The 288,358-nt window shown below is 44.2% G+C and overlaps 2 protein-coding genes across 2 annotated transcripts; one reads left to right on the plus strand and one right to left on the minus strand.

Annotated features, from left to right (window-relative positions):
* Nucleotides 1–34,584: 34,584 nt before the first annotated feature.
* Nucleotides 34,585–50,999, plus strand: LOC120055305 (histamine H3 receptor). The gene is made up of 3 exons (XM_039003181.1): nucleotides 34,585–34,714; nucleotides 35,359–35,525; nucleotides 50,211–50,999. The coding sequence occupies exons 1-3, from the start codon at nucleotides 34,585–34,587 to the stop codon at nucleotides 50,997–50,999; spliced, it is 1,086 nt and encodes a 361-aa protein (XP_038859109.1).
* Nucleotides 51,000–69,540: 18,541 nt separating this feature from the next.
* Nucleotides 69,541–169,150, minus strand: LOC120055568 (zinc finger protein 521-like). Its single transcript, XM_039003443.1, has 5 exons — nucleotides 165,594–169,150; nucleotides 165,124–165,208; nucleotides 121,929–122,060; nucleotides 106,510–106,625; nucleotides 69,541–69,821 (listed from the first exon to the last, which is right to left on the minus strand). The coding sequence occupies exons 1-5, from the start codon at nucleotides 168,792–168,794 to the stop codon at nucleotides 69,792–69,794; spliced, it is 3,564 nt and encodes a 1,187-aa protein (XP_038859371.1). The 5' UTR covers nucleotides 168,795–169,150; the 3' UTR covers nucleotides 69,541–69,791.
* Nucleotides 169,151–288,358: the final 119,208 nt, after the last annotated feature.

Below are 288,358 nucleotides of genomic sequence, written 5' to 3' on the forward strand. Positions count from 1 at the left end.
TATGACTTGTACAGGGAAATTATGTTTATGAGAGGAATAAAGAATTACATTTTAGCATCCTATTAGATCATGTGTGTGTATCAAGGATAAAAAGTGAACTAATATTAGGAAGATATGTACTGAGCCTGGTTTTCCTCCTGCAAAAGTATACTGGAATTCTAAATGTAATAACATTAATTGGAAAGTGGTATGGAATTTAAATAGAAAAGTATTGTGTCATTAACAAAGTCTGTGAAGTGTCTTTTAAAATTATTCACTAAATTTATGCAGTTTACCAGGTACTGTCAACATTTAAAATTGATATTGATGAAAAGTGTGTATTTTGTCAAATTGTAAATTAAACTATAAGTATTTTTTTCTAATTCTAATTTTCTAAACAAATTGGGACAGATTCAGCTTGATGTTAAGGAAGTTTTACTTTTATTTAATAATCCGGATTTGGTGAAGAACAAAGTATACATAGGGTGCGTTCGTAAATTCCCTCTGACTATCTACTCCAATTTCAGAGCACTCTCGTCTGAGTGTGTTAGCTCCTTATGGCTAGGAAAAGGCAGCGCCTTTTCAACATTCCGCTGAAAAGGCAGCGCACGAAATTCAAAAATATTTTTTAGAAATATGTAACTTTCATACATTCACAAGTGCAATACACCAAATGAAAGATAAACTTCTTGTTAATCTACCCATCGTGTCCGGTTTCAAAAAGGCTTTACAGCGAAAGCACAACATATGATTATGTTAGGTCAGAGCCTAGTCACAAAACACACACAGCCATTTTCCAGCCAAAGAGAGGAGTCACAAAAAGCAGAAATAGAGATAAAATGTTTCACTAACCTTTGATGATCTTCATCAGATGACACTCATAGGACTTCATGTTACACAATACATGTATGTTTTGTTCGATAAAGTGCATATTTATATCCAAAAATCTCAGTTTACATTGGCGCGTCACGTTCAGTAATGTTTTGCCTCCAAAACATCCGGTGATTTTGCAGAGAGCCCCATCAATTTACAGAAATAGTCATCATAAACTTTAATATAAGATACAGGTGTTATGCACAGAATTAGAGATATACTTCTCCTTAATGAAACCGCTGTGTCAGATTTCAAAACTATGCAATAATCTGAGTACGGCGCTCAGACAACAAATCAAGCCATACAGATATCCGCCATGTTGGAGTCAACAGAAGTCAGAAATAGCATTATAAATATTCATTTACCTTTGATGATCTTCATCAGAATGCACTCCCAGGAATCCCAGTTCCACAATAAATTTGTTGGATAAAGTCCATCATTTATGTCCAAATTCCTCCTTTTTGTTCGCGCGTTTAGCCCAGTAATCCAAATGCTCAATGCGCGATCGCTTAGTTCAGAAGAAAAGTCAAAAACATTATATTACAGTTCGTAGAAACATGTCAAACGAAGTATAGAATCAATCTTTAGGATGTTTTTATCATAAATCTTCAATAATGTTCCAACCGGAGAATTCCTTTGTCTTCAGAAATGCAATGGAACTCAAGCTAACTCTCACGTGAACGAGCTGGTCAGCTCATGCCACTCTGCCAGACCACTGACTCAATCCCCTCTCATTCCCCCCTCCTTTACAGTAGAAGCATCAAACAAGGTTCTAAAGACTGTTGACATCTAGTGGAAGCCTTAGGAAGTGCAATTTGACCCCATAGACACTGTATATTTGATAGGCAAAGAGTTGAAAAACTACAAACCTCAGATTTCCCACTTCCTGGTTGGATTTTTCTCAGGTTTTTGCCTGCTATATGAGTTCTGTTATACTCACAGACATCATTCAAACAGTTTTAGAAACTTCAGAGTGTTTTCTATCCAAATCTACTAATAATATGCATATATTAGCAACTGGGAATGAGTAGCAGGCAGTTTACTCTGGGCACGTTTTTCATCCAAATGTGAAAATAAAATATTTTGACAACCCTATTTGTAAGCTTTTAAATTATATCTATAAGCACTTCTATAATGGGGAAATATGTATGGAAGGTTTTTTCAAATCAAAAGGGCTGCTGTCAAAAAGTGAATTAATTAAAATGGTTTTAGCCTAAGTTAAATATTCCAACATATTTTATTATGGAGAGATACACAATGTATTGCATTGATTGAAAACCAATATAATATACGGCCTGGTCTGTTAGATACAGCCATGGACAAGATCCTCATACAACTATCACATTTTGCCAAACTACTGCTACTGCTATAATGTTAAAGGGTAGAAAAAGTGTTTAAACAGATGCTTAATAACCCTTTAAATCCTTAAGAGTCTATTGACACACCTGTGTGTCAATCTAATTAACATAATTCAAAAATCCCCATTAAAATCTGTCAATTTAAGCTAGAGATATCTGTTTTTTGCGTGGGCTGCATCTCATTCTACCACTTCCTAACAATGTCGACTTTCCGCATCTGTGGTGGAAAGTGTCTGAGCTACAGTGCTGTTTGTCAGTCCAGGCAACACACTGTCACAGCTTGTTGTGTGTATTGCACGATTTGAACACATTCGTGTACATTACACTAATTCCGATTTGTTGTGGCTAACATTAGCTAGGCTAGCTAGGTGGCTAATGTTAGCTAGGCTATGGGTTAAGGTTAGGGTTACGGTTAAGTTTAGGGGTTAAGGTTAGGGCTAGTTAATGTGCTAGCTAAGTAGTTAAAGGGGTAGGTTTAGGAGTTACATTAAAGGGTTAAGGTTAGAGTTAGAGGAAGGATTAGCTAACATGCTAAGTAGTTGCAAAGTAGCTCAAAAGTAGTAAGTAGATGGAAAGTAGCTAATCAGCGAAAATGCTAAAGTTATCCATGATGAGATTTGAAACACACAACCTTTGGGTTGCTTGTCATTCGTGTTATACTCTTACCCATAGAAGGCTTAGACTTTGAGGTTAACCGAGTGGTTGAGCTAATGTTGACAACCAATTTTAAATGAAATGAAACATATGAATTATGTTTGGCATATTTTATCATCTCAACCAATGCCTTTTAAAATGATTATATGGTTTTCATTATCGGACTCACATACTTTTTCAACACTGGTTGTAAACCAGGAAATTAATATGAGCAAAACCAAAATTCTCAAAGGAGCTGATCGTGGACTTCAGGAAAAGGCGGGCCAAACAGGCCCCCATTAACTTCGACGGGGCTGTAGTGGAGTGGGTTGAGAGTTTCAAGTTCCTTGTTGTCCACATCACCAACAAACTATCATGGTACAAACTCACCAAGACAATTGTGAAGAGGGAATGACAACACCTTTTCCCCCTCAGGAGGCTGAAAAGATTTGTCATGGGTCACCAGATCCTCAAAAAGTTCTACAGCTGCACCATTTGAGAGTATCCTGACTGGTTGCATCACCGCCTGGTATGGCAACTGCTCTTCATCTGACCGTAAGGCGCTACAGAGGGTAGTGCGTATTGCTGGGGCCAAGCTTCCTGCCATCCAGGACCTATCCACTAGGTGGTGTGAGAGGAAGGCCCAAAAAACTGTCAAAGTCTCCAGTCTCCAGAGTCATAGACTGTTCTCTCTGCTACCGCACGGCAAGTGGTACCGGAGCGCCAAGTCTAGGACTAAAAGGCTCCTTCACAGCTTCTACCCACAAGCCATAGGACTGCTGAACACTTAATCAAATGGCCACCTGGACTATTTACATTGACACCTACCCCCCCCCCCCCCCCCCCATTTGTTTTTACACTGCTGCTACGCGCTCTCTATTGTCTATGCATAGTCACTTTACCCATACCTAGATGTACAAATTACCCCAACTAACCTGTACCCCCGCACATTGACTCGGTACCCCCTGTATATAGCCTCGTTATTGTTATTTTATTGTGTTACTTTTTACTCTAGTTTATTTGGCAAATATTTTCTTGAATCTTTCTTAAACTGCATCGTTGGTTAAGAAGCAGGAGACCTGTGAAACCTCACGAGAGAGAGAGAGAGAGAGAGAGAGAGAGAGAGAGAGAGAGAGAGAGAGAGAGAGAGAGAGAGAGAGATCAATAACTCCTCTGCATAGCTCCTTTTCTTCTGACTCACTGATACCTACCTTGAGAACAGCGTGGTAAATTCATGGGTACACTTGCAATGGTTGCCTAGTATTGTGATGCAATTTTTTTTAAATGTTGAATATTCATTAAAATGATGCTAACTGATGTGGCTCATGCAATGGAATGTATTTTTTGTAACTGGTGAATTGAAATGTACAGAATGGTTACCTGGAGAAAAATGGGGGAGGGTCATGCTTTTTCAATTTAAGTCAAGGGGAGGGTTTAGTATTTTTTTTAATCTAGTCCAGGGAAGGTCATGTAATTTGTAATATTTCTCAGTGTTTTAGAATGAGTTGCTTATTAGGCAATATCAATGTGTGCCCAATGCTGCCCCTCATCTCCGATTCTCCTTTGGGCGCGCAATATCAAGTGCGTCTATAGGCTATTTAGTGTGGTCTCAATCAAATGATACATAGCCTAAAAACTACAAATTGCATGCTCAGCAAAGTTATATTTTCAAGATTGCTGCTGGGATGGTGTAAATAAAACTAGGCTGCATTACACACTGCAATGGATATTCCAACACTGAGCCTCGGCATGCTCTGCTCTTGCTGATCAAAAACGTTTTTGTGTGCTGCCTAACCAATGGCTGTGCTATGTAGGCCTATGGTGGCAGTTCAGGAGGAGCGGCAAAGGCTTCTTCTGATTTTATTAGTTGTTGATTAGGCCTCTAGTCCACAAAATGTGTGCAGACTATGTAGAAACATTTTTATGAATACATTTATTTTATATGTGTGTATGTATATCTATGTATATACTGTATGTGTGTATGTGCATATGTATGCATGTATGTTTATGTATATACAGTTGACATCAGAAGTTTACCTACACCTTAGCCAAATACATTGAAACTCAGTTTTTCACAATTCCTGACATTTAATCCTAGTAAAAATTCACTGTCTTAGGTCTGTTAGGATCACCACTATATTGTAAAGAATGTGAAATGTCAGAACAATAGTTGAGAGAATGATTATTTCAGCTTTTATTTCTTTTTCACATTCCCAGTAGGTCAGAAGTTTACATGCACTCAATTAGTACTTGGTAGCGCTGCCTTTAAATTGTTTAACTTGGGTCAAACGTTTCGGGTAGCATTCCACAAGCTTCCCACAATAAGTTGGGTGAATTTTGGCCCATTCCTCCTAACAGAGCTGGTGTAACTGAGTCAGGTTTATAGGCCTCCTTGCTCGCACACGCTTTTTCAGTTCTGCCCACACATTTTCTATGGGATTGAGGTCAGGGCTTTGTGATGGCCACTCAAATACCTTGACTTTGTTGTCCTTAAGCCATTTTGCCACAACTTTGGAAGTATGCTTGGGGTAATTGTCCATTTGGGAGACCCATTTGCGACCAAGCTTTAACTTCCTGACTGATGTCTTGAGATGTTGCTTCAATATATCCACATAATTTTCCTCCCTCATGACTAAATCTATTTTGTGAAGTGCACCAGTCACTCCTGCAGTAAAGCACCCCCACAACATGATGCTGCCACACCCATGCTTTACAGTTGGGATGGTGTTCTTCGGCTTAAAAGCCTCCCCCTTTTTCCTCCAAACATAACGATGGTCATTATGGCCAAACAGTTCTATTTTTGTTTCATCAGACTAGAGGACATTTCTCCAAAAAGTACGATCTTTGTCCCCATGTGCAGTTGCAAACTGTAGTCTGGCTTTTTTATGGTGGTTTTGGAGCAGTGGCTCCTTCCTTGCTGAGCGGCCTTTCAGGTTTTGCCGATATAGATCTCGATTTACTATGGATATAGATACATTTGTACCCGTTTCCTCCAGCATCTTCACAAGGTCCTTTGCTGTTGTTCTGGGATTGATTTGCACTTTTCACACCAAAGAACGCGTCTCCTTCCTGAGCGGTATGACGGCTGCGTGGTCCCATGGTGTTTATACTTGCGTACTATTGTTTGTACAGATGAACGTGGTACCTTCAGGTGTATGGAAATTGTTCCCAAGGATGAACCAGACTTATGGTGGTCTACAATTTATTTTCTGAGGTCTTGGCTGATTTCTTTTGATTTTCCCATGATTTCAAGCAAAGAGGCACTGAATTTGAAGGTAGGCCTTGAAATACATCCATGGGTACACCTCCAATTGACTCAAATGATGTCAATTAGCCTATCAGAAGCTTCTAAAGCCATGACATCATTTTCTGGAATTTTCCAAGTTGTTTAAAGGCACAGTCAACTTAGTGTATGTAAACTTCTGACCAACTGGAATTGTGATAAAGTGAATTATAAGTGAAATAATCTGTCTGTAAACAATTGTTGGAAAAATTACTTATGTCATGCACAAAGTAGATGTCCTAACCAACTTGCCAAAACTATAGTTTGTTAACAAGAAAAACTTTTTTTCCTATGCAATCCTGTCTCGGAGCTCTACAGACAATTCCTTCGACCTCATGGCTTGGTTTTTCTCTGACATGCACTGTCAACTGTGGGACCTTAAATTGACAGGTGTGTGCCTTTCCAAATCATGTCCAATCAATTGAATTTACCACAGGTGGACTCCAATCAGGTTATAGACACATCTCAAGGGTGATCAATGGAAACAGGATGCAACTGAGCTCAATTCTGAGTCTCATAGCAAATGGTCTGAATACTTATGTAAATAAGGTATTTGTGTATTTTTTTATTTAATTTTTTTATCTAAAAACCTGTTTTTGCTTGTCATTATGGGGTATTGTTTGTAGATTGATGAGGAGAACAATTAATTTAATCCATATTAGAATAAGGTGAAGGGGTCTAAATACTTACATTTTACGGACACAATATATTTTACAATAATGATATTTTATTTGCTTTTACTCTTATCCTTCCACTACCCTCAACCCCTCCCATCTATTTCTGAAAACCATACATGTTGGATTTTTATTTCACATATATTTTACAACTGTGCTGTGATGTTTCACAAAAGATCTGAACCTTTATATTCTCATAGTTTATTCAGATTGGGTCTGAATATTTATGTAAATGTGATATTACAGTTTTTTGTCAATCAATTCCTCCACCCGCCATGCACTCTTTAAATAGCCTACCTCTGTGGCAGTAGAGGGCTGTTAAGTTAAAACCAAGACTCGATGGGACCCTATTTGAGTATGAGAACGGTAGCCCCTATTTGCAAAAGCAGGGTGTCTGCAGGAAGCTGAGTATCTTGGCTATTGATCTGTGCCTTAAAATCTTCGGTGTGACTTACTACCATATATGGGCATTCAATTGTATAATGTATGAATGGACTCCACAGATCACGAGGATGTCTTATTTATCTGCCTGTGACCTACCATTATTGATCCCCAGTCCCGAGAGTCAAACTTTTTATTTTACACAACGTTTTCACCAAACAGCAAATCTCACAAGGTAAGCTTCAATTTAATCTATGTTTTAGCTATAGCTATTTGGGGGTATTAAATTAATCCTTAGGTTGACAGGAACAAATCTAGCCTATTGCCAATGTTATCTGATGTATGACTTAATGGCAACATCGAATGTCCACCTAGTGACTATATCTTTGCTCATGAAAAATATGATGAAAACACTTGGATATTCCCCTGTATGTCCCCCGACATCACCACAATGTTTGAGAGAGGTTGGTGTTGTAGAAATGTGGTTTTTATAGTGAACAATAACTTTTAGGTACATCCAGTGTGCAAAAATAGTGCAATTACCACATTCAGACAAGTTTGGAGAAGTTGAAAGGACATTTGAATATACTCTGGAAACCCCATAACACCACCACACTGTTTGAGTGAGGTTGATATGGTAGAAGTTGTGTTTTTAGACTCAACAAATAGCATTTAGGGATTGCAAATATGTAATAGCACTGGAATTATCTAAGTTACAGACATATGCCAATTTGGAGAGGTTTAGGGACACTTGGAAATGTCCCGTGACCACACCTGACACCACTTACTAAAACATCTGCCATTTTCTAGTTGTTAGGTCTATCAATCCCATTTTTTCCTGATATTGTTCACATGTCATGGAAGCCATTTGATATGTTTCCAGCTCTGGGCAACAATAATTCATTTATAGCTTGTCAATTAAAGATTACTTTCAAAGTAAAAAAAGGTGATTTTGTGTGCGCTTGATCTTGTGTATTCTGAACTATGTCACTCCTATCTATCTTCTGATCATTTCCTCATAATCTCCCAGATGTCTTCTTTCCAAATATACCAAGTTTTTGCATGTCAGAACCAGGTAATTACACATGAATAGCAGTTACTTTTGGCTATGTCTATTTAGGCTGAAATCTACATTTTGCCATTACATTTAAGAGGTTAAAAACCAAGACTAGAATTGAGGGAGTATGAGAGGCCTACCTTTTATTACAGAAAATGGCAAAAAGCTCAGGCCTACCCCTTGTTAGCTTAAGATTTTGAAGGAAAAAAACTCATCCGATTATATAAAGTGATCTATAACAGCGCTTTGGTCCGCAATGTTTTATGCTAGAAACAAGCTGTAAAATAGGCCTACCTGGGAAAGATGTGACTCTGATGCGTATGGGGAAATCATTGTTTAATTGCTTTGATGTTCAGTGGCTACAACCTTATATAGCGGAGAAGACAAACAAACGCTTTTTCTTGGGAAATAATCTAATTCTGTCACTATCAATTGATGAAGCTATTCTTGCATCTCTTCATTCAAAGACTCAATCATGGACACTCTTACTGACAGTTGTGACTGACAGTTGTGGCTGCATCGCGTGATTTATTGTTTCCGTGCCCAATAATGTTTGTACCCTGTTTTGTGATGCTACCATGTTGTGTTGCTACCATGTTGTTGTCATGTTGTGTTGCTACCATGCTGTGTTGTCATGTGTTGCTGCCATGCTATGTTGTTGTCTTAGGTCTCCCTTCATGTAGTGTTGTGGTGTCTCCCTTGTCGTGATGTGTGTTTTGTCCAATATTTTAATTTTATTTTTAATCCCAGCCCCCGTTCCCGCAGGAGGCCTTTTGCCTTTTGGTAGGCCGTCATTGTCAATAAGAATTTGTTCTTCACTGACTTGCCTAGTTACATAAAGGTTAAATAAAAAAAATACAAATATTCACTTTCAGTACAATAGAAGATGTTTAAACCCAGACAGCTTTTAAGGAAACACTTGTGACCTTCTCTCGTTGGGTTAAGCCACGGAAGAAGAATTGCCAGCAGTTAAAGCTTAAATGTTTCTGAGTCGGTATGCCTACTCTGTCTGGGGTGGAAAGTTAGACCTACTCTGTCTGGGGTGGAAAGTTAGACCTACTCTGTCTGGGGTGGAAAGTTAGACCTAACTTTTGAAAGTACCATGATCAGATTTCTAATGATGTCACAGATTGCATTATTTGCAAACAGGGAAAGTTTCATTGCAAACAAGACACTGATTTGGCATTGGAGAAATATGATAAGATGAACTCATAGGCCTATCTCTCTGTCCATTCATAGCCTGTAATTTCGGCAGTTTGTGTGGCGTTCAAAAATATTCTGCTAATATGTAAAATTACGTAGAATTGCATGAAAGGCAATATTTTCTCAGACCTGCAAATACGATGATAGATTCATACAATGTTTTTACTATAAAGCAGATCTTTCCACCCCTACTCTTGTTCACTGTGTTCTGCGAACCTGCATATCTAGGGCTCTGGTCTGTCCATGAAGTGAGGGTTTGGTAGACATGTTCTCTTCTATCCACTTTATTTGACTTATTATTTGGGGTATAGGGGAGGGTCACTTGCTTTTTTTCAAGCGTTCGGGGAGAGTTTAGGTAAAATATATTTTGCTGAAGGGAGGGTGCTCCATTTTCATTTCAGAGAGGTCAGATTTTTGCCAAATAACCCGCATTATAAATAACATTCAATTGAGTTGATTCAACAAATCACAGCACATTGATGGGTACACTTCCTGCTTTTACTCTAGGTTGAAAATATACAGGTTAAGAAAATGTCGTCACAAAATCTGGGACCTGCGCCACTGTTAACCTGTTAACTGTTGCTAACTAGCATAGCTGGTCCAATTTTTGCAAAGAGATATGAGATAATAGAATCCCATTGCCATAAAACTTTCTCATCTCTAGCTAGCTTTTACTGGCTTTTACTTCCTGCTTTTACTTCCTGCTTTGTCTCTCTGGGTACACTCGCAATGGCCGCCAGTCCACCCATTATGCCACCATTGACTTGACTTATTATATTTCTATGCTCAGAAGTCAGGGAATGTGTTTTACAGTTCAAGTCGGAAGTTTACATACACTTAGGTTGGAGTCATTAAAACTCGTTTTTCAACCACTCCACAAATGTTTTGTTAACAAACTATAGTTTTGGCAAGTCGGTTAGAACATATACTTTGTGCATGACAAGTAATTTTTCCAATAATTGTTTACAGACAGATTATTTCACTTATGATTCACTGTATCACAATTCCAGTGGGTCAGAAGTTTACATACACTAAGTTGACTGTGCCTTTTTTCCTTGGGGGCAATTTCCAAACGCCTGAAGGTACCACGTTCATCTGTACAAACAATAGTACGCAAGTATAAACACCATGGGACCACTCAGCCATCATACCGCTCAGGAAGGAGACGCACTCTGTCTCCTTGAGAAGAATGTACTTTGGTGCGAAAAGTGCAAATCAATCCCAGAACAACAGCAAAGGACCTTGTGAAGATGCTGGAGGAAACAGGTACAAAGGTATCTATATCCACAGCAAAACGAGTCCTATATCGACATAACATGAAAGGCGGCTCAGCAAGGAAGAAGCCACTGCTCCAAACCGCCATAAAAAAAGCCAGACTACGTTTTGCAACTGCACATGGGGACAAAGATCGTACTTTTTTGGAGAAATGTCCTCTGGTCTGATGAAACAAAAATAGAACTCTTTGGCCATAATGACCATTGTTATGTCTGGAGGAAAAAGGGGGAGGCTTGCAAGCCAAAGAACACCATCCCAACTGTGAAGCACGGGGGTGGCAGCATCATGTTGTGGGGGTGTTTTGCTGCAGGAGGGACTGGTGCACTTCACAAAACAGATGGCATCATGAGGCAGGAAAATAATGTGGATATATTGAAGCAACATCTCAAGACATCAGTCAGGAAGTTAAAGCTTGGTCGCAAATGGGTCTTTCAAATGGACAATAACCCCAAGCATACTTCCAAAGTTGTGGCAAAATGGCTTAAGGACAACAAAGTCAAGCTTATTGAAGTGACCATCACAAAGCCCTGACCTCAATCCCATAGAAAATGTGTGGGCAGAACTGAAAAAGCCTGTGCGAGCAAGGAGGCCTACAAACCTGACTCAGTTACACCAGCTCTGTCAGGAGGAATGGGCCAAAATTCTACCAGCTTATTGTGGGAAGCTTGTGGAATGCTAACCGAAACGTTTGACCCAAGTTAAACAATTTAAAGGCAACGCTACCAAATACTAATTGAGTGCATGTAAACGTCTGACCCACTGGGAATGTGATGAAAGAAATACAAGCTGAAATAATAATTCTCTCAACTATTGATCTGACATTTCACATTCTTAAAATAAAGTGGTGATCCTAACTGACCAAAGACAGGGTATTTTTTACTAGGATTAAAATGTCAGGAATTGTTAAAAACTGAGTTTAAATGTATTTGGCTAAGGTGTATGCAAACTTCCGACGTCAACTGTATGTGTTTTGTTTGCAGGCAGCTTTATGTGGACCAACATCAATTGTAAAACTAAGTAGTAAGGTGAGGATGAGCTGTCTGGAAGAGAAGAAAACCAACACCTTTATACACACGTGGAGTGTTGCCATAGAAAATGCCAATGCATGCTAGTCACTGGTGTTTTTTTGCTTGCACCACTGTTGTCAGCCCATGATATATCATATAAGCTATAAAATAAAGAGTCGCACACTCTACATATAAACTCCCAGTAATGTATTTTTATAGTTTATAGTTTATTCGCCATTAGTCAGCACCTCTACCTAAAATAATTCTCTTTGGGGGTGCGCCAGCTCGTGTTTTTTATAAGCCCATGATAAATCAACATGAAAACATTTTCAACAGATAAATACTTATTTAGGGTGGTAGTAGTAGTAGTAGATTAGATTGGTTCCTCGCATTCATAGACTGAATTGTACACAAATGTACAATCATAGATTATTACCAAATAGTAAAATCATAACATCCTACAATATATACAAAAAGATAACATAGGCTAGAGAAATCATACCCTCAACTAACACAGTTCCTCTTGATCAGTTACTTTCAGTTAGTGATTGTTTTGTCTCATCCAGTATTGTTTCAGTCTATAGGGGTGTCGTGGTACACTGCTATGGGATTAGCCAGCAGGCGACAACGGCATTCAGCCCTAACTAAATAAAACATTTAACTGCTCAAAGTGTAGTCATGATGTGGCATGACCTTTTGCATCTAAATTAGCTCTAACCTACCTGCAGGGAAATGCCAACACTGTGCCCTCACTGGCAGTCCTGGATCCTGGGTTGGCAACAGGCTGGAGGGTTGTGGTGATGGCAGCAACACACTATGTAGGTTATTTACCTTGTATATCAATTGATGAAAATGTGTTTTTATTAGTATTAATGTGAGATTGGATGATCATGCCTGTTGCAGGTAGAGAGGCTAAATGCATAAGTCTATTTTATTAATGTGCTGTAGCCTATACCTAATGGATTTATCAAGAGTTTATGCACAAAGGAGACAAATGCTGTATTTTCAGGAAACATGGACTGATGAATTCAAGGTGATTCAGGTTCATGGTACTCATCAGAAATACATTGCCTGCATGTGTGAATTGGCATGATTCATCATGAGTGCTGTATAAGAGAGGCTTACACTACAGAAATAATGTGGAACTTCATTATCTGTCTGCTCTAAGTCGGACAATTACACATGTGTGGAAGACTGTCCCCATTTATTTATCCATGCCTGAGCTAAAAGCGTCCAAATCGTGAATGGCTGGAAATTATTGATTGATTTTGTGTTTTTGGAACAGAAGGATCATCTGTATAATTTTGTGATTGTGAAAGTGACAGATAGTGACAGAGGTACTACTCTCCAGCAGTCAATCTACACCGCCTGGTGTGTGTTGTGTTCCAGACTGGTCTCAAAGACGAGACCTAACATAGTAAATGCAAATCCGGGACACTCACATTAGTATGATATGTTGCAATTGGTATGGTTACATAAAATAGAAGGTTACATAAGGCAAAAACGAAAGAAAGGTGGTTGGTTGGGCGTATAACCTGAATGTATAGCAACCTTAGCATTTTAGCTAATTAGCAACTTTGCAACTACTTAGTACTAACCTTAGTATTCATGTTTTTAGCTAACCCTTCCCCTAACCCTAACCCTTTTAGCTAACCCTGACCTTCACCTAACTCATAAACTTAACCCTAACTTTAACCCCTACCAATGCAATCGTACGAACTGCAATTCGTAGCATATCATACTAAATGGATGATGGACATCCACAAATTAACAAATACCATACAAAACATAACATATCATACTAAATTATGTGTTTACGTACAGAATAATATGAAATGCTCTGAGACCATGTTGTGTGTTCAGACAACATCACAGAGTGGATATGTGTTGAGCATTACTGAGCTGCAGTATTAACCCAATCTGAAATAAATGCTCAAGGCAAGGGAAGACAACAAGTATTCAACAATGCCATGGTATCAATATGTGGGACTGTGGGACAGAAGATCCTTTTATGCTTTGAATCAAAATGATGAATATGTTTTGTAGCCTGTACATTTACGGAATGAACAAAAAACATACTTCAAGTCAGACCTTGGAAGTTGATGACATAGTTATTACACCACATAAATAGGTTGGCATTGTTCTCTGTTGGCACACCTACTTTATTATTATACAACGGTAAATAAGGGGGTCAGCAGGGGCATAGAACAGTCTATTTTCAATAGTTATTTTGTGTCTGACATCTATAAATGACTTTGAATTGCCATGGTAACAAACTCTCACTGGCAATTGTTGAATTGCATGTGCATTATGGAAGCAGACTTTTTAAAAGTATGTTTGGAGGGCTACTTTGTTTTTCATCTTATCTGTCTACTATTTTGTGAGATGGGTATATCCGGCAGACATTTTCACTGGGGTCCTACTAAATATCACAAACTATCGAAAACAAAGTATCAGAAAAGGCCCCCAGATGTCACAACATAAAAAAATAAAACTACTGAAAACTACCACAATGCACAGCAAAGTAGAACAAAATCCACAAAAAGATATAAAAACTTCAAACACGTCTGTTCATTTCCATTACTCAAAAGGTTACATTTTTTTACAATGCAGTGACTTTAACAACTCTCTTTACACAAGCCACATTTTGCTGGAAGAAAACTAGTGTTCAGTATCCTTGAGACAACTATATTTACAGTTTTATGAGTGTAATGCAGTAACATGATGTGTGGAATCATTGACATCCTCTGCAGCCTCCATCTACTAACACTTGAGGACAGACAGAAGAGATGGATGGGGTGCATAAGCCAAGTACTGTATAATCCCCAGCCCTAGAGCATTCACCTGGCTGCTGTGTATAATCAGTGTACTGTACAGAGTTCTGCTCTGCTCTCTATATTCAAACTAAGCTTTGAACTTGCATTTGTTAATCCATTGACTCCTTCTCTTGAATAACAAATACCTGTGGCAGGGCCCAGGCCCCTTAGGTAAATGTTCCAGACACTCTTATTATAATTAAAGTACCTCTACATTTAGGATTATATTAGCTTTATGACAATATGTAATGGCTCACCCTTATATGTTCCAATTTCAATTGCAATTTAAATAATTTTATTGGCATGACAAAAATGATTGTGTTACCAAGGCAACATTAACCACATTTCCATCCAACCATTTCATACGGATTAATTACCTGACGCATGAAAAAAGGAATACAGTCTTTTCACGCCACTTCGATACAGCTTCGACCGGAAATGATTTTCACTAAACCTAACCCTAAGCCTTTTCCTAATCTTAACCTAACCTGCTATGTTAATTCTCCTGACCTGCTACAAAAAAATCACTTCTGGTCGTAGCTGTATCGAAGTGGCGTGAAAAGAGTGTTTCTCATGAAAAAAGTCACGACTGGGCTGATCAGTGTTGCCATGATTTCATTTTTTTCAGGTAAATTGGGCTACTTTGAAAGTGATGTCGCAAGTGAAAATCTATTGGTCGCGGGTTGCAGGTTTTTGGGCTTCTTCTAAATTGTACCGCAGCCGTCATGGCGTTTCTCTTAAAAAAAAAATTGATTCATTTCACTGTTACCTGCTGCTGCTGACTATCAGGCAATGACGCAGGCTGTAAGTGAGTGGTGGGGAGGGAGGGAGTGAGTGAGGGGTGTGTTTGTGTGTTGAGAGAGCGCAGCAGGCAGCTGTGTGAGTGAGTGGAGAGCAGTGCCAGCACATCATGACAAGTGATGTGACAACAACGAGCTAACAGCATTAGCTAGCTATATACTTCTCCCTCATGTGGCACCTTGTCTCTTGCTGCAAAAAACATTTATTGGGCTAGTTTTCAGGCCTTGTGGGTGGGTTTTGAGTGGTAATTGGTCTGGACATTTTTGCTATACCTGGCAATCCTGGGGCTGACGGAAACAGGAAATGCCAGTACAGATTTACAAATGCCGACAGACATTTTGTTCATTCAACATGGTGGGATCTTTTTGTGTCTGTAACATGTATTCTGCGAGAAATGGTGGTATGATATGATATGATAGAAATAACTATCATATCAAAGTAAACTTAGAGTCACGCGATGATATGTTGTGTGGTCCTCCCACTACGACTATCACAAAAATGGTTTGAATGGCAATATTTTGATTGGATGTTACATGTCAAGAACCCTCCCTTCACACGCCCATAGAAGTTCCGGGTAGTTCCGTCCAGGTAGTTGTTGACTATGATAGTTTCAAGTGCTAGTTTTCACGTTATCATGTGTGACCGACAGTCTGCGATCTATATTTATTGAAGTGACAGGAGAGGAGTGGTTCTTTGGTATGTAATTAATCCATGAGGTGCTCTTTGATCATGGGATGAAATACTTTAGAATAAAAATAAGTTGATGCTAGATAATGAACATTGCTGAAATAGCCTTTGAGAAAAACAAACTTCCAGAAGTAATCAAGGCACTCTCATGTAGTGAAAACATTTATAAGCCTTTGTTTTACAGCTTATGCATGGAAAGAATACAAAAAACCACTGCCGCGCCCAGTGGTGGACAAACAGGTGTAAACTCAACTCTCACAGGATGTGACTAAATTAATTACCATTTGTAATTGATTAAGTAGCAAAATGTGGGAAAAACATTCAAGATACAAAGATAAACAAAATAACTACTAACGACGCTAGGTACAGTGGGACTTTTTGTAAAAGGGTTTTATAAGTGAAAACATAGCAGTGTATCAACCTACATGACGTCAAAGAGGGCCAACCAACATTGTGGTAGAGAATGCAGTGATGAGTACTAAAAATGTTGCCATTAAAAAAGGGCAGTGCACTATGATAAACTGCATCTAACTGCTTTAATGAAGTGGCAGCTGCATTCATATTGTCACACCCTGATCTGTTTCACATGTCCTTGTTCTTGTCTCTACCCTTCCAGGTGTCGCTTATTATCCCTGGTGTATTTATCCCTGTGTTTCCTGTCTCTCTGTGCCAGTTCGTCTTGTTTGTCAAGTCAACGTTTTTGTGTCTCAGGTCCTGCTTTTCCCAGTCTCTCTTTTCTCGCCCTCCTGGTTTTGACCCTTGCCTGTCCTGACTCTGAGCCCGCCTGCCTGACCACTCTGCCTGCCCCTGACCTCGAGCCTGCCTATCGCCTGGTACTGTTTGGACTCTGACTTGGTTTATGATCTATCGCCTCTACCCAACCTGCCTTTTGCCTACCCCTTTTGCTATAATAAATATCTGAGCTCAGCCATCTCTGCATTTGGGTCTCGCCTTGTGCCCTTATACATATAGATGATGTCGCCATAGTCTAGGACCGATAAGAACGTTGACTGAATTATCTTCTTTCTTGTCACGCCCTGACCTAGATATCTCTGTTTTCTTTATATTTTGGTTAGGTCAGGGCGTGACTAGAGTGGGTACGCTAGTTTTTGTATTGTCTAGGTTTTTTTGTATGTCTAGGGTTTTGTAGGTCTAGGTGATTTGTATGTCTATGGTGGCCTGATATGGTTCCCAATCAGAGGCAGCTGTTTATCGTTGTCTCTGATTGGGGATCATATTTAGGTAGCCATTTCCCTTTGGTGTTTGTGAGATCTTGTCTATGTATAGTTGCCTGTCAGCACTCGTTTGTATAGCTTCACGTTTCGTTTTGTTATTTTGTTAGTTTGTTCAGTGTTTCATTCTTTTAATAAATAAGAATGTACGCATACCATGCTGCGCCTTGGTCCGATCCTTATAACGAACGTGACATTTCTACTATTTAGCGAGAGGCAGGACCTATTTCTATAGAAGCCCATTTTTATTCTCAGCTTAACTAACTCAGAAATATGCTTTCTAAAATACAGCTTTTCATTTATCCAGATGCCCAGATATTTGTAAACAGGGACACGATCAATGTGATCGTGATGCCTGGCAAAACACGTCAACCAATCAAATGCATTGCTTAGGCAGAGCTCCAAAGGTGCTCACCAGGTTAGTGCCATAGGAGCAGTGAGTAAGGACAAAACAATGTCAACAAACAAGCATTGGTGACAAAACATTTTTGAACGTTTGCATTTTGAATGTTTGCAGGATGCTGGTTTAGACAGCATTTTTCTGTTATTTTGAGATGAGCCAAAGCTGCAGCAAGAGGGAAAAATGGTCAACAATTGTTAGTTTTCCATCCAATTGGCGACAGATTTTCATGCGAGTATTCAAAAATCCACAAAAAAAATATGCTATAACCATGTACAGAATAACAAAAATAGAAGTTAAATTGGTTTCCATCACATTTCCAACTCTACTGATGGTTTTGTCACAAAGAATGCACGTATATTTTAGCCAACAGCTTGCAGAGCTACAGTGTGAGTAGAGCCTACATGATGCGATTATTATGAACAAAAGAGCAAGATTATTTAAAATTGCCAAATGGCAGCCAAGCATCGATCCTGTCACCAGAACAAGACCCCTCAATATTTATTGGAAAGCTCATCACCTTGCACTTTCTCCACCCTGTGAAGTTCATCATTTATTTCATATATAACCTAATAAACTGCACTACGAGTCGTAGTGGGAGAACCACACAACATGTTATCGTGTCACTCCAAGTTTACTTCTTCCAATATTTGCACATAAAAGCATTTCCACTGCCATTTCTCACATACAGTGGGGCAAAAAAGTATTTAGTCAGCCACCAATTGTGCAAGTTCTCCCACTTAAAAAGATGAGAGAGGCCTGTAATTTTCATCATAGGTACACTTGACAGACAAAATGAGAAAAAAAATCCAGAAAATCACATTGTAGTATTTTTCATTAATTTATTTGCAAATTATGGTGGACAATAAGTATTTGGTCAATAACAAAAGTTTATCTCAATACTTTGTTATATACCCTTTGTTGGCAATGACAGAGGTCAAATGTTTTCTGTAAGTCTTCACAAGGTTTTCACACACTGTTGCTGGTATTTTGGCCCATTCCTCCATGCAGATCTCCTCTAGAGCAGTGATGTTTTGGGGCTGTTGCTGGGCAACACGGACTTTCAACTCCCTCCAAAGATTTTCTATGGGGTTGAGATCTGGAGACTGGCTAGGCCACTCCAGGACCTTGAAATACTTCTTACGAAGCCACTCCTTCGTTGCCCGGGCGGTGTGTTTGGGATCATTGTCATGCTGAAAGACCCAGCCACGTTTCATCTTCAATGCCCTTGCTGATGGAAGGAGGTTTTCACTCAATCTCACGATACATGGCCCCATTCATTCTTTCCTTTACATGGATCAGTCGTCCTGGTCCCTTTGCAGAAAAACAGCCCCAAAGCATGATGTTTCCTACTGCTTCACAGTAGGTATGGTGTTCTTTGGATGCAACTCAGCATTCTTTGTCCTCCAAACACGACGAGTTGAGTTTTTACCAAAAAGTTATATTTTGGTTTCATCTGACCATATGACATTCTCCCAATCTTCTTCTGAATCATCCAAATGCTCTCTAGCAAACTTCAGACGGGCCTGGACATGTACTGGCTTAAGCAGGGGGACACGTCTGGCACTGCAGGATTTGAGTCCCTGGCGGCGTAGTGTGTTACTGATGGTAGGCTTTGTTACTTTGGTCCCAGCTCTCTGCAGGTCATTCACTAGGTCCCCCCGTGTGGTTCTGGGATTTTTTCTCACCGTTCTTGTGATCATTTTGACCCCACGGGGTGAGATCTTGCGTGGAGCCCCAGATCGAGGGAGATTATCAGTGGTCTTGTATGTCTTCCATTTCCTAATAATTGCTCCCACAGTTGATTTCTTCAAACCAAGCTGCTTACCTATTGCAGATTCAATCTTCCCAGCCTGGTGCAGGTCTACAATTTTGTTTTTGGTGTCCTTTGACAGCTCTTTGGTCTTGGCCATAGTGGAGTTTGGAGTGTGGCTGTTTGAGGTTGTGGACAAGTGTCTTTTATACTGATACCAAGTTCAAACAGGTGCCATTAATACAGGTAACGAGTGGAGGACAGAGGAGCCTCTTAAAGAAGAAGTTACAGGTCTGTGAGAGCCAGAAATCTTGCTTGTTTGTAGGTGACCAAATACTTATTTTCCACCATAATTTGCAAATAAATTAATAAAAAATCCTACAATGTGATTTTCTGGATTTTTTTTCCTCATTTTGTCTGTCATAGTTGAAGTGTACCTATGATGAAAATTACAGGCCTCTCTCATCTTTTTAAGTGGGAGAACTTGCACAATTGGTGGCTGACTAAATACTTTTTTGCCCCACTGTAATTAATTTTACAGACACAAAAAGATCTCACCTTAACGAGCATATTTTCTTCAAGGTTCATTTGAGAAAAGTCAGCTAACCTTGTAAGCTACCTAGCACATGGTTTCCATGTGTTTGATGCCATTCCAATCGCTCCATTCCATCCATTATTATTAACCGTCCTCCCCTCAGCAGCCTTCTGTGCTACCTAGGTATAACTAAATAGCAAGTTATTATTATATAGCCAACAATATATTATACAGCCAACAATGTTTTTTATAAAAACAGCATATTATTGACCTAAAAGGTTAGCTGTGTTAGCCCAGTCGCTAGCTTATGCAGGGTCAGTGATACATAGAGCAACCATGTACTGTCTATCTCTATGGGAACAACTGAAATCCTTTTGCAAGCAACATTGCTAAAATGAATAAAATAAAATGAACTGCATAGAAAGGTTTTATTTAATATATTTTTACAAAGTTGTGGGGGCGGGGGTGGGTAAATCATCTCTAATATTGCAGATAGATTTCAGCTTCCATCAATGTAATTGTCTGCATCATTTACAATCCCACTTATATTTTTTTGTAAATATGTACAGTATATATAAAATATATACACTACCTGTCAACATTTTTATAACACCTACTCATTAAAGGGTTTTTCTTGGGATATGACTACAGAGTTAATCAGGGTGATTTTTCCACAAATAGACAAGTATTTTGCTTTCCTCGGTAGCAAGATCTTAGTTATTTTTTCTAACTTTCTATTAAAATGTATTATAATGAGATCATTTCTTTCGGGATATGAAAACAGAGTATGTCCACTTCACCGTCAGACCATTTTATTGGTAAACTACACGGTAATGTTTTTTTTAATTTGTAATTTTACCTTTATTTGACTAGGCAAGTCAGTTAAGATCAAATAATTTTTTTCAATGACGGCCTAGGAACAGTGGGTTAATTGCCTTGTTATGGGACAGAACGACAAATTTTTACCTTGTCAGCTTGGGGATTCGATCTTGCAACCTTTCGGTTACTAGTCCAACACTCTAACCACCAGGCTACCTGCCGCTACCTAATGTAAAAGTATTTCAACTGGCAGCTTCATTAAATAGTACCCGCAAAACACCAGTCGCAACGTCAACAGTGAAGAGGCAACTCCGGGATGCTGGCCTTTTAGGCAGAGTTGCAAAGAAAAAGCCATTCCTCAGACTGGCCAATAAAAAAAAAAGATAAAGATGGGCAAAAGAACACAGACACTGGACAGAGGAACTCTGCCTAGAAGGCCAGCATCCCGGAGTCGCCTCTTCACTGTTGACATTGAGACTGGTGTTTTGCGGGTACTATTTAATGAAGCTGCCAGTTGAGGACTTGTGAGGCATCTGTTTCTCAAACTAGTCACTCTAATGTACTTGTTCTCTTGCTCAGTTGTGCACCGAGGCCTCCCACTCCTCTTTCTATTCTGGTTAGAGCCAGTTTGCACTGTTCTGTGAAGGGAGTAATACACAGCGTTGTACGAGATCTTCAGTTTCTTGGCAATTTCTCACATGGAAGAGCGAAAAGTATGTGAACACCCCTTCAAATGAGTGGATTCGGCTATTTCAGCCACACCCGCCTTACTGAAGAGCTCAGTGACTTTCAACGTGGCACCGTCATAGGATGCCACCTTTCCAACAAGTCAGTTTGTCACATTTCTGCCCTGCTAGAGCTGCCCCGGTCAACTGTAAGTGCTGTTATTGTGAAGTGGAAACGTCTTGGAGCAACAACGGCTCAGCCACGAAATGGTAGGCCACACAAGCTCACAAAATGGGACTGCAACAGTCATTACCGAGTTCCAAACTGCCTCTGGAAACAATGTCAGCACAAGAACTGTTCACCAGAATTACACAGACTATACTATGATCTGAAAAAAAATGATGGAAAAACAAACAAAAGTTGGTTTACATACAATCACGTTGTCTGACTATTGGAGAGAGGAAATTATTCCCCGAAATTAAGACGTTTCCATCCTTTGGACATGATAACCCAGATTTTAAAGATAAATTGGAAGCAATTCTCAAGTGTTCAGCTGATTTAATCTTGTTACTGATTGAGGAATCTAAACGTCAGAAAGATTCCCTAAACAAAGATATTGTGGGGATCAAAGGAGAAATTGCTCATATTGATTCTGAGGAACAAAAATTCCCTTTAGAGAACAAATTGAAAGAGGAGTTGACAAATTGCATCGTTTTTTGAGACGTAAGATATTGGAAAAGTTTGATAGAGACAAGGATGATTACAAAGATGGCTCGTCTGTCTACTCTTGGATGCACAACAAGACTGCACGCGGGTCTTATAGGCCCACACAGACGAGTCCCAGTCCCGCTCTGTTTTTTTTAGTTTGCCAAGCAGCTATGATGGTGATTTTTCTGACTCTCAGGCAAATGGCACGTGATTTTTTTAGACATGCCAAACCACGCAATGAGAGGTGGAAGATGCGCAGGGGGAGGAAGAGGGGGATGCTTAAGGTGCCACCAACCTCCTGTGTGTAAGAAGTAGCCTACCCACACTGTATCTGCAAACTTTGTTAGAGCGCACATGCCAAAACCAGAGTGGGCACATTTACTATTTAAAAAAACATCAGTAGAGTTGGAAATGCTATGGAAACCCATTTACCTTGTATTTTTTATTTAACAGCAAAAGTAATTCGTATGTGCACTACTTCATCACGTACAGCCTTTTATCTGCAACAAATCTGTTTGATAGAAACACATCTCAGGTGAGAAATGTGCATATTGCAGATTTTAGAATACTTGTATGAAAGTCTGTCACAAATTGGATGGAAACCTAGCTAATGTTGAAATTTTTTCTCTTTCTTCACATAACATTTAGAACCACTGCTATAAAATACTGACTTTCTACTGTCTGACCATTACTTTATGCAGGAATCCCACATCATGGGAGCTACAGTACACTAGGTAAGTATAGGGTTTTCAACAAGAAGTAATTGCTTCACATTATTTCCCGAAAGATTACTCCATTATCCTGGTCAGCAGTTACAAAGTGGGAAACGTAATCAGGAAAGTGGGACACATAATCTTCACATAATGTCTTTCACCACCATGAATGTAAGGCTCCAGAGATTGGATAACTATTGCCATGTACATTCAGATCCAGCATGACACCTGTCAATTAGGCAGCTGATGTAGGGTAGACATTCAGTCCCAAGTATGGCTATATTGGCTACTTTTACAGGATCTGAGACCCATATTTATTGAACATGTAATCTCTTTAGAGTGTGTTCCATCTGTGTAAGAATAGCAATTCCCCTCTCCTCCTCCCTCACTCACCTCCAGGGCTATAAAGGCTATTTCTCCTCTCCTGTGTACCACAGTTGTGTGACTGGGTGAAAACTGGGTGAGGTAAATGCTTCACAAGACCCAATCTGTATGCAAATGACTATGTTACTCTCCTGACCCAGCTGGGAGAATAAAACCTGACAACCTGGAAGCATAGCTGGCGGGAAGTTGTTTGGGGGTGGGGTTGCTAAAGCCGACGGGAGAGGTGGGGGTGCTGCGCTGACGGGGGTGGGGTTGCTAAAGCCGACGGGAGAGGTGGGGGTGCTGCGCTGACGGGGGTGGGGTTGCTAAAGCCGACGGGAGAGGTGGGGGTGCTGCGCTGACGGGGGTGGGGTTGCTAAAGCCGACGGGAGAGGTGGGGGTGCTGCGCTGACGGGGGTGGGGTTGCTAAAGCTGATGGGAGAGGTGGGTGTGCTGCGCTGACGGGGGTGGGTTTGCTAAAGCCGACGGGAGAGGTGGGGGTGCTGCGCTGACGGGGGTGGGGTTGCTAAAGCCGACGGGAGAGGTGGGGGTGCTGCGCTGACGAGGGTGGGGTTGCTAAAGCCGACGGGGGGGTTGGGGGTGCTGCGCTGACGGGGGTGGGGTTGCTAAAGACGACAGGAGAGGTGGGGGTTCTGCGCTGATGGGGGTGGGGTTGTTAAAGCCGACGGAAGAGGTGGGGGTGCTGCACTGACGAGTGTAGGGTTGCTAAAGCCGACGGGGGGGTTGGGGTGCTGCGCTGACGGGGGTGGGGTTGTTAAAGCCGACGGAAGAGGTGGGGGTGCTGCACTGACGAGTGTAGGGTTGCTAAAGCCGACGGGAGAGGTGGGGTGCTGCGTCGACGGGAGAGGCGGGGGTGCTTCGCTGACGGGGGTGGGGTTGTTAAAGCCGACGGGAGAAGTGGGGGTGCGGCGCTGACGGGGGTGGGGTTTGTCATGTCATTCGTGAAATTTGAAAACCCCTTGGTTAACATAGAGATTCTGGTAACATCAGAAGGCTACAGTGCCTTCTCCACTGACCACACTGTCTGTCCCTAACACTAGCTGCAACGCAGTCATTCACGAGGGGTATCTGTCGAAAGCACCCCTTGGGAAAAAGACGTTTAGAAAACACTTGGTGCAGAATCCGATCCAAGGAGATATTACGATATCTCGACACATTCCATCAGCCAATCTGATTGACAATTATTTTAATGATTTCAAGCCAGCTGTCTCTGTGAATGAGCAACTTCCCTCCTCCTTGCAGTCATGCAATACGGTAGTTGAGATGAACTTCTCTTGCCCTTCGGACACTTCCGCAAGCTCTGTGGCCGTCGCAGCAAGAAAAACATTGTATACTCTGCTTCCGATGACACACCTTCCGCTTTGTGGGGGACTGTCCCACCCTTACAATGACACTAATGGCGTCAGTCCAGCAAATGACCCGATGACTCCCACTGGTGAAACACTTTGCGATATCACAGACCGATATCCTCGTCTCAGTTTGCAGGTACTGAAGAGGTTGCACACGCGGACGCGGTGGTGACTGACAGACCTCGACAGCCACTGAGGGTGTTGAAGCACAAACACCAGGAGATTTGGTTGAAAGGTTACAGCCATTCTCATAATAACGCGGCCACTGACAACTCGTACATAGGGTCCGAACCTTTCGTTTGCGCCTCTGATACCAACACCACATGCTGGTGGGGGGTCCCGAGACACAAAGGGGGGGAATAGTAGCCCAGACCCATGATGAGCCTTATCGAGGCCGGTGGGGGGGTCGAGACTAAAGGACAACACCGTACGAGGCCGCCAGAGCATAAATCAAATCTAGTTGTAAACTCCCCTTTGAGAACAGTGAGGAGCAGACAGGCCCCTAGACGGGGATTATCTTAGAACACATCTAAGATAGTACTGAGGTGTACCACACTGGTCGTAAAGGAAGTCCAGTGGACTTGTCCATCTCCAAAACAAATGGCAACAATAATCATTCCTTGCCATGTGTAGCAGTCACTACAAGACAACTAGTAAAATGCTCTAATCATGTATTCCTATAGGATAACATTTCAGAATAAATCGGTAGGACAACTGGACCCCTTGAGTACCAGTACCAATACCACAGTCAGTCCAGCAACACTCAGTAAGAGGATTAGTAACCTCACAAGTTAAATTGCTATTGATAATAGCAACATAGGAGTCACTCAGAGTGCAACACGGGAAAGGGAATCTCCATTGCACTCTTTCAATGGTTACACACGCCACTAATAAATAGAACCCTCCGTTCAGGAGAAAAGTTATTAGAAGTCATGAACCACGATCACACCACATACGACTGGTCTAATACTTAGAGTACTTCCGTCATTAGGTTAGCTCCTCCGTGGATAACATAGCTATGAAGTATACTTCTTCATACCTACCGCCACTACAATAGTGGAAGACAGTGACTGGTAGTAAAACCACTACAGACTCCCTCGACACCAATTCTGACTGACCTCCAGGCATTGACCTGAAAATTACCTGACTACGTCAGACTCATTCTGAACAAGTTGTAATCTGCCAGGATACTTGGTTTACTTCCCTTGACATGTGCACTTGCATAAAGGCACATGCACAACGGAACATCCAATTAGGATTTATGCTAGGATCACTTAAGGGTCCGAGCAAAATACCAGCCTTAGTAAAGTTGAACATTTATTTTGAAGCCTTTAACTCTACAGCTACAGCACTCACCAGTTTTCTTCTCAGAAGTCCATAGGTCATCCCTGTAGACTGCCCAAAACTAGTGCCTTACAGCTGTAGACTTATCATATAGTTATCAACTTAGGATAGTACCCTAAGCAACACCCCGCAAACTAGGAAAGCCCTAGACATGACATTAGACAATGCCATGATAGGGTCATTTTGCCAAGACCATGGACGTAGACAGAATACAGTCCAATTAGATGGTTAAGGTGGCATAACTATATTTTGTTTTGTTTATGCTTTCATTCATTTTGTTTCATTTTCTTCGGCACGTAGAAAGTGATAGAGCCATAAACAACTTCCCCATACAACCATCAGTTAGTGCCACAACGCCGCTCATTTTGGAGGAAATATAATGATATATTTCATGAGTGTGTGTGCGTTGTTAACATCTGCCTAAGTTACTGCCCAGATCTTCCAGTCTGGACGACCAGACGACGGGTCCGGAACGGCGATCCCAATCTGGACATCCGCTGCCGAGCCATGGAGCGGACTTCTTCATCTGCAGACACCCTACCCGGGTCGACCACCAGATGGGGGACTGCAACAGCGATCACCAACTGGACATCTGCTGCCCAGCCATGGAGCGGACTTCATTCGCAGAAACCCTACCCGGGTCGACCACCAGATGGGGACCACAACGATGGTCCACAACCAGGACAACCCACGGTCATTTTCATGTTGGTTTGCAACATGCAGGTTAATCGCAAGATCGAACCCAACATGGGGGGACTGTCATGACGTTGGCCTGGGGGTAGGTTTATGACAGTCATAAATACCTCTTCCCCCCTTTTTCCTCTCTCTACTCTACTGATGTGAAATTTGAAAAACCCCTGGTTAACACAGAGATTCTGGTAACATCAGAAGGTGGGGGGAAATTAACTATATTCTGGTAATCCGACCAATTGAACATATGCGATGGTACTTAATGAATATGATGTCAGTTCGGTTGTCATCTGAGACATTCTCATCAATGATAGAATGACATAAACTCTACAGTGGAAAGTCTACACATCAGAGTTATCGGATTCACATGGAATTGTTGTTCAATTTAAATGTTTGAATATGAAATTATTTGTGATGGGATGAAATGTGATTTTAGCTTCTAAAATGTGAGAATTGGGTTTTCATGAGTGAATTAGGCCCGACTCAGTGGTCCGCCCACGTGAAGAGACATAGGTTGTAAACTATGAAACACACCCCTTTTCTCCCTCCACTATATAAGCCCTTGACGAAAATGTCACCTCCTGTTCCAAGGATGTGAGGATGACGGTCCCTGCGTTAAAAAGGACTAACATGTCAACTACAGAACTAAGCCAACATCAGCGTGAGCTTTGGTTGCGAATGGTATGAACTTTGAACTTTGATACCTCCTAGACGTTGAGTTAGCAACAGCAGCTGCAAACGTAAATTAGGAAAGAACAGACCGAGTATCCCGTCTACTACTACACAACGACGTTACTACAACGTATCCAATTTACCAGCAGAGACATTCTTCAAAGGACATGGTTGGTCAACACGGCCTTCCATCTACCACCAACCTACCAAAGCGCAGCTCAGAGTAAATATTTCTTGCATTTTCCTTTTCCAAATGGGCGGTAATTTAGAATGCATAAGATACTGTATTTACGATGGCATGGCTTCTCCCTTGGTCCCTCAAAGTCTTCCCGCTCTTTCACTCAAACCCAGCCCCCTTTTCTTTTGTGTAACCAGCTGTCATATCTGTTCCGCCCGCTAGGGACGTTTTCCTTTATGACGTAATTTGTAATCAAGGTATGATTCATTCTGTGTATATGTAATTCTGTGTGATTAGTTAGGTATTTAGTAAATAAATAATTAAACCCAATTTTGTATTGCTGATTCAACTTGTTAGCCAGGGTTCGTGAAGATAACCAAGAATTTACAACTTTCAGATGAGACTGAAATAAGGTGACGATTAATATTGACTGCTATTGATGTAAAATATGATTAAGTCTTTAAGAGTTTATTCGGAAGATAACAGCTCTATAAATATTATTTTGTGGTGCCCCGACTTTCTAGTTAATTACATTTACATGATTAGCTCAATCAGGTAATAGTTATTACGGAGAAAGGATTTTATAGAATAGCATGTCATATCACTTAATCCGGCATAGCCAAAGACACGACAGGTTGCTAAAGCCGACGGGAGATAATACTTGTGGAATATAAAAATACTTGCTTGACATGTTTTCTAGTTTCTTGAAATACTTTGCAAATGCAACTTATTTCCATGTGGAATCTGAAATTCATTCATTTTATTCAAATTAATTCCTTTTACATTTTAGTAGACACTCTTATCCAGAGCATCTTACAGTAGTGAGTGCATACATTTTCATATTATGGCTGGTACACCAACAACATCTGTGAGTATGCATGCATGTTAGGCTCTGTTTTAAAGGGAGAAATGAGAGGCTGAAACTGTGTGTGGTGTTACCTTCACCTGCATGGCTGTCCAGTGCTGCCTTCTGTGGTAGTCAGTCTCACTGTTGTTTACAGGTCCTGTCTTAACTGGGGAGAACTGGAGAGAGATGAGAGGGGCAGAGTTCACAGGATGTAACAGCAGAAGCTGTGTGTGTGTATGTGTGGCTCCATTTTAACTAGTTAGGAAAGGAGAGAAATGAGAGGGACAGAGGATGCAGTATATAACAGCTGAAACCGTGTGTTGTGTTACCTTCGCCTGCATGGCTGTCCAGTGCAGCCTTCTGTGGTAGTCAGTCTCACTGTTGTTCTTAGGCTCGGTCTTAACTGGGGAGGAGAAGAAAGAGGAGAGTGGCAGAGTTCACAGGATGTAACAGCAGAAACTCTCTGTGTGTGTTATATGAGGAACAGTGACAAAGGAAATAACAAGTAACAGTTAGGTCATACTTCCCAGAATAGTACTTAATATCATAAATCCAACTAAATGAAAGGGGTCATACTTGGAACAGAACAAAAACGTAATTGTTGTTAAACATCGTTATTAAGCCCCTATTTGCGGTATTACTAATAGGCTGTCAACTCAGTCACATGGGTAATGATTATCCTACTGTATGTAATGATAAACTCCTGAGTTGCGCAGCGGCAGAGGCGTAACTACAGACCCTGGTTTGATCCCGGGCTGTATCACAACCGGAGGTGATCGGAAGTCCCATATGGCGGCGCACAATTGGCCCAGCGTCGAGGGTTATCCAGAGCAACTTACAGTAGTGAGTGCATACCTTTTCATATTATGGTACACCAACAACATCTGTGAGTATGCATGCATGTCAGGCTCCGTTTTAAGTAAGTAATGCCATCATTGTAAATAAGAATTTGTTTAACTTCTCTAGGATAGGGGGCAGCATTTTCACGTTTGGATGAAAAGCATACCCAAATTCAACTGCCAGCTACTCATCCCCAGAAGATAAGATATGCATACTATTATTAGATTTGGATAGAAAACACTCTGAAGTTTCTAAAACTGTTTGAATCATGTCTGTGAGTATAACATAACTTATTTAGCAGGTCAAACCCCGAGGACAAACCATTCAGAATTATTTTTTTTGAAGTCACTCTCTTTTCAATGGGTTTTCATTGGGAATACAGATTTCTAATTGACCTTCTTGCAGTTCCTACCGCTTCCACTGGATGTCAACAGTCTTTAGAAATTGGTTGAGGTTTTTTCCTTTGTGTAATGAAGAAGTACGGCCATCTTGAACGAGGGTCACTTGAGGTGTACTGATAGTTAGAGGCGCATGACCAGAAAGCTAGCTACAGTTTGTTTTAATCCTGTATTGAACACAGACCATCCCGTCTTCAATTTTATTGATTATTTACGTTAAAAAATACCTAAAGTTGTATTACAAAAGTAGTTTGAAATGTTTTGGCAAATTTTACAGCTACCTTTTGAGATATTTTGTAGTCACGTTTCACAAGTTGGAACCGGTGGTTTTCTGGATCAAACGCGCCAAATAAATGGACATTTTGGATATATATCAACGGAATTAATTGAACAAAAGGACCATTTGTGATGTTTATGGGACATATTGGAGTGCCAACAACAGAAGCTCGTCAAAGGTAAGGCATGAATTATATTTTTATTTCTGCGTTTTGTGTCGCACCTGCAGGGTTGAAATATGCGTCTCTCTCTTTGTTTACTCTGTTGCTATCCTCAGATAATAGCATCGTTTGCTTTCGCCAAAAAGCCTATTTGAATTCTGACATGTTGGCTGGATTCACTACAAGTGTAGATTTAATTTGGTATCTTTCATGTGTAATTAAATGAAAGTTTGATTTTTATAGTAATGTATTTGAATTTGGCGCTCTGCATTTTCTCTGGCTTTTGGCCAAGTGAGACAGTAGCGTCCCGCCTAACTCAGATTTTTGGATATAAATATGAACTTTACCGAACAAAACATATATGTATTGTGTAACATGAAGTCCTATAAGTGTCATCTGATGAAGATCATCAAAGGTTAGTGATTAATTTTATCTCTATTTCTGCTTTTTGTTACTCCTCTCTTTGGCTGGAAAAATGGCTGTGTTCTTCTGTGACTTGGCTCTGACCTAACATAATCGTTTGGTGTGCTTTCGTCGTAAAGCCTATTTGAATTCTGACATGTTGGCTGGATTCACAACATGTGTAGCTTTAATTTGGTATCTTTCATGTGTGATTTCATGAAAGTTAGATTTTTATAGTAATTTATTTGAATTTGGCGCTCTGCATTTTTACTGGCTTTTGGCCAAGTGGGACGTTAGCATCCCACATATCCCAGAGAAGTTAACTGACTTGCCTAGTTAAATAAAGGTTAAATAAAAATATGCTATTAAACGTTACAAAAAAAAACTGAAGACATAACTTCCTTTTTCTTTTAATTAAATATTGATTCAATTTTCTCTCTATGTTGAAATAAAAAAAGCGTATCTCATTGGTCCGAACAATGCAAATGGCCTCATTGAAGTGACAGCACTACAAAGCTCAGGTGTTGTGGAGCCTTCCACACAAGGCTCCCTTCCAGATGAAAAGTAAAAAAGCTGACCCCCTGGGAAGAGTAAGAAGCGAAGCAAAGGAGGGGTTATACTATAACTGAATAAAAGGGGCCATTTTGGGTTTAAGGGAAACGTTGGCCAATTAAGCGTTTTTTGTTGTTGTCTGAAAACACAGAAGAAATGTGTATATTAACACTCAAAACACCTATACATTGACAAGAAAGTATGTAAACCTATACCTGATGTGAAGTTTATGCTCATTGTTCATCTGCTCAGATGAATTTGGGGGGTATATCTGGAAACTTGTTTTGCACATTTTCTACAAATCCAAATTGGGTCAAGGTAAAACATAATATGAGTTAATAAATGTGTTTTGCCACTGGAAATAACTTAGTGCTGCATTAGGATCTAAATCTTTCCCTTACCAATTATCAGTTTGACTTTTCCCTCATCAAGGACCAGCTTTGCTGAAGTTCCTTTATTGGCATTTCCAATTTTTCCAGATAATCCATGGGTAGCAATCACTTCCTTCCCAAACACAGACTCAGCCTGGTCTTTAACCATGGCTGTGCTGGAGGTGCCTACCGCAGGCCTGCAGCGTGGCATTACTTATGCCCAAAGGGGTAATCCCCTCTGCCGATCGTCCTGGCTGTATAAATGTTAACATAGTCATAACATCATAGCACTGTCCAACGTTAGGTGACAAATACACTTTTTGAATGGCTAATTAAGCACTTAACTTTGGGGCTGGTGGATAGGCAGTGACCCGAGAGGCTGGATTGTGGGACACAGCTTCAAGTATTAGAAGTAAGGCTATTCATGAGATTGAAAACCATAAACACATAACCTGTTATCAATTCAATCATTTGAAAAGAGTGCGACACAGACAGAAGAGAGAGACTTTTATTCTTTCCATTTTTTAATAATGAATTAAATGGGACGTTCAAACTTTTGGATATTTTTTTATATCCCATCTGTGATCTGTACTTCTCCACAACTTTGTCCCTGACCTGTTTGGCAAGCTGCTTGGTATTCATGCTTAGTGGTGTTGTAGACTCTGGGGCCTTTCAGAACAGGTGCATATATACTGAGATCATGTGACAGATCATGTGACACTTAGATTGCACACAGGTGGACTTTATTTAACTAATTGTGTGACTTCTGAAGGTAATTTGTTGCACCAGATCTAATTTAGGGGCTTAATAGCAAAGGGGGTGAATACATATGCATGCACCACTTTTATGTTTTACATTTCTTTTACATTTTTGAAACAAGTTTTTTTTTTCATTTCACTTCACCAATTTGGACTATTTTGTGTATGTCCATTACATGAAATCCAAATAAAATCCATTTAAATTACAGGCTGTAATACAACAAAATAGCAAAAATGCCAAGGGAGAATGAATACTTTTGCAAGGCACTGTATATGATATTGACAGCATCTTTAGGTCATTATATGCATATTCGAGTAGGCTGCGCTGGTCGGCAAAGTGACAAACAAAGCACATATTGAAGTTGCATTTAGAATTTTGGATGCAGATGCGCATGGATTTCAGCTGTTGCATTGCCTATTTCCAACTCCTTGGAATATCCGCCAACGATTTAACAACATTTTAAAGCTGATAAAGAAGATCATGGGGGGAGATCAACTCGATGCCAACGCGAGCTGGAATTACATGCACAACGACTCAACCAAAATGTGGAGCGACAACGCATTCACGGCACCTGTCATGGTCATTCTTTTGATGATGATGGTAACTTTGGTGTTTGTGATAGTTTTGGGAAACACTTTGGTAATTTTCGCCTTTAAAGTAGACAAGAGTCTGAGGAGGCAAAGCAAAAAAAATGGGGCCTACATAAAGCTGTCCCAACAGCAGAGCTTTCTTTCCAGCAAAATGGAGTGAATCCTTACCACTGCTACACCTGGATTTTAGCAGAGCCTTGTCTGGCAGTGAAACAGTTCATTCAGCCTCATTTACTGCTTTAAAAAAAAATAAAACATAGCTGAAATGGTGACTTATTTAAACAAATGTGGTTTCTACTGACAATTGAAATGTACAAAATATGGCATAAGGGAATGACGAGCGGATAAGAAGCAATCCGTAATTTCGATTGAGACATTAATGAGCGAGCTAGGATGGAAGTAGTCAATATAACTATTTGTTCAGAAATTTTGAAATGCACAGTGACAGAATTCAGAACATGGGCTGTTCTTACAGTATTCTTCCTGTACACCAAGTCAGAACCGTAGGATACATAAAGGGGGCATATGAGCAGACAATGAAAACTCTTACAATACTCAACGATTACAGTTCCCTAAAACAGGTTATAGGCTACATGTGCACCACCAAGTCAGAAGAGTAGGCTAAGAGAGGAAAGGGACCAAATTATTAGGGTGAGGCACATGGCCTACTTTCAGCTTACTACACAACATACACTTAGTTTTATTTACAGTATACATATCTCCCTGGCATATTACATTATTTATGCAGCAGCATACAAGATGGTGTGTTCTTGGGGACCTTCAATGCTGCAGACATTTTTTTGTTACCCTTCCCCAGATCTGTGACTTGATACAATCCTGCCTTTCGATATCCTGTCCAATCAATCAATTGAATTTCCAACAGTTGGACTCCAATCAAGTTGTTGAAACATCTCGAAGACGATTAATGGAAACAAGATGCACCTGAGCTCAATTTCGAGTCTCATCGCAAAGGGTCTGAATACTTATGTAAGTAAGGTAGCTGTTTTTAAAAAATGTGCTAAAAATTCTAAAAACCTGTTTTCCCTTTGACTTAGTGTCCCCATGAGTGACAGAACAATGAGCCAATCACGGCACAACTACAGAGCATTACCAACTCTCCTTATTTTCTGCTGGCTGCCCCACCACCATCACAGAAAGCACTGAGCTAGGCTGAAACACCTACATTTTGGAGCTGCATTACTCAAGAAAGAAAAAAAAGAGACTGTTCGTATGCTGCTTAATTAACTCAATTCTAAAAATGTTTTACATTGTTTGCAAACTGATATGTGACAAGTATTAATGCTAAATTAAAATGCAAAACAGGCTCTGCCCCACCTTCCCTGAATGACCCGTCGCCACTGGTGTACCAGAGCACATAGAGGTGTATGGCTGTAGGCTAGTGGAGGTTTTTGCTTACTTGTGGAAACTTTTAGTGGAAGTTTCAATTCATTGTAGATACCACAGACGACGTATATAGTGATGTAGATACCAAAGCGTTTTCCACGTAACAAAAGTTCTGATGCTGCCTAGACCTGCGCGCACTTCATGATAGGCTATGGATGAGTGTTGTTGAGCAAGACGATATATGATATTGACAGCATCTTTAGGTCATTATATACATATTCGAGTAGGCTGCGCCGGTCCGTGAGGTGACAAGCAAAGGACATACTGAAGTTGCATTTTGAATTTTGGATGCGTGGATGCAGATGCGCATGGATTTCAGCTGTTGCATTGCCTATTTCCAACTCCTTGGAATATCCGCCAACGATTTAACAACATTTTAAAGCTGATAAAGAAGATCATGGGGGGAGATCAACTCGATGCCAACGCGAGCTGGAATTACATGCACAACGACTCAACCAAAATGTGGAGCGACAACGCATTCACGGCACCTGTCATGGTCATTCTTTTGATGATGATGGTAACTTTGGTGGTTGTGATAGTTTTGGGAAACGCTTTGGTAATTTTCGCCTTTAAAGTAGACAAGAGTCTGAGGAGGCAAAGCAACTATTACTTCCTGAATCTCGCCATATCGGATTTTCTTGTTGGTGAGAACATTTATGATTATTAAATTAAGTATATTGTTATTGCATGTTGAAGATGTCATTTGCATTCATTTTCTTATTTGAAGTAATTTATTGGTCTGTGTGTTTGAGTGAGAATGATAAACAGTACAATATGAGGAATGTTATTTGTGGACCGCAACTCAGCCTGATGTTAGTGGTACAGGCTCCCATTAAAATATTGTTATAGACAGCAGACAAATGCCAGGAAGTCCAGATGAACAAATGTGGGCTCCGCTCCTCCTGGCAGAGTAGATTAAAAACATTTATTCAAGCGTAAGACTAACATGTATCCTAGCGGCTAGAGAAGCCAGATAACAACTGGACCGTTGCCAGTTCGAATCCTGGGTCCGATGGGAAAAATCTGTCGGGAATTGAGCTTGCAACTGGAGGGTTGCTGGTATCAAACCTAGATTCCATTGCCTGCTGTTGTGCCCTTGAGCAATGCACTTAACCCCCCACAACATCAGCTCTCATGTGGCAGCTCCATGCACCTCTAAAAAAAACGTGTGATGTGTGTCTTTCAGAGGGGTTGGGTTAAAAGTGGAAGTCACATTTTGGTTCACCCAATATTGACCAATAAAGTAATATTAATAAGTGCAATGCCTCTCCCCCATCTGGTTTTCCAGGGGCATTCTGCATTCCAGTGTACATCCCATACATCCTGACAGGGAGATGGATGTTGGGCAGAGGACTGTGCAAACTGTGGCTGGTCATGGACTACTTGCTCTGTACTGCCTCTGTCTTCAACATTGTCCTGATCAGCTATGACCGCTTCCTCTCTGTCACCAGAGCGGTGAGTAGGAGGAACCTTATGGCCTTGAATTAGTTCATTGGAATGCCTTGAGAGGGGGATACCATACACACAATTGTCAGTTCTTAATTAAAGCCCCCTTGCAGTCTTTTTCATTTTATTTATGCATCATCACTATATGTCTACTAAATCACTGTTTATTTCATGAAAATAACTCCAAATATGTTGTGTATCATTTATTTCCCTGAGCCTCCTTTTAGCCGATACAGTCGCATACGTAGGATTTGTAGTACACAAAGTGACTATGACAAACGAACCGACCATCTGGATGAGTGTTTCAGACAGCGGGGTTACCCAGAGGAATGGCTGCATGACGCAAGGGAACGTTATAAAAATATGACCCAGGATGACAGCCTCACGCCAAACCTCTCCGCCATCCTGACCAACGCATTCAATGCTTCCTTCAGTACTCCCCACTTGGTAAACAGATCAACCACATCATTAAAAAACACTGGTACATCTTGAGCACTGATCCACAACTGGAAAAGACGTTTCAAGAACCCCCGCGGGTAGTCTTCAGACGCGCCCCCAACATCAGTCACATGGTGGTGAGGTCTGATCTTCCACCAGTGCCACAGTACCTTTCTAGACAATGTGCCGGACGGTAACTATAGATGTGGCGGGTGCACCCAGTGTAACTTCACGAACAAATGCACAATGTTCAATCACCCTATTACGGGCAAGGCCATTAAGATTAAGGGCATCATTACATGTTCCACAAAAATGTGATATACCTGATCAAATGTATTTGTTGTCTATGTAAGAAAAACAAAACAAGCTCTGAAAACAAGGATAGCAGAACACAGGAGTAATATCAGGACCCTTGACCAGAGAAACCCTGTGGCTGCGCATGTCATGGAGGCTCGTCACAACATTAGCTCTTTGAGATACATTGGCATCGATCATGTCAAGACACCTAGGATGGGCGGAGACACTGATCATCTATTATTGAGAAGAGAACTGTATTGAATTCACCGTTTGTGTACCATGTCTCTGAATCAAGAGTTTGATTTCAGACCATTTCTTACCTGAATATGTCACTTTACTTTGATTTGTCTTGCCTTCCAGGTTACCTACTTGGTCATTTTGTAAATATATATTATGTTCTGGAACCATTACATGCACCCATCTCGTTGTTATTTAATTATAAGAGACATGCAAATGTTTTTTGCACCCACCATGCGCCATGTCCGCAATGGTCATGTGAGGTGAAATATGTATATTTTGGGATGTGAACAGTCAGTGTGTTTGACCTGACGAAGATCCGTTTCGGATGGAAACGTTGTCAAGAAAGCGGTGAATTGGGAGCTTTAACAGACTTCTTGTTCTACACTAGTGTTCTTTATTAGCCCATCACCTATGTTTTTTAAGGATGTGTGTATGACCACAAACTTTTCTGAGCCTCCTTTTGCCATTGAAAAGCTCAGTTTGATCTGATTGGCGGAATGGATCGTTTAGACCAGGGATCATCAACTAGATTCAGCTGTGGGACGATTATAATTTGTTTTTTTTAATTATACATTTTAAAAATGTATTTAAAATGTATTTATTTTTTCTTGAGTGGATGGTCAGGGGGACGGAGCATAATTACATATAATTTATAGACTGCACATTGACCGCAAGAAGCCCAAACAGATATATTATTTGACTAAAACATAATAATTTCAAACCGTTCTTTCATTTGAATATGATCACATACACTTCCGGTCAAAAGTTTTAGAACACCTACTCATTCAAGTATATATTTTTTACTATTTTCTACATTTGTAGAATAATTGTGAAGACATCAAAACTGGTAAATAACACATGGAATCATGTAGTAACCAAAAAAAAGTGTTAAACAAATCAAAGTAGCCACCCTTTGCCTCGATGACAGCTTTGCACACTATTGGCATTCTCTCAACCAGCTTCACCTGGAATGATTTTCCAACAGTCTTGAAAGAGTTCCCACATATGTTGGCTGCTTTTCCTTCACTCAGCGGTCCAACTCATCCCAAACCATCTCAATTGGGTTGAGGTTGGGTGATTGTGGAGGCCAGGTCATCTGATGCAGCACTCCATCACTCTCCTTCTTGGTCAAATAGCCCTTACACAGCCTGGAGGTGTGTTGGGTCATTGTCCTGTTGAAAAACAAATTATTGTCCCACTGCAGATTGCTGTGGTAGCCATTCTGGTTAAGTGTGCCTTGAATTCTAAATAAATCACAGACAGTATCACCAGCAAAGCACCATCACACCACCTCCTCCCTGCCTCACGGTGGGAACCACACATACGGAGATCATCCATTCACCTACTCTGCATCTCACAAAGACACCACGGTTGGAACCAAAAATCTCAAATTTGAGCTCATCAGACCAAAGGACAGATTTCCACCGGTCTAATGTCCATTGCTCATGGTTCTTGGTCAAAGCAAGTCTCTTATTATTGGTGTCCTTTAGTAGTGGTTTCTTTGCAGCAATTTGACCATGAAGGCCTGATTCATGCAGTCTCCTCTGAACAGTTGATGTTGAGATGTGTCTGTTACTTGAACTCTCTGAAGCATTAATTTGGGCTGCAATTTCTGAGGCTGGTAACTCTAATGAACTTATCCTCTGCAGCAGAGGTACCTCTGGGTCTTCCTTTCCTGTGGTGGTCCTTATGAGAGCCAGTTTCATCATAGCGCTTGATGGTTTTTGCGACTGCACTTTTTCCGAATTGACTGACCTTCATGTCTTAAAGTAATGATGGACTGTTGTTTCTCTTTGCTTATTTGAGCTGTTCTTGCCATAATAGGGACTTTGTCTTTTACCAAATAGGGCTATATTCTGTATACCACCTCTGCCTTGTCACAACACAACTGATTGGCTCAAACGCATTAAGAAGGAAAGAAATTCCACAAATTAACTTAACAAGGCACACCTGTTAATTGAAATGCATTCCAGGTGACTACCTCATGAAAGTAGTTGAGAGAATACCAAGAGTGTGGAAAGCTGTCATCATGGCAAAATAAAATATATTTTGATTTGTTTAACCCTTTTTTGGTTACTAGCTGATTCCATATGTGTTATTTCATAGTTTTGATGTCTTCACTATTATTCTATATTGTAGAAAATATTAAAAATAAAGAAAAACCCTTGAATGAGTAGGTGTGTCCAAACTTTTGAGTGGTACTGTATATATAAACTCAGCAAAGAAAGAAACGTCCTCTCACTGTCAACAGCGTTTATTTTCAGCAAACTTAATGTGGAAATATTTGTATGAACATAAGATTCAACAACTGAGACATCAACGGAACAAGTTCCACAGACATGTGTATAACAGAAATGGAATAATGTGTCCCTGAACAAAGGGGGGGTCAAAATCAAAAGTAACAGTCAGTATCTGGTGTGGCCACCAGCTGCATTAAGTACTGCATTGCATCTCCTCCTCATGGACTGCACCAGATTTGCCAGTTCTTGCTGTGAGATGTTACCCCACTCTTCCACCCAGTCACCTGCAAGTTCCCGGACATTTCTGGTGGGGAATGGCCCTAGCCCTCACCCTCCGATCCAACAGGTCCCAGACGTGCTCAATGGGATTGAGATCTGTGCTCGTCGCTGGCCATGGCAGAACACTGACATTCCTGTCTTGCAGGAAATCACACACAGAACGAGCAGTATGGCTGGTGGCATTGTCATGCTGGAGGGTCATGTCAGGATGAGCCTGCAGGGAGGGTACCACATGAGGGAGGAGGATGTCTTCCCTGTAACGCACAGCGTTGAGATTGCCTGCAATGACAAGCTCAGTCCGATGATGCTGTGACACACCGCTCCAGACCATGATGGACCCTCCACCTCCAAATCGATTCCGCTCCAGAGTACAGGCCTCGGTGTAACGCTCATTCCTTTGACGATAAACGCGAATCCGACCATCATCCCTGGTGAGACAAAACCGCGACTCGTCAGTGAAGAGCACTTTTTGCCAGTCCTGTCTGGTCCAGCGACGGTGATTTTGTGCCCATAGGCGACGTTGTTGCTGTGATGTTTGGTGAGGACCTACCTCACAACAGGCCTACAAGTCCTCAGTCCAGCCTCTCTCAGCCTATTGCGGACAGTCTGAGCACTGATGGAGGGATTGTGCGTTCCTGGTGTAACTCAGGCTGTTGTTGCCATCCTGTACCTGTCCCGCAGCTGTGATGTTCGGATGTTTCGATCCTGTGCAGGTGTTGTAACACGTGGTCTGCCACTGCGAGGACGATCATCTGTCCACCCTGTCTCCCTGTAGCGCTGTCTCACAGTACGGACATTGCAATTTATTGCCCTGGCCACATCTGCAGTCCTCATGCTTCCTTGCAGCATGCCTAAGGCACGTTCACGCAGATGAGCAGGGACCCTGGGTATCTTTCTTTTGGTGTTTTTCAGAGTCAGTAGAAAGGCCTCCTTAGTGTCTTAAGTTTTCATAACTGTGACCTTAATTGCCTACCGTCTGTAAGTCGTTAGTGTCTTAACGACCGTTCCACAGGTGCATGTTCATTAATTGTTTATGGTTCATTGAACAAGCATGGGAAACAGTGTTTAAACTCTTTACAATGAAGATCTGTGAAGTTATTTGGATTTTTACGAATTATCTTTGAAAGACAGGGTCCTGAAAAGGGGACTTTTTTGTTGTTGCTGAGTTTATATTATTGTCAAAAAATAACATTGTGATATGCAACTGCATCGAGTTTTCCCCCATCACAAATTTTAAGCCAATAGTGGCGAACTACGCATCACCGGGGGCAAACTACCTGCACTCCAGGACACCTACAGCACCTGATGTCGCAGGAAGGCCAAAAATATCTCATCAAGGACGACAACCACATGATCCACTGTCTGTTCACCCCGCTACCATCCAGAAGGCGAGGTCAGTACAGGTGCATCCAAGCTGGGACCGAGAGACTGAAAAACAGCTTCTATCTCAAGGCCATCAGACTGTTAAACAGTCATCATTAACACAGAGGCTGCTGCCTACATACAGACTTGAAATCATTGGCCACTTTAATAAATGGATCACTAGTAACTTTAGTAATGCCACTTTAATAATGTTTACATATCTTGCATTACTCATCTCATATGTGTATATACTGTAATTTACACCTCTATTGCATCTTGCCTATGCAGCTCTGTCTATCTTCATCCATATATTTATATGTATATATTCTTATTACATTCTTTTACTTATATTTGTGAGTATTAGGTAGTTGTTGTGGAATTGTTCGATTACATGTTAGATATTGCTGCACTGTCGGAACTAGAAGCACAAGCATTTCGCTACACTCACAATAACATCTGCTAACCATGTGTATATGACCAATAACATTTGATTTGACCAGTTGTGGGATAATGTCAATGTGGCTTTGATTTGATTGTAGCCGGGAGCTTTATATTTATGACAGTTTGCGATGGAACAAATAAAAAAATTAATGTCCTTACAGAATTGCTTGGCAAGCTACTCATAGGTAGACTGCGAGCTACTGGTAGCTCCTGATCTACCGGTTGTAGACCCCTGATCTGGAGCCTACCCCGCTTACCCCTTCAATTTGGGAGGGTACATTTAGGAGGATACACAAGCTGAAATTCCAGGCATTTTTTGTCAAACAGCTCTTACACAGAAAGGGCATTGTCATCATTTTCATTATTTCAGAGTGTTATTTCGACCTCAGAGAATTGAAATATCATTAAAAAAGCACAGACATCATGTTTTTGACGCTGTCTCTTATTAGTGGATACTCACACTACTCTCAGAGCAGGGCTGCCAGTTTTGACTAGCAGTTACATTTCGTAGCAGGTTAGAACTTAGAATGTGTTTGGAGAAGCTATAGAGCCCGTACTCTATAGCTTCTCCCACAAGCCTCCTCTGGATTCAGTGTGTTCTCTTTTTGTTAGGAGAGTTAATATGGCAGGTTAGGATAATTAGGTTAAGAAAAGGGTTAGGGTTAGCTAAAATGCCGAAATTGTCCAAGACACGACTCGAACATATCAAGTTACAACCAGGCCTGCCCTGAGAACAGTCTTGGTTTCCACTAATATGAAGCTGTGTTGTTTTTTTTATGCACTGCCCCTTTAACTCTTGATGTTGGTTGCCATTGTTTTCATTTTGCTTGACAACTTGCAGAGGAAATGTTGACAGAGAGAGGTGAGAGACAGTGAGAGAGGAGAGTCTGAGAGTTTGGTAAAACATTCCACGCATTCTCTTGAACATTTAGGCACTTAAACCTTAGTGCTGTTTTTCTAAGAACCAAACAAATGTAAGTGCTCAATTACTATTGAAAGGGTCAAGACTCCCGTCAGGTGTGTTGCTGGTACTATTTAATGAAGCTGCCAGTTGAGTACTTGTGAGGCGTCTATTTCTCAAATTAGACACTCTAATGTACTTGTCCTCTTGCTCATTTGTGCACCGGGGCCTCCCACTCCTCTTCTATTCTGGTTAGTGCCAGTTTGCGCTGTTCTGTGAAGGGAGTAGTACACAGCGTTGTATGAGATCTTCAGTTTCTTGCATGGAATAGCCTTCAATTCTCAGAACAAGAATAGACTGATGAGTTTCAGAAGAAAGTGCATTGTTTATGGCCATTTTGAGCCTGTAATCGAACCCACAAATGCTGATGCTCCAAATACTCAACTAGTCTAAAGAAGGCCAGTTGTATTGCTTCTTTAATCAGCATAAACATTTTCAGCTGTGCTAACTTAATTGCATAAGGGTTGATCAATTAGCCTTTTAAAATTATACACTTGAATTAGCTAACACAACGTACCATTGGAACACAGAATTGAAGGTTGCTCATAATTGGCCTCTGTATGCCTATGTATTCCATAAAAAAAAATCTGCAGTTTCCAGCTACAATAGTCATTTACAACATTAACAATGTCTACGCTGTATTTCTGATCAATTTGATGTTACTTTAATGGACCCAAAAAATGTGCTTTTCTTTCAAAAACAAGGACATTTCTAAGTGACCCCAAATGTTTGAACGGTAGTGTTTTTGCATCAGTCACGTCTTTTGTGGTCATTTTGATGCATAATGCATCATGGATTTAAGCATTGTTATAGAACACTTTATATTATCTGGATAATTATTTCAAAATGTAAAGCAATAGGTATAATTTTCTTTCTTTCGTTGACATAGTCCCAAAATGTTTTGCTTGTCAGCAATCATGTTTTTAATACATGTGACTTTCAAAATACAGAAATTGAATTTGGTGGAGCGTCACAGCGCTGTCTCTCTAACAGCAACCTGTAAAGGCTAACTGGGCATGGACAAGCTAAATATTTTGCGCCCGTGCTTAAGCATCAGCACTCACCAAAATAGCCATCATGCCACTGAGTGAGAAGTTATTGTTTTTGGGCAGAATAATGTGAGGTGTTGTTGGAGGTGCATCTTGGTCAGTTTAGCTCGGAAAATGCCGCCCTAGTCAAACTGCTGCTCTTGGCGGCTGCCTAATAATGCCTAATGGGCAGGCCGACCATGGGGCTTAATCATAGAATTATATTTAGAATGCCTTTTAATTCAATAGCATCTCTGCTGTCAAAACGGGAAAGGGCATTCCACAAACTGTTGCCACAAAGTTGGAAACACAGAATCGTCTAGAATGTCATTGTATACTGTAGCGTTAAGATTTCCCTTCACTTGAACTAAGGGGCCTGGCCCAAACCATGTAAAACATCCCCAGACCATTATTCCTCCTCCACCAAACTTTACAGTTGGCACTATGCATTGGGGCAGGTAGCGTTTCCCTGGCATCCGCCAAACCCAGATTCGTCCGTCGGACTGCCAGATGGTGAAGCGTGATTCATCACTCCAGAGAACGCGTTTCCACTGCTCCATAGTCCAATGGCGGCGAGCTTTACACCACTCCAGCCGACTCTTGGCATTGCGCATGGTGATCTTGGGCTTGTGTGCGAACTGACTTGTAAAGGTGGCATCCTATGACAGTGCCACATTGAATGTCATTGAGGTCTTCAGTAAGGCTGTTCTACTTCCAATGTTTGTCTATGGAGATTGCATGGCTGTGTGCTCAATTTTATACACCTATCAGCAATGGGTGTGGCTGAAATAGCCGAATCCACTATTTTCAAGGGGTGTCCTTATACTTTTGTATTTATAGTGTATTTCCAAATTTCAGTGTTCTCTAATCACATCGCATTTTGGAGCGTAGGCTGTAGGCCTACCACCCGTTTCCAAATCCATTCGCTCATTTCTGAAATACGTACGTTAATGGTGTGATAGCCTACAGTTTTCTTGACATTTTATTTTCATTATTGTGATAGGCTTATGTTTTACCGGTATGATGCCGTACCGGAACGTACCACCTTACTTTCACCCCTGACTGCTACCAACCCAGAGGTCCCCATCTGGACAGGTTAATCATTCATGACCTCCCAAACCCCCCACCACCACCCAAATCCCGGTGCCAACACTAATTATATGCCCCCCCCCCCTGCCCAATGATGAAGGCAGAAAACTAAAGACACTTTTCAACTTTAGAACTCCTGTCCTGGTGTGGGCTTCTCCTCTTCAGCCAGGGGAATGAGGTTTCAAATCTGAAAAGCTTGGCCACCATTGCTTAAAAATAATATTAAAATAAATTATAGGGAACGCACCTTATTAGGGCCACTGACTGAACTGTCACAATCAGTTTAACCATAACAATTACAGTGCAAAATGTCTTAGTCGTAAGTAATCTGTGATGTGCAGAACTTTTAGCAACAGAATGTGGCAGAGAGCGTATAAATATTTATATGAACTTATTTAAACTGACTGGCTTTCGTACCAAACAACACCATCTCTGAAGTTAGGCTTTCAGAAATGGGCACAGACACTGTCGCCTGCTTTCATTGTGCCAATTTAAATCATTTGTATCAGTGACTGGATGTGCATATGCCAGTTGACTGATCGTGCCTTCTCTAGTGTCTTACTCGCCCATTGGGCACAGACGTCAGTTACATGTCTAGTTTTGATTTACACAAATTAGACGAGGTACGATCAGGAATATCCTACCAACAGGACATCAAAAACTGTAATATCCTGTGTTTCACGGAATCGTGGCTGAATGACGACATGGATATACGCAGCACCGGCAACATAGAACAGCACACTCCGGTAAGATGAGGGGGGGCGGTCTGTGCATATTTGTAAACAGCTGGTGCACGAAATCTAAGGAAGTCTCTAGATTTTGCTCGCCTGAAGAAGAGTATATTGTGATAAATTGCAGGCCACACTACTTGCCTAGAGAGTTTTCAGCTATACTTTCGTGGCTGTTTATTTACCACCACAGACAGATTCTGGCACTAAGACCACACTCAGTCAGCTGTATAAGGAAATGAGCAAACAGGAAACCACTCACCCAGAAGCAGCACTCCTAATGGCCTGAGACTTTAATGCAGGGAAACATTTTTTACAAGCAAAAATGAAAGCAGGAAGCACCAGTGACTCGGTCTATAAAAAAGTGGTCAGATGAAGCAGATGCTAAACTACAGGACTGTTTTGCTATCACAGACTGGAACATGTTCCGGGATTCTTCCGATGGCATAGAGGAGTACACCACATCAGTCACTGGCTTTATCAATAAGTGCATTGAGAACGTCATCCCCACAGTGACTGTACGTACATACCCCGACCAGAAGCCATGGATTACAGGCAACATTCGCACTGAGCTAAAGGGTAGAGCTGCCGCTTTCAAGGTGTGGGACTCTAACCCGGAAGCTTACAAGAAATCCTGCTATGCCCTGCGATCAACCATCAAACAGGCAAAGCGTCAATACAGGGCTAAGATTGAATCATACTACACAGGGGATCCGACGCTCGTCTTATGTGGCAGGGCTTGCAAACTATTACAGACTACAAAGGGAAGCACATCCGCGAGCTGCCCAGTGACACGAGCCTACCAGACGAGCTAAATCACTTCTATGCTCACGTTGAGGCAAGCAACACTGAGGCATGCATAAGAGCATCAGCTGTTCCAGACAACTGTGTGATCCCGCTCTCCGTAGCCAACGTGAGTAAGACCTTTAAACAGGTCAACATACACAAGTCCGCGGGACCAGACGGTTTACCAGGATGTGTGTTCTGGGCATGTGCTGACCAACTGGCAGGTGTCTTCACTGACATGTTCAACATGTCTGTAATACCAACATGTTTCAAACAGACCACCATAGTCCCTGTGCCCAAGAACACAAAGGCAACCTGCCTAAATGACTACAGACCCGTAGCACTCATGTCCGTAGCCATGAAGTGCTTGGAAAGGCTGGTAATGGCTCACATCAACACCATTATCCCAGAAACCCTAGACCCACTCCAATTTGCATACCGCCCAAACAGATCCACAGATGATGCAATCTCTATTGCACTCCACACTGCCCTTTCCCGCCTGGACAAAAGGAACACTTATGTGAGAATGCTATTCATTGACTACAGCTCAGCGTTCAACACCATAGTACCCTCAAAGCTCATCACTAAGCTAAGGATCCTGGGACTAAACACCTCCCTCTGCAACTGGATCCTGGACTTCCTGACGGGCAGCCCCCAGGTGGTGAGGGTAGGTAGCAACACATCTGCCACGCTGATCCTCAACACTGGAGCTCCCCAGGGGTGCGTGCTCAGTCCCCTCCTGTACTCCCTGTTCACCCACGACTGCATGGCCAGGCACGACTCCAACACCATCATTAAGTTTGCAGACGACACAACAGATCACCGACAACGACGAGACAGCCTATAGGGAGGAGGTCAGAGACCTGGCCGGCTGGTGCCAGAATAACAACCTATCGCTCAACGTAACCAAGACTAAGGAGATGATTGTGGACTACAGGAAAAGGAGGACCGAGCACGCCCCCATTCTCATCGACAGGGCTGTAGTGGAGCAGGTTGAGAGCTTCAAGTTCCTTGGTGTCCACATCAATAACAAACTAGAATGGTCCAAACACACCAAGACAGTCGTGAAGAGGGCACGACAAAGCCTATTCCCCCTCAGGAAACTAAAAAGATTTGGTATGGGTCTTGAGATCCTCAAAAGGTTCTACAGCTGCAACGTCGAGAGCATCCTGACTGGTTGCATCACTGCCTGGTACGGCAAATGCTCGGCCTCTGACGGCAAGGCACTACAGAGGGTAGTGCGTAGTGCCCAGTACATCACTGGGGCTAAGCTGCCTGCCATCCAGGACCTCTACACCAGGCGGTGTCAGAGGAAGGCCCTAAAAGTTGTCAAAGACCCCAGCCACCCCAGTCATAGACTGTTCTCTCTACTACCGCATGGCGAGCGGTGCCGGAGTGCCAAGTCTAGGACAAAAAGGCTTCTCAACAGATTTTACCCCCAAGCCATAAGACTCCTGAACAGGTAATCAAATAGCTACCCGGACTATTTGCATTGTGTGCCCCCACCCCAACCCTGTTACGCTGCTGCTACCCTCTGTTTTTCATATATGCATAGTCACTTTAACTATACATTCATGTACATACTACCTCAAATGGGCCGACCAACCTGTGCTCCCGCACATTGGCTAACCAGGCTATCTGCATTGTGTCCCGCCACCCACCACCCGCCAACTCCTCTTTTACGCTACTGCTACTCTCTGCTCATCATATGCATAGTCACTTTAACCATATCTACATGTACATACTACCTCAATCAGCCTGACTAACCGGTGTCTGTATGTAGCCTCGCTACTGTTATTTTTCACTGTCCTTTTACTGTTTTATTTCTTTACTTACCTATTGTTCACCTAATACCTTTTTTGCACTATTGGTTAGAGCCTGTAAGTAAGCATTTCACTGTAAGGTCTACACCTGTTGTATTCGGCGCACGTGAAAAATAAACTTTGATTTGATTAACGTAAATTCAACGTGAAATCAACAAAAGATTTCACCATGTATTTGGATTTAAGTTAAGAGACAAAATGCCCTAACGTTGATGACTTTTGCCAAATCCAATTAGTTTTCCACATTGATGTCATCACAGATTTTGGGGGGTTGAAATGACATGGAAACAATGTTGACTCAACCAGTTTTTCCCCAGTTGTCAGATCTTTTGAATGAGGTAAGGCAGATAAAAGAGAGAGGGATGTTGTGTGTAATGTTTTGTTTTGTTTCACCAGAAGACTGGGTGAAGTAAATTCTTCACAGGACCCAATCTGAATTCAAATGACCAGATACCTATTCTGACCCAGCTGGGAGAATAAACCTGAATAGTCGAAGTCATTCTCCTCTTTTTACTGGCTGAAGCGAAACCTGTGGTCATGTTTGTGCAGAGACATATGACTGTGCAGAACCATACTTTTATAGAGTCCTTGGTATACAAGAGCTCAAAGAGGTCTATGGCTGTAGGCTAGTTGAGGTGTACTAGGGGAAACTTTTAGCACTGACCAACCGTTCTGATTCTGCCAAGACCGGAGCTCACTTCATGATAGGCTATCGATGAGTATTGGTGAGCAAGAAGATCGAGTATATTGACATCATCTTTAGTTCTGTGTGAGTGTGTCATATCGACCATATTTGAGTAGGTTGCTTCTGTCGGCGACGTGACCAGCAAAGGACATACTAAAGGTGCATACTGAATTAAAATAAACTATAGGGAACGAATGTATCAGATATCTTATTAGACCACTGACTGAACTGTCACAATCAGTTTAACCATAACGATTACTGCACAAAATGTTTTGGTAGTAAGTCATCTGTGATGTAAAAAACTCCTATTTTAGCAACACAATGTGGCAAAGGGCGTAGAAATATTTGTATATATTTATTTAAACCGACTGGCTCTCGTACCAAACAACATCATCTCTGGATTCAGAAATGGGCACAGACAGTGTCACCCACTTTCATTATGCCAATTTAAATAATTTGCGCCATCAGTGACTGTATGTGCATATGCCAGGTGACTGATCATGCCTTCTCTAGTGTCTTTGTATGAGGTAAAGCACACAAAGCACAGTAGACAAAGGAGAGTAATACTGTGTATAATGTTCTGTTTTGTTTCACCAGCACAACACTTAACATCAGAGGCATGAATACAAATGAAACTAGAGAGGCTGAGGCTCTTTTTTAAGCCACACGACATTACGCTTTGATCATAGACATCGTCCAGTTTCTATGATCCTCTCCAGTTTCTCTCCAATCAATCAGTAGAGAAGTAGAGAGAAAGAGATGGTCGGCGGCCAAGGAGCGGCATTTTGCCTTAAAGCACTTTCCTCCCAACTTGAAATAGAAGTGGCAGGCCGTCACATATATTGTAGAGCATCTGAAGTGAAAAGGAAAGATTGGGATCAAGATAGAGATGTAAGGTCAGGACAGGTGGTGCAAGTTCAGCTTTTTCCGATAGAAATTGGATCAAATCTAAGAGAGCATGTTGAAGAACCTCATTGACTCAATGAAGCTCATGAAGCAGACTAGGCTGGGGGGATGTACCAAGACATCTCCTTAGAAAGCCCTCCACTACAAGACTAGGGCCAGGACTTGTTACTGACCTGACCAGGAAAGACTGGCACCTAGAACTCCAACTCCTATACACTACCTGGTACGTGGTCACATGGTCCTGGTCACTCCCTAGTATTAGCAAGTTGAAGGGTGGACTGTGTACATATATTACACACTGTAAGTTTACATATATTGTGTACATATATTACACACTAAGTTTCATCCTCACAACCAGGTTTCCATCCAACCTTTTTATGCAGGTAAAGTACATGTCGGATGAAAATTCTCACGACAGGCCTGATGGAAACAGCACATTTGTCTGTAAACTTTCCAAATGTCACCAAAACCAAAATATGCCAGTGTGTAGAATAATACCCAAATATGTAAAGGGAGATATTGCATATTTCTACCTTTTGTGTACCCATTTAGGATACATAACCATGAAGAGAATAACATTCATATCAATAATTATACATTTCTGTGTATTATAGATCAGGGACCCATGATGAAATTCCATTAACTTAATTATGTTATCGGATGTATATTATTAATATTATTATTATGCAGTTCAATAACCAAAATAGGTGTCATAGCTGACATCCCATTCTTTCTGCAGATATCTTGAATGTTAATTTGGAGCAGATATTTAAGGGTTTTTGAAAACGTGGACGTTTACAAACGTTACCAAACTTTGCATCTGTGCAGTTCTTCCAGTAGATGTGTTTTTGTAAAATGTACTGTGTAAATTGGTGAAAGTAGTCATTGTGCAAAAAGTTGTTGTCACGTGTGCTCCCTCTTTGTCATCTAGGTCACCAGGCTGCTCGTTATGGCGCACACCTGTCACCATTGTTACGTGCATCAGCGCATTATGACACTCACCTGGACTCCATCACCTCCTTGATTACCTTCCCTATATATGTCACTCCCTTTGGTTCCTTCCCCAGGCGTCATTGTTTCTGTTTCAGTTTCCTGTCTGTGCGTTTTTTGTGTTTCTTCTTTTGTATTATGTTTTATTTATTAAAACACGCACTCCCTGAACTTGCTTCCCGACTCTCAGCGCACATCATTACAGTTGTATGGTTTATTGAACTTTGAAATCAATGGTTTTTGTTTGGCATACATTATAAGAAAAAAATCTGAGTCTCAGTGCAATTCAGTTATCGTGGAATTGCCCTTTACAAACCAACATCTAGACAGAATGAGTCATAACACAACAAAGCCCAAAATCATCAATCATGTCCATCATCTTTGTCTCTTGTTTCCGCCAGGTGAGCTACCGTGCCAGACAGGGCATGACCCACCAAGCCATCATGAAGATGATAGCAGTCTGGGTCCTGGCCTTTGTCCTCTATGGCCCTGCCATCATCTTCTGGGAGCTGGTGGTGGGGAAGAGCCGTGTCCCGGAGGATGAGTGCTACGCTGAGTTCTACTACACCTGGTACTTCCTCCTCAGTGCCTCCATGTTGGAGTTCGTCTCCCCCTTAATCTCCGTAACCTTCTTCAACCTCAGCATCTACCTCAACATACGTCGGAGGAGGCTCCGGAACAGAGATGAGACGAGTGGACAGGCCCACGCGCCCGATGGACAGCCCCCTCCCCTGGGGAGAGGGGAATGCCTCCGCCTCACTTCCCTCTTCTCCCGGAACTCGGTAGTGGTTAAGAAGCTGTCTAGCACTGTGTCGGTCCAGGAGAGGGGATCAGGCTCGGGGTCCTTCCACTCCCAGATCTTCCATCCCCCCTTGGAGCGGCAGGACACCTCCACTAGGGGCACCCAGCGCAGCTGCCTGTCAAGGGACAAGAAGATTGCCAAGTCGCTGGCTGTCATCGTGTGTGTGTTTGCTGTGTGCTGGGCGCCCTACACCCTCCTGATGATCATCAGAGCCGCCTGTAAGGGACGCTGCGTCCAGCACCACTGGTATGAGGTCACCTTCTGGCTGCTGTGGCTCAACTCGGCCATTAACCCTTTCCTCTACCCGCTCTGTCACAGCAGCTTCCGCAGGGCCTTCGGCAGGATCCTGTGTCCCAGACGGAGGTCTACTCAGCTGGCCACCAACTGACCTGCAGTATGGCCAATCACTTAAGGGCCTCTACTGTATCATGTGATGGATAGGCCAGTAGCCAGAGAGGTGGTGATACACACACGAAACACTTTACTGTACATAGACCCAAAGGAGATAATCAAGACTAAAACTGATACTTTAGCAATGAACATTTTTAATGGAACAAAACAGATTGTCTTACATGTGATAGGCCAGTGGCCAGAGAAGTGGGGTGAATCTCGAAAGCCAAAATGATTGTAAGAGAAGCACTTTACATAGACTCAAAGGTGATACTACCCACTGGCACAAACTGGTTGAATCAACGTTGTTTCAATGTAATTTGTCAACGTCTTGTGACGTGGATTCTAAGTGGAAAATACAAAAAGTCATCAACTGTTGTTTTGAGAGTGCAATTTCTACCACAGGATTATGTCGTCATCGTAACCAAATTTCAACATAGACAAACCTTGTATAAAATATGTACCTTTAAAACATCTTTAAAAGATCTTCAATGTCATATCCGCTACCAAAATAAGAAAAAAAAACAATAGGCTGGGCAGCAACTCCTACTGGAGAATGTATTTCTGTACAGATACCCTTTGGTCTCCTTCCCAGGGTTTTAACCAAGCCCTGCTTAGCTATGATATTTGTCACTGACTCTTACCAGTGCGCTATCATGAGAATAATTTTTGCGAGTTCTCCACTTAATAACTAAATAGATTCGCTGTTGCTCTTAAAGTCATTCCAAAAAAGTAGGTTTAACGTAGCAAATGAAAAGAGACCATACTTTATCACTCATGTACTGTATCATCAATGATGCTATTTAGGCCTATATACAGTAGAATCTGTAAAGTCATCAACAGCTATTGTTTCAGTTTAGCAGGCCTAGGCTTTCAAACTGGTTGATTTGAAATGTAATGATATGTAGTGATATTGAATTGTGTCTGGTTGTCAACGCAACCAGATATCAACATTTGAAGGAGTTGTGTCTTCTTTCTGACCATGTTCCGTCTGTGCCACTGACTTCATTAATCATTTCTATGTTTGATTCACGTCCCCATCTCAACCAAAAATCGAAGTTAAAGAATAGGATGGAGATGGAGACGTGAATCTAACATGTACATTATTTGTAGAATAACTGGAATTGAAGCCAGACTAAGTCAGTCGTACAGTTGGAACTTTGTATTTTGTATTTATTAAGGATCACCATTAGCTGCCTCCAGGGCAGCAGCTACTCTTCCTGGGGTCCAGCAACATTAAGGCAATTATATACAATTAAAAATATTACATGACATTACATTTCATAACACTTCCTTCAGGCCACTACTCTACTATCACATATTTACAATACAACATCCATGTGTACGTGTGTGTAGAGTGCGTGTCATCTCTTCACAGTCCCCTGTTCCATAAGGTGTATTTTTTAAATATATATATTTTTTTGTTTATCTGATTGTCCTGCTTGCATCAGTTACTTGATGTGGAATAGAGTTCCATGTAGCCATGGCTCTATGTAGTACTGTGAGCCTCCCATAGTCTGTTCTGGACTTGGGATTGTGAAAATACCTTTTGGTGGCATGTCTTGTGGGGTATGCATGTCTGAGCTGTGTGATAGTAGTTTAAACAGACAGCTCGATATATTCAGCATGTCAACACTTCTTACAAAAGCAAGTAGTGATGAAGTCAATCTCTCCTCCACTTTGAGCCATGAGAGATTTACATGCATATTATTAAGGTTATCTCTCCGAAAGCAGAAGATAAATCTCCTTAAAATGTTGATATTTGGTTGTGTTGACTGCATTGATCACTTGCACCATGTACTTTTAATGTAATCTCAACTGCAATCCAGGTCATTTGTTTCTGCTATTAGATGAAGCACAGTGATAACACGTTAATCTGTTGTATACCTAAGCAAAATCTCAGACATTGTTTTCTCATTTGAACTTTGCTGTGTTTAAAAAAAAAAGCAGTGATAGGTTATTAAACAAAACATCTGGCTTTTCTATTCCATTGGAATTTGGTTGTTCTTTTAGATGGTTCAAAGCATAATGATAACATGATGAAAATTCAACTAACTTTGGGCTGTCTTTTTGAGTGGGTGGATAGGACTATAGGTTGTAATCTCATTGATCCACGTCTTAACCAAATATTACACTACCCAATTATCCACGTTGAAATGACGTTGTGTTCCCAGGGGTAATGACCAAATCTGATATTTTACCAATGAAAATATTGGATATAATAAAACAGATTGTCATATTGACTGCTGTTTACAAAAGTGTATTTGAAGAGTAGATTTGAATGTATTATGAGCATGTGTATGGCAATGTTCGTTTTCTGTGAAGTCAAAATGTTGTGCAAATGTACAGTATTCATCAAATTATATGGCACCAAGGTACTATGTGGCCCATGTGAATTCATGCTTGTCATCATTATCATAAGACCAATATTTGGTGTATGAATAAAAAACATTCATGTTTAACTTTGATATCAAACCTCAAAGGTTTTAATGTAGTACCTTTTGTATTATACTGGAACAAAGCAGGTTCATTCTGGCCCACCTCTCTCTACCTTTGGTCACAGAAATAAAATAATGGAGAAAGCAACAGAAGTGTCATGTTTCTTTTTATTTTCAGAAACAGGCCACTACCTTCCTCTGCTGTCAGAATTATGCCACTACTGACCTCTATAAAAAATATTTCTTTGTCGTCAAACATTGGCCAACATGAACTGATATGTTAACATTTATTAGGCTGAATTACCATATTGGACAGATTAAATTGCTTTATACAAGAAGGCATTTTATTGTATGACAAACAGATGGTAAATCAAAGTATTTGTTTCTTTTGTACCGTATTGGATAATGACCTTGGTGTACAGGAGTAAATTCGCCACTAGATGTCACTGTGCATCTTCTAGCTTTTGTTTGTATCAACACCCTCTGCGTACCCATAGTTTATTTTATGTTTACTTCATTTCACCTTCATTTAACCAGGTAGGGCAGTTGAGAACGAGTTCTCATTTACAACTGCGACCTGGCCAAGATAAAGCAAAGCAGGACGGCAAAACAACAACACAGAGTTACACATAAACAAACGTACAATCAATAACACAATAGAAAAATCTATGTACAGTGTGTGCAAATGTAGAAGAGTAGGGAGGTAAGGCAATAAATAGGCCATGGAGGTGAAATAATTACAATGTAGCATTAACACTGGAGTGATTGATGTGCAAGTAGAGAATAGAGATACTGGGGTGAAAAAGAGCAAGAGGGTAAGTAACAATATGGGGGGATGAGGTAGTTGGGTGTGCTATTTACAGATTGGCTGTGTACACGTACAGTGATCGGTAAGCTGCTCTGACAGCTGATGCTTAATACTTAGTTACTGACTGCATCAATAACCTCGATTGATTTAGATTAAAAATAAGCACAGATCAAATTATTCATTTGAGGCCTTTGTTTTCTTAGGCTTCAGTTACGCTTTCTTCACTCAAGCAATCCACGTGTAAAATGTTTAAACCTGTCATTTTGATAATTTTATGCAGTGTTGTGTCATTGATTTAAAAAAAGATGTCATCAACATTGGTCTATTAGAAAGGATAAGACACTGAGATGCAGCCTTGTTTTGAGTGCTTGGCTTCAATGAGACACAGTGCTTGACAAGATTGACAAGATATCTGTTGTTTTTAGTGAACTTTCCAGACCAAAACCTGCAGGTAAGTTCCGCAAATTGGGCCACTGCTGTGGAAAAAGCTTCTGGGTCATCTACAGTAGTACTAAATCTTCTACAGACCACACTTGTTTAGTATGATGCTCCAAAATAAATTGTGGAGAGTCACTCCTGTGTTATGTTATAGATTAGTGTGGTTCTCTCAGGGTGATGGTGAGTTATTAGATGTATAATTGCAACATGATGTTAGATAGTGAGAAGGGCCTTTGGTTTGCAGGTGCCTGGGGTCCCAGAGGGGACTGCATTGCTCAAAGTGTTGCCATTGTCTGTGTGCACATCTGGGCCAGCTGGCCTTGCATGGTCAGGTGTTGGCTGCCTGCCTGGGAATAAGGCCACAGCTGCAGGGTGCAAAGCTCCTCTCCCTCCCCTGTATGGTGGTGAGGGATAACAGACAGACCTGGGTTAAAATAGTATTCCAAATCTTTCAAATGCTATAGCTGCGCTTTACTGAGCTTGCCTGGCACAGAATAATTAATAAAGTGCAAACCCCTACTATACGTCACTCCAGGTAGGTTCAAACAAATGTTCAAAGTATTTGAAAGATTGCAGATACTATTTGAACCCAGGTCTGGGAGACAAAGACACACTTGTGCCTAGAGGCACGGGATGCAGCAGTAGCAGTAGGAAGAGCATTTCCCTACGGTAGGGATGGATTACTGCACTCATCATCAAAACACCAAACCTCAGTTCTTCCTGCATGTTTATAAATGCTAAAACAAGCTCCACTGACGGGCATCTATTCTGCACTAGGTCAGTGAGGTTAGGAAAGTGTGATTGATAGATTAAAATGTCATGGGGTTTGTGGAAATATGTTTTTAAATGTGGCCAATCAGTGTAGATGAAGCGGAGCATACAGGTTAAAGAATGATTTTTAAGCCTTGAGACAATTGAGACATGGATTGTGTATGTGTGCCATTCAGAGGGGGAATGGGCAAGACAAAATATTTAAGTGCCTTTGAACAGGGTATGGTAGTAGGTGCCACGCTGCTGGGTTTTTCACGCTTAACAGTTTCCCGTGTGTATCAAGAATGGTCCACCACCCAAAGGACATCCAGCCAACTTGACACAACTGTGGAAAGCATTGGAGTCAACATGGGCCAGCAACCCTGTGGAATGCTTTCAACACCATGCCCCTACCAATTGAGGCTGTTTTGAGGGCAAAAGGGTGTGCAACTCAATATTAGGAAAGTGTTCCTAACATGTTAACTGTGTGTGTGTGTGTGTGTGTGTGTGTGTGTGTGTGTGTGTGTGTGTGTGTGTGTGTGTGTGTGTGTGTGTGTGTGTGTGTGTGTGTGTGTGTTAGTGTGTGTGTGTTAGTGTGCGTGTGCGTGTGCGTGTGCGTGCGCGTGTGTTTGTGTCTGTGTAGGAAGACATTTGAACATCTGTGACTAAATTCTGCGACCTTAAATGGAGTGCACCTGTGCCCCTTAAGTTTATAGAGCCCATTATCGGATAAACAAAGTGGTTTTCAGATGGCGAAGGGGGCCTATATAACCCCATTCATGAGAACCTTCTAGGAGTCCTTCATGTATAGGGCCGGATACAATGACTTCATGCTGAAAACCACTGTTTAGGTTCTCTAAGACCAATGACTAACTAATCTTCAGTCTTGACACTGAAAAAGACTTACTGTGCTTTACTGTTACATGATGAAGAACAGTGAAACCCCTCACAGACATTTCAGTACACAGAAGTTGTCACAAAGTCATTGTCACAGGGTATTTCAGTACAAAGTCATTGTCACAGAGTATTTCAGTACACAGACGTTGTCACAAAGTAATTGTCGCGGGGTATTTCAGTACACAGACCTTATCACAAAGTCATTGTCGCAGGGTATTTCAGTACACAGACCTTGTCACAAAGTCATTGTCGTGGGGTGTTTCAGTACACAGACCTTGTCACAAAGTCATTGTCGCGGGGTATTTCAGTACACAGACCTTGTCACAAAGTCATTGTCGCAGGGAATTTCAGTACACAGACCTTGTCACAAAGTCATTGTCGCGGGATATTTCAGTACACAGACCTTGTCACAAAGTCATTGTCGCGGGGTATTTCAGTACACAGACCTTGTCACAAAGTCATTGTCGCGGGGTATTTCAGTACACAGACCTTGTCACAAAGTCATTGTCGCGGGGTATTTCAGTACACAGACCTTGTCACAAAGTCATTGTCGCGGGGTATTTCAGTACACAGACCTTGTCACAAAGTCATTGTCGCGGGGTATTTCAGTACACAGACCTTGTCACAAAGTCATTGTCGCGGGGTATTTCAGTACACAGACCTTGTCACCAGGGTCGTTGCTGTTCAATGTGGCCCCAGGCTGTTCACTTATCACCCAACTGAAAGGTAAACCACACTCAATATTTCATAGACAGAATATTTTTTTTAAACAATTTTTTGGGGTGCAATTTTTCCCCCTTTCCGTTTTCCCTCCTTCCTTCCGCTTTTCCGGGACACAGCGTTTCCTGACTGGAGCTTAAATAATTCCATTGGAATCCTCTTAGGATGGGTTCCCAGCACTTGGCAATTAAACAATTACATTTAATCAGCATGGGGCGACGCTTCCAGTCACCCTCATTTCAGACGTTGATTAAAAGCAATTCTGCAGTGGTTATTGCAGACAACTTTAGAACACTGCAGTTCACATAGGTTTACTGCATGGTGATGTGGCAGGGTGATGTGAGGGGTCAGATTGGATGGCATTATGGCAGGTTCACTGGTGGGCGAGAGGGACGAGACAAGGGATTTCTGGTCCTGATAACCAGAGGAGAAATTACAGCTTCACAGTCAGTAGACCTGCATGCACTGTCCTGTCCCTAATCAGACATTGTTAAATTACACAGAGACACTTTGACTCCATGGCACAGTAGATTCAAATGAACAATAGTTAGTGTCAATAATTGCGTGTGTGTGCCCATTATAATATAGGCATGTTTGTGTGTCTGTGTTTGGATTGATGCACCTTGACAAGCTGTTCCATCATACCATGCAATCACGTTTTTCTGCATCTATGGAAAACAAGGAAAGAACTTTTGATTTGTGAATCATATTTGACATGACATCATGCATGAGTGAATGTGTGTGGCATAGAGCAGTCTGCTCTGTATATCCTGTCTCTACTGTCTTCTTGGGTATATCTCAAAAGTCTATTCCTTGATAGGGAAGTTGCAGATGGAAGCATTGGAGGAGAAGGAACCTCAGCTCTTCAAAAAAGAGGTGAGGACAAGAACAGGAACAGGGAGGAGAGGACAAAATTAATTTAGGAAAGTCTCCCCTCTACTGTTTCCCATCTCCCTTCTTCTCTGTCTCCCCTCTCCCCTGTCTCTCCTCTCTACTGTCTCCTATCTCCCCTCTCCTCCGACTCCGCTCTCCCCTGTCTCCCCTCTCTACCATCTCCCTTCTCTACTGTGTCCTACCTCCCCTCTTCTCTGTCTTCCTTCTCTACTGTCTCCTATCTCCCCTCCCCTTCTGTCTCCCCTCTCCCCTCTCTCCCCTGTCCCCTGCCTCTCCTCTCTACTGTCTCCTATCTCCCCTCTCCTCCGACTCCTCTCTCCCCTGTCTCCCCTCACTACCGTCTCCCCTCTCTACTGTGTCCTATCTCCCCTCTTCCCTGTCTTCCTTCTCTACTGTCTCCTATCACCCCTCTCCTCTGACTCCCCTCTCCCCTGTCTCCACTCTCTACTGTCTCCCATCTCCCCTCCCTCTCCCCTGTCTCCCCTCTCTACTGTCTCCTCTCTCCCCTCTCCTCTCCCCTGTCTCCCCTCTCTACTGTCTCATATCTCCCCTCTCCCCTGACTCCCCTCTCTACTGTCTCCTATCTCCCCTCTCTACAGACTCCCCTCTCTCCCCTCTCCACTGTCTCCCCTCTTGCCCCTCTCCCCTGTTTCCCCTCTTGCATCTCTCCCCTCTAACCTGTCTCCCCTCTCTCCCCTCTCCCCTGTCGTCTCCCCTCTTGCCCCTCTCCCCCTCCCCTGTTTCCCCTCCTCCCTGTCTCCCCTCTCCCCTCTCCAATTTCTCCCCTCCACAGCACCATTGAGTTGCAAAAGAGGTCCCATCCTCCTCTACTATAGTGTCTCCCTTGTCACCCGTCTCCCCTCCACAGCACCATTGTTGTGGGTTGTGATAGAGGTCCAGGCCTAGCCTCCTCTACTCTAGTTCATCCCCGGTGCCTGTAGTGTTTCATAAGACGCCCCTGCTGGCTCTCCAGCCCTCTTAATTAGCAGCTTCCGTCAGCTGGCAGTGGTTTCTCCAAGTTTTGTTGGAGAAGCGAGTTCACACTGCACTAGATCCCTATTCTTTATAGATGGGAATATATCATGGGTGAGGTGAAGGGTCCACTGTTTGTATTTGATCAGTTGATCAGTCCTTTGTAGGACATTTATCCATTGCTTTCAGATGGAGAAATAATTGAGTGAATTGAATACAAGGTCTATTGTTGTAAATGTACAGATGATTGAATTAAGCTTGAGTCCCGTACCAGACAGAGAGACAGAGATATGAGTCAGATTCAAAAGCATATATGAATACATACAATTATGATTTATGGATGATACATCTCAAATATAGATAAAAGCCTTCCTCAGTGAGTCTGGGAATGTAGCATACAGCATACTCAACAGCAGTATCATAACGGCTCTGTAACAATAGTCTCTTCTAATGACATTCCCCCAGTAACTCCTTGCCTCTACATGTCTCGGGGGAGAGGCGCTACAAAAAGTGATAATTACATGAAATATACATAGAGAATAAAGAGAGCATGTTTACATAACCAGGCCCATAAATATCTGACTGAGAAGACATTGTGCTCCGACTCCTTTTAAGCTGATCTCCCAGGAATGCCATTTTAATGACATGATGGTTTAAAGAGATGCTGCTCCGTCTCGTTCCATATTTAATTAACTTTTTCTTTTCTGACGCGGTGGAGAGAAAAAAAGAGAGAGAGAGGAATAAAGAAAAGTGTGATAGAGACAAACACACGATAGCGGAGGAGACAATAACAAACAGCTGGGAGAAGGGAGAGTAAAGAGGGGGGAACACGAGGAGACCTTGTCACACTTTTGTGAGCTGTTTACAATACAAGATATGCAAGAGAGGAGAGGGATGGTGGGAGAGAGAGGGGAGGGAAAGGGGGAGAGAGACAGAGGGAAATAAAAGAGTTGAGAAGAGCGGGAAAAGAGGTAGCAGTAAATAAAACGAGGGTGAGAGAAAGTAGGTAATACAGGGATAGCGAGAGAAAAAGAGAGACAAAAGCAGGGGGAATGAGGCCTTTATCTCCCACGAGGCACCATTATAGAGCATTTCCTAGTTCACCAATAAGCACATGTAGGAAAACAAATGACAAACTAACTGGCATTATGAGGCAATACAATTAGCTCCCCTTCCTCCCAGCCTCCATAAGGCAAAACAAACAGACACAAATAAGACTTCACAAAAAGACACCTCCATTGCAATGTGTTAGGCCTCCTCTGCCAGTAAAGCATTCAATCAAACATATCATATAAAACCATGGAATGACTGACTCAAGTCTAATTAGCCCAAATACAACTAAATCAACTAAATTCAGTATGGCTGTGTTTCTCTGTCTTTCATTCTCTATCTATCCCTGCCCATCTCCGAGAAGTAGCTATTTTCTTACTCTGCCCTCTCCTACACCCCCACACACTCAGACTTAGAGCAGAGGCCATGTGAGCTCGGCTCTTCCTCTGTCCATCCCCCACTCACTCCTCCCTCCTGCGGCCCTGATGGATAATGATCCCCCCTGCGTCCTGAACTGGGAGAGGCTGAAGGTGAGTCTCTCCCTCTAGCCATCATCTTCCATGCCCTAGCATACCCAACAAGACAGGAAAACACTTAAAACAGGGGGATTATTTTTGTATTCTCTAAAATGAATTAAACACCAAGTAATGAAATATAGACTATGTGTGGTCAAACCCACAGGAAGACTCTTGGCTCCTGCATGCCAGTGTGATGGGAAGGGAAGGTTGAAAATCTGAGAGAGAGAGATAGTACTGTGTATATAAATAATGCAGTGTACATACAGCTACTGCAGCTAACTGTGTAAGTGGGAAGTACACAGCTCAAGAGTAAGTTAAGATCTAGATCACATAGGCAAAGCTCCAATGGTATCTTCAATACATTCAGTTAATTTAACATTATGACGCATCGTTGTATTACAAACAGTTGAGGTCATGTTTGTTCTACTGTAGTAGTAGTGTTGTAGTGACGTATCGTAGTACCTGTGTTGTCAGATGTATTAGAGGAAGCGAGGATTTGTGGTGTTGCATGGGGGCGGATGATTCACTGTTGCCAAGCTTCTGTGGCTCCTCCAAGATCCGAAGGCGATATTCACAGCTACACACTTTTTTTCTCCAATTATCACCTGAGATGTTTTTTTCTTGCCATCCACACCTCTATAGCTCTTAATTCTCTGTATGTTAGTTTTGAAGTCGCTGTGATAAGTATTTCTTTCTCTTAAGGTCTTCTATAAAGATGGATTTTTACAAAGAGCCTATGAGTTACAGTAGAGCTGATTACTACGCATCACAATGATCAAGTTTGACACAAAACATTCATCAGCGAAAGAAGAGGCGATGAGGGCTACAGGTAACCTAGTGGTTAAGAGTGTAACCGAAAGGTCGCTGGTTCGCGTCACCGAGCCGACTAGGTGAAAAAATCTGCCGATGTCTCCTTGAGTAAGGCATTTAACCCTAATTACTCCTGTAAGTCACTCTGGATAAAAGCGTCTGTTAAAATGGAAAATACAGTGAATTGAAAAAAATACTCAAGGCGGCCCCTTTTCACACAGATTCGATTAGACATGGAGAGGCAACAATGTCCATTTTGCTGACACAGTTTTGAAAAGATGTCTCTCTGGGCGAGAGAGAGGAGAGGGGACAGTGTGGTCATAGAGATCCTATTAAATTATTAGAAGGGATATGTCATAAACCATCAAAATTCCAGAATGGAGTGAACATGGCAGCCATATTGGTCAGGGAGAAATCCAAACCAGTCTAATCAGAATGAATGGCAGTAGAGGCATAACACTGATTTTACTTATGCAGGGAAATAAAAGTAGGGCATGTGATATATCAGAAATTATATAATAGAATTATTGTCAACCTAAATATTGTCATATACAACAGTACACCTGCTCGTCGAACATCTCATTCCAAAATCCTGGGCATTAATATGAAGTTGGCCCCCCTTTGCTGCCATAACAGCCTCCACTTTTCTGGGAAGGCTTTCCACTAGATGTTGGAACATTGCTGCGGGGACTTGCTTCCATTCAGCCACAAGAGCATTAGTGAGGTCGGGCACTGGTGTTGGACGAATTAGGCCTGGCTCACAGTCGGCGTTCCAATTCATCCCAAAGGTGCAGGCCAGTCAAGTTCTTCCACACTGATCTCGACAAACCATTTCTGTATGGACCTCGCTTTGTGCAAAGGGGCATTGTTATGCTGAAACAGGAAAGGGCCTTCCCCAAACTGTTGCCACACAGTTGGAAACACAGAATCATCTAGAATGTCATTGTATGCTGTAGCATTAACATTTCCCTTCACTGGAACTAAGGGGGCTAGGCTAGGCCCCTTAGTTCCAGTGAAGGGAAAACATCCCCAGACCATTATTTCTCCTCCACCAAACTTTACAGTTGGCACTACGCATTGGAGCAGGTGGTGTTCTCCTGGCATCAGCCAAACCCAGATTCGTCAGTTGGACTGCCAAATGCTGAAGCGTGATTCATCACACTGTCCAATGGAGGCGAGCTTTACACCACTCCAGCTGACACTTGGCATTGCACATAGTGATCTTAGGCTTTTGTGCGGCTGCTCGGCCATGGAAACCCATTTCATGAAGCCCCCGACGAACAGTTATTGTGCTGACGTTGCTTCCAGAGGCAGTTTGGAATTTGGTAGTGAGTGTTGCAATCGAGGACAGACAATTTTTATGAGCTAAGCGCTTAAGCGCTCGGCGGTCCCATTCTGTGAGCTGGTGTTGGCTACCACTTCGCGGCTGAGACGATGTTGCTCCTAGACGTTTCCACTTCACAATAACAGCACCTACAGTTGACCAGGGCAGCTCTAGCAGGGCAGAATTTTGACGTACTGACTTGTTAGATAGGTGGCATCCTATCACGGTGTTACGTTGAAAGTCACTGAGCTCTTTTCTTGACAATGTTTTTCAATGGAGATTGCATGGCTGTGTGCTCAATTTCTATACACGTGTCAGCAACGGGTGTGGCTGAAATGTCTGAATCCACTAATTTGAAGGGGTGTCCACATACGTTAGCCTCTAAAATATATGCAAACAGACCATAAATGTCTAAATGTTTGTTTTCTTGATAAGCTGTGAGTGTTATTATATGATACATTAGCTGTACTTGTTGCATTTACAACTTGTCTAAGTTCTATCATCAGCTGATTTCAGTCAGTGTATTGCTGTGGATTGACTGCATCTTTTGAATGGAATGTTGGCATATTCATTATTTTACACAATATCTTATCACAGCACTGGCAAACCAAGGTTAACCAACTCCCTGACCAAAATGGCTGACCTTTATCTCATCATAAGAAGGTTCATATCCATTCTAGTATTCTAATTCCTAATTCTATGGGCGAGGTGGTGTGAAAGATTGGGTTACCCCAGACAGTCCCCACGGATCCCCCGGCTAAATGGATCTGGATCTCATGCTTGGGCGCACATATTGAATGCCATAAGAGGTCTCCCAGGTCCCCTTCAGTGGGAGGAATGCTCAGCCTAAACCCTGGTCAGTTAAAAAGAAATGTCAGTAAGGAGAAGCTAAGGGAGCAAAAAGAAGCGAAGAAGGAGTTGTTTGGTGTTTGTGTTTTCTTTTGCAGTGCAAAAACAATGCTTTTTCAGCATGCTGAATACCCCAGTAGGTTTTCATTATTCTTTCATGAATCATACAGTACAGTATGCCTCTGGTAGCAGAGGTCAACAGACCAGAGAGCTTCTCCTGCTGATTGCTTCTCCTGCTGATTGCCGCCTCACCCTACGTGGTCCTTCATGCCTAACCCTAACCCTAACCCTAACCCTAACCCTAACCCTAACCCTAACCCTAACCCTAACCCTAACCCTAGCTTCATGTCCACCTCCTGGCTCAACTCTAATCCTCTCCATTACCCTAACCCTAGCTTCATGTCCACCTCCTGGCTCAACTCTAATCATCTCCATTACCCTAACCCTAGCTTCATGTCAACCTCCTGGCTCAACTCTAATCATCTCCATTACCCTAACCCTAGCTTCATGTCCACCTCCTAGCTCAACTCTAATCATATCCATTACCCTAACCCTAACCCTAGCTTCATGTCCACCTCCTGGCTCAACTCTAATCATATCCATTACCCTAACCCTAACCCTAGCTTCATGTCAACCTCCTGGCTCAACTCTAATCATCTCCATTACCCTAACCCTAACCCTAGCTTCATGTCCACCTCCTGGCTCAACTCTAATCCTCTCCATTACCCTAACCCTAACCCTAGCTTCATGTCAACCTCCTGGTTCGACTCTAATCCTCTCCATTACCCTAACCCTAACCCTAACCCTAGCTTCATGTCAACCTCCTGGCTCAACTCTAATCCTCTCCATTACCCTAACCCTAGCTTCATGTCCACCTCCTGGCTCAACTCTAATCATATCCATTACCCTAACCCTAACCCTAGCTTCATGTCCACCTCCTGGTTCGACTCTAATCCTCTCCATTACCCTAAAGCTAAACCTAACACTAGCTTCATGTCCACCTCCTGGCTCAACTCTAATCATATCCATTACCCTAACCCTAACCCTAGCTTCATGTCCACCTCCTGGCTCAACTCTAATCATATCCATTACCCTAACCCTAACCCTAGCTTCATGTCCACCTCCTGGTTCGACTCTAATCCTCTCCATTACCCTAACCCTAACCCTAGCTTAATGTCCACCTCCTGGCTCAACTCTAATCATATCCATTACCCTAACCCTAACCCTAGCTTCATGTCCACCTCCTGGCTCAACTCTAATCATATCCATTACCCTAACCCTAACCCTAGCTTCATGTCCACCTCCTGGCTCAACTCTAATCATATCCATTACCCTAACCCTAACCCTAGCTTCATGTCCACCTCCTGGCTCAACTCTAATCATATCCATTACCCTAACCCTAACCCTAACCCTAGCTTCATGTCCACCTCCTGGTTCAACTCTAATCCTCTCCATTACCCTAACCCTAACCCTAGCTTCATGTTGTCGTGAATGAGCCTAGTCAGTATGAACTGATGACTCCTCCAGTCCCCAGACAGAAATCTGGTAACTGAAACTAGGAAGGGACAAGAAGAACGGAAGAAGGAGCACAAGTAGCTTAAGAGCAGCAAGACCCAGTCAAAGGCAGAGAGGAAATTATGGGTGCGGGTGGACTGTATGTAGATGATCCTCTGCCGGATGGTGGAGGTTCATCTTATTTACACCCCCGTCAAACCTCGGCCCTCGGATGGAGTTGGTAGAGTTGCCTGATGGAACGTGGCCATGAAGCAGATGACACCACGGGTTGTCGTCACCTACGAAGGAATCAATTTGTTACCTGACTCTGTGTAGACATCACGTGTAAAGGAGACAATGTGGTATGTAATTTTCCTTAAATATCACGTGTAGGTGGGAGGGGGTGTGTTGTGTGGCTGTAGTCAAAGGAGGCATGGGCTTCAGGAGCTGATTGATGTATTAGAACAGGGCTGCCCAACCCTCGTCCTGGAGATCTACCGTCTTGTGGGTTTTCAGTCCAACCCTAATTTAACACACCTGATTCTACTTACTAGCTGCTCAACAAGACCTTAACTAGCTGAATCAGATATGCTACATTAGGGTTGGACTGAAAACCTACAGGACAGTAGATCTCCAGGAAGAGGATTGGGCAGCCCTGTATTAGAAGTTAGAATAATTTGTGGGGTAAGGTAAGAACAGAACTTAATTACTATTGTTAGAAGCTACTGCATTGTAATTGCTATATAAAAAAACGGGAAAACCCATCAGTTGTGAAGCTGTGGAACCAAAAGAGAAGTGTTACTGGTTTTCATTAACTAGTTAAATTACACTATTTGTTAAATAAAGTGCTGAAGAAAGAACGTTGCATTATAACAAATTTAGGCTCAGGGGGTTCACCTTAGGTGTCCCGCGGCCATACCATATTGTGGGCTTGAGCAGGAAACCACAGGGGAGCTTGCGGGTAACTGTGTAAAAATCACACAAAGGACTACTGAGTGTCTATAGTTTGTCCTTACTCAGACTAAGTGCCGAACCCCTGCTTTAGGCTGAGAATTAATTTCAATAAATTTGTTTTAGCTGAAACCCTATACCCGGGACATGGCAAGTGTGACTCACCCCTGAAGTTGTGTTATCAAATCAACTATAAAGGGAAGACCAGCCGCTAGCAGGAGTGTCTGAGATTATGCCATGCTTATAAAAATAGTTTAACCCCGTGGCTGAACGTATCCTGCGTGAACTGCGAGATAACACGCAGTAAGAGGCGGGCCACACGAAAATAGAGCAGAGCGGGAAAAAATTCATATTGGATTGCCCCCTCTGACGCATAGCATACCGTGTCACAAACTACCCATGAAGTGTTAACAGTATGAAGGAGTGAGCTAACCTCTGTGGCAAGCAGGGATAGACCAAGAGAGGGGACCATGATAAAGTGTCAGGGCTCCATTGCTAACTCAGTTAAGGGTAGGATGACAGGGAGGCCCCCTCACCAGGAAAGAGGCTCATACCGCAGGATAATCCAGGCCTACAATGCACGGTGGGAGTTGACCCACCCTATGCTGTTAAAAGAAGATCCACAGGCAAAGACTACCAGTGCGTGAAATGTCCAAACCCCGGTTCAACCAACCCAGGAACATCATTCTTCTTGCACTGAAAGTACAGTATGTGTGTGCAGCCATATTATGGTGGATCAGCCCAGGAATGATATCTCTATAGATGCCGTGCAGGCCATGTGGTCCATCGCTCGCTGTCGGAGATGACTGGGGTCTGTGTATTTATATTCCTTTAATTGAGCCTCTGAGAGTCCCCTTGCCAAAGCGCCCACAGTCTCACTCTTGGTCAGGAGGAATTTGGAGGCATATGCATCTGTGTGTTTGTGTGTGAGAGTGTATACATGGGCGTATGTGTGTGTGCATGCCTGTGTGCGCATGTGTGTTTTTGTGTGTGTGCTTTTCATTGCTGAGGCTGGCGGGCAAAAGGGAGGCCTCGGTGGTTCTCACAAGTTAATTTAATTAAATCATAAATATGAGCTGGAGGCCGCCACCCAATTTAACGTAATGGATGATGTGGGCCAGTCCATCTCTGGCAACACAAAGTTCTGGACCCGTTCAGAATGCCCTTGAAGCTTATTAAAAGTGTCTGGCACGGGGAGATGCTAGCAAAGTTGTTTAATGGCTGCCCAGCTTGCATTCTGCTTGACAGTTAACGCTGGAACACTGGTGAGATGAGCCATCTATTCCATTCCATTTCTGAATTTGGAATGTGGTGGCATTCCATTTCAATTGAGAAAGATTGTCACAGTCAGAAAAGCATAATGAAGAGGAGTCAAAATGGCAGATAAAACCTGTACATCAGATAGTACAAAACAGATACCTGATCAGCTTATCATTATACGTGTTCATTAGGATACAGTGAAGGAGAATACAGTAAAGTAATTGTTGTTGACACATGTCACAGATAAAGTGACTTTATTTCCCCATGGTCGTGGTGCTGGCTCGTCATGGTCAATAATCTGTCTGGACACATGATTGGGTCTGTTACCAGCCAATCATCCTACAGGCAGACCAACGGGAGGTGCTGTGAGTTTATATATTTTCTTGTATTGATGTATTAAGACGGTAGGTTGGTGAATCATAATACTATATGTACAAATGAATACTCCCTGCTGATTTAATTTATTTCTAATCTTAATTTTGTTAAGAAAAAAAGTGGCATAATTTTATTAAAACATGAAAAAGTATTGTATAAATCTTATTCAATTTGTTGTCTTTGTTAAATATATGCTTTTGCATGACATACTCATGTCCCTTGTCATAACAGTTATTTTGGACTTTGTGTTTTTCATCTCATTGCTGTGAGGAATCATCTGTAAAGACAGACAGATGTTACTAGTTGGCCCTTTGTCCCATTCGGCACAGACATCCTTCCTTTCCATTGGTCCCCTGGAGTGCTGCAGGCTCCCTAATAGGCCTGGTGCGAGGGTGTGTGGAATGGGACCGCACAGGGTGATGGGTAATGGAGTCATTAATAACGCAGACCTCCCTTAAGATGCTCAGATGTTCGTTAGGCAGAGCCACAAGGGAACCAGCGAAAAGGATGGAATTTGATTTAAATCCAAAAATGCAAAGTAAGCTTTTGAAGATGATAATGTTTATGCTGCCAAGGGCCCATTTTGCTACTTAATCAAATTAATTGATCCACACACATACTGTATGCACACGCACACATGCATGCATGCATAAACACACACACACACACACACACACACACACACACACACACACACACACACACACACACACACACACACACACACACACACACACACACACAGAAGCCATTTTTCATACAGTTTTAATATTTCCATCACATGTGCAACACCAAAAAAAAATGAGGTCTGCCAAATACAGAACTCCATATTTGTACAATAACATTTGAATAACAGACAAGATAACTGTCCTTTTGCTGAAGCAGGAGATGGTGGTTAATTTCCTGTAAACTGAGTACGAACAATTCTCAATCAAAAGATCAAAACATTAAAGTTTCATACAAAAGTGCATCTCAGGTTCAATGAATGCAAAAACATTTACATTACAGAATGATTTATATTGGTGTATTATAATGCCACAATGGCTTCCAGCTTGAGCAGAGAGCAGAGCAATAGGATACCGCAGGAAACAGGGAAGGAAGAGGAGAAGTTGAGAGCTCTCAAGGAGAGCCCAGGACATAAGTTTAAGCACATCCCCCAGAGAGACCGAATACATGTAGTCTCCCCCACGACCCCAAATCAAAATGGATTTATTCCCCATTGCAAAAAAAATGTAATACAAAGAGCTAAGAAAAATGACATAATTTTTCCAGTAATCTCCAGGCTTGAACGAGCAGTAAACATTAATAACAGAAACATACAGGTTTGAGTCAGTGGGCTGGAGATTTCCCATGATGCTCTAGGAGACACAGGGGGGTTGACGATGTCTCTGTTACCGTGCCAACCAGAGTTTCTAGCTGGCCTTTTCAAATCTGTGTCACTGCATTTGCATATATCAGAACCCTGTCCTGTTTTTCCCCAAAAATGTTTTTATCTTCGTCTCATTTCAACTTGTCCATGTGCAGTTAGGCAGGCGGACCAGATTAAATGCACAACTTAGTCCTCAGCTGATCAACTGGAATGGCAGCCATGATGGAATGAGACCTGTGATGTAATGTCAGGCTCTGCTGGTGATTGAGCATCCTGCTACACCCTTCTGTCATAAGTGACCAGGTCAGGATAGTGTCACATACAGGAAATGTGCGCTGATGAAAAGGGTCCTTACTGACCATACCACAACTTCCTGTTCCCTATATAATTATACCCCACATTGGCACCCTGTTTCGCCAACATATTGTGGATGAGTTCCACATCTTCTGATTGACAGTGGCATTCTCTGTTTAGCTTTTTTTCTCTCTTTATTTTTTTGGGAAAACCGGTTCTGAACTGTACATTAGCAAATACTGTACTGTATAAGACTACAATTTAGCTGGAGTTATTAAGCAACACATGAAGAAGTACTTCTATTTACAAAGATAGTTGTCCAGTTTTGTTGACATGACGACCAGACAAAGATTAGAGATATGTTTTTCTGTCTTTTTTTCACACCTCTGTCTTTCATCTGTCCTTTTCTTTTTGTGTGACATGGTCCTTCCTGATGTGAAGTGAATCCAAAGTTCAGTGCAAAAGAGCCAGTGGGCTATTGCACTGACGGTGGTTGGAGGACTGACTGGGTCATACATGATTCTCCTCCTCGCCGTATGGTTCTCCTCTGCTCCTCAGGCCAAGTGATGATCTGCCTGGTTAGCTGCTGTGCTGAGTCAGCGTGTGGTTCTGGACAGGAGGAAGAACAGAGAGGGAGAGAGAGAGAGAGGAATGAAACGACTGAATCAAGATCAAATTCAACACAAGGACATTTAATTTCATTCAACATTTACTCCATTTAGAAAGTTTGAATTTGAACACTGAATTTCTTCTCATTAATATTAAGGCATATTCCTAATACCAAATAATGAATTCACCATTGGTTTTTCAGAGAGTTAGTGATTGACATAATGTGGTGTTGTGAGTGGTGAATGTCAGGATGTATGTCCAATCAACCCGAGCAGCAGTAAATGGTTATGTGGAGCCATATGTTCTGGTCCTCCAAGAGATTAAACATGGTTAAGTCCTCTCCTGACACACTAACACGCCACCATTGAGCTGACAACATCTCCCTCCCTACAACATCTCAATCCCCAACCATCAATACCAACATCAGATCAATGGCTGTGGCCATGGAAACAACAGTTACCATGTAATATCTGTGATGGAATATATTAACACACACACAGGGTTGGGGAGTATAAGGGATTACATGTAAGGGATTACAAAAACATGGTAACTGTAATCCGTTAAATTACCAGCAAAAATATTGTAATCAGATTACAGATTCTTTTGAAAAACTAGATTATTACTTTGAGGATTACTTTTGTAAATAGCACTTTTCAGTAGTGCTCAAAGCATGCCATTCCATGAGCGCAGCATTTATTTTTCAACTCGAATCAATGAGCCCAATCAGTCCTCCATGACAACAAAATCATGAACAAAAGAGTAGGGCTGGCTAATAAATTCTTAACTTGGCTAATCTATACTTCCATATTTCCAAGTCCTATTCCTGAAGATCAAGGGGTATAACATTTATTGGAATGACTGTAATTCTGATAGACTTTGGTTTTTAATGTAAAGATAGATATAAACTCAGCAGAAAAAGAAACGTCCTCACTGTCAACTGTGTTCATTTTCAGCAAACTTAACATGTGCAAATATTTGCATGAACATAACAAGAATCAACAACTGAGACAAACTGAACAAGTTCCACAGACATGTGACTAACAGAAATGGAATAATGTGTCCCTGAACAAAGGGGGGGTCAGAATCAAAAATAAGAGTCGGTATCTGGTGTGGCCACCAGCTGCATTAAGTACTGCAGTGCATCTCCTCCTCATGGACTGCACCAGATTTTCCAGTTCTTGCTGTGAGATGTTACCCCACTCTTCCACCAAGGCACTTGCAAGTTCCCATACATTTCTGGGGGGAATGGCCCTAGCCCTCACCCTCCGATCCAACAGGTCCCAGAAGTGCTCAATGGGATTGAGATCTGGGCTCTTCCCTGGTCATGGCAGGACACTGACATTCATGTCTTGCAGGAAATCACACACAGAACGAGCAGTATGGCTGGTGGCATTGTCATGCTGGAGGGTCATGTCAGGATGAGCCTGCAGGAAGGGTACCACATGAGGGAGGAGGATGTCTTCCCTGAAACGCACAGTGTTGAGATTGCCTGCAATGACAAGCTCAGTCCGATGATGCTGTGAAACACCGCCCCAGACCATGACGGACCCTCCACCTCCAAATCGATCCCCCTCCAGAGTACAGGCCTCGGTGTAACGCTCATTCCTTTGACAATAAATGTGAATCCGACTATCACCCCTGGTGAGACAAAACCACGACTCGTCAGTGAAGAGCACTTTTTGCCAGTCCTGTCTGGTTCAGCGACGGTAGGTTTGTGTCCATAGGCGACGTTGTTGCCGGTGATGTCTGGTGATGACCTACCTTACAACAGGTCTACAAGCCCTCAGTCCAGCCTCTCTCAGCCTATTGCGGACAGTCTGAGCCTTGATGGAGGGATTAAGCATTCCTGGTGAACTCGGGCAGTTGTTGTTGCCATCCTGTACCTGTCCCGCAGCTGTGATGTTCGGATGTACCGATCCTGTGCAGGTGTTGTTGCACGTGGTCTGCAACCGCGAACACGATTAGCTGTCCATTCTGTCTCCCTGTCGAGCTTTCTTATCGTCTCACAGTACGGACATTGCAATTTATTGCCCTGGCCACATCTGCAGCCCTCATGCCTCCTTGCAGAATGCCTAAGGCATGTTCACACAGTTGAACAGGGACCCTGGGCATCTTTCTTTTAGTGTTTTTCAGAGTCAGTAGAAAGGCCTCTTTAGTGTCCTAAGTTTTCATAACTGTGACCTTAATTGCCTACCGTCTGTAAGCTGTTAGTGTCTTAACAACCGCTCCACTGGTGCATGTTCATTAATTGTTTATAGTTCATTGAACATGGGAAACAGTGTTTAAACCTTTACAATGAAGATCTGTGAAGTTATTTGGATTTTTACGAATTATCTTTGAAAGACAGGGTCCTGAAAAAGGGATGTTTCTTTTTTTGCTGAGTTTAATTTAATCGTATTATTATATGTCGTAGAAAGCGATGGGTTAGAAGAAGCCTACATAACCAACCCATAAAGTAACATTTAACATCAATATATGGCCAGCTATTTAAACTTTAACATTGATTTATCCTGCAATAGATGTCGATCAATTGGTAACATACATTTCTGTCTTCTTCTAATGCCTCCTAAGGGGAAAGTAATCTAAAAGTAACGGAATGTAATCAGATTAGGTTACTGAGTTTGGGTAATCCAAAAATTTCCTTGACAATTTTGGACAGGTAACTAGTAACTGTAATGGATTACATTTAGAAAGTAACCTACGCAACCCTGCACACACACACAAACACTCACACACACACCAGTGGGGTGTGGTGCAGTGAGGGAGAGTGGTTGTAGTGGGGGCAGCTGCGCCAGCTAGGTTCTTTAAAGGAGGGTGTGTGTGTGTGTGTGTGTGTGTGTGTGGACCAGGGGGTGTGTAACTGGTGTCCCTGGTGGGCCGAATCCAGGTCATCTTTTGAAGTGACTGCTAATCCCTTTAATGCAAACCACATGCCCCACTTGCTGCGCTCTGTTAAAAACATGGCCTTGGACTCGCTACACTTCCACGGACTAGGCACACCTGTCAAACACTCATCAGTACGCTGATTACACACACAAAGAAGAACAGTGACATACAGTTTAAACACACCCTCACACGTACGCAAACTCCTACTCTGGGTAGGTTTGAATTCTCTTTGAATAAACAACATGGAAAGACCCTGAACCACAAAAGGTTGTGACTCCTTCAGCGAGCCTGAGCCATAAAGGTGAGTTTACCAATGCACTGACTGCAGTCACCTTCAGTCTTATCAACATAGCAGAATCCCTAAGGCAGGCTAGGCCACGTCCATTACTCCCCTCCCCTCCATCCCCTCCCTCTTTACCCTTTCAAGTGCCTCCATATAAAGCATTTAAACACCTCGACAGCTTTCCTTTCAGCCGGGGCGATTACTTTCCGACAGGTGGGGTAATAAGCTGTTTGACGGGGGCAGGAGGGAGTTTGACCCTTAGAAGGGTTAGCCTCGGCTTGCCTGGGGCCCCATCTGGGCCCCCGCACTTCATTTTAAAGAGCCGGCCCCGGCTTCTCTTCTCTCCTCTGCTTCCCTCGCCTCTCTCTCTCTTTCCTCTCTTCTCTCGATGAAATAAAGCTCCTTTAAGTGAGTCTGGGAGGAGACTCCCCACGGGACGGCCCCCCCCACCTCCCATCCCCCCGGTGAAGACATCCGTGGCATTGCCGGGGAGGGACAGGAGCACGGCAACCTTATTAATGAATGCGGCCCATTACCCGTCAGCCTGGCTCCTCGGTGACTCCCAGAAGCCCCTGCAGTACGTGACTTCAAATGGCAGGATATTGACACGGAGCGAGCAAAGCGGCCGGGAGAGAGTGTGTGTGCTTTTTTCTATGTGTCTGTGTGTGTTAGAGGGAGAGAGAGGGAGAGAGAGAGAGGGGGAGAGAGTGTGCCTGCGTGTGTGTGTGTGTGTGTGTGTGTGTGTGTGTGTGTGTGTGTGTGTGTGTGTGTGTGTGTGTGTGTGTGTGTGTGTGTGTGTGTGTACTGTGTGTGTGTGTGCGTGTGTGTGTATGTGTGTATGTGTATGTGTGTGTGTCTGGACCCCAAAGGAATGTAGCTCCTTGGATATAATGTAGGGCTCGTAACAGCTATTAGAGGGGAAAATACCCCCCCTGGGGAGTACCCCCCCTCCATCTCCACCACCCTACCCCTTGCACATCCCAGCTTTGTCTGACACACACTGCATTCTACCTTTTCCTTAAACATGCCAGTAGTTTTCTCACTGAGGGCTTTTTCAAGGACGGTGCTAAACGACTTCAGTGGCCGTGGCAGCCATGCAGGCTGGAGGGAAATAGAAAGAAAAGAAAGAAAGAGAGAAAAAAAGGTAAAAGGAAAATGATACCTTTACCTCTGTGGATATTGAACTCCACAGAGTGGAAGATAGATACTGTTCTGTATATCAGTGGAGAACGGGGGGAGGGAGAGAGTGATAAAGAGGGAGAGAAAATAAGAACTCCATCATTCAATTTCGACTCCATCATTTTATGAAATTCTTGAAGGCCAATGTGTGCAACCATTCACACAGTGAAATACAGCAAATACACTGCCTCAGCTCCTAGCCTCAGCCCACCAATGTCACCTAAATCAATCATGTCAATTCATAACAGATTGACTGACCCCAACCACTAAACCCATTACCACCAATCTCCCTGCTACCCCATCTTCTTTCTTCCTAACCCCCAATCTCACCCTCACTTACCCCGCATCTCCCCCTCTCTTACCCACACTCTCCCTTATTCCCCATGGTTCTTCTTCCCGACCACCCGCTGGGCTACATACACCACGCTGCTATACTGCAGGTCCCAGTTACCAGCAGAGCTCAGGTAAAACCCTGTCAATTCTCCACTAAATAAAGTTTTGCTCTGCTTTCTCTCCCGAATAAAGCCTGTGCCTGAGAAGGCTCTTCTACCTCCTCTCTCTCCTCCATCGACTGGCTCTCTGCCACCATTAACCCTCCATCCGCCTTCTTTCATCAGATTACATCATATTGCTGGAACGCCCTCGGGGGGTGAGAGAGAACGGAGGGAGGGAGAACGCCCGGCAGGGGTCCTGTGTACCTATGAAAAACCATGCAAATGTCTTAAAGAATTTAACAGAGAAGGAGGAGAGGAAGAGAGATAGAGAGAGGGAGGAGAGAGACAGGGAAAGTGCATGCAGGCTGGGGAGTTGATTTATTAACTAATCATTCTTTATGTAGTTTCCAATTCCTCTGGTCTCCATCAATAGCACCGGTGGTCTGGGCTCCAGTGCAGCAAGGCAACAGAGGTGTACCTGTTACATCAGCCCTGCAGAGGAAAAAGCCAAACAGATCAGCTGCCATTTTAAACCTCTCGTTTACTCCTAGGTCGCGTTCCCCTGCTCAGACGTTGCATACATCAACCAATGGTTGTGTGCCACATTATCGACTGTGTCATCGACTGACAGATTGCTATAACATGTGATGTGGTTAGCTGATACTTAAAATACCTATCTAGGAGTTGTAAAATCTGGCATGCATCAGTCCCTAATCTACAAACTAGGCAAAACTATAGCAGGACTAAAACCTCAACTCATTCTTTCTGGTTGTAGCCTGTCTTTTACAACCCAGAGCTGTGACTTTATAGAGTGTTCAGAAAGCTGATGGAATGAACAATAATTAGTCTCTAAGCTTGGGTCTCGGCGGACCCCTCAAACTGGGGGAAAGTCGAGGAGACATTATATTATACAAGCGTGATGCCAGGCAACAGAGAGCACAGACCAGGCCAGGTGAAAAACATCAGATTCTCATTAGGCCTCAAAGAGACATAATTGAAATGGTAAACATTTGTTGACACGTTTTATGCGCACCAATTCACAACAATGATTGAATAATTTGCTAAAGAACAATTTAGGGACTTGTCAGGTAATTTTGATTTGTGACATTTCAACTGACATTGAAAGACAGAAAAACGCCAAAACAATCTATTTTATTTTGAATACTAACTTGAGATGCATCTATGCAATGGAAACTTTCTTCTAACTCATAGATTCACATCAACAAGAACTTATAGCGATTCCAGCACTAACTCCCCTTATTTCTGCTACCTGTAACCATCCAAGACATGCACAATTGTTTTTATTGTCATACAGCTCACAGCCCTAGCAGCGGCTATCCCCCTATGTCTAAGCAGTAGTAGCTTCCCCCCCCACGTCTAAGCAGTAGTGGCTATCCCCCCATGTCTAAACAGTAGTGGCTATCCCTCCCATGTCTAAACAGTAGTGACTATCCCCCCATGTCTAAACAGTGGTGGCTATCCCCCCATGTCAAACAGTAGTGGCTATCCCCCCCATGTCTTAACAGTAGTGGCTATCCCCCCCATGTCTAAACAGTAGTGGTTATCCCCCCATGTCTAAACAGTAGTGGCTATCCCCCCCCCATGTCTAAACAGTAGTGGCTATCACCCCCATGTCTAAACAGTAGTGGCTATCCCCCCCATGTCTAAACAGTAGTGGTTATCCCCCCATGTCTAAACAGTAGTGGTTATCCCCCCATGTCTAAACAGTAGTGGTTATCCCCCTATGTCTAAACAGTAGTGGCTACCCCCCCATGTCTAAACAGTAGTGGCTATCCCCCCATGTCAAAACATTAGTGGCTATCCCCCCATGTCAAACAGTAGTGACTATCCCCCCATGTCTAAACAGTAGTGGCTATCCCCCCCATGTCTAAACAGTAGTGGTTATCCCCCTATGTCTAAACAGTAGTGGCTATCCCCCCCATGTCTAAACAGTAGTGGCTATCCCCCCATGTCTAAACAGTAGTGGCTATCCCCCCCATGTCTAAACAGTAGTGACTATCCCCCCATGTCTAAACAGTAGTGGCTATTCCCCTATGGCTAAACAGTAGTGGCTATCCCCCCCATGTCTAAACAGTAGTGGCTATCCCCCCATGTCTAAACAGTAGTGACTATCCCTCCATGTCTAAACAGTAGTGACTATCCCCCTATGTCTAAACAGTAGTGGCTATCCCCCCCATGTCTAAACAGTAGTGGCTATCCCCCCATGTCTAAACAGTAGTGGCTATCCCCCCATGTTAAACAGTAGTGACTATCCCCCCATGTCTAAACAGTAGTGGCTATTCCCCTATGGCTAAACAGTAGTGGCTATGCCCCCATGTCTAAACAGTAGTGACTATCCCCCTATGTCAAACAGTAGTGACTATCCCTCCATGTCTAAACAGTAGTGACTATCCCCCTATGTCAAACAGTAGTGACTATCCCCCTATGTCAAACAGTAGTGGCTATCCCTCCATGTCTTAACAGTAGTGGCTATCCCCCCATGTCTAAACAGTAGTGACTATCCCCCCATGTCTAAACAGTACTCACTATCCCCCTATGTCAAACAGTAGTGGCTATCCCTCCATGTCTTAACAGTAGTGACTACCCCCCCATGTCTAAACAGTAGTGGCTACCCCCCCCATGTCAAACAGTAGTGGCTATGCCCTCCATGTCTAAACAGTAGTGGTTATCCCCCCATGACTAAACAGTAGTGGCTATGCCCCCCATGTCTAAACAGTAGTGACTATCCCCCCATGTCTAAACAGTGGTGGCTATCCCCCCATGTCAAACAGTAGTGGCTATCCCCCCCATGTCTTAACAGTAGTGGCTATCCCCCCCATGTCTAAACAGTAGTGGTTATCCCCCCATGTCTAAACAGTAGTGGCTATCCCCCCCCCATGTCTAAACAGTAGTGGCTATCACCCCCATGTCTAAACAGTAGTGGCTATCCCCCCCATGTCTAAACAGTAGTGGTTATCCCCCCATGTCTAAACAGTAGTGGTTATCCCCCCATGTCTAAACAGTAGTGGTTATCCCCCTATGTCTAAACAGTAGTGGCTACCCCCCCATGTCTAAACAGTAGTGGCTATCCCCCCATGTCAAAACATTAGTGGCTATCCCCCCATGTCAAACAGTAGTGACTATCCCCCCATGTCTAAACAGTAGTGGCTATCCCCCCCATGTCTAAACAGTAGTGGTTATCCCCCTATGTCTAAACAGTAGTGGCTATCCCCCCCATGTCTAAACAGTAGTGGCTATCCCCCCATGTCTAAACAGTAGTGGCTATCCCCCCCATGTCTAAACAGTAGTGACTATCCCCCCATGTCTAAACAGTAGTGGCTATTCCCTATGGCTAAACAGTAGTGGCTATCCCCCCCATGTCTAAACAGTAGTGGCTATCCCCCCATGTCTAAACAGTAGTGACTATCCCTCCATGTCTAAACAGTAGTGACTATCCCCCTATGTCTAAACAGTAGTGGCTATCCCCCCCATGTCTAAACAGTAGTGGCTATCCCCCCATGTCTAAACAGTAGTGGCTATCCCCCCATGTTAAACAGTAGTGACTATCCCCCCATGTCTAAACAGTAGTGGCTATTCCCCTATGGCTAAACAGTAGTGGCTATGCCCCCATGTCTAAACAGTAGTGACTATCCCCCTATGTCAAACAGTAGTGACTATCCCTCCATGTCTAAACAGTAGTGACTATCCCCCTATGTCAAACAGTAGTGACTATCCCCCTATGTCAAACAGTAGTGGCTATCCCTCCATGTCTTAACAGTAGTGGCTATCCCCCCATGTCTAAACAGTAGTGACTATCCCCCCATGTCTAAACAGTACTCACTATCCCCCTATGTCAAACAGTAGTGGCTATCCCTCCATGTCTTAACAGTAGTGACTACCCCCCCATGTCTAAACAGTAGTGGCTACCCCCCCCATGTCAAACAGTAGTGGCTATGCCCTCCATGTCTAAACAGTAGTGGTTATCCCCCCATGACTAAACAGTAGTGGCTATGCCCCCCATGTCTAAATAGTAGTGGCTACCCCCCCATGTCTTAACAGTAGTGGCTATCCCCCCATGTCTAAACAGTAGTGACTATCCCCCCATGTCTAAACAGTACTCACTATCCCCCTATGTCAAACAGTAGTGGCTATCCCTCCATGTCTTAACAGTAGTGACTACCCCCCCATGTCTAAACAGTAGTGGCTAGCCCCCCCATGTCAAACAGTAGTGGCTATGCCCTCCATGTCTAAACAGTAGTGGTTATCCCCCCATGTCTAAATAGTAGTGGCTACCCCCCCATGTCTAAACAGTAGTGGCTATCCTCCCATGTCGAAACATTAGTGGCTATCCCCCCATGTCAAATAGTAGTGACTATCCCCCCATGTCTAAACAGTAGTGGCTATCCCCCCCATGTCTAAACAGTAGTGGTTATCCCCCTATGTCTAAACAGTAGTGGCTATCCCCCCATGTCTAAACAGTAGTGGCTATCCCCCCAATGTCTAAACAGTAGTGACTATCCCCCCCATGTCTAAACAGTAGTGACTATCCCCCCATGTCTAAACAGTAGTGACTATCCCTCCATGTCTAAAAAGTAGTGACTATCCCTCCATGTCTAAAAAGTAATGACTATCCCCCTATGTCAAACAGTAGTGACTATCCCTCCATGTCTTAACAGTAGTGGCTATCCCCCCATGTCAAACAGTACTCACTATCCCCCTATGTCAAACAGTAGTGGCTATCCCTCCATGTCTTAACAGTAGTGGCTATCCCCCCATGTCAAACAGTAGTGACTATCCCCCCCATGTCTAAACAGTAGTGGCTATCCGCCCATGGCTATACAGTACTCACTATCCCCCTATGTCAAACAGTAGTGGCTATCCCTCCATGTCTTAACAGTAGTGACTACCCCCCCCCATGTCTAAACAGTAGTGGCTACCCCCCTATGTCAAACAGTAGTGGCTATGCCCCCCATGTCTAAACAGTAGTGGTTATCCCCCTATGTCAAACAGTAGTGGCTATCCCTCCATGTCTTAACAGTAGTGGCTATCCCTCCATGTCTTAACAGTAGTGGCTATCCCCCCCATGTCTAAACAGTAGTGGCTATCCCCCCATGTCAAACAGTAGTGACTATCCCTCCATGTCTAAACAGTAGTGACTATCCCCCTATGTCTAAACAGTAGTGGCTATCCCCCCCATGTCTAAACAGTAGTGGCTATCCCCCCATGTCTAAACAGTAGTGGCTATCCCCCCATGTTAAACAGTAGTGACTATCCCCCCATGTCTAAACAGTAGTGGCTATTCCCCTATGGCTAAACAGTAGTGGCTATGCCCCCATGTCTAAACAGTAGTGACTATCCCCCTATGTCAAACAGTAGTGACTATCCCTCCATGTCTAAACAGTAGTGACTATCCCCCTATGTCAAACAGTAGTGACTATCCCCCTATGTCAAACAGTAGTGGCTATCCCTCCATGTCTTAACAGTAGTGGCTATCCCCCCATGTCTAAACAGTAGTGACTATCCCCCCATGTCTAAACAGTACTCACTATCCCCCTATGTCAAACAGTAGTGGCTATCCCTCCATGTCTTAACAGTAGTGACTACCCCCCCATGTCTAAACAGTAGTGGCTACCCCCCCCATGTCAAACAGTAGTGGCTATGCCCTCCATGTCTAAACAGTAGTGGTTATCCCCCCATGACTAAACAGTAGTGGCTATGCCCCCCATGTCTAAATAGTAGTGGCTACCCCCCCATGTCTTAACAGTAGTGGCTATCCCCCCATGTCTAAACAGTAGTGACTATCCCCCCATGTCTAAACAGTACTCACTATCCCCCTATGTCAAACAGTAGTGGCTATCCCTCCATGTCTTAACAGTAGTGACTACCCCCCCATGTCTAAACAGTAGTGGCTAGCCCCCCCATGTCAAACAGTAGTGGCTATGCCCTCCATGTCTAAACAGTAGTGGTTATCCCCCCATGACTAAACAGTAGTGGCTACCCCCCCATGTCTAAACAGTAGTGGCTATCCTCCCATGTCGAAACATTAGTGGCTATCCCCCCATGTCAAACAGTAGTGGCTATGCCCTCCATGTCTAAACAGTAGTGGTTATCCCCCCATGTCTAAATAGTAGTGGCTACCCCCCCATGTCTAAACAGTAGTGGCTATCCTCCCATGTCGAAACATTAGTGGCTATCCCCCCATGTCAAATAGTAGTGACTATCCCCCCATGTCTAAACAGTAGTGGCTATCCCCCCCATGTCTAAACAGTAGTGGTTATCCCCCTATGTCTAAACAGTAGTGGCTATCCCCCCATGTCTAAACAGTAGTGGCTATCCCCCCAATGTCTAAACAGTAGTGACTATCCCCCCCATGTCTAAACAGTAGTGACTATCCCCCCATGTCTAAACAGTAGTGACTATCCCTCCATGTCTAAAAAGTAGTGACTATCCCTCCATGTCTAAAAAGTAATGACTATCCCCCTATGTCAAACAGTAGTGACTATCCCTCCATGTCTTAACAGTAGTGGCTATCCCCCCATGTCAAACAGTACTCACTATCCCCCTATGTCAAACAGTAGTGGCTATCCCTCCATGTCTTAACAGTAGTGGCTATCCCCCCCATGTCAAACAGTAGTGACTATCCCCCCCATGTCTAAACAGTAGTGGCTATCCGCCCATGGCTATACAGTACTCACTATCCCCCTATGTCAAACAGTAGTGGCTATCCCTCCATGTCTTAACAGTAGTGACTACCCCCCCCCCATGTCTAAACAGTAGTGGCTACCCCCCTATGTCAAACAGTAGTGGCTATGCCCCCCATGTCTAAACAGTAGTGGTTATCCCCCTATGTCAAACAGTAGTGGCTATCCCTCCATGTCTTAACAGTAGTGGCTATCCCTCCATGTCTTAACAGTAGTGGCTATCCCCCCCGTCTAAACAGTAGTGGTTACCCCCCTATGTCAAACAGTAGTGGCTATGACCCCATGTCTAAACAGTAGTGGCTATCCCCCCATGACTAAACAGTAGTGGCTATGCCCCCCATGTCTAAATAGTAGTGGCTATCCCCCCATGTCAAACAGTAGTGACTATCCTCCCATGTCTAAACAGTAGTGGCTACCCCCCCCCATGTCTAAACAGTAGTGGCTATGCCCCCCATGTCTAAACAGTAGTGGCTATCCCCCCATATCTAAACAGTAGTGGCTATCCCCCCATGTCAAACAGTAGTGGCTATCCCTCCATGTCTTAACAGTAGTGGCTATCCCCCCATGTCTAAACAGTAGTGACTATCCCCCCATGTCTAAACAGTACTCACTATCCCCCTATGTCAAACAGTAGTGGCTATCCCTCCATGTCTTAACAGTAGTGACTACCCCCCCATGTCTAAACAGTAGTGGCTACCCCCCCCATGTCAAACAGTAGTGGCTATGCCCTCCATGTCTAAACAGTAGTGGTTATCCCCCCATGACTAAACAGTAGTGGCTATGCCCCCCATGTCTAAATAGTAGTGGCTACCCCCCCATGTCTTAACAGTAGTGGCTATCCCCCCATGTCTAAACAGTAGTGACTATCCCCCCATGTCTAAACAGTACTCACTATCCCCCTATGTCAAACAGTAGTGGCTATCCCTCCATGTCTTAACAGTAGTGACTACCCCCCCATGTCTAAACAGTAGTGGCTAGCCCCCCCATGTCAAACAGTAGTGGCTATGCCCTCCATGTCTAAACAGTAGTGGTTATCCCCCCATGACTAAACAGTAGTGGCTACCCCCCCATGTCTAAACAGTAGTGGCTATCCTCCCATGTCGAAACATTAGTGGCTATCCCCCCATGTCAAACAGTAGTGGCTATGCCCTCCATGTCTAAACAGTAGTGGTTATCCCCCCATGTCTAAATAGTAGTGGCTACCCCCCCATGTCTAAACAGTAGTGGCTATCCTCCCATGTCGAAACATTAGTGGCTATCCCCCCATGTCAAACAGTAGTGACTATCCCCCCATGTCTAAACAGTAGTGGCTATCCCCCCCATGTCTAAACAGTAGTGGTTATCCCCCTATGTCTAAACAGTAGTGGCTATCCCCCCATGTCTAAACAGTAGTGGCTATCCCCCCATGTCTAAACAGTAGTGGCTATCCCCCCCATGTCTAAACAGTAGTGACTATCCCCCCCATGTCTAAACAGTAGTGACTATCCCCCCATGTCTAAACAGTAGTGACTATCCCTCCATGTCTAAAAAGTAGTGACTATCCCTCCATGTCTAAAAAGTAATGACTATCCCTCCATGTCTAAAAAGTAATGACTATCCCCCTATGTCAAACAGTAGTGACTATCCCTCCATGTCTTAACAGTAGTGGCTATCCCCCCATGTCAAACAGTACTCACTATCCCCCTATGTCAAACAGTAGTGGCTATCCCTCCATGTCTTAACAGTAGTGGCTATCCCCCCATGTCAAACAGTAGTGACTATCCCCCCCATGTCTAAACAGTAGTGGCTATCCGCCCATGGCTATACAGTACTCACTATCCCCCTATGTCAAACAGTAGTGGCTATCCCTCCATGTCTTAACAGTAGTGACTACCCCCCCCCCCATGTCTAAACAGTAGTGGCTACCCCCCTATGTCAAACAGTAGTGGCTATGCCCCCCATGTCTAAACAGTAGTGGTTATCCCCCTATGTCAAACAGTAGTGGCTATCCCTCCATGTCTTAACAGTAGTGGCTATCCCTCCATGTCTTAACAGTAGTGGCTATCCCCCCCGTCTAAACAGTAGTGGTTACCCCCCTATGTCAAACAGTAGTGGCTATGCCCCCCATGTCTAAACAGTAGTGGCTATCCCCCCATGACTAAACAGTAGTGGCTATGCCCCCCATGTCTAAATAGTAGTGGCTATCCCCCCATGTCAAACAGTAGTGACTATCCTCCCATGTCTAAACAGTAGTGGCTACCCCCCCCCATGTCTAAACAGTAGTGGCTATGCCCCCCATGTCTAAACAGTAGTGGCTATCCCCCCATATCTAAACAGTAGTGGCTATCCCACCATGTCAAACAGTAGTGGCTATCCCCCCCATGTCTAAACAGTAGTGGTTATCCCCCCATGTCAAACAGTAGTGGCTATCCCTCCATGTCTAAACAGTAGTGGCTATCCCCACCATATCTAAACAGTGGTGGCTATCCCCCCCATGTCTTAACAGTAGTGGCTATCCCCCCCATGTCTAAACAGTGGTGGCTATCCCCCCATGTCTAAACAGTAGTGACTATCCCCCTATGTCAAACAGTAGTGGCTATCCCTCCATGTCTTAACAGTAGTGGCTATCCCCCCATGTCAAACAGTAGTGGCTATCCCCCCATGTCAAACAGTAGTGGCTATCCCCTCATGTCAAACAGTAGTGGCTATCCCTCCATGTCTTAACAGTAGTGGCTATCCCCCCATGTCAAACAGTAGTGGCTATCCCTCCATGTCTAAACAGTAGTGACTATCCCTCCATGTCTAAACAGTAGTGACTATCCCTCCATGTCTAAACAGTAGTGGCTATCCCCCCATGTCTAAACAGTAGTGGCTATCCCCCCCCATGTCTAAACAGTGGTGGCTATCCCCCCATGTCTAAACAGTAGTGGCTATCCCCCCCCATGTCTAAACAGTGGTGGCTATCCCCCCATGTCTAAACAGTAGTGACTATCCCCCTATGTCAAACAGTAGTGGCTATCCCCCATGTCTAAACAGTAGTGGCTATCCCCCCATGTCAAACAGTAGTGGCTATCCCCCCATGTCTAAACAGTAGTGACTATCCCCCTATGTCAAACAGTAGTGGCTATCCCTCCATGTCTTAACAGTAGTGGCTATCCCCCCATGTCTAAACAGTAGTGGCTATCCCCCCATGTCTAAACAGTAGTGGCTATCCCCCCCATGTCTAAACAGTAGTGGCTATCCCCCCCATGTCTAAACAGTAGTGACTATCCCCCCATGTCAAACAGTAGTGGCTATCCCCCCATGTCTAAACAGTAGTGGTTATCCCCCTATGTCAAACAGTAGTGGCTATCCCTCCATGTCTAAACAGTAGTGGCTATCCCCCCCATGTCTAAACAGTAGTGGCTATCCCCCCATGTCTAAACAGTAGTGACTATCCCCCTATGTCTAAACAGTAGTGGTTATCCCCCTATGTCAAACAGTAGTGGCTATCCCTCCATGTCTAAACAGTAGTGGCTATCCCCCCCATGTCTAAACAGTAGTGGCTATCCCCCCCATGTCTAAACAGTAGTGGCTATCCCCCCATGTCTAAACAGTAGTGACTATCCCCCTATGTCAAACAGTAGTGGTTATCCCCCTATGTCAAACAGTAGTGGCTATCCCTCCATGTCTTAACAGTATTGGCTATCCCCCCCCATGTCTAAACAGTAGTGGCTATCCCCCCATGTCTAAACAGTAGTGGCTACCCCCCCATGTCTAAACAGTAGTGGCTATCCCCCCCATGTCTAAACAGTAGTGGCTATCCCCCCCATGTCTAAACAGTAGTGGCTATCCCCCCATGTCTAAACAGTAGTGGCTACCCCCCCCCCCCCCATGATTAAACAGTAGTGGCTATGCCCCCCATGTCTAAACAGTAGTGGCTATCCCCCCCATGTCTAAACAGTAGTGGCTATGCCCCCCATGTCTAAACAGTAGAGGCTATCCCTCCATGTCTAAACAGTAGTGACTATCCCCCTATGTCAAACAGTAGTGGCTATCCCTCCATGTCTTAACAGTAGTGGCTATCCCCCCATGTCTAAACAGTAGTGGCTATCCCCCCATGTCTAAACAGTACTCACTATCCCCCTATGTCAAACAGTAGTGGCTATCCCTCCATGTCTTAACAGTAGTGACTACCCCCCCATGTCTAAACAGTAGTGGCTATCCCCCCCATGTCTAAACAGTAGTGGCTATGCCCTCCATGTCTAAACAGTAGTGGTTATCCCCCCATGACTAAACAGTAGTGGCTATGCCCCCCATGTCTAAATAGTAGTGGCTACCCCCCCATGTCTAAACAGTAGTGGCTATCCTCCCATGTCGAAACATTAGTGGCTATCCCCCCATGTCAAACAGTAGTGACTATCCCCCCATGTCTAAACAGTAGTGGCTATCCCCCCCATGTCTAAACAGTAGTGGTTATCCCCCTATGTCTAAACAGTAGTGGCTATCCCCCCATGTCTAAACAGTAGTGGCTATCCCCCCATGTCTAAACAGTAGTGGCTATCCCCCCCATGTCTAAACAGTAGTGACTATCCCCCCCATGTCTAAACAGTAGTGACTATCCCCCCATGTCTAAACAGTAGTGACTATCCCTCCATGTCTAAAAAGTAGTGACTATCCCTCCATGTCTAAAAAGTAATGACTATCCCCCTATGTCAAACAGTAGTGACTATCCCTCCATGTCTTAACAGTAGTGGCTATCCCCCCATGTCAAACAGTACTCACTATCCCCCTATGTCAAACAGTAGTGGCTATCCCTCCATGTCTTAACAGTAGTGGCTATCCCCCCATGTCAAACAGTAGTGACTATCCCCCCCATGTCTAAACAGTAGTGGCTATCCGCCCATGGCTATACAGTACTCACTATCCCCCTATGTCAAACAGTAGTGGCTATCCCTCCATGTCTTAACAGTAGTGACTACCCCCCCCCCATGTCTAAACAGTAGTGGCTACCCCCCTATGTCAAACAGTAGTGGCTATGCCCCCCATGTCTAAACAGTAGTGGTTATCCCCCTATGTCAAACAGTAGTGGCTATCCCTCCATGTCTTAACAGTAGTGGCTATCCCTCCATGTCTTAACAGTAGTGGCTATCCCCCCCGTCTAAACAGTAGTGGTTACCCCCCTATGTCAAACAGTAGTGGCTATGCCCCCCATGTCTAAACAGTAGTGGCTATCCCCCCATGACTAAACAGTAGTGGCTATGCCCCCCATGTCTAAATAGTAGTGGCTATCCCCCCATGTCAAACAGTAGTGACTATCCTCCCATGTCTAAACAGTAGTGGCTACCCCCCCCCATGTCTAAACAGTAGTGGCTATGCCCCCCATGTCTAAACAGTAGTGGCTATCCCCCCATATCTAAACAGTAGTGGCTATCCCCCCATGTCAAACAGTAGTGGCTATGCCCCCCATGCCTAAACAGTAGTGGCTATCCCCCCCATGTCTAAACAGTAGTGGCTATCCCCCCCATATCTAAACAGTGGTGGCTATCCCCCCCATGTCTAAACAGTAGTGGCTATCCCCCCCATGTCTAAACAGTAGTGGTTATCCCCCCATGTCAAACAGTAGTGGCTATCCCTCCATGTCTAAACAGTAGTGGCTATCCCCACCATATCTAAACAGTGGTGGCTATCCCCCCCATGTCTTAACAGTAGTGGCTATCCCCCCCATGTCTAAACAGTGGTGGCTATCCCCCCATGTCTAAACAGTAGTGACTATCCCCCTATGTCAAACAGTAGTGGCTATCCCTCCATGTCTTAACAGTAGTGGCTATCCCCCCATGTCAAACAGTAGTGGCTATCCCCCCATGTCAAACAGTAGTGGCTATCCCCTCATGTCAAACAGTAGTGGCTATCCCTCCATGTCTTAACAGTAGTGGCTATCCCCCCATGTCAAACAGTAGTGGCTATCCCTCCATGTCTAAACAGTAGTGACTATCCCTCCATGTCTAAACAGTAGTGACTATCCCTCCATGTCTAAACAGTAGTGGCTATCCCCCCATGTCTAAACAGTAGTGGCTATCCCCCCCCATGTCTAAACAGTGGTGGCTATCCCCCCATGTCTAAACAGTAGTGGCTATCCCCCCCCATGTCTAAACAGTGGTGGCTATCCCCCCATGTCTAAACAGTAGTGACTATCCCCCTATGTCAAACAGTAGTGGCTATCCCCCATGTCTAAACAGTAGTGGCTATCCCCCCATGTCAAACAGTAGTGGCTATCCCCCCATGTCTAAACAGTAGTGACTATCCCCCTATGTCAAACAGTAGTGGCTATCCCTCCATGTCTTAACAGTAGTGGCTATCCCCCCATGTCTAAACAGTAGTGGCTATCCCCCCATGTCTAAACAGTAGTGGCTATCCCCCCCATGTCTAAACAGTAGTGACTATCCCCCCATGTCTAAACAGTAGTGGCTATCCCCCCCATGTCTAAACAGTAGTGGCTATCCCCCCATGTCTAAACAGTAGTGACTATCCCCCCATGTCTAAACAGTAGTGACTATCCCCCTATGTCAAACAGTAGTGGTTATCCCCCTATGTCAAACAGTAGTGGCTATCCCTCCATGTCTTAACAGTATTGGCTATCCCCCCCCATGTCTAAACAGTAGTGGCTATCCCCCCATGTCTAAACAGTAGTGGCTACCCCCCCATGTCTAAACAGTAGTGGCTATCCCCCCCATGTCTAAACAGTAGTGGCTATCCCCCCCATGTCTAAACAGTAGTGGCTATCCCCCCATGTCTAAACAGTAGTGGCTACCCCCCCCCCCCCCCCCCATGATTAAACAGTAGTGGCTATGCCCCCCATGTCTAAACAGTAGTGGCTATCCCCCCCATGTCTAAACAGTAGTGGCTATGCCCCCCATGTCTAAACAGTAGTGGCTATCCCTCCATGTCTAAACAGTAGTGACTATCCCCCTATGTCAAACAGTAGTGGCTATCCCTCCATGTCTTAACAGTAGTGGCTATCCCCCCATGTCTAAACAGTAGTGGCTATCCCCCCATGTCAAACAGTAGTGGCTATCCCTCCATGTCTTAACAATAGTGGCTATCCCCCCATGTCTAAACAGTAGTGGCTATCCCCCCATGTCTAAACAGTAGTGGCTATCCCCCCCATGTCTAAACAGTAGTGACTATCCCCCCATGTCAAACAGTAGTGGCTATCCCCCCATGTCTAAACAGTAGTGGTTATCCCCCTATGTCAAACAGTAGTGGCTATCCCTCCATGTCTTAACAGTAGTGGCTATCCCCCCCATGTCTAAACAGTAGTGGCTATCCCCCCATGTCTAAACAGTAGTGGCTACCCCCCCCCATGTCTAAACAGTAGTGGCTATCCCCCCATGTCTAAACAGTAGTGGCTATCCCCCCCATGTCTAAACAGTAGTGGCTACCCCCCCATGATTAAACAGTAGTGGCTATGCCCCCCATGTCTAAACAGTAGTGGCTATGCCCCCCATGTCTAAACAGTAGTGGCTATCCCTCCATGTCTAAACAGTAGTGACTATCCCCCTATGTCAAACAGTAGTGGCTATCCCTCCATGTCTTAACAGTAGTGGCTATCCCCCCATGTCTAAACAGTAGTGACTATCCCCCCATGTCTAAACAGTAGTGGTTATCCCTCCCATGTCTAAACAGTAGTGGCTATCCCCCCCATGTCTAAACAGTAGTGGCTATGCCCCCCATGACTAAACAGTAGTGGCTATGCCCCCCGTGTCTAAACAGTAGTGGCTATCCCCCCCATATCTAAACAGTAGTGGCTACCCCCCCCGCATGTCTAAACAGTAGTGACTATGCCCCCCATGTCTAAACAGTAGTGGCTATCCCCCCCATGTCTAAACAGTAGTGGTTATCACCCTATGTCTAAACAGTAGTGGCTATCCCTCCATGTCTAAACAGTAGTGGTTATCACCCTATGTTTAAACAGTAGTGGCTATGCCCCCCATGACTAAACAGTAGTGGCTATGCCCCCCATGACTAAACAGTAGTGGCTATCTCCCCCCACGTCTAAACAGTAGTGGCTATCCCCCCCATGTCTAAACAGTAGTGGCTATGCCCCCCATCTCAAACAGTAGTGGCTATCCCCCCATGTCTAAACAGTAGTGGTTATCCCCCTATGTCTAAACAGTAGTGGCTATCCCCCCATGTCTAAACAGTGGTGGCTATCCCCCCATGTCTTAACAGTAGTGGCTATCCCCCCCATGTCTAAACAGTGGTGGCTATCCCCCCCATGTCTAAACAGTAGTGGCTGTGCCCCACATGTCAAACAGTAGTAGCTATGCCCCCCATGACTAAACAGTAGTGGCTATCCCCCCCATGACTAAACAGTAGTGGTTATCCCCCTATGTCTAAACAGTAGTGGCTATCCCCCCCATGTCTAAACAGTGGTGGCTATCCCCCCCATGTCTAAACAGTAGTGGCTATGCCCCCCAGGTCTAAACAGTAGTGGCCCCATGTCTACTGAGTGTGTGCTGAAACTACCTCTCTGCTCGTAGTGGACATAAGTCTGCTAACATACAGTAGCTGGATCTGGAGCACAGGGAGCAAGCGGAGCGCCAAACCACAGAGATCCAGCCACAGCACACTGCTAGTCATCAGTCAGAAGTTTAATTAAGGCATAAGAGCAGACCACGCTGCTGCTCAGATACGCTGAGCTAAGAACTCACAGGCCTCAGAACAGATCACAGGTTAAACAGGAACATCGGGCTGCTTTAAGAGACACATATGGGTCATGCTGTATCCGAACTACTAACACAAAGCACTGGACAAATGCTATTTCATTCCACACAGCTCTAAATAGCCATTGTTTCTATGGTGTTTTCACCAGCTACTGTAAAAAGACTGATCATACCTAACCTGTATACGTGAAGTTCACCCCTATGACCAGACAGAGAAGGCCCATGCAGTCCCAGTGCTACATTCCCTGGGTTCTGTCTGAGCAGTGATTGCAGGTTTATTTGAACACAGGCCAGTATTGACTCAGTCCCCCTTTGCTTGCAGTGATCTCCATTCCACACTGTTGGCACGACCACTAGGGGTGCAATCTCTTCCTGTTTGGCCTCAGGCCAGGCTTATGAAGAATACAATCAAATAAATAAATACAACTAATAAAACTAGCAGCTGGCACTCTCCACAGTCAACACTTATTGACTGTATTAGTATACACTGTATTATATTCTACTGTATTTTAGTCAATGCCACTATGACATTGCTCAATCTAATATTTATATATTTCTTAATTCCATTCTTTTACTTTTAGATTTGTGTGCATTATTGTGAATTGTTTTTAGAAGCCACTGCACTGTTGGAGCTCGGAACACAAGCATTTTGCTAAACCCGCAATAACATCTGATAAATATGTGTATGTGACCAATACAATTTGATTTGATTTATTTGGGCGTAGGGAGGGCTGACCTTGTTCGCTGTTTGGCCACCACCGCCATGGTCTCCTTGGAAACCAACTGTCTTGTTTGAAGTGTGGTGTCTGGGGAAACGTGGACATTCAGTACAGCTCTGGGGCTAGGGTGGAGTGGGGAGACTTTGGTGTGTGTCTTATTGTGTCTAGCCTCTGGCATGTAGTTGTGTGTATAATAGCCATGTAATAAATGAGTAATAGCTGGAATAGTCTGGCTGGATAGACAAAATAGCCATCTCTTTATCACACCATGATCCATTTCACCTGTCTTTTGCTTCTCGCCACCCCCCACCAGGTCTCACATTGTTCTCCATTATCCCCTGTGTATTTATACCTGCGTTTTCTGTTTGTCTGTTAGGCAGTTCGTTTTGTCTCGTCAAGTCATCCCAATGTCTTTTACGTGTGTTACCTTCTCTCTAGTTCTGTTTTCTAGTCTTCAAGGTTCTGACCTTTATGCCTCCCCTGACCCTGAGCCTGAGCCTGCCTGCCATTCTGTCCCTTGATGACTCTGCCTTGGAATCACAAACCTCTGCTTGCCCTCAATCCAGCAGACTCAGACCAGCTCTCCCTGCAAGGTAGGCTAATTGACATCCTTTGAGTCAATTTGAGGTGTACCTTTGGATGTATTTCAAGGCCTACCTTCAAACTCAGTACCTCTTTGCTTGACATCATGGGAAAATCAAAAGAAATCAGCCAAGACCTCAGAAAAACAATTGTAGACTTCCACAAGTCTGGTTCATCCTTGGGAGCAATTTCCAAATGCCTGAAGGTACCACGTTCATCTGTACAAACAATAGTACGCAAGTATAAACATCATGGGACCACGCAGCCGTCATACGCTCAGGAAGGAGATGCGTTCTGTCTCCTAGAGATGAACGTACTTTGGTGCGAAAAGTGCAAATCAATCCCAGAACAATAGCAAAGGACCTTGTGAAGATGCTGGAGGAAACAGGTACAAAAGTATCTACATCTACAGTAAAATGAGTCCTATATCGACATAACCTGAAATGCCGCTCAGCAAGGAAGAAGCCACTGTTCCAAAACACCAATAAAAAAAGCCAGACTACGGTTTGCAACTGCACATGGGGACAAAGATCGTACTTTTTGGAGAAATATCCTCTGGTCTGATGAAACAAAAAAATAACTGTTTGGCCATAATGACTATCACGAGGAAGGAAAATTACGTGGATATATTGAAGCAACATCTCAAGACATCAGTCAGGAAGTTAAAGCTTGGTCGCAAATGGGTCTTCCAAATGGACAATGACCCCAAGCATACTTCCAAAGTTGTGGCAAAATGGCTTAAGGACAACAAAGTCAAGGTATTGAAGTGGCCATCACAAAGCCCTGACCTCAATCCCATAGAACATTTTTGGAGAGAACTGAAAAAGCGTATGCGAGCAAGGAGGCCTACAAACCTGACTCAGTTACTCCAGCTCTGTCAGGAGGAATGGGCCAAAATTCACCCAACTTATTCTGGGAAGCTTGTGGAAGGCTACTCGAAACGTTTGACCCAAGTTAAACAATTTAAAGGCAATGCTACCAAATACTAATTGAGTGTATGTGAATTTCTAACCCACCGGGAATGTGATGAAAGAAAGAAAAGCTGAAATAAATCCATCTACAATTATTCTGACATTTCCCATTCTTAAAATAAAGTGGTGATCCTAACTGACCTAAAACAGGGAATTTTTACTAGGATTAAATGTCAGGAATTGTGAAAAACTGAGTTTAAATGTATTTAGCTGAAGTGTATGTAAACTTCCGACGTCAACTGTATATTCTAGAAACATTGTCCACGCTGTACAACACATTGTAGGTCTATAAAGAAAAATGTAATTTTCTTTGAAAACACGTGTCTTCATTATTAAAAATAAGGAACTCCAGGCTTCATGCAAAAGACGCTTTACATACAAGATGAAATAATTTTTTTAAAGGATGGGCACAACTAAGTTTGTTAATTTGTGTTTTTAAAAGTTTCTAGAAGCGAAGAAGCAGGGTGTTCCATGTTGTCATATCCTGTGTTTAATCGATTGTTTGCGTACTGTGTAATCTGCATTGCCATTGGCTAGTTATGACTGGTTAAGGTGTATGTAAACTTCCGACTTCAACTGTATGTTCAACTCATTTCTAGAGCAAGCCACAACGGAAACCTCCTGGATCCTGGAACCTGCCGTGAGTTTCTCTTTCAGTGCTCGCTCATCTTTGATCCACAGCCATCTTCATTTCCTCCAGATTGGTCAAAAATAGAGTATCTTAGAACACTGATGTCTGGAAGGGTGCTCGCTTGGGTGTTTGATTCCCATGTGTCCGGGAGAGAGGCGGCTCAGAAGCTACTTCATCAAGACTCCCGCAGTGTGGCAGACTACACGGCTGACTTTCGTACGCTGGCCGCCGAGAGTGCCTGGAACCCGGAGTCCCTGTTCAACACCTTCCTTCATGGATTATTGGAGGAAATCAAAGAGGAACTCACAGCCCGGGAGTTACCCAGGGACCACAACTCCCTCATAGCCTTGACTATAAGGATCGACGCCTCCGGGAACGTAGGAGGGAGAGAAGGTCTGTTCTCAGCCACACTCGCTCGTCCACGGTTTCACCCTCGCCTCCGAAGAACCCCGGAAGTCCCCGACGCCTGCATTCCCAAGAGAGCCCGGGCCCCTCGGGGATCATCTGGGACTAGCGGCTCATCTCCTCCTGAGCCCATGCAACAGGGCAGGGCTAGATTGTCTCATAGTGAACATTTACGCAGGCTGAGCGCCAACAGTTGCCTGTATTGTGGTACAACAGGACATTACATATCCACCTGTCTAGTAAAAGATCAGGCTCATCAGTAGGTACGGGCACGCTGGTGGGCCATACAGGGAGTCTCCAAACTCCCATTACTCACACTCCACTCCACGCTATCCTGCCCTGGGCTGACTGGTCAAAATCTCTCCGGGTGCTCATTGACTCTGGGGCTGACGAGAGCTTGATGGACGCTACCCTGTTATCTGAGCTGGGTATCTCTACTCAACTCCTCTCTATTCCCATGGACGCCAGAGCTTTGGACTGATGCTCCGTTGACAGGGTCACTCACAGTACGGTTCCCGTTAACCTGCGAGTGTCGGGAAATCACAGTGATTCCATACAGTTTCTACTAATTCAATCTCCTCATACACCTGTGGCTTTGGGATTTTCATGGCTCCAGAGGCAAAACTGGAATAATGGGATCGGGGATCGACTGGGCTACTCGTTCTATCCTGGATTGGAGCCCGTTCTGCCATGCACATTGCCTTAAGGCAGCGCAGCTTGCCCTTGGAAGTCGTTCTGCGGGATTGTGAAAAGCCTTGGATCTCTCCGCGGTCCGCGCAGAGTACCAGGACCTCCGGGAGGTTTTCAACAAGGCTCGCGCCACATCCCTTCCTCCGCATCGACACTACGATTGCGCAATTGACCTCCTGCCGGACACCACACCATCTCGGGGGGGGGGGGGGGGGGGGGGGGGGGGGGTGCGGCTTTATTCCCTGTCTGGCCCGGAGACCAAGACCATGGTGGTATACATTGAGGACTCTCTAACTGCTGGGATCATGCATCCTTCATCTTCCCCTGCCGGTGCAGGGTTTTATGAAAAAGAAGGACAAAACCCTGCACCTGTGTAGCGACTACTGGGGCCTCAATGACATCACTGTAAAAAATTGTTACCCGCTTCCACTCCTCTCCTCGCCTTTTGAGCGCCCCCTAGGGGGCGACCATTTTTTGGAGGTTGGACTTTCGGAACGCCTACCACCTGGTTCGGATACGGGAAGGAGACGAGTGGAAGACAGCCTTCAACATCGCTAGAGGAGACTATGAGTACCTAGTTATGCTGTTTGGTCTGACCAACGCTCCTGCAGTGTGCCAGGATCTGGTCAACAATGTGCTCCGTGACATGTTGAACCGGTTTGTGTTTGTCTATCTCGACGACATCCTTGTCTTTTCCCGGTCAGCTCAAGAGCATGTTCTCCATGTCCGACAAGTCCTCCAGCGCCTCCTGGAGAACCAGTTGTTTGTTAAAACAGTTAAATGTAAATTCCATTGTTCCACTATCTCGTTCTGGGATACGTCATCGATGCAGGGAACATTCAGATGGATCCTGACAAGGTGAGAGCGGTGGTGGATTGGCCCCAACCCACATCCAGAGTGCAGCTGCAACGTTTCCTGGGATTTGCTCATTTCTACTGCCGCTTTATTCGACTCTACAACACCCTGGCCTCCCCCTTTTCACTCACCTCTCCCAAGGTTCCGTTCATGTGGTCCCCTGCTGCTGACCGGGCGTTTCTGGATCTGAAGCACCGTTTCAGCACTTCCACCATCCTGATCCATCTGGACCCATCCCGTCAGTTCGTGGTGGAGGTTGACGCCTCGGACATTGGAGTGGGGGCCGTCCTGTTCCAGCGTTCTGCCAGGACCAAAAGCTGCATCTGCGCTTTCTTCTCCCATCATCTCGATTCTGCTGAGAGGAACTATGATGTGGGAAATCGGGAACTTCTGGCGGTCAAGATGGTGCTGGAGGAGTGGAGGCACTGGCTTGAAGGGGCGGAACATCCATTCTTAGTGTGGACCGACCATAAGAATTTGGAATATCTCCTCACTGCCAAGCGCCTCAACTCAAGGCATGCTCATTGGGCTCTTAAATTTTTTTTTATTTCACCTTTATTGAACCAGGTAGGCCAGTTGAGAACAAGTTCTCATTTACAACTGCGACCTGGCAAGATAAAGCAAAGCAGTGCGACACAAACAACAACACAGAGTTACACATGGAATAAACAAACGTACAGTCAATAACATGATAGAAAAAAAAGTCTATATACAGTGTGTGCAAATGGCGTGAGGAGGTAAGGCAATAAATAGGGCATAATAATTACAATTGAGCAAATTTACATTGGAGTGATAGATGTGCAGATTATGATGTGCAAGTAGAAATACTGGTGTGCGAAAGAGCAAAAAAGTAAATAAAAACAATATGGGGATGAGATAGGTAGATAGGATGGGCTATTTACAGATGGGCTGTGTACAGCTGCAGCAATTGGTTAGCTGCTCAGATAGCTGATGTTTAAAGTTAGTGAGGGACATAAGTCTCCAACTTGAGCGATTTTTTTCAATTCGTTCCAGTCATTGGCAGCAGAGAACTGGAAGGAAAGGCGGCCAAAGGAGATGTTTGCTTTGGGGATGACCAGTGAGATTTACCTGCTGGAGTGCGTGCTATGGGTGGGTGTTGTTATCGTGACCAGTGAGCTAAGATAAGGCGGAGCTTTACCTAGCAAAGACGTATAGATGACCTGGGGCCAGTGGGTCTGGCGAAAAATATGTAGCAAGGGCCAGCCGACGAGAGCATACAGGTTGCAGTGGTGGGTGGTATATGGGGCTTTGGTGACAAAACGGATGGCACTGTGATAGACTGCATCCAGTTTGCTGATTAGAGTGTTGGAGGCTATATTGTAAATGACATCGCCGAAGTCGAGGATCGGTAGGATAGTCAGTTTTACGAGGGTATGTTTGGCAGCGTGAGTGAAGGAGGCTTTGTTGCGAAATAGGAAGCCGATTCTAGATTTAATTTTGGATTGGAGATGTTTAATATGAGTCTGGAAGGAGAGTTTACAGTCTAGCCAGACACTTATACATAGGTATTTGTAGTTGTCCACATTTTCTAAGTCAGAACCGTCCAGAGTAGTGATGCTAGTCGGGTGGGCGGGTGCGGGCAGCGATCTGTTGAAAAGCCTGCATTTAGTTTTACTAGCATTTAAGAGCAGTTGGAAGCCACATAAGGAGTGTTGTATGGCACTGAAGCTCGTTTGGAGGTTTGTTAACACAGTCTCCAAAGAAGGGCCAGATGTATACAGAATGGTATCGTCTGCGTAGAGGTGGATCAGAGAATCACCTGCAGCAAGAGCGACATCGTTGATATATACAGAGAAAAGAGTCGGCCTGAGAATTGAACCCTGTGGTACCCCCATAGAGACTGCCAGAGGTCCGGACAACAGGCCCTCCGATTTGACACACTGAACTCTATCTGAGAAGTAGTTGGTGAACCAGGCGAGGCAGTAATTTGAGAAACCAAGACTGTTGAGTCTGCCGATAAGAATACGGTGATTGACAGAGTCGAAAGCCTTGGCCAGGTCGATGAAGACGGCTGCACAGTACTGTCTTTTATCGATGGCGGTTATGATATCGTTTAGTACCTTGAGCGTGGCTGAGGTGCACCCGTGACCAGCTCGGAAACCGGATTGCACAGTGAAGAAGGTACGGTGGGATTCGAAATGGTCAGTGATCTGTTTATTAACTTGGCTTTCAAAGACTTTAGAAAGGCAGGGCAGGATGGATATAGGTCTGTAACAGTTTGGGTCTAGAGTGTCACCCCCTTTGAAGAGGGGGATGACCGTGGCAGCTTTCCAATCTTTAGGGATCTCAGACGATACAAAAGAAAGGTTGAACAGACTGGTAATAGGGGTTGCAACAATGGCGGCGGATAATTTTAGAAAGAGAGGGTCCAGATTGTCTAGCCCAGCTGATTTGTATGGGTCCAGGTTTTGCAGCTCTTTCAGAACATCTGCTATCTGGATTTGGGTGAAGGAGAAGCTGGGGAGGCTTGGGCAAGTAGCTGCGGGGGGTGCGGAGCTGTTGGCCGGGGTTGGGGTAGCCAGGAGGAAAGCATGGCCAGCTGTAGAGAAATGCTTATTGAAATTCTCGATTATCGTGGATTTATCGGTAGTGACAGTGTTTCCTAGCCTCAGTGCAGTGGGCAGCAGGGAGGAGGTGCTCTTCTTCTCCATGGAATTTACAGTGTCACAAAACTTTTTGGAGTTAGAGCTACAGGATGCAAATTTCTGTTTGAAAAAGCTAGCCTTTGCTTTCCTAACCGACTGCGTGTATTGGTTCCTGACTTCCCTTGCATATCGCGGGGACTATTTTCGATGCTAGTGCAGTCCGCCACAGGATGTTTTTGTGCTGGTCGAGGGCAGTCAGATCTGGAGTGAACCAAGGGCTATATCTGTTCTTAGTTCTACATTTTTTGAAAGGGGCATGCATATTTAAGATGGTGAGGAAATTACTTTTAAAGAACGACCAGGCATCCTCTACTGACGGGATGAGGTCAATATCCTTCCAGGATACCCAGGCAAGGGCCATTCCCCCCTGTTATTCATTCGATTCAATTTTTACCATCGCCTACCACCTTGGGTCCAAGAATGTGAAGACTGACACCCTCTCCCGCTTGTATAGTTCCGCTGCTACGCCATCTGACCCTGAGACCATCCTCCCTACCTCCGGTCTAGCAGTTACACTAGTCTGAGGTATTGAGAGCCGGGTCTGCAAGGCGCAGCGTTCCCAGCCGGACACCGGATGTTCATACCAGATTCGGCCAGGTCCCCGGTCCTGGAATGGGCCCATTCCTCCAAACTCACCTGTCATCCCGGCTTCTGTCGGACGTTGGCTTTCATCCGCCAACATTTTTGGTGGCCCACCATGGTTCCGGACATCTCCTCATTTGTCACCACCTGCACTGTGTGCGCACAGAACAAAACTCCGCGGCAAGCTCCAGCTGGCCTCCTTCAACCACTCCCTGTTCCTCATCGCCCTTGGTCCCATATATCCGTGGACTTTGTCACCGGTCTCCCTCCGTCAGATGGCAACACCACCATCCTTAATGTGGTGGATAGGTTTTCCAAAACTGCACATTTCATTCCCCTTCCCAAGTTACCCTCAGCCAAGAAGACGGCCAACTTATGGTGCAGCACGTCTTCCGGATCCATGGACTTCCGGTCTTCCGGATCCATGGACTCCCGGTCTTCCGGATCCATGGACTTCCGGTCAACATGGTCTCTGATTGGGGTCCTGAGTTCTCGTCCAGGTTCTGGAAAGCATTCTGCACCCTCAATGGTTCATCGGCCAGCCTGTGCTCCAGGTTTCATCCCCAGTCCAACGGCCAATCGGAGCGAGCCAATCATGACCTGGAAACTACTTTTCGCTGCCTCGTCTCTGCCAACCCCACTACCTGGAGCCAGCAACTTGTGTGCGTGGAGTACGCCCGTAACTCCCTTCCCTGCTCAGCCACTGGACTCTCAACCTTCGAGTGTTCCTTCGGTTACCAGCCCCTCTTCCCCGAGCAAGAGGTCAGAATACCCTCGGCCCAGATGTCGGCGTACCTGGAAGAGAGCTTGGCCCGCTCTTCTTTAGATCTCCTCCATGTATCGGCGAGAAGCGGATCGCCCCCGGACCCGGCTCCACGCTATCAACCCGGGCAGAGGGTATGGCTGTCCACCCGTGATATGCCCCTCCGGGCGGAGTCTCGAAAACGTTCCCCCCATTTTATTGGTCCATTCCCCATCTCTAAAGTCCTTAGCCCCTCTGCTGTTCATCTTCTGTTGCCCCGTACCCTCCGTATACAGTACCAGTCAAAAGTTTGGACACACCTACTCATTCAAGGGTTTTTCTTTATTTTTACTATTTTCTACATTGTAGAATAATAGTGAAGACATCAAAACTATGAAATAACACATATGGAATCATGTAGTAACCAAAAAAGTGTAAAACTATCACAATATATTTTAGATTTTAGATTCTTCAAAGTAGCCACCCTTTGCCTTGATGACACAAATACTCTACTGTATTTATACCTGCGTTTTCTGTTTGTCTGTTGCCAGTTCGTCTTGTCTGGTCAAGTCGTCCCAGCATGTTTTCCATGTGTTACCTGTGTTACTCTCTAGTTTTGTTTTCTAGTCTTCCCTGTTCTGACCTTTCTAGCTGCCCTGACCCTGAGCCCGCCTGCCGTTCTGTCCCTTATTGACTCTGCCTTGGATTATGAACCTCTGCTTGCTCTCGACCTGCCCTTTAGCCTGACCCTTTGTGATAATAAATATTCTGAGTACCGAACCATCCACCTCCTGTGTCTGCATCTGGGTCATACCTGAGTCGTGATACTTTTTGAGGTGCAACGGGAGAAGACAGATCCCTTATTGGAGCGCTAGTGTGCTTTGTTCCACCAAATGATAATCATTACCCTGTCTATGTAGACAAGTGAATGGTGCTAGAAACCCACTCTGCAGTGATGTTTGACTGAGGTCGCAAAACAACTGCACAACCACTGGGTTATTATAGAGCCTCATTAAGTGAAGCGACTACAGAGCGGCAAAGAGGGAAGGAGAGAGAGAATAGAGAGAGGGAGGGATGTAAAGAGGGAGGGGAGATAGAAATAGGAAGGGAAGGGATATGGAGAGAAAGCAAGAGAGATCAATGGTGAGAGAGATATATACAGGAATTGAGAGAAGGCAGAGGGAGAGGGAGGGAGATGGGGAGAAAGTAAGAGAGAGAGAGAGAGATGGTGAGAGAGATACATACAGGAATTGAGAGAGAGCAGATGGAGAGGGAGGGAGATGGGGAGAATGAGAGTGAAAAGAGAGAGATAAAGAAAGCAGTGAGCGAGAGAAAGAGAAAAATCTGAGCTGATTTCTGAGGTGATAGCTACAAACACAGATGCCTTTCCACACTTAAAATGGAGACTATGACTAAAGAACCCAATTAAGGATCTTTCTTAGGGGAGCCATCTTGGGAGGGAGATGGGGGATGAGTCTTGGTGGGACGTGAGCCCTGGGCTACACACACTAATTAGACTGAGGCAGGGGGTGGAAGGGGGGTAGAGGATGTGAGATCCAAGCCTGTCACTGGGAGGGAGATGGGGTCCATGGAGCTCCACAGTCCCAGAAACAAAATTACTCTCACATTTAACTGCTTCACTTACGGACAAGAGTTTGAGTGGTGTAGCGATGATGCTACAGCACAGCAAACTCACTCATACAATACTCCTCTCTCTGTTCTCTGTCTCTCTCTCCTTTCCTCTCGCTGCTATAGCTACTTCAGTGACAGAGTGAATTTTAGGAGTACATTTGAGGCTACTGTTAGATTTGAGTTGAAACTGTGACGGCGACAAAGAACAAATACACTCTCACATTTACCCACTTGTTTGGAGAGAGTCAGTCAGAATATTCACTTTTAATAGCCACACAATTGGCGTCATGTAACATTTGTACAAAATTGAACTGTCTAATAATTATTGTACATGTTTGAAAACGTATCTGTGAGGAACTGTTTAATCTGATGCTATGAGGACCAGCTAGCCTCAACAGGGTTTTGTAAAACACGTTTAGAATCAGACATTTGCAAAGTGAATCTCTTTAAACAGGTAAATGAAACCTGGAATATATTTCTCATGCGGCGTTAATGACACTTTCTGTCAGAAAGTGAAATAGAAATACAAATGTGTGTGTTTTAGCGTACAGATCCGATGATGAATTCCAGCACTGAGCATCCCTCCCTCTGTTTGGTTTTAACTTTTCCCTGTAGTACAGTGAGCGAGAGAAAGAAGAAAAAGAGAATGCCTCAAAGGCTTCTGGGAGTTTTTGTCATGTTTCCCTCCAGACACTGTGTTCGCATGTACACATCAGATCCACCCTTGGAGGAAGAAACAGAGACACATACTCTACATACACACACACGCACAAACATACACACATACACATACACAAACACACACACACATACACACTGCAGTGAGAAACTCCTCCTAGGATCATTAGGTTTGTCATGCTGTCTAATTCTGATCCACCTACAGTAGGAAAGTAGAATGCCACGACTGTGTTACGTCGTCGCCATTCATCTCACAATGTTTACATCCCCTTTTACAGGGCTGACGACTGTTTGTACAGCGTGTTTGTACATCATTATAAATACATTTAAATATTAATTATAGCGCATCACAAACACACAGTTGTGCCCTTTTATTCACTTTTATTTTGCTGCTCAACTCTTTGAAATGGTGACAGCATTGTGAGCACCTGGGGTGATGAAGAGAAGAACGGCTTGTCATTTAAAAAGATAAAAACAGAAGTTCAAACGCATGTGAAGCTGTCACACTTGGCAAATGAAGATAGTGTATTCTCAAAAAGTGAAATGTAGATCGGCCTCAGAGTGGAAAGTGTTAGGGACATGGTGCACTCAAGGTGGGGGCATATTCCAAATGGGCACATTCTAAAATCAATCTTCATGGGAATTATAGTCCCAATGTACCGTTGTAGCGGTATTAATTAGAGAAAGGTAAAGAAGATTTTGTTCGGGCGCCAGGCAGGTATTAACCCTGCCAAAAGGAAAGTGCAGGATTTCGCCACACCGTGTCAGAATAATGCTTCGCCTCGTTTCAGTTTCTCAAAGTCGGCGAGAGACCCAAAAACACAGATAAACATCACACTCCAAAAAACACTGACAAACTTAACACTAAATAATATAATGTAATATTGTTTAAATAATATTTTGTGTGATGACTGCGTATATTTGGCTCTCGCAGACTTTGAGAAATTACCCTAAAATTGTTATCCGATCTACAGTAGAATGGGCTATGCTATTACATATGCTCATGCAATAATATCATTAGTAATACAGCAAACCATGGTGATTATTTCTGCTCTATTTCCAAGATATAATCTGGGTATTTTCCCCAGAAATGATGGATGTCACGACATGCATCGCTGTTTACACTAACACGGCGACACGCCAGTTAATACATTTCCTTAATTTAAAACAGAAAAATCGGTTACAGCTTGGCAATAATGGCTATCACACACAGAGGAAAAAGGAGGATGTAATTTGTGAGAAGAAGTACAACATGATACAGACGTGTTCTTGTGACTTCTAGCACTCATTACAGAGCTGGATCTTTGGACAGAGCATCGGCGTCTTTGAAGGAATCCTTTTAAAAGACACTCCAATTAAGGTGTGTCCTGCGGGTATCTAAGGAAAGAGGGAGAAGGAGAAGTCCTAGTGTACCAATTGAGTACCCACTCACTCACTCCCCTCCTCTCATCTCATCTCCTCTCCTCTCATCTGTCAATTGGAGCAGGACATACATGACTTCCAAGGAATGATAATGAAAGTGTAGTATAAAAAAGAGCCCCAGCCAAGAGGAACGAGGGGGAATCTCGTCCCAGAAAAAATGTAAAAATGTAAGTGGAACCGCAAAATGAACTTCCACTTATAGAAAGATTTAAGCTGTGGCTAATTCACTGCCACCACCATCAGTTAATATATCTGCCTCATTAACCCAGTGGAATAGTAGAGCATTGTCAGTGACTCAGTGCCTTATGTAATAAGGAAGAGACATATCCATTGAATATAATACTGAGGAAAGGGGAGAACAAAAAAAACGTCAGTCCTGAGTACCCACAAACCCCTGGCTTGTCCAAACCAGGGTAAGGGCATGGGAGGAAGTAAGAGTACAGTAGATTGGAGGAGAGACTAGAAGAGGATGTGTCTCCTACCCCTATGGGTGCATGGGTGGTGGACTGTAGGGGGTAGTGGGAGAGAGAGAGAGAGAGAGAATGAGAGAGAGAGAGAATGAAAGAGAGAGAGAAAGAATGAGAGAGAGAAAGAAAGAGAGAGAGAGAGAGAGAGCGAGTGAGAGAGAGCAGGGAGACCATACCGGAGACCACACCACAGCTAGCCCTGATAGCACTAACACTGAACCATAGGCCCTCCCCATCAGTACCTCATGCAATATCTCCACTCCATATTTTAATGGGATGGGGGAAGGGGAGAGGTGGTGTGTGGAGGGTGGGGATGGGTCTCAGGAGGATTCTGGAAACAATGGTGGTCTAGGAGAGAGCAGAGTCTCTTCTGGATTGTGGATTCTGGGTCACTGAGGCCCAGGAGTCAGTCAATCTGTCCGGTCCGAGGGGGTGGCCGGGCGGGGGTCCTGGGAGGGCTGATTAGACGGAAGCTCTCCCATCATCCATCTCGACAGGCCGGCGAAAATTGTCTACCCCTTGCAGGGTAGAGTTCACAGGGGGAGGCGGTGTGGGAGGATGGGAGGACGGTGGGGGAGAAGGGGGGAGGCGGTGGGGGAGAGGGGGGTGGCCCTGCATACCTGTCACAGCCTTTGGTCTGTTTCAGGGAATCTCAGCAGCAAATTAATAAAATATCATTGCTGCTTCCCTTTACCTGCCTACCATGGCAGACAGCTCTCCCTCTCCTCTCCTCTCTCCCCCCTGCCTGCTTCCCCTATCCTCTCTCCCCCATGCCTGCAGTAACCCCCTGACCTCTCTGACTACAGTGAGAGATGAGGAGTCGAGGTAGCCAGAGAGTGGGCCAGAGTGTCAGGGTGTAGGAGGAGAGAGAAACTCAAAACTCCAGGTAGACCAGGCAGAGAGAGAAGCAACATCTATCTCCTCATCGCTGGATGACAGCTTCACTACAAAGAGATTGACAAATTACTTCACCATGTTAGGGAGACATTTTTGAGTAGTGATATAAAAACAACATCCCGAAACAAACAACTCGTATACGGTACATAAACTTTGACTAGCATTATGCCGCAGTATGGATCCAGTAGAAAAGAGACATCTACAGTTGAAGTCGGAAGTCTACATACACTTAGGTTGGAGTCATTAAAACTCGTTTTTCAACCACTCCACACATTTCTTGTTAACAAACTATAGTTTTGGCAAGTCGGTTAGGACATCTACTTTGTGCATGACACAAGTAATTTTTCCAACAATTGTTTACAGACAGATTATTTCACTTATAATTCACTGTATCACAATTCCAGTGGGTCAGAAGTTTACATACACTAAGTTGACTGTGCCTATAAAGAGCTTGCAAAATTCCAGAAAATGATTTTAAAAATAAGGAACTTCAGGCGGAGTCAATGGATGGTCTTGGTGTTAACAAACTGCTTGTGTATCTTATATAATGTATGTAATGCTGTGTTCTGAATGTATGTTTAAGTGTGATAAGCCTGTGTGTGAGTGTGTGAGTGTGTGAGTGTGTGTGTGTGTGTGTGTGTGTGTGTGTGTGTGTGTGTGTGTGTGTGTGTGTGTGTGTGTGTGTGTGTGTGTGTGTGTGTGTGTGTGTGTGTGTGTTTGAGCATGTGTGCACACGTGTGTGTGTGTCTATGTGCGTATGCACCCACTTGGGGTTGCTTCAAGAGCATGCCATGGCACAGGTTGAATTTGATGATCATCTTATCCCCTATGCTCAATACATGCTCTCCTTTCATAACCCTCTGCTCCACAACAAAGTGCCATAGATCTTTCATGTTTGCTCTCCGTCTCTTCACAAAGGGTGTAAAACAATATAAGCATGAAACAACACCTCCGGGAGCTGGATCCCAAAACATGTCAGAGTAAAAAGTAGGAAAAACATCCCCAGGTTATTTGAGATTGTTTACAGGTACTTGTAACAACCCTGGCTATAGCGAAAACACTCGAAACACTCGTTCCAATGAGAGATGAAGTGGGATAAATCACATGCTGTTTGCCATGTTGTGTAGAGAGATAGAGAACACACACAAGACGTGTTAGTTAAACACAATACTTTTTAGTTACTAATAACATTGTCCTCCATGAGGAACCTGTATGTTGGTGGGTGGTGCATCAACACTTCTTTTATTCATGCTGGTCTGTTCTGTAGACTCAACTGACCGGTAGATAATAATCACATTCACCTTCCTCCTGGCACACCATGGATATGTGTTTACTGGCTGAATCTCAATATGAACTGTCTGATCAATGCTAAGCTAAAACCTTGGATTCACCCTTCCATCTGCTGGCTAGATGCTAATACTGAGCTAGCGCCACCAATCTGTGTAAGTGGAGGTTGGGGTTAGAGGTCAGTAGTATGACGTTCGGTAGACTCTTAGAAAAAAAGGTGCTATCTAGAACCGTAAAGGATTCTTTGGCTGTCCCCATAGGATAACCCTTTGAGTAACCGCTTTTGGTTCCAGGTAGAACTCTTTTGGGTTCCATTTAGAACCCTATCCACAGAGGGTTCTACATGGAACCCAAAATAGTTCTCCCTGGAATCAAAACGGCTTCTATCTGGAACCAAAAAAGATTATCCTATGAGGACAGCCGCAGAACCCTTTTGGAACCCTTTCTCTAAGAGTGTACTAGCGGGTTTCACAAGGTGCTTGGACATATGAACATCTCTACTCAGATGGCTATATTCATTTATGTTAGGGTCCTTAGTTCTCAACTATGAGAGATACAAGAAGTACTGATAGAAAATAAAAGATTTGTACAAGGAACTAGGAAAGATGTGGCATGCCCTGCCAGGGTACAATTCCCCCAAATATGATCGAGCTGCTTAAAAACAACAAGATGACGACTGAAATTATTTAATTTTGTTTAAGTACTCTGAGGATAGTGGGAAGAGATGGCTTGCAAATGGATTATCTCTACAACGTTGAAAGTTTCAAAGAGTCCAATTTCTAACTTTGTTGAAGGGCAGATATGGCATCCCTACAGTGACAGATCATATTTAGCTATGAGTGCGTCCTCTGTGATTACGAGGCTGGGAGTTGCTGGCATATTATTGACTGAACTGTGTTTTTTTCTCTGTACAGTATAGTTAATACTCCCCAAAAAGCACATTCTCCTAATCCTTCTAATTCCAGATATGTAAGGTCTAAGAAGCAAATCAAATCATTCTGTATCTGTTGATCACAAATTAGTTTGGAAACCAACTGGAGTAATTCTGTCTGAGTCTCCCAGTCTCAACCGGGACAGAGAGGAGGCAAAGTGTAATGTGTGTATGTGTGTGTACTCCTGCTTGCATATGTATGTATGTGTGTGTGAGTGAGTGAGGTGAGTGAGTGAGGTGAGTGAGTGAGTGAGTGAGTGAGTGAGTGAGTGAGTGAGTGAGTGAGTGAGTGAGTGAGTGAGTGAGTGAGTGAGTGTGTGTGCTTGGTGTTGGTGACCACTACCAGGGCTAAGTTTGGGTTTACCTGTAGCTCGGTCTGGAAGAAGAACTTCTGTGGGCACGGGGAGCAGTCGTATATCTTATCCTCCTGGCCATGGGCTGAGAAGATGTGTTGCTGGAGCTTGCTGGCCTGGACAAATACTATAGACAGAGTGAGGGAGAGAGGGAGAGAGAGAGAGGGAGAGAGGGAGAGGGAGAGAGAGAGAGAGGGAGAGAGAGAGAGGGAAGGAGAGAGAGAGAAAGGGAGAGAGAGAGAGAGAGGGAGAGAGAGAGGGAGAGAGGGAGAGGGAGGGAGAGAGAGAAAGGGAAAGAGAGAGAGAGGGAGAGAGAGAGAGAGAGAGGGAGAGAGAGAGAGGGAGAGAGGGAGAGAGGGAGAGAGAGAGAGGGAGAGAGGGAGAGAGGGAGAGAGGGAAAGAGAGAGAGAGAGAGAGGGAGAGAGAGAGGGAGAGAGGGAGAGGGAGGGAGAGAGAGAGAAAGGGAAAGAGAGAGAGGGAGAGAGGGAGAGGGAGGGAGAGAGAGAGAAAGGGAAAGAGAGAGAGGGAGAGAGGGAAAAGAAAAATTTGTTTCTTTTTTGAAATCATAGTAAAATATTGAAAATGTTGCTAACAAAACAAATACACTATCAGGAAATAATGGCAAATGCAAAATTAACCACAATGACATAGGCTAAATGAAACAGAAACAAAAAAGAGAAACAAATGATTGTAAAGCCAATATATATATGCGTCGACAATAGCTAGGAAAACGCACTAAATCCGGGCGCCTGAATATGTTGTACGGACAATAAAGGACATTATGTCAGTAATTAAGAAAAAAATAAGTGAACTTTGATAGGCCTATCTGACAATCTTTGAACAGAGTGGTCATACCCGGCTGTTCTGCTACAGTACAGTGAGCTAGGACATAATGTTATGAGAATAATGATGATCTTTATTTAGTAATACTGTGGGGACAACAAACTAGAAAATAAACAACCACAGAAGAAATTGGCATTGCTTCGTGAAAAACATGGCCTCCATTACTCTACATCGCTAATGATATTGACAATATAAATATTCATGCAGATGCACTATTTATTTATGCAGACTAAGACTACAGTCACTATGATATAAACACATACACGCATACAACTTGCCTAGCACTTAAAATATATAAATATATACTATGCATTTGTGCTTTAATTAAGCCATAGATAGTCCACGTTGCTACAGTAGACTAGGGAGATGGGTGTATGCGTGTGTGCTTGTCCGTGTAATTTGTGTGTCTGTGTGTGTGTTTGTGAGTGTGTGAGTGTGAGTGTGTGTCTCTTCTGTGTTCTCAGAGGGGCACTTCAAACATGGCGTTTGTTATCCCAGACCCCTGTGCTTTAAGGAAGTACGTACCGGCTGTCTACTCTCTAAGGTTTGGCTGCTTCCGAAAATTTACCATGTGGGGCCAGGCTTCATTTGAATTTCTTAACGGCTCAAAATAACTTTTCTCTTAATGCATGCACCGCCTGGGCTGAGGGGCTGAGGCCCACAGGGAGGTGAATGAAAAGCAGCCGCTAAAGGTGAGGTGTCTATTTGAGAGCACTTTGGGGTCGCTTCAGCCCATTTGCCCCTGATGGGAGCCACACTGCAGCGCACGGGCGCATGGCGGAGCTCGCAACATCAACATGTCCCAATTTGAGTGCACCAGGGAGAGCTGATATTAATTATTGAGCTGTATATGCCTGAGGCTCACTTAGCTCTGGCAAACAGACACCAGGATGGCCGCCACCTATAGTCCTGAATTTTTTTTTTTAAATAAACGTTTATATATCTCCAGCTAGCGCTTTACATCCAGAGTGACAGACACTGCCTGGCTACTAATTTCTCAGTGACAGCTGTCTGTGGTACACGACTAAACTAAACACCGTGTTGAACACTGATATGAACAAAGTCACTCTAATGAACCAAGAAACAATGCTACAGCTATGGTTATGGGTTATGGCACACTTTTAAAAACAAAAAGACAGAGATAGAGACAGCTTGCTGGATGTTCTATTCACAACAGCCTTGTTTTATCCCAAGGTTAACTACAACATGAGAATATCCAACGCTTTAACTATACAACTACTTTGTTCTAAAAGGCTACAATGATTGTGGCTTTGATTGTGTTTTTGACATATTTTTTAAAACTGAAAATAGGCTAGCAGACAATAGCTGTTTTTTAAAGCCATGGTTTTGTCTGTCTGCTCTGCATAGAAACAGGTCAAACCAACAACAGTGAGTTATCAGTCTTGGACTGGGAGGCAGAGAAATCCCTACGACAAAAAAAAAGCTTCAAGACTGGGAGACATCACTACAGACCCAGGTTTGATCCCGGGCTGTATCACAACCGGCCGTGATCGGGAGTCCCATTGGCCGGCGCACAATTGGCCCAGCGTCGTCCGGGTTAGGGGACTTTACAAGTAGGCCGTCATTGTAAATAAGAATTTGTTCTTCAATGACTTCCCTAGTTATAAATAAACACTTTCATCTGGGGGTTGGGTTGCAGACCCCACACCTGCCTACCTACAATACAGTACACAAGAGAGGTGTCAGGTGAGCTCCTCATATCATGATGTTAACATGTCTACAGACCTTGTTCATACATCAATATTCAGTGGGTTGAAGTCATTGGTACGTTTGTACCAATCCTTGAAACATATCCCTGGCAAATATGCATTCACAGCTTGATCATCAGAAAATGTAACACTATGAGTAAAAACACCCAGTGGGCTAATAGGGGAGTGTTGTCTAACTTTTTATTTAGCTTTTATAATGCATTTTCCCCCAGGTTTACATTCACCTATTTGCAGGTTTTACTATATAATTTCTTCCATTCTAGACAAATGTCCTCATCTGCTTGCATGCACCTCCCCTATATCAAGGTGTTGTGGAGGTTCCATTATGCACTGCACTTTTCCACACACTAACTATACCACATGCCAATATAGTCTACCAGTCTAACTGTCTATCCTGCCTTCTATCCACCTTTCATAATGACAATAGTGGTAGGTTGATAGTTTGTCCAGATCTGCAATATGCTAACTAACAATGATACCACACGTAAAATCATTCAAAGCTGCAACAATGTTCAGTAAAAGCGGAGAGGCAGCTCCAAAAGCTCCCCTATTGATGTTGTTTAGGGACAATTATCTTACCTAGACTAGCCTACAACACTACATAGCAATGAGTAATTGCCTTATTGTTTTCAAGTGAGTACAACATTCTACTCTAGGCTGTAAACTGCAGTGAAATTGTAATTTGAATAACGGTACAAAAGCCCTGTGATTTGAATATTTCATTCCATTAATTAAATTTGTATCAGTTGTGGGTCTACTCTGGACAGTTTATAAGGCATATAAAGGCACAATACCAGGCCAGTCTGGCTGTATTTTAAGACCTGAGATGCGCTGTCTGTTGCGGATCATCATTCTCCTAAGTCGTGCTATAATAATGTGGTGTAACGGCTTTCTAGCTCTTCCTCCTCCTCGGACGAGGAGAGGAGAGAGGGATCGGAAGACCAATGTGCAGCGAGGTATGATGACATAATGATTTATTATACAAAACGACGAAACACGAAATAACACTCTAGTAATACAAAATAACAAAACGAACTAAACAGACCTAAACTTACGAACTTACATGAAACGAAGAACACACGAACAGGAACAGACAAACCGAAACAGTCCCGTGTGGTAACATGTACTGACACGGAAGACAACCACCCACAAACAAACAGTGAGAACAACCTACCTTAATATGACTCTCAATCAGAGGAAACGTCAAACACCTGCCTCTAATTGAGAGCCATACCAGGCAACCCAAAACCAACATAGAAACAGAAAACATAGACTGCCCACCCAAAACTCACGCCCTGACCAATAAACACATACCAAACAACAGAAAACAGGTCAGGAACGTGACAGAACCCCCCCCTCAAGGTGCGAACTCCGGGCGCACCCCTACAACTCAAGGGGAGGGTCTGGGTGGGCATCTGTCCGCGGTGGCGGCTCCGGCGGTGGACGAGGACACCACTCCACCACTGTCTTTGTCCCCCTCCTTAGCGTCCTTTGAGTGGCGACCCTCGCCCCCGACCATGGTCCAGGAACCTTCACTAAGGCCCCTCCTACATAGAGGAGACAGCTCAGGACAGAGAGGTAGCTCAGGACAGAGAGGTAGCTCAGGACAGAGAGGTAGCTCAGGACAGAGAGGTAGCTCCGGACAGAGAGGTAGCTCCGGACAGAGAGGTAGCTTAGGACAGAGGGACAACTCTGTACTAATGGCAGCTCCGGACTGAGTGGCAGCTCCGGACTGGGTGGCAGCTCCGGACTGAGTGGCAGCTCTGGACTGAGTGGCAGCTCATGACTGAGTGGCAGCTCATGACTGAGTGGCAGCTCATGACTGTAGGGCAGCTCATGACTGGAGGGCAGCTCATGACTGAAGGGCAGCTCATGACTGGAGGGCAGCTCATGACTGGAGGGCAGCTCATGACTGGAGGGCAGCTCATGACTGGAGGGCAGCTCATGACTGAAGGGCAGCTCATGACTGGAGGGCAGCTCATGACTGGAGGGCAGCTCATGACTGGAGGGCAGCTCATGACTGAAAGGCAGCTCATGACTGAAGGGCAGCTCATGACTGTAGGGCAGCTCATGACTGTAGGGCAGCTCATGACTGTAGGGCAGCTCATGACTGTAGGGCAGCTCCTGACTGTAGGGCAGCTCCTGACTGGCTGGCGGTTCTGGCAGCTCCTGACTGGCTGGCGGCTCTGGCAGCTCCTGACTGGCTGGCGGCTCTGGCAGCTCCTGACTGGCTGGCGGCTCTGGCAGCTCCTGACTGGCTGGCGGCTCTGGCAGCTCCTGACTGACGGACGGCTCTAGCGGCTCCTGACTGACGGACGGCTCTAATGGCTCGGGACAGACGGGCGGCTCTAATGGCTCGTGGCAGACGGATGGCTCAGAAGGCGCTGGGCAGACGGATGGCTCAGAAGGCGCTGGGCAGACGGATGGCTCAGAAGGCGCTGGGCAGACGGATGGCTCAGAAGGCGCTGGGCAGACGGATGGCTCAGACGGCGCTGGACAGACGGATGGCTCAGACGGCGCTGGGCAGACAGATGGCTCAGACGGCGCTGGGCAGACAGATGGCTCAGACGGCGCTGGGCAGACAGATGGCTCAGACGTGCTGAGGCGCACAGTAGGCCTGGTGCGTGGTACCGGAACTGGAGGTACCGGGCTGAGGGCACGCACCTCAGGGCGAGTGCGGGGAGAAGGAACAGTGCGTACAGGGCTCTGGAGACGCACAGGAGGCTTGATGCGTGGTGCCGAAACTGGAGGCACTGAGCTTGAGACACGCACCACAGGGAGAGTGCGTGGAGGAGGAACAGGGCTCTGGAGACGCACTGGAAGCCTGGTGCGTGGTGTAGGCACTGGTGGTACTGAGCTGGGGCGGGAAGGTGGTGCCGGATATACCGGACCGTGCAGGCGTACTGGCTCCTTTGAGCACTGAGCCTGCCCAACCTTACCTGGTTGCATGCTCCCCGTAGCCCGTCCAGTGCGGGGAGGTGGAATAACCCGCACTGGGCTGTGTTGGCGAACCGGGGACACCATGCGTAAGGCTGGTGCCATGTACACCGGCCCGAGGAGACGTACTGGAGGCCAGATATGTTGAGCCGGCTTCATGGCACTTGGCTCAATGCTCACTCTAGCCCGGCTAGTGCGGGGAGGTGGAATAACCCGCACCGGGCTATGAACACGTACAGGAGACACCATGCGCTCTACTGCGTAACACGGTGTCTGCCCGTACTCTCGCTCTCCACGGTAAGCCCGGGAAGTTGGCGCAGGTCTCCTACCTGACTTCGCCACACTACCCTTTAGCCCCCCCCCCAAGAAATTTTTGGGTTGTACTTGCGGGCTTCCAGCCTTGCTTCCGTGCTGCCTCCTCATATCGTCGCCTCTCCGCTTTAGATGCCTCCAGCTCCGCCTTGGGACGGCGACACTCCTCTGGCTCTGCCCAGGGTCCTTCTCCGTCCAGAATCTCTTCCCATGTCCAATCCTCCTTGACCCACTGCTGCTGTCGTTGCTGTCCGTTAACCCGCTGCTTGATCTGGGTTTGGTGGGTGGTTCTGTAACGGCTTTCTAGCTCTTCCTCCTCCTCGGACGAGGAGAGGAGAGAGGGATCGGAAGACCAATGTGCAGCGAGGTATGATGACATAATGATTTATTATACAAAACGACGAAACACGAAATAACACTCTAGTAATACAAAATAACAAAACGAACTAAACAGACCTAAACTTACGAACTTACATGAAACGAAGAACACACGAACAGGAACAGACAAACCGAAACAGTCCCGTGTGGTAACATGTACTGACACGGAAGACAACCACCCACAAACAAACAGTGAGAACAACCTACCTTAATATGACTCTCAATCAGAGGAAACGTCAAACACCTGCCTCTAATTGAGAGCCATACCAGGCAACCCAAAACCAACATAGAAACAGAAAACATAGACTGCCCACCCAAAACTCACGCCCTGACCAATAAACACATACCAAACAACAGAAAACAGGTCAGGAACGTGACATGTGGTCACATATGCTCCCAGCAGGCCCAGTTGTTCCGGAAAGCGTCATGCGTGCTCTGCCTCCTCTCCGATCCGAGCAGCTATTCCTCGCGCACCTAGAACCTAACACTTCAATATAGCCTAAATATTTGTCATTTATCTTTTAAAATGTATTACCTTTTAGGGGAGACAGGTAGCATAACGTTAAGAGCGTTGGGCCAGTAACCAAAAGGTCGCTGGTTTGAATCCCTGAGCCGGCAAGGTGGAAAAATCTGCATTTCTGCCCTTGAGCAAGGCAGTTAACCCCCAACAACACCTGCTCCCCAGACGCTAATGACATGGATGTCGATTAAGGCAGCCCCCTTCACTTCTCTGATTCAGAGGGGTTGGGTTCAATTCAGTTGAATGCATTCAGTTGTGCAACAGACTAGGTATCCCCTTTCCATAAACACAACGTTTTAATCTGATTAAGCTACTTCAAAAGTCTCCTGTAGGCTACATGCGCACGTTAGTTCAAAATATAATTCAGGCATCCAACCTGTCCAGATTGTGGTGTTAAAAACGCAAACCATGATGTTGAAGCACCCAAAGTCAGTATGATTTGCTTATTGGTTGTGGTGCGTTGGCACAGAAACTGTTGGTGGAATATTTGTTGCACATATAATTATAAATATAACATCAAAATGTTGAAAATCTGATTTCCACCTAGCTGATCATTGTCTACAGCTGGCTCTGATCGTAGTGTGGGTCTAATGAAACAGGCCGGGAGAGCTGTGGTGGTCGGCGAACCCTCAATCTTCTGGCCCATAGCCTTGTGTGTAATCGACTGTGCCACAAAAGCATGCCGAATTGGCTAAGCCGATATCCACATTTATAAACACAGTGTCACTAAAGTTATTGTTATTTGATCGATCCCTCCGATGTCAACAACTACAGACCAGTATCCCTTCTTTCTTTTCTCTCCAAAACTCTTGAACGTGCCGTCCTTGGCCAGCTCTCCTGCTATCTCTCTCAGAATGACCTTCTTGATCCAAATCAGTCAGGTTTCAAGACTAGTCATTCAACTGAGACTGCTCTTCTCTGTGTCACGGAGGCGCTCCGCACTGCTAAAGCTAACTCTCTCTCCTCTGCTCTCATCCTTCTAGACCTATCGGCTGCCTTCGATACTGTGAACCATCAGATCCTCCTCTCCACCCTCTCCGAGTTGGGCATCTCCGGCGCGGCCCACGCTTGGATTGCGTCCTACCTGACAGGTCGCTCCTACCAGGTGGCGTGGCGAGAATCTGTCTCCTCACCACGTGCTCTCACCACTGGTGTCCCCCAGGGCTCTGTTCTAGGCCCTCTCCTATTCTCGCTATACACCAAGTCACTTGGCTCTGTCATAACCTCACATGGTCTCTCCTATCATTGCTATGCAGACGACACACAATTAATCTTCTCCTTTCCCCCTTCTGATAACCAGGTGGCGAATCGCATCTCTGCATGTCTGGCAGACATATCAGTGTGGATGACGGATCACCACCTCAAGCTGAACCTCGGCAAGACGGAGCTGCTCTTCCTCCCGGGGAAGGACTGCCCGTTCCATGATCTCGCCATCACGGTTGACAACTCCATTGTGTCCTCCTCCCAGAGCGCTAAGAACCTTGGCGTGATCCTGGACAACACCCTGTCATTCTCAACTAACATCAAGGCGGTGGCCCGTTCCTGTAGGTTCATGCTCTACAACATTCGCAGAGTACGACCCTGCCTCACACAGGAAGCGGCGCAGGTCCTAATCCAGGCACTCGTCATCTCCCGTCTGGATTACTGCAACTCGCTGTTGGCTGGGCTCCCTGCCTGTGCCATTAAACCCCTACAACTCATCCAGAACGCCGCAGCCCGTCTGGTGTTCAACCTTCCCAAGTTCTCTCACGTCACCCCGCTCCTCCGCTCTCTCCACTGGCTTCCAGTTGAAGCTCGCATCCGCTACAAGACCATGGTGCTTGCCTACGGAGCTGTGAGGGGAACGGCACCTCCGTACCTTCAGGCTCTGATCAGGCCCTACACCCAAACAAGGGCACTGCGTTCATCCACCTCTGGCCTGCTCGCCTCCCTACCTCTGAGGAAGTACAGTTCCCGCTCAGCCCAGTCAAAACTGTTCGCTGCTCTGGCACCCCAATGGTGGAACAAACTCCCTCACGACGCCAGGTCAGCGGAGTCAATCACCACCTTCCGGAGACACCTGAAACCCCACCTCTTTAAGGAATACCTAGGATAGGATAAAGTAATCCTTCTAACCCCCCTCCCCCCCCCCCCTTAAAAGATTTAGATGCACTATTGTAAAGTGGCTGTTCCACTGGATATCATAAGGTGAATGCACCAATTTGTAAGTCGCTCTGGATAAGAGCGTCTGCTAAATGACTTAAATGTAATGTAAATGTAATTTGTGGTCGGAAACATTAATTTCAGTTAATTTTATGACGGGGAGGGTGTGCAAAAATGTTTTACAATACAAGGCGAGGGTTGTGCGAAAATATTTTTAACATTGGGGAAGTGGGCGCATTTTTTTATGACACTGAGTTTTGGCACATCGCGTTTAGAACTATCCCTATCAATGGCTACACAGGGCCATAGTAATAGCAGAGAGAGGAAGCAAGATACAGAGCAAGAAACCGAGAGGCAGAGAGGCATGGAAAGAGAGGGAGAGAGACAGGGAAAGAAAGGGAAAGAGAGGGAGAGAGAGACAAGGAAAGAGAGGGAGAGGGAAAAAGCGAGAAAGAAAGACGGGGAATAGAGGGAGAGAGAGAGTGAGAAAACGAGTGCGTTCGAAAGAGAGCGAGCGAGTGTGAGAGAGAGCGAGGAATACGACTTTGTGGACTTTTCTGGCTGTGTGAGTAGAGGCCGAATGAGTGAGCAGGTCTGGGGCTGGTCTGAGCTGAGGCGGCGGGGCAGAGGGGCCAAGGTCTCCTGGCTGTCGGGGATATTAAGCCCTCTGATTAGATCTCAGGGGCCTCCGCCATGGCAGACGTCTCCTTTACTACGGGCCCCAGCACGGGCCCCAACTCATCTTTATTTTGGCAGGGTGGACGGTGCTCTCTGCAGGCTGTCTCTCTTTCTCACTCTCTCTGAACATACATCACCAATACTAAGCTATTTGTGGGAGAAAAGTTGATCCTGCTTTTATTATCCCTTTCATCTTTTTTATGTATTTATTTATCTGTTTTATTTACTTGTGTTTCACACCCAGGAGTTCATGATAGGACAGCTATAGATTTTCCGGCAACGTGAGTCAGTACTCTCAGATTGATGTAATTTCATTGTTAGTAATAAGCTTAATTTTAAGATGCTTTTTTAAAACTTTTGTTTGATACAACAACGGAAGAGACTGGCAGTTCATGGAAGGAATGAAAGGATGGACTACAGAAATCACTTTCTATTTCCAATAAAAGACAAAGAACATCTTGGAGTTTTGTGACTTTCATTCGCCTACTGTGACATAATGGGGGAACACCCACAACACTTTCTCCTGTTTTGTTTGTCTTAATATTCCCAATCACATTTTCCCTGGCAGCCCCTCGCAGCCACTCCTAAGGGTGCGGGAAGAGCAGACACTTCTAGCTGCAGGCTCCCCCACTTCTGAAACCTGTCAAAGCTGTCCTGGGAGAGTCAGCCTCACTCTATCTCATCATCCAGGGGCTTATGGACCTCTTTGCTCTCCTCTCCTCTCATCTCCTCTCCTCGCTTCCACTCCCATTTACCCTCCTTCCATTCCCCAGCTTTCTTCCCCTTCTCCTCCCTCTCTCCATCCTTTCATCTTACATTCACAACTTGCGATTTGCAGAGCTGTACTGTAGCTTTCCCCAAAGTTGTCTTCTTCTTCTTCCTTTACTATATTACCTATGTTTTTCATTACCAGGTCCTATATGGTCTGTCCATTCTCCTGGTTTTGTAAATGGGATCTACCTCTACCAGACTAGAGTGTAATTGTGACCTGATTCAGGAAACTAGGCGTATGTCTCAAGTCACGACTTCACAGGAGAGACGTTTTTTGGCAGAAATGCCTTCTCGAACATGTGAACTTTCATGTGCCTTAATAACAAACTTTTATTTCATCATTAAATACGAATTAAGTTCTTAAATTACAAGCCTAGTTGGTTTAGCCAAAGAAAACATTATCTGGATATTTTGGAGGCATTTCTGAACATGGCGCCAATGTAAACCGAGATTTGTGGATATAAATATGCATATTATCGAACAAAACATAAATGTATTGTGTAACATGATGTCATATAAGTGTCATCTGATGAAGATGTTCAAAGGTTAGTGATTAATTTTATCTCTATTTCTGGGTTTTGTGAAAGCTATCTTTGGCTGGAAAAAATGGCTGTGGTTTTTGGATTTGGTGGTGAGCTAACATAAATATATGTTGTGTTTTTGCTGTAAAACATTTAAAAAATCGGACACAATGGGTAGATTAACAAGATGTTTATCTTTCATTTGCTGTATTGGACTTGTTAATGTGTGAAAGTTAAATATTTAAAAAATATATTTTTGAATTTTGCGCGCTGCCTTTTCAGCGGAATGTTGGGGGGGGTTCCGCTAGCGGAACGCGTGTCCTAGAAAGGTTAATAACAAACTTTTATTCCATCATTAAATACGAATTAAGTTCTTAAATGACGAGCCTAGTTGGTTTAGCCAAAGAAAAAAAGTAAGGAACCTTCCCACTAGCCATGATAATGTGTGGGCTGGACATGCCGAGAGATGAGTTTCAGATTGATCTGCAGTGTAGCATCTTGTGTCATTAAAATGAGCTTTTCGTTATGCGTAGATAATCCTTTCTACTGCAGTTTTTTCTAAAGATATAATGTTAGCCATGGAGAACTGCAGATATGTTGCTACTGCTCTCAATAACATTGCTGCCTTGAATTTATCAGGCGCTATCGACAAAAGTCAGTGGGAAAAAGTTGTAATGGACTACTTTCTGGAGGACGATCGTGCCATGCTGACTCTATCTGAGTCTGAAAATGAATCAGACAATGAGGAAATCCTTGATTTAGGTAAAAACATTTTAATTGAAGAAGACATTGTAGAGTCTTCTGATACCATTAATGGGGAAGAAACGGTGATCAACAGTATTGTTGTCACGGAAGAAGTTGACCTAGTTTTGAAATCAGTGGAACACAACGGGCTAATCAAGCTGTGCAAACTAAACGGAAACGACACAGGACGTCTTATTTAATGAAAGGGGTTGCAGTCTGCCGTGAAGCTTTCATCCATGTATATGGGTAAGAATCTAGCTACAGTTTCAGATATTATACGTTTCTAATTTTGTCAGAAAGTTGTTTTCGTTGCAAGTTAAGGCTTGCTGTTAGCTAGCCAGCTGGAGTTCGATGGCTGGCTTACTAGCTAACCTTTTTGTTTAACTTTAGCTATGACAATCGGTTTGTATTGCTAGTAACGTTACTCTATGGATTGGCATTATAGTTTCTTTTTTAGCTAGCTAACGTTAACATGACATGTCTAAACAAAAGACCCTAAGTTAAAGCTTGCTGTTAGCTAGCTAACATTAGCTGAGGTTAGATGGCTGGCTTGCTAGCTAACATTAATTTACGTGTATGATTCGCCTGCCAGCTGGAGTTCGATTGCTGGCTTGCTAGCTAACATTAACGTTGAACCTAATTTATTTGAATAACTTCAGCTATGACAATCGGTTTGTATTGCTAGTAATGTTACTCTATGGATTGGGATTATAGTTCATTTTTTAGCTACAGTAGCTAACATTAACGTGACATGTCTAAACAAAAGACCCAAAGTTAAAACTTGCTGTTAGCTAGCTAAAGTTAGCTGAGGTTAGATGGCTAGCTTGCTAGCTAACGTTAATGTTGAACCTAATTTATTTGGTTAACTTTAGTTATGACAATCGGTTTGTATTGCTAGTAACGTGTATGATTGAATTGTGTGTAATGTTAGTGATGTTTTCTCAGAATGCCATTTCGCATCTATTGTATAATAATGCTAAAATATTTGTATCTGGAACTTTTCTTTCAGCATCAGTAGAACACGCCTGACTCTCCTCCACCAGTCATACAAGGAGAATGGTCTAATGCCTCCCATCAAAAAGAGAGCTGGCCCAAGCAAGCAAAGGTAGCAGCGGAGTCATCACCTACATGCTCCATTTCTTCACCAAGTACAGAGTTGGGGAAACACGTGTGGACCTGAATTGTGATAACTGCAGTGACCAAAACAAGAACAAGTTTGTGCTCTGGTACCTTCACTTCCTGATCCCAGGTCACACCAAGTTTGCCCACGACTGGTTATTCGGTCTCATCAAGCAGCGCTTCAGAAAGACCAGAGTGAACACTTTGTCTGAGATTGCTGGTGTTGTGAAGGACAGCACTGTGACAGGGGTCAACATCCCACAGCTGGTTGGACTGGAGGAACGTACGGTGCTGGTGGAAAGCTATGGCTGGGAAAAACACCTGACTCCGTACTTCAGGCCGCTGCCACAGATCAAGCAGTACCAGCACTTCAGGTGAAAATAATTTTTTCATTACATTGTATGAGGTTATTCTTCTTATCTAAACTTGGGAGGTGAATTGACATTGTGCAGGGTTGTAATGTTTTCCGATTTTTTGTTGTTGTTATTCCCTGTTTTACAGCCTCGATGCTCTGGAGCCTGGTGTTGTTGTCGCCAAGAAGCGTTCTGACTGTCGGGACCAGGTTTCAGCTGCTGCGCAACACTGACATTATTTCTCCCATAGATGGTCTGCCTGTATGAGCACCACCTGGACTGGACACAGCTGTCTGGTTTAATATAAGGAATTTGAAATGATTTATTCTTAAGTATGACAATTTAGTACTTTTTCCACCACTGGATGTGCCTGGGGGTTATAGCATTTCTTTCACATGACCCATCAATTTAGATAAGTGTGTCTGGGTAACCGTTATCTAATAATTATAAAATATCTGGACACTCTGTTTACCTGGAATTTTCCCTTATTGTAGGCTACTACCAGTATTAGTCTTAACTTTACTACACTACTCACTGTTTAGCACATGACTTCATGTGAATCCTTAAAGAGATGTGTGGGGCTGGCTTAAGAGGGTGTGAACAATGCTGAATGGGTGTAGTCAAAGGAGAGCTCTCCAGTAGGTACCACAACACTCAAAGGCCCTTTTCTCAAAACTGAGTTTACAAGTGTATCAACTTTCAAAGCAGAATTACTTTCCCATTGTTCCTCAAAAATGAAGTGTATGATATACCATTTTGTAGCTCTGAGTCTCTACTTTTATCCAATGTAAAAATTTAAAATAAATCAAATTTTACTACATAAGACCGAATCCAGGTGGTGAATAACTCAAATGAATAACTGCAAGTAATTTTGCCCCTCCGACACAGACATGCCTCTCCGGGTAAACTGGATAATTTGGATACAGACTTGTATCACTGAGTCCATCTTAATGGGTATAAATGTTTTCAAGGACAGACTGGGTCTCACTGACAACTGCCCCCAACTCATTTCTCCCTATCCAGAAAATGCCTGAGGAGGCTAGTGTGATCTGAGTCTCAGCCTGTCCCCTCCCTCCTTTCTCAACAGTAGCAGGCCTTTCAGTCTCTCCATCCATACTCCCCATGGTCCACCACTTCCATCCACCCCCCCGTCCCCCGCCTCTGTGTGTCTGCTCTACCACCACTGTCCTGAGGGTGCTCTCTCTCTCTCTCTCTCTCTCTCTCTCTCTCTCTCTCTCTCTCTCTCTCTCTCACATTCTCATCCTCTCTCTCGCTCTCCTCTCTCTCTCTCCCTCTCTGCATCTCTCTCTCTCCTGCGCCTGCCGCCGTGATCGATATGGATGCAGAGGGAGAAGGGGGACCTGTCTGTCAAAGCAGCCTGTAGAAAATGAAGGCTCAGATGAAGAAAGCATGCTCTGTATATTAAACGGCCTGACCCCGGCAGGGGGAGGGGGGGGGAGGTGGGGAAATATCAATAAGCTGCTGCTAAAAGCGAGATAAGGCCAAACAGCAATGAGAGGAGATGGGTATGAGAGAAGGGGTGAATACTGAGAAAAAGCGAGAGAAACAAGCCAAATGAGTGAGCATCTGCTGGACAATGGGACAAGAGAAGAGCTGAACATGAAGAGGAGAAGAGCGGAGGAGTGAAAATATGAGACAAGTAAAATGATGAGACCTGAGCAATTCTAAATATTAACTGATGAAAAAACACTGAGATAAAAACGAGTGAAGTGAGTAAACAGCTGAGGGATGGAAAAGAGTGAAAAATAACGAGTATAGCTAAAGAGCTGAGAGAGGGGGAAAAGAAAGAATGAGGAGAAGTTAACGACTTTGCAGATTTCATTATAGAGATAGTTAACCCTGTTGACACTGAAGGAGGGAGTTATCCTCTCCGGAGGAGTCCTGCATGGTCCTTCCACCTCCACGCACACAGACAGATGAGATCATTACAGCTATCAGCACCACCGACATCCACAATTAGCACTTCACTCTCCCTCCTTCACTCCCTTCATCCCCCCTTCCTCTTTATTCCACTCTAGCACACTCTCTCCCTCTCTATATACCCTCCCTCTTCCGCATCTCTCTTTCTCTCTCTCGCTCTCTCTCCCATTCTCTCTCTGCCCTCTTCTACCCTCTATCCCTCTGCTCATGACAGGTCTTGATTTAGAGGCAATTTTAGTAAATATTAAGATGCACGCAACAAACTGCTTTCAGCTTTGGCTGACCTGCCTTTCTGACCTTTTCATACTCATTTAGAAAACCATTTGCCATTTTAGACAAACAATGAGGTTTCTGAAAATTGCTTTGCATTGTAATGCAATTTTGTGGGTGGGGCTCTCTGAGGACACACGTGCAAGCACACACATGCACGCAGACACTCACCTGTGAAGCAGACAGGACACTTGAAGGTGCCGCCCATGCCCTCGAAGCTGTGCTCGATCAGGTGGCATTGGAGTTTGGCTGGCGAGTCGAACGACTGACTGCAGAGCTTACACTCATGGTTCAGGCCCTCTTCTAAGGAGAAAGAGACCACACAACACACAAAACAACATAGTTAGAAGGGTGAATAATCTGAGTACAAATAGCAGAGAGGGATCCAGAATATACACTATCGTTCAAAAGTTTTGGGTCACTTAGAAATGTCCTTGTTTTTGAAAGAAAAGCACATTTTTTGTCCATTAAAATAACATCAAATTGATCAGAAATACTGTGTAGACATTGTTAATGTTGTAAATGACTATTGTAGCTGGAAACGGCTGATTCTTTTATGGAATATCTACACAGGCATAAAGAGGCCCAATATCAGCAACCATCACTCCTGTGTTCCAATGGCACGTTGTGTTAGCTAATCCAAGTTATGGAATAGTCTTCATTTATCAGAACAAGAATAGACTGACGAGTTTCAGAAGAAAGTACTTTGTTTCTGGCCATTCTGAGCCTGTAATCGAACCTACAAATTCTTATGCTCCAGACACTCAACTAGTCTAAAGAAGGCCAGTTTCATTTCTTCTTTAATCAGAACAACAGTTTTCAGCAGTGCTAACATAATTGCAAAAGGGTTTTCTGATGTTCAATTAGCCTTTTAAAATGATAAACTTGGATTAGCTAACACAACGTGCCATTGGAACACAGGAGTGATGGTTGCTGATAATGGGTCTCTGTACACCTACGGAGATATTCCATAAAAAATCTGCCGTTTCCAGCTACAATAGTCATTTACAACATTAACAATGTCTACACTGTATTTCTGATCAATTTGATGTTATTTTAATGGACCAAAAATGTGCTTTTCTTTCAAAAACAAGGACATTTCTAAGTGACCCCAAACTTTTGAATGGTAGTATATATTATTTATTTTCTCCTCCTTCCCCATTTAATTGAGCTCCAACACATTTGTGTCAAAGGCTCCTGCCTGTAATTTTCGTGGCTCATACAACAGTAATACAATGTGTGATCTAGACCCATCAGGCATAAATTGGATGTGTGGGGTGGGGCCTAATTGCACAGGCGAGGTCTTGCACTTTGAACATGGCAAGCATCGCTCTTTTTGATTGGCTAACACGCAAATTAATTTCTGTGGGCGACTTGGTGTGGGCAAATGGCTGTAGGGTGCAGTGCTACTGTAGCTTGATAAAGGGAAAGATGTAATGCATAAAAAACATGTAGGCTAATTTACAGATTAAAGTGGTAAATGTAAGAATAGCCAAGCGTGGGAACATATTAATTTTATAATCAACATTTAATAATAAATAATATGAGCAAGTGAGAATATTATAGATGTTTCAACATCTCAACGTTTACACACTTCCCTTTTTTATCACCATGGCATTTTAACTGCTCTCTTTAACACAACTGTTGAATTCAATCTCATTGTTTTCAACCAAGATGAATACCCATGTTTTCATGTTATTACTAATACATAAGTTATAATTAATACATGAAATGAGATATTGCTCATGGCAATGGCCAAAACAACTGTGAGTCTGCATCCATTCCCCTGTCACATTAGAATGTATGACACGTCTCTCCCTGACATTAGATTACCTCGGACCGATATTTCAGACCTTGATAGCTGAAATAAATGGCATTGGTTCAGACACTGAACCTTCCCTAATGCTCATTTGCTGCACAACGATCCGCTGACTCAGCATTCCACAGAACCGAGCTGCCCATCTCCTGAACTACACGCCAATAAAAACCCAGTGCACTCTGCTATCCATGCAGTTGGGCCTGTACTCTGTCAAAATCCCCTTGTCCCGTGAAGCATGGGTCCAGGCATGGGGCCAGCGAGAGGGGGGTGAAGGGGGATGGAAGGAGGGTCCCTGGGTGCCTATCCAGGGCCAGGGCCCATCCTTCAGTCTCTACAGCCCAATGCCCACAACATGGGCCCAGGGTACCAGACGCGGAAACACACAATTCACCTAACCAGCTGTGGCCATCCAAAGCCCTGGAGGATCAGAGTGGGGGGTTACCGGATGGGCCTTGGGCAAATCTGGCAACGCAACTCACAGATCTGGCAACGCAACTCATCTTAACAACAATGGCCTGAGATGAACGGGACAGATTCGTCCCAGATCCAACTAGATGCCAGTGTTTTAAAACCCCAGCCCACACACTGCCAGTGACTTTCCCATTTGTACTTTTATGGTCAATTGTTGTTCCGCTGCTCAAAGCACATATTAAACAACATGGGCTGGATCGCTCCACTAACAACATTTGGCAACGTTATAAAAAATGGGTAATTTCTGAAACCAGCAGCCGATTACAACAATCTTTGCAAAATAATGTTAATAAAGCATTTTAATACCAAGTTAAATGTTATTGGTTTAAATCTTTACAAGGGAAGTGTAGTCACTTAATAAGATGTGCTACAGTATAGTACAGTAACAGTACAGTATAGTAATAAAACAATTAGAGGTATCTGTACCTGTTTTGGTGACTTGCTGTTTTGGTGACTTGCTGCCTACAGTATAATGGAGACTATCCACTGTATATCATGTAATACGATATAAAGTGACAATAGTGACAAGACAATAAGTGACGAATAGCAGCACTGTTGGAGCGAGTGGTCGCATTTCGCTCCGCAGGTAGTATTACATTTCATTACAGTACAACGGTTTGACTTGTCTGATCTTAGCTAGCTACATAGCCGTCTTTGTATCAAAGATAATTGTGTAGTTTAGAGTAATTATCGTAATTACCGAGGTTAGCTAGTCAGCTATTTTCGTCCTAGTCCTAGTCAACACTGCTAGCTAGCCAGCAGCTAGCAGCTAGCCAACGTCTACCGTCTACCGAATAGCAGCACTGTAGAAACTATTACATTAGTTTCTACATTACAACGGAACGACTTGATTAGTGTAGTGTTAGCTAGCTACATAGTTGTCGTTGCTGTCTTTGTATCCAAGGTAATTGTGTAGTTTAGAGTAATTATCGTAATTACCGAGGTTAGCTAGCCAGCTATTTTCGTCCTAACGTAGGCAACACTGCTAGCAAGCCAGCAGCTAGCCAACGTCTACCGTCTACCGAATTGCAGCACTGTAGAAACTATTACATTACAACGGAACGACTTGATTAGTGTAGTGTTAGCTAGCTACATAGTTGTCTTTGCTGTCTTTGTATCCAAGATAATTGTGTAGTTTAGAGTAATTGTCAAGGTTACCTAGCCAGTTACCGAGGCTACCTAGCCAGCTACACTTTCAAACTAAGTCAACAACGCAGCCACTGCTAGCTAGCCTACTTCACCAGTCAGCAGTACTGTATCATTTTAGTCAATAAGATTTTTTGCAACGTAAGCTTAACTTTCTGAACATTCGAGACGTGTAGTCCACTTGTCATTCCAATCTCCTTTGCATTAGCGTAGCCTCTTCTGTAGCCTGTCAACTATGTGTCTGTCTATCCCTCTTCTCTCCTCTCTGCACAGACCATACAAACGCTTCACACCGCGTGGCCGCCGCCACTCTAACCTGGTGGTCCCAGCGCGCACGACCCACGTGGAGTTCCAGGTCTCCGGCAGCCTCTGGAACTGCCGATCTGCGGCCAACAAGGCAGAGTTCATCTCAGCCTATGCTTCCCTCCAGTCCCTCGACTTCTTGGCACTGACGGAAACATGGATTACCACAGATAACACTGCTACTCCTACTGCTCTCTCCTCGTCTGCCCACGTGTTCTCGCACACCCCGAGAGCTTCTGGTCAGCGGGGTGGTGGCACTGGGATCCTCATCTCTCCCAAGTGGACATTCTCTCTTTCTCCCCTGACCCATCTGTCTATCGCCTCCTTTGAATTCCATGCTGTCACAGTTACCAGCCCTTTCAAGCTTAACATCCTTATCATTTATCGCCCCCCAGGTTCCCTTGGAGAGTTCATCAATGAGCTTGACGCCTTGATAAGTTCCTTTCCTGAGGATGGCTCACCTCTCACAGTTCTGGGTGACTTTAACCTCCCCACGTCTACCTTTGACTCATTCCTCTCTGCCTCCTTCTTTCCACTCCTCTCCTCTTTTGACCTCACCCTCTCACCTTCCCCCCCTACTCACAAGGCAGGCAATACGCTTGACCTCATCTTTACTAGATGTTGTTCTTCCACTAATCTCATTGCAACTCCCCTCCAAGTCTCCGACCACTACCTTGTATCCTTTTCCCTCTCGCTCTCATCCAACACTTCCCACACTGCCCCTACTCGGATGGTATCGCGCCGTCCCAACCTTCGCTCTCTCTCCCCCGCTACTCTCTCCTCTTCCATCCTATCATCTCTTCCCTCTGCTCAAACCTTCTCCAACCTATCTCCTGATTCTGCCTCCTCAACCCTCCTCTCCTCCCTTTCTGCATCCTTTAACTCTCTATGTCCCTTATCCTCCAGGCCGGCTCGGTCCTCCCCTCCTGCTCCGTGGCTCGACGACTCATTGCGAGCTCACAGAACAGGGCTCCGGGCAGCCGAGCGGAAATGGAGGAAAACTCGCCTCCCTGCGGACCTGGCATCCTTTCACTCCCTCCTCTCTACATTCTCCTCTTCTGTCTCTGCTGCTAAAGCCACTTTCTACCACTCTAAATTCCAAGCATCTGCCTCTAACCCTAGGAAGCTCTTTGCCACCTTCTCCTCCCTCCTGAATCCCCCTCCCCCCTCCTCCTCCCTCTCTGCGAATGACTTCGTCAACCATTTTGAAAAGAAGGTCGACGACATCCGATCCTCGTTTGCTAAGTCAAACGACACCGCTGGTTCTGCTCACACTGCCCTACCCTGTGCTTTGACCTCTTTCTCCCCTCTCTCTCCAGATGAAATCTCGCGTCTTGTGACGGCCGGCCGCCCAACAACCTGCCCGCTTGACCCTATCCCCTCCTCTCTTCTCCAGGCCATTTCCGGAGACCTTCTCCCTTACCTCACCTCGCTCATCAACTCATCCTTGACCGCTGGCTACGTCCCTTCCGCCTTCAAGAGAGCGAGAGTTGCACCCCTGCTGAAAAAACCTACACTCGATCCCTACGATGTCAACAACTACAGACCAGTATCCCTTCTTTCTTTTCTCTCCAAAACTCTTGAACGTGCCGTCCTTGGCCAGCTCTCCTGCTATCTCTCTCAGAATGACCTTCTTGATCCAAATCAGTCAGGTTTCAAGACTAGTCATTCAACTGAGACTGCTCTTCTCTGTGTCACGGAGGCGCTCCGCACTGCTAAAGCTAACTCTCTCTCCTCTGCTCTCATCCTTCTAGACCTATCGGCTGCCTTTGATACAGTGAACCATCAGATCCTCCTCTCCACCCTCTCCGAGTTGGGCATCTCCGGCGCGGCCCACGCTTGGATTGCGTCCTACCTGACAGGTCGCTCCTACCAGGTGGCGTGGCGAGAATCTGTCTCCGCACCACGTGCTCTCACCACTGGTGTCCCCCAGGGCTCTGTTCTAGGCCCTCTCCTATTCTCGCTATACACCAAGTCACTTGGCTCTGTCATATCCTCACATGGTCTCTCCTATCATTGCTATGCAGACGACACACAATTAATCTTCTCCTTTCCCCCTTCTGATAACCAGGTGGCGAATCGCATCTCTGCATGTCTGGCAGACATATCAGTGTGGATGACGGATCACCACCTCAAGCTGAACCTCGGCAAGACGGAGCTGCTCTTCCTCCCGGGGAAGGACTGCCCGTTCCATGATCTCGCCATCACGGTTGACAACTCCATTGTGTCCTCCTCCCAGAGTGCTAAGAACCTTGGCGTGATCCTGGACAACACGCTGTCGTTCTCAACTAACATCAAGGCGGTGACCCGTTCCTGTAGGTTCATGCTCTACAACATTCGCAGAGTACGACCCTGCCTCACACAGGAAGCGGCGCAGGTCCTAATCCAGGCACTTGTCATCTCCCGTCTGGACTACTGCAACTCGCTGTTGGCTGGGCTCCCTGCCTGTGCCATTAAACCCCTACAACTCATCCAGAACGCCGCAGCCCGTCTGGTGTTCAACCTTCCCAAGTTCTCTCACGTCACCCCGCTCCTCCGCTCTCTCCACTGGCTTCCAGTTGAAGCTCGCATCCGCTACAAGACCATGGTGCTTGCCTACGGAGCTGTGAGGGGAACGGCACCTCCGTACCTTCAGGCTCTGATCAGGCCCTACACCCAAACAAGGGCACTGCGTTCATCCACCTCTGGCCTGCTCGCCTCCCTACCTCTGAGGAAGTACAGCTCCCGCTCAGCCCAGTCAAAACTGTTCGCTGCTCTGGCACCCCAATGGTGGAACAAACTCCCCCACGACGCCAGGTCAGCGGAGTCAATCACCACCTTCCGGAAACACCTGAAACACCACCTCTTTAAGGAATACCTAGGATAGGATAAAGTAATCCTTCTAACCCCCCCCCCCCCTTAAAAGAGTTAGATGCACTATTGTAAAGTGGTTGTTCCACTGGATATCATAAGGTGAATGCACCAACTAGTAAGTCGCTCTGGATAAGAGCGTCTGCTAAATGACTTAAATGTAAATGTAAATGTAAATACAACCCAACGACCTGGGCTGTTCTAGGAGGGCAATGGGAAACGTGTTACACAGCATAGTGAGTCTATTCATTTATTATATACAGAGCATGTTTATGCTCTATATCACCATATGGCCAGCCCTCTTCTCCTTATAACCCTGTCAAGGAGAAACCTCTACTATGACCTCAAAACAAACATTTAAAGCTGGTCGTGTCTGAATGAGCTCACATGACAAGCTATTGTCTTACTGTGTGTGTCTGGCTTAGTGGCTTAGGTATGGATGGAAATATTTAAAAAACAATTTTATCACAGAAACCAGAGGAGTTGATTGTGTCCCCTGTAATTGTGCATTCCCCTTTGAAAGATGAGACATGGTGTGTGTGCACGTGTGTGCGTGCATATGTGTGTGCATAATTAGTGCATGTGTGTAAGATAGCGACAGAGTTCTTTGATCCCCATTCAACCTGGCCGTCTGTGTGTGTGTGTGTGTGTGTGTGTGTGTTCAGAGCACTCCATGCCTTTGCCCATATGTGCAGCCCTTGTTTGACCCTGGAGCACACTCCTGTTCCTTCAGAGACCTGACCTGCTTCATTATGCAGATAACTCTGCACCTGCCCAACCGTCTGACCTTGGGTGCATGCGTGTGTGTATTTGTGTATTTGTGTGTGAGAGAGAGAGAGAGAGAGAGAGAGAGAGAGAGAGAGAGAGAGAGAGAGAGAGAGAGAGAGAGAGAGAGAGAGAGAGAGAGAGAGAGAGAGAGAGAGAGAGAGAGAGAGAGAGAGAGAGAGAGAGAGAGAGAGAGAGAGAGAGAGAGAGAGAGAGAGAGAGAGAATATGTCTGTGAATCTAAGATACGTGATTGGTTGTTACTGCATGTGTGTGCATGAAGAGTGTGTGTAAGACAGTACAGTGCAAGTGGGATGACTCAGTGTGTGAGTGCATGAGTCTGTTCGGCACTGCCCGCCCCCGTAATGTAACTGTGTATAGGGGGACGGGTTTGTAAGCGGCAGGGGAGCAGGGGTTGGATCACACTGGCAGCCTGTTCCTTAGTGAGAGTCAAGGGAGGAAGTCAGCCAGCGCGCCCCTATAGCTCCCTCATCGGGGTGAGGTCACTTCCTGTCGTTCCCCCAGCCTCCCCCAGGGCTGTCCAATCAGGACAGAGCATTCAGGAGCCCCCACCCTGGCCCGCTCTGCACCGACTGGAGCAGACTCTGGATATAGTTACAGAGCCACTGGGGACTGGAAGCTCTCTCTCTATATATATATATTTCTCTCTCACCCCCCTCACCCTCCCTTCTCCCTCCACACTCGTGAGTGTTCTGCCTCCACTGCCACCACCCTGTCCCCCTGCACTCATAAGCGAAATCTTTTAGATGAGAGCTTTTCTGTTCCTGCTCCCTCTAAGCGTCCCTGACACCAGCAAAGTAAGTCCATCTGCATATCCACAGGGCATGGTGGCACGCCTAAGGTTCATGGTTTATGTATTTCACAGCTCCTGAAAAACACAAACATCTAATATCTTTCCCATGTGTAAGGAGAGACCGAGTAGGAAAACTCTTTCAAAAGGACAGCCTTTATTATTTCTTCTTGTGTTTACTCTTCAGCAACCAGGCTGAAGTTAATGTTCTGTTGAAGGTTGTTTGGGACACTGGGGTTTGTTTTCCTTTCGGTTTCGTCTGGATGTTCAAGTACAGCTTTGTATACACTGAGAGTACAAAACATTAATAACATCTTCCTAATATTGAGTTGCCCTCAGAACAGCCTCAATTAGTCGGGGCATGGGCTCTACAAAGTGTCAAAAGCGTTCCACAGGGATGCTGGCCCAATGTTGACTCCAATGCTTCCCATTGTTGTGTCAAGTTGGCTGGATGTCCTTTGGGTGGTGGACCATTCTTGATACACACAGGAAACTGTTAAACGTGAAAAACCCAGAAGCGTTGCAGTTCTTCACACAAACCGGTGTGCCTGGCACCTACTACCATACCCCGTTCAAAGGTACTTAAATCTTTTGTCTTGCCCATTCACCCTCTGAATGACACACATACACAATCCATGTCTCAATTGTCTCAAGGCTTAAAATTCCTTATTTTTCCTGTCTCCTTCCCTTCACTGACTGAAGTGGATATAACAAGTGATATCAATAAGGGATTATAGCTTTCACTGGTCAGTCTATGTCATGGAAAGAGCAGGTGTTGTTAATGTTTTGTAAACTCAGTATATAGTAGAGTATGTGTGTAGAGTAGATTTGAGTAAGAGTGTGAATCTCTGTGTGTGTGCAGTACAGTATGTGTGAGGATTTAGTGTGGCTATAGTGCACACCAGTGAATACAGTTACTGAAAGACGCTACTAATATTTCTCAAATAATCTCAGGTATTGGGTATTCTCAAAAATTTGACCAAAATTAAGTATGTTGCACTACAGGGCTTAATTAAAATATGTATCCTAGCCAAGTCCCCTCCTCATCCCCTACCCCTTACATACTACCCACTACCCTATATTAACAATTCTGCTTCAGAGCAGGTCCAGTGAAAAGGGGAATTCAGGATCACTTCATAGTAATCTGATAGTTAGATTTACACTTCTCTGTCACACTGTGAATCTTACTCACAAGCTCCCTCTTAAAGGAACCAAGTCCGCCCACTTCTCAAAATCAGGCAGCAACCTCTAACAAATTTGTGGAGACAAAACAAAAGATGTCAACCAAAGACGTTAAAGAAGGCCATTTTCATCAGGTGAGAATAATTAGAAAACAGTAGTCATAGAAAAGGAATAGGAAACACGGTAGACTAAACAAACTACAATCGGGGTCAAGTCAAGGTTGAGGTCACACTCAGAATGCAGTCTCTCAACAAGGTATTATTTGTGCTCAATCAGGTCTAAAGATGATAGGCTTCAGACTGCAATATGGTGAACTATAGGTCACAGAAAACACACCAAGAAACATCCGAGGAAATTGCCAGGCATAAAAACCCAGAGTAGTCCACAGCTGTTTCTGAAAGACTCAGTTACATATCCTGCATTCAGGCATCTTTCAACTTACACACTCTCTGAAATGCTACTTGTGACTGCAATACTTTTTGAAATTGTGAGAAGGCGAGAGAAGGATATCATTTGGGTTTTTAGAGGACATACTAGTATATAGAGTAAAGCTATGGTGTTGTGTGTACGGTGGCAGAGTTGAGTAGACAGCTCTGGGGCTGTAAACAGTAGGTGGGTTTACTTGGCTCTACATCTCCATGGGAACTATCCATTAACAGATAATGGGGGAAAATCTGAGTGATTAAGGCCCGGGGAATTATGGGTGAATACAAATACATTTCCGTGCGGTGGAGTGAGTGTGTATATGTGTTCTCTGGAGATATAGAACCACTTCTCATGTGGAACTCGGTTCATTTTAGAGATACTAGAAGGCCCATTAGTGCGTTGAGAAGAGAAAGGGGGCGGGATATGGATGTAGCTGGTAGATGGGAGCTACTGTAGCTAGCGCACGGGGACCAGGCTCCCCCTGGACCAAGGCTGATTGGCTCCCCGTGAACCTAGGCTGATTGGAGAACTGGCACCTGGAGGGGAATATACCTAATATTTATATCCTGCCTTCTCAGTTTAAAGAGGAGGACATGCCATTATGAACAACATTGTAGAATAAAACTCTATTTAAACGTCCTGAACATCACCCTCATTACTATACAGGTATGATGATAATGATGCTCTAGTATGGTCAAATGCTAGCTAATATCCTCATTAAGACTGATAAAACTACCTTTATAGCAGCTATATACAAGAAGAATAGAGGAGAGATGTGTAGCAGAGAAGTGTACCCATGTCAAAACAGAGAGAAGACATGAATTGAAGTGAGAGTATAAGGGAATCGGGACAATCACAAGGAGAGAACAGGAAGTGAAAACCAATGTGCCACAGACAGACAGAAAGAAAAACCCCAATGTCAGGGTCCCATGCTTGTGCCATGACTGTGTGACTTTTACTTCAAACCTCCAGAGTGAACTGAACTAAGGGGTGAGGTTGTCGGGTGACAGTGGTGGCGACGACCTTACAAGCGAGTTGCCGCTGGCGACTGGGGGTGGGCGGGATATAGTTCTACGTCCCAAATGGGAATAGGGTGTGATTTGGGACGCAGCCTAAGTCTCTGGGAGATTGTCAGGCCTGATGCATGGCTTAACTTGAACCTGGACGCACAGTGGTGCACAGTGCACACCTCAGGGTGTAAGTGCTAATCAGAGCACAGCTAGTCTTATGCTAGCCACTTTCCCGCTCTCTTTCTCTCTCTACACCGCCGGCATTATCCGTCTCACACCATCCCCTAAGCGGCCAGGTTGGCTAGGTCACAGGCACCTTCTAACTGCCAAACTGGTATTGAGATAAACAAGTGTAAGGCCTGAAGACAGTATAAAAGGCGTAGCCAACTAGAACACCTTGAAGAGGACAACACACTGTAATATCTGGGTTATTTGTGAGCTATAAGGTGTATGTTCTATTTCATAGCCTCTTTATGGGTTATGCACAGTAGACAGTAGACCTATACAATGCATAAAAGGTGTTGCTAAATAGTCACTAAAAGACAAACTTATCAACATGGTAAAGCACATACAGTATGAGCTAATAGTCACTGTCTGCCATCAAGATGGCTAATATGAGGTAAGTAAAAAGAACATCAAAACAATGGACGTGGCATTTTTCTCTCTAGCTAATCAGTACTCAGCTGAAGTTAAGGATGCTGCTGTAGGGAAGTGTGCACTACACTCAAACAGTGAAACCAGAGAAGAGCTGGTGTTTACACACTACTTAGGTAGTATACGATCTTCTGACTGTCTGCCATTTTGTTGCTTAATAGCTACAGTTAAAGCAAGAAGACACACTGGTTATAACTCAAATTAATAGTTGGTAGGTCTTTGGGGCTGCAGTTCACCAAAATGCACACACAAAACCCCCACCATAGCAAAGGGGAGAGCAGAGCAGAAGACTTGTTAACGAATTATGTGTAGGCACTGCAGCTTGAGGCCAGGTATGGAGGTCCATCGGGGCCAAACAGTGCAGGCTGGCTGCTGAGATGGATGGTATTGGAGCATTAGACCCCCTGCAGCCATACAAACACAATTCTGCAGTCAACTGCTCTCATTTACTTCATCCATGCCCCATTCTAAACTAATGGGGCCTTTTCTTGTTTGGGGAAAATAAAGGTCAAATGACTATAGCCCTGCTATTTCACAGCACAAGAAGACTCTGACTGGCACTCAATGCAACCTGCGGCCGAAAGAAAGAGAGAAAAAGACAGAAGTGAATCAGACAAAAAAGCTAACAGGCAAAGAAGCACAAGTAAGGGAGGTAGAGCAGGGACAACTCTAACAAGAATCTGTGTTTCTGCCCATGAAAAGAGTAAGTGGCCTAAATGTAAAAAGTTAATTATGACACACTTGCAAGGGCCTTTCTTCGCTATTCACATGGTGGCAGCTGCGTTGTGCAGGCTGAGGATCGCATGACTCTATGGTGTCTGTCCGCAGCCCATCCACACAAAGAAGCAGGAGGGAGGATAGATGGCTGGAGAGCGGGGAGAGATGGAGAAAGGTCCCTTGGCTGGTCTCGCGGCATGGAGCACTGTACAATTAGCCAGCCCCTGCGTTCTGCTGGCTTATAATTATCAGTGCTCTCTTTAATTGACTCCCTTAGCCTGGTGCAGAGGGACCCCACAACCTCCTCCCTCCAATACAACCCCCCCCACACCCCTCCGCTCAGCGCAGACCACGGAGCATCGAGCACCACGCCGGGCTCTCCAAAGTCATTTATAAAAGCGCTCATATTTTCAACACAAAAAAGAGAGGGGAACATTTGGTGAGAGAGAATTCATCATCAGGTATCTAGAGGTTTTCCTTAATAGAAAAGCCGAGTCCCACTGAGCGCGCTCCTTGTAGCGGCCAGCCACGCATGCTCAAGACCAGCAAGCCACCGTTCGCAGCGGGTCAGCCAGACATTAGCATAATTTTATATAACACAGCCACGCTGGAAATTTAATACATCTCAGCAAATATGAGACAGGCATTTTGCATAATGTTTTTAATTATTTTCTGTGAGCGACATACCTACCTGTCTATACACTCTTAGAAAAAAAGGTGCTATCGGCTGTCCTCATAGGAGAACCCTTTCAAGAACCCTTTTTGATTGTCGGTAGAACCCTTTTGGGTTCAATGTAGAACCCTCTCCAGAAAAGGTTCAACATGGAACCCAAAAGGGTTCTCTTATGGGGACAGTCACCTTTTGGAAACCTTTTTTCTAAGAGTGTAGTCCAGTTTATTCTCTAGTCTCTCCTTGTCCCTCCTCTCCTCGTCGCTCTCCTGTCCTGTTTTTCTCTCTCTCTCCCTTGCTCCCTCTCTCCCCCGTTCTCACCCCATGGTGCTGATCTCACTAGGAGAAGAGAAGTTCATTACCGCAGCTAAATCAGAATTAGTCCCTTCATTTTGACAGGGCGAACTTCATTAGAAAGGCCCTTCCTTAATCCAGCCGGGAAGACTGATGAATCTACATGGGGCCCATAATTTGCTTCAGACAGCATATTCAGCTACTTCCTAGTCAGAGGAGGCTGGTGGAAGGAGCTATAGGAGGACAGGCTCATTGTAATAGCTCTAATGGAATCAATTGAATGGTACCAAACACATCAAACAAATGGAAACAAGGTGTTTGACTCCGTTCCATTGATTCCATTTCAGCCATTACAATGAGCCTGTACACATATAGCTTCTCCCACCAGCCTCCTGTTTCCTCCTCCTTTCCTTTTCCCTCTCCCCCCTTCTACCTTGCCTTATGCATTTACACTTACATTTTTATTAGATCAAGAGCAAGAACCTGAGAGAGGAACTTGAGTTAGGAAAACACCTGCATATAATGAAGTAATGGGAGCAGAGAGGGTGTAAAGAGAGAGGGAGTTATGCTGTTTGAAACGTCCCGTCTCCCCAACAGACCTTGGAGCCTCTGGGGCTGAACGACTACAGTATGGCTGGGTTGGTTGGCGGACACTCAAATACAGAACAGACAGTGGACTCAGTCGGTTTTTTCAAAAATGAACTAATAGTCTACAAGGCCACGTACACATGAGAGAGAGATATAGAGAAGAAAAATTGATAGCCACTATGTCTGTGTTTTTGGGTGAAAGTGGAATCCTGTCACATTTTGTCCCAAAACCCCAACAATATCATACAGTTCTATAAGCCTGTGTTGCGTTTGACACACACCATCCACCACTGCAGTTCACCAGAATCAACACAACACAAGAGACGTGGATGAGGCCAGTAGGGCCTGACTGGCATCCACTGTGTCATCACTGTGCCTGTTGACTGGTGTCAAGCAGATGTGGCACTTGGAATGGCAGTTACTCTCGCTACGCCCCCCCCCCCCCCCCCCCCCCCCCCCCCCCCCCACCAGGTCTCCCTCCCCCAAGCTGTGCCCCTGGAGAGCTCGAGAGCTCTGAGCTGGGGCACCCCCCTTTGCCATCCCTTGTCTAATACACAGTCTCTCGGAGTGGCAATAACATGTGCACGCACACACACACATACTCATGCACCCACACACATAAAATCACACAGACACACATACACAAGTCGACAAGCCATTGAAGGAAAGCACTTCACACATAATTTATATTCTCACTCATCTACATAAAGATTTAATATATAATAAACAAACAGATACCAGGAATTGAGTCAATATATGTTGAAATTCAAATGTGCATCATCTGGGACACGGCTCAGCTCGTGTGCCTCTGGTCTCCTCTGCAGCCACTGACTGCACCTGACTTCCGTTGCCATAGTTTCCATTATCTGAACCCATCGGAATCAAATGAAACGACAGAAAAGGACACACAAGAAGATGACTCACTAATCCAATAAATAAAAGGGTGCCTACTAGATGTCATAACCCCAAGAATAGCACCGTTGCACCATAGCATTGTTCCATATGAAGAGACTCCATATATTAATAAACATGATTAAACCAGATCCGGCCTGTTTTTTTCTCTCCAGTCCGGCATCAGAGTAGGATTTCCCAGAGGCCTACTAGTCTATCTGTCCAAGTCTTCCATCCCTCCATACCCATACCATATTTCTGTCTATTTTTCCTCCTCGGTCGATTCTCTGAAGCATACGTGGAGCTGTAAACGATTGAGTCCGCTCTCAAATCACACAGACGTCCTGAAATAGTTGACAGGACCCGGAGGGGCTAAAGATCACTGCAGAGGAAGCCACAGAGGCCTTCTTGTCAGAACAGACTCAGGGCTTTTTCAGGGCCAGGGGTGATGGGGTGAGGGGGGTGAGCGAAGCCAGGGGGGGAGAGCCAGAGAGCCTCAGAGCCACAGACATGACATACATTTTATTACACTTAAACCAACTGTGGGTTCAACTCAGAAACCTTGGACTTGCATTGGAGTCTCAGAGGAAAAAGTATGGAGTAAGTGGAGGTGGGAGGAGTGACTTTTAAAAAGATCACAATGGTGATGTGGACAAAGAGAAAGGAGGCAGTGGACTAATTGCTTAGGGGGTTTGTCTGAATATTTGTTGTGCTAAGTTATTTTGTTTAAAGCTCATGGCTTGTGCCTATTGAGATGAAGATATTCTAAATATACAAAAGTATGTGGACGCCCCTTTAAATTAGTGGATTCGGCTATTTCAGCCACACCCGTTGCTGTGTGCTAAAATCGAGCACACATCCATGCAATCTCCATAGACAAACATTGGCAGTAGAATGGCCTTATTAAAGAGGTCAGTGGCTTTCAACGTGGCACTGTCATAAGTCAGTTTGCCAACTGTAAGTGCTGTTATTGTGAAGTGGAAATGTCTAGGAGCAACCATGGCTCAACCTCGAAGTGATAGGCCACACAAGCGCACAGAACGGGACCGCCGAGTGCAGAAGCCTGTAGCATATAAAAATCGTCTGTCCTCTGTTGTAATAATCCCAAACGAGTTCCAAACTGCCTCTGGAAGCAACGTTAGCACAAGAACTGTTCGTCGGTAGCTTCATGAAATGGGTTTCCATGGCCGAGCAGCCGCACACAAGCCTCAGATCACCATGCACAAATGCCAAGCGTCGGCTGGAGTGGTCTAAAGCTCATCGCCATTGGACTCTGGAACAGTGGAAAAGCGTTCTCTGGAGTGATGAATCAAGCTTCACCATCTGGAAGTCCGACGGACGAATCTGGGTTTGGTGGATGCCAGGAGAATGCTATCTGCCCCAATGCATATTGCCAATGGTCAACTTTGGTGGAGGAGGAATAATGGTCTGGGGCTGTTTTTCATGGTTCGGGCTAGGCCCCTTAGTTCAAGTGAAGGGAAATCTTAACGCTACAGCATACAATGGCATTCTAGGCTATTCTGTGCTTCCAACTTTGTGGCAACAGTTTGGGGAAAGCTCTTTCCTGTTTCAGCATGACAATGCCCCGTGCACAAAGCGAGGTCCATACAGAAATGGTTTGTCGAGATTAGTGTGGAAGAACTTGACTAGCCTGCACAGAGCCCTGACCTCAACCCCATCGAACACCTTTGGGATGAATTGGAACTGTGAGCCAGGCCTAATCGCCCAACATCAATGCTCAACCTCACTAATGCTCTTGCGGCTGAATGGAAACAAGTCCCCACAGCATTATTCCAACATCTAGTGGAAGGCCTTCCCAGAAGAGTGGAGGCTGTTATACTAAAGCAGCAATGGTGGGACCAACTCCATATTAATGTCCATGATTTTGGAATGAGATGTTTGACAAACAGGTGTCCACATACCTTTGGTCATGTTGTTTATATCCATTTTGAAGATCAATGAAAAGCATTCCTATGATCAGCATATATGATATGGCGCAGTGCACTACATTTCAATATCGCCATTTTTTATATCCACTCTCATACCACCATGTACAGTATAATACTTTAAGAAAGCTCTACTCTTGACCATTTCCACCCATTCTGAAAGAGACCTCCCATCAGGAGCCCAAAGGAGCCTAGAGACCCTCCTCATCTATACTCCCTAGCCAACCTCCCCATCCACACTCCTCATTCATCAGCCCTGCTCCTCATCCAACTTCCTCAGCCCTGCTCCTTGTCCAACCTCCTCAGCCCTGCTCCTCGTCCAACCTCCTCAGCCCCGCACCTCGTCCAACCTCCTCAGCCCTGCTCCTCATCCAACTTCCTCATCCAACCCCCTCAGCCCTGCTCCTCATCCAACTTCCTCAGCCCTGCTCCTCATCCAACCTCCTCATCCAAGCTCCCCATCCACACTCCTCATCCAAGCCCCTTAACTCTACTCCCCAGCCCCTCTCCTCATCCCCAGCCTAGTCCACTCCTCATCCAACCTCCTCAGCCCTGTTCAGCACCTCTGCCAAGCATCTTATCCCCACACCTCCTCTTGTTCACTCCCCAGCCTCTTCTTCTCAGCTTTGCTCTCTGTGTTCACTGTTCTCTGATCGCTTTGTTTAGTTCCTCCCAGTAAACACAACAGCCTTGGTAGGGCCTGAGAGGAGGATAAGAGGATAGGAGAGAAACGGCTCTTATCCCAGACATGCCCAGAGTGGTCTTTTCAGCGAGAGTGAGAGAGCAAAGAGAGACAGAGAGACAGTCCATAGCCTTGGAGAGAGACCACTTGTCCATTAAGACTGTCAGAGGATGCTCCTTGAATACAATAGGCCATATCTCTGAAGAGGTCTTCAGAGAGCACACTCAGTCTGGGGCTGCTGGGGGTTAGAGGAGAGGGGAGCACTATAAGAAGCTACTAGCCAACCATACTGTGCACAGGGTCAAGCTGAATCTGCTCTCTGGCTTATCTCAGTCAGATAGATAGTCTGGCTACTATAACTTTGCTTGGAGGAAAAGCCCATCTCCTATCGTTCTCTAGTCATAGAGTTCCTATAAACAGACTCTATTGGGTAACACTGCATTCTGTGAAATAGCATTTACTATCTAGCGTGCTTTGGTTTACAAAGGATCTCTTGCTAGTGTTCAATTCCTTAGAGTATTATTAGAAAGGCTATAGAATTACAAAACACTATTGATATCACGCACGGGGGTACCCTTGTTCATTACACTGCTATGAAGTCGAGGATTTACAATGATTCTATCAGTTCGGTTGAGCTTTTTTACTATTTCCTTCCAGCTGTCAGAAGATGTACTGTACAAGATCACAAAACACCTTCAAACAGACTTCTGATATAATATCTGATATGTCTTCAAAACCCATTGGCAGCCATTGCTTGATTCCCCCATTGCTTTGCGGCAGGATTAAGGAAGTCGACAGAGAAACTTTTCATTTTCCTTAACCAGTTGCTACATGTGACATCAGAGTGCATGAGAATGTAACAGAATGGTATTGTCCAGGGGAGGGAACCCTTGGTCTATCCATCAGCACATCCTTGGTGGGACAGAGAAGATTAAAACACTCTGTGTCTGACTGACAGGCTCAGCACAGCTTCTAGGAAGATGACAGCTCTCTAAATCACACAAAAAGGCAACTAGTCCAATTTTACCTCTGACTACAACACCAACCGAGAACCAACCCCTCTGTCAAAACCCACAAAATAATAACCCCCCCCCCCCCCCCCCAACAGAGTTTAGATGAATAACAATAGGGAGGAGAGAGACAAAAGGGCTGAGAAGGCGCCATCTCCCTCTGGTGCACACCAACAGCAGGAGCCTGTGGGATTGTAACACTTTCAAACATTTCTGTTACTTTCTCAGAACATGTCTGATGCCGCGGCTCCGATGTGATGTGGTGTGGTGTGTGTTGCTTCCTCATGCAGCAGTCTCGTAGTCCCACTGTACCACCGTACAACCGACTTGGCAACTCTGGCAAGCTCTGGTTACCCAGAAAAACATCACACACTCCTCACTGACTACACTTGCCATTTGTCATGACAAGATGAGGGGGAGAGAGAGAGGGAGAGAGAGAGAGAGAGAGAGTGAGAGTGAGAGAGAGAATGTGATCAATGTGTGAAATAGTATCTGAGAAAATATAATTTAGTATTCTGAGTTTGTTGTGTTTTAAGGAGGAAAGGATGGGGGGGTACCTGTCGTTGTCACGTTGTGTAGAGAACGCAGGCAGGATCGTGCCCTAAATGATTAACTGAAAACTGAATCTTTTACATTGGCGTCAGCAATTCAGCCAGGCGCCCTTATGGGGGAATTACTTTCTGTGTGTTTTTATTGAAGCCTGTGCCGAGTGGGCCCAAAAGCTCTGACAGGGGGCCCCCGCGGGCACTTGTCTTCACCTGCAAATCATAAGATGGAGAGATGAAGCTCCCTCTGTGTTCTCAATTATACCCCTCAACACCCCCTCACGTGCATGCACACACACAACACACACACACACACAACACACACACACACACAACCCCAGCCCTCCCCGCCCAAAAACTAAGAGAGAGGCAGAGAAGAAAAGCCTTCAGTAATACAGTCCCGGCGGAGGGCTCCTCGATCGTCGGGGCTCAGCTCAGCTCGAAGCAGAGCAGCGGGCGCTAGCTGCTGGAACAGCTGACAGGCTCTATCCGACCGTTGGCCCCGGCAGCCCCGTCCCCCACGGCCTGTCAGAGCTCGCTCTACAGCGTGACGGTTAGTTGCTTTATCTCCAGGGACATGCCTCATAGGCCTACAACCTCTGCCCCTCGCTACTCCCTGCCCCCGTCCACACCCTTCATATGACAGGCCCCTCCTCTGACCCATAGAGGCTCCACGGCCTCACCCCGATTACGACTGCCAGTAGGGGGAGCCACAGGTTACATTCCCCCCTCCTTTCTCCCCACCTCTCCCTCTGTCCCCAGCGACTGGGATCCCACACAGCCCAGCTCCTAGCACGCTCAGAGGAGGTATGGGGGGACGAGTGAGGGGGTGCAGATGGGAGCCGGGGGGTGCAGAGAAAGGGTTGGGTGTAATTTAATCGTGGAGCACAGCTGCGCAAACAGGGGTATCAAGGAATGTCTGTCTACTGAAGGAATGGACTTTGCATGAATGTCCCCACTTTCCCACCAAAACGGGCCGTTTTTCACGTCTTAATGAGTGGGAGTGTAACGATCCAGACAGCTTCTCTTTTTTTCTTTGCAGTAATCAGACTGTTAACACTGGAGCTGAAACACAGGGTAGCTAGTGGGTAGCTAGTGCCTTGTTTCTGCCACTGCTGAAACCAACTCACTGACGGTTCATCTCCCTCCCTCTGTTTCTCTCTCCCTCCCTAGCTGTCTCTCTCTCCCTCTTCCTCTCCCTTACTGGCTGTTTCTCTCTTTCTCACTGTCTGGTTGTCTCTCTCTCTCCGCTAAAGACCTCATCCAAGTTCCTGCTGTCTGACCTGTCAAAATACAGCCCTCTCACCCCACCTCACTAAAACCATCAAACAAAACAACCCAACAACTGCTAGTGGGGTCAGAGGGCAGCTGCTCTGGGTGCCTGGACTCTGGCGGTGGCCCTGATTGGTTAAACGGGCAGCACAGAGAGAGAGAAAATGAAACAGGTTGTTTTTCAAAGTGAAATCTCCAGCTGATGGCTTATAGCCCCCACACACACACCCCACAGTTAGCTAGCTACAGTTTCTCTCACTGCTGTGTGTCTGTGTGTCTGTCAGAGTCTTAGTCCGTCCGAGCCATTTGGAAGGATTAGAAAAAGAAGGAGAAGAAAAGTAAAGCACAGCACACTGGGGCTTCATAGTGATAGTGTACTGCATAGTGTATAGTAGGGATGATTCAGAGAGGAATGGTTCAGAGACCATCAAAGAGTGTTAAACCTCTTGACCTTAACAGTCCCCAGTGGGACTGTTGACCTCCCTGACCTCTGGCCCTCTGCCAGACCCTCCTCACTGTGAGACAGGTTCAGGCATAAGAGTGGCCGACTGGCTGTACTCTATCCCGCTGTCTTGCCTAAATCCTAAAACTATGCTTGCCTGACCTATCTGCACAGAGACCCTCCCCAATCTCAGACAGGAGTCAATGTAACCCCTGGCGCAGGCTAGAGCTAGCGTGCTCCTGATATTGGTACTGTACACCCCCAAACTATTACCATACAGAACATTCCAATGTTCCATCAAGGTGTGATGCAAGTAATACGGGTGATGGTATTTGTTTCAATTTGCTACATATAACACTGAACTAACAGTAGTTATGCTAAAATGCTAACCAGGATATACGTGGAGTGGAAGACAAAAATTGACCATCAGCAGAGCAGAGGAGGGGGAACTAGCTAAATGGAACAGGAGGAAGACAGACATAGCCAGTTTACAAATGTATTAAGTTCCATTTTAAAAAGCATTTTGAAAAATTATACACACTGTTACATAAAACAAATCTGTTGACTGTGGATATTTTTTAAGTAGCAGTGGCGTGCAGATCTAGAGTGGAAGGCACAATGGCACATCACGCCGCCCCGTTTCTGTTCCGCAGGCGGGTGAGCAGGATGACGGGCGCCCGGTTCCAAGGTCGCGCCAGTCTTTCTTTCTTCAAATCCATTTCCTCTCCCTAGGCGCCACCCTCCCTCTCCCTCGTGTTGTTGGCCCAGTGATTCAGTGCCTTGCATTAAGAGCAATTCACCTGCCTCCGGCGTCCCAGCGGCACGGGTCCCCAGGGAAAACCAGGTGGAGCATAAAAAAAGTTCCACATATGGTAAAGTCAAGCTGCTCGGAGGCTGCTGAGTGTCTGCTGTGGGGATAGAGGATCCTAAAAGGCCCAGCTGGTACTTGGAAAACGGCTTCTGCATTACTACACCTCAGTGCCTGTTTCGGCTCCCCTTTGGAAAGTGTTGGCCGGCGCTCACCACCACCAGCCATTTTAGATTTCTCCCTCTCTATACCCGCCTCCCTCCCTATCTCTCTCCCTCCCTCCCTCCCTCCAACTGGTTCTGTATCCAAATGAACATTTGGTCCTCCACTGCTGGTTAATCAAATTCCTCCATCTGGCCCCCCTATCCCTGTGGAACACAAAAGGTGCAGCCTGAGCCCTGGTCCAAGTGGATATTGGGAGGGAGGGAGGATGGGATTGAGGGGTGGAGGGGAGGGACTGCCTACCTAACTTACCCAGCCCAGTCAACTAGATCAGGAAGGGGAACAAGGGCCAGATCGGATGGGATAGTTTTGGGCAAACAGAACAGGAGGGAGCTACGAGGAACCAAGCATCACCTGCTGTTCATATAGAGCTCAGGGACATGGGAGGAGGGGAGTGAGGCTCAGTATGGCCATATGAGGGTATGGAATTATAGCTATCTTTGCATACACTGTAGAATAGGTACTGTACAGTATAGAATACAGAATAGAGCATATTCATGCTATTAAGTCTCCCTGGCAGAAGGGGGTGCTATCCTCATAACACACAGCGTTAGGAGGAAATAAATACTAAAAGGAGAGAGGAAAATAAGAAACGTTGATGCCTGGGTTTTAGAATAGTGACAGTTCACAGAAAAGCGAGGATTTGCTGGTTGGCTCCGTACATAATCCCCTCCTCAGTCAAAGAGAGCAGCTGAATGCCTAAGCCGGCTCTCTGATCAAAAAAAGCTACCTTAAGATATCACACAAAGCTTCAAATTATCTTTTAAACCCCCCAGGAGCGTGTAAAGCCTTCAGAAAAATATCTTAACTACATATTTATCAGACTACAACTGTCAAAAAAGCAGCCCTGCTGTATGTCGTCAAATTGGGTTAAAAATACAATACACTCTTCAAAATACATCACTCACAGGAATGACATATCCATCGTTTCATTCACACTCTTATACCTCTTATATTCAGCACTAGAATCCAAAGAATGGCACAGACAGTGAAAGAAAATGTGACACAGATAATGAAAAGAGAGAGAGAGAGAGAGAGAGAGAGAGAGAGAGAGAGAGAGAGAGAGAGAGAGAGAGAGAGAGAGAGAGAGATGGAATTCATTATTATTTTAGATTTTTTTTACTCAAACCACCCATGGGCCGAATTGGACTCCTGATCTGGCTAGCGGGCCTTATGTTTGACACCCCTGCTCTAGACTCTCCAGAGTTATAGCTCTCTCTACAGGTGTGGGATCTTAATTTGATCACTCTGTTGTCGCTGAGAATTTTCCTGCGCTGCAGAATTTACATGAATTCACCTGCATTAACACATGTTTTATTAACCAGTATTGCACTTTTCATATAGCCTAATGTTGGCCAGCTAATAGCCTAACCACCAATCAAGAAACATTACATTGGCAGAGAAGTGTAAATGGACTAAATGTTCAAATCCTGTTGCTGTAGGATTATTTTGCTGCGACAATACTGGCCATAAGATCCTACATCTGTATACCAGTGTCATAATATATATTGTTCATGTCCAACCATCCCCTCTCCCTCTGCCAGGTGGTGAAACATGTGTCAATAATTAAACTGCTTTTACATAACAGGATTTGTTCACCATATTTCATTGTGCCTTTACGGAAGCATATGAGAGTGAAAGTAATTAATCAAACCACTGGAATATGTGAACAGCAATTTCCACCTAATGGCACTTACAGGGATTGGGTCCCTTAAGCGCCACGTTGTGTCTACCAAACGAGCCCGATTCATTTTCTATCTACACAATATCAGACAATAAAATGCAGGCATGGCCGTGGACGTGATACCGTTCCATTTATTCCAGACATTACAATGAGCCTGTCCTCCTATAGCTCACCCCACCAGCCTCCTCTGGTGGACATATTGGCCTATGAAGACCCCTGACATTTCACTCTTCGCAGTACAGTACCGTGTGTAAAAACACAATACTTTGAGGGTTGGAATGGATGCTCATTTTAATGATCTTGGCTTCACCTCAAACCTGAGTGTTTGTTCTGTATTCACTTAACCACACCAGCAGGCTAAACTAAACCACTGAGGCCCTCTGAGGGACGGCCCTCCGGAAGACGACCATACACTGCTTTTAGTGAGGAGATGGTCCTAGCCCAAATGGCACCCATGTCCCTAAAAGTGTTTCTCTTTCCCTCTTCTCCCTCACTTCTCTCTCTATCTTCACTCTCTCCAAAGACTTCTCTAAGTGCAGCATCTTGTTTCAGTAATTCAGCCAGGGCAGAGACAGTGGAGGGAGGAAACTACTCTCTCTCTCTCTCTCTCTCTCTCTCTCTCTCTCTCTCTCTCGCTCTCTCTCTGTAAGGTTTCTTGGGGGAGTTCTGGACTTTTGGATAGGACAGTGTTATGGGAAAGAGTATCACTGCGTTTAAGGTCATCGTTACATCAAGGTTTCATCTTGAGTGTTTTTTTAATCGGCCTTTAAAACAAAGTGGTTACACAAACAAAGCTACTATTGCTACTGATACAGAATCTATATAACAAATACCAAGTTGATAACACTACATAATTTGAAGGGATAAATAACAATTCCCTGTACAGTAGCAAACATATTTTAGTCCCAATTTTTAGGCCATATTTGTAGGCCTGCATGCTAAAAACAAGCATTAAAGGCCAAGCTTTTAGTAAGGTGCATAGGTAAACCCCAGAAATATAAAAATACAAGATCACTAAATAATTCATATAAATGCCTTTATCATTACTTTTACTGCACCATTTCAAATAGAGAGATAGAGAAAGTGGGTAAAGATCAGTTTATACTTGGTCTAACGACATGTCTGTAGACAATTAGAATGCGAAAAGTGTAGCAGCTCAAAATGTAATTTATACTCTGGTGAAATGCCTGTAGACCGTCGCTGTGACTGGTGGTTTCCTTGTTGCACAGACATAAAAAAGTTAATGTGTCTGCGACTGTCGCAACATCCGTTGTCGTGGCTGCTACAGCAACAAGTCCAAATCCATCAGTGACCAGATGTGCAGGATTTTTTTAAATTCTCAGATAGAATTACCTACTTATATTTAGTCACAATCACAACCGTAACCTATTTTCTGTAAGCTAGCCATCATTACCTTGTAAATAACTATGTTGCTGTGGGTTATTTTTCATGTAATAATGAATAAAATGTTGCTAAAGTTAAGACGTTGTCAGCTATACTCTGGTCATTATTTGAACTATCTAGCCAGCTAGTTAGCTAGCTACCAAGCTAGCAACGAACCAAAACATTGTTTAGAAAGTTGCTTTTAGCTGCCTGGCTAAATTCAGTTTTAAAATAGAGCAAATATGCTATTCGGAGCACTGAGCTGCTGATATCATGCAGAGACTGTCCTTTCCATAACTACAACAAGGAGGTTGATGTCGGACGACAATAGAATGTTGATGATGTCACTGCGACAACTGTCTACAGACATGTAGATGGACCAACTATAAACCAGCCTTAATTGTGCATTTGTGAGAGAGAAAGAGATAAGATTAAGAGATTGAAAAACACACACAACCCACTGTGCACACACTGGTTGAATCAACATTGTTTCCACGTCATTTCAAATAAATTATGTTGAACCAACGTGGAATAGACGTTGAATTGACGTCTGTGCCCAGTGGGGAACCAGCACACTCCATATAACTTCAAAGGCCACATACAGTACTGTAACAAATACAAATACAGGAACTACTAGAGCCAGTCTAACAAGACAAACAGAGTGACAAAATAGTCATAAATGAGAAAAATAAAAGGACCACTGCCCCTTTAAGTCTAATCAGGACAGTGCATTGCCAGGGAAGGCTTCATTCCAACTCCCCCCACCCCGGCCCCCATCTATGTGTGTGGGTTCAGCCAGTCTCTAGGGGCCCCAGTCGCATCCCTGCATTTGGCTCCCTTATGGATTCTAATCTTTCACTCCTGGTTTCCACTGCCTGCCGCCAAACCACACCAGGCCTTTAATTCTTAATGGTGGTCAGTAATTCTCAAGTTGAGCTTCTTTTCTAATTTACAATAAATATTCCTTAAAATTATTGAATGAACCAATTAAAACCAGTAACATATTAATTACAGTAGCAGTAACACTACAAGCCACACAATCCATACACGTGTTCCAATGTATACCAATATTCTGTTACAATTAAGACAGGACAGCACAACATAAATCCAATACAGATATAGTATCTATTGTTTATCTTCTTTTTAAAGTGCTATACCCATTGGGGCGGACTAAGAGACAGTGCAGAGGTCAGCATCATCACCATTCACTCATCCCTCGGAGTCAGACACTGCAAAGACATGCATAGGCAAATTCCATGGCAGCATCATATATATATATATATATATCACATTAAAATAATCCCCATAAGGGCTAACCTTTCGTTCAAATTCATTTGATTCTAAGAGAGTTATAAAAACAATCACAACGCTGAGCTGACAGCCTCGTCCAATCTGTGTCTGTGTTTCATGAGTAGAGTTGTTGTTTGTCTTTCAGTCTTGTGACTGCTCTTGCTAAAGACGTGCTATTCCAAGAATAAAGCATCAGGGGACATGGGGGATCATTGAATCATACTGGCTAGAATATCACATCATCTGGAAAGCGTCTGTCTTCAATATCAAACTGTGTCTCGAAAATAAGATCTTCAAGAAGAGGGTGGATTTTTCTACGGTATAAATATTGTTATTCTATATTTATGGACTGTTCCAAATACAATTTTAATCATAAAAAAAGAGTCCTAACCTGGATTATAATTGTTGTACAAATAAGAAGAAAACAGATACATGATAAAGTAGAGCACATTCTCCATTTGGGCTCTACTTATAACATTATGGCTACAGCCTTACCAGTACACATCCTCCATTTTGGCTCCTGGTGTCACCTGTTACAAACTGCCAGCCTTTGCAGCTTCACTTAACACTAACATTCAAGGTGACAAATGCTACGAGGGTACAATGTCATGTCACAATGCCAAGAGACCAGGAAACGAAACCTCTCCATGACATTTATTTTTCATCAGTGCAGGCAGAGGCAACCTAATGAGGAGGGCTCTATGGGTAGCAGTACGCATGTAGCAATCTTTAGCATAGCCTTGTCATGACAAAACAGTGATCCAGAGGATAAAAGGAGAGGGGAAGAATGAGAAAGGAATACAATAAGAGAGGGAATGAACACAGAAACCTATAGAGTCAGAGATGAAAAGAGAGAGAGAGAGGAAGAGAGTGGAGAGTAAAGTAGTCAGGGCCAACACACACAGAGAGAGAGAGATAGGAATGGAAACGTAGGAAAAAGAGAGCGATTGGGAGAAACTATCGAAAAAAGGGTAGAGAACAAGACAGAGAGAGAAGGGAGAAAGAAAGAGAGAGAGAGAGGAAGAAAGAGAGATCTGTGAATTTCCCCCTTCTATCCCCTGAGACCTCCCTTGATGCCAAGCATTCATCATCCAGCCTCTAATATCAGTTATTCTGTGGCTCCTCTGCTTACAGCAGAATTAATTTTGGCTTTAATTACTCTCATCGGCGGAATGCTGATGAAGGAGAGGGACCAGGCATTCTGGGACCCGGGCCTCATTCCGACGCTTTAATTTGAATGAATTCCACCCGGAGACGCTGGCAAACAACCGGCAGCCGAGCCCAGGGAGCCACTCTGGGACCGCACCGCTCTACACTGCACCGTGAGAGGAAGGAAGAACAGCGGCCGTGGCCCTACCCAACCTAGTGTGTGTGTGTGTGTGTGTGTGTGTGTGTGTGTGTGTGTGTGTGTGTGTGTGCGTGCGTGCGTGCGTGCGTGCATGCGTGCGTGCGTGCGTGCGTGTGCTAAAGGGCTGCTATAGGGTGACTAGAACATCCAGGGAGACAAACTAAAAAAGCAAATAATATCATAAAGAGAGAAAATATGAAGGATCCTAGAATTCACCACTACTCTGAGACAGAGACACACTACTGACTGTATTGAGTGGCACAAACGTTAATTAGAAAATGTCCGTTAATAGTTCATTTTATTCTTATAAGTAGGGCATATCATATCAAACCCTCCAACAAGTCAGTGTGTGTGTATTATACAATAACCATGGTACCAATACAGATGTCGGATCTTAACTTCTCCTGCTGCATCAGGAAATTCACATGAGCCTTGTGAGTCCCTAAAACGAGCAGTTCTCTTTCTCTCCATGCGGGGGGCAGTTGAGTCATTGGAATGAGAGCTTGCAATCAAACTAACATAATATAGATATTGGTCTCCACTAGGCTACGACATACAGTTGAAGTCGGAAGTTTACATACACCTTAGCCAAATACATTTAAACTCAGTTTTTTCACAATTCCTGACATTTAATCCTGGTAAAAATTCCCTGTCGTAGGTCAGTTATTATCACCACTTGATTTTAAGAATGTGAAATGTCAGAATAATGTCAGAATAAACGTTTCAGGTAGCCTTCCACAAGCTTCCCACAATAAGTTGGGTGAATTTTGACCAATTCCTCCTGACAGAGCAGGTGTAACTGAATCAGGTTTGTAGCCCTCCTTGCTCGCACACACTTTTTCAGTTCTGCCCACAAATTTTCTATGGGATTGAGGTCAGGGCTTTGTGATGGCCACTCCAATACCTTGACTTTGTTGTCCTTAAGCCATTTTGCCACAACTTTGGAAGTATGCTTGGGGTCATTATCCATTTGGAAGACCCATTTGTGACCAAGCTTTAACTTCCTGACTGATGTCTTGAGATGTTGCTTCAATATATCCACATACTTTTCCTTCCTCATGATGCCATCTATTTTGTGAAGTGCACCAGTCCCTACTGCAGCAAAGCACACCCACAACACGATGCTGCCATCCCCATGCTTCACGGTTGGGATGGTGTTCTTCGGCTTGCAAGACTCCCCCATTTCCCTCCAAACATGACAATGGACATTATGGCCAAACAGTTATGTTTTTGTTTCATCAGACCCGAGGACATTTCTCCAAAAAGTACGATCTTTGTCCCCATGTGCAGTTGCAAACCGTAGTCTGGCTTTTTTATGGCGGTTTTGGAGCAGTGGCTTCTTCCTTGCTGAGCGGCCTTTCAGGTTATGTCGATATAGGACTCGTTTTACTGTGGATATAGATACTTTTGTACCTGTTTCCAACAGCATCTTCACAGAGTCCTTTGCTGTTGTTCTGGGATTGATATGCACTCTTCGCACCAAAGTACATTCATTTCTAGGAGACAAAACGCGTCTCCTTCCTGAGCGGTATGACGGCTGCATGGTCACATTGTGTTTATACTTGCGTATTATTGTTGAACGTGGTACTTTCAGGCATTTGGAAATTGCTCCCAAGGATGAACCAGACTTGTGGAGGTCTACAATTTTTTTCTGAGGTCTTGGCAGATTTCTTTTGATTTCCCCATGATGTCAAGCAAAGAGGCACTGAATTTGAAGGTAGGCCTTGAAATACATCCACAGGTACACCTCCAATTGACTCAAATGATGTCAATATGCCTATCAGAAGCTTCTAAAGCCATGACATAATTTTCTGGAATTTTCCAAGCTGTTTAAAGGCACAGTCAACTTCGTGTATGTAAACTTCTGACCCACTGGAATTGTGAAACAGTGAATTTTAAGTGATATAATCTGTCTATAAACAATTGTTGGAAAAATGACTTGTGTCATGCACAAAGTAGATGTCCTAAACAACAAGCCAGAACTATAGTTTGTTAAGAAGAAATTTGTGGAGTGGTTAAAAAACGAGTTTTAATGACTCCAATCTAAGTGTATGTTAACTTCCGACTTCAACTGTACAAGTGTTAAGTGTATCCTGAGGTTAAGGAATGAATTGTCAAAATGTAGTTCAATCGTGGCCTGGGGTAGACTGGCGGCCATATAAGACTATTGTGTCCGTGTGGGTTTGATTTCCTTCCGGTACAAATAACTCAATCCCCTTGATTACAGTGGAGGCTCCTCAGAGGAGGAAGGGGAGGACCATCCTCCTCAGTGAAATTCATAAAAATAGTGTAACATTATAAACGTTTTTAGATAAAACCATACTAAACATATTCATGCATAAAATGTGGTGAGTAGTTGACTCAAAGAGAGAGAAAGACAACAGTTAAACAGTTTTGAACTGTTAATGAAGGAGAAGCAAGAGAGAGAGAGAGAGAGATTTCGTATATTTTTTTACTTTCACTTAGATAGCGAATACAGCTAGCTAGTTTAGCCTACTCAAACACCCAGCTCAAACAGAGAGGGATGCTATGTTAGATGGCTGGCTATGGCTTTCCAACACTGGAACTCTTCCAAGTCAAGGTAAGCTTTTTGTTTTAGACATTTATTGCCACCGGGCTGGCCGGTTTAACTGCTAAACTGCTTGCTGACTGTACACTGTACTTCATGATTTTACTATAGTTTACTAACGTGTTAATTCTAGTAGCTATGTTGACTTGCTATGACGTTAGCTAATATGGTGACCACGATGTATGCTTTCTGTAGCAGTTAGCAGTTATGATATGAAGGTATGGCATGGAAAGGTTTTTTCGCCTGGTCACAGACAGCTGATGTGTTGTGCACTGAAGTCCACAAGCGAAGGGAAATGGTGAGAGAGTGCTTAGATGCGAGAAGGAATTCTACAACAAGCAAAATAATCATGCTGTTTGTATGTGGCTGCTATGAAAGTGAACTGTGTTTACCTGTGATCATTGGTGTATTCATTCCGCCGTTTCTTAAATAGAAGCAAACCGAACGAAACGGGGATAATCATACCTGAATTTGTCCAACAGAAACTCTTGTTTGCAGCTGCTGGACTAATGATTAACACCCTAGATCAGCTAGATGCAGGCAAGAGTGTGCAAGGTGGTATTGAATGTGTAATGTCACGCATCACCATCTTTTAGGGCACGGTAATGAGATGACCAGTAATTAAGATCAGCTGTGCGGGTGAATTTAGCACGTATTGATGGTTTAACGAGACATCAACTGGTGATAATCTAGTGCCAACAATGTAGGCCCCTTGTTATTTGATTATATTCCAATAAGCTACATTCTGTAGGATACCCGTTAGCCTATCCATTGTCACATAATAAAAGGTGTGAAAACCGATAACAGTGTTCATGTTTTCCTAGCTGAGTTGATGAGCTGATCTGGGCCATCAGTATATTGACAGACGTAGGCCTACTGTATAACGATAAACTTTCCTCCAGTGTGGATGCTAGCCCACGTTTTACTGTTCAGCTATGTATAATTTGTCAATTTAGTTATGGTCTTTGGTGTAGAGTGAACGCCTGTATTGTGTGGCTTTAATATTTAATTTCATAAAGCTGTCAAGCTGCATTTGAGCCAATCCAAAGACGATTTCGTTGAGCTGAGACACTTTTCTCTGATGTGTTAATTATCAGACTATTTGTTTTACTTGTTGAAAACATTTAAATAAGTGCAATTAACTTGTGGGCCTAATGCAGGCTCAGGCTCGTCACTAGATCGCTCAGCACTGGGCACAAACTCATGACTCCACTGCACTACGGCAGGTTACAATGCAAGCTCTAAGAATGTTATAAATACTGATGATACACAGGCGCGTTGTTTTAAAGTATTTCGTTTTAAGCCTTCCCAAAACCATAGCCATAACCTTAACCACTCGGAATGAATGCCTAAACTGTTGACATTGGAGTTGTTTCTGTTTTAACCCAGTAACCATGCAGAATGAACCCAGTAACCACACGGAATGAATGCGTCAAAAATATACATTAATTCATGAGTCAAAGGGCTGTAGCATATGTGTGCCAGGGTAAACCGCTGGACCACACAAGCACTGAGGTAACCAATAATTGATTCTGTCTATTGCTTGCCTTCAACATATAATAAATCAAATGATCTAAAAAAAAAAAAATCCCCAAATGAAAAATACATATACCCCCTACAAATACAATCCACATAAGAATCCACACGATGCTGTAGCCTGCAAGTAGCCTACATAAGGTACAGTACAGGTGTGTACCCGGGTCTTCCACGGTAGAGACCAACATTTTACACCGTTAGACCAGGAGGAAAATCTCCTACTGCAGGATTATTTTCCTCCTATGACGAAATGGGTCAGTTAAGATTCGACATCTAGTTTATGAAACTACATAAGCTAGATGCTAACGTATGCAAACTGTAACAACAGCAAAAAATGCATAATATCACAGAAAAGCTGCAGAAAGAGAACAGCAGAAAGAGAAAGGGGAGAGTGTTGTAATTGACTTTTCTCCAAGCCAGCATGGTAGTTACAGAATGTAACATATTGGATAAGGATTGTGATTGATTGTGTGAGTCTTCCATAGCGATTCGTTTGATTAAATGTAACCACAGGATCCTCTTCCAAGTCCTAATGAAGCAGCAATTTGAAAACTGGGAAAGGAGGAGAGTGAGCCAGACAGCCTATAGCTAGCTCCACACACACTGTCTCCGTGACGACCACATCACACTGTATTGAGCTACTCTAACAGAGTAGTCCTCCAACCTCCCCAACTACAGCAATATGTAAATCATGACTGCCTCACAGTTGTCATAGAACATGTTCTTCTAATCCTAGGTTACTGTAACTATGATGTCACAACTGTCATTGTGGAAATGAGTAAAAGAGAAAGCTATTATATGGTACTGTCACGTTGTCTGATTTTTTAGTTTTTAAATCTATTACAAGAAATTAAACAAATTATTTGCACAAAAAGTCTAATTTCGCCCAAAATGTAGTATTACTGCTCAACTGTTGGAACAGCGTGTGTTAACAGTAACATGGAAATGTACTGTATAATAATGTGGAATAAATCTCTGAAGGGAAAACATACATTTCCCCTTGCATCGGAATAACATAGTTAGAATTAATATGTACGCCAATATTGTATAAGAGGGAGATGTTTAAGAATTGGGTTGGTTATTATAATAATCACTTAGTTTCATTATAGACGTTGGTAATCTTTCAACCAATTTTTTTGTTTACTTTTTTATTTATTACACCCACATACAGTATAAACACACTACTTTTTTTCATGTAAACACAAATCCATAACTTTCCCCAACACCTCTGCACTGGAAATGTAGCTAGATAGAGTAGGTTTCGACTAATAACCAAACTTGTCCAATCAGAAGCCTGGGTTGTAGGCGTCACCTTTGGTGACCCTGAGAGCCCCTGGACAGGTGGGCGGTCGGCCCCTATGGCCCCTGAGCAGGGTCCGTTTTGGCAACGACCGGGCATGATGAGCAGCTGGGTCACAAACACTAAGCACATTAATATCTTCTTAATGATAATAATCATTATGGCATAAGCACCTTCCCCAAAGTGGGCCGGATTGTGGGAAGTGCCAGGTTAGCATCATTGTCGTCTTTAAGGTAAAAAAAAATGATGAAATAATGAGCAGTATATCTCACAGCACAGACGCCATGATAATGACAGCCAACGCTAAAGCACTTAAGTGATAATGTGATTTTTTTTAAAGAACATAGTCTCGGAAAAACGCTTGACATCTATGATCAACATTTATCACTGTATATGAACAACAGACACATGGAATATATTACACCATGAAGGAATGCCAACCAACCACAGCCTACATTTTGTCTACCAACTAGAATAACACATTTTCTCTCCAAACCCCTCCACTTCAGTGTTGTTTATTCACCACACTAGACTTTGTGGGACCACTCAACCAAAGTACTATCTTCCAGAGCTTCCCAATCCATGAAGCTACCACATCCTCACAGTCTTTCCCATATACCCTCCATCCACCTCATTTAATATAACTGTCACTGTTCACCTATCATAGGCTATTATCTGTCTCATCCACGTTCATTATTGAAGCTAATGATATGTTGTCCTCTCTGTTCCCCATTGAAGGAGGACTACATTAAAAGTCTCTTACTAACTTAATTAGTAATTATAAATGTTAAAGATTAATCAGAGGGAGAGTGGCTTAAGGTTTGCGTCTCCAGTGGGACAAATGGAAAGACAAAGGGCTGCGTCGCCACAATGTTCACTCTGAACCCTTACGGAATGAACAGAGAAGAACAACTCTGAACATTCTACCACTAACGCCAAACTAATGCCTGTCTATGTCTGAGTTAAATGTATTGTCTTTCAAAAAATCTGCATAGAAAATGTGTCAATTAAATATGTTAATGCAACAAAAACTATACCCGATAAATTATATTACATTTTTAGAACAAAACCATACATCTAAGCTCATAAACCAAAAAACACTGAATTTGGTACAGTATTTTACTTTCTTTTACTGTTGATTAGGCAAAACCACTATACAGTACGCTCCAGCAGTCTTGTCATGCTCATCACCTACTGTAGCGGGGATAATGTTGTAACAAAATGCAACGTATAATAATGGTAACAGATGATGCATGCAGGACACACATTATCCTCCACATAACACACATTAAACAACAACATAACTCACATTATCCTCCACATAACAAGATTGAAATGGATCCTCTCAATTAAAACCGTGATACAGACTAGATCTGCGCCACACCGACAATTCCACCTCAGCAGAGTCGAGGAACTGTATTAACACTGATACATCAACATTAATGCTTAATATGTACTGTAGCTTTCATCCTGGGAGTTCCTGTGGGAGTAATACTGTATGTACTGCAGCTTTCATCCTGGGAGTTCCTGTGGGAGTAATACTGTATGTACTGCAGCTTTCATCCTGGGAGTTCCTGTGGGAGTTCCATTAATGAGGAAGAATCGCCCAGGACCATCTCCTCTCCCAGTGTTCCGGAGTGTGTTGACGATGGAGCCAGAGGGGGCTGCAGTCACGGAATGGAACAGGGAAAACAAGCAGTAACTTTCTAAGATGAGGACGGGAAGAGTTGTGGAGAGGTGGAGGGATAAAGTGCAGATCTGTTTTCTCCTCATCTTGTTAAGGTTAAGAGGTCAAGTGAGGAGAGTCTACTGAGTCTACTGTCTTTTTATTGATCTAAAAGGGACATTGCAATTGTTTTTACCCTATAGTACAATTCTGAGTACAGTAAACAAAAAGCTAAAGAAATGTTACACTGAGACAAACAACAGGAATACCACACTGGGGGAATGGGAGGGGTCTACATGACAATTCATTTTTTACTGAGTATTTTCCTCTAGAAATGACTGGTGTCCGTTGTCATGTGTCTGCCCGTCTCCTTGAGAGGAGAAATGGCAGTGCTGCTATCACACGGGACGGGACGGGGACGGGACGGGGGGGCTGGCCGGTGGCCCACAGCACCTGAAACCTATTAGAGAGCGCTTCAGAACATTCCACAGGGTTCCTCCACTCCGCTTCACATTGGCCAGAGGGCATCATAAAGGTCTTCACTGAGAGGGTTGCTCACTAAATCAGATGCCCGGTAATTTTTCGTCCACAGACCCAGTGTATTGTACAGCTGGGACAGGCAAGTTGAAACAACAATACAACCACCACTGCGTGAGAGAGAAGGGATAGATAGGGCTTCTAAAATGTCCAACAAGAGTTAAGACAATCTGGCTCTTGTTGTTGGTGTTCAAGTCGGGCAATACAGCATGGCAAAGGGAAATATGACTACTAGAGCAGTGTAAGGGCCCCAGAGGGGTGTGTCCTCAGTCTTCTGCTGTACTCTCTGTTCACCCACAACTGTATGGCTTTACACGACACCAACTCCATCATCAAGTTTGCTCATGACACCACGGTTGTAGGCCTGATAACCAACAACGACAAGTCAGCTATGGAGGAGGTAAGTGAACTGGCATTGTGGTGTCATGACAACAACCTCTCCCTCAACGTCAGCAAGAGAAATGAGTTGATTGTTGACTTCAGGAAGTAGAGGAGGGAGCGTGCCCTGAACCACATGAACAGGACTGCAGTAGAGAGAGTCACGAGTTTTAAGTTCCTCGTTGTCCACATCACCAAGGACTTTTCATGGACCAAAAACACCACCACTCTTGTCAAGAGGGCGCAACAGCACCTCTACTTCCTAAGGCAGCTGAAGAAATGTAGCATGCCACCCCAGATCCTCTCCAGATATTACCGCTGCACCATCGAGAGTTTCCTGACTAGTTGCATTACGGTCTGGAACGGAAATTGTGCACGACCGTGCACGACCGCATCAGCCCTCCAGTGGATGGTGAAGATGGCCCAGTACATCACTTGGATCGTGCTACCACCCATCCAGGACATCTACTCAAAACGGTGCCTGAGCACGCAGCATCATCAAGGACCCCACACACCCCAGCCATGAGCTGTTCTCTCACTTACTGTTGGGCAGACGGTATTGGAGCATGAGGTCTGATACTAACAGGCTCAGAGACAGTTTATATCTACAGGCCATCAGACTGATTAACACTTGAACTGGACTGACCACCTGCTCTGATTCTCCGCACCTTAGCAAACATTCACTCACTCATGCACACACCCACACAGACATACACACACAAATATACGTTCATGCTACACACATCACAACTGCTGCTACCGGACTCTTATTACACTGCTCAGTTCATACACTGCCCCCCAGCCCCTCCTTCCCCAATACACGTATAAATATTGGATTATAAATTGAGCCTTCCTGTATTGTACTTATGCTAAAATGTTTATTCTATTCTACTGCCATTTACTTTATGTTCGTATTCTTATTTTTTACTATTTCTTATTGTTGTTGTCCAGAAGGAACCTGCAAGTAAGCATTTTGTTGGACGATGTATACCATGCGTATCCCTTACATATGACTAATGAAACTTGAAACTAAGGACAGCGTGAAGAGCTCTTCTGAAAATATAAAAATGAAATACGAAAACGGAGGTGTTTATCAAAATATAACTAAAATGTCAAGAATGACTTTAATCTAACAACATACTCTAACAGATCATGTTTGTGTTCAATACTTTGCCATCTGGACTCATAACAGCCAGACCCCAATAGTGCACTCACACTAAGAAACAAGCACACAGAACCCAATGCCAACTTTACCACGCTAGCTAGCTCTATCTATGTACACACCACTGTCCCTGCACTGTCCCTGTGTTTAGCTGCAGCATCAAGGTCCATCTCTGTGCTCTGCTCTGCATTGGCTGGCTCTCTGTCTGTCCAAGCCTCAGTGTTATGCTCGGTGGGTTTAGCTCGATGGGTGTCTGTGGCCTCTCCTCTGGCCGCCCGTGTCCATTTGCTCTGCGGGTATGGCAGGCCCGAGCTGACAGATGGCAGCCCCTCTCCTCCACTCCCGTTCTCTGCTCCCACTCCGGAGTAACACAGTAACTGTTTTTTCCTCCGACGTTGACCTTGCCGCAGCCAGCCAGCAATCCAGGTTGGCACTCCGCCTGTCGAACAGGAGGGTAATGAAGTCCAGTGCAGCTCACATGATTATTAAGGCTTTGGCGCTGGGGGGCCTTTTGAGGGGCTCACGCTCTACCCCCCTCACCTCTCTTCTCCCCTCCCTTCTCCTCCCATGTCTGTCGTTCACACACCGAGCGTTGATGAGAACAGTCAATCGTTACACAGCACTTTGGAAACACCAATTGTGCGCCATTTAGAGTGTTCCAATCCTTGGGTACATCTCTTTAGCTGTTTGTTGTTGGTTCGTAGCCATAGAATCTGCTTATGATAAGTTATGCCACTGGAATCTTTATTGCTTTTAAGTAGAATAGTTGTCTTATATCACAACCGGATGTACTGCTGTAATTCCTCCCAGCTGACACCAACACGGAAGGACTATGTCAGGACTAAAGTTTCATCAGATGAAGCTACTGTATATAGGTGACAACTTCTAAAGCCAGACCACCACGCCACGTCAGTCTATCACACCACCACGCCACGTCAGTCTATCACACAACCACACCGTGTCAGTCTGCCACGCCACGTCAGTCTACCACACCACACCGCCACGCCACGTCAGTCTACCACACCACACCGCCACGACACGTCAGTCTACCACACCACACCGCCATGCCACATCAGTCTACCACACCACACCGCCATGCCACGTCAGTCTACCACACCACACCGCTATGCCACATCAGTCTACCACACCACACCGCCATGCTACGTCAGTCTACCACACCACACCGCCATGCCACGTCAGTTTACCACACCACACCGCCATGCCACGTCAGTCTACCACACCACACCTTCATGCCACATCAGTCTACCACACCACACCGCCATGCCACGTCAGTCTACCACACCACACCGCCATGCCACATCAGTCTACCACACCACACCGCCATGCCACATCAGTCTACCATACCACACCACCATGCCACGCCAGTCTACCACACCACACCGCCATGCCACGTCATGTCTACCACAACACAACGCTAGCCCTGTAATTCTCCCCAGGGCAGAGGGAGGCATCTCTCTCCAGGCACACTCAGTCTGGGTCACACAATGAGAGGTCGTTCTGCGATTTGAGAGGTGTGGGTTGCAGCATTGACCTTTACTAAGGCAGAGCTGTCTGTTTGCACTGCTCCCATAAGCCACCTCCCCGCCTGACTGCTTAGCAACCCCCTCGGACCGGGGCGGGCCGCGGTGCGCATGCTCCGATGGCCTCCGTGACATCTAGGAACCTCCGGGGAGGGACAGGAATGGAAGGGTTAATTCTGATCATACAGTATTTATAGGCCAATTCAGAACAAGGGTTGGCATTAACACTCTAAAGGAGACATCCCTCCTGTATATCAATAAAACATAGAAGAGCCAGGACTGGAGCACAGGAAGGATTAGCCTTCTACCTCAAGCTCATTCCAGGTCTGCCGAGAAACCAAGCAGTCTGACATGGTAGCTGGGCTAGAGCTACAACAGACAAATTCGTCATTAGGTAGAGTACTACAACAGTATCTCCTCAAAAGGATTTGCCAAAATAAAATCACCATGGTCACATGACATCAGCCTACCAATCACAACAGAGTCCAGACATTGTTCGCTCAAAACCTTGTGCAAACACACCGTATGAACTGTGGGAGGATCACATATTGTCTCACATGTTGGCCTAGTCTGTGAGGTTTGGGGAAATATCAAGAAAATCACTATATAAGGACCATATCAGACTGAGCTTGTCTGGCCTAGCAACAGACCATCATAACAGAAATACCTTTCCAAGAAGAGTACATTCACCGCAATGCTGTAAAAGCTTTTAATAGAGACAGTCTATGAGTTAAAGGAGAACTTTAACTTTTTTTTAAGGAAGAAGCTAGAATCCAGTCAGGTACAAACTGTGCAATTGAATGTGTCGAAACTACAGATAGTATTTTTCTTTGCAGCCCATCTCTGTTTCTCTATTCTCCTCATGGACTCCACATTAGTCAGGCAGAGAGGTATAATGTAACGGGAAGGAAGGTGAGCGTAATTGCATATTAGCAGCAGCACACTCGACTGCGCGGGAGGTGACTGCGCTAACGAATCGAGAGGAGTTATTATTAATCACCAATTAATACAAATCAGGCTAGAAATCGCACTCAGTCTACAGTACGCATGGCTTCCTTTTGTTTCCAATGGCTGATCTGGGCTGGTCAGAGTGAGGCTGGTCTGTTCTCTTATTTATTTCATAACATTTAATCGAGTTCCTGTTGCTGTGGTATGTTGTGTTGACTATTGGGTTTTAGAGTCTGATCCAACCCCCTAGGATTGAAATGAGAAGCCTGTTCCAATATGTTTGTTAACAGATGACATGTGTATGTGCTTTATGAATGAGATTAATTCATTGCAGCGCACAGGTTATTGTTATACTGTCTGGTGCTAGTAACAACAAAACACTAGAACCATCAAATTTCTTTACGCAACACGAAAATAAATGTTCTTTAATGGAGTAGTGAGTGAGTGTGTCGCCACTAGTGAAGAGAATGACAGAGACGGCCTAATCAACACACCATTGTCCAAACTGCTCCAGGGACCCACAACCAGGAGGAAAGGGATAATTTGAAGCCCTTTAGAAGGCAATGAAACGAGCCTTTTAGCCTCAACTACAGCTATACTTCTCTATTTACTCTATCATCACTAAAACCCAAACACAGTAAGGGTTGCCAGATTGGTGGTTCATATAAAAAACTAAACAACAAGCCTTTTAACCTCTGAAAACAGCTATTCTTCCTGTTTTACTACATCACTAAAAGCGGAACACAGTTAGGGTTGCCAGATTGGTGGTTAGTATGAAAAACGGTGTCAGAGAGAGTCAGGGAGGGAGAGATAACAGAGACAGAGGTTGAATCTGGAGGAGGGCTAGAGGCCTCATGCTCCTCACCCTCCTCTCTCCAGCTCTGTAACGGCCCACAGTGACCTGCTTCACACAGAGCGGCCAGCTGTACACCAAATGTGCCTTTCCCTCTCCGCCCACGAACCTCGTACCCTACCCCTCCTGCCCCTCCCCCCCCCCCCTCCTGTGCCCCCCCTCGCCCAAGCTGACCAGGCCACTGGCTCCGCTCTGTGAGAGGGAGAAGGCTCCTCCCTGAATTGGCTGCAGGCTCAGCGTTGTCCTGTCACCAGCCCAAAAAACGGTAGAGGTGACCCCAAAACCACTTTCTGGAATGTCCTGCCCTGCTGCCTAGGGTTTATTTGTTTATGATTGTCCTTCTGAGCCTTGCCACCTTGGCTGGAGTAGCTTGGACTGGACTAGTATAAAAATATAGGATCAGAGTGGACACCAAAATTGTGAAAATGTGAGACCCTTCTTCACTTTTTAAGCACCATGCTCACTGCCCATGCTTTTAAAAGGTGTCATTGGTCACTGAAATCCACAGAGGGATATTTGAGACAGTAGGATAAATGGGTCAAAAGTCACCCCCCATGAGTTCACGGTGAGGTCAAAGTAAAGCGCTGTGGAGAGGTTATGTCCCATTGGTTTAAACCCAACAGGCTTAACTGACATATGAAGGAGCTTCAAAGGCAAACAGTTAAAAACAAACAATAACTTGAGCAAACAAACAACCCATCTAGAGGAGGGATGGGCAATTCTGATGGTGGTGGGGCCCAAGAAAAATCCTAACTCATCATGAAGGGCCGCGGTGTCTCGCAGGTCTGCATACCCACATCCATACACACACGTAGTCAGAGCTGGCTCTAGCCTTTTGGGGGGCCTGAGCAACACATTTTATCGGCCTCTTAACTGCGGGCCTACAAAAGGGGGGCCACGCGCCGGCCGCCAGTTACCCATCCCTGATCTAGAGTGCTTGTCTCATACAACCCAAACAGATGATGATTGACACAAATGTGTTGTATCCGTGTGGAGGATGAAGAATTTAGAATGCCTTAATCAACATCCTGCACAAAGAAAGACACGAATTAGGGATTTGATAGTCGACAACCACAACAACTGAAAGCAGTATAAATCTGTTTTGTCGGGCACCCTCAATTCTGTAAGTGTGCCATGCCAAAAAAAACTGTAAACCAAAGAGTGGCCAGCTGTCTTCTGGCCTGCTATTAAATTGCTCCTTGGATGGTGGCAATATCATTTTTTTCTCCATAGGAGTATCACACCAGGTCCCCAAACAGAGCGACCAGCTGTACAGCAAATGTGTACTGATCCATCTGGGCCCTAGCAGGTTGCAGCCTCCATCTTAAGACACTTGGGTCTGTTTCCAGTGCTTGGCCAGAGCTGGTCTAGCCTGGTTAAACCAGACTGAACACAGAGTCAACATTGTGAACACAGTGTTGAGTCTGGTTCAACCAGGCTAGGGCTGGTATGCAGTGTACTGTCCTCCTTCATTCACACCCATAGCCACCTCCCTCCTTCCCTCCCTCCCTTCCACTTCCAAATGATCATGCTAAATGTTGAGAAGCAATGCACCAGAGCTGTGCTTTCTGTCGTCATGCGAGCATAATATCCATGTATCAAAATGTGCTGGCAAACGTACAAACAAGGCCACAAGCTAGCTAGCTCTTTGGTTAGGAAAGCGGGGAGGAAGGGGAGACAGAGTGCACTTGGTTTACGGTCAGAAATGATTGTATTACAAAGACAGACAGCTGAGAAGGACTTGTTCCATACACTTAGCGACAGCGTTATGTCACGCCACATCACTATATATAGTTATCAGTGTGAAGCAAAACCAGTGTGGAGTGGGGTAGGAGTGGAGCAGGGCATGGGTTGAAAATAACACCCCTATGAATCCAGCTCCTGCTCCATTACCTAGGCTAATAACGCTGAGAGCTGAGCAGAGATGACCCGAGCCCCGTTTCCCCTCTCTTGTGCAGATGGCCATTAAAGTGAGAAAGTGTCCCTTTTTCAGGGAGAAAGAGACGTTATTTGGAGCTTTTTCCAAATGAGGGTATTTCAGTTTTTTGGGGGGCTAAATTGGGTTTGTGGTAATTACAGCCTGCTCCAGGTTTAACCCTCCCATTGTCGGTGAGGGAGAGCAGAAAGAGAAATGCCTCAGCATATAAAACCAACCAATGTCAACTCTGAACAATGTTAGTGTAATAACATAACTATAGGCAATTAACCAAAAATTACAAAAAAATTACAATTACTTTTTATTGATTATATCTATTTCCCTGTTATCTATTTGAAGTATATACGTTCTTTAACAAAATGCATTCGATCAATCAATATTTGATTTTGATCCATTGCACATTTGTATTTATTCCAAATAAAGTAATTTCAGATTTGTTTTTCTGAAACTGTTTGGATTCTAACATTATGGGGGAATAGCATGCCTGTCTGTGTGGCTAAAAGACTTAAAGTAACCAGTAGGGGGAGGTGTTTTGAGAGGACTAGCGCTAGCATGGTGATGTATTAGGCACCCCCAGTAAAGTGTAGAGAGAGCAGATCAGATGAATACAAACCAGCCACACACATAGCTACACACTTTCTCTCTCTCTCTCTCTCTCTCTCTCTCTCTCTCTCTCTCTCTCTCTCTCTCTCTCTCTCTCTCTCTCTCTCTCTCTCTCTCACACACACACACACACACACACACACAGCATACAGCTCAAAATCAGAAATCACATGCCTGTGATTGTTTATGCACAAACAGTGTGTTCCTGATAGAATTGCCCACCGGTCCTTATAGAATTGCCCACCGTGTTTAAATTCACCTGCGCCTAGAAGCGCGTCCCAAACAGAGAGGCGGGTTGGTTCCAGATCAATGAGTCTCTCTCCCACTGAAGACAACAGATAATGCAGTGTAATGAAAGAGACGCCAAACGAGTTGAATAAATGAATGAATAAAGGAAGGTGAGACTGGAATTCAGACGCCTACTTACTGCAGGCAAGAAAGAAAGAAGCCTGGGTAGTGAATTGTGTTTTCTCTGCAAATGATTCTACCTGCATACAAATGAAAGCCAAAAGTAAAGACATTTGAGAATTATAGAACAGGAGAGGGTATGCTCTTTGTGTATTAATTAAGCATTCAGAATATGAATGTGTTGAATGACATTTGAATAAAGGGTATTATCTAGAATCTTGTCTGATGAACTTAGTCTACATGCATCAAATTGTACTACATTGTTGTTTTCCTACATTTCATACAGGATCAGGCATTTCAGCATTGACAGACAAGAATGTCTGAAAATCAAAAGCAGGCTCACACATAATGTTCATGCTTGTGCATCCCAGAGGCTTTCATCACAAATTCACAAGGTATAAAAATAGAAGATTTTATATTCTATAGTTCTGCTTACAGTAATTATTTTTGTTACTACAAAGGGTGTACTGCAATCTGGGGAGAATGTGAAAGATTTAAAGCCAAATATGAAACAATATGCTCTGGATAAGAGCGTCTGCAAAATGAACAAAATGGAATGTAAATGGAATATCTTTGGGAAATATGTTGAATAATTAAACAATATATCAACAGATATTCCTTTGTATGACTACATTAGACAGTACCTCAAAACAAGTGACCATAAACATGGAGAGAAATATGAAATGAGTCACCTCTCCTACCTAGCATGTGATTGGCCACGTGGACCTGGATGTCCCATTCGCTGTAGAAGACCATCTGACACTTGATGCACTGGTAGGTCTTCTTCTGAGCAAAAGACCAGGAGGAAAAGACAACACAAGGACACAGGGTTTTATACTATGTCAATGTCACATTCTTACTGAGCACTCTGAGTAGTTCTGAGCAGTTCTTTGGCTACAAATCTGAAACTAATGTGTATACTCTGTGATTAATTAACAAGCTCACTGGACAACCAAAAAACTCTGATTCTTTTCTAATTTGGTAATTTTATAAGATACGTTTTATCATATAGGGACGGTTTCCCTGAAACAGATGAAGCCTAGTCCAGGAATAAAAAGCATGGTCAATAAAAAATCTCCATTAAAATAGCTTTTTAGTGTAGGACTAGGTTGAATCTCTCTCAGGGAAACCGGCACCTTTTGTTTATTTACATTATATTAAAGTCCCTTACCTCCTCAGTCTGTGAGGGGCTTGCCCTGGGCATGGGGGAGATCTGTGGGGTCCTGAGCTGCCCGCTGTTGCTGTCCCCTGCCTGTTCCCTGTGCACCGTCTGGGCGTGGTTCTGCAGCTCCGCCTCTGACTCAAACTTCACATTGCAGCTGGTACATCGAGTCTTGGCGGCGCTTGAGGAGATAGAGGAGGAGGACGATGACGATGAATGGGCCAGCTTGCCTTTCCCCTCCCCGGGGCTGAGACTCTCCATATGAGCGGTCCATGCTGCTGCAGGCATGGCTGGGGTCGTGGCTCCTCCCCCTCCCTGCTGCTGCCTACCTCCGTTCATTACCTTGGGGCTAGAGCTCTTTGAGCCAGCGGCGCTGACACACGCGGCACACAGCCCGTACGGCAGCCCGTTGATGTCTAGCTTCACCAGGTCAGATTTGGACCGGAACTCCTTCAGGCACGAGGCACACTTGAAGAGCTTCTGGTTGACCTGGTGGTGTTGTTGGTGATGATGGTGGTTGTGGGAAGCCAGATTGGTGGTGCGGCCGATGGGGTGGTTGGTGGACATTGTGCCAGTCTTCTGCATGTGGAAGGTGCCGTGAATCTTGAGCTCCAGGGTGGAGGTGACGGTCTGCATGCACACCACACAGCGGAAGCCCGTCAGGGAGTTCCTCAGGTCTGGGTGCATCTGGCAGTGCTCCATGAAGTCCTCCTCGCTCTGCAGGGGCATCTTGCAGATTCGGCAGCTGCCTGTGTCTAGGCTCTTGCTGTGGGTGACCTTGTGCTCGGTCAGTGTGAGCAGCGAGGGGAAACGCTCTCCGCAGATGGGACACATGTAGTGCTTGACGGGACCCAGGTGGGTTTGCATGTGTTCCCTCAGACCTGCCTCTGAGAAGAAGGTGCGTTGGCAAACGTTACACTTGTGGGTGCCCTTGATCAGGTCGGACTTCCTCTTCGCCATGGCGCTCTCGCCCGGGCGGATGTTGTGGTCTCGGAGTTGGTGGTTGGTGAGGAGGGAGTCCATTGTGTACGATGCCCCGCAGATGTCGCACCCGAACAAGGGGTCAGCGGTGTCCACTTCCTCCTCACTCCCATCATGGTTGTTTGGGGACTCCAACACGCCCCCTGATCCTGTCACCCCTACACCATGGCTGTTGGTCAACAGACCCTGTAGCTCTGCGTCGTCCTTGGCCGCTGGGTGGTGGTCCACTCCTCCGGTGGTGGATCCATTGGCGCCACAGTTCTGGGCCTTTCCCTCGAACACACAGTGCTTCTCCCTCAGGTGCTTCTCCAGAAGTACGATGGCTTGGAATGCTTTGCTGCAGAAGCGGCAGTTATACTTCTTGCTGTGGGTGGTGATGTGGCACTGCAGCTCCACCTCAGTGCCGAAGGACTCCCCGCAGAAGATGCAGCGGTGGGCCCGGCCCTGGTTCTCCAGGTGGCTGTGCTTGACATGCAGCTGCAGGTCGGCCTCGTGCCTGAAGTCCCAGTTACATGAGGTACAGCGGTACACCTTTTTCTCGTTGCTGTGCTTGACGGCCAGGTGGAGCTGAGTGGACACCTTGGAATCAAACACTTCCTGGCAGAGAGTGCAGCGGAAGAACACGAACGTGTGCATTTCCAGCAGGTGTTTCTGCAGGTCGTCCACTGAGGTGAACTGCTTGTCGCAGCTCTCGCAGATGTAGTAGGTAGAGGTGATGGTGAAGTGGACCGTCACATGCTTAAGCAGGGACTCCTGGTTGGGGAAGTCCTTGCTGCACTGGGGGCAGGTGAGCTGGGGTTGTATTCCGTCCAGGTGAGTTTTCAGGTGGGTCTGGAACAGGTCCAGGCTGGTGTACTTGGCCCCACACTGGTTGCAGATGAACTCGCTAATGCCACGATTGCCACGAGAGGAGGAACCATGAAGGAAAGATTGATCAATCGATATGGGTGAGGAAGGGCTGAGGGTCCGCAGAGACTTCTTCCCATTGTTGATGTAGTTCAGCGCCAGCGGAATGTTCTTGTGGTTTTCTTTGATGTGCTTGTTCAGCTTCAGAACGCTGTTGAAGATTGGTGAGTTGGTGCAGTAGGAGCAGGAGTACACCTCCACGACGGGCTCCTTGGGGGTCACCGCCAGGGGGGAGTCGAAACGCAGGCTGCCTGCCTCACAGTGGGTCTGACGGACGTGCTCCTCCAGCGTGGCTTCGGTCAGGAACCCCATAAAGCACTGGGGACAGAAGAAGGCATTGCTCTCCTTGGCCACGGGGCTGGGGAAGCTATGGGAGCAGCGGATGTGTTCTTGAAGAGCGTTGAGGTTGCTCAGCACCTCAGTGCAGAAGTTACACTGGAGCAAGGAATCAGGCAGGCTGGCCACCAGGGCGGCATGGTCCTCGGCGTTGTGCACCTGCTTTAGGTGCTCGCTCAGGTTGAACAGGGAGGGCAGCAACTCCAGGCAGAACTGACAGGTGTGTGCCTGCTCAGGTTTGTCAAGGTGCATGGTCCGCAGGTGTATCTGAAGTACGGCCAGGCTATTGAACACCTGCTTGTTGCAGTAGATGCAGCTGTAGGAGATCTTGGGCTGCTTGGAGGAGCGTCCCCCGACGTCATGTGAGGTGTGCTGGGCAGCCCTCTTCCTCCTCCCCCGGGTCTTGGGCACAGGCGGGGCGGCCTCCACCATGGTGGAGCTGTCGACGGAGAGGTTGGAGTCCGGGGTGGTGCTGGAGACGGAGGTGTAGCCCACAGTGAGCAGGGAAGGGCTGTTGCTGTGGTTACTGGACTCAGGGAGTTGGTGGATGTCCATGTGGGCATAGAGGTCCTCCACGGAGAGGAAGTGCTCGGAGCAGACGGCGCAGCAGTGACCTTTGCGGTCGTGGCTGTGGGCCTGGTCAATGTGTGTCAGCAGGACGCCCTCATCGCTGAAGGGCTCGTGGCAGTAGATGCACTGCAGGGCACCACCCAGGCCCCCGTCCTCTGATGGAGAGCACTCAGGGTGGCACTCAGCGATGTGCCTCTGCAACTCCTCAGGGACGTCAAAGCCCTCCTCGCAGCGGCTGCATTTCCTTGTCTCCTTCAGCTTCCATTCCTCCTTGGAGAATCCACTGCCTGACCCCCTGCTGCTGCTGTCTTTGCCCCGCTCGTGGACCTGCATGTGTCCGTGGAGGGAGCTGGAGGAGAGGAAGCCCCGGCGGCACACAGGGCACTTGTGGGGCTTGTTGGAGGCGTGGGTCTTCATATGGATCTTGAGGTGGTCGCTGCGTGAGAAGGCCGAGTCGCATTCGCCACAATGATATTTCTTGTCGCCGGTGTGCAGCTTGACATGCCGGTCGCGGCTGCGCTTGTGCTTGAACAGGCGGCTGCAGAAGGTGCAACTGAAGGGGAGCTTGTCACCGTGGCTCTGCTCGTGGCGCTTGAGGAAGCTCAGACGGCTGAAGGACTTGTCGCAGAACTGGCACGGGTACGGTAGGCCAGGGCCCCCTTCATCCTCGCCAAAATCATAGTCTTCGCAGTGGCCGGGGGAAGTCTGGTCTTTACTGGATGGAGATGATGCAGTCCAAGAACAGGATGGGTCATCATCGAGATCAACACCGTCTGTACATAGATACAGGTACATAGAGAGAGAAGAGAGAGAGAAGAGAGAGAGAGAGTGGAGGGGGGAGAGAGAGGGAGAGAGAGGTAAGAGAAAGTGGGGAACAAGAGGGAGAGGAAGAGAGAGGTGTTTTGTCAGATTGCATTAGGAACTCATTTGTCTCAGCTCTGTTAAATAGTAAAGGTTGGCTGCTGTGGCATTAGTCATTATGGTAATTGCAAGGTAGCTAAGTATGAGTTTACATTCCTTTGTTACTTTGACATTTTTTCTCTTGTTACTGCATTATGCTTGCCTCTCACAGGAAACAATGCCTCATCTAAAATCGTACATTTCAAACTGCTATTTAAAGTATAATTACAGGTAAGGAAAGAAAAATGAAAACGCTTTTACCACAATTAACCTTGTATGGGGCCATGTAATGGCTTAGCCCACCGTGACTCACAATGCAAACTCTCTGACATTTAAACCCCAACACAAGGCAATGGGGGGCTTCAAGATGTAAGCCCCACATGAGGTAAATTAGGACATGTTTATTATTCTTTAGCAATTACCTGAATAGTTTCTATGAAATAATAAGCTTTAAAATGACCTTACGTCAACGGAGACAAGAAAACAAAAGTCAAAAGGGAGATTTGAAACAAAGACAGAAATTGAAACAGACTGTACATAAATATGCAAAAACAACACTCTCGTCTCGACTGCAAAATGAGCAACTTTTTAAGAGAAACGCGGTTTGTTCTGACCATTAATCTGTTCTAGATATTAGATTATAGAATATTGGCTGAGCAGAGTGAGTGCTGGCTAAACCGAGACATAAGGCAGCCGGTGCTGGATAGATAAGGTGTGCCAGGGGGCACTGTGAAGGGTTAAGGTGAGGTCAGAGAGAGAGTGATGGGGGGGGCGTGGGGGAGGATAAATACCTCACCCAAGGACAAGCAGGTGCAGTGAATGACCTGGGGACATCAGAACAACTGCCAATGTGCCCTCGCTTTTATCGTTATCACAATTGGTTATTCGTGAGATTCCAATGGTGCGTAACACAGCAGTGTGATATAAACACCAGTTTCCAGGATGTTCAAAAGGTGACGGACCACTTCTTCCCTCCGCCCAATTCTAAGTGCTGTGAACTTCTTTACTTGAATAAAACCATGTAATATCACCCCTTCAGAAAAAAAGCCCAAGTCAAAAGGCCAAAACTTGCATTGGAATGGGAAAAACAAGAGGAAACTGCACAGATTTATTTTACTTATTTATTTATGGGACGGCTGGGGGAAAAGCATAAAGCCTCCATCATTCCAGCATCCAACCTTCCCCTTCACCACGTTATCTTTCAGCTGACACATACTGTAAGTCTCTCTCTCCCTCTCTCGTTCTGTTGTTTTTGATGGTGAGAGAGATCTGCCTTTCGTCAGGATAACATACCATCACTGAGCACTTACAGCCGTCATCAGGGCCTATCTTCAGGAAACAGATGGGGTCGGAGGTTATTCCCCTGCCCCCCCACTGCCCCCCACAGCCCACTTTACACAAGCTCTCACTCAAGGAGCAGGCAGAAAACCAAAGCATCTACTGACTTTCTTTATCCAGTTCATCCATGTTGTTTTATTCTGCTTTGAGGGAGGATGGGTGAGTCAGTGGAATGCCCTCCCCCACAGAGTGGGAGGATCTGCGCATGCACACACACACACACACACACACACACACACACACACACACACACACACACACACACACACACACACACACACACACACACACACACACACACACACACACACACACACACACACACACACACACACACACACACACACACACACTCTCCCAGGGTTGGAGTAGACAGCGGAGCAGAGAGGATTGACCCTAACCAATGCCTTATAGTCAAGCATGTTAGATAGGAGACGAGACCAAAACAAACAAACACATATATAACAAGATATATACAAGGCAAAATCTAATTCCGCCTGTCTTAAATGATGATGGCATCGCCGGCAGACATTGCGATGCTGTCAAGGCTGCCTCCTCCCTTCTTTGTTGACTGATTTATATTATTTATATCATGTCTTTATTACATTGAGCTGCATACATTAGTTAACATACAAACCCAAGAGTGGGGAGTGGGAGTCATGAGTAAGGTACACGTGGGCCATCATTTGAGTTGAACTGTCAGATGCTTAATTGACTTAACATGCTCCATGGTGCCACATTGTTGATTAACACAAGTGAATTGATGATATATGTATGTAGACCTTATAGCTGTGTTGACATTGGACCTGTGAGTACAGTATTCCAGGAACTTTACTGTTTGTTAATCATACCTGTGTAACCTAATGTCTTCTGAATGATATCTACGCTGCTTTCTCTGAACTGTTGCTATTCCCACTAACACTTGACATTGTTTTGAAAGGATGTCGGTGTACAATTCAAAAGACGCACTGATATGGCTTTTGGCAAACAGGTGGTTACTGAGCCCTCGTAGCTAGTACTACTGAGATAACTTGTGTTCACTATACAACATATTTTATATGTTTTGCTGCCCCTATCATCACCAAGGCATATTTTATATGTTTTGCTGCCCCTATCATCGTCAAGATATATTTTATATGTTTTTCATATATCACCATGGTGGTAGCACTTGAGGACAAGAGCTCAGGTAACCCACACACACACAACCCCCTCCCCAACACACACCCACACACACCGCCAAGACAAGTGTGTGAACAACGGCAGATGGAAAGTACCGTTCAACCCCAGGAGACCTAAGAGGAAAGAGAGAGAGAGAGAGAGAGCGGCTCTGTTTTTTCCCTACTTCACCCAGACAAGAAATGCCCAGGCCTCATCAGCCTGAGTAAATAAAAGCGAGGCGAGCAGGCCTATACTTCCCCGTCCGTCCGTCTCTGGGGCCTGTGCACGCCAGAGCTCTCTGCGCCGCTGCCAAAGGGTATTCTGAGGCCTGAAAAAGTACACCCTGGAGCTGAAGGGCTGTCTTTGTTGGCCTGCCAAGGCCTTCCTGAGCATCCTCCAGCCAACAGCCTGTCACATCCTGGGAGGAAGACCTCCATCTTAGGTCCCTCTCCCTTGCTCTTCTCTCTCTCTCTCTGGGCTCTGGAGTCTTTAATCTCTCTCTCTTTATGGTCTCTCTCTGGGTTCTTTCCCCTCTCTCTCTCTCTCTCAAAATGCACTCCTGCCAGACCAGAAAGAGATGCGCTCTCCCTCTCTCTCTCTCTCTCTCGCTCTCTCTGGGCACTTTCCTCTCACCTTCTCTCTGGGCTCTCTCTCTTACTCTGGACTCTTTCTCTCTGCACCTCTCTCTCTCTTTCCTTTAAATGTCTGCTACACAGAACAAAACAACTTGGTTGCGGGGCTGATACAGGGGACAGCTGGAAACTCATTTGACATCTGTTAAGTAAGAGTGTGCTCGTTTTCTAGCTAAGACTGGTGCATTACAAATATCGTTTTTTTAAGCTAAATTTAAATATGTTATCTTTCTTGGTTTGTTCTGAGTTGGAGGTCCACAGGGAATGGTGGCACTTAAAAACAAAATCTTTTTTGGCTCTGTTCACTACTTATTACAAAAGAATCTTGGCATATCAGCTTTCACTTAAATGTATAACTACTATAACTACAATAACTTCTAACCTTCATCGAGGCTTCAGTGAAACACTCAACCCTGATGAAATTGTAGTACAACGTTGCCATCTAATGCACATTCAAATGTCATAAATCAACACTGCAGAGCTCTCCCTGTCCTCTGCCGTGCCCTGATTGTTTTACTGCTGAGGATATCTGGAAATGTGCATGTACACCCTGGCCCATCTACTGTTGCTAGCCCCAATTCTGCTCTGATATCTGCTTCACTGATTTCTGCTCTCGAAAAAGCCTGTTTTTTTGCACGTTAACACTAAAATGGATCAATTGAAAGTGTGGGGTTCACAGCTCCAATCCAAATGTGTCATTACTGAGACGTGGTTAAGAAAGAGTGTTTTGAACACGATGTTAACCTTTCTGGTTATAGCATTTTCGGCAAGACAGATCTTCCAAAGGTGGTGGAGTGGCAATCTTTACCAAGGAACACCTTCAGTGCTCAGTTGTCTCTACCAAGTCTGTTCCCAAACAATTTGATTTGCTTGTTTTAAGCATTAAACTTCAAATAGCTCTTTGCTGCTCTGTCATTACTCATCCATAAATGTATATTCTTATTCCATTCCTTTACTTAGATTTGTGTGTATTAGGTAGTTGTTGTGGAATTGTTTGATTACATGTTAGATATTGCTGCCCTGTCGGAACTAGAAGCACAAGCATTTCGCTACACTCGCAATAACATATGATAACCATGTGTATGTGATTTGATTTGATTTGTTGACTGTTGCTGGATGATATCATCCATCATCAGCACCGGCCTGTACCCTACCTGCCCTAAGCTCTCTCCTGGCCTCTTACACTAAGAATCTTACACCTCTTACACTGAATTTGTCCTGCTAGGTGACCTAAACTGGGACATGCTAAAACCACCTGACCAAGTCCTAAAGCAATGGGACTCCCTAAATCTTTATCAGATTATTATCCAACAAGGTATGACTACAAACACACAGAAAATGCTACTCTCCTTGATGTTATCCTTACAAATAATCCTGAAAGGTATCAGTCTGGTGTTTTCTGTAATGACCTTAGTGATCACTGTTTTACAGCCTGTGTTTGTAATGGCTTCTCAGTGAAACGACCTGTCCTGAAGTGTCAAAGACGCTTGCTAAAAAACTTTAATGAGCAAGCCTTCCTTCATGACTTGGCCTCTGTAAATTGGTATAGAATCATCTTGATCCCCTCTGTCGAAGACGCTTGGACCTTCTTTTTTATATTTTCAGTGGTATTGTTAACAAACATGCCCCCATAAAGAAAATTAGAATTAAAAACAGGTTCAGTCCCTGGTTCGACTGTGATCTTACAGAGTTACTCCACCTCAAGAATTCAATTTGGTGAAAGGCTCGGCACACGCATACTTAGTCTTACTGGCTCTCGTTCAGGCAAATGAGAAATAAGTGCACTCAGGCTATCCGGAAGGCCAAAGTTAGTTCATTTAAGGAGCAGTTCTCTCTCTGTGGGTCTAATCCCAAGAAGTTCTGGAAAATGGTTAAAGACCTGGAGAATAAACCCTCCTCCTCATAGCTGCCCATGCCCCTTAATGTTGATGATGTGGTTGTTATTGACAAGGAGCACACGGCTGAGCTCTTTAATCACCATTTCATTAAGTCAGGATTCCTATTTGAATCAGCCATGCCTCCTTGCTCATCCAACATTTCCTCATCTCCCACCCTTTCCAATGCGACTAGCCCACGATGCTCCTCCCTCTTTTTCCCCTGTCCCACTACAAAGTTTCTCCCTGCAGAAGGTCACTGAGGTGCTACAGGAGCTCCTTAAACTTGACCCCCAAAAAACAGCTGGGTCAGATGGTTTACACCCTTTCTTCTTTAAGGTTGCTGCCCCTATCATTGCCAAGCCGATCTCTGACCTTTTTAACCTGTCTCTTCTCTCTGGGGAGGTTCCCATTGCTTGGAAGGCAGCTACGGTGCATCCTTTATTTAAAGGGGGAGATCAAGCTGATCCAAACTTTTATAGGCCAATTTCTATTTTGCCCTGTTCATCAAAGTGTTGGAAAAACTTGTTAATAATCAACCTACTAGCTTTCTTGATGTCTATAGTATTCTCTCTGGTATGCAATCTGGTTTCTGCTCAAGTTATGGATATGTTACTGCAACCTTAAAGGTCCTAAATTATGTCCCCATTGCCCTTGACTCTAAGCAATGTTGTAATTGTAACGGGCCTCCTCCTTCTCTTCATCCGAAGAGGAGTAGCAAGGATTGGACCAACGTGCAGCGGGTTGTGAATACATAATGATACTTTATTAACAAGACGAAACTAAACACACGAAGAACACTTGATAATTTTACAAAACAACAAAACGAAGTAGACAGACCTGAACGAGAGAACTTACATAAAACATGAAGAACGCACGAACAGGAACAGACTATTACAAACGAACGCTACAGTCCCGTGTGGTGCGCAGACACAGACACGGACGACAATCACCCACAAACAAACAGTGAGAACAACCTACCTTAATATGACTCTCAATCAGAGGAAACGTCAAACACCTGCCTCTAATTGAGAGCCATACCAGGCAACCCAAAACCAACATAGAAACAGAAAACATAGACTGCCCACCCAAAACTCACGCCCTGACCAATAAACACATACCAAACAACAGAAAACAGGTCAGGAACGTGACAGTAATGCTATTTTTATTGACTTGGACAAAGCTTTTGATACAGTAGACCATTCCATTATTGTGGGCCGGCTAAGGAGTATTGGTGTCTCTGAGGGCACTTTGGCATGGTTTGCTAACTACCTCTTTCAAAGACTGCAGTGTATAAAGTCAGAACATCTGCTGTCTCAGCCACTGCCTGTCACCAAGGGAGTACCCCAAGGCTCGATCTTAGGCCCCACACTCTTTTCAATTTACATCAACAACATAGCTCAGGCAGTAGGAAGCTCTCTCATCCATTTACAGTAGGGAGAACAAGTATTTGATACACTGCCAATTTTGCAGGTTTTCCTACTTACAAAGCATGTAGAGGTCTGTAATTTTTTATCATAGGTACACTTCAACTGTGAGAGACGGAATCTAAAACAAAAATCCAGAAAATCACATTGTATGATTTTTAAGTAATTAATTTGCATTTTATTGCATGACATAAGTATTTGATCACCTACCAACCAGTAAGAATTCCGGCTCTCACAGACCTGTTAGTTTTTCTTTAAGAAGCCCTCCTGTTCTCCACTCATTACCTGTATTAATTGCACCTGTTTGAACGCGTTACCTGTATAAAAGACACCTGTCCACACACTCAATCAAACAGACTCCAACCTCTCCACAATGGCCAAGACCAGAGAGCTGTGTAAGGACATCAGGGATAAAATTGTAGACCTGCACAAGGCTGGGATGGGCTACAGGACAATAGGCAAGCAGCTTGATGAGAAGGCAACAACTGTTGGCGCAATTATTAGAAAATGGAAGAAGTTCAAGATGACGGTCAATCACCCTTGGTCTGGGGCTCCATGCAAGATCTCACCTCGTGGGGCATCAATGATCAGATTTGCCACCAATGCTCCTTATAGGACACGTAACAGCACAGCATGTCCTTCCTCTATTAGTTGTCATGTGTTGCTGCCATGCTATGTTGTTGTCTTAGCTCTTTATGTAGTGTTGTGGTCTCTCTCTTGTCGTGATGTGTGTTTTGTCCTATATTTTTATTTATTTTTCATTTTTAATCCCAGCCCCCTTCCCCGCAGTAGACCTTTTGCCTTTTGATAGGCCGTCATTGTAAATAAGAATGTGTTCTTAACTGACTTGCCTAGTTAAATAAAGGTTAAATAAAAAAAATATATAACAATAATCACAACCTAACAAAACTACCCACCACAAACACAGTCACTGACAAACGAACACACACGCGCGCGCACACACACACACATGCACATACACAATCACCCTGAGCTTCCAAGCCAGTCTACACTCTCTCTGTGTGCCACCTCTCTTCCATGTTCATTTTTAGCTCTCTCTCACTGAGTAAATATGGCTGTTCAAATAAGCCCTTCAGCCAGGGACCTGCTGCCATTACTGCTCCTGCACACACACAGACACTGCTCTTAACGACCCGTAAGCTGATATGCGCTTCACTTCAAGCGTTTAGTGCAAAAATATAGCTACAGTACAGTATCTGTTAGTTCAAATTGGTTTGTTTCTGTGACCCCATTCTTCCTCATGTCTTCACTATAAAACATGTTGAGAAATGAGCAGGAATGCAGCGAAGTCACAGGTGTGGTCATTATGGTTTAGGTGGGTGAGAATATGAATACGTTCTAGCATCTCATACTCTATACTTCTATAGTGCAGGACTGTGCAGTGCAGTATAGTGTAACTCCACCTCTCTCTGCCCTGTCATCACTGAACTAGGACAATTTGACAGAAGAGGTGAAAGCATGTTTCCCCTCCCAGCTTGCATAGCATGATAAATTAGACCAGACAAGCCTCTGTGTCAGTCTATGGCCTCTACCCCTAAATCACCGCTATGGACATCAACTTTAACGACTGACGACAAGCTGCTAGTGATTGTTTTTTTATCCAGTCATAACGCACAGACAGCATTAAGCTTTAAGGGCCATGCTTAGGGAATGACTCACTGTTGGCACCTGTGACTTCCTGTCTGGGTTCCTGGGAGCAGTTCAAGGAGTCTTATCTCTGCCTGACAGAACTAAACAGGGGTGGCTAGAGCACCTCGTCTCTTATTCCAGAGACAGACGACTTTTATCCAAATCCACTACCTTATCTTATCAGACAAAGGCTTTAGGAGATCTTCTGTCAATTCTACCGCTAGACTTTTGTCAAACACCTGTTCCATATTCTCAGTGTTGGGGAGTAATCAACTACATTTAGTTCAACTAGTAATTTAATTTAGTAGTAGCTTGGTGGTAGTTGAACTAAATTCACATCTCGGTAGTGTTTTCAGTAGTTAATTATTGTTTTACCATGTCATGGTGTAGCTAACTTTTGGAACTACACACAAGTTTTTTGCTAAAATATGGGTGAAGTAGTCCTTTCTTTTTCGACATGAGACCTGCCTAATTCTCACTTGAAACACATTTTGTATGCCTAATTCTCACTTGTTGTGTTTAATTTAAATTTGGCTAAATTACACATTCTGTTAACATCTGACTCTAGAGTGATCTGTTCTTGCAATTTGTATTCTATGACATTTCAGATTCAGATAGTTTTAAGTAGTTCGGATGAAGTGAACTACTTTTTCAAAGTAACTTCAGTTAAGTAAACTATATTTTTCTTAAGGGTACCATTAGTGTTGCTTAACTTCTTCCACTGTGAAGTAATTGGAAGCTTCCCCAACACTGCATATTCTTATGATAGAGAGAACCGTCAACACACCTTTCCCAAATCAAAAAAACAACTTTATATCATACCAGAAATCTTTATAGGGATTTTCCTAGGAACTGTATCAGTGCGCACGTACATGAGTGAGGGTGCGTGAGTGTATGTGTGCGTGCGTGGTCATGCACGGATGTGTGTGTGGTCGTGCGTATGTGCTTGAGTGTGAGTGCACAAGCTTGCGTGTCTTTGTGTTTCGCACAGCAAGGATTGGCGATTCATTGAATAAACAAAGAACTGCCAAAGCGTCTGATATAACGCTATGACCCTACTTCATATTCAGAGAGAAGAAGAACAAGGCATCCTTTATGGCTACTGGTAAAAGTAGTCTGACAATCCCCTCAAGACTGTTAATGTGTCATTGTTGATGTGTCATCTCAAAGCACATTCTGAAGCTCATATCAAACATGATATCATGTTTGAACAACACAATATCATCTTCAGTGCTTTATGTGACACAACCACTTAAGATCTAATAAGCGGAGGCTAGAAAGCTGCGAGAGGCTTCAACTTAGCTAGCTAAAGAGACCCCGTTTCCCTCACATGAAAAAAGAGGTTTCAATGGTTTCAATTTACAGGCTAATTCCAGTTCTCCTCAGATGACTGGATCATTGAGCCGACTCAGGACCCCACACAGAGCTATTGGAGCGAGCCCAGCCCCAAGGCTTGACATACAGTGCCACTGCTACACTGCGACAGCCCTGGTTAAAAAGAAATCACATCCAGTCAAAATGGAGTGCTGAACATTCCCAGCAGCACTCAAAGAGAAGTGCCAGGTAGCCAGACATGGCTTATTGCACCAGTCTCACACATACTACCACTGACACTACACACAAACATAAACACACACACACACACACACAAACATACATACATACACAAGTAGAACTAGAATATTGAGTGTCCTCTCTTGCCCATTGGAGATGGATTTAATGCCAAGCTTTGCATGTCCTTGCCTTCCCACCATCTCTTTCTTTAGTTCTCCATCTCTCTCTCTCTCCCCCTCTCTCTCCTCCCCCTCTCTCTCCCTCTTTCCCTATCTTGCGCTCTCTCTCCCACTCTCTCTTAGCAAACACAATATGTTTTTTAAACATCAGTGAGAAATGTCAGGCCCTGCTTTCCCCCTGCCAAAGAACAATCAAATCTGACATGCTACGGGAAGAGAGGGAAGAGGGGACTACAGCAACACTACTAAAGGAGGAAAAAAGAGGGGCAGGAGGGAGAGAGGGATGGGTGCATTACTGGAGGACAGAGAGAGAGAGGGAGAGAGGGGGGAGGGGTCGAGAATGATAGAAGGATGCGCTTCCCAGGGTTTCAGCGGCACCTTAGCAACGTGTCGCTTCCTGTAACGTCATGCTCACAATGACACGCCTTGTCACAACACAACACACACCAAAATGGCAGTCAAGGGGAGGCTTTTACACAGGGCCTGACACTAGAAGCTGGAACATTAAACTGCTGCCTAGCTGTCTCAGTGGCCTGGGGTCCATTATACCGGCCTTCACGGCTCTGTCTGCCCCAACCACGGGGAAGCAGAAAACTGTCAACTACTTTGTCCACATTACCCATGTCCCCCAGCACAGAGAGTAGCACTTGGTCACTGTCCCAGAAATCACAGTGCCCCAGTGGCGTCCCAGGAAACATAGACAAATGGAGGGCCAGCGGAGGGAAAGTAGGGCGGCCAGTCATCTTTTACGAGCTGGGGCCTTTTTCTTTCCATGAGGACATGGAAGGGGAGAGTGAGACAGAGCGAGGAGAGGAGGAGAGGGATTCCATTACTTATCATGGGTCTTGATCCCACTGTTCTGACGTCTTGAAGACAGACGAGACGTGTGAGAGCAGAAACCACTGAATGTGACAGAACATGGTAAAGGGACATGAGAGCAAGATGCATATGATGTGTCTCTTATAGCCCCATGTACAATATCATCATGAAGATTAACCTTAGTGTTCTCCTGGAGTCAATGATGAAACCATGCCAGAGAAGACACACTGTGGCCACCAAGAATAATGAGATCTGGTAATTTTCCTCACCCCGGCTATTCACTGTTACAAGATCAGCCCCGCCATAAAGCATTGTTAACTAACTTAACAGTATACGAGTGTGATTGTGGCTGCTGATGGAAGCTAGAGGAAGAACAGATAGTTGACCATGGCAGGTACTGCAGGAGAGGAGAGAACACACTAACAGAAAGGAGGCTCTGCCCCGCCCCAGGCCTTGGCCGGACCACTAGCCCCCGTGGGCCTCCCAGGGGGAGAAGGAGGGGATGCAGGGTGGAGGAGGGGTGACAATCTGTCCCCCAGCACGGCCCATCACTCCTGCCTCACTGAACTGGCTCTGAGGGAGTGAGGGAGGGGGTGCTGGGTTGGATCTGGGTACTACAGGGGGCAGTGTGTACTGGCCCCTTTCCCTCACCAATGCGGCAGGCTAGGCAGGCAGGCTAGGTAGGCAGGAAGGCAGGTAGCATGTAGGCAGGCAGGCTAGGTAGGCAGGAAGGCAGGTAGCATGTAGGCAGGCAGACTAGGTAGGCAGGAAGGCAGGTAGCATGTAGGCAGGTAGCATGTAGGCAGGCAGGCTAGGTAGGCAGGAAGGCAGGTAGCATGTAGGCAGGCAGGCTGGAGACCCAGTGGACAACTAGCCAGCTGGAGAAACACAGCATTCCGCTACGTTCTACCATCCTCTTACACCTGGTTTCACCTTCTTCCACATATCACAGAGGGGGAATTTACATGGACAGTAGTGTTTTATTTTCCCTGTTAATTTACTCACAGAGAACGTGATTTATGTGATAAAACTTTTTAAAATAAATATATACAGCCATGGAAATATGCTGTTACTCAATGGTTTGCTGCTTCATTAAAATCGGGTTGGCTCAGCAACTTCCTAGAGGTGCTATCTATTACTTATGAACCAAGTGCTGGACTCAAAGTGCAAAATAAATCATATTTTCATATGCATACTGTCATGGTGACCCACTCAGCCTAATTATACAATTTGAAGAATTAGACACCCTAATGAAAAAAAATGAATCTATGGAAAATGTGTGGATGTTTACTTCTTGAACCACTTGAGTAATCTACCTCTCAGCAGCATGTTCCATTCAGGGGAAAGCGGAGGTCAGTGAACCTTTCAACCTCCTACCACTGAGAACACGGCTGATGTTTAGACAATCGTCTGTTTCAAAGACCTCCGGTGTCTCAGGGCACTGAGCTAGCTACAGTACTGAGCCAGATCAAGCATGGAACCGAGGAGAGGCTAACAACAGACAGCTAGACAGATGCTAGGTAGCCTACTAGTCTTAGAATGCACGCACCAGAACACCCTGAACCTTGACCTCTAAGCCCTGACCCTGCCTTCCCCTGATTAATCCACTCTGGCTCTCCGTTTGATATCTCGCAATGCCATGTGGTCTTGTCAGCACTATAACAACTCCAGACAGTCCAGGAGGGAGTGGAAAACATGCACCACTGAGGAGAAGAGAGGGATGGAGGGATAGAGGGAGGGAGGGAGGAAAACAAGCAAACCAAGCAAACAGCCCATGTATTTTTATGCATCCCTGTCTTAAATGTCAAGATTTCCTAAAACTCAGATCACTGGAGCACTGACACTTCTCCAAGGTTCAACAGAAACCGCATTCATTAATAATTAGATGAGAGGACAGGCAGAGAGAGAGAGAGTGAGAGCGAGATAGAGAGATCCAGGTAAACTCCAACCCCTTCCCTAGCTGATATAATGTTTTTAGATGTGTTATTTTTGTATTTTCTTTTCTTTCTGTTTCTTTGGCATCTGTGCCAGGATCCATCTGAGTAGCTGGTTTCTGAGCGAAGGCTGCAGACGTCGCCGTCCTCCTCTCCTCCTCCTCCTATTCTTCTCCTTAATCATGGCTCTAATACCCTCCAGATGAATAAACATCTTCATCACTGCTCCTCCAAAGCCAGCAGGCGCCTCTCCCCTCCCAATCCAAGGAAGAGAGAGAAGGAAGGAGCGAAGGAGAAAATGACAGATGGATGGGTGGATCAATGGGAGAAACTAAATCAACACCAAAAAGTAACAAAGCCGCCACGACCACAATGGCAAGATTTTCCTGCTTCTTCTCCCCTCGCTAACTCATCCGATCTATCTCCCCCTGACACAATTATCACAGTCCCTCTAATTATATTTTTTTACTAATTGCTAATGGTGGGTCGGCTCAGTTTTTATGTTTGTGTTCCTAAAGCGGATTTCTGGGCTGTCGTTAAACCTGGTCGGTAGTCTCAGACTGTCCACATTACAACAGAGAGGCAGGAAGCGAGGAAGGTCTCCAGAGGATGGGCCAGGCTCCTGCCCAACACTTCCCTCTCTCTCTGTCTCTCTCCCCGCTCCCGACCGAGGAATCGTGCCAGGAGTCCCATACAATGTGAACAGTATGGAGTCGTCAAATGGCAGACACATTTAGGCGGGTTGGCTTTGTGGCTTTGTTTTCCCTCCTATTGTTTTCTTTCTGCTGGTATTCAGGCGACTCATCGCATCACAATGACAACGTGCTCGAAGAACGTTGTTGTGTATTTTACGGACAGATCACTGTGGAAGATTACAACGCCTCCTTCTCCTCTAACTCCTCACACTCATGTGTCGAACAGGGTGTGTGAGTGTGTGTTAGGCCTGAATCACATCAGACAAATGACTACAGGGCATTTTATTTATTCATCCATCACTACGCATTGATATATTCCTGTTTATCTATTTATCAGCTGGACAAAAACAGTTATCTTGACCTGGTGTAGCCTATGCTGAAAAGTTTACATGGCTACCTGCGTAGTTGGTGGACACTTTTCTTTTGTAAAATTCCAGGGTCTCTGGGTCTGAATCATCAGCATTACAGCCAAACAACTGTGGTCCTCTATTCTTACCCATGATGCCCCTCTTCTGGGTCCCTCTCTCCCTCACAGATTCTTATTTACTTAACATAAGCTCTCTCCCATCTCCACCACCTGCGAGACAATATTTTGTCTGTTCTCCAGAGAGGAACTCAGTTTGACTGCCAAACAACGCCCCCGGATGAATTATCGTCATCACCCATGCAATACGGAATTAAGATCTGAAGGAAGATCACATTCAAATCAACACATAAACATCACATTGACTCTCACAGATGTCACTAGCATAGTAGCACATATTTACTACAATCTGAAGTTCTAGGTGGGCTACTATATGAACAGTAGGCTAAACAGTAGGCTAAATGGAGTAGCACAGTCTGCTAGATAATATTCATTTCATCCAACTTGCTGACAGTATAGTACTGTTTCGTTATGGTGTGGAGTCAGTCCGTAATCTCACGTCCATCACCAATGAGCAGCTTAGCGTGATGAAGCCATTTCAAGGATCATCATTCCAGGGAATGAGTGTATAGTCCCCCACTATCAGTTATCACTGACAGCTACATCCATATCAGCTAATTACTTTTTTCTACACCAGGCTATTAACATCCTTACAGGACAGAACAACACTAGCACGTATCTGGCTCTAGTACAAACTATTTTAATAGTAGTCTACTGTAGTATACATACACAATGTGATTACCGTGGTTTGCCTGTTTAAGGCACAGTCATGCCCCAATGCATATGTATTTTACTTTGTAAAAAAAAGTTACATTTAATTAGATTTAGCATGCAAATAAGTAAGAGATAATAAGAGAAAGATAGAGTAAGAGAGAAAGAGAGAGAGAGTGACAGAGAGAGAGAGAGAGACCATGTCAAAGAAAGAGAGATAGAGTTATCAAGAGATAGCAATATAGAGATAGAGGTAGAGAGCTATAAAGTAGAAAGAATGAGATTACCACTGGAGTACCCGTCATGACAACACACAGAAGAAGCCTCTCCTACTGGTCACAGGATCCATGCTGGGTCGTCACTTCACCACCATACATCCAGCACCAACAGAAACACAGGAAGTAGCAGATAGGTCAGAGCCGTGCCGGATCCCTTCCTCAGTTTGTATTTTCCTGTGAGTCGCTGGGTTAGTAAGGTGAGTGTCCCTGTTGCCGTGCCGACTCTTCATTGTCTCAATGAGGAGCTTGGCGAGGGGAATAGAATACTGCGTACTGTGCATACAGCGGGGAGGAAATGTGGGCAAAGAGGTGGTGAATGCACGTCCCCCTGGGTAATTTGTCAAACATGAGTCAAGCCACCTCAACGCCCTGCTGAGGCCCGGGTCAGGTGACTCAGTCACAGGTACAGCATGGGAGAAATCTCCAGTGAGCAGACGGAGGAGACTCCAAATGTTAAGTTGGAGTCATATATAACCCTTTGAGTTGAGTCGTTGAATACTCGTATTAAACTTATTTTATAATTCAGATATAAAGATGGGGTACATATGTGGTATATATACATTTAAATGAGGTAGCTACTACCTTCTACTACAATGGAGTGAACTGTCCAAAGGTCATTCACATTATTGCAAATATATTTGGGTTTAAGCCTATATTGCCTCATATTCGCAAAATCTTCGCAACACCCACCATTATGTCAAAAGGGATGGAAAAATAACTCAAACTATACATTGTGCAGCTTTAACGTGGTTGGTTGGTTGGTTGAATGGGCTTTCATTCACTCTGCAGAGTATGCAGTTGCAGAGAGACGCAATTGTACGAGTTGGCGGACACAGCATCCTGCAAGCACGGCCAGGGTGTACGCTTTGCTAGGCCTCAGATAACCTTGATCCTATAGGGTTTAATTACTGTCAGCTAGTCTGGTGTTAGCCTTTCACAAGGAAATGACTTATCCCCCCCCCCCCCTCCTCTGTACCAAATCCCTCTGTTTCCCTTGTGGGGGCAGACTGGCAGCTTTGTTTATCCCAACTACAGGTATGCTACGGCTGTCCTCTTAAGGCCACGGCTTGTTACAGGGAAAAGGGTGAATTATTTACCAATAGTGGAGAGATGGAGAGAAGGAGGTAGGGATGGTGAGAGAGGGAGAGGAGGAGGTAGGGATGGTGAGAGAGGGAGAGGAGGAGGTAGGGATGGTGAGAGAGGGAGAGGAGGAGGTAGGGATGGTGAGAGAGGGAGAGGAGGAGGTAGGGATGGTGAGAGAGGGAGAGGAGGAGGTAGGGATGGTGGGAGAGGGAGAGAAGGAGGTAGGGATGGTGAGAGAGGGAGAGGAGGAGGTAGGGATGGTGAGAGAGGGATAGGAGCAGGTAGGGATGGTGAGAGAGGGAGAGGAGGAGGTAGGAATGGTGAGAGAGGGATAGGAGCAGGTAGGGATGGTGAGAGAGGGAGAGGAGGAGGTAGGGATGGTGAGAGAGGGAGAGGAGGAGGTAGGGATGGTGAGAGAGGGAGAGGAGGAGGTAGGGATGGTGAGAGAGGGAGAGGAGGAGGTAGGGATGGTGAGAGAGGGAGAGGAGCAGGTAGGGATGGTGGGAGAGGGAGAGGAGGAGGTAGGGATGGTGAGAGAGGGAGAGGAGGAGGTAGGGATGGTGAGAGAGGGAGAGGAGCAGGTAGGGATGGTGGGAGAGGGAGAGGAGGAGGTAGGGATGGTGAGAGAGGGAGAGGAGGAGGTAGGGATGGTGAGAGAGGGAGAGGAGCAGGTAGGGATGGTGGGAGAGGGAGAGGAGGAGGTAGGGATGGTGAGAGAGGGAGAGGAGGAGGTAGGGATGGTGAGAGAGGGAGAGGAGCAGGTAGGGATGGTGGGAGAGGGAGAGGAGGAGGTAGGGATGGTGAGAGAGGGAGAGGAGGAGGTAGGGATGGTGAGAGAGGGATAGGAGGAGGTAGGGATGGTGAGAGAGGGAGAGGAGGAGGTAGGGATGGTGAGAGAGGGAGAGGAGGAGGTAGGGATGGTGAGAGAGGGAGAGGAGGAGGTAGGGATGGTGAGAGAGGGAGAGGAGGAGGTAGGGATGGTGAGAGAGGGAGAGGAGGAGGTAGGGATGGTGAGAGAGGGAGAGGAGGAGGTAGGGATGGTGAGAGAGGGAGAGGAGGAGGTAGGGATGGTGAGTAAGGGAGAGGAGGAGGTATGGATGGTGAGAGAGGGAGAGGAGGATAGAGAGGGAGAGAGAAGAAAGAGAGAGGCTGCATGGTGCATGTAGCTGGGGTTTGATGTTGTTTTTGAGGTTACGACAAAGACAAGATAAATCACCCGTAGACATTAAATAGAAGTGTGCATGGCTTCCCAGTGGAAAGGGCAGACTTGTGTAATTATGAAATAGGACATTTAGAGCTAGGTAATTTGCTGTTCTGGCAACACAATGCAGAATACTCCTTATCAAAACAACAATATAGACCTTCATAGAGTGTTAGAAATACAGAACATTTGAGTAAACATCTAATTGTTGGAGAAAGGTGGCACTTCAAGTACAAGCTATGATGTTCGAATGACAAGTCCAAATCAGCTTACCTATAACCTCAACGGATGATAAATCTGATTAAATGTATAGCACAACTCGATAGTCGTACATCATAGTATTACATAATATGGTAACATGTTCAGCAGCAAGACTAAATACGTTTTTAAAGCAATCAAAAGGCATTGCTTGGATATGTTGTCATAGATAGATAGGTCATTGTCCAATTCATAGGTTGCACCTCCGTCACTCGGTTGCGTCATGCCATTGCTTTGAACGTTCTCAAGCCACCCTCTACCGGCGGTGCCATAGTGGTGCCCTAAAGTGTTGTAACATCCAGTCATTTTGGACGGAGGCTAACTACTGTTTCGTCTAAATTACACTATAGTGCCTGGAAATACGATGACATTGCTAAAGTAGTCAAAAATTTAGTAGGAAACAACTTTGTCAGCATTATTAGACAGATGGCAATGTTGTCATTAGCTAGTAAAGTTTGTCAAAATAGCTAGCAATGCTAATGTCAGCTAGCTAAAATGCGGTGGCCTCTCCTCAATCTTAGCTAGCTAGCAAACCTTATACTGCATCTAAAGTCAATCTGGCGACATCAAAATGACGACAAAAGGTTTTCTTACTAGTTATATTTGCCTCCATCTAAATGTCATTGCATTTCCAAGCCCCTGTAATGCACTTTTGATGAAATCTTCATCAGCGCTCCTTGACGATGCATTGAGTAGAATGCTCAGTCGGGCATCAGTCCAAAACGAACGTTCAAAACAATATTGTGACGAAACATGCAACCCATGAATAGATAAGTGTGATGCGCCCATCATCTGCACTCCATCCAGAGCACAGTCTACCTGCATCTCAGCATCTTTGCCTCGACTTAGAACAAAACATAGAGAAAGCAAGCGAGCACTGACGGAAAGCATAGAGACAGACCGAACTCAACCACAAGAGAGAGAGTTTGTGAGTATGTGTGTATATGAGTGTGTGTTTGTGTGTGCGTTTGTGTGTGTATGAGTGAGAGAGAGGGATAGAGAGAGACAGAAGGAGAAATCAAGGGAGTGAGAGAAGGAGAGTAGGGATATGAAGACAAATGCAGAGAGGGAAAGAGACAGAGGGAGGGAGAGAGAGAAAACGAAAGACAGAGGGAGAAATCAAATTTGCAAGAACATAACAAAAAGCTGTGTCTCAGACAAAGAAGAACACACAAGGGTATTTGTCTAGCTGTCTGCTCCAGCAGCCTCTGAAACTTTATTAAACTAGAACCCTTCAAGAGAAGGCAGAGAGCAGTAAACTACACTACTGGGGAGGAGAAGAGAGAGAGAAAGAAGAGAGGGAGAGGGGGGTGGGTGGGTGGGGGGTGAAGAAAGACTAGCTTTACAGCCCCCTGTCTCTCAGAAATGATTTTATTTCAGCCATGCATTAAGCAACCTCCCCACTGAGTTGTGCTCCCCTTCCTGGTGTGGATAAAGCCGTCCCTTGGGGAAGCTGCCAGTAATTTCCAGCTTCGCCAGAAACTCAGGTATTAGAAAAGACCGCTTGGGGACCTGCCACAATATACCTTCACAATTTCAGAGCCGCTCTGAAAAAGGAGGGGAAGGAGGGAAGCCCCCCCAAAACCTACCCCCCCACCACCACCACCCCTCCCCGCCCCCCAAACTCCCTTGAGGGTTTCCAGTTCACATTTCTGAAGTGCAGGCAGGGGGTGGATATGTGGGGGAGGGAGGGCCTGTGGGAGCGTGTGCACCAGCTATAGAAAATCCACTGCAGAGAGAAAGAGAGAGAGAGAGAGAGAGAGAGAGAGAGAGAGAGAGAGAGAGAGAGAGAGAGAGAGAGAGAGAGAGAGAGAGAGAGAGAGAGAGAGAGAACGAGCACGAGCACATTTCCTTTCTGGTCTGGCAGGAGTGCATTTTGTCCCCTGACTCCCACCAGAGGCTTTTTACAAAACATGTGTTGCTGACATGTTGACAGATTGCTCAGTGAAGTGTTAGGCGCATGCACACGGCTGGCCATTTAGGGGGACATGGCTTCCTACCCAACATCCTCTACCTGAGGCTCCATGTTTTATACATCACCCCTCCATCCTCCCCACCAAGGGAAAAAAGAAAACAATAAAAAAGGTAAGGGAGTCGCTTCCTTTGTGAGGAAAGGAAAATATTGGAGACCAGAAAATAAAGAGCATGTGTATAATTCTGCTTTAGCTGAACTGAAGAGTAGGGGAGGTAGGGTTTGATGAAGAGGAGGAACTTGAGGCGAGGAGGTGGAACGGAAGTACAGAGGGTAAGGGAGGGAAATGGTTTCAGGCAGGGAATGAAATAGAGGAGGAATAAGAGATGAGGGTATGTGTGTATGGGTGCTTTTATGTAAGTGTTTGTCAGGTAGTCAACTCGACAACAAGAACACAACGTCTACTCTTCCTCTTTGTCTCCTCTCCTCCTGTCCTAACCACCCAGACCCAGTCTAGGGATTGAAGCTGATCAAAGGCCAAAACATTTGCATCCAACTTCTGCTCGTATCAGGCAGGGTATCGAAGGTGTGCGTACGTCTTAATCGCCCTGCGGCTTCGAAAGTGCTGCCGTGGCAACAGGATGGAAATGGGGATCATAATGTATTCATGGTGCCGGCGACCTGGGGGCTGCGGAGCGGGCTCTCTGGGGACTGCACTTTACCCAGAGCCAGACGTGTCTGGGCAAAATCACTCCACACAAGACAGCAGTGGAATACTGAGGAGCCAAGCAGGGAGAGAGAGGGAGAGAGAGAACGACAGGATGGAGGGAGGGAGACCGGGAGAAAGAGAACGGGGGAAAGAGAGCGAAATGGAGGGAGAGAAAGGAAGCAGGCAGCGAGAGAGAATGACAGGATGGAGGGAGGGAAAGAGAGAGAAAGGATGGAGGCAGAGACAGCTTCAGTGGGAAAACGGAGAGGGAAAGGGGTGGGAGAAAGGAAGAAAAGGGGAGGATATAAGAGATGGAGGGATAAAACACTAGCTAAGAAAGAGAGATGAAAACAATGGGAATGGATAAAGAATGTGATGGGGATTGGGGGGGGGGGGGGGGGGGGGGGGTGTAAAGCTGAGTAGCTCTAGTAGCTGCTGCTTGAACAGGGTGGCTGGGAAATAAATTGCAGAGGAAATTGGTCCAGATTACCTGGGCCACAAAGAGACACAGCCCTTCAGCCACCAGCCAGAGATGGATAAATGGATAGATGAGTAAATGAAAGGAGGGAAGGAAGGAGGGAAGATGGATGGGTGAAGAGATGGATAGTTCAGTTCAGGACTGAGAGCATAGTAGCGTGCACACACACACACCCCTCGATTCTTGAAAATAAAAGCTAACATTGGAGACAGATCTCATCCAGACAAGATGGAGTATGCTATCTGACCTCTGACTAATGATCTCCATCACACACACACCCCACACACACACACTAGCCTGGCTCTCCTCTACAACAGGAACCATGCCAGATAAACATCCTCAAGCTGTAGGTGCTCACTGCAGAGAGAGAGGAAACACAGCTCACTCTGATGCTCCAACCTCGGAAAGTAGTCAATAATGTTGAAAGAGACCATACACTGAGTTTAGGTTGTGTGTGTTTTACAGGATTCTCCCACAGAGTTACTCAGACTACAGATATTACACATTTTGGGGCATTTATCACTGCTCATTCTATCATAGAAAGTCATCATATTTCCCCACAGGAGCCGTGATTCAAACACAGTTAAGTCTCACAAATGAGAAAGTGTTCACCTGCAAACTGAGGTAGCTACAGCCGGCACTAACTATCCTCCACACGTAGCACCCCCTCAGGCATTAAGACTAGGGCCACAGACAACTCCCCTGTCTCCTCCCTTCCTTCCTGATAACTGACAGGTTCTTTAGTACTGAGCACAAATGCATGTGTGTGATGACTGTATAGCACTGAGCTAGAGAGAGGGGGGAGATGGAAAGCAAGAGAGGGAGAGCAGAGAGAAAGTGAGAAAGAGAGCGAGGGTGAGAGAGAGACCGAGAGAGAGAGAGAGAGAGAGAGAGAGAGAGAGAGAGAGAGAGAGAGAGAGAAAGAGAGTGTTACAGAGAGATGTAGAGAGAGAGGGAACCAAGGACATCAACAGCATGTTCTGGTAGAGAGAGAGATGACCCCTGGCCATCCCGAGGCATCTGGTTTATCTGGCTGTCTGGGTAAGCCTCGCACACACCTAATGACTGCAGCCCTCTACCTGCAATGTGTGTGTGTGTGTGTGTGTGTGTGTGTGTGGGGGGGGGTGTACAGTGCTTAGATAAAGGGAACCTGAGTGAACAAATAACACAACAATTACATACTTATTTTTATAAGTTATTTTATAACTGGTTGTTCCACCTTTAGCTGCAATGACTCCAAACAAACGCTTCCTGTAGCTGTTGATCAGTCTCTCATGTTGTGGAGGAGTTTTGTCCCACTCTTCCATGCAGAACTGCTTTAACTCAGCAACATTTGTGGCTTTTCAAGCATGAACTGCTCGTTATCAAATCCGGCAACAATATCTCAATTGTGATTAGGTCTGGATTTACCTAACTGTTGCTCACTGTTTCTAGAATCCTATGCACTAGATTGATAATTGTCTTCATTGTAAAAGTTAATTGTTGAAGAGGGCTTGAATAAAATCCAGACAAGACAGTGAGAATGGCCTTGAAGCCCAACATATTTTGAAACGTTGCAAAAAGGTTGCAATCTTGAATGCAGCTAAGAGCCCAGGCAGTATGGAACTCCTAATCTCATGCATATCCTAAACTGCTGCCTAAACCACCCATGATCTGATCATGATCTAGTTGCTCTAGCCCCCCCCCCTTCCCCCTCCTCTTCCTCCTCCTCACATTGCATAGTGCTCCTGAGCAGACCTTAGTACTGTCTGGTGTTCTGCAGTGGAGATTAGTAATCATCCAGGGTGTGCATATTGATGGCCAGACTCGGCCATGTTTGCATATTTACTGGCCTCAGAGCCCAGTTGCCTGAGGTGAGAAGCAAATTAAGTTTCCTCTACATACCCCCACACCGACAACTCTCTCTCGCACTCTTTCGATCAATCTAACTCACTTGTGTTTTTTTTTCTTTATTCTTTTCCACCTCCCTCATTTCTCTTAACATGCTGATCAGTCATCTTGGGGTAAGCATCCTCCTTCTAGCCCACCTTGGTTGCATCCATGGCGGATTAGCACCGTCTCGTTTGGATAACATCATCACAGTGTAATCTTGTCGGAGAGAGCAATCAGTTTACTTTGGAATTAGGCATTCCGTCGGTGGGGCCCGGAGAGAGAGAGGATCTCACAGGGTTTAAGGGATGCAAACGGAAGCATGCTCTCTGGAATACGGTCTGGATGCTGATTGGGTGATCACAGCCCACACAGACGCCATGTGAGAGTAATGAATGGCCAATGGGAGACCGGAATAATAATGCTATCGGATTAAAATCCAATCACAAGTTAGGGTTTTGGTGTGTTGACTCTATTTGTGGGGTATGTTGAACAAACCCTGTCCTACGATGTGGAGAAAGCAGGATGCCTCATGCGTTGACTGAGGGCACATGATGTCCTAATCATAAAGATTGCTTCTCTGTTTACTAAAACCCAGTCCCTCTTGGCTGACATAATTCCTTTGAGCTATTTTTGAAAATGTGATTTGTTTTTTTTTGTGTACATCCAGTGAATATAGAATGAAGCTGATTTAAATGGCTGGATGTTATTGTGGCTGTAGAGGTTGGTAGAAATGACGACTGCAGGGGGTTCTTCTCTCTTTAAAACAGCGACTGATTCAGGGCTCGGCTAGAGTACCACAGGTGGTTTACTATTCAATCAGGGGTTTTAATGCCTCAGTTTAAAGCAGAGTCACGGCCAAAGCTAGTCATTGTGCAGCCCTCCGCAGAATTCCAACCAACCGTGGCTTTAATTAAGAGAAGCTCTATCTCTGATCAAATCAATTGGCAGTCCCGGCCCCCCCCCCCCAGCCGTTCCATCAAGTAGGAAGGTGTGAGATGTATAGATTGGATAACCTTTACATTCACAGCAGTAGAGCAACATCCCCCCCCCGTCTCTCTGAAGCATGAGAGGAGATCTATGGGTTAGAGTCCATACTATTACAGTACATATGGACACACACACACCATAGTGTTTGTCCTGCCAAAGCACAGTCCAGCCGGTACCCTAAGAGATCCTGCGAACGACGCCCATCCTGCACATAAACATTTTTTTATGATACCACCACCTTCCAGCTTCGAAAAATGGGCAATTAGTGCAGAGGAACAAGTGTGTTATACTGCAAGTTGACGTTAGAGGAAATCTGTCTTGTGGGTGGGTAATGGACTCCCCATCCTGGCAAAAGGGGGGATGCTCTGGCCCTCACCGCCCCACCCCAGACACCATCCCCCTGGCCTGGCAAAAAGCAGCAACCCATGGGAGGGGAGGTGGAGGAGTTGGAGGGGAAACACTGAGACTGTGATAGAGTAGTACTACTGATCTAGGTTTTGCCATAATGAACACACTCTTAGCAAAAAGGGTCCCAAAAGGGTTCTTCGTCTGTCCCCATAGGAGAATCCTTTCTGGTTCCAGGTATAACCTTTTTGGGTCTGTAATTAAACTCAGGGAGAAAAAGGTGTATATTTCACATTCACAGAAGGCAGGAATCGTGGTCACAGGCAGACACTACACAGGTAGGCAAACAGGCAGGTGAATCAAGACTAGGACTGAAGGCTATAACTGGTTCTCACAAACGAGCTAGGAACGGGCTTAGTAGAGTCAAAACGAACAATACCTCACAAAGGCACACACAGAATGAACTGAACTAAATAAGGAGCTGATGAGACCAGGTGAGTAACTAACACAGGTGAAATCAATGAACAAAAATGAGAGACAGGTCTACGCTCAAGAACACAAAGAAACAGGGCTACGTTCAAGAACACAACAAAACAGAACACAAGGTTGACTAAGAAAATAAACACAGAACCTTACAGGGTCCTGTGTGGCTCAGTTGGTAGAGCATGGCACTTGCAATGCCAGAGTTGTGGGTTCATTTCCCATGGGGGACCAGTATGGGGAATTAAAGTATGAAAATGTATGCTACTTATAGTCGCTCTGGATAAAAGCATCTGCTTAATTACTAAAATGTAGAACCCTCTGTGGGAAGGGTTTTACATGGAACCCAAATGGGTCTACCTGGAACCAAAAAGGGTTCTCCTATGGGGACAGCTGAAGACAGTTTTTATGTTCTAGATAGCGCCTTTTTTTCTAAGAGTGTACGATTATATAGATAGGAGGGACCTGATCCTAGATCAGCACTCTGAGACATTACTTTGTGAATTCAGGCCCAGAGTTCCTGAAGCTCAGGGGCCAGCAGGCCAGCAGAATGCCGTCACACAGCTGGCTCTGTTCCTTCCTTTGGGTCCAGCCCGGTCCACAGAATACAGCCTGTGGGGACATATAAACCTGTCGGACCAGTCACTCTTTCCACCGCCCGCCCTCCCTCCATCCATCCTTCCATCCCACCGCACTGCTGGCCAGTTTGGCAAAGCCGTATGCGTCTCAGGAACAAGCCCTTAGGGTATCAATGTGCAGTACATTTCCACGCAGACGTAGGCAAAAAAAATCCAGTGACCTTTTCATTAGTAAGCATTAACAGCTATTAATGTCCAAAAGCCATTGCTAGGGCTTTTTTAGGACTAAGTGCCATGTTCTGTGTATAGTGCTATACAGCGAACTAACCTGTTTCCAAAATCCCCATTTAGTCCCATACAAACTCAAGACACAGAGACACACATTATCTTAAATAAGTACATCAGCCCTGAAAAGCTCCTTGGCATTTGATATGCTAATACCGAGTTTTAATTATGTTTGTTCATGTTTCACACTTCACGTGATTGTTTATTAATTCTAACCAGAGCAAGCTAGCGAGCGTTCATTTGTCGCAGGCACGCCAGACACCTGCTAGGATGCCTACTGATGAAAGGAAACATGATGACCGCAAACACAATATTATAAAGTCAAAGAAGTCATCTTGAGATAACGTTAAGGTTTCTGGTCAGAATTTTAACTTATCTATTCATCGAACAACCACATGTACAGTTATAGCTTAATTGAAAGTGTTGTTATTGATGAAGATACATTCTAACAAACACACAAGTTCATAAACATCTTGAAGAGATAACACTACAGGTGGAGTCTGTAGTGGAATAGCCTCATAGCGAACCAGGCTTCCCTAAAACAGAAAGCCTGGGGAAGTTCCATGGCAGAAATCAGCTAAAGAGGGGTCGGAATCAAATCAAATCAAATTGTATTTGTCACATGCGCCGAATACAACCGTGAAATGCTTACTTACAAGCCCTTAACCAACAATGCAGTTTTAAGAAAATAGAGTTAAGAAAAGATTTACTGAATAAACTAAAACACAATAAAAGAACAATAATGAGGCTATATACAGAGGGTACCGAGTTGGGGGGGGGGGGCATTTGATTAATTGTTCAGCAGTCTTATGGCTTGGGGGTAGAAGCTGTAAAGGAGCCTTTTGGACCTATGCTTGGAGCTTCGGTACAGGTAGCAGTGAGAACAGTCTATGACTTAGGTGACTGGAGTCTTTGACAAAAAAAATAAAAATTCTCGCAACACATCAAACTAATCAAATGGGCAGAGCTCCAAAGGTGTTCACCAGATTAGTGCCTTAGGAGCAACAGTGCGCGAGTACAAAAAAATTCAACAAGCACTGCCACCAAAACATTTTAGAACGTTTGCAGCACACTGATTTTCACAACACTTCTCTGTTATTTCAAAGGGAGAAATTGGTCTACAATTTTTATATGTGTTTTTTATTTTACCTTTATTTAACTAGGCAAGTCAGTTAAGAACAAATTATTATGTTCAATGATGGCCTAGGAACAGTGGGTTAACTGCCGTGTTCAGGGGCAGAACAACAGATTTTGACATTGTCAGCTTGGGGATTCAATCTTGCAACCTTTACGGTTACTAGTCCAACGCTCTAACCACTAGGCTACCTGCCGCCCCAATGCTGGCCACGTCAATATATATATATATTTATCTTTCTGAAGTGATATTTGGCTGTAAAGGCTAGCATGACGGACAAGAAGTAGCTAGATGACATTTAATTAACTTCGCTAAACAGTGTGTAAAATTAGCTAGCTAGCAGCTCAGTTGAGTTAGCCTACAATGTATTTGCTTACTTGAATAGGTTCTCCCAATGCCTCCGTTTTTTGGGTCGTTCCAAAAACGAAATAATGGGCAATCTTCCCAATTTTTTGGGTGGTAGCAAAGCGCAGCCAGCAGCTATGTGAACGAATGAAGACAAGGCAAAAAGTGTTTGTCACCACAACGGTTTAGAATGTGTTGTGACATTTGACTTTACCAGCATAATCGACTTTCAATTTCAATAAATATAGATCGCAGACTGTCGGCCACACTTGAAACTAGCATACGCAACAACTCTCTACAAAATGTGTCTTTCCAGGACGGAAAACAGTGACACATATAACCACATCCCCCTTCTGTGGGCTTGTGGGGAAGGGTTCTTGAAATGTGACCTCCAATAAAAAATTTGCCACTTGGAGCATGCGGACCATTACAACCGTTTTTGCAATACAAACTTCTCCAGAACTCCAAGGGAGGCATGACAACAACGTGATTTTTGAAGTATGTCAATGTTGTTAAGTTCAATAAATACCAGATAAAAAAGTGTTGACACCATTCAAACCAATGAGGGTTTGGAACATTAATGCCAATTATCTCAGAATCGTCTTTTAACAGATAGAACCTTCAAGATTCATTATCCTGCTTTTTTCCCCACTGGTCTAGTTGTGTTTTTTTGTATCTGGTTTATCATTATTCTGGTGAGCAGCAGCACATTTCAGTGAAAAAAAATAAAATCATTTGAATTCCTGGGACCCTGAGTAGAACGAGTGAAGCCCCCCAGAGGTAAGATCTGAGCTCACTCTCCGTGCCTTTCCATAGGCTGAAACACTACCTGGTAAACATCACATCTCCACAGAATCTCCTCACTTTCAAAACACATCAACCCACCGATGCCTCTTAGGCACAGGGGTCGGTCGACCGGTTCGAGCATCCAGGAATCTAGACTTTATTTGTTTTATCACATTTCCCCTCTCAACGGAGAGTCAATGCACGTAACTTGTCTGGCATTAATGATGTCGTTAATAAATCAGGGGGCTAGACGCAGACGGTGGGCCGTACAGTGGATTTGCCTGGCGGGGCCTGGTGCCTCTCGGTTTTCAGAGATAAGCTCCAGCATGGGGGTCTTATCTGCCTCCCGCAGCCCCACCCAGCAGCACCGTGCACTGGACACACAACCAGTCAACTCATCACTAGGTAATTACCACCTCTTACGTTCCAACAAAGATGCCATGCCCTGCCTGCATTCACCATGCAGCCTGCTAGTGTTGTCTGTCTCAATCTCCTTGTCTGTCTGTCTGTCTCTCTCTAGTCCTATCATACATTGGGCTGCTGCAAATGCTGTCGGTCTGCGGTTCCCTATTTCTCTAGTATCTATTCGTTTCATGATAGCATCTCTGCGTTTATGTGAGGACTGATGCCATTTTTGGTTCAGTCTCCAGGCAGGGAACTCTGTGTAGTGGTGTCTATATAGGTGGCACGGTAAATCCTGTACCTACCTGAATCATACTGTATGTCTACAGTGCCTTCAGAAAGTATTCACACCCCTTGACTTTTTCCACATATTGTTGTGTTACAGCCTGAATTTAAAATGGATTAAATTGAGATTGTTTTTGCCACTGGCCTACACACAATACCCTATAATGTCAAAGTGGAATTATGTTTTTAAAAATGTCAAAAGTAATCAGTCCCTTTGTTATGGAAAGTCTAAATAAGATCAGGAGTATTAACAAGTCACATAATAAGTTGCATGGACTCATTCCGTGTGCAATAATAGTGTTTAACATGATTTTTGAATGACTACCTCATCTTTGTACCCCAAATATACAATTATCTGTAAGGTTCCTCAGTAGAGTAGTGAATTTCAAACACAGATTCAACCACAAAGACCAGGGAGGTTTTCCAATGCTTCGCAAAGAAGGGCACCTATTGGTAGATGGGTAAAAAATATATCTGACATTGAATATCCCTTTAAGCAAGTTATTAATTACTCTTTGGATGGTGCATCAATACACCCAGTCACTACAAAGATACAGGCGTCCTTCCTAATATAGTTGCCGTAGAAGGAAACCACTCACGGATTTTACCATGAGGCCAATGGTGACATTAAAACAGTTACAGAGTTTAATGGCTGTGACAGGAGAAAACTGAGGATGGATCAACAACATTGTAGTTACTCCATAATACTAATTGACAGAGTGAAAAGAAGGAAGCCTGTACAAAATAAAAAATATTATAAAACATGCAGCCTGTTTGCAAAAAAATGTGGCAAAGCAATTAACTAAGCAAGTAGTGGTGGCTGCATCTTGTTATGGGTATGCTTGTAATAGTTAAGGACTGGGGAGTTTTCCATGATAAAAAAATAAACAGAATGGAGCTAAGCACAGGCAAAATCCTAGAGGAAAAACTGTTTCAGTCTGCTTTCCACCATATACTGGGAGGTGAATTCACCTTTCAGCAGGATAATAACCTAAAACACAAGGCAAAATCTACACTGGAGTTGCTTACCAAGAAGACAGTGAATGTTCCTGAGTTGTAGAGTTACAGTTTTGACTAATTTACAATCTATGGCAAGACCTAAAAATGGTTGTCTAGCAATGATCAACAACCAATTTGACAGAGCTTGAAGAATTGTGATTAATGGGCAAATGTTGCACAATCCAAGTGTGGAAAACTCTTAGAGACTTACCCAGAAAGACTTACAGCTGTAATCGCTGCCAAAGGCGCTTCTACAAAGTATAGAAAATAGGCTATAAATAGTTATGTAAATTTGATATTTCTGTATTACATTTTCAATAAATTTGCAAACATTTCTAAAAACATGTTTTCACTTTGTCATGATGGGGTGTGTAGATGGGTGAGAAAAAATATTTAATCAATTTTTAATTCAGGCTGTAACAAAAAAATGTGTAATAAGTCAAGAGGTGTGAATACTTTCTGAAGGCACTGTATGTGCTGTGAGCAATTAAGTAATTTGTGTTACAGTGTCTTTACAGGGGCTTAAGTCATTTGTGTAGCACTCTCTCTCGGTCGTCTCATTGCTTCAGACTAGAAGCCAGAGTCACTTGGTGCTACAGAGCGAGGGAGCGGTTTCTTTTATTCAATTGTTTTCCACTTCCACGAGCATGTGCCAAGGGGGAGGAAAGCACCGGCTTAACACGTTCTGCAATTCAACAAGGCCAGACGCAGTCCTATTAAAATTTAATGTGCCATTCTTCTGCCTGCCCCACTGAAAAAGACTTGGAGGCTGAGTAGGAGAGTGAACAAAGAGCAAGCAGAGCCAGGGCCAGGGAGAGAGAGATGGAGAGTCAGCCTGCTACACCATGACCAAGCCACCGTCAAACAATCCTAGTGACGTGTCTGCACACGACAAACGGACCATAGGTTAAAAAAAAAGGGCAAACCACAACAGTGTTGCAAATACAAATACGTCATTTCACGGATACTTACATGATATTATCTGTATCCTTCCCATTACATTAGCCTATCAACCTTGCTCCTCTGTCTCCATCCGATCTCAAAGGAGGTTGTCTGGATGAATGTTAAAGACACAGCATGTTGTTTAGCCCCTCCAGCTACAAATTATGTTTAGTCTCAGGTGGAAAGTGCAAGCGCGCAGTTGTGTGTGTGTGTGTGTGTGTGTGTGTGTGTGTGTGTGTGTGTGTGTGTGTGTGTGTGTGTGTGTGTGTGTGTGTGTGTGTGCGCGCACAATGGTTGTATGTGTGTGTATTGGTGCGTGTGTGCGAGAGAGACAGAGAGAGACAGAGAGACGGAGAGAGACAGACAGAGAGACAGGGAGGGAGACAGAGAGAGAGAGAGAAACAGAGAGAGAGAGAGACCGACAGAGAGAGAGAGAGAGAGCGACAGAGAGAGAGACAGAGACAGAGAGAGACAGAGAGAGAGACAGAGAAAGACAGAGAGCGAGAGCAGCAACACAATTAGACCCAACCAAATAATGAGAAAACAAAAAGATAATTACTTGACACATTGGAAAGAATTAACAAAAAAACTGAGCAAACTAGAATGCTATTTGGACAGAGTACACAGTGGCAGAATACCTGACCACCGTGACTGAGACAAAATTAAGGAAATCTTTGACTATGTACAGACTCAGTGAGCATTTCCTTGCTTTTGAGAAAGGCCACCGAAGGCAGACTTGGCTCTCAAGACAAGAGGCTATGTGCACACTGGCCACAAAATGAGGTGGAAACTGAGCTGCACTTCCTAACCTCCTGCCAAATGTATGACCATATTAGAGACACATATTTTCCTCAGATTACTCAGACCCACAAAGAATTCGAAAACAAATCCAATGTTGATAAACTTCCATATCTATTGGGTGAAATACCACAGTTTGCAATCACAGCAGCAAGATTTGTGACCTGTTGCCACAAGAAAAGGGCAACCAGTGAAGAACAAACAGAACTGTAAATACAAGCAATATTTATGTTTATTTATTTTCCCTTTTGTACTTTAACTATTTGCACATCATTACAACACTGTATTTTGACATAAAATTACATTTGAAATGTCTTTATTCTTTTGGAACTTTTGTGAGTATAATGTTAGCTGTTAATTTCTTTAATGTTTATTTCACTTTTGTTTATGATCTATTTCACTTGCTTTGGCAATGTAAACATATGTTTCCCATGGCAATAAAACCTGTTAAATTGAAATTGAATTAAGAGAGAGACAGAGAGAGACAGAGAGATAACAATAGATAAAGAGACAAGTGAAGTGGGTACAAAAAAAAGGGGCAGAGACAGAGAGAAGCCGAGCTGCCGAGCTGCCGAGCTGGTCTGAGTTGGCCATCAGATTACGTCTGTCTCATACACATCCACATCCACAAACAAACAGACTCCTCCATTACTATTTTGATTGTGTTACTGTAGAAATTGCCAAGCTCGGCTGACAAAGACCAATAAATACTTTATACGGTGCATAACGTGTGCTGTGTGAAGCACAGGGGAAAGAAGAAGAGGGCACCCTCATGAGGGCATAATATGCTTTGAAATCCTAATGACACTCCTGTTAATGTTACCGGCTCAGTCATACAGAGAGCAAGCACAAGGGGCTGCTACATTGAGGAGTCAGATCTACTACTTTATACACACACATTCTCACAGGCACACACACACACACACACACACACACACACACACACACACACACACACACACACACACACACACACACACACACACACACACACACACACACACACACACACACACACACACACACACACACACAAACTCTGGAAAGACTCCAACCTAATTCTCTTTTCAGTGCCTACGTTGTGCCAGAAGTCGCTGCTATTCTCCCCTGACCACCTCTCCCCCGTTCAAAGCCTTGCAATCACTGTGCCACACTTTGTACCGCGCTGTCGCAAGACGCCCAGGCAAAAACAAGGCATAATTTCTGATGACCGGCAGAATGCTCAGAGTTGGGCTATTCAGGGCTGCTCATGTCTCCTCTCTGTCGGTGTCTACTGCTAAAGGCTTTTGAAGCAAATCAAGTCTTTGTGGTTTTGTAGGAGTGTTCTTTTTGGTCGCCACAAAGCAGCCGTTGGATCAATTCATCCTTCTTTTCTGTGTGGAAAAAAAGCTCCAGGTCTGCCAATGAGATCCTACTGGAAACAGTTATTACAAAACACGGTCCGCCAGCAACTAGTTAATGATAGTTGTGGGTATTACTGAACGTTTCCATGCCGCTGACCCAAAGACTTGTTTTACTTTGAACCAACATGTTGGTGTACGAATTCAGACAACGAGAACATATTCAGAGAGCCTTACTGTAATGAAATTCTTTCTAAAGGCTTGACAATAAACAGAGCTAAATCATTAACAGAGAGAACTGAACAGTATGCCTCTGTGTTCCCATGTCCCTACCAAATCACATCAAATCGCTGCAGTATTGCCTGCAATGTCTTGCTAGGAAATAGTGCAACTCATTGTTTCATAGTACATGAATATACCTCATTTGTATTTTTCTCATAAATCTAAAATGTATTTTATCGGATGTTGAATGCATCGCTAAATCTCCACAGGCAAGAGCAGAAAAAGGGAAGAATTTACATAATATAAATCCATATATGGCCCAGTTCTCTCTCTCTCTCTTTCTGATTGATTTCTTTATCTGAGGGAAGCAGAAGACATGCTCTGTTTGCTCTCACAGTGGCCGGCAAGAAAACAGAGAAAGACACTTATTAAAAAGGTCATCTCACAGAGGGTTAAAATAGCAGGCCACATATCTCTCCTGAGGGACGAGCTGTGCTTCTCCTCTAGTGAAGGACACAAGAAAAGGTGTTTCTCTAGGGAGCGGGCCAGTAATGAAAGTATGACCACTAGGATGACAGCACTGTGTGCACTGTGCTATTCAAATGCCTCCAGCACAGCAGCAGTATACGAGAATAAAATTGACACTGGCAAGGTAAGCCGTTGTGAAACCAAACTGCCTTGAATTAAACTCAGTACTGGTGCCATTGTCCTTATTTACATTAAAAGACAGTAAGGGCTACTATAAGTGTACATTTTCTTACATGCCATTACACTGTCATGTATCTCAACTATTAACATGTGTGTGCGGCCCAAAAGAAAACCCATGCCACACTGAGGACCAACCATAGGTGTCTCTTTCCCGCAACATAATCGCTAACAATAAAAGCCGGAGCAGACAATGGAAGACTGAGACTGTGGAGAGACAAAGCTAGCGGAAAGAGAGAGGCCTACGGAATAAAAGGCTGCCTCCTAACTCCTCTCTCTCCTGCCTCCTCCCCTGGGCAGCCTAAAGCCCTGACGGCAGGATGCTGATCCCAACACGGAAACCTGATCCGCAGCCATCCTGGAGCCTGGAGGGGGGCCGCGCCCGCCTCCCCCATCTACCCCCACACCCAGCCCCCTTGCCCTTCGGAGCCCCTGGAGCCCCTCCAGTCCTGCCCCAGAGTTAGATGGCCACTTTGGGGGAGCACTCCTCCAGACCAGCCCCAGCCTCTCCAACCCTCTCCACTCTCGGTTCTCCAGAGAAGCATTCTTCCAGCCCTGCCTTGTCTTCCACCCCAGCCTGTACTCGAACAGTGGAAGTCTACCTCCGGGGGAGCATTCCTACAGCCCTGCCCCAGCCCAAGACAGTCTCTGGAGACACATTCCTGCAGCACTCTCCCTCCTCTCGTCTCTCACAGGCTATCTCTTGCCTTCCTCCGCAGTCCAGCATTAGCACGATCGATAGCACCGATCGCATCGGGGACACGAGGCAATCCATACCCCCGTGCTCCCTTAGCGCACTGCAGTGGTCACGGCTTAAGTGCATGGAGAGGTGTTAAACCTCAGCCAGACGGTGGGGAGACAATGGCAGCCATTGATCAGGGTGACATGTTACATCTCTCTCTCTCTTGTCTGTTGGGCGTAGTCTAGTAGGCCGAGATACAGTATGGTACAGCACCGGGGTTTGTTCTTTAAACTGTAGATCGTGTTGTTAGGTTTAGTTACCAAGGGATAGTGAGACGGTGGGTATGGGTACTCATTTGTTTGTGGTGTGCATGTGCCTTAGAGCTGGGACGATAAACCAAAGATTTCCGACACCGACATTGCCTTCCTCTTACCGAAGCATTTTGCTTAAGTCTGAAATTTTCGGTGATTTTCCCACACAACATTCCTGTAGATTGTTTCTAAAACTATTATTTGGTCAACAGTAATAGCCTATGCATTATGTTGATCCCTGCTCTGAAAGTATCTGCCTGTCCCTGTTTTGCTGTCGGCTGCTGACTCTCACTCCCTCTCCCCACTGTGCGCAAGGAGGATGGAGAGATGCATTCTGGGAAGCACAAAGCATTACCGTTGCTCAAAATGCTATTGTGGGAAAAATAGGGTTTTCAAAGAAACTACTGTTGTTCTAGTTACAGAGAGGAGAGTCACAGCTTTCTGGGAGTAGATCATGTATTTCTCACCTTTTAATATTGAGTTCATGGCACCATTTTACAAGCAGAGTAGGCTGTAGTTAGTATGATGCATGGAGCCAGTTGCAGTGAATAGTCGTACAACAAGTAGCCTAGGCCTAGCGCTGGGAAGTTTTTGTATGACATTAGCCTACATTTAGTGATAGATTAATCAATAAGCCTACATGGCAATCTAGCAACAATATAATATTTAGAGTTAGCAATCTAGCTAAGTGTTTTGAGTTCCCTCTTCCTCAGGTGGTGACTAATATAGCCTATAGCCCAATATGCACAAAGATGTCTGCAAATTCTCTGAAGAGCCAAAAATACATCTGATAATTCTGGATCCTATTTGGACAGGTTGCACATCAAAATATCAATCAATCATTTCCTGAATATGTTAAATGAAATAGCTTACATTTTGAACCATCTCTATTGTCTTACTTAGCACTGGAAAATATTATCTAGAGCCCTGCCATTAATGTAAAGCAACTGCACATAAAAAAATGGTTGTTTTGGTTTTTATCAAGCAAAAGAGTAACATATATCACTATATAACTTTTTGTCCATATCAGCCAGCTCTAGCACCTCCCCCAAAAATAATTTATCACGGATTTATAGTTAGCGCAAAAAAAATTATATTTATTGCGATATGGATTTTTTTTCTCCATACTACCCAGCTCTAATGTGCCTGCATGGGTATACATATCTGTCTCCATGCATTCTGAAATCTCCTCAAGTTGACAGTACATGGTAAATATTTACTAAGCTAACTATACTGAACAAAAATATAAATGCAACAATCAACAATTTCAAAGATTTTACTGAGTTTCAAATCACATCAAATCAAATTGTATTGGTCGAATACACATATTTAGCAGATGTTATTGCGGGTGTAGCGAAACAATTGTAAAAAAAAGTTAAAGTTCATATGAGGAAATCAGTCAATTAAAATTAATCCATTAGGCCATAATCTATGGATTTCACATAACTGGGAATACAGATATGCATCTGTTGGTCACGGAAACCTTAAAATAAATGAGCCTCACAATGGGTCTCAGCTACTCGTCATAGTATTTCTGTGCGTTCATATTTCTGTGCATTCAAATTGCCATCAAAAAATTAAATTGTGTTCATTGGGGCGGCAGGTAGACTAGTGGTTAGAGCATTGAACTAGTAACTGAAAGGTTGCAAGATCGAATCCCCGAGTTGACAAGGTCAAAATCTGTCATTCTGCCCCTGAACAAGGCAGTTTACCCACTGTTCCTAGGCCGTCATTGAAAATAAGAATTTTCTCTTAACTGACTTGCCTAGATAAATAAAGGTATAAAATAAATTGTCCATAACTTATGCCTGCCCATACCATAACTCCCCCGCCACCATGTTGACATCAGTAAACCGCTCGCCCACACAACGCCATACGTGAGGCCGGTTGGACTGGCAAATTCTCTAAAATGACGTTGGATGTGCCTTATGGTAAAGAAATGAACATACAATTCCCTGGCAACAGCTCTGGTGGACATTCCTGCTGTCAGCATGCCAATTGCACGCTCCCTCAAAACTTGAGACATCTGTGGCATTGTGTTGTGTGACAAAACTGTACATTTTAGAGTGCCGTTTTATTGTCCCAGCACAAGGTGCACCTGTTTAATCAGCTTCTTGATATGCCACATCTGTCAGGTTGATGGATTATCTCGACAAAGGAGAAATGTTCACTAACAGGGATGTAAACAAATTTTGTGTACAAAATTTGAGAGAAATAAGCTTTTGTGCGTATGGAACATTTCTGTGATCTATTATTTCAGCTCATGAAACATGGGACCAACACAAACAAATAAGAATATCTACTGCAACAACAATTTCTAAATTTTCCACAAAATCCTACTAATTCTCAATATCAGGATTGGGTCGTCAAGCTCTGAATGGGTCTCCTAAAAATAAAACCTAAAAACTGATTTGTAGAAGTGGAGGATTCAGTAGGTGCTGGTTGTTGATTAGAATGTTGTTTTAATAAAGAATCCATTTGTGAGCTGAGAGTCGATGTAAAGCTGATTAATTGGTAATGGATGCCAGCCACATAGGAAGAAGACTCCCGACTGAAGCACACACACACACACACACACACACACACACACACACACACACACACACACACACACACACACACACACACACACACACACACACACACACACACACACACACACACACACACACACACACACACACACACAGTCTGCTGTATCTCAAAGTGTATTTTTTCTCTCCCTCTGTGTTTGAATACCTATAGAGTGGTCGTGCATAATGCTCAGGTTTTACAGGGGTTCTTAGCCAACCTGCAGCATTCCAGCATTCAGCAATTAAGTCTTATTTGTCCGTGAGATTGACATTAATAAAGGTCTTTGCTTAATTATAGGATAAATAATATGCCTGAGTTGTTAATTGTGACCGCGTCTAGATAATGTAAGACCCTGTCTGAGTCAGAACATGCTTGACTATTGTCTTGCTCAAAATGCTAAAAAGAAAATTCTGAAAACATTTCAAAGCACTTTAAAGGTGCCCCTAGAAATATACCTCCCTTTGTTCCCAATCAAAACATAATAGGAAAAAGGTAAGGTATCAAACAAATCAAAGAGCTATTAGAAATCGGCAATACTGTTAGAAGTCAATGGTACAGCATGAGCTTCTTTCCTACTCTACCTTTAATCAAATTGCCTTTGTGCAATGATTTCATATGTATGTGCCAAATATAATGTGCTGGAATCAATATTTGTTTGAGGGATTGCTGGGTGTATTGAGAGGAGACGGCTGAGGGCTCCACTCAAGCCAGGAAAGTCATAATTTGCAAGTGCACATTCAACAGATTTTCACACCTTTTGAAAAGTAGGCTAGGCCCTCTCTCTTATACACTTTGCTTGATTGGCTTCCTGCTTGTGAAGCAGTACACACATAAACACATGTTCTGACACACATACACTACCGTTCAAAAGTTTGGGGTCACTTAGAAATGTCCTTGTTTTTGAAAGAAAAGCAAATTGTTTGTCCATTAAAATAACATCAAATCGATCAGAAATACAGTGTAGACATTGTTATTGTTGTAAATGACTATTGTAGCTGGAAACGGCTGATTTTTAATGGAATATCTACATAGGAGTACAGAAGCCAATTATCAACAACCATCACTCCTGTGATGTGCTTTTCTTTCAAAAACAAGGACATTTCTAAGTGATCCCAAACTTTTGAACAGTAGCGTACATCTATGCGCCCACAGACGTGAGCAAGCGGGTGAGCGAGCACGCACAGACACACACTGTCCATTCAGTGAGACAGGCTTCCTGCTAATGGAAAATCTTTGTAACACTCATATGGGATATCTTACTGGTTGTTTGGAAATCTGAGATCACTCTGAAGCAGTCCTGCCCTATAATTTGCAGTTGGCTGGTTGCGGATTGCAAAATATGAAATCAAACTATGTCTGCATATAAACAGAGGAGAGTATATATTGCTGTCTGATAGGACAATGCTTACTGTAGCCCCCCTCTCACAATTAAACTCCTAACATAAAGTAAGTCTTCCTCTTCACATGAACTTATCTTCATCTTCATTCTGTTTACTTTCTACCCTATCATGTTAAGAGAAAAACTAAGTGATCTCTCCCAAAAATTACAAGAAGAAATAGACTGTTACAGACTGTTTTTCTCATCCTGGGACAGGACGGTAGAGGACGGTACAGGACGCTACAGGACGAGACAGGATGGTACAGTACAGGACGGGACAGGACGGTACAGGACAGGACTGTACAGAACCGGATGGTACAGGACGGTACAGCACGGGACAGGACGGTACACGACAGGACGGGACAGGACGGGACAGTACGGTATGGTATAGGACAGGACGGTACAGAATGGTACGGGACAGGACGGGACGGTACAGGACGGGACAGGACGGTACAGAATGGTACGGGACAGGACATACGGGACAGGACGGGACAGGACGGTATGGGACAGGACAGTACAGGACGGGACAGGACAGTACAGGACAGGATGGTACTGAATGGTATGGGGCAGGACGGGACATAACGGGACAGGACAGGACGGTACAGGACGGGACAGGACGGTATTGGACAGGACGGTACAGACTGATACGGGACAGGACGGGACAGTACGGGATAAGACGGGACAGGACGGTACGGGACAGGACAGGACGGTACAGGATGGTACAGGACAGGACGGTACAGGATGGTAAAGGGACAGGATGGTAAAGGGACAGGACGGTACAGGACAGGACGGTACAGGACGGTAAAGGGACAGGACGGTACAGGACAGGACGGTACAGGATGGTAAAGGGACAGGACGGTACAGGACAGGACGGTACAGGATGGTACAGGACAGGACGGTACAGGACAGGACGGTACAGGATGGTAAAGGGACAGGACGGTACAGGACAGGATGGTACAGGACGGTAAAGGGACAGGACGGTACAGGACAGGATGGTACAGGACAGGACGGTACAGGACGGTACAGGACGGTAAAGGGACAGGACGGTACAGGACAGTAAAGGGACAGGACGGTACAGGACAGGACGGTACAGGACGGTACAGGACGGTAAAGGGACAGGACGGTACAGGACAGTAAAGGGACAGGACGGTACAGGACAGGACGGTACAGGATGGTACAGGACAGGATGGTACAGGACAGGACGGTACAGGATGGTACAGGACAGGATGGTACAGGACGGTAAAGGGACAGGACGGTACAGGACAGGACGGTACAGGATGGTAAAGGGACAGGGTAAAGGAGGACACCAAGTCCATGAGAATCACATGGAGGAAACCTTCAGCAGCTCATATCATTAGTTCTCTGAGCCACCTTGTCAGAGTATTTATAGCAGTGTTCTGTTTATCCATCTCAGGTTCAATGACACAGTCTACCAATGGCACCCTTCCTTCTCTCGTCTTCCTCCCAGGGTCCCAGTAGACATGGACGATGCCTCCACACTAAGAGGGACCTCACTATAGTAGGGATCCACTTACCAAGGAGGTCTGGTTACAGTGAGACCTCAATGACATTGGCTTTGACTACTGAGAATCTGTGTGGCGTGGTGTAGTGAGGTGCCTAAATACTCAAATGATCAGTACGGTAAGAGGAAGTGTGTGTGTGTGGATACATACACATTGTGTTGTGTGTCTGTGTAGTAACGGCAAAGGAGAATGGAAACTATCCATATAATGCATGCAAAAGAAATTGAGTTTTTGTGAGTGTGTCATACTGGAAATCCACCTATTTCATGGCATGCAATGTTCATCTAAGGTAGACTAGTGCTGTAGTCAATTACAGGCTGTGTGGTGAAGTACCCAGCTCACTATGGATTCATATGGTATTCTCCAGTGGGGAGACTGGATTGGGAGAGATAGAACTGACTGGTGGAGAGAGAAGGGAAGCTCAGTGGGCTGAGCGTTGTTTACCTGTCAGCTGGCATTGATTAATCTTGTGTTCGGTGAGATCACTCAGCGACTCGAACACCTGCCGGCAGCTGTCGCAGCTGTGCAGCGCGGCCTCCTCCTCCTCCTCCTCCTCGCCTTCCTCTGGAGAGAGAAGCCTCTTCCTCAAACGCCTGGACCCGGCCTCAGCCTCACCATCCTCCAGTCCGCTCTCGAGGGCGCACTCTGGATCTGTTGGAGTCACAGGAAACAACACAACACCACACAGTTAGTTGAGTGACCCGGAGTGGAGAGGAGAGGCTACCTCTGGGTGACAATAAAACAATCTCTAGAGTCCAGTTTTAATAAAACAATAATAAAAAGTGTAATAAAGATGGAGGTTCATTTTGGAATACTGTAACTCAAGCATAACATATCGAGTAAGGACACACACACACTGACATGGAAACACACTGACATGGACACATACACACTCACCCGTGGGCCACCACCGTACGCACACACACACACCACTATGTTATTAAAAATGGTTTGATGTTGTGTTTGTCCTCAAAGTACAGTGTAGGAAACTAGCCGGATGGGAATATGTGTTGTTAATACATCCAGGATTGCAGGTCTTGCAGGTTCTTCAAAATTTGAGAGTTCCACATGAGAACGCTGAACTGCATCACTCTGGGTGTGTCAAAGGAGACAGGAAACTACCCATATAATCTAGACTTCCAACCTGGAAATGTAGGCGAATTATGAGAAAAAGAGAGAGGGAGAGAGAGAGAGAGGCAACACACAGGGCTGAGATTAGTGTGTGTTACGCCGTCGTCACAACACACATCTCTGAATTATTCAGCCTTGCTCGCAGGCAGCCGCGGGTCACACACATCAATATTCTTCAATCCATCTGCAGTTTTGTCTCTTGTTGGCTTTGTGCTATAGTAATGCCAGGGGTGGGCCGACTACCGTGAACCAAGACCTACCAGTCTACGAACCAGGACTACAAACTACACAAACCCAGGGAGACAGACAGACAGACAGCACCAAGGTCCAGGTGATACTACTACACTCGTACAACAACACAACAAACCCTGCATCGCTTGCTAATTCATCTTAAACATCTCCATTTAGAGAACAGTAAAAAAGAAAACACATATGGTAAACTGGTGGGATAATATCAGCAGCATCTCTCAGATTCAGCAGGCAGCATTGCCTGCAGTCCATTCTCTCTCTCCCCTGCTGTGTCTCTCCCATTTCAATACAATAAGGCTGATTACAAAGCCATACTCACAATTAAACAATCATGGCCCCACCGGTCTAGCTCCCAAAGCTTTCTGGGTAGTGGAAGGAGCCCTCCCTGCACTGACTGGCAGCCATTTTGAGTCCCACTGCCAGTTCTCTTCGAACATTGCCTGAAACCTCTTGAGGGAACATTACGAGCAGGACTGCCTAGCATACAGTTAAGACCGCTTAAGGACATGGGGTGGGTAGGAAGTAGTGCATTAACGTGTCTGTGGCACTGTGTTGGCATGAAGCCGGGCTGTACATATGTGGGCTACATGTTGGCCGGCCATTTTAAAGTCTTTCTCTGGTCGGTCTGTGGGGTGCTCTTAACAGTGTGAAATTCCTCGGAGAAGAGGCGTTCCAAAACTCATCAAGGCCACCCAGGATTTTTCCTTCCCCCCTCCCTCCACTCCACTCCTCTCCACTCGCGGCCAAGTATCGATGTAACATCACACCCACCATTGTCCTTCCCTCTTGGCGACGGAGGCTTTCGGAACATGCCCTCTAAAAATATCAGCGCTATAGTCCCCGCTGGGACCACCACAGAACAGAACAGAAGGTGTTTCAAGAAAATGAAAATCCCAACCCAATCCTCGCAGATGCAGGCCTCGCCGGGCTCTCTAAGGGGAATGCTGCTTTTGACTGAGGCCAAACGACACACAATATACACTCATGATTCATCCATACTCACAGGCCCAGCAGCAGCAGCAGAGCACGACTCCAAATGTGCCACAAAAAAACTATCTAAGAAACGTCAAGGTTTTTCACAGGCACCAGAAAGTCAAGTGAAATTACACTTATTTTTGTTGAAGACTCAATCAACGGAAGCCTTAATGACACACACATGTACACAGTGCATTAGGAAAGTATTCAGACTTTTCCAACATTTTGTTACGTTACAGCCTTATTCTAAAATGGATTTCAAAAATGTTTTACTCATCAATCTACATACAATACCCCATAATGACGAAGCAAAAACAGGTTTTTAGAAATGTTTGCAAATGTATTAAACTTTAAAAAAATGAAATATCACATTCAGACCCTTTCTTCAGTACTTTTTTGAAGCACCGTTAGTAGCGATTACAGCCTCGAGTCTTCTTGGGTATGACGCTACAATGATCTCTCTGTACTTTGCTCCGTTCATCTTTCCCTCGATCCTGGCTGGTCTCCCAGTCCCTGCCGCTGAAAAATATCCCCACAGCATGATGCTGCCACCACCATGCTTCACTGTAGGAATGGTGCCAGGTCTCCTCCAGAACTGATGCTTGGCATTCAGGCCAAAGAGTTCAATCTTGGTTGCATCAGACCAGAGAAGAATGAGGCCTCCCGAGTGGCGCAGTGGTCTAAGGCACTTGGCCCAGCATCGTTCGGGTTAGGGGAGGGTTTGGCCGGCAGGGATGTCTTTGTCCCATCGTGCACTAGCAACTCCAGTGGTGGGCTGGGCGCAGTGCACGCTGACATGGTTGCCAGGTGTACGGTGTTTCCTCAGACACATTTGTGCAGCTGGCTTCCGGGTTAAGAGGGCATTGTGTCAAGAAGCGGCTTGGCTGGGTAGTATTTTGGAGGACACACGGCTCTCGGCCTTCGCCTCTCCCGAGTCCGTACGGGAGTTGCAGAGATGAGACAAGACTGTAAGTACCAATTAGATACCACGAAATTGGGGAGAAAAACTTTTTTTTTTGTTTAAAAAATAAATAAATGAAAGGACCAGATAATCTTGTTTCTCATGGTCTGAGAGTCCTTTAGGTGACTTTTGGCAAACTCTAAGCGGGCTGTTTGATGCCTTTTACTGAGGAGTGGCTTCCATCTGGCCAATACCATAAAAGCCTGATTGGTGGAGTGCTGCAGAGATGGTTGTCCTGTCAGAGTGACCATCGGATTCTTGGTCACCTCCCTGACCAAGGCCCTTCTCCCCCGACTGCTCAGTTTGGCCGGCTGGCCAACTCTTTTTATCTGATATTTTCTAAAAAGTCAACTTATTCTTTGGGTTGCTGATTCATAAAATCACAGCAAAAGGCTAAAAACACAACTAAAGTATCTTATAAAAACATAAGCATTCCCCCCTGAACACCACTAATGTCAAACCAGTGTCCTGTGGATCTAAGCCGGAACCATGGCTTTCTGTACAGGAGACTGACCCCACATACCCCCCTTTAAACTGGTGTTGTTTGGGTAAAGTGCTGAACGTGTGGGGGGGGGGGCGCACAGTTTACAGGCCCACCACATCACCACGTCAATACTGAGGATCCTGAGCCTGTCTGGGTCTTTCTGGGTCTGCTACAGCAAACTGGGTTACGCAATGCCGTCGGTGGTACGCCAAATAAAAATGTGATTCACATTTTCAAACAATCCATTTATATTTTCCAACGGGGCTATACATTTGGGTGAGGTTTTTTTCTCGACTGAGTAGCCTTGTTTCACTGCCAAAAAATGTATTTAAAAATCTAGTGTTCAGCGAAATAACAACACAATGTTAAATAAAGTTAGTCTAGTCAAATAATTAACATCCAATCACATTAACCGTTACTCTCTCGTAATTCCACTAACGGTCCATATGTAGCCAAACGTAGCTGCTGCTCATGTTGGTATCTGTAATGATGGCGCAAAAGCCTTGACAGGGAGACATAGTGGAGTGGTAACGCGCGTGCAAGCAGTTGCTCCCGACGTCACTTGGGTACACTGCAGCGTCCACCGAGTGGCTCTTGCTGCCAATGGAATGCCTGACAGCTTGAAAGACATTTTAGACACTACAGTGAAAATGGTTAACTTTGTTAAAGCAAGGCCCCTGAACTCTTGTGTATGTTCTGCACTATGCAATGATATGGGCAGCGACCATGTAACGCTTTTACAACATACAGAAGTGCGCTGGTTATCAGGGGGAAAAGTATTGACAACTTTTTTTTAAATTGAAATCAAATCAAATAAACTTTTATTTGTCCCATACACATGGTTAGCAGATGTTAATGTGAGTGTAGCGAAATGCTTGTGCTTCTAGTTCCGACCATGCAGTAATATCTAACAAGTATTCTAACAATTTCACAACAACTACCTTATACACACAAGTGTAAAGGAATGAATAAGAATATGTACATAAAAATATATATGGATGAGCGATGGCCGAACGGCATAGGCAAGATGCCGTAGATGGTATAGAGTACAGTATATACATATGAGATGAGTAGTGTAGGGTATGTAAACATTATATAAATTGGCATAGTTTAAAGTGACTAGTGATACATTTATTACATCCAATTTTTTAGCAGCCACTCAATGTTAGTGGCCTTGAGATAGAAGCTGTTTTTCAGTCTCTCGGTCCCAGCTTTGATGCACCTGTACTGACCTCGCCTTCTGGATGATAGCGGGGTGAACAGGCAGTGGCTCGGGTGATTGTTGTCCTTGATAATCTTTTTGGCCTTCCTGTGACATCGGGTGGTGTAGGTGTCCTGGAGAGCAGGTAGTTTGCCCCCGGTGATGCGTTGTGCAGACCTCACTACCCTCTGGAGAGCCTTACGGTTGTGGGCGGAGCAGTTGCCGTACCAGGCGGTGATACAGCCCGACAGGATGCTCTCGATTGTGCATCTGTAAAAGTTTGTGAGTGTTTTTGGTGAGAAGCCAAATTTCTTCAGCCTCCTGAGGTTGAAGAGGCGCTGTTGCGCCTTCTTCACCACGCTGTCTGTGTGCGAGGATCATTTCAGTTTGTCCGTGATGTGTACGCCGAGGAACTTAAAACTTTCCACCTTCTCCACTACTGTCCCATCGATGTGGATAGGGGGGTGCTCCCTCTGCTGTTTCCTGAAGTCCACGATCATCTCCTTTGTTTTGTTGACGTTGAGTGTGAGGTTATTTTCCTGACACCACACTCCGAGAGCCCTCACCTCCTCCCTGTAGGCCGTCTCGTCGTTGTTGGTAATCAAGCCTACCACTGTAGTGTCATCTGCAAACTTAATGATTGAGTTGGAGGCGTTGGAGGCCACGCAGTCATGGGTGAACAGGGAGTACAGGGAGTACAGGAGAGGGCTGAGAACGCACCCTTGTGGGGCCCCAGTGTTGAGGATCAGCGGGATGGAGATGTTGTTTCTTACCCCCTTACCCCCGTTAGGAAGACCCAGTTGCACATGGCGGGGACAAGACTTTATTTATGGTGTTAAATGCTGAGCTGTAGTCGATGAACAGCATTCTTACATAGGTATTCCTCTTGTCCAGATGTGTTAGGGCATTGTGCAGTGTGATTGCGATTGCGTCGTCTGTGGACCTATTGGGGAGGTAAGCAAATTGGAGTGGGTCTAGGGTGTCAGGTAGGGTGGAGGTGATATGATCCTTGACTAGTCTCTCAAAGCACTTCATGATGACGGAGGTGAGTGCTACGGGGCAATAGTCATTTAGCTCGGTTACCTTAGCTTTCTTGGGAACTGGAACAATGGTGGCCCTCTTGAAGCATGTGGGAACAGCAGACTGGGATAGGGATTGATTGAATATGTCCGTAAACACACCAGCCAGCTGGTCTGCGCATGCTCTGAGAAAGCGGCTAGGGATGCCGTCTGGGCCGGCAGCCTTGCGAGGGTTAACACGTTTAAATGCTTTACTCACGTTGGCTGCGGTGAAGGAGAGCCTGCAGGTTTTGGTAGTTGGCACTGTATTGTCGTTGGCACTGTATTGTCCTCAAAGCGAGCAAAGAAGTTGTTTAGTTTGTCTGGGAGCAGGACATCGTGGTCTGCGACGGGGCTGGTTTTCTTTTTGTAGTCCTTAACTTCACTAGGGTAGGGGGCAGCATTGGGAATTTTGGATGAAAAGCGTGCCCAAATTAAACTGCCTGCTACTCAGCCATAAATATGCATATAATTAGTAGATTTGGATAGAAAACACTCTGAAGATTCTAAAAATGTTTGAATGATGTCTGTGAGTATAACAGAACTCATATGGCAGGCAAAAACCTGAGAAAAAATCCAACCAGGAAGTGGGAAATCTGAGGTTTGTAGTTTTTCAACTCTTGGCCTTTCGAATACACAGTGTCTATGGGGTCATATTGCACTTCCTACGGCTTCCACTAGATGTCAACAGTCTTTAGAACCTTGTTTGATGCTTCTACTGTGAAGTGGGGGCGAATGAGAGGGGAATGAGTCAGAGGTCTGCCAGAGAGCCACGAGCTCAGTCTCGCGCGTTCACATGAGAGCGAGCTCTGTTCCATTGCAATTCTACAGACAAAGGAATTCTCCGGTGGGAACATTATTGAAGATTTATGTTAACTTCTTATGGCTGCAGGGGCAGTATTGAGTAGCTTGGATGAAAGGTGCACAGAGGTGCCCAGAGTAAACGGCCTGCTTCTCAAGCAAAGCTGCTAATATATGCATATTATTATTAGTATTGGATAGAAAACACTCTGAAGTTTCTAAAACTGTTTGAATTATGTCTGTGAGTATAACAGAACTCATATGGCAGGCAAAAACCTGAGAAGAAATCCAACCAGGAAGTGAGAATTATGAGGTTGGTCGATTTTCAACTCATCGCCTATTGAAAACACTGTAGGATATGGATTTGTTTGCACTTCCTATGGCTTCCACTAGATGTAAACAGTCTGTAGAACGTTGAATGAAGCTTCTACTGTGATGTTGAGCCGGATGGGAGCTGTTTGAGTCAGTGGTCTGGCAGAGTGCCAGGTTCTGGTCATGCGTATTCCACATGATATCGACTTGCGTTCCATTACTTCTATAGACACAAAGGAATTCTCCGGTTGGAACGTTATTGAATATTTATGATAACAACATCCTAAAGATTGATTCTATACTTAGTTTGACAAGTTTATTCGACCTGTAATATAACTTTTTGAAGTTTTCGTCCGACGTTCGCCTGGACCTGCAAGAGCGTTTGGATATGTGTACTAAACGCGCTAACAAAAGTAGCTACTTGGACATAAATGATGGATATTACCGAATAAAACGAACATTTCTTGTGGAAGTGGGAGTCCTGGGAGTGCATTCCGACGAAGATCAGCAAAGGTAAGTGAAGATTTATAATGCTTTTTATGAGTTTTGTTGACTGCACAATTTGGCGGGTAACTGTATGGCTTACTTTTGTGGCTGAACGCTGTTCTCAGATTATTGAATATTGTGCTTTGCCGTAAAGATTTTTGAAATCTGACACAGCGGTTGCATTAAGAACAAGTGTATCTTTAATTCTATGTAAAACATGTATCTTTCATCAAAGTTTATGATGAGTATTTATGTTATTTGACGTGGCTCTCTGCAATTTCTCCGGATATTTTGGAGGCATTTCTGAACATGGCGCCAATGTAAACTGAGGTTTTTGGATATAAATATGAACTTAATCGAACAAAACATATATGTATTGTGTAACATGAAGTCCTATGAGGGTCATCTGATGAAGATCATCAAAGGTTAATTTGATTAATTTTATCTCTATTTGTGCTTTTTGTGACTCCTATCTTTGGCTGAGAAGATGGCTGTGTTTATTCTGTGGCTTGGTGGTGACCTAACATAATCGTTTGTCGTTTCGCTGTAAAGCATATTTGAAATCGGACACTGTGGTGGGAATAACAACAATATTACCTTTAAAACGGTATAAGATACATGTATGTTTGAGGAATTTTAATTATGAGATTTCTGTTGTTTTGAATTTGGCGCCCTGCACTTTCACTGGCTGTTGTCATATCATCCAGTTAACGGGATTGCAGCCATAAGAAGTTTTAATAGTTGCTGTGGGTACAACATCACCGATGCACTTGCTAATAAACTCGCTCACCGAATCAGCGTATTCATCAATGTTATTGTCCGACGTTATGCGGAACATATCCCAGTCCACAACCAGCAATTGAGAGACGAGCTTAACATTTTCTTTACTGACCATCATTTTCACTTGTCTGACCGCTTGCATGATGACGAGTTTCTCACATGACTTGCCTATCTGGGTGATGTTTTTTCTCGACCGAATGATCTGAATCTAGGATTACAGGGACTCTCCGAAACTATATTCAATGTGCGGGACAAAATTGAGACTATGATTAAGAAGTTGGAGCTCTTCTCTGTCTGCATTACCAAGGACACAGGTCTTTCCATCATTGTATGATTCTTTGTGTGCAAATGAACTCAAGCTTACGGACAATGTCAAATGTGATATAGCGAAGCACTTGAGTGAGTTGGGTGCGCAATTACGCAGGTTCTTTCCTGAAATGGATGACACAAACAACTGGATTTGTTATCCCTTTCATGCCCTGCCTCCAGTCCACTTACCGATAAGTGAACAAGAGAGCCTCATCGAAATTGCAATAAGCGGTTCTGTGAAAATTGGATTTAATCAGAAGCCATTGACAGATTTCTGGACAGGGCTGCGCTCAGATTATCCTGCCTTGGCAAATCGCGCTGTTAAGACACTGATGCCCTTTTCAACCACGTACCTATGTAAGAGTGAATTCTCGGCCCTGACCAACATGAAAACTAAATACAGGCACAGACTGTGTGTGGAAAATGATTTAAGACTGAGACTCTCTCCAATACAACCCAACATTGCAGAGTTATGTGCATCCTTTCAAGCACACCCTTCTCATGAACCTGTGGTGAGTTACTCACAATTTTCCATGAACATAAAAGGTTTTATATGTAAGATGGTTAAATAAAGAGCAAAATTATTGATTATTATTATATTATTATTTGTGCCCTGGTGCTATAAGAGCTCTTTGTCACTTCCCACGAGCCGGGTTGTGACAAAAACTCACACTCATTCTTATGTTTAATAAATGTATTGTATAGTTTGTGTGTGGCAGGCTTACAATGACGGCAAAAAACAACATTTGAGAGTGCGCTGACCCTGGTGCTAGAGGGGGTACGCAGCTGGAGGTTGAATGTTTGAAGGGGTATGAGGCTATAAAAAGTTTGGGAACCACTGTCCTACAGTAATCTATCAGATCGGGACATGCTCTTATACCAGGCCTCTACAGGCTGGACAGAATAACAACACATCTACTGCTGCTTGGAGGGGCTGACAGTCACACACAGAAGACAGCTATGGTGTTATACTGTATTTCAATTTTTTGCTGTCTATTCCACTGCTCTGGACATTTCTGGCATCCATTGGTGTGACGATTTTAATTATTTCAAGTTGCAGTTGGAATGGATGCTTATATCAGTATAGAATAGTATAGTCACCAGAGTTCACCAGAGATGGAAAACATTGGCTACATTCATCTAAATTAAATCCACAAATCCATATGTTAAGGTCAGGTGGATATCTGTATATTGATTCAATAAGACCACAGAATGTATCTACAGAGTGAACTGCATTCTAAAAAGCTACAGTGGATATTATTGGGAGTTAAAAGCTCGTAGATGATTAGTAAATCAAAAGATGAAATTCTGGCTAGTGATTGACGCCATTTTGAGTCGCCCAGTAACATCTTCCTGGGGTCCATCCATCATCCATTTCCTGTCTGTTAAGGTGCATTGACATTTATCATCCCACAACTTTCATCTTGTGAGTCGCAGCCCCCCGGACCCCCCTGGACCCCCCTGGACCTCCCACCTTTATATTATTGAATATTTTTGCTCTTAAATATTTATAATCTTTTAATTGATGTTTTCCTCTATGCTCCCTTCACCCCCACCAGGGAACCAGCAGGACCCCAGCAGAGCCGGGCCCCCCATGTCCCCTCACGGCCTCCCACTGAGCACTGAGAGAGACAGGTGGGGCCACTTTGGCCATGGGGAGAGGGGAAGGAGAGGAGGGAGAAATGAAGGGAGGATGGGGCTGGGGAGAGATAGAGATGAGGGGAGAGAGAGAAAGGGTAGAGTGAAAGAAAGAAACTGAGAGAGAAAAAGAGATATTGAGAAAAGCAGAGTACAGTGGAGCGAGAGAAAGTGAGTTTTCGAGAGGTAGACATACCTGCTCGCTGGCTGACACTATAGCTCTTTAAATGCTACACTGGAGGGCTCTCGAATATTTCTAATTCAAATTCATTCAAATCCATTCAAAACATAAAGGTTGAAGACATGGCACTAAAAATGACCCCGGTGTGGTGCCATGCTTTCTCTTGCTCCTGCTACGTCTCTACTGTACTGTACGTCTAGTTCCATAAGGTTCAATGGGAGTCCTTCAGTTCAACCATCTCCATACTCATTTTCTCTCATTTCCAAGAGAGTAAGATCGTGTGGATGGTCCCTCTCTCCTCAGCCCTCCCCTCCACTCATTTGCCATGCTACCCCCCCCCCCCCCCCCCCCCCCCCCCCACCATCAACCCCCAAGTTCAAATTAAGAATTTATTTTAACCAGCGAGCAGCTTCTGTTGACACATATCGGCAGGCCTGATCAAAGGCACACTCCTTTATCAGAGTGAGGAGGGCTGTCAGAAATAGGACATTAAGATTGAAAAGCCTTCACACGGATGCTGCCGCCCGCCTGCCACCTCATTATTAAAAAATCCTTAAACTTAATTTTTTTCTGAGAGAGGAGCGGGAGAGATCTCGCAATATAGGTCACACTGCCAGCCACATTACAGTACATTCTAATGCCACATGTGAATGCCTCCGAATGTATCTATGTACAGTATCTATCCTCTCCTCCTCTATGTGGCTGCATGGAATTTGGGGTCCCTCCACTTAGCCCGACGTCACTTGTCATGACCTAGCTCTGAGACTCTGAGAGCAGAGATCAACTGATCACAGATCATTAAAGACTTAACTTGATCTATCTCTGAGACTCTGAGAGCAGAGAGATCAACTGATACCACATTATTAAAGATAATCAGGTGTTAACATTGAGAGGCTACTGTACTGTATTTCTTCAGCAGATCTATGGCCAGATCATCATACAATGAGATCCGATTCATAATTAAGTCTGGATGGCTTGCTTATTTGACTGTGTCTGAACTCTTTGGATGTAAACTCAGCAAAAAAAGAAACGTCCCTTTTTCAGGACCCTGTCTTTCAAAGATAATTCGTAAAAATCTTCACAGATCTTCATTGTAAAGGGTTTAAACACTGTTTCCCATGCTTGTTCAATGAACCATAAACAATTAATGAACATGCACCTGTGGAACGGTCATTAATACACTAGCAGCTTACAGACGGTAGGCAATGAGGTCACAGTTATGTAAACTTAGGACACTAAAGAGGCCTGTCTACTGACTCTGAAAAACACCAAAAGAAAGATGCCCAGGGTCCCTGCTCATCTGTGTGAATGTGCCGGAGGCATGCTGCAAGGAGGCATGAGGACTGCAGATGTGGCCAGGGCAATAAATTGCAATGTCCGTACTGTGAGACGCCTAAGACAGCGCTACCGGGAGACAGGACGGACAGCTGATCGTCCTCGCAGTGGCAGACCACGTGTAACAACACCTGCACAGGATCGGTACGTCCGAACATCACACCTGCAGGACAGGTACAGGATGGCAACAACAACTGCCTGAGTTACACCAGGAACGCACAATCCTTCCATCAGTGCTCAGACTGTCCGCAATAGGCTGAGAGAGGCTGGACTGGGGGCAGGACTGGCAAAAAGTGCTCTTCACTGACGAGTCGCGGTTTTGTCTCACCAGGGGTGATGGTCGGATTCACGTTTATCGTCAAAGGAATGAGCGTTACACCGAGGCCTGTACTCTGGAGCGGGAAAGATTTGGAGGTGGAGGGTGTGTCATGGTCTGTTGCGGTGTGTCACAGCATCATCGGACTGAGCTTGTTGTCATTGCAGGCAATCACAACACTGTGCGTTACAGGGAAGACATCCACCTCCCTCATGTGGTACCCTTCCTGCAGGCTCATGCTGACATGACCCTCCAGCATGACAATGAAACCAGCCATACTGCTCGTTCTGTGAGTGATTTCCTGCAAGACAGGAATGTCAGTGTTCTGCCATGGCCAGCGAAGAGCCCGGATCTCAATCCCATTGAGCACGTCTGGGACCTGTTGGATCGGAGGTTGAGGGCTAGGGCCAATCCCCCCAGAAATGTCTGGGAACTTGCAGGTGTCTTGGTGGAAGAGTGGGGTAACATCTCACAGCAAGAACTGGCAAATCTGGTGCAGTCCATGAGGAGGAGATGCACTGCAGTACTTAATGCAGCTGGTGGCCACACCAGATACTGACTGTTACTTTTGATTTTGACCCCCCCTTAGTTCAGGGACAAAGTATTCAATTTATGTGAGTCACATGTCTGTGGAACTTGTTCAGTTTATGTCTCAGTTGTTGAATCTTGTTATGTTCATACAAATATTTACACATATTAAGTTTGCTGAAAATAAACAAAGTTGACAGTGAGGACGTTTCTTTTTTTGCTGAGTTTAGATTCAATGAGGTGGTATTGGAGAAATGTACACTATTACTTTATCATGAAAAGCAAGTATAGATGTTTATACTGTAGTTATTCTATACATAAAAACAATGTTTCTCAGCTTGAAATATATGTCACAAATCAACATGCAGCAGACATGGCGCCGACAGACATGGCAGCTCTACTACTAGCTTCAAAGCAACTTTGCAGTGTTTCGTTTTTTTGTGTGTGTTATTTCTTACATTATTAGCCCAGAACATTTTTGGTGTTATTACATACAGCCGCAAATTCATCAGCATTACGACCAGGAATACAACTTTCCCGAATTGGATCCATTGTTCATACCCCCCAGGGCAATTTAACTTATCCCAAAGGCTGCTCCAAGACGCCGCCGGCGGAGAAGAGGTATTCGGAGTGGACTTCTAGTCTGACTCAGGAGGCGTCCACACCATCCACCGCTTACGAGTATATGACTTGCTAATGTTCAGTCTCTGGACAATAAAGTAGACAAGCTCAGGGCGACGATCTCCTTCCAGAGAGACATCAGGGACTGTAACATACTCTGTTTCATGGAATCATGACTCTCTCGCGATATACTGTCGCCGTCCATCCTGCCAGCTGGGTTCTCAGTACATCGCGCAGACAGGAATAAAGAACTCTTCGGGAAGAAGAAAGGCAGTAGTGTATGTTTCATGATTAACTACTCATGGTGTGATTGTGGTAACATACCGAAACTCAAGTCCTTTTGTTCACCCAACCTAGAATACCTCACAATCAAATGCCGACCGTATTACCTCCCAAAATAATTATCTTCGGTTATAGTCACAGTCATGTATATTCCCGCTCAAGCCGATACCACAGCGGCCCTCAAGGAAGTACATGGAACTTTATACAAACTGGAAACCACATATCCTGAGGCCGCATTTATTGTTGCTGGGGATTTTAACAAAGCAAATTTGAGCAAAACACTACCGAAGTTCTGTCAACACACTGACTGTAGTACTCGCTCTGGAAAAACACTTGACCACTGCTACTCCCCCTTCCGGGATGTTTACAAGGCCCTCGCCCGCCCTCCCTTCAATAGATGACAGCATCCGTGCAAAACTGAAAGCACAAACCACTGCATTTAACCTTGGCAAGGTGACAGGGAATAAGGTTGAATACACACAGTATAGTTATTCCCTCCATAAAGCAATCACACAGACAAAACGTCAGTACAGAGACAAAGTGGAGTCGCAATTCAACGGCTCAGACACGAGACGTATGTGACAGGGTCTACAGACAATCACGGATTACAAAAGGAAATCAGCCACGTTGCAGACACCGATGTCTTGCTCCCGGACAAGCTAAACACCATCTTCGCTCGCTTTGAGGATAACACAGTGCCACCGATGCGGCCTGGCCCCAAGGACTGTGGGCTCTCATTCTCAGTGGCCGGACTAAGTAAGACATTTAAGCGTGTTAACCCTCGCAAGGTTGTTGGCCCAGACGGCGTCCCTAGTCGCGTCCTCAGAGCATGCGCAGACCAGCTGGCTGGAATGTTTACGGACATATTCAATCTCTCCCTATCCCAGTCTGCTGTCCCCACTTGCTTCAAGATGTCCACCATTGTTCATTTACCGAAGAAAGCAAAGGTAACTAAACTAAATGGCTATTGCCTCGTAGCACTCACTTCTGTCATCATGAAGTGCTTTGAGAGGCTAGTTAAGGATAATATCACCTCTACCTTACCTGTCACCCTAAACCCACTTCAATTTGCTTACCGCCCCAATAGATCCACAGACGATGCAATTCCCTTCGCACTGCACACTGCCCTATCCCATCTGGACAAGACGAATACCTATGTAAGAATTCTGTTCATTGACTATAGCTCAGCCTTCAACACCATAGTACGCTCCAAGCTCATCATTAAGCTCAGGACCCTGGGTCTGAACCCCGCCCTGTGCAACTGGGTCCTGGACTTCCTGATGGGCCGCCCCTAGGTGGTGAAGGTAGGAAACAACACCTCCACTTCGCTGATCCTCAACACAGGGGCCCCACAAGGGTGCGTGCTCAGCCCCCTCCTGTACTCTGTTCACCCATGACTGCATGGCCATGCACACCTCCAACCCAATCATCAAGTTTGCAGACAACACAACAGTAGTAGGCCTGATTACCAACAATGACGAGACAGCCTTTAGGGAGGAAGTGAGGGCCCTGGCGGAGTGGTGCCGGGAAAATAACCTCTCCCTCAAAGGCAACAAAACGAAGGAGCTGACCGTGGACTTCAGGAAACAGCAGAGGGAGCACGCCCATATCCACATCGACAGGACCGTAGTGGAGAAGGTGAAAAGCTTCCTATTCCTCGGCGTACACATCACTGACAATCTGAAATGGTCCACCCACACAGACAGTGTGGTGAAGAACAGCGCAACAGTGCCTCTTCAATCTCAGGAGGCTGAAGAAATTCGTCTTGGCCCCTCAGACCCTTGTCATGGAAAATCTTACACAGGGACACCTGAAGTCAATCTTACATGACTCATTGTTTACTATCAGCGCGCTGGAGAGGTACCAACCAACTCAATGCGCCATGTACACATGTCGATCAGGAGCTATTACGGGGCATTCCCGTTAGTTCCCTTATATACTGGTTACAGACACGTTACATAAGCATAGTTCATAGGGTTGGTTCCGGCATGTTTCTGGCGCCGTCTCCTATCTTAAGTTAAAGAACATATTCTGGGCATTCTGCCAGACGGTCCTAAAGAGGAGGTCATGATGGCCCCCCCTCATATCTTTACCAGGCACCGGCAGGAACCAAGGATTGTTAAAGACACCAAAGACAAGATTAACATTTTCAAGACTGTTTCTTCACAAAGCAAAATATCCTTCACACCCTCACAAACTTTTCAGATGCACAATTGAGAGCATCCTGTCGGGCTTAATCACCGCCTGGTACGGCAACTGCATCGCCCGCAACCGCAGGGCTTTCCAGAGGGTGGTGCGGTCTACCCAACACATCACCGGTGGAACACTGCCTGCCCTCCAGGACACCTACAGCATCACTGGAAGGCCAAAAAGATCATCAAGGACATCAACCACCCGAGCCTGTTCATCCCGCTATCTTCCAGAAGGCGAGGTCAGTACAGGTGCATCAAAGCTCAGACCGAGAGACTGAAAAACAGCTTCTATCTCAAGGCTATCAGACTGTTAAATATCCGTCACTAGCCGGCTACCACCCGGTTATTCAACCCTGCACCTTAGAGGCTGCTGCCCTATATACACTGCTCCAAAAAATAAAGGGAACACTAAAATAACACATCCTAGATCTGAATGAATGAAATATTCTTATTAAATACTTTTTTCTTTACATAGTTGAATGTGCTGACAACAAAATCACACAAAAATTATCAATGGAAATCAAATTTATCAACCCATGGAGGTCTGGATTTGGAGTCACACTCAAAATTAAAGTGGAAAACCACACTACAGGCTGATCCAACTTTGATGTAATATCCTTAAAACAAGTCAAAATGAGGCTCATTAGTGTGTGTTTCCTCCACGTGCCTGTATGACCTCCCTACAACGCCTGGGCATGCTCCTGATGAGGTGGCGGATGGTCTCCTGAGGGATCTCCTCCCAGACCTGGACTAAAGCATCCGCCAACTCCTGGACAGTCTGTGGTGCAACGTGGCGTTGGTGGATGGAGCGAGACATGATGTCCCAGATGTGCTCAATTGGATTCAGGTCTGGGGAACGGGCGGGCCAGTCCATAGCATCAATGCCTTCCACTTGCAGGAACTGCTGACACACTCCAGCCACATGAGGTCTAGCATTGTCTTGCATTAGGAGGAACCCAGGGCCAACCGCACCAGCATATGGTCTCACAAGGGGTCTGAGGATCTCATCTCGGTACCTAATGGCAGTCAGGCTACCTCTGGCGAGCACATGGAGGGCTGTGCGGCCCCCCAAAGAAATGCCACCCCACACCATGACTGACCCACCGCCAAACCGGTCATGCTGGAGGATGTTGCAGGCAGCAGAACGTTCTCCACGGCGTCTCCAGACTCTGTCACGTCTGTCACATGTGCGTGTGAACCTGCTTTCATCTGTGAAGAGCACAGGGCGCCAGTGGCGAATTTGCCAATCTTGGTGTTCTCTGGCGAATGCCAAACGTCCTGCACGGTGTTGGGCTGTAAGCACAACCCCCACCTGTGGACGTCGGGCCCTCATACCACCCTCATGGAGTCTGTTTCTGACCGTTTGAGCAGACACATGCACATTTGTGGCCTGCTGGAGGTCATTTTGCAGGGCTCTGGCAGTGCTCCTCCTTGCACAAAGGCGGAGGTAGCGGTCCTGCTGCTGGGTTGTTGCCCTCCTACGGCCTCCTCCACGTCTCCTGATGTACTGGCCTGTCTCCTGGTAGCGCCTCCATGCTCTGGACACTACGCTGACAGACACAGCAAACCTTCTTGCCACAGCTCGCATTGATGTGCCATCCTGGATGAGCTGCACTACCTGAGCCACTTGTGTGGGTTGTAGACTCCATCTCATGCTACCACTAGAGTGAGAGCACCGCCAGCATTCAAAAGTGACCAAAACATCAGCCAGGAAGCATAGGAACTGAGAAGTGGTCTGTGGTCACCACCTGCAGAACCACTCCTTTATTGGGGGTGTCTTGCTAATTGCCTATAATTTCCACCTGTTGTCTATTCCATTTGCACAACAGCATGTGAAATTTATTGTCAATCAGTGTTGCTTCCTAAGTGGACAGTTTGATTTCACAGAAGTGTGATTGACTTGGAGTTACATTGTGTTGTTTAAGTGTTCCCTTTATTTTTTTGAGCAGTGTACATAGACATGGAATCACTGACCACTTTAATAATGGAACACTAGTCACTTTAATAACGTTTACATACTGCTTTACTCATCTCATATGTACATACTGCATTCTATTGTACTGTATTTTAGTCAATGCCACTCTGACATTGCTCGTCCTAATATTTATATATTTCTTAATTCCATTCTTTTACATTAGTTTCAACATCAACAGTGACTCTGGGATTCTGGCCTTCTAGGTAGAGTTGCAACGAAAAAGCCATATCTCAGACTGGCCAATAAAAATAAATGATTAACCTCTCTAGGGTAGGGGGAAGCATTCGGAATTTTGGATGAAAAGCATGCCCAAATTAAACTGCCTGTTTCTCGGGCCCAGAAGATATGATATGCATATAACTGGTAGATTTGGATGGAAAACACTCTAAAGTTTCCAAAACTGTTAAACTAGTGTCTGTGAGTATAACAGAACTGATTTGGCAGGCAAAAACGTGAGAAAAATCCATTCGGGAAGTCGTTTTTTTTTTGGTTTTGTAGTTTTCTATTCAATGCCATTACAGTATCCATTGACTTAGGTCTCAAATTGCAGTTCCTATGCCTTCCACTAGATGTCAACAGACTTTGGAAATTGTTTCAGGCTTGTATTCTGAAAAATGAGGAAGTAAGAGCAGTCTGAATGAGTGGACCCTAAAGTGTCACAGAGCTTTTTCATGCACGCGACCGAGAGAGTGCCTTTCTTGTTAACCTTTTATATTGACGACGTTATTGTCCGGTTGAAATATTATCGATTATTTAGGCTAAAAACAACCTGAGGATTGAATATAAACATCGTTTGACATGTTTCTATGAACTTTACGGATACAATTTGGATTTTTTTGTCTGCCTGTTTTGACTGCGTTTGAGCCTGTGTATTACTGAAGAAAACGCGCGAACAAAACTGAGGTTTTTGGATATAAAGAGACTTTATCGAACAAAAGGAACATTTATTGAGTAAATGAATGTCTGCTGAGTGCAACCATATGAAGATCATCAAAGGTAAGGGATTCATTTTATCTCTATTTCTGACTTGTGTAACTCTTCTACTTGGCTGGTTACTGTTTGTAATGACTTGTCTGCTGGGCTATGTTCTCAAATAATTGTAAGGTATGCTTTCGCCGTAAAGCATTTTAAAAATCTGACACCGTGGTTGGATTCACAAGAAGTTAATCTTTAAACCTATGTAAAATATGTTTTGTTTTCTGAAATTTTGTAATGAGTATTTCTATATTTGAATTTGGCGCCCAGCATTTTCACTGGCTGTTGAAGAGGTGGGACGCTAACGTCTCAAGTACCCAAGAGAGGTTAAGATGGGCAAAAGAACACAGACACTGGACAGAGGAACTCTGCCTAGAAGGCCAGCATCCCAGAGTCGCCTCTTGACTGTTGACATTGAGACTGGTGTTTTGCAGGTACTATTTACTGAAGCTGCCAGTTGAGGACTTATGAGGTGTCTATTTCTCAAACTAGACACTCCACTGTACTTGACCTCTTTCTCAGTTGTGCACCGGGGCCTCCCACTCCTCTTTCTATTCTGGTTAGAGCCAGTTTTTGCTGTTCTGTGAAGGGAGTAATACACAGCTTTGTACAAGAGCTTCAGTTTCTTGGCAATTCCTCGCATGGAATAGCCTTCATTTCTCAGAAAAAGACTAGACTGACGAGTTTCAGAAGAAAGTGCATTGTTTATGGCCATTTTGAGCCTGTAATCGAACCCACAATCGCTGATGCTCCAGATACTCAACTAGTCTAAAAAAGGCCAGTTTTATTGCTTCTTTAATCAGGACAACAGTTTTCAGCTGTGTTAACATAGTTGCAAAAGGGTTTTCTAATGATCAATTAGCCTTTTAAAATGATAAACTTTGATTAGCTAACACAACGTGCCAATGGATCACAGGAGTGATGGTTGCTGATAATGGGCCTCTGTACGCCTATGTAGATATTCCATTCAAAATCAGCCGTTTCCAGTTACAATAGACATTTACAACATTAACAATGTCTACACTGTATTTCTGATCAATTTTATGTTATTTTAAAGGACAAAAATGTTGCTTTTCTTTCAAAAACAAGGACATTTCTGTGACCCCAAACTTTTAAACCGTAGTGTATGTTGTGAATTGTTAGATACTACTGCTCTGTTGGAGCTAGGAACACAAGCATTTCGCTACACCCGCAATAATATCTGCTAAATATGTGTATGCGACCAATGGAATTTGATTTGATATTACATTTTTTTGATTCACGTGGCCAAACTATTACTGGAGGATGTAGAGCAAACAACCGAAACAATAGCTGACATGATAAAGGAACCACCACATGCCACAGGTAACACAGGTGGCATCATTCACCATTAAAATGCACCAAAAGGAATATAAGAACACTAAGGTAAGGAAATCAAAGCGAACGAATGAGAAACATGATTTGATTTTCTCTCTTTCTTTCTTTCTCTCTCTCTCTCTCTCTCTGTGAGTGATAATATTGAACGAAGCGCCTTGCCATGCCATTAGTGCAGTCGAACAACAAAGGAAATGAATAATAGAGAATATGATTTGAGAAGTGCTGGAGTGAAAGAGTCCTTTCCTCTTCCTGCTGTACGAAGCAAGCCCTGCAGTGCATTGATCTGGGGCTGCCTCAGCCATCAGCCGACACTATGATGTATACCACTAGCTTGCACTAGAGTAAGAGTATGTCACCATCCAGACAACCCCTCAGATCTAACACACTCTACTACAGACACACACGCATGTAAGCATGTACGCCTGTTATAAGAATACAAACACACTAAGACACACACACAGGCACACACACACACCCTTTCTCTTTCTCAGACCCAGAGCTTAGTCCACTCCGATTCTAGCTGGAGCAGGCACCGTCTTCCACAAAACAGCCCCAACCAGCCACAGCCAGGAGAGAAAGAAAAGCAGATATAAAAGAGAGAAGAAAGAAGGCGGAGCATGTGGTTATAATTCCACACAGGCAGTGACGGCAGTTGTAAAGCCAAGCTGTGGATCTTAAGCCTCTTCCACACTCTCTCTCCGGGTAAAAAGCACTCTGCCTCATTAAACCTTCCATATCATACTGTTCCTGTCCTCCGCACTAGCTAACTAAAATGCTGTCTTTCTTCTTTACCAGAGACCTATTTTGTTATAATTTCCCCCTTTTTCCTCTTCTGTTATACATCAAACATGAGTGTGGCGTATAGAATAATAATACAGTAGGTACCTGGCTGTAAGACACAATGAACATACAGGCTCATAGAGGAACACTGCTGGGGGTCTTCTCTTGAGCCAAGCCCTCGACACATCACGTCTGATTTAGATAGGGGCTTATCAAGGGGCTAATGGGTATTGTGACCATGTCAATCACTGATCAGTGGCCTACAAGCATGAATAGAAGCTGATGTATTTTTTTACATCCAAAACCTCTTGATGGACAATGGTTTAACCATAAGGCCCTGTAATGTTAGATCTGCCATTTAAATATAAAGGGGTTTAAAACCAATACCGTTCTTGATCATTGGTCCAAAATCATATTTTCTCAAGGCACTATAACAGGTGAAATGACATGAAAGACAAAATGAAAAATTATTCAAAACAATAACAATAATCTTGTCCTATATTTTAGTAAAGTTCTGCAACTTCTACTAGCATCATTTACACTTCATCTGACGAGAGGGTTAAAAGAAAATCAGCCATACAAACTCAAATGAGAAAAGTGAGAAATTAATTTGTGTGCCCTCTTGATTTCTCCACAGGCAGACATCGATCAAGTCGCTGCTGTCTCCCCTCACTCAGGAGATGGCGTCTAGAGGGAGGAGGCGGGGGAAGAAGGTGTGGAGGAGAGGAGAGGAGAGAGAGGCGTGTGTGCGTGTGTCTGAGGGGTCATTGTAATCAGGGGCTCTCATTAGCCCGCTGTTGGCTGTGGATGACAGGAGGTGTCCCAGGGAACCAGGGGAAACAGGAGCATAAGCATAACATAAGCCCAGCGCTTCATCTACTGCCGCTGGAGTGGCTGAGGACGAAGCCTGCCTCTCTCCCCAACCAACTCCCAGATATATGGAGCCTGCCTCTATCCCCAACCAACCCCCAGATATACGGAGCCTGCCTCTCTCCCCAACCAACTCCCAGATATACGGAGCATGACTCTCTCCCCAACCATCTCCCAGATATACGGAGCCTGCCTCTCTCCCCAACCAACTCCCAGATATACGGAGCTTGCCTCTCTCCCCAACCAACTCCCAGATATACGGAGCCTGCCTCTCTCCCCAACCAACTCCCAGATATACGGAGCATGACTCTCCCCAACCAACACCTAGACATACCTAGACAAAACACCACAGCCGTAGACTAGACTGGCATGGGCATGGTGCTCTTGCCTTATGCACAAGACTGTTTTACTCAGAGATGGCCGAGGAAGACAGGTAAATAGTGAACAGACACAAATACACTAGGAGGGGGCTGAGGGAAAGAGACCTAAATCTCTGACACAAAACCAATAAAACACCTCATCAGCACAGACATACTGTAGTAAAACAGCCCTTGTGTTTCCTGTTTCTGCATTTCTCTCTGTCTGAAGGGGCCCAGAGAGGGAGGTGTGTAAACGCTACTGGACTCACTACATTGCTAGGTGCCAGGCAGTGTGTGTGGCTGTGTGAGTACCCAGGGTCCCCAACCTGCTGGGCAAAGCCATCCATATCAGGTTTAAAATAACCACAAATGAGACTTAACCTTTAGCAGAGACAAATGAAATGAAAGAATGGTCGCGTGGTGGATGTGATCAGTAGCAGGCCTCATTCATAGGGGGCTCTCTGTGAGCCTGACCTGGATTACTGCTCTGTTCCTGGAGGGCCTACGGTGAATGCCACACCAGCAGACAGAACACAATCATCTGCTCTGTGAGCTCTATTATACCTCTATCAGAGAATAGGAAACAAAGACGTGAACACACACACATACACTTGAAGTCGGAAGTTTACATACATTAAAACTCATTTTTCAACCACTCCACAAATTTCTTGTTAACAAACTATAGTTGTCGCATGTCGGTTAGAACATCTACTTTGTGCATGATACAAGTCATTTTTCCAACAATTGTTTAGACAGATTATTTCACTTATAATTCACTGTATCACAATTCCAGTGGGTAAGAAGTTTACATACACTAAGTTGACTGAGCCTTTAAACAGCTTGGAAAATTCCAGAAAATGATGCCGTGGCTTTAGAAGCTTCTGATAGGCTAAATTACATAATTTGAGTCAATTGAAGGTGTACCTGTGGATGTATTTCAAGGCCTACCTTCAAACTCAGTGCCTCTTTGCTTGAAATCATGGGAAAATCAAAAGAAATCAGCCAAGACTTCAGAAAAAAGATTGTAGACCTCCACAAGTCTGGTTCATCCTTGGGAGCAATTTCCAAATGCCTGAAGGTACCACGTTCATCTGTACAAACAATAGTACACAAGTATAAACACCGTGGGACCACGCAGCCGTCTCCTAGAGATGAACGTACTTTGGTGCGAAAAGTGCGAATCAATCCCAGAACAACAGCAAAGGACCTTTTGAAGATTCTGGAGGAAACAGGTACAAAAGTATCTATATCCACAGTAAAACGAGTCCTATATCGACATAACCTGAAAGGCCGCTCAGCAAGAAAGAAACCACTGCTCCAAAACCGCCATAAAAAAAGCCAGACTACGGTTTGCAACTGCACATGGGGACAAAGATCGTACTTTTTAGAGAAATGTCCTCTGGTCTGATGAAACAAAAATAGAACTGTTTGGCTATAATGACCATTGTTATGTTTGGAGGAAAAAGGGGGAGGCTTGCAGGCCGAAGAACACCATCCCAACCGTGAATCATGGGGTGGCAGCGTCATGTTTTGGAGGTGCTTTGCTGCAGGAGGGACTGGTGCACTTCACAAAATAGATGGCATCATGAGGCAAGAAAATTATGTGGATATATTGAAGCAACATCTCAAGACATCAGTCAGGAAGTTAAAGCTTGGTCGTAAATGGGTCTTCCAAATGGACAATGACCCCAAGCATACTTCCAAAGTTGTGGCAAAATGGCTTAAGGACAACAAAGTCAAGGTATTGGAGTGGCCATCACAAAGCCCTGACCTCAATCCTATAGAACATTTGTGGGCAGAACTGAAAAAGCCTGTGCGAGCAAGGATCCTACAGACCTGACTCAGTTAAAAAGGCTCTGTCAGGAGGAATGGGCCAATATTCACCCAACTTATTGTGGGAAGCTTGTGGAAGGCTACCCGAAACGTTTGACCCAAGTTAAGCAATTTAAAGGCAATGCTAACAAATACTAATTGAGTGTATGTAAACATCTGACCCACTGGGAATGTGATGAAAGAAATAAAAGCTTAAATAAATCGTTCTCTCTTCTATTATTCTGACATTTCACATTTTTAAAATAAAGTGGTGATCCTAACTGACCTAAGACAAGGCATTTTTACTAGGATTAAATGTCAGGAATTGAGAAAAACTGAGTTTAAATGTATTTTGGCTAAGGTGTATGTAAACTTCCGACTTCAACTGTACCTACACACACACACACACACACACAAACAGGCATGAATACAATATACACACAATGCATGCATTTTACAGCATCTGATTTAAATGCTCTCTCACGCGCGCACACACATGCGCGCGCGCACACACACACACACACACACACACACACACACAGGTGAGCAAACACACAAGGAGCAGTAACATATCTTAATGGTTGAAACACACTTCATTCCATAGATCACACGCACGCTCCACTTTCCAGACCCGAATTATGAAATATGAAATGGAGCATTACCGCTCGGAATGGCAGTCTGCCCAGGACTGTGCTGCTCCTCTATCACATTGTCTTCTACTGCCAGAAAGAAAGAGAGAGGGGGAAGAAGCGATTAACAGCAAGAAACCAAAAACAAGTTTCCACTTGTCAGACACACTGAGACTTTCTTTCTCCCTTTTTTCTACACTATCTTTTTTCTGTTTATTATTTACTGCATGGAAACTCCAGGAGATTTCAACAGCTCAAACTGTTTTTAAATGTTTTATTTTATTTCACCTTTATTTAACCAGGTAGGCCAGTAGAGAACAAGTTCTCCTTTACAAACTCAACCAGGCCAAGATAAAGCCAAGCAGTGCGACAAAAACAACAACACAGAGTTACACATTGGATAAACCAACGTACAGTCAATAACACAATAGAAACATCTATGTAGAGTGTGTGCAAATGTATTAAGATTAGGGAGGTAAGGCAATAAAACGGCTATAATGGTGAAATAATTACAATTTAGCATTAACACTGGAGTGATAGATGTGCAGATGATGATGTGCAAGTAGAGATACTAGGGTGCAAAAGAGCAAAAAATTAAAATAACAATATGGGGATGAGGTAGTTGGGTGTGCTATTTACAGACGGGCTGTGTACAGGTACAGTGATCGGTAAGCTGCTCTGACAGCTGATGCTTAAAGTAGGAGAGGGAGATATAAGTCTCCAGCTTCAGTGATTTCTGCAATTCTGGGGTTTGGGAATCCATAAGCCTTTCATATGTATGAGGTTCGGCAACAAGGTAGGCAACCTCCCACGTAAATAACATATTGGACTGAGTAATGACATTATGAATTATGAAATTCTCCCAAGAAACCCTCTCCCAACATCAACAGTGACAAACTGAAAAACACCTTGATGACTGCATTAGTGAGAGGATATCTCTGAGACAAAATAACACCCCATGTATTAGACAGAAGATGTAGATAAATAACACATTTAGACTAAAATGGTACTGTCACAGCATTAATCTAGAATTTTGGAGGATCGGTCTAAGGCACTGCATCGCAGTGCTAGAGGAGTCACTACAGACCCGGATTCGATCCCGGGCTGTATCACAACCGGCCATGATCGGGAGTCCCATAGGGCGGCGCACAATTAGCCCAGCGTCGTCCGGGTTAGGGGAGGGTTTGGCCATTGTTGTAAATAAGAATTTGTTCTTAACTGACTTGCCTAGTTAAATAAAGGTTTTTGGGGGTATGATATTTATTCCTCTGTAACTTTCTCACACATCATTCCTCACAATTCATTCAGGACAACGGCCTACAATGCCAGCCATATCAATATATTTCTGAAGTGATATTTGGCTGTACAGGCTAGCATGAGGGACAAGAAGTACCTAGCCACAACGAGGTTTGCTTTTAGAAAAGTCAGCTAACCTTCTAAGTTACCTTGGTATAACTAGCTAGTTAACTTTCTCTCATGATTATAAAGACTACAAAATGTTAATAAAAACAGCATATTTTATTGACCTAAAAGGTTAGCTGTGTTAGCCCAGTTGCTAGCTTATCCAGGGTCAGTGATACATAGAGCAACCATGTAATGTCTATCTATGGGAACAACTGCAATTATTTTGCAAGCAACATTGCTAAAATGTATAAAATAACATTTCATTAACCTCATAAAATGTTATCTGTAATGCTCATCTCCTGTAGCCTAAATTACAAGGGTTGGATTTGCACTAAACTGTACATGTTAGCACTTAAAATGCATATACAAAATCTGGTATATACTGTACATTGTCTACTGGTATCATTTTAAATTGAGAACATAAATCTCAACATGTAAACATTGTGTGAGTTTAGCTATTCTCTGCTACAGATAATAGATGCCCATATTTATTTATTTAACCTTTTAACTATACATGTCAGTTAAGAACAAATTATTATTTACAATGATGGCTACCCCGGCCAAACCCTAACCAGGACGACGCTGGGCCAATTACGTCCGGTTGTGATACAGCCTGGAATCAAACCAGGGTCTGTAGTCATACATCATACTACATCATACTGTAGGCCTACGGCTGCATTAGTGATGCATGCCATATGATAATGTGCAAAATGGATTCACATAGCTGATATACTGAGAGTGACAATCAAATAAAACAGATTGGAGAACTTACAACTAGACAAAAAGGAAATGTTCATTTGAGAATACAAAACAGAAACACAGACACATTAGAGACAGAACCCCTCTTTATTGCAGGATTGTGATGATTAATCAACATTGACACTAGTTCATTTTGAATAATAGTTTAACAGTTAAAACAAGTTTAAACACTTCAATTCAAAGAATCAACACTTCAAAATGTACAAATAAGCTAAATCGTATGTAAAGATTAGACATCTTAGTGTAAACAACAATAGATAATTGAGTAGTAACAAGTAGGCTATTATTACTAAAGCATAATTTCAGGCAGGGGCACAACTTTCACTGGGGACGCGGGTGACATGTCCCCCCACATTCTGAAATGGCATTTTTCCCCCCCGAGTTTTACCATTGGAATGTGATACAAAATGAGGCAACGGTGTGCTTTAGGACCATGCAAACTCCTCCAAGCGGTCAGGTAGGCTGTTTGGAGTGTTTATCCAACTGGATAAAAAAATTAAATGATGGCCCCTCCACTTATAAAACCAAAGTTGTGACCCTAAACTCCCAGCAGACCTCCAGAATGGTTTGCTGGACAGAACCCTGCACTCCCAGCAGACCTCCAGCAGGGTTTGCTGGACAGAACCCTGCACTCCCAGCAGACCTCCAGCAGAGTTTGTAATCGGTAATAGCGCCAATTGTAATAGGTTTATTATACATTGTGAGTGATGTTAAACTGTATTTTTGTATGCAACATTTGCTAACATAGGTAGGCCTACACATACAATCCATGGCAATAGGATATACCCATTGTCTCTTGGGATATTCATATGGACCTCTCTCCTCATCTGCAAACAGGCTTTCACCGATTTCCTGAGGACAGAAAACATCACAAACAAACAAACAAACAGGCTTCATTATCCTCAAAATAAACAGCACTGAATATGTTGCTATTATCTCTGTCTTCAAAGTTTCCCTCTCTAGGGACTGGAACTGGAGAATATTTTCATAATGTCCTCCCACAAAAAAAGACCTGCCCTATCCAGTAGCCTACACTGTTCCTTTACTGACAGCTGAAGCTGGGACCAGAACCGAGTTTGGGAAACCCTGAGCTAGTTGATGACATTTAATTAACTTAGCTAAACAGCTAGCTAGCAGCTCCGTTGAGTTAGCATACAAAGTGACCTACAGTAGCCAGCTAGCTAACGTTAGCTGATAATACATCGTTTTTTTACATAAAAACTGTGTTTACTTACTCGAATAGGTTATTCCACTGCCTCAATTTTCTGGGTCCTTACAAAAGAAAAATAATGGGCAAAAGTGCAGCCAGCAGCCATGTGGATGAATGGAGACGAAGAAAAAAGTACATTTGTCACTAGAGCGGTTTAGAACGTGTTGTGACATTTGACTTTACCAGCGTAACACGGAACCCGAACCGGCTGCGCGCGTGCGCCATCATGCGCTATCGTGCATAAATGTATTTAATATTCTCCCCCACACCAAACGCGATAACGACACGCAGGTTAAAATATCAAAACAAACTCTGAACCAATGACATTAATTTAGGGACAGGTCGAAAAGCATTAAACATGTATGGCAATTTAGCTAGTTAGCTTGCACTTGCTAGCTAACGTTAATTTGTCCTATTTAGCTAGCTTGCTGTTGCTAGCTAATTTGTCCTGGGATATAAACATTGAGTTGTTATTTTACCTGAACTGCACAAGGATCTCTACTCCTTTAATCCACACATAAAACGGCCAACCGAATCGTTTCTAGTCATCTCTCATGCATGTAACATGCTGACCAGACCGGACACGTCGCGTGCGCGAGCTTCGCAAAATAAATTTTGAAATTCATGTTATTCAATTATTGCAGCCACACTGCTCGCGAGCGCCAACGTTGAAGGGCTAAAATAGAAGTCATTCCGATTTCTGACTCAGATCGCGCTGAAAGTCCTACCTCTCCCATCTCCTCATTGGTTTATAGAAGCACGTGCCATCTCCTCATTGGTTGATTGAAAGACGAACTGTTTTGCCTGTAGTTGTGGTAATACTATGAAAGTTTAGATGTGATCACCATATAAGTTCAACGATGAAAAAGCCTGGAAGGAGGAGAGATGACTAGAAACGATTCGGTTGACCGTTTTATGTGTGGTTTAATTTGTCAGAGTAGAGGACCTTGTGCAGTTCAGGTAAAATAACAACTCAATGTTTATATCCCAGGACAAATTAGCTAGCAACAGCAAGCTAGCTAAAAAAGACAAATTAGCTAGCAAGTGCAAGCTAACTAGCTAAATTGCCATACATGTTTAATGCTTTTCGACCTGTCCCCAAATTAATGTCATTGGTTCAGAGTTTGTTTTGATATTTTAACCTGCGTGTCGTGATCGCGTTTGGTGTAGGGGGACAAAATACATTTATGCACGATAGCGCACGATGGCGCACGCGCGCAGCCGGTTTGGGTTCCGTGTTACAGTTAGTCCTCTTTCAATTTCAACAAATATAAATCACAGACTGCCGGCCACACTTGACAACTTTCAAACTAGCATAGGTAACAACTACCCGGACAGAAAACAGTGACGCACATATCACACCACCCCCACAGAAGATTAGTTAGAAAATTCTTTGGAACATTCAAACTGTTTTTGCAATACAAAAATTCCAAGGGACAACGATATGATTTTAGTGATATGGCAACGTGAGACTACGGGGATATTAACAATTCATAGGACTATAAGATATTTATAATATTATTTATATTTCGTAGTTTTGAAAGACCGTGTTTATATGTATTCATCCAAGGCCAGTTCACAACGTGGCATATTTGTGCGATTTTGAGGTTTAATTTGACCGAGTATGACCGTGCATTCAGATCAGCCCCCAGTCAGTCAGTGATAGGTAACTGAACACTTGTCAAAGGAGTGATGGTTTGATCAGCGTTAAGATTAATTCATTAGCTACACTAACTACATGGCAACCAACCCTTATTTGATACAATGTGATATTGGCCTTGACAAAAATAACTTTAGCTTGATGAGGCCTGATTTCTTCACGTGGGCACTGTTTTGAACTGGGTGACGGTGAGGGGGTAGAGAGTTCCTTGCAGCATGTCAAGTACAGGGAACTAAATGTATTTTAGCAGCGGGAAGAGAACTAAAGACTCTCCCACCTGTTCTCTGTAAAATTAGGGTCTCACCAAGGACTTCTGACGCCTCGCTGTTCCTCCCCTGCAGTTGAAATGCATTCTCCATTATGCCTTCTCCATCTAGCCTTTCATTTCCCTTCAGCAGAGAGAAAGGGGAGTCTGACAGGACCTCCCAGCAGGGGGAGAGTCGCAGTGTGACTGCCAACACCAGAAACCAGCTAGTGACACTTTTAAACAAAGGCAACAAATATCCTGTACTTTGTATAATTAAGGCAGGGATCTTATGGTGGTGAGCAACTTATTCTCAAGTGAGCTGGAGTCAATGTAGAGAGTGGTGTCAAACCTCGCTGGGGAATCAAGAGGGAAGAGTCAAACAGCTTCTTATGAAGACGGTAACGCGAGAGATAGGAGTGGCAATGTCTCCATCACTTGCCGGAACCGCTGGCCGATATTGAACAAGAGTTTCAGTAAAGGAGATCTTCTTCAAAGCTGTCTTTATGACATGCCATGTTTAGGAAATGTGTTTCATTCTACAAAAGGAAGAACAATAGGTCTGCACTTCTACCAGAGTTAATCAGACACCATTTATCCAATTTGTGAGAATACAAAAGTCCTCTGATCTCTGTTAGTTAATTTGTTAAACACATCACTAAAACGGGAGAGATGAGGAGTGGCTGATGAACACAATGTTGAATGTGTCCCCATAGAGCACCGTAAATAGAGAACTGTGTCTCTGTATCTTTCCGTATCACCAGTGCAGAAGCCTCGCCTCGTCCTGTGGATACATACAGGCCTTAGAGAGTGAGCCTGAGTCCCTGTGAATCTAATGAGTTTGTCCAGCTGTGTTGATCACCTTGCATCCAGGATCTTTTAAATGGACCAGGATAGAGGGGGATCCTAATAAATCGCCCATGGTTTGTACATAGATTGGTTGGGTGGAAGGATTGTGTGTGTGTGTGTGTGTGTGTGTGTGTGTGTGTGTGTGTGTGTGTGTGTGTGTGTGTGTGTGTGTGTGTGTGTGTGTGTGTGTGTGTGTGTGTGTGTGTGTGTGTGTGTGTGTGTGTGTGTGTGTTTGGAGGAGAGCTGGAGTTTTTGTTTTGATTACCGTCCCTGTTGGCGAGATAAGGGAGTTGAGGCAGAAAATTCCATTTTAGAATGCCAACAGAACTTATCCATTACAGCAGCATCAGCCATGATTTGATGATTTGTCACCACTGTGAACTTATTAAAAAATGACAAACCAAGCCATTTTTGTTCTTGATGTAAATTCCTTTTTATTTCCATCACTCTGTGGGATGTTTCAGTGGATTTGACAGGTGCTACCTAGGTGTGCTATTGGTCATCAGAGCTAACCTGTCAGACATGCAAATAATTTACCCATAGTATTTCTCCAACAATGACAACTCAGCAACGATCAAATACACATTTCATCAGCCATTGATGCAATACTCAATGAGAAATTAATAATAATACCCCTGACTCATTTAATAAATATATACTACAGCTGCCTGATAACCATCTCAACAAGACTGGAATAGATATATATATAGAGACACAGTTCTATATATATATATATATATATATTATACGAGCAGACAAACAGAATATCACTTCAGCAGCCGACCAGCTATCAGTTAATACATTTTTGACAAGGTACATTGTAAAACTCTGCCAATGACACACTCTTTTTATTATTAGGCTGCAATGTTTTGTTGATATAACATACACATGGGACCAAATCAACACTGCTCCTTTGATTTTATACATGTAACAGGAATAATGTAATCTGACTACAAGTGTTGTAGCATTGAAGGTCCGCTGATTAACATATACAATCCAATACAAAGTAATTTAGGAGAGATTGGCAATCCCCTGGCAAGAATCAATCCTTCAACATGTAATCTACAAATGAATTACCAACCAATAAATGCAAACCCAAAGAATAAGACTCATGGCCAGATGTCCTCAATAAAAGCAATACAGTGAAATGTCTCTTAGAAGTCATGTAGAAAACACAACACAATCTAATGAAGAAGTGAACGGGCAAAACACAACACAATCTAATGAAGAAGTGAACGGGCAAAACACAACACAATCTAATGAAGAAGTGAACGGGCAAAACACAATACAATCTAATGAAGAAGTGAACGGGCAAAACACAACACAATCTAATGAAGAAGTGAACGTGCAAAACACAACACAATCTAATGAAGAAGTGAACGGGCAAAACACAACACAATCTAATGAAGAAGTGAACGGGCAAAACACAACACAATCTAATGAAGAAGTGAACGGGCAAAACACAATACAATCTAATGAAGAAGTGAACGGGCAAAACACAACACAATCTAATGAAGAAGTGAACGTGCAAAACACAACACAATCTAATGAAGAAGTGAACGGGCAAAACACAACACAATCTAATGAAGAAGTGAACGGGCAAAACACAACACAATCTAATGAAGAAGTGAACGGGCAAAACACAACACAATCTAATGAAGAAGTGAACGGGCAAAACACAACACAATCTAATGAAGAAGTGAACGGGCAAAACACAATACAATCTAATGAAGAAGTGAACGGGCAAAACACAACACAATCTAATGAAGAAGTGAACGGGCAAAACACAATACAATCTAATGAAGAAGTGAACGGGCAAAAAACAACACAATCTAATGAAGATGTGAACGGGCAAAACACAACACAATCTAATGAAGAAGTGAACGGGCAAAACACAACACAATCTAATGAAGAAGTGAACGGGCAAAACACAATACAATCTAATGAAGAAGTGAACGGGCAAAACACAACACAATCTAATGAAGAAGTGAACGTGCAAAACACAACACAATCTAATGAAGAAGTGAACGGGCAAAACACAACACAATCTAATGAAGAAGTGAACGGGCAAAACACAACACAATCTAATGAAGAAGTGAACGGGCAAAACACAACACAATCTAATGAAGAAGTGAACGGGCAAAACACAACACAATCTAATGAAGAAGTGAACGGGCAAAACACAACACAATCTAATGAAGAAGTGAACGGGCAAAACACAACACAATCTAATGAAGAAGTGAACGGGCAAAACACAATACAATCTAATGAAGAAGTGAACGGGCAAAAAACAACACAATCTAATGAAGATGTGAACGGGCAAAACACAACACAATCTAATGAAGAAGGCAACGGGCAAAACACAACACAATCTAATGAAGAAGTGAACGGGCAAAACACAACACAATCTAATGAAGAAGTGAACGGGCAAAACACAACACAATCTAATGAAGAAGTGAACGGGCAAAACACAATACAATCTAATGAAGAAGTGAACGGGCAAAACACAACACAATCTAATGAAGAAGTGAACGTGCAAAACACAACACAATCTAATGAAGAAGTGAACGGGCAAAACACAATACAATCTAATGAAGAAGTGAACGGGCAAAACACAACACAATCTAATGAAGATGTGAACGGGCAAAACACAACACAATCTAATGAAGAAGTGAACGGGCAAAACACAACACAATCTAATGAAGATGTGAACGGGCAAAACACAACACAATCTAATGAAGAAGTGAACGGGCAAAACACAACACAATCTAATGAAGAAGTGAACGGGCAAAACACAACACAATCTAATGAAGAAGTGAACGGGCAAAACACAACACAATCTGAGTATCACTTGCTCTAATCCATCAAATTAATTCCTGTTGCGTGAAAGGCTGTAAGGCCATAAGTAAAGAGGCTGTGTGTGTGTGTGTGTGTGTGTGTGTGTGTGTGTGTGTGTGTGTGTGTGTGTGTGTGTGTGTGTGTGTGTGTGTGTGTGTGTGTGCGCGTGCGTGCGTGCGTGCGTGTGTGTGTCTGAGAGAAGAAGGACTGCTAGACACACACACACACACATACAAAGCCCTCTATTCCTGGATATGCGAGCGGTGAGCAGCAGCGTGATTCATCTGGTTGGTTACAGTGAGCTTGGACATTACAATGTGGAGCACAATGGCTGTGTAATCGGCCCTGACTGACCGGGAAGGAGACACTCGCCACAGGGACTACAACTCAATTTAGCTGGGGTCACCAGGTCAAACCTCCTCAATTAGTGCTGGGGGAGAGGGGAGAGGACACAAACTGCACATGAATAACTTTCTTAATGAGCATTATTTGAACTGGTGCTGATTAGGGTCATAAATAATTTGCAATGGAGGAGCCATGTGTTAATCATACACTGTTATGTTTGTAATCCTTCATGTATTATTATAATGTAAACATGTTCTGAATATGAATAGTAATTCTGAAGTAGTTTGAAATCGAATAATACCTTATTGAAAATAATAATACTATCAAAGGATAAATAATCATACTAATGTATTATTTTATATTATGATCATATTTATTAAACAAAAATAATAATACTTTATGTATTTTATTCAAACAAATTTGTCAGGAAATCAGTCATTGACAGCAGATCGGGGAGGCACCATCTCCCAGCAGACAGACAAGCCATGACAACAGGAGACACACGCCATGAAATAAGAGTAGATATCGGCCAGCTCCCGTGGCACCCAGACAGGCCCAGCACAACTCACTGAGCCCCAGCCTCCAGCACATCAAGAACACTGACAGCCATGTTAATGGGATTTCTATGGCTCCATCATCATTTCCTTAATGATAATACTAACCATATTTTTGAGTCACATTAGAAAAGTGTTAATGGGTGTTATATCACAGATCATTAATTGTAAAAATAATAAATAAAATAGAATATCGGGAGCTTATTAAAGTAGAAATGGCATTAGAGCTTGCTAGAGTTTAAAGTATAGGAAAATAAAATTGAGTGAATAGCATATCTACTCTGTCTCTGACTTTAATCATTAAAAGCAAATGAGTGCAGCTCTTATTGCATTTTTTTATAATTATGAATACATACTGAATAATTATTTTTCATTAATATTCGCAACAACAAAACTCTAAAGCTCAAGTACTGTATGGCCTAGTTGCAATCACTTGGTTTTCATTAGGTACTGTAAATTTGGTTTGCAAATCGAAAAAAGTGGCTATGGATCCACGGAGTGCAGCACATCTGCCTAGTTCCATATTGGCCAGGTTGGACATCAATAAATGCATCGATACTGGACTAGAGATGGAGACATAGTTTAACTATGGTTGAACTCTCAACATTTGCACCACTTTAAATCAACCCCTCTAATATGACAACAATAAAGCCTGAACGTCAATGACCTGAAATAAAATTAAATCAAGTCATATAGACCCAATTCAAAAGACAAAATGGTGAGGAGAAAAAAAATGTGTTTATCAAGGCAAAATCTAGACTGTTAACTAAGCTAAAACGGGGTTATTTTTGATAGTCCGCCTATAGGACACAGACGATCTATGTTCGCTGTTGATTTCATAGCATTTTCTTGACTGTAATAAGCATTCATACTATTTCCATATTATGGATTCACATGAACCCATATCAAATGGCATACAGTCTTCTTCTATCCAATGCCAATTCCCAGAGTTCACTCATGTGGTGACGGAACTCATCTTGTGATAAACATCAAATATTTAAGGTGTATATGACATGACAACGATTTCATCATACTCTGCTATACATTAACTAAATTGTGCAGAAAATAAATGTATGTATGCAGACGACAGCTACCCTGGAAATATAGTTTTCAGCCAATGAAGACAGAGGACTGGGAGAGAGTGCTCTAAGAGAAAATATCAACCCAGTCTCTCTCTCGCGCTCTCTGCTCAGGAAGTCAGTGAGCAACGTGGCAGGCAGTCATATGTTCTGTATGTGCAGAATCTGGACTAATCTGACTGAGGGATCGTCCTTCTATTCCTCTATCACTGCAGATCACTGTGACTGAACAAGCTTCTGACCCAACACTTCAGCATTCACATCAAAACAAAATCACGATGCACCCGCCAGTTTAGAAATGCAGATGGAACAGGATTGAGTAAATGTCAGTGGCGAGGGTGAAGTGTTTGCATATAAGTGAATTATGTACGGTCTTGTCCTGTGCCATCTATTCCCCTGAGCATTAACGTCGCCGGCTACTTCTCTCAGACTTAATTGAAACGGGACTTGTAACGTTGCCCTTTTCCTCAACGGGACCAAAACATAACCTCTGACTCCCTCTAGCATCCAATCGACAGAGAAGTTAAAGGGGGACAGATTCCACAGAGAAAAGAAAAGGGGAAAGATTCCATAGACAGAATAAGAAGAAAAAGAGAGGCGACCATCAAGGCTTTATTTTGTCCTCTTTCTTGTAAGCATTTCACTGTAAGGCCTACTACATCTGTTGTATTCAGCATTTCACTGTAAGGCTACTACACCTGTTGTATTCAGCATTTCACTGTAAGGTCTACTACACCTGTTGTATTCAGCATTTCACTGTAAGGCCTACTACACCTGTTGTATTCAGCATTTCACTGTAAGGTCTACTACACCTGTTGTATTCAGCATTTCACTGTAAGGCCTACTACACCTGTTGTATTCAGCATTTCACTGTAAGGCCTACTACACCTGTTGTATTCAGCATTTCACTGTAAGGCCTACTACACCTGTTGTATTCGGCATATGTGACAAATACAATTTGATTTGATTTCTCTCTCTGTACATGCTGTCTCTCAACCTAAGTCAACCGATAGCCTACCGTACGCCCCCGTCTCCGGACATGATTGGGATTGACTGTCCCTGCATGTGCCATCAGCGTCTGACCTTACTTTATCAGTCACAGAACAAAGTGTTATTTTACTGTCAGGGTGAGACATGGACACTGACCATGTCTCTAACCCACACAACACAATCAATGACACTGTGTTCTGAAACTCTGCAATTACAGTCTGAAAGGTAAACTACCTACAGTAACAGCTACCATTACATTCAAACACTGACCACTGTCTCTAACCCACACAACCCACACAACACAATCGATTACACTGTGATCTGAAACTCTGCAATTACAGTCTGAAAGGTAAACTACCTACAGTAACAGCTACCATTACATTCAAACACTGACCACTGTCTCTAACCCACACAACCCACACAACACAATCGATTACACTGTGATCTGAAACTCTGCAATTACAGTCTGAAAGGTAAACTACCTACAGTAACAGCTACCATTACATTCAAACACTGACCACTGTCTCTAACCCACACAACCCACACAACACAATCGATTACACTGTGATCTGAAACTCTGCAATTACAGTCTGAAAGGTAAACTACCTACAGTAACAGCTACCATTACATTCAAACACTGACCACTGTCTCTAACCCACACAACCCACACAACACAATCGATTACACTGTGATCTGAAACTCTGCAATTACAGTCTGAAAGGTAAACTACCTACAGTAACAGCTACCATTACATTCAAACACTGACCACTGTTTCTAGCCAACACAAGACAACCAATAAATAATACTCTGCTACTACATTATGAGGGGAAATATAATCTGACAGACACCACCTAATGCAAACACTGAAACTATGCAAAATCCCCAAAACAGATGAAAAGGAAGGCTGTCTTGTGAACATCAGTATAAGTGTGACTGCCTCCCTACGGATAGAGGTGGACAAAGAACAATAAACAACATCTGCCTGCTCTCTTCTGAAAAATCTAGGACGGGTCCACATTTCATTACAACTTTACTTAAAGACAAGACAGTTGTGGAGAACATATGGGAGTAGAAACCGTTTCTGCAACTAAGCTGTTGCATTTGGATTTCAATAGCAATGCAAAAACAAACACTAAATGTCATCACTCAGACAATATTTAAAATATTGCATGCAGTCTCTCTCTGACACATACTGTTTACTCACACACACTCAACACACACACGCACACGCACACGCACACACACACACACACACGTACACACACAGAAGAAATGTGCCTACACACAGAAGAAATGTGCCTACACACTAAAGAAATGCACACACACACACACACACACACACACACACACACACACACACACACACACACACACACACACACACACACACGCGCACACACACGTACACACACAGAGAAGAAATGTACCTATACACTAAAGAAATGTGCACACACACACACTTGTAGCACATCTGCTGGTTCAAACAGATAATGTCTAAGTGATTTATCTTTGGAGAATAGAGAATGTCATTTCACCTACAGCATCAAAACCAGTCAATGCCACCAAAGTGTGAGCTGCTGACAAAAACAGAAATCTATCTATAGAGGCGTTGTTTACTGTGAATATAACCAGCAGACACAGACACACTTGAAACAGTCTGTGACAAGAACAGTGAGATGTGCATGATACACTCACACTCACATTCCCCTCTCTCCTGGGTATCGATTTAAAATGGTCGCTGTAGGAATTTTACCATAGACCATGTAACTATCCTTGGAGATGAAGACTTCCGAGAATGAAAGGGGAGAAAGAAAGAGTCAACAGACCACAAGCTGAGACAGTGAAATTGTGGACAATTATTTGCTGAGCAAAATACAATGCCTGTCAGATGAACTGCAGCTCAACCTGGAACCCCAGCAGCTACCATACCACAAATACTAGAGAAATACTGTGTGTGTAAAGCTGGCTACCGTAAAACCGTGTAACTGACGGTTATGGATGAAGAAATCATTAAAATAAAATAACCGTCATAACTGTTTTGGGGGAGGGAACATGGACTCTTCACAACGTGATGAAACTTTGTTACTCCTTGCTGAAACAAAAGGTGTTGTTGTAGCAAACAAGTCTCCCAAACGAGTCGCCCCCCTCCCCCACACAATGTAGCAGCAGCGCACATAGAAATAGAACAAATAGAACAGGCTTGGAACCTCTAACCCTGGAAATTTGACTGTAAACTCATGGGTACACTACACTCGCAATGGCTTCCTAGTATTGTGATGCAATCATTTCCATGGTAATGTAGAATGTTCATTCAAATGATGTTATTTGACGTGGCTCATGCAATGGAAAATATTTTTGGTTTTGTCAGTTAAGCTGAATCAACAAATCCCAGCACATATTGATGGGTGCACTTCCTGCTTTTACTTCCTGCTTTGCTCCTATGGGCACATTCACAATGGCCGCCTATATGCCATCACTGGCTTGAATGGGGACAGGTGTTCTATTCATCATTTTTCTATGGCAGCTCATGCAGTAAGGAGCAGAGGAAAAAATGTGCTTAAATGGTTTTTTTAAATAATAATGCATACATTTTTTTGCTATTCGAACAGTGACCCTGGTCATTTGGCTGGCCAATTACGTCATCCAATATTCCATGACCGTCACAGCCCTATGTGTGTGTGTGCGTGTGCGTGTACGTATCTAAGAGGGTGAAGTTAGTGTACATCTCAGAGTATTAGGATATATACCTTTGGTACATATCATAATGTGTCCAATTAAGAATAAACTAAGACAAAGTCCATCTCAAATGAATGTGTACAAAAATAATGTATCACTTTGGAAACTGAGAGTCTATCAAATAAATACACATCACATGTGGATGTAGTTCTGCTTTATGCTTATAATCATGTAATAGCATTCGTTATAATATAGGCCTAATGTGGAATAGATTAAATGGTTGATGAAATGAAAAAATCCCCACTATTGACCAGTAATGATAAAGTTATTAGGTAATCTGACAGTTCGTGAAATCTAATTATCAAGGCTCTCAAGGAACAGGTCAAACGCAAAGTAGTACCTTCTAGCTATCAATTTAATCTACTAATCTCCTCCTCCACAAACACACACTTTATTAAAAATGATTCCTCCCATTTAATATCAGACTCGCGTCACGTGACACTACAAATCAACCATTCCAGCAGACAGACAGCTCAAGCTCCGAACTTCAGCGTCATTAACAGATCCAGATGGTCCTCAAACTCGCCGCGTTCCATCACATCGCTCGGGGTAGCCTATTCCGTATATAGCTGTCTCATTTCTCCCCTCTCTAGCTTCCTAAATGTACACAAATTAAAATGTTACTATACCATGAGGGTTTTTTCCTACAAGAAAAATGCATGCGCCAGGCGTTTCCAAATGAGTATGTAAAAAAGGGGGAAACACTTTTAAACGAGAGGAAAATAGTATCTAATCACTGTAAAAACATGGATTCACACTACCGTATACAAGTTGATTTAATCTATAACGTTAGTTGGTGAATTTGGTTGGTTTCCACACCAACATAGTTTACGATCTTTTTCAGAGGCATCCAACATATCACTTACCTTTCAATGATCTTGGTTTAGCTTGCTTGCGGCGCGACATCCTACAGAAAACGCTGAAGTTGCTCAGTTTCAGACAGATAAATTGGATTCACTAAGGATATCCTTTTTAAATTTCACTGACAATAGCAGCGAGTGTTATTTTACCATTACAAAAAAATGTATATGGTCTGAATATCAGTTGCGATTATTTTGTGATGAGTAGGTGGATGTAACCTAATGTTAAAATCCAATGAATCGGTAGGCAACTCTATTTAGTTCAACTGCGTATCGGGAAAAGTGTCAGAATATAGTGGTACCGTCATGCGCTTCCATTCTCCAGCAATACACATTCGCGTGTACTGTAGGTATAGGCTAATGGTCGTTTAGAAATAAAAGCTGAACTGTTGCTTTTAGCTTCAGATCTCAAATGCAGTCGCGTGAGAAAGACATAAGCAAAACGCCTGCTGTGAGAGAGCAAAAATGAAACAAAAGAAAAAAAGAATAACAATTTTCCCTGCATATCCACCTAGAAGCATCAAAACTCTTATAGAGTCTTCCTTTTCCCACTCCAGTTAGCTAATCATGGATTAGGTTCGGAATCTGATCTAAATCTACGTCTAAATTGGTTTAAAAAGAGGATGAAGAAGCAGAGAGAAGATGGAAGCTCCCTCCTCATCACAAACCTGCAAGGTCTTGGACTGCGCTGTCGCTCCGGTAGTCCACATAATAATGGAAAATGGAAGCAAGGCCCCCAAAGCCATCAGGATGGCTCCAGAGGGGGCCCCTACCCCGCAGGGACTCGCTCTGTACGTAATCACTGAGGAAATCATTGTCAGCCTGCCTGCACTCACACACAGACAGAGAGGCATGATTAAAATCCTCGGGATCATGGCAAGATGCGGATTACTGGATCTGCTAGTCCCCGGATCCGGAGTCGAACTCACAACCCAAAATCTGCTTGGTCGCCCTCGCAGTCTCGTCTGTCTCGGCTCGCGGTCGACCACTCTCCGTCTTCGGCAGACGGACTGGTCCCCCTTCTGGTAGAAACGGTTAAGCAGGGAAGGAGTTTTTTGTTGTGGCTGTTGACATCCCTCATGTGAGTGGTAGGCAACCATGCCATTTGGTGTTTGGGAAGAACAATTGAACATGCTTGTTTGAAATATTCACCTATTGCAGATTAAAAGAAATTGCTATATTAATTATAGATATTATATTATTAATTTCTGTAATATACATGCGTTATTACTATCTAGCCTATTCCTGTTTATTGTAATACAATTCATCCTCCGAAGTCAACAATTTATTTCATTATTTGTGTATAAATAACAACAACTCTCACACACACAAACACACACACACACACACAGACTCTTTCTGTCTCTCTCTCTCTCTCTCTCTCTCTCTCTCTCTCTCTCTCTCTCGCTCTCTCTCTCACACACACACACAAACACACACACACACACACACAGACTCTTTCTGTCTCTCTCTCTCTCTCTCTCTCTCTCTCTCTCTCTCTCTCTCTCTCTCTCTCTCACACACACACACAAACACACACAGACTCTCTCTCTCTCTCTCTCTCTCTCTCTCTCTCTCTCTCTCTCTCTCTCTCTCTCTCTCTCTCTCTCTCTCTCTCTCTCTCTCTCTCTCTCTCTCGGCAGTGTCTTGTTATAGAGGTGCTGGCTACTGGTTTAACTCCCCACGAATGTCCAGGTCCATACCCCTGCTATGTGAAAATTAGATCCAGAGAAGGAGTCCTGTGGTGGGCTTCTCACTCTGGCCTCTTCCCCCCACATCCTGGTAGAGCGACGCCACTGTCAGGGGCCTCATAAAAAAAAAATCACACAAACACAAGGACATCTCTCCTCTCAATGCATTTTTATTCTGTTGAATTCATACAGAATGGAGGCTGAGAGGGAGAGAAGAGTGTTGCTCGACACCTCATATAGACATGTAGAACAGTAGAACAGTAGCACAATGGAGTCTAAATACTTACGAAATATCACATGCACCTCCAAGTACATCTTGGTACCTGTATTACAGTGTAAATTAAGAGTTAATTTCCAAATCTCTATATCCATCAGTTTTTCACATTTGTGTTTTCACCAGAAATGATTGCTTATGGGTACCTTAACGTGTGTGTCAAATATTACTGTTCTCAGATTTTTTTAAATGTTTTTTTTCTCAAAATGCTATATATCTATTGTTTAGCTGTCACGCCCTGACCATAGAGAGCTTTTATTCTCTATGTTGGTTAGGTCGGGTGTCTCGTTCTGACCTTAGTTAATTTTTTATGTCTTTATTTTAGTTTGGTCAGGGCGTGAGTTGCGGTGGGCATTCTATGTTTTGTAGTCTAGGTTTTGTATGTCTGTGTTTGGCCTGGTATGGTTCTCAATCAAAGGCAGCTGTCGATCGTTGTCTCTGATTGAGAATCATACTTAGGTAGCCTGTTTTCCCACTAGGGGTTGTGGGTAGTTGTTTTCTGTTTTGTGCTATTTTTGTCATTTCAGTGTTCAGTTTATTTTGTTTATTTAAATGAACACTTACCACGCTGCACCTTGGTCCTCTTCTCCTTCACCAGATGAAAGCCGTTACATCGGGGTGTGATTTAAGGGTGGGTTATCTAGGTGAATTATATTTCTATGTTGGCCTAGTATGTTACCCAATCAGAGGCAGCTGTTTATCGTTGTCTCTGATTGGGGATCATATTTAGGTAGCATTTTTCCCATTGTGCTTTGTGGGATCTTGTCTATGTATAGTTGCCTGTGAGCATTATATTAGCTTCACGTTTCGTTTGTTCGTTTTGTTCTTTAAAGTTTTCTATTCCAAAATAAAGGATGGAAACATACCACGCTGCATCTTGGTCCACTCCTTATGACGATCGTGACAGAAGATCCCACCACAAACGGACCAAGCAGCGTGGCCAGGAGGTAAAGACATCCTGGACTTGGGAGGAGATAATGGCAGGAGACGAAAGCCTTCCATGGAAGCAGACACAGGAGGATCAACGGCGACTCCGAAGTTCACGACCACGACGTAAGCCCGAGAGGCAGCCCCCAATTTTTTGGGGGGGGGCACACGGGTAGGTCGGCGAAGCCGATGGGCGAGTCTGAGAGTGAAGAGGAATATTGGGATAGACTGAGCGAGGAGTATTGTGAGATAGTTGAGGGGAGTGATGAGGTAGAGTGGATGTTTTGGTGTCTGGAGCAAGACAGTTGCCGCGAGGAGCGTGGGACCAGTCAGGCACCATGTTTTGCGGAGATACGCAATGTGTCTCCAGTGCGCATCCACATCCCGGTTTCTGTGCCAGCTTCTCGCACTTGCCGTGCGAAAGTGAGCATCCAGCCAGGATGGGTTGTGCCTGCTCAGCGCTCCTGGTCTCCAGTACGGCTCCTCGGTCCAGGATATCCTGTGCCGGCTCTACGCACTGTGTCGCCAGTGCGCCTTCACAGCCCAGTGCGTCCTGTGCCAGCGCCCCGCACTTGCCGGACTAAAGTGAGCATCCAGCCAGGAAGCGTTGTACCGGTCCCACGCATCAGGCCTCCAGTGCGAGAGTTCCCAGTCCAGAGCTTCCGGCGAGAGTTCCCAGTCCAGAGCTTCCGGCGACAGTTCCCAGTATAGAGCTTCCGGCAACAGTTCCCAGTCCAGAGCTTCCGGCGACAGTTCCCAGTCCAGAGCTTCCGGCGACGTTTCACAGTCCGGAACCTCCAACGACATTTCACAGTCCGGAACCTCCAACGACGGTCCACAGTCCGGAACCTCCTGAGATGGTCCACAGTCCGGAACCTCCTACGACAGTCCACAGTCCCCGGCGACGATATACGATCCGGAGTCCCCGGCGACGATCTACGTTCCGGTTCCTCTGGCGACGATCCACGGTCCGGTTCTTCCGGCAACGAGCCACGGTCCGGTTCCTCTGGGGACAATCCACGGTCCGGAGCATCCGGCGATGATTCACGGTCCGGTTCCTCTGGCGACGACCATCGGTCCGGTTCTTCCGGCAACGAGCCACGGTCCGGTTCCTCCGATGACGTGTCCACGAGCGGAGTGGGTACTTCGCCCCGCACCGGAGCCGCCCCCGACGGTAGATGCCCACCCGGACCCTCCCCTATTGAGTCAGGTTTTGCGGCCGGAGTCCGCACCTTTGAGAGGGGGTACTGTCACGCCCTGACCATAGAGAGCTTTTATTCTCTATGTTGGTTAGGTCGGGGTGTGATTTAAGGGTGGGTTATCTAGGTGAATTATATTGGGGATCATATTTAGGTAGCCATTTTCCCATTGAACTTTGTGGGATCTTGTCTATGTATAGTTGCCTGTGAGCATTATATTAGCTTCACAGTTCGTTTTGTTGTTTTGTTCTTTAAAGTTTTCTATTCCAAAATAAAGGATGGAAACATACCACGCTGCATCTTGGTCCACTCCTTATAACGATCGTGACATTAGCTGGAATGGAATGTTTGTATATTTAATGTGACTGTGATATGTGGTTGTCTCACCTTGCTAGTTTAAGATGAATGTACTAACTGTAAGTCAATCTGAATAAGAGCATCTGCTAAATGACTAAAATATCAAATGTAAATGTTTTACATACAGATTTCATATTACTGTATTGATTCATAATTTTGATGTCACAAATGTATAATTTGTACTGTTCTTTATAAAAAATGTAGTTTGACACATTTGACACTGTGAAACCTCAAAGTACAACTTATTTCTCTGAGAGTGAGGGGGATATACAGCATAGTGTTTAGCAAAAAAAAACATGATTACTTGTCTCTCTGAAATTAACATCAAGTGCTAGATTTCAAACAAATACATCTCTGTCATTTAACAACCCCATGTCGTGATTAAATAGTGAGAAAACCCCCCACCAAACTCTTTAATAAGTTCTTTAATTAAACAATAAAAGCTAATTTACCAACATTTCTGAAAATGGCTATATAGCGTTATGGATAGAAACTCTTCAAATAGACTTCTACAATGATCTGCTAAAGTCCAAGCTCTCATTGTGATAATTAAAATGTATGTATGTAACAAATATAAATATTTTATAGCTCAAGCAAATTTTCATGACCTTTTCTGTTGTATATTATGTTCCATATGTTCCATTTAGCATAAACACATTTACATTTTTCCTCTATTCAGATTGCACACCTACATTTTCAGTATTTTACAGAGTTTCATATTGTTGATATCTTATTATATTATAATATTGATATTTTATTCTCTGAGCAAGGCCTCATAGAGGTTTAACAGAGTGGCTCTCAAGCAGACATCAGAAGGTGGGAGTGTGGAGGAGGGTTGAAAGGGAAAGGCTATCCAAGGTCATGAGTAGACCTAGAGACCTTTGCTGGCTAGCTGTAGCGCACCGCAAGTGGTAAATCCCTACAAGACATAAACTCAGCAAAAAAATAAACGTCCTCTCACTGTCAACTGCGTTTATTTTCAGCAAACTTAACATGTGTAAATATTTGTGTGACCATAACAAGATTCAACAACTGAGACATAAACTGAACAAGTTCCACAGACATGTGACTAACAGAAATTGAATAATGTGTCCCTGAATAAAGAGGGGGTCAAAATCAAAAGTAACAGTTAGTATCTGGTGTGGCCACCAGCTGCATTAAGTACTGCAGTGTATCTCCTCCTCATGGACTGCACCAGATTTGCCAGTTCTTGCTGTGAGATGTTACCCCACTCTTCTACCAAGGCAACTGCAAGTTCCCAGACATTTCTGGGGGCAATGGCCCGGGCCCTCAACCCTCCGATCCAACAGGTCCCAGACGTGCTCAATGGGATTCCTGACTTGCAGGAAATCACTCACAGAATGAGCAGTATGGCTGGTGGCATTGTCATGCTGGAGGGTCATGTCAGGATGAGCCTGCAGGAAGGGTACCACATGAGGGAAGATGATGTCTTCCCTGTAATGCACAGCGTTGAGATTGCCTGCAATGACAACAAGCTCAGTCCGATGATGCTGTGACACACCGCAACAGACCATGACGCACCCTCCACCTCCAAATCGATCCCGCTCCGGAGTACAGGCTTCGGTGTAACGCTCATTCTATCGACGATAAACGCGAATCCGACCATCACCCCTGGTGAGACAAAACCGCGACTCGTCAGTGAGGAGCACTTTTTGCCAGTCCTGTCTGGTCCAGCGATGGTAGGTTTGTGCCCATAGGCGACGTTCTGGTGATGACCTGCCTTACAACAGGCCTACAAGCCCTTAGTCCAGCCTCTCTCAGCCTATTGGGGACAGTCTGAGCACTGATGGAGGGATTGTGCATTCCTGGGGTAACTCGGGCAGTTGTTGTTAACATCCTGTACCTGTCCCGCAGGTGTGATGTCTGGATGTACCGATCCTGTGCATGTGTTGTTACATGTGGTCTGCCACTGCGAGGACGATCAGCTGTCCATCCTGTCCCCCTGTAGCCCTGTCTTAGGCGTCTCACAGTACGGACATTGCAATTTATTTCCCTGGCCACATCTGCAGTCCTCATGCCTCCTTGCAGCATGCCTAAGGCATGTTCACGCAGATGAGCAGGGACCCTGGGCATCTTTCTTTTGGTGTTTTTCAGAGTCAGTAGAAAGGCCTCTTTAGTGTCCTAAGTTTTCATAACTGTGACCTTCATTGCCTACCATCTGTAAGCTGCTAGTGTCTTAATGACCGTTCCACAGGTGCATGTTCATTAATTGTTTATGCTTCATTGAACAAGCATGGGAAACAGTGTTTAAACCTTTACAATGAAGATCTGTGAAGTTATTTGGATTTTTACGAATGATCTTTGAATGACAGGGTCCTGAAAAAGGGACGTTTCTTTTTTTGCTGAGTTTATATCGCTTCTATGTTGAGACTGAGAAAGCCTTGTCATGTGTTATTACCTTGAATCAGACTATTTGTTTCTCTGTATACATAGGGACCTAAACTGCATAAGTGGGAACTTGTGATCCATATACTCTGTCAAGACTTTCTTTTTGTTTGCTTATTTTACATCCTCTAATATTAGCCGTAACTTTCACTCTTCAATCCATTTCCCCACCCACTTGCTGCCACACAGAAATGTGTGTACGAAAGATTAAATAAAAGAGAAGACTGGCAAAAATTGACATGATGTGATTTGTTGAATTCAAAGCTACCTGTTAACTACAGTAACACTGGGTAAACACATATGAAACATCTATTTGTAGGTGCTTGGATTCTGTCAGGAGGTCCCAGCTGTCATAAACTTCAATCTTAAGTGTGCTCCGAAGTTCCTCCTCACCGTCCCAGCGCACTGTCAGGAGGTTCTCCCAAAGTTTAACCACCTCTGCTTCCCCCTTACCCCCTCGCATAGTCTCACAAACACAAACAGTATGCTCCTTGCTTGGTCCTCCAGGGCTGTTTGCTACTTTGATTAGATGACAAAGTCACAGTGAAAAGACTTGACTTGGCTCAGCAGCGCTCGCTCAGTTCACTCTCTGAGGTGCAGCAGTGATGTGGAGTGTTGCTCAGAAGTAGTTGTTGTTGTGTGTGAGACTGAGAGAAGCATCATGTGAAGGGTGTTGTTCAGGAGTCTGTGACAATAGGCTGTCATGACTCATGATCCCAATGGAGGACCTCTAGGAGTTTAGAACTGGAAATCAAATATGGGGTTTTCACAAACAAATAGGAACATTGATAATCAACCAAATTGTTTGTGTTTTGTCCCCACCCACTCAGCAGAGACAAAATGACAATCAAAAGAGAGGGAATGAAAAGAGTGAAAGATAACTGATGTGAAGAATAGAGCTATAGACAATTTGACTCTTCAGTGATGAGCATCATACCATGTGTCACGTTCCTGACCTGTTTTCCTTTGTTTTGTATTTATTTTAGTTGGTCAGGGCGTGAGTTGGGTGGGTTGTCTATGGTTGATTTTCTATGTTGGGATTTTGTGTTCGGCCTGGTATGATTCTCAATCAGAGACAGCTGTGGATCGTTGTCCCTGATTGAGAATCATACTAAGGCAGCCAGGGTTTCACTTGTGTTTTGTGGGTGTTTGTTCCTGTGGAGGTTTTGTTGCCACACAGGACGGTTTCGGTTTTGTCACGTTGGTTGTTTTTGTATTTTGAAGTGTTTTGTTGATTTTCATTAAAAGAATGAACACTAACCACTCTGCGTTTTGGTCCCCACCTTCTGTCAGCGAGGACAGCCGTAACACCATGCTTGAGAAAATATATAAGTGAAGACACAAAAACAAATAACACAACACACCATGAAATGCTTTCAAATATATGAAATGCCCCATACCTGAAAAAGGTAAAACATGATTCTGTATCATCTCTTGGTATCATCTAGTTGAACCCTCAAAATACAACTAAGCCTTCAGCTGAAAATTATGAAATCAACACTTTTATTTGAGGGTGCAGTGGAATTTTGATAATAGCTAAATTGATGAAAATAACATAAGTAAAGAGAAAACAAGACAAACAGCCACAAAAACTATTATTATTAGAATTGTCACACCCTGGCCTTAGTTATCTTTGTTTTCATTATTATTTTAGTTAGGTCAGGGTGTGACATGGGGAAGTTTGTGTGGTTTTTGTATTGTCTAGGGTGTTGTATGGTTTAGGGGGTTTAGTAGAGGAGATGGTTTAGTGTTCAGTGTAGGTGTCTAGGAAAGTCTATGGTTGCCTGAATTGGGTCTCAATTAGAGACAGCTGGTTATTGTTGTCTCTGATTGGGAGCCATATTTAAGGCAACCATAGGCTTTAGCTTTTTGTGGCTAATTGTCTATGTCAGTATGTAATGGTCAGTGTCAGCACCATTTTGTTATTATAGCTTCACGGTCGTCAGTTTGTTATTTTGTTTGTTTAGTTGTATAGTGTTTGTTTCGTGTTTTTTTCCCTCTTCTGAATAAAAGAAGATGTACTTTCCACACGCTGCGCCTTGGTCCAATCTCTCTCCCTTCGACGATCGTGACAAGAATACAAGTTCCTTATCAAAGTATCTTGGAGTATAATGGAGCAGTTGTGTTCCACTCATAACTAGTTGGTGAGACACTGAGACTTCATGCCGAGTGTGTCTGAGCATCTGAGTTTCCACTCTCTTTCAGTAGGATGAAATGTTCCCTAAAGGAATCTGTGGTCTACTGGGGACTGGATCACGACATTCCCCCTCACCCAGAGCCCCCGAGCCCTCTAGCCTGTCTGTCTGTCTGTCTAGGAGGGCTTCCCTCTTCAGACACATCGGCCAAAAACAGTTGAGTTGTTTTTGGCAGTCTGAATACATAGTTTAGTTCACTTCTTTCTCTGGTTTCAGATTTTGTTGTCTGTGTTTGACTACAAAATCAACTTCGAGTCTCTTAAAAAGTTTTAATGCTCGCAAAAATAATTATCACTGAAGGCTTTTTTAGTCGAACCCAGAATGCCCTAACAAATGGTGAAAATAGCAACGTGTTGTGCACCCACAGAAGATCAATTACACTCGTTAGAACAGGGCAGAGTGTGCACACATTCACACACGCACTCGTACACAAACATGCATCCACGCACACTCCCGAGTGGCGCAGTGGTCTAAGGCACTGCATCTCAGTGCTAGAGGCATCACTACAGCCCTGGTTCAATTTCAGGCTGTATCACAACCGGCCGTGATTGGGAGTCCCATAAGGCGGCGCACAATTGGCCCAGCATCATCTGGGTTAGGGTTTGGCCGGGGTAGGACGTCATTGTAAATAAGAATTTGCTCATAACTGACTTGCCTAGTTAAATAAAAGTTAAATAAATAAAAAAATACACACACAAACAGACACACACTTCACTTGCCTCATTAAAACCTATCTACTAGAACTCTGAGATGTGAATGTCTCTCTTGAGGAGGGGCTATGTATTCATCTCTAGAAAGGCAAGAATATTAAACTTTTTTCTTTGCTTATAATTACAGTGCTAGCTGGGATGCATGACCCTGAGAATGAGGCTATGCTCCTGGGAGAGTGAAGCAGAAGCATCGTGCAGCCTCTGTCTGGACCTCCATTGCAGTGCCTCCCCACTCTGATGCGATGCCACCCACACTAGGCATGAGAAGGGTCGAGCCAGCGCCCCCATCACTGGAGGAACCCTCTCCCGGGACCTTACACAATGCTCCAACAAGCCAAACTCCTGAGGCTGAGGGAAGAATCTAGTGGGGAGTGACTGAAAACATTGGCCTCTCTGAGCACTGAGGCATGCTCACACAGCAAGCTGATTAAAACAAACTAACAAAAACATATCACAAGCTTGGATTCAGAGCTGCTTGGTTGGCAAAGGCAGTAGTCTTCTGCTCTACAGAATCACAGTAATCTAAAATCATTAAGCAAGTAAACATCAGCGTAAAACACACACACACAAAATAAATCTATTCAGCAAAAATGTAATTAAAAGGTCAAGTACTTATTTCCACCAGATTCACAGATTTAAAACATTTGTAAGAGATTCTTATCATCAACACTGGGCTACTCACAGAGGTTACTCACAGGTCCCTCATACGGCACCTGTCATCGTTGCACTTGCAACTGAGAGGTGTCACAAAGTAGACCCGAAACGGAAACAGAAATGCATGGTCCTCGTCAACACAGTGACCTTCCAGTTGGATATCCATCTATGACTTCCATGTTTCCCAGCCAAGGAGCCCTGCAGAGCAAGTCCCAAAACGGGTCATTAGCACGGTGGTGTCACCAGAAAGCCCATCACGGGCCAGAGAGGGAGTGAGAGGGGGACTCCTGGCACCGCAGTGGCTGCTGTGCGGGTTGACATTCAGGGCTGGCTGATCTATGGGGCTGGGGAGACTGTGCCCTTGCTCTGGGTCTTCACCACAAGAAGGTCCTGGCAGCTTTCCCCCCATTTACTCCATCATAAAGCTGGGACACTGGATGTTACACTCATGTCTACCTTAGTAACTATATCATGACCCAGAATATAGGGCTCTGTTAGGAACTTCAGTTATAGGATTCTACACTGTACTCCCACATACTATATCATGACTTAGGCTATAGGCGTTATAGGGGGCTAAGCTGCACCCCACTTTCTATGTAATGACCAGACTGCAAGATACTGCTGTTCATAGGCCACCCTCACTATTAAAGCATTATATACTGTAAGCTTCACAATGCATGTCTGAGGGCAGCGGATGTACTTCCTCGGGACAACCTTTAAAAGAAATTCATGGTGTGATGATTTTCATGAAGACGTATTATTGGCGTGCTGTATTATTGGCATAGTGTGATCAAGAATCATTCGGGGGGGGGTTATGTCCTTCGAAATAGCTTTGACCTCTAAAGCCCATCTCCTGTTAAATGGTGACCACTGTGAACATGCCAAGAAACAGAATACCTAGAGGAATTACCTGGAGCCAAGATTAAAAATTCTACTCTTATTGCTGTATGGACACTTTTATCTTCTTCTTGGCAATAACCCACAATATGTGAAAAAGAGAAGATAAGAGTCCTTCGAAATGATTTTCCATCCAAATGAGAGTGATTCATTTTTTGTTCTCTCTCATTACGACTCATTCTCATTAGGGGTCTGACTGTTTCTACAAGTTTAAATCCGGCCTCTGTACCTTCCTTCTACATTTTGCTTCAACTAACTAGGCTACAGTACGCAGTGATCCATCAGAACAGAACACTCATCTCACGGAACATTCTACACCGCCACTGTGACTCCTCTCAGAGCAGCTATATATGCGTCTGACCACCCACAGGTTCGCCAGAGCTATCCTACCTCATTTAGTTCCTTTGTTAACATATAGTTCCTTTGTTAGCAGATGTCATATATCCATGTACTGTGATTAGTTACAACGCCCTGAATATTAATAATATTACCTGGTACAAGCAGGAAAAAATGTACACAAGCTGCATAACAGCTATATTAAACCCAGGTTAGGTAGGAGTTAGGTAGGAGTCACTGAGGTTTAATTCGTACACTGTTCTCAAGTAACTTTGGTCATGAACAGAGGAAACCTCTAACTACAGAGTAGAATGAGGTCCGTTGGAGATGAAGAAAAGCTGTCTTTTAAGACCTACATCTCCCCTTGATTAAAAGGCAGCAGTATTGTAGTTGACTGACTGGGATGGTGTGGTGTGCTGTGGCTCTATAGAGGCATGTGGATAAGAAGGGCACGGAAAGATTAGGAGGAAACCTCGCTACTTCCAGGCCATGTGCACATTATTCATCCCCTTCCACCCCCTTACCCCCCTGACTCCCCCCTGAGTGTCTCTGCCACTTCCTTGACAGCGGCACAAGCCCAGAGAGTCCCTCTCTGGACTTCGGGTGGCACAGGGGAGGTTGGGGTAAGTTGTTAATTACAGGAAAAGGTGAACACACACGGGGGTCTCAGAGTCTGCATTGGTGACGGTCCCTTGGTGGAGCAGCTGCTGGCTTTCCTCTCCCTCAGCACCATCTATAAGGGGACCGGGGGATGGGAGCCAGGTGAACTGGGAGTGGGGGACAATTGGAATACGGGACTGGGCCATGGAGGGAGGATGGTGGCTGGGTTGACCCTGTACTAAGGAGCAGCCATGGGGTGGGCAGTGTAGCTAGCTAGCAAGTGATTCTTCTTACCTGTCCAGTGTGAGACGGCATGCCTGGGTCTTGGTTGGGAGCTGATTAGTGTGTCCCAGAGAAGCCATCCTCACCACCCCTCCCCACAACCCTTCTAACACCCCGACTATCATCCCCATCACACGCACACTTCCATGGCGGCCGGCTGACAGTGGGATGGAGGCCTATTTATGAGGAGATGTCAGAGAGTGAAGGGGAGCGAGAGAGATAAAAAGAGGGGAATTGAGGTGGTCATCTTTATAAAAAGTTAATTAAACACCAATGAGAGCGGTTGAGGTGCACGTCGGAAGAGAATTGGGTGTCCATACTGATCTTCTACAGCTTGTGTCATTGCTCCATGTATGGAGCAGCACTGTCTGTATGAGCATCATTAAATGATGATAAATTATCTCTCCATGTTGCCCAAATATATAACATTGTTTTCATATGGGTGAATTTTCTGTTGGGAAATAGATGGCCTAGTTTAGTTCAGTGTGAGTATCAATAGGGAATAAATGATGAATGGTTAAGACCTTGTAGCAAGTTTTTAAAACATTACCTGAAGTTAAGGAAGTACACCTCATGTCATTAAACTAAATATTATTAGGCATGTTCCTGAATGTGATGACAACTAATTTCACAAAACATTGTGTAACAGGCTGAAACTGTTTCAGTTTTGAACACAGCATCTGTCATTTTCAGTTTTTGGCCAGTTTAAAGGAGCTGATCTGGGTGCTTCTGATGCTCTACAACAACAGTATCCAGGTAGTGAACATTGGTTATATATTTACCTATCTTGGTCATTGAATTGATTGGTGGATGGAAATCTAGCCCAATTACTTATTTTGTCAGGATTGCGCCGATTATCTCCATGATTCCATCACGCCTGCAGTCCTTGAGTGGATGCCTGATGCTGCTACCGCTCGCTTCCGTCCTCCCTGCGCCTTCTCATGACAATGGGATCTGTGGAACAAACAGAAACAGACATTTTTATAATCAAGATAAGTAACTCCAAAGATTATGAATTTACTGACAAGATACATCTCTCCGCCATAACAATGGGAGTCATTGTCCACAAAGCGGCACGGCGGGCTGTTTAGCTCCCACCAAACCTTTATTTGGATTGGTAGACACATATCATTATTGTAATCCTTTTTTGAATATTCTATTCAATAAAATAAACCTCACGTAGCAAATAAGACATATATTTTTGTTGACCAAATTCAACACTCTTTCATTAACCTCCATACAAAAACTCCTTGCTTGGTGGGTGAAACAATGAAGAAACGCCACCTGCTGGAGGGAGACAGATTTTCAGCCGAGCCTCTCTCTTCCTCTCTGGTAACTGATCCCACCCCTGATTGCAATTGCCAACACTTGAGACTGGCAAAGGCTGCATTCAAATCCTGCAACAGTTCCACCCTGTTACACATCATACATTTCAAAGAATGTACATTCAGATCGATGGTGTTACGAAACCAATAACTAGCCTACTGATTTCGTTGCACTAGTTATGTCTAGGGGTCTTAGGCCTAGCTACATGGTCAGTAAGCTGATTTGATCTGTGCATAAATGTGAGAAGTAAGCGTATGCAACCTGGTGTTGAATGTTTGTGCCTTGGTGTTGAATGTATGTGCCCAGGTGTTGAATGTATGAGCCCAGGTGTTGAATGTATGTGCCCAGGTGTTGAATGTATGTGCCTTGGTGTTGAATGTATGAGCCCAGGTGTTGAATGTATGAGCCCAGGTGTTGAATGTATGTGCCCAGGTGTTGAATGTATGTGCCCTGGTGTTGAATGTATGTGCCCAGGTGTTGAATGTATGTGCCCAGGTGTTGAATGTATGTGCCCAGGTGTTGAATGTATGTGCCTTGGTGTTGAATGTATGTGCCCAGGTGTTGAATGTATGTGCCCAGGTGTTGAATGTATGAGCCCAGGTGTTGAATGTATGTGCCTTGGTGTTGAATATATGTGCCCAGGTGTTGAATGTATGTGCCCAGGTGTTGAATGTATGTGCCCAGGTGTTGAATGTATGTGCCTTGGTGTTGAATGTATGTGCCCAGGTGTTGAATGTATGAGCCCAGGTGTTGAATGTATGTGCCCAGGTGTTGAATGTATGTGCCCAGGTGTTGAATGTATGAGCCCAGGTGTTGAATGTATGAGCCCAGGTGTTGAATGTATGTGCCCAGGTGTTGAATGTATGTGCCCAGGTGTTGAATGTATGTGCCTTGGTGTTGAATGTATGTGCCCAGGTGTTGAATGTATGTGCCCAGGTGTTGAATGTATGAGCCCAGGTGTTGAATGTATGAGCCCAGGTGTTGAATGTATGTGCCCAGGTGTTGAATGTATGTGCCCAGGTGTTGAATGTATGTGCCTTGGTGTTGAATGTATGTGCCCAGGTGTTGAATGTATGTGCCCAGGTGTTGAATGTATGTGCCTTGGTGTTGAATGTATGTGCCCAGGTGTTGAATGTATGTGCCCAGGTGTTGAATGTATGAGCCCAGGTGTTGAATGCTACAGTACCTTACCTTAAGTCCAGGGCCAGCTCAGTCATGTCTCCCATGGTCGGCCAGTCCAAGCATATTATTCATATCTTAATGGTGACTAAATAAATATGTCCAAAAACCCAACTACAAAAAGGCACGCCCAACTAAAGAGGTTAACTAACACAAGAAACTAACAAAGGCTGGCTGAGAGGCTTTTGGCTTCCTCTCTCTCCAGGACTCTCAATCAATCCTGATGGCTTGCCCCTGTCGGCTTTATCAAGGCTTGGCTCAGCATCTAGACCCGGTTGCTTCTGCCTCCCGGGGGATGGAGTGTGGAAGTGTAGCGTAGTGTGTAATTATGCTCCTGACAATAGCATAACTACCTTATTCCATAACAATAGGCTTAATACTTTTACAAATTCATGGTAACACTGTATATTTCCTCCACATAGTTTGCTTTTTATACCAAACTGCACTCAGTTTCCCTATAAATATAATTCAACAGACTATAACGCAATATTCTGATTACAATAACAAAGCATTACATATACGAGATTGACAGCCATCTATCTAAAACCAAGCATCATAACATGTTGATTAATCTCAATTAATTTAAATAAACAGTTTAATGCATTTAAAGGCAAACAAGAGGGAGTGAAACAGTTCTCCTCCCTTTTCCCCAAACAAGCCCAAGGTAATTACACATCCATCCAGAGAGAGAAGCATCGTTCCCACCGGAGCGCTGTTTGGTTTATAGATCTGCTCTGAGGTTTGACTCGCCAGGGACACACTCAGAGTTTGAGTCTCAAGGTTTTAGATTTTTAACAAGGCTTTAATTACCTAGGCAACACACAGTACCTGATTATGCCCTATATTACGCCTACTATGCAATATTGGTGCTGGGAAACGTTGTATAGGAGATCTTAGGTGATGTTAGAGGCATACAAAACAATGATGGGCAGGTTGGCATGCAGAATAGTTTCCGTAGGTACGATCTTTAATACAAGGTAGTTAGCTGTAAGGTGATCAATTTCTATCAAACCAGCTGTCAATGACTGTTTCAGTGTGAACATACGGTTCAACAATACTATTCAGAACACAATGACTGCAGCAATGTATCAAGTAGAAAGGAAGGAAGTCTCCCAGACTCCGGAGAGAAGTGCAGAGGGGAGCTGCTTTCAAAAGCTAGAGTGCAAGAGGTCCCATGTCATATGCCCTCCTTATAATAACTAGTGCATTGCTCTCCTCAAACTCTGACTGGTGTGGGGAGGGGGGTATTCTTCAGAGGAGACTGAAGAGAAGATGCAGTGTGTGGATAGAAAAGTCAGTTACACAGTCCCATCTCTCCTGTCAGAGTGCTGACACGGGGCATCCAGGGACCTAGGGGCCTTTGGTGCTGGGAGTCTGGACAGTGACCTAGATTCCCCCTTCCTTCCTCCATATCCCACCTACTATAACTCCTAACCACCATGCACCAAGCTGCAGCCTCATCTCATCTGTTCTCTACTGTCATCTCCCTCCACCCCTCTCTTGGAAGGCGGAGCCTTAGTATCCAGTACCCCACATTTCTTTCTTTCTTTCCTTCATTCTTTAATTCTTTCAGTATTCCTGTATTCCTCTCTTTCTTTCTTTCTTTCTTTCTTTCTTTCTTTCTTTCTTTCTTTCTTTCTTTCTTTCTTTCTTTCTTTCTTTCTTTCTTTCTTTCTTTCTTTCTTTCTTTCTTTCTTTCTTTCTTTCTTTCTTTCTTTTTTCTTCACTGTTAGTTAGCACTTAACCCAATGCCACTAATAGAAATACAAAGGAGGGTACCATTTTTTGTGTCACCAATGATGTGTATTCACAAGGAAATCCGCTGGCAAAACAAAATTCTCCAAAATGTATAGACTTTCTCTGAAACACACATGAAAATGCAAAATTAAGTCTATATTAGTTAGCAACAATGTCTTCATCCTCCAATTGAAGTAAATGTTCAATTCAGTCACAAAATCCAGAAAGAAAATAGAGTAAGACATCTAAAATAAGGTTTGACTTTACCAGTTCAGTTGTTGCTATTTCTCCTTTGGATTATTTCACAGAGGACAATAACTATTACAGGCCTTGGAAATAGCCTTCCACACATTGGTTTTTCGATGCTTTTAGTCTACAAAAGGAACGTTCTTCAGATGAACAATACAATATCCATAACAAGTCTTTGAGGAAAATCTCACTTGTAGCCTTTTGAGTGAGAAAACTAGGCTTTTAAACTACTGTTTGTAGTTTCAAAACATTTGGTCAAGATGGCTTCACCCTTAATGACACACACACCTCCTATTTCACTCAAACCAGGAGTGGTTGGGGTGGAGCCCACAGCCTATACCCATGCAACCTTGTGGGCTACACTTTCTTTCTTTCACATCAACGTTAATAATAAAGCTCAGCGTAGGCCACATTTTGAGAGAAACTGTATCTGGATGATTTACATGCACCTTGTTAAAGCTCAAATAACATTCAAAGGAGCACAGCGACAAGAATATGTAATATGTGTTATTTATTTAAAGTTCGTAATGACACCGTGCAACCTGCCAAACACCTCACATCGCATCATACATTGTGTATGATGCTACAGACATCATACCGTTCTCTTTGGCAGGTGTAAATGGATCTGGTTCCTGTTGTCTTGTTCAACACCCGTTTTATTTTGATGTGTTGGCAAGCCCTTCGCCAGGCCAGTAACTCCTCACACCTCAACTATTTTTTTCATGCTGCCTGCCTTTTTTCTTCCTCATTCTTGGAAGAATCCCCCAGGGATCCATAGTGTGCCTCTTAATTTCCCTAGTGGCCATGCAGGAAACATACACCACTGATTTTCCAAGGATGAAACGTAGGAAAAACATTAGGACAGAGGGAAAAATACTCATGCCATCTACCTAGCTACTGCTGGTTGGCCACAGACTCACTTAAGTGACTTCCAGTTGAGTCCATATTTATTTTTTCTTTTGTTTCTCTTTTATTGCTTTGGTGTTCTTTTGTTTCTTGAGGCTGAGGGCGGTGAAGTGATTTGGAACAGTTTTGCATTGAACAACATGCAGCCAGCGTGGCGGTGTAGTCAGGGAGGCTCTCAGGGTAGACGCCGTTCCCAGGTAGGTTTGGTTTGTACAACCGTCACACACACTTCTGAGGGGTGACGTGCATGGCTGCTCCACTGAGGGAGAGCCTCTGCCATGTTTACTGTCATGTTCCTAGGTATGCTACGTGGCTTCAAACACATCAAACACATCTACAGGAATACTGATATTGGGAACGACACAGGGGAATCACACACACAACACACATTCACACACACACACACACACACACACACACACACACACACACACACACACACACACACACACACACACACACACACACACACACACACACACACACACACACACACACACACACACACACACACACACACACACACACAACACACATTCACACACACTGGCACACATGCCCATGCTCTGAGCTTTGTTACCAATTGTTTTTATGGGTGGATAATCAATTATTTCAAATACACAGCTGGGTCGTAACACTTGTTTACAGCAAGTGGCAATAAAGTCTTTGTATTTTGTATTTTACACTGTAATAACAGTGCTCTTACAAATGTGATATTGGATTGTTTGCTGATTGACATTCTCTTTGGACTGGATTTGTAAAAAAAAGTACTAAGTGAATATATGGGTTAATGCTGCAAATAGAGAATGACAGCATAAACCATGACTCCAATACTCCAGGTTGGGAAGAATACACTAGTAAAAATACATAGTGAATCATGTCTTACTCATGCCAGTAGTTCAGGGTTGTCAAAGGATTCCTGTGTAATTTAATCTGTATCATTGTTTCCATAGTAACATGACCGACACTAGTAATCAGAGAGATGGTTTATCACGACTCAGGATATGACCCAGATGCATACACAGAAGGAGGATAGTACAGTTCTCATAATATTTATTATACAATGGGACAGGCCAGGGCAGGTCGAGGGCAGGCAGAATGGTCAGAACCAGGAAGACTAGAAAACAGCAACTAGAAAGACTCGAAGACGGGAAAACACACTGGTAAGACTTGATGGGATTAGACGAACTGGCAACAGACAAACAGAAAACACTAGTATAAATACACAGGGGATAATGGGGACAAATGGGAGACACTTGGTGGGGGGTGGAGACAAGCACAAGACAGGTAAAACAGATCAGGGCATGACATGGTTATGAGGCCAAGTGATGTCTGTATCAGGCCTGTGAAAACTGATTAGAAAGAAGAGAGATGAAATAGGTTGCTAGTATCACAGCTAGTTGGCTACAGTAGACCACAGTCTCAGGGATGGCCTGAGAAATCTAAATAATGTGTGGCACTGTCCACCAAAGTAAATCTCATTATTTTTCCTTTCGCAATTGATTAGATTCCTCCTGTTTTGACATCAGAGACACTCTCTTGTGGTAAGACGAACCCTTGTCTGTTCTCATACAGATACTTGTCTTCCAGGATTAAAATCCAAACGGTCAGTTTATTGATTTATCTTGAATGGTCAGGGTGGATTTCACTTAGTGATATCCTCACTTGCTGTGTTGTTGTGTTATGCTGCAGGTCGGTTTTGTTTGCTGGAGCCTTTGGGCACATGGAGGCAGAGCAGCCTGGAGCCCCTGCTTGCCTGGAGCTCCCCATGCCTGGATCCGGGGGAGGTTGGGCTGGATTAGACAGCTGACAGCTGGGCCACATCTCTGGAGACGCCGGGTGGAGAGGCCCCCTGTCTTTCTGCCGCTGAACCAAGTGTCAATTTGGGCATGAAGGAAAGAGCGGGGAGCAGGCAAAGAGAGGAATGGAGGAAGTGAGCGAGCAAGCGAGCGAACAGGGGCCCCTGGTAGTCCTTTGTGGATCAACAACAGTGGTGCATGGGCCGTGCACACCGTTAGGCATCGAGAAACACACTGTTTATTTAGGAGGAGCCTCCGACATGGGAGCACAAACGCACACACACAGACGGACACACTCACGCTTGCGCACACAAACACACAAGGATGGACACACTGACAGAGACAAAGCACAGGGATGAGCTCTGCTCTCTTCTAGCAAAAGTCTTGTTGTTAGTGTGAGGAGAGGAGAACATCTGACTTGCAATATTGACAGCATGCATTTACATGACCTTGTTGTAAGTAACACACTCACATATTTTGTAACCAACAGCTTAAATAATGCCTGGAACTATTCTTGGAGAAAACCACAGCTTTTCGATAATGAAGAAATGGCATGGAAAATTACCCACCTCAGGTGGTATCCTATACAATTAAGTGCAATCAAGATTACAGACTACTTTAAATTAAACCGTTTTTGTTTTTAATCAAGAAAATAATTCACTGAGGGGAATCAATTAAACTTTACTAAGTGGATGCAATGTTATGTTACCTCATTTGACTTTTAACTTCTATGCATTGTAGTTGCTTTGGAGATATTTGGCTAGATACTACATATAGTTACACATATTATTAAAGGCATACAGAAATAACACAATTAGAGATTAGCATGATAATAACGATCTCCACATTAATATTTCCCCTAATGAGTCTACACTAATCCTATGAGGCTAACATGGATTTCCTGCTCTGAAACGTTGTCATCCCTGTGATATGGGCTAGACACTTTATTACCCCATGATGGTCCAATGCAATTTTATTTTAATAAATTAGGGTGGGTGTGGGTGTTGGGGCTTTGGGTGTGGGTGGGGGGCAGTATGCAAATGTATCCCCTCATTAGACTGAACCACCAGACAACATTATCTGCTGCTGCTGTTAGGAGGATTGTTTGTGTGCATTAATGATGTGAAACCATGTCCGCTAACTAATGACATCCTAATGATCAGGAACTCAGAGACCCTTCTTTATGATGAAGTCGTCAGAAGGTGTGACACTTAGGTATTCTATATGATGGGAGCTGTTTAACGTATATCAATGAAATCAGGGTTTACAGTGCATTCGGAAACTATTCAGACCCCTTGACTTTTTCCACATTTTGTTACGTTACAGCCTTATTCTAAAATGTATTAAATAGTTGTTTTTCCTCATAAATCTACACACAATACCCCATAATGACAAAGCAAAAACAGGTTTTTATAATTTTTTGAAAATGTATAAAACTGAAACATCACATTTACGTAAGTATTCAGACCCTGTACTCAGTACTTTGTTGAAGCACCTTTGGCAGTGATTACTGCCTTGAGTCTTATTGGGTATGACACTACAAGCTTGGCACATCTGTATTTGGGAAGTTTCTCCCATTCTCCTCTGCAGATCCTATCAAGCTCTGTCAGGTTGGATGGGTAACGTCGTTGAAAAGCTATTTTCAGGTCTCTCCAGAGATATTCGATCGGGTACCAGTCCGGGCTCTGGCTGGGCCACTCAAGGACATTCAGAGACTTGTCCCGAAGCCACTCCTGCATTCTATTGGCTGTGTGCTTAGGGTTGTTGTCCTGTTGGAAGGTGAACCTTCGCCCCAGTCTGAGGTCCTGAGCACTCTGGACCAGGTTTTCATCAAGGATCTCTCTGTACTTTGCTCCGTTCATCTTTCCCTCGATCCTGACTAGTCTCCCAGTCCCTGCTGCTGATAAACATCCCCACAGCATGATGCTGCCACCACCATGCTTCACTGTAGGTATGGTGTAGGTATGGTGCCATGTTTCCTCCAGACGTAACGCTTGGCATTCAGGCCAAAGAGTTCAATCTTGGTTTCATCAGACCAGAGAATCTTGTTTCTCATGATCTGAGAGTCCTTTAGGTGCCTTTTGGCAAACTCCAGGCGGGTTGTCATGTGCTTTTTACCGAGGAGTGGCTTCCGTCTGGCCACTCTAGCATAAATGCCTGATTAGTGGAGTGCTGCAGAAATGGTTGTCTGGAAGGTTCTCCCATCTCCACAGAGGAACTCCGGAGCTCTGTCAGAGTGACCATTGGGTTCTTGGTCACCTCCCTAACCAAGGCCCTTCTCTCCAATTACTCAGTTTGGCCGGGCGGCCAGCTCTAGGAAGAGTCTTGGTGGTTCCATTTAAGAATGATGGAGGCCAATGTGTTCTTGGGGACCTTCACTGCTGCAGACATTTTTTGGTACCCTTCCCCAGATCTGTGACTCGACACAATCCTGTCTCGGAGCTCTACGGACAATTCCTTCAACGTCATGGCCTGGTTTTTGCTTTGACATTCACTGTCAACTGTGGGACCTTATATAGACAGGTGTGTGCCTTTCCAAATCATGTCCAATCAATTGAATTAACCACAGGTGTACTCCAATCAAGTTGTAGAAACGTCTCAAGGATGATCAATAGAAACAGGATGCACCTGAGCTCAATTTCAAGTCTCATAGCAAAGGGTCTGAATACTTATGTAAATAAGGTTTTTGTTATGTCATTATGGGGTATTGTGGGTAGATTGCTGAGGATTTTTATTTATTTAGAATAAGGCTTAACAAGGGGCCTCCCGGGTGGCGCAGTGATCTAAGGCACTGCATCGCAGTGCTAGCTCTGCCACCAGAGACTCTGGGTTCGAGCCCAGGCTCTGTCGCAGCCGGCTACGACCGGGAGGTCCATGGGGCGACGCACAATTGGCATAGCGTCGTCCGGGTTACGGAGGGTTTGGCCGGTAGGGATATCCTTGTCTCATCGCGCACTAGCGACTCCTGTGGCGGGCCGGGCGCAGTACACGCTGACCAGTGTTTCCTCCGACACATTGGTGCGGCTGGCTTCCGGGTTGGATGCGCGCTGTGTTAAGAAGCAGTGCGGCTTGGTTGGGTTGTGTTTCGGAGGACGCATGGCTCTCGATCTTCGTCTCTCCCGAGCCCGTACGGGAGTTGTAGCGATGAGACAAGACAGTAACTACTAACAATTGGATACCACGAAATTGGGGAGAAAAAGGGGGTAAACATTTTCTTTTAAGAATAATGTGAATACTTATCCGAAGGCACTGCATTTAGAAATCAATTGTGGGGAAATCAAAATGTTTGCCAATCATTTGTCATGAATGTGTCTAACTAATGCTAAACTTATTTTTTTCAAATATATACTGTATATATATATATATTACATTTTTTGGGGGGGTAGATCAGCTTTACAGTTTTTTACAATCGCTAGGACTCATTTCTCAATACTTAGGTCACTTTTTCAAAACTCTTCATACAGTGAGCACTACAGCAGTCTATGTGCGCTAAACTGTGGATCATTTTTCATTGCTTTGGCACAAAATGCATTCAATGACTACATCTTTCAAATTTCAGACACAACCACCACCAGAACTTTATGTACCTACAGGCCAATTTGCACATGTTTACATACTCTTTTCAAAACGGCTAAACTTAAATTCAAAACTTAACATAACACAAAATTGAATAAGACAGCAATTTGCTACATTTGTACAGTAATACCGTATTGAAATATATTCCAAATCTAAAAAATGAAATACTATCAAAACAATTAGACCAACCACAGCTGATTCCCATTGTAACTGAACACCTACCCAGGTGTTAGTCTTTCAATTTCATTACTATCTATACAAAAGGGGACATCTTAGGAATAATGATGTACTGTAATGTAAACATGGACCCAGCCAGAGATAGAGAAGTGGCTGACAGAGGAAGAGTGGCTGGGAGAGGGAGAGGAGTACGTATCCGTGGTGGAAGACGACTGAGAGGAAGATCAAGAGCTGTAGTCTCAGATGAGATTAGGGCTACTATAATTGATCATGTAATAAATCATGATCTATCAATGAGAGAGGCTGGTCTGAGAGTGCAGACAAATCTGCAACGCTCAACAGTGGCATCTATTATGAGAAATATCCGTCAAAACAACAGGTAAGATGTGCATTCTGCAAGGGCATCTGACTGAACTGCTCATTACAGAAGTAAATTGAGCAAAGCCTCCAAACCCACTTATGTGTAATTGTTTTTGTATTTCTGCTTAGGACCCAACGGTTACCCCCGACAGGCGGGAGAGGTAGGATTTCACTGCTGTGCAGGAAACTGCAATCGTTGATATGGTCATCAGGAACAATGACATAAAACTCACAGAGATTTGGGACAGAGTGATTGCAGACAACATTACATTTGGAAATATCCCCAATGTCAGCATAACAACTATTTCTAGAGTCCTGAAACAACATCAAGTCAGGACGAAGCAGTTGTACACTGTCCCCTTTAAGAGGAACTCTGAACGAGTCAAGCAACTCAGGATCCAATATGTCCAGGTAAGATGACTATAAAATACAGAACTGGTTTTGAACAAAACCAAACAGGGCAGAGGCACACAATGGCATGTTTTAGGTATAATGTAAACTACCGTAATAGCCTAACTCTTATGTTTCCTTGTGGATTTATTTTAGAGAGTCATGGAGATTGAAGCCAGGTAAACACCCCACATATTCATCTTTGTGGGTGAGGCTGCTTTCAACTTGGCCAAAACACGGCGGCGAGGAAGGAATGTGATTGGGAAAAGAGCCACAGTGGATGTCCCGGACCAGAGGGGTGCCAACATCACAATATGTGCAGCAATGTCCTCTGATGGATTTCTGTTACACAAACCGCTAATTGGGCCATACAACACCGAGCGTACATTTCATTCCTGGATGACCTCTATGGAAGGGTTGTGCCAGGTGAGGAAAGGGTTGCAGTGAGGCCAAATCGGCCAACGTTTGTGATTGTATGGGACAATGTGTCATTTCACCACTCCCGTGCTGTCACAGAGCGGTTTGCAGCCCATCCCAGGATGGTGTCACTTTTCCTCCCACCTTACTCTCCATTCCTCAACCCCATAGAGGATTTATTTTCCTCATGGAGGTGGAATTTTTATGACCACCATCCATATGATCAAATTTCCCTCCTGAACGCAATGAATGCTGGATGCCTGGACATATCTGCCGATAATTGCCAAGGATGGACCATGCCTCCCATGTTTTGCCCAAGATGACATAAGATGTGATGTGGATGAGAACTTGTGGCCAAATGCAGGAGACAGGTTTGAATAGCATTGCTACTGTATCTGTATCGGTAGATGGTGTATATACAAATTATTGTATTTTGGAATCACTCAATGCCAAAAAATGACAAAACATATTGAAGCATATTGCATCATGTCTGATTCATTCCTGTAACATATACTGCAGTGAATTCTAAACAGTAGAGAGGTGTCATTCTTGTTTTGTAAAGAAATTTTACAAAAGAAAACATTGTGTAATGATACCTGTTGATAGTGTTTTTTAGGTCATTGTTTAATGGGTGACAAAGTGTGCTTGTTGGGTGACAACCTTTGCTAGTGTTATGGAAGAATGAGTTGATTTGAGGCATATATGAAGTGTTTTGGTAGTTTTAGTGCATTTTGGATGTGAAATTAACTGCTGGGCCAAGCTGAAAGTTGGTTAGGAGAACTGTGTAAAGAGTTTGGAAAAAGTAACCTAAGTATTGAGAAATGGGTACTAGCGATTGTAAAAAATTGGTAATATTGCAGAAAGACTGCAGCTTCCATCAATGTAATTGTCTGCATCATTTCCAATCCCCGATACATTATATTTGTTTTTGTAAATATATACTGTACAAATCAAAGGTTTGGACACACCTACTCATTCAAGGGTTTTTCTTTATTTTTACTATTTTCTACATTGTAGAATGATAGTGAAGACATCAAAACTATGAAATAACACATATGGAATCATGTAGTAACCAAAAAAGTGTTATTTTAGCTTTTCAATTCTTCAAAGTAGCCACCCTTTGCACACTCTTGGTGTTCTCTCAACCAGATCCATGAGGTATTTACCTGCAATGCTTTTGCAACAGTCTTGAAGGAGTTCCCACATATGCTGAGCACTTGTTGGCTACTTTTCCTTAACTCTGCGGTCCAACCCATCCCAAACCATCTCAACTGGGTTGAGGTCGGATGATTTTGGAGGCTAGGTCCTCTAACGCACCCAATCACTCTCCTTCTTGGTCAAATAGCCCTTACACAGCCTGGAGGTGGATTTGGGGTAATTGTCCTGTTGAAAAACAAATTCTAGTCCAACTAAGCGCAAACCAGATGGGATGGCGTATCGCTGCAGAATGGTGTGGTTGTAACGACCTGGGTGTCGGGGGGTGCGAAGTCAGACGCAGGAACAGCAGAGCTTCAATATGTTGAGTCTTTAATGCCCAACTGGCAAACAACAATGTCCAACACGGACGTACTGGGTGTCATACACAACGGTCCAACGACACGAGAAACAAACCCAGTCCACAATAACAATATCCACTCCCGAAATCCAAAAGCTACAATATAACAATCCCGCACAAAGAAGCGTACGGGCTGGCTGACTAATAAAGCCACACTAATTAACAACTAACTGAACACAGGTGATACAAATAAACACATAAGGAGGGGGAGGAAAAAGAGTCAGTGGCAGCTAGTAGGCCGGTGACGACGACCGCCGAGCGCCACCCGAACGGGAAGGAGAGCCTGCCTCGGTTGAAGTCGTGACAGTGGTAGTCATGCTGGTTAAGTGTGCCTTGAATTCTAAATAAATCACAAACAGTGTCACCAGCAAAGCACCCCCGTACCATCGACAGGTACTGTATATATACACAGTTGAAGTCGGACGTTTACATACACTTATATTGGAGTAATTAAAACTCGTTTTTCAACCAATCCACAAATGTCTTGTTAACAAAGTCGGTTAGGACATCTACTTTGTGCATGACACAAGTAATTTTTTCCAACTATTGTTTACAGACCGATTATTTCACTTACAATTCACTGTATCACAATTCCAGTGGGTCAGTAGTATACATACACTAAGTTGACTGTGCCTTTAAACAGCTTGGAAAATTACAGAAAATGATGTCATGACTTTAGAAGTTTCTGATAGGCATATTGACATAATTTGAGTCAATTGGAGGTGTGCCTGTGGATGTATTTCAAGGACTACCTTCAAACTCAGTGCCTCTTTGCTTGAAATCATGGGGAAATCAAAAGAAAATAGCCAAGACCTCAGAAAGAATGTGTAGACCTCCACAAGTCTGGTTCATCCTTGGGAGCAATTTTCAAACGTCTGAAGGTACCAAGTTCATCTGTACAAACAATAGTACACAAGTATAAACAAAATGGGACCACGCAGCCATCATACCGCTCAGGAAGGAGACGGGTTCTGTCTCCTAGAGATGAACGTACTTTGGTGCGAAAAGTGCAAATTATTCCCAGAACAACAGCAAAGGACCTTTTGAAGATGCTGGAGAAAACAGGTACAAAAGTATCTCTATCCACAGTAAAACGAGTCCTATATCGACATAAACTGAAAGGCCGCTCAGCAAGGAAGAAGCCACTGCTCCAAAACCGCCATAAAAAAAGCCAGACTACGGTTTGCAACTGCACATGGGGACAAAGATCGTACTTTTTGGAGAAATGTCCTCTGGTCTGATGAAACAAAAATAGAACTGTTTGGCCATAATGAGCATTGTTATGTTTGGAGGAAAAAGGGGGAGTCTTGCAAGCCGAAGAACACCATCCCAACCGTGAAGCACGGGGTGGCAGCATCATATTGTGGGGGTGCTTTGCTGCAGGAGGGACTGGTGCACTTCACAAAATAGATGGCATCATGAGGCAGGAAAATTATGTGGATATATTGAAGCAACATCTCAAGACATCAGTCAGGAAGTTAAAGCTTGGTCGCAAATGGGTCTTCCAAATGGACAATGACCCAAAGCATACTTCCAAAGTTGTGGCAAAATGGCTTAAGGACAACAAAGTCAAGGTATTGGAGTGGCCATCACAAAGCCCTGACCTCAATCCCGTAGAAAATGTGTGGGTATAACTGAAAAAGCATGTGCGAGCATGGAGGCCTACAAACCTGACTCAGTCACACCAGCTCTGTCAGGAGGAATGGACCAAAATTCACCCAACTTATTGTGGGAAGCTTGTGGAAGGCTACCCAAAACTTTTGACCCAAGTTGAACAATTTAAAGGCAATGCTACCAAATACTAATTGAGTGTATGTAAACTTCTGACCCACTGGGAATGTGATGAAAGAAATACAAGCTGAAATAAATCATTCTCTCTACTATTATTCTGACATTTCACATTCTTAAAATCAAGTGGTGATCCTAACTGACATAAGACAGGGAATTTTTACTAGGATTAAATGTCAGGAATTGTGAAGAACTGAGTTTAAATGTATTTGGCTAAGGTGTATTTAAATGTAAATACATGTACACTACTGTTCAAAAGTTTGGGGTCACTTAGAAATGTCCTTGTTTTTGAAAGAAAAACACATTTGTTTGTCCATTAAAATAACATCAAATTGATCAGAAATACACTGCAGACATTGTTAATGTTATAAATGACTATTGTAGCTGGAAACGGCTGATTTTTTTATGGAATATCTACATAGGCATACAGAGGCCCATTATCAGCAACCATCACTCCTGTGTTCCAATGGCACGTTGTGTTAGCTAATCCAAGTTGATCATTTTAAAAGGCTAATCGATCATAAAAAAAAACTGGGCCAGTATTTGCAAAAGGTATGATGACTGAACAGAAGTTCTCAGGGGACATTATGAGACCATCTGTGTTTGAGATGTTGATCTTTATGACTTTTAGAGGAGTGGGGAGATTAACCTCATACCTAGCAGCCATTTCAGCATGGATCTCAGCATCATTAGTCCTTTTTATGAAATGACATCTCAGCTATCTCGCGACGCAACACACCTCTGAGATGACTGGGTCTCTGATTCCGGCGACTTCTAGGATTCTCTGTGTGTTTGTGTGTGTGTGTGTGTGTGTGTGTGTGTGTGTGTGTGTGTGTGTGTGTGTGTGTGTGTGTGTGTGTGTGTGTGTGTGTGTGTGTGTGTGTGTGTGTGTGTGTGTGTGTGTGTGTGTGTGTGTGTGTGTGTCCCACATACAGAGAGAGCAACTAGCTCTCACAGTCTCACGTCAGAATTAGAATCATCCATCTTTCTCAAACGTAACATTTTGAAGTTGTTGCAAACGTCAAATTTAAAAGTGTTTAAGGTTAAGTTAAGGCATTAACTCTGCATTTTTAAGGTTAGGATTACGTTTAGGCATTTATTCCAAAATCTTAAGGTTAGGCATTAACTCTGAATGGTTAAGGTAAGGGTTAAGGTTTGGGATAGGCTTAAACAAAATCTCAAAGACAACTTTCTATCACTGAATTTGAACATGCAACATGCAGAATCAGATGCTTACGCCCATCCACCATCCCTGTCCACAATAACCTAGCAAACCGAAACCTACTTGAAGGTAATGGTGCTCACTGTTGCCCCAGTGGACAATTTCCACGTCATCTCCCGACGTCCTCAGACATGCATGGATATACGTCGAATACTGACTTGTATCACGGGTTTCCTGGCTGGGGAGAGACTCCTAGTTCTCCGGAATCTGAGATGACTGGGTCTCTGAGTCTGACTGTCTCCGGCAACCTCTAGGAGTCTCTCCCTGTGTGTGTGTGTTTAATTATTTTATATTCACAGGCACGCAGGCATGCATGCACGCACGCACGCACGCACGCACGCACACGCACGCACGCACACGCACAGACACACACACTAAAAAAGATGCAATTGCCCATTAGAGATGGATTGACAGCAACACAGAATAAATCTTTGTGGCAGAGAGTTAGAACAGAGTTAGAACAGAAAGATAAATAGAGCAGTTCCTAAGGTAGATCCGTCTCTATTGTTTACCTCAGGGGGAGAGCTTACCGTTTTAGTAATGAGGACAAACCTGAAACACTTTGGTCTACTAATGGGGAATGATTGATCTGTGTTTGATACACAAAACGACCGTAGAAGAACGACAAACTAAAGCATTTTGGATAGGACACACAGCCCCAGCAGCACAACCACAGTAATATTGTCCCCCACAACCCTACTGTATGGGTCTTTCTATTGAAAGTATGAGCCCCACCTGGTGGCTTTAGCCTTGAGATATATTGTGTGTGGTTTGTTTCTGTGCTGTGGAATACTGTACAGTATCTGTATCAATGCAGAACATACAGTAACACCGTAACTGATGTGGCCAGAGCTGAAGCACTAACATTTCATTTGATCTTTAACACTGGATCTTCATGTGGCCATCTTTGTATGCCTTTTATTCCCCCAATACCCTCCATTAAGACTTAATTAAAAGCTAAATCATGTTTAATTAGATCAATAAACAAGATGTAAAATCAGGTAGGTAGGCAGGCAGGAGGCAGGGAAGGAAACCAACTCTCCAGTCTCCATTTCCCAGTTTATCATCAAAGCATTAGCTTGTGCTAATTATGCTAGCAGCACCGAGTCAGACCAGGCCACCAGAGACTGATAACCCAGGACTTCCCAGGGTTAAAATGATTGCACACATTACACATCTCCTTCTTCAACATCTCGTTGGATATACAGTATGATGAAGTGTTATCCTAGATACATGGCTGAAATATGTTGCCGCAGGATACAGGATTAGGTATATTATGATGGTGGAGTGTGTTGTTGTGTTTTTTTATACTGGTACAGCACTATTGCTAATCAATGTAATGCATTATGGGTTATATAAATCATTGTCTGGCACTTACTCTATAGGTCATTAACATGCATGTCACCAGGGAGAGATGACAGACCAGACTGTCATATAGCACTATAATGTCTGCATGTAAAGCTGAAATATAGTACACTATAGAAATGACAGGGGAAAAGCAGTGTCATACAGTAGGAATATAAGAGATGTTTAGCTCTAGTGACATTGTGTGATGGCTCGAATGATATCCAAAACGCAAAGATCCTCAGACCACTGGAGATGCTTCTCAAATATTTAGAGGCAAAGAGAGAGGTTCCTGTTCAAATTTTTAATTGAGCATGCATTTATTCTGCCTGAAAAGGCGTCTTTCTGGGAAAGTGCACACGCAGGCATTTGTAACCTGAGCCCTGTTACCGAGGGCATCTGAAGACTCACAGGCCTTTTGATGTCTTTTGAATACTGGCATAATGCATGTGTAATTAATAATACATTTGCATATGATGAACTAGGGCACTTAGTCAATGTTCTCGGGATACAAATACCTGAGGAAGACAATAACAACTGAGAACATTAAAAAAAGGGAGTCTCCGCAAAAAAAAACAAATCTATGGCTCACTTTGGAATTACAAATACATTAGCAGCTAATTATGTCCTAATTGCCAATATTTTAGCAGGTGTTTGTACTTAACCAGCGGTAAAGCCCTGGTGGAACGAGCTCATCAGGGTTAGTCTCAGGTGAATCTGTTCTGTGGTCCTCCGTGAATAAGATGGGATAGGATGGACCAGTCATTTACAGTCATATTAGGCCACAATCATTAAGAGAGCCGGTATTCACATTTGAGAGTTGATGATGGAATGAGAGAGTATGATAATGGAACTGTCATTAGTAATTTTATTACTACAACTACTTCTAGACTACTATAACTACTACTACGACTACAACTAACCTACTATGACTACTCGTAATTCAACAACTTTGGTTCTGTCACGGGGTGAACAGTGTGTTTTTGTATTTATTCTATCATTTTGTACTTACCTCTGACTCTCTGGTGTCTGTATTAGAGTGACCTGGGATCCTAGAATCTGTAAAGCGGAATAAATAGGTTAAGTAACCATTCCTAAAGTTGCTACTGTTGTTTGGGAGACAATTTACATTTATTTCAACCCCAATATCAAGGAGAGTAATGAAGAAGCTTTTGTCAAATATTTTCACTACTATTTAAAACCTCTCTTTCTCTTTCTGAGAGGATGCCAGCCCAATTCCTTCACCTAATCAAACAGAAAAAGTAACCCAACCAGGAGTATGATTAAATATTGAGCTTAGGAATTTAAGATAACTTATTTTTCATTGGCTCCACTGACATTTGGCAGAAAGGGGTGCGTCAAACTCCCATAATTCCCCTGAGACAGTCCTCTATGGAAGAAAGATCTAAGCAAGAAGAAGCCTGAACTGAACATTGCATGGCAGATGAGAAAATGTACAACGAGCCAGACATCATTCGATTATCTCCCCATTATTTTATTTGTTTTTGGTCTATCATTCCCTACACTATTGTTCGACCTTGAATGAGATGCTGTCAGGCAGCTTTTTAGAACATAAGCGCTGCCGTTTCCATAATCCTATGGGAGTGTTGAGGTGAGAGCTGTGGCCCAGTAGCACGCCAAGTGGCTGGCAGCAGATCAAAAGCAAACGAGGTTCCCGAGCTCATTCCAATTATAACAGCACACACTATCAACTACAAATACAAACAGCACGTAGCCTAAGTGATAGCGCTTGTGGCCTAGAGGACTGCTGCCAGAGAGCAGGCAGCATGCTAATCAGACTACCTCTTGCCATGGTCTATTTAGGGAATAGCCTCTCTCATCCCACCAATTCCCCATGCCAAAGCCAGGGAAAAAGAAAGGATGAAAAAAAGGGAAGAGAATTCCCGTGGTACAAAATCCAAGGACAAAATATTAGAAAATGGATCTTTATCTTTTGCTCTTGGCCAATATCCATAGTAATTACTACACACAAATCACATGTCCTGAATAAAATATAAAGAGATTTTGTTTAACATGGAGTAGTGGCCTACAACTGAGAGTGGTCTCCGGAAGTTCGATTTTTGCTCTTATGTTGTTAATTTGATGACTGACTTAAGGCGATCCATGACAGACACAAAAGATACATGGGCTAGGTGAAAGTTTAATTTGACAAATGCTTTTGTTGCAGCCTTTTGACTTGCACAACATAGGATACTGTAGGCCTTCATTCTATCCTGTGGTTTGACACTTTGCAAAAATAACCATTTGGACAAAGGGAGCTACTTATTCATTTTTTACAGATCAGTAAACAGTTTATTACTATCTAGTTACTCATTCATACTTTTTTCTAAGCATTCTATTCTAGGTGTGCCACACAACGCAGTGATTTATATTTTGTGGTGTTGTTTTGAAAAGGGGGATGGTAGATCAAGAGAGAGATAGGAGGATGTGTGGAGGAGATGAGCTGTTTCTCCAGTAGCACGCTCCCCCGCTTGCACGGACAACCCTTTGGAGCTTGGCGTCTCTCCAGAGCCACGCAGGGGCGGCGGAGTACAGCGGGAGTCTGGACACGAAGCACACATTGTGCACCGCGGGACCCCACCAGCCCCGGCGCGAAGGCACAACTCTCAAGGACATCGTAAACTGGGGCAGAGAACTTCCTAGCTTCCCACTGCTACAGTAGGTGTGTGTGAGAGAGAGAGAGAGAGAGAGAGAGAGAGAGAGAGAGAGAGAGAGAGAGAGAGAGAGAGAGAGAGAGAGAGAGAGAGAGAGAGAGAGAGAGAGAGAGAGAGAGAGAGAGAGAGAGAGAGAGAGAGAGAGAGATTGAGATTGAGTGAGTCTCGGTCTCCTGCTGTATTAGTAGTTATACCATTGGTGGCGTCTGGTGTGGAGATGATGACAATAATTTTGCCTTATAGATTATACAAAATCTTCTCATTTCTTATTCTCAACATTCTTGAGACAGTTCTGTGTGTGTGTGTGTGTGTGTGTGTGTGTGTGTGTGTGTGTGTGTGTGTGTGTGTGTGTGTGTGTGTGTGTGTGTGTGTGTGTGTGTGTGTGTGTGTGTGTGTGTGTGTGTGTGTGTGTTTTACTAGGCTCTGATCTCACAGTCAAATATAATGACTGATTTGTTGTATAATAATAGGCTTATCCCAGGGAGTGGTTTAGCTTGGGATCTCTATCACATATTGTCTCATCTTGTTTATTCATGCTTTTCATGGAGATACATGCCGATCATGTATTTTGCAGACAAAGAAGAATCTTAACTGAAAATGGAGATGACAGCTCCCGGTTTTACCTACTACTTATCCTCTGCATGACTATAGGTTTCCCAACTCAAGAACTTCCATAGACACATGAGTGTTTGCAATGGTGCATACAAGTGTGTGCATTTCCATGGTTTTAAAAGTTGTATCTCCTCTAGTTCAAAAGTCACGGGGAACCTTCCAGGGCATAGTGTACACCAGTAAAGAAGTCATACACCAAGAACCTCACTGTATGAAGACTTATTTCACTTATTCATTTTAGTGGAGAAAAGGTCTTCAACGGCTTTCTTGACATCATTCCAGGTGGTCTTCATAAGGGAGCTCCCTTAACAATTCTATTCATCCCTGTATGACGAGAACAACGTATTTAATGACATTTCAAAGCGACACTACGGTGAAAAACGATAAACAACATCCAACGTATAGAGGTGCTTTAATTCTACAGGGCCCAGCCCAGCCATGGACACCGCGTTCTTTCTCCTCCTCACCCCCTTTCCACCTCCCACCTCCCTCCTCCCCCCTCTCAGGAGCACAGGATGTCAGTGGGTCAACAGCCCCTCTTTCTTCTCATCACAGGGAGCTGAAAAACACTGTGTCGAGATGGCGTACCCCCGACCAGACCTGGCCACATCGACCCATGCCACCAACCTCGCCCTCTAATGGAAGTCCTGGGCATCCAGACGCCTCTCCCTGCCTCTGCCTGTCCCTCCCGCCTCGACGGGGGCGTCAAGTAGGGCACTACTCTTCTTCCCAACCAGCAGGCACCCTCTACCCTTCTCAAACTCCATTCTTTCTCCCCAGGCCAGCCTTTTTGGGAACATTACAGGCAGATGTGTTCAGATGAGCATGTTCTAATTTATTACCCAGGTTAATGCTCAGCCAGAGGCCCTGGAGGATCAATGGTTTTATTTCCCTAAAATGCCCGCGTGGCGAGAGGCAGCTCACAGGGCAGTTTTAATACCGCCAGCACCCCAGTGTGTCCCAGTGAGGACTGGGCCGTATTGATCGCACCACAATGAAAGTACGTGCACCTTTTGGGGAAGGATCTATTTGTGTCACCCTGGGCTGAGATGAGGGCTCCGCCGGAGGAGGAGAGAGCCCAGCCAATGGAGGATGCCAAAAACATCAAAACAGCCATGTTTACAGATTACCCAAAGGGAAAGCAAATTACTGCAATTATGCAGGCTGTGGGAATACTGATATCAACATACCTACTATTTCTCCCAGAGACACAACTTTTATCAGGCTGGAACACAAACAAAAACAGCACACTGTTCATTTGAGTTGATGGCTAAACTGCAACAAACATGGTGTGGTTGGTTTTAACGAAGCAAAAAGCTGCACATCATATGCATAGAAAATCATTAGATGGCCACTAACTCTACCTCAAGTCACGAACACACAGTTGATTTACTGGTGAACATCATTAAACGATGCCAACTGATCACCTGAAAAACACCCTTACATGCTTCCCAGAAAATGTGACAGATATATCATTGTAATATATCTGTTCATACAGAATGCATTTACAGATGATGGCCTTTGTTGTGGGCTGTATGTATGCCATATTTATAACACAGACCGTAATAGTCTAAATCCTCTTCTGTTCCCCCGAGAGACCAGAGAGGATGTTGTCATGTCCAATTATCTAAACTATAGAGGTAAATCACAACTCATGTCAAGTCCACAACATTCGCTCACACACACACACACACACACACACACACACACACACACACACACACACACACACACACACACACACACACACACACACACACACACACACACACACACACACACACACACACACACACACACAGACGTACACTCAACAAGGCCAAGTTGCAGAGGACAACAGATATTAATACTGATAAAATATTGGAATACACATTCTCCTGAGGTGCTCCAGGTCATGTAGGAACTGGACAGGCAGATTGGATTGGCTGTTTTTTCTAAAGATAGATTGATGTAGACGGTTTTGAGGAGCTAGACTGATAGATAGAAACTGTTTGTGGAGAAACTGTTATGTTTATGGATTTTTGTGATGGCATGTAGGGATTTAAATGTATGGCAGATCAGGAATACAATCTCCTCCTGATTGTAGGTCAGAAGAATCAATTGATGTGCTTCCAGGTCACCAAGTTCCCCAACATCTAATATCCCAAGTTCAACAGTCAACTATCATAACAATGTTTTATCTTTCATCATCCTGCAGGTTGGTTTGTGATGGCTGCTGGTGGTTGTTTGGTGGGTGGACTCTATGGAGGGTAGGGTACCTTAGCCGAGAAGAACCTAGCCCCATCTCACCCTGAAGCGGTGCAGAGCTCCGGCCCAATAAAGCAGGCTGCCTCCCGAGGGCCCCTCTGTCAAGCCTCCAGTCAGCGCTTGTTTTTGCACCATTTATTTAGTGTGACACATCTCCAATTAAACTGTGGAGGCTGGTGCATTTCCCCCATAACTACCTCTTATTCCTCCCCATAGACTTTCTGTCACACTGAGAGAGAGAGAGAGAGAGAGAGAGAGAGAGAGAGAGAGAGAGAGAGAGAGAGAGAGAGAGAGAGAGAGAGAGAGAGAGAGAGAGAGAGAGAGAGAGAGATCACATCTTGCCTGCTAGCTATATGATGACAATGTCATTTTGCCCTCAGTGGTTACAAGCTTCGCCTGAAAGGTGCCTTGAATTATAATTATCAAAATATTGAACAAGATTATGATCCTCTGAAAATATACTGTCACCTTAATGTTTGCCTTGCCACCCGTCGACACTTCTATATCTCTTTCCTTATTTTCCATGGATCAAAAGGTATTGAATTAACACTGATTAGATTATTACATGAAAAATTGTATGAGTTGTAGGTTGTATGATACGGAAAATGATACCTTAACTTCATGCCAAAAACAAGGCCCATTACTGCTACATGTAACAGTCACTCTTGCCATACTGTAAATAAAAACTTCCAACAATTCACCGTTACATAAAGATTAGCAGGCTCAGACTAAACAGTATTTAGCCTACTCATCAAAAACACTTTGAGGGGTTACTTTCCTCCACTATCCTATTGTGCTCGAAAATTTGACTGTGATGTGTCCATCTTGCTGAATTGATAAAGTGCCCAAAAGAGATCCGACGGTATATGACGGGTATAAGGAAAGTATTCCTCCCACCCCATCCCCTCATCATCTCTCTGTCCCCCGTGGCACCAGACAGTCACAGGAGGAGTGACTTTGTACGACCCCGTTCCCGTCTGCAAGTGCGCAGCTGAGGGTGGCAGTTGCCAGGGAGGGCTGGTGGGGGAGCGCCCAAAACGGTGTGTCTGCCAAGTAGAGGGGCTAGGGGGAGCCCCAGTGGCAGCTGGGAAGGGTGGGCCGGCCAGCTGTGGAGGAGCAGGATGGTGCTGGGGTGACGCCACCAGACCTTGAGCACTGCACATATACATGCGCGCACACACGCACGCATGCACACACACACACACACACACACACACACACACACACACACAAAGAGATCATTATAAAGGAGCGCAAACACATTTAAGATTTCTCTCTTACTGTCTTTCTCTTAGTGTCTGACATCTATAAACACCCTCTCTAACACACAAACACATCAGCACCAGGGCAGGGTCAGGCAGTGGCCCTCTAACACCATGTCCAGTCTGGTCATGTGTTCCGGACACACATCTGGTGCACCATCTGTAGCTCTCCCCCCTACTGTGCATGACAGGTAGTCCCTCTGGAGGGGGAGCTGAGCGGGAAGGTAATTTTTGGTGCAAATGTATCCGGGACCTCTCCTGATACATCTGGAATGCAGGGTGTGGTGGGAACTTACTGAGCTAATAGTGTACAGTAAATACATGAACAGATATTCAAAACAAGAAAATCACAAAGTAAACTTAGACAACATTGTCTATGTCGTTGCATTTGAAGAACAGAGACATTTGAAGAAAGACCATTGCATAAAAATCCAACACAAGTATATTAAAAAAATTCAAGCAATTTATTGTTGCAGTTTTTCAGTGACATACTGTACAGTTTCACATCACAATGACACTTACAGTAACATCATGTTGGCTACAGGGTAAATGAAAAACAAAACATTAATTACAAGGTATGTACTAAAGCATACCAAGGTTAGTATCTTTGAGGCTGACTGGAAACCAATCACCATACTTCTATCTTCTCTATAATATGTGCATGATGTATGCATATTGTACAAATGTATATCAAGCCCAAGGTTTCATAAAATAACACAACCACAGTCTGTCTAAGAGTGAAATGTTGCATGACATCATAGGAAATGTATCTCAAATCATTACAGCAAGACACTCAGTTTAGAGTATAACGTAACACCTATGTTATACTCCACATAACTCATATTATTCTGTTGGTGGTTACTTACGTTATACTCCATAACTCATATTATTCTGTTGGTGGTTACTTACATTATACTCCATAACTCATATTATTTTGTTGGTGGTTAACATACAACATTACATTTTCTTAAATGACAAAAACGTAAAAGTTTATTCAGGGGAGAAATGTCTTCCAACATTGTAAAGAAGACTCATTCTGTCTGAAACAAGCTTATGTGGGGCTGAACATACTGAATGTACGACAGTCTGACCGGGCAGTCTGTGGTCAATGCACTCCCTCAGACCCTTTATGGGAATATTCAGCACGGGCAAAATGTTCAGAAAGTTGCAGATAAAAACGTAATGTATCGAGCAGACACTATTCTCCAGAGAGCTGTGTCCGATGCACATTAGACATATGTTGGGAATATCCCCCAACTGAATTCACCTCTTATCCAGCTACCAATAACAGAGCACACTGAAGCGCCAAGGCCATAAAATACATGCTTCTAAATTCAACTTTTAGGAGAAGCAGGGGGGTACTGGAAGCATTCAGGGGCCCTATTAATAAACCGTCTCAGACTAGGAGTGCTGATCTAGGATCAGGTCTCCCCTATCTATTTATTCTTACATATTATCTAAAAGGCAAAACTGATCCCAATTCAGCTGTCCTAATCTGAGACACTTTATGAATGCTTTGTGCTTTGTTTAGGTTTGCAAAGGGAGGGTGTATTACTTGAAACATTCAAAGTTGACCTGTAAACTACCAGAATTGTTTTTATCTTCCAAGGATTTTTTTTTTTTACAAATCTGTCAGAAAACATCTAGTGGCCCATTTGTGTAATTCAGATTATGACAAGTGTCTAATAATCTCTGGCCCTCTGTGTGGGTAACAACATGTAAAATATCTGAAATATTTTAATCAGATGAGGATCGGCCCATTTTTTTATTTTAATTTTAAATGTCCACCTAAAATGACATACCCAAATCTAACAGCCTGTAGCTCAGGACCTGAAGCAAGGATATGCATATTATTGATACCAGTTGAAAGGAAACACTTTGAAGTTTGTGGAAATGTGAAATTAATGTAGAAGAATAACACATTAGATCTGGTAAAAGATAAAAAAAAAAAAAAAAAAATGCATTTTCATAAAATAATTGTTCCATTGTCTTTGAAATACAAGAGAAAGGCCATACAATCAGATAGGAGTTTAGGTGTAATTTAGATTTTGGCCACAAGTTAGCAGCAGTGTGTGCGCAAAGTTTCAGACTGATCCAGTGAAGCATTATATTAGTACACTATATTTTGTATCAAGTCTGCCAGGAGTTTGCCCAAATGTGCCGAATTGGTCAATTGATACATTTTCAAGTACATAACTATAGAGAACATACAAAAATGCTATGGTAATAAAAAATGAAAGTTTACACACATTCAGGAATGTCATACATGATTGATAATTAGCTTCCCTACAGAAAAAAAACACTAACCTTCACACATCTA

This window comes from Salvelinus namaycush, chromosome 11 (assembly GCF_016432855.1).
Source record: "Salvelinus namaycush isolate Seneca chromosome 11, SaNama_1.0, whole genome shotgun sequence".
Taxonomy (NCBI): domain Eukaryota; kingdom Metazoa; phylum Chordata; class Actinopteri; order Salmoniformes; family Salmonidae; genus Salvelinus; species Salvelinus namaycush.

What these genes read in the sequence shown, in the direction of transcription:
- LOC120055305 (XM_039003181.1), top strand. Translation starts at nt 34,585, where the DNA reads ATGGTAACTTTGGTGGTTGTGATAGTTTTGGGAAACGCTTTGGTAATT. An exon ending in CATATCGGATTTTCTTGTTG is followed by an intron (nt 34,715 to 35,358) that starts GTGAGAACATTT and finishes CTGGTTTTCCAG; the next exon opens with GGGCATTCTGCATTCCAGTG. An exon ending in TCCTCTCTGTCACCAGAGCG is followed by an intron (nt 35,526 to 50,210) that starts GTGAGTAGGAGG and finishes TGTTTCCGCCAG; the next exon opens with GTGAGCTACCGTGCCAGACA.
- LOC120055568 (XM_039003443.1), bottom strand. Translation starts at nt 168,794, where the DNA reads ATGAAGACCCACGCCTCCAACAAGCCCCACAAGTGCCCTGTGTGCCGC. An exon ending in CGTGGCCAATCACATGCTAG is followed by an intron (nt 122,061 to 165,123) that starts GTAGGAGAGGTG and finishes CTTTCTCCTTAG; the next exon opens with AAGAGGGCCTGAACCATGAG. An exon ending in GTGTCCTGTCTGCTTCACAG is followed by an intron (nt 106,626 to 121,928) that starts GTGAGTGTCTGC and finishes CTCTGTCTATAG; the next exon opens with TATTTGTCCAGGCCAGCAAG.